This window comes from Panthera onca, chromosome A3, assembly GCF_046562875.1.
Source record: "Panthera onca isolate mPanOnc1 chromosome A3, mPanOnc1 haplotype 2, whole genome shotgun sequence".
NCBI classification, from domain to species: domain Eukaryota; kingdom Metazoa; phylum Chordata; class Mammalia; order Carnivora; family Felidae; genus Panthera; species Panthera onca.
The window spans coordinates 2,351,478-2,638,960 of record NC_138341.1 but is presented as its reverse complement, the minus strand read 5'-3'; the positions used below and the strand labels follow the sequence as shown (position 1 = coordinate 2,638,960).

Sequence of the window (287,483 nt, the reverse complement as noted above, 5' to 3'; positions counted from 1 at the left end):
ACCTAATGAGGAGACGAGAAAACCTAGGAGGGATGTGGTCTGTTCATTTTCCAGGCGGCCACCGCAAGCGCACAGAAACTCCCGCACGCCCAAAGGAAAGACAATCAATCCACGCGTTCAGTCTGAAGACAGTCTCCATATTCTCCGGAGGACAGAAATAGGCCCCCTTGGGAAATGAAGCCAGCCATTTTGGTGAATCTTCAGGAGAACACGCAATTAAAATTACATTTTTTTTTTTAATGACGCCTCCATCCCTATGCTAGGCAACCAGCTGCTGGAAAAAGCCCTAAAGGTAGATGTGCTCTCCTTCACAAGTCATTTGCTAAGGGAGGGATCACAGCAACCCTTCATGGAAGGGGGGAAGGCTTCTGTGGCTTTCTCTCAGTTAAGACCCCTGGCTTAAAAAATAAGCAAAAGTGATCAAATCACCACATTAAAGGAATAACTATTCTGCAACCTCTAATTTTCCCAGGATCAAGATCAGTTGAAACTATTGAAAATAAACATTCCAACGTTTTGAGATACTATCTAAAGGTTTGCGATCCTGAGGAAGTTCAAGAGAACAGTGATTGCAGTGAATGTCCCATTCACCAAATCTGAAAGTTGGCCTTTCCATGACAAAAGCCCAGGAATTCAGATATGATAAAAATCTTGACTCTGTCAGAGCAGAAGGGGACATGGGAGTCTGGGGGGAAGCCAATGGTTTCTGCTCTGTTTAAAGCCCTATTCACTCTCTCAACAGCCTCTCTCTCTCTCCCTTTTCTCTTTCTGTTTCATTCTCCTCCTGGATTTTGCAATTTACATGAACTTTTATCAGATTTCAGCAAAGTTTTAGAGGCTGGCATAACCAACGAACAAAGGAGGTAGTTTCTGACCCGACCGGTTAAGCCCTCTGAGATGGCCACTAGCCGCTTTAAATTTTCCGAATGTGATCTTACAAAGTTCATAATGTGCACGTACCTTCTAGTTTTTTTAGTTCATTCATTTTGATTCTGATACTATGTGCTTGCACAATTGCTATCATTAAGCCTAATTACATAATTAGCGTAACATGTGTGATTGTATCATTAGAATGTGCAATTACGTAATTATAATGTGGAATGACATCACGATGTAAATATCCTTCTGAACTGTCAGGAAGAAATATCCTCTGTTTGCCCAAGAGGTCGTTTTTAAAGTTCAATTTCACGTGTTTTTTTTTTTCTTCCAGGATGAAAATTCAAATATTATTTGGATCAAACCCTTTAACTACGCTTAGAAAATAAAGGTTTATTTTTTCTTCTTTTATTATCTTTCCTGACTCGTGTACAAGGTAAGAAACTTTGTAGTGGATCAAAATTGTTTATTTAACTGATTGCCCTTCATTAGTTGAGTTGAGAAATAAAATTACTAGAAATCCTGGCCACATGAATGAATCCCAAAAATGCAAACACTTGGGTCTAGCAAATTTATACCCAAAATGATTTTAGAAGTAATATACATTTCCCTCAATCGCAGTCTTGCAATCCCACATGCCAGGCACGCTTCACGACAATCTCAAACCCCAAAATATACAAGCCAAACACACGTTTTCACGGAAACCTACTCTTCCACCCACATGACCTATCTCAGTGGTTCTCGGGCTAACCTCCAGCAGAATTACCCCCAGGGCTTGTTGGAACAGAATGCTGAGTCCCCTCCCCAGAGTTTCCAATTGGGCAATCCTGGACGGAACCAGAGAATTGCATTCCTAGCCAGCCCCGGGCCGCTGCTGGCCCAGGGACCACACTGGAGACCTAGTGTCTGGTCCTCACCAAGTTTGCCAAGAGATACATGATCCCCACTTGGTCCCCAGGTCCTGTGGACTGTAGCCCAGGAAGAGTATGCCCTAGGTCACTTCTCAACCTTTCTCTCCATCCCTGCTGACTCTGGCTTCATTCAGTCTTCATATGCTTTTGCCTAGAGGTAGTCACTCCATCACACCTTCTCCTCCTCAGACCCCACACTGACACCAATTTAATCACACTTCGACACTGCCTTTTTAAAAATGTCTGCCCATCCTTCATGGGCCCCGAGGCCCTACAGTTTTGGACACCAGCTTTCCTTCCTGACCCATTTCCCATCACCCTGCTATGCCCTGGCCCTGTCACAGAATGGTATTCCCTGCATCGACCCTCTGCTCCTTTGGTAACGCTGCTTCCTTTAGGTGCACTGAAGAACTAGGCAGGACCCGACTCACCACTGGAAATAAGAGACCAGCACACCGGGTCACGCCATGCACGCAGAAACCTTGATTTCAGACGAGTCGGCACAGAGACATGATGAAGAAATACGGTGGGGTACAGGGCTTGGTTAGGGGAAGGGCAGGAAGAGAGGGTCGCTCACTTCCCTACTGTGTGCCGGGAGCTTACCTGTGACATCATTTGGACGTCACAAGCCTCTGTTTAATGTTTTATTTGGTAGATGAGAAAGTCCAAGGCTGAGGAAGAACATGTAAATTCTTTGAGGTCAAATACCTAGTTAGTGGCACAATCAAGTTGTGAAACCCTTGTTAGAGCGAATACATTATCTGCCTCCAAAACTCACGCTCGTGTAGCAAATTTCTGTTGTTAAATTAACTCCCAGTTTCATGAAAAATCACACTCAAAGAATGCCAACATGCCAACCGATGTCGAACTTGAAAGCAATATCTTGTGGACCTGTCCTTAGCCCTGTCCTTGTAAAAGTTGTGAGTAAATTCTATGAAGACAGAGAGTCTATGGCTCTCAGAGCTTGGAGTGTCTGCTGAAAACTCACTGTATTTCCAAACACAATATTAAACTGGAACAAGGACATTTAGTTTTAAAATAATTGGATAACTTGCAGGATTAGAAGATATTTGATGTTGACAACATTTAATTTGTGAAAGATCTAGGGATTTCTCTCGACTGTAAATTTAGCAAGAGTCAACAGCATGACATACTCCTAAAACAATAAACAAAAACAAAGTTGTACTCAGGGCACCTGGGTGGCTCAGTCCGTAGAGCGTCCGACTTCAGCTCAGGTCATGCTTTCACAGCTCGTGAGTTTGAGCCCCGTGTCAGGCTCTGGGCTGACAGCTCAGAACTTGGAGCCTGGTTTGGATTCTGTGTCTCCCTCTCTCTCTGACCCTCCCCTGCTCATGCTCTCTCTCTCTCTCTCTCAAAAATAAACATTAAAAACATTTTTTAAATAAATAAAGTCATACTTGTTTTCAAGACGATGCTGAGTTCAATCTTTAAAATGACTCTTCTCAGGCAATTGGAAAAAAATTAATTGTAAAGACATATCCATACTCAACACTAAGAGAAACATGTCCACAGTTTAAAAAGGAAAGAAGAAAACATAAAGCAATAGAGAGGGTTAAAGCCGTCAGTCTGCTGGGCTCTCAGTCCAGGGACATGAAAAGGCTTGACCAGACAAAGGCTTGACCAACACCGCCTGACGTGAAGTGAAGGGCCAGGACCATGGGGGATGTTTGGGCTCCTGGGGTGGGGCTGCTCCACTCTCAAAACAAAAGGAGAAAAGGCTGCAAAGACACCGGTGGCTGTAATTTCTATGACAATTCATTCTTGAGATGTGAAAGAAAAAGATACAGGTGAGTCAATAGATCTTGAGCCAAGTAACTCATTCATTCAGCAACTGCTTTGAACAGAACCTGGGGCTAGTAGTGTAAGTACAGCTTCAGTTTTGGGGTCTGATAAGAAGGAACCATACAACCTCCAGGGAGAGGTTTTCAAGGTTAAAAAAAAAAAAAAAAAAAAAAGCAAAAAGAATACTAAGAAAGATAGCCACAAATACTGCTAATCAGGACACAAATTCATTCCAAACAAAATACAAGCCGAAAAACATAAAAGAGAATATAAAATAGGTATGTTAGAAAGCCTCAAAGGAGAAAAGGGAGGTATAACAGCCATAAAAGTAGAATAAGACATTTTTTGAAAACTGAGGTAAAAACAAAGAAAATATGAAAAAGAACCAATTGGAAATATTGAGAATGAAAAATACATTCATCAAAATAAAAATTTTTATAAGCATGATAAACTCTAGACAAGATATATCAGAGAAATAATCAGTAAAGTAAAAGTTACCTCTGAATAATTCACCTAACTATGGGTTAAACATGAAAGCACAATTAAGAGATATAGATGACCGTTTAAGAGTTTCCAAAATTCATCTAGTAAGAGGTTCCAGAAGACGAAATAAAACGGCATTTAGAGAAGCAATAATTGAAAAGACAAAAAAAGTTTTGTTTTTCAGAATTGAAGACAAAAATCTTCAGATTGAAAAATCACCAGACATTAAGCATTATAAAATAAAATAAATTCATACCTAGGTATACCTAAGTAAAACTTCAGAAAATTAAGAATGAGAAAATCATGAAACCTACCAGAGAGAAGACAGCTTGCCTTCCAAACGATGACAATTAGATTATCAGCAGAAATATCATCAGTAAAAAAATAGATGCCTGAAGTCATCAATGGGTTGAGGGAAATAATTTTCAACATAAAATTCTATACCCAGCTAACCTATTTATAATCCAGGTAACATGAAAAGACATGCTCAAATATGCAGAAGACGAGATAAGTTGCTACTTACACACTCTTGCTGAAAGATTTACTAAAGAATGATGGTCAACAAGAACAAAGTGAACACAGAGGGAAGAAATGGATAATAAGAAACCATGGTGAACACATGATTTCATATAATTTGTTAGTATATTCACTTAACTATTAGATAAAAATAAGTACTTTTTAAAATAAATGTGTTAAAAATATAAAACAATAAGTTATAAATAAGGGTATCAAGATAGGATGGGTAAAATATTCGGTGGGTAAATCAATCTACAATCTTTGTCTGGTTCAGAAAGATTATAAAGACGATGAAAAACTTTAAGAGATTTTTTAAAATTAAGTATTATGTTAAAGTACAAAGCTAACCATAAAAAGGTAGAAATATACCTCACTGATTTTAAGAAAATAAAAATTATTTTTAAAAGCTGATGGCAATAATGGCAAAAAATAAGAAAATAAAAAAATATTACAGTCGTTTGGTTAAAATATATTTATGTAAAGTAAGATGTTAGAAGTAATTAACTTGTCATTAATCATAACAAATATAAGTATATTAAATTCAAATTTCTAAAAACTATATCAACTTGGTTTTATTTTATAATCTAGGACCAAGATGTTTGCAATAATAGATACATAGACAACACACACACACACACACACACACACACACACACACACACACAAGAAAATGAAGGGATGGATGAAGATATACCTGGCAGCTGACATACCAAAAGACACTCAGTGTAGTAAAATTAAGGCTCAAAACTAAAATTCAATTTAGAAAACATGAAAAGTGATGAAAAAAACATGATAAAACAATGGTACAAGAAGATATAGCCATTATGCACCTAATAACATAGCTTTAAAACACATAAACTGACAGAATTTCAAAGAACAACAAATCTACTATAACCATGAGAAAATTTAACATACCCTAATTCAAAGTTGATAAACAAAGTAGACCTGGAAAAAAAAGAAGAAATAAGGATGTATAAGATTTGAAAAAACTGAAATTAAGGAAGTTGTTCTAATAGTATTTTTTGTGGAACTTGACAAATGGATTCTAAAAGTGAGATCAAATATAAAAAGTTCAAGAATAGCTCTGAAAGTTCTGAACAAGAAATGTGAATACAAGAGGATTTCCCTCTAGATGTTAAGAATTATTATAAAGCAGCATCAACTAACTGTGATTTTGGCACTGAGATAGACAAAAACACTGATATGAAAATGGTCCCAGGGTGCCTGGCTGGCTCAGTCATTTGAGCGTCCAACCCTCGATTTCCACTCAGGTCATGATCTCTCAGTTCATGGGATTGTGCCCCACATCAGGCTCTGCACTGCACAGAGTCTGCTTGGGATTCTCTCTCCACCCCCCCACCCCAAAAGGAAGGAAGGAAGGAAGGAAGGAAGGAAGGAAGGAAGGAAGGAAGGAAGGAAGAAAGAAAGGGAAGGAAGAAAGAAAGAAAGAGAAGGAAGGGAGAGAGAGAGAAAGAGGTGGTTCTAAAACTAACTCATGTATATGGAATATAAGAGAGGAGGTATTACAAGCCATGGGAAAGTGTTGGCATAGTCATTGCCCACAGGTAAAAAATAATAACAATAAAATGAAATACCAAGGTCACATTATACAATGAAATGACCTCTCAATGGCTGATTGAACTATGTATGGAAAAAAGCTTAAAATATTGCAAGAAAACATTGGTGAGTATTTTTATTTAACGTGAATGAGAATTTGTGTTGTATGCCCCTGAGATTTTAGGGGTGTTGCTACTACAGAATAATCTAGGAAAATCTGACACAGGACTAAGCAATGGAATATTGAAGATTTCGATTATGTCCATAATGTCACGTGGAACGGCACAATGACAAACTTGGGAAAACAAAGCAAACCAAAATTGTTTTGCTGGAAACAGAATATTCAGGGAAACTATCATCAACTAACTACAACCTGTCAGAAAAAAAGGGGGCTGATATTCTCCATATCGTCTCAAAAGGTAGGACCAGAACTACTGGAGGAAAATTGTCACAAGCACATTTCAAGTCAGAATGAACTTCCGAATTCTCACAAACCAGGAAATCCTTTTCGCCAGTCACTAGGAAACAAGGCCTGGGGTCACTCGCTACCAGGACTTTAAACTGTGTCTCACAAACATGCTCATCATCATTCACCCACGTGTAACATTGGCCTCCACACTCTCTGTGTGGGAGTATCATGTGACACTTATGTTCCCCACCCAACGTATGTGCTAAGTCAACTTCATACAGTAAGACATAAGGAGGAGAGGATGACTTAGGGATTAAGTGCGTCAAACTGTGAAAAATGGTCTCACCGTTCAACGCACACTGGACATGGAGAATGAGCTACATCTCAAGAACAAATATATAATTTTGAGGGATAGGTCTGATACGTACAAAAATGCAGACTGAGGGCTTTTTCTAGGGAAGATGGTGGCGTAGGAGGACGCTGGGCTCACCGCGTGTCCTGCTGATCACTTAGATTCCACCTACACCTGCCTAAATAACCCAGAAAACAGCCAGAAGACTAGCAGGACAGAGTCTCGGGAGCCAAGCGCAGAGGAGAGGCCCACGGAGGAGGGTAGGAAGGGCGGCGAGGCGGTGCGCGCTCCACGGACTGGCGGGAGGGAGCAGGGGCAGAGGGGTGGCCCGCCGGCCACGCAGAGACCCCGAGCCTGGCTGGCAAAAGCGGAGGGGCTGGACGGAGTGTGTTCCGACAGCAAGCGGGACTTGACATCTGGAAGGTTATAAGCTAACAGCTCTGCTCGGAGAACGAGAGGGCTGGAGGACAATGGGAGGGAGAGTTGTTGAGCCCCGGACGACAGAGCTCAGCTTGGCAGGGAACAAAGGCACTCGCCAGCGCCATCTCCCTCGCCCTTCCCCCAGCCAAAATCCCAAAGGGAACCGGTTCCTGCCAGGGAACTTGCTTGCACCGCACAAACACCCGACTCTGTGCTTCTGCGGATCCATCCCTCCGGCAGGACTGACTCCCTCCCGGTGCCTCAGGGCCCCTCCCGAACCGGATCTCCAAAGGAAAAGCGAGCTAAGCCTGCCCCTCCCGCCCCTGTGCACCTTGCCGATCCACCCCAGCTGATACGCCAGATCCCCAGCACCACAAGCCTGGCAGTGTGCAAGTAGCCCAGACGGGCCACGCCACCCCGCAGTGAATCCCGCCCCTAGGAGAGGCGAAGAGAAGGCACACACCAGTCTGACTGTGGCCCCAGCGGTGGGCTGGGGGCAGACATCAGGTCTGACTGCAGCCCCGCCCACCAACGCAAGTTATTCAAGACAGCACAGGGGAAGTACCCTGCAGGTCCGCCCCACTCCAGGGACTATCCAATATGACCAAACGGAAGAATTCCCCTCAAAAGAACCTCCAGGAAATAACAACAGCTAACGAACTGATCAAAAAGGATTTAAACAATATAACAGAAAGTGAATTTAGAATAATAGTCATAAAATTCATCACTGGGCTTGAAAACAGTATAGAGGACAGCAGAGAATCTATTGCTACAGAGATCAAGGGACTAAGGAATAGTCAGGAGGAGCTAAAAAATGCGATAAATGAGCTGCAAAATAAAATGGAAACGACCACGGCTCGGATTGAAGAGGCAGAGGAGAGAATAGGTGAACTAGAAGATAAAATTATGGAAAAAGAACCTGAGAAAAAGAGAGATAAAAAAATCCAGGAGTATGAGGGGAAAATTAGAGAACTAAGTGATGCACTAAAGAGAAATAATATACACATAATTGGTATTCCAGAGGAGGAAGAGAGAGGGAGAGGTGCTGAAGGTGTACTTGAAGAAATAATAGCTGAGAACTTCCCTGATCTGGGGAAGGAAAAAGGCATTGAGATCCAAGAGGCACAGAGAACTCCCTTCAGACGTAACTTGAATCGATCTTCTGCACGACATATCATAGTGAAACTGGCAAAATACAAGGATGAAAAGAAAATTCTGAAAGCAGCGAGGGATAAACGTGCCCTAACATATAAAGGGAGACCTATAAGACTCGTGACCGATCTCTCTTCTGAAACTTGGTAGGCCAGAAAGGATTGGCAGGAGATCTTCAATGTCATGAACAGAAAAAAAATATGCAGCCGAGACTCCTTTATCCAGCAAGTCTGTCATTTAGAATAGAAGGAGAGATAAAGGTCTTCCCAAACAAACAAAAACTGAAGGAATTCGTCACCACTAAACCAGCCCTACAAGAGATCCTAAGGGGGATCCTGTGAGACAAAGTACCAGAGACATCGCTACAAGCATAAAACATACAGACATCACAATGACTCTAAACCCATATCTTTCTATAACACTGAATGTAAATGGACTAAATGCGCCAACCAAAAGACATAGGGTATCAGAATGGATAAAAAAACAAGACCCATCTATTTGCTGTCTACAAGAGACTCATTTTAGACCTGAGGACACCTTCAGATTGAGAGTGAGGAGATGGAGAACTATTTATCATGCTACTGGAAGTCCAAAGAAAGCTGGAGTAGCCATACTTATATCAGACAAACTAGACTTTAAATTAAAGGCTGTAACAAGAGATGAAGAAGGGCATTATATAATAATCACAGGGTTTATCCATCAGGAAGAGCTAACAATTATAAATGTCTATGCGCCGAATACGGGAGCCCCCAAATATATAAAACAATTACTCACAAACATAAGCAACCTTATTGATAAGAATGTGGTAATTGCAGGGGACTTTAACACTCCACTTACAGAAATGGATAGATCATCTAGACACACGGTCAATAAAGAAACAAGGGCCCTGAATGACACATTGGATCAGATGGACTTGACAGATATATTTAGAACTCTGCATCCCAAAGCAACAGAATATACTTTCTTCTCGAGTGCACATGGAACATTCTCCAAGATAGATCACATACTGGGTCACAAAACAGCCCTTCATAAGTATACAAGAATTGAAATCATACCATGCATACTTTCAGACCACAATGCTATGAAGCTTGAAATCAACCACAAGAAAAAGTCTGGAAAACTTCCAAAAGCATGGAGGTTAAAGAACACCCTACTAAAGAATGAGTGGGTCAACCAGGCAATTAGAGAAGAAATTAAAAAATATATGGAAACAAATGAAAATGAAAATACAACAATCCAAACGCTTTGGGATGCAGCGAAGGCAGTCCTGAGAGGAAAATACATTGCAATCCAGGCCTATCTCAAGAAACAAGAAAAATCCCAAATACAAAATCTAACAGCACACCTAAAGGAAATAGAAGCAGAACAGCAAAGGCAGCCTAAACCCAGCAGAAGAAGAGAAATAATAAAGATCAGAGCAGAAATAAACAATATAGAATCTAAAAAAAAACTGTAGAGCAGATCAATGAAGCCAAGAGTTGGTTTTTTGAAAAAATAAACAAAATTGACAAACCTCTAGCCAGGCTTCTCAAAAAGAAAAGGGAGATGACCCAAATAGATAAAATCATGAATGAAAATGGAATTACTACAACCAATCCCTCAGAGATACAAACAATTATCAGGAAATATTATGAAAAATTATGTGCCAACAAACTGGACAACCTGGAAGAAATGGACAAATTCCTAAACACCCACACGCTTCCAAAACTCAACCAGGAGGAAATAGAAAGCTTGAACAGACCCATAACCAGCGAAGAAATTGAATCAGTCATCAAAAATCTCCCAACAAATAAGAGTCCAGGACCAGATGGCTTCCCTGGGGAGTTCTACCAGACGTTTAAAGCAGAAATAATACCTATCCTTCTCAAGCTATTCCAAAAAAAAGAAAGGGAAGGAAAACTTCTAGACTCGTTCTATGAAGCCAGTATTACTTTGATTCCTAAACCAGAGACCCAATAAAAAAAAGAGAACTACAGGCCAATATCCCTGATGAATATGGATGCAAAAATTCTCAATAAGATACTAGCAAATCGAATTCAACAGCATATAAAAAGAATTATTCACCATGATCAAGTGGGATTCATTCCTGGGATGCAGGGCTGGTTCAACATTTGCAAATCAATCAACGTGATACATCACATTAATAAAAGAAAAGACAAGAACCATATGATCCTGTCAATCGATGCAGAAAAGTCATTTGACAAAATTCAGCAAACTTTCTTAATAAAAACCCTCAAGAAAGTCGGGATATAAGGAACATACTTAAAGATCATAAAAGCCATTTATGAAAAGCCCACAGCTAACATCATCCTCAATGAGGAAAACTGAGAGCTTTTTCCCTGAGATAAGGAATACGACAGGGATGTCCACTCTCACCACTGTTGTTTAACATAGTGCTGGAAGTTCTAGCATCAGCAATCACACAACAAAAGGAAATCAAAGTCATCAAAATTGGCAAAGATGAAGTCAAGCTTTCACTTTTTGCAGATGATATGATATTATACATGGAAAATCCAATAGACTCCACCAAAAGTCTGCTAGAACTGATACATGAATTCAGCAAAGTTGCAGGATACAAAATCAATGTACAGAAAATCAGTTGCATTCTTATACACTAACAATGAAGCAACAGAAAGACACATAAAGAAACTGATCCCATTCACAATTGCACCAAGAAGCATAAAATACCTAGGAATAAATCTAACCAAAGATGTAAAAGATCTGTATGCTGAAAACTATAGAAAGCTTATGAAAGAAATTGAAGAAGATATAAAGAAATGGAAAAACATTCCGTGCTCATGGATTGGAAGAATAAATATTGTCAAAATGTCAATACTACCCAAAGCTATCTACACATTCAATGCAATCCCAATCAAAATTGCACCAGCATTCTTCTCGAAACTAGAACAAGCAATCCTAAAATTCATATGGAACCACAAAAGGCCCCGAATAGCCAAAGTAATTTTGAAGAAGAAGACCAAAGCAGGAGGCATCACAATCCCAGACTTTAGCCTCTACTACAAAGCTGTAATCATCAAGACAGCATGGTATTGGCACAGAAACAGACACATAGACCAATGCAATAGAATAGAAACCCCAGAACTAGACCCACAAACGTATGGCCAACTAATCTTTGACAAAGCAGGAAAGAACATCCAATGGAAAAAAGACAGTCTCTTTAACACTGGTGCTGGGAGAACTGGACAGCAACATGCAGAAGGTTGAAACTAGACCACTTTCTCACACCATTCACAAAAATAAACTCAAAATGGATAAAGGACCTGAATGTGAGACAGGAAACCATCAAAACCCTAGAGGAGAAAGCAGGAAAAGACCTCTCTGACCTCAGCCGTAGCAATCTCTTACTTGACACATCCCCAAAGGCAAGGGAGTTAAAAGCAAAAATGAATTACTGGGACCTTATGAAGATAAAAAGCTTCTGCACAGCAAAGGAAACAACCAACAAAACTAAAAGGCAACCAACGGAATGGGAAAAGATATTTGTAAATGACATATCAGACAAAGGGCTAGTATCCAAAATCTATAAAGAGCTCACCAAACTCCACACCCGAAAAACAAATAACCCAGTGAAGAAATGGGCAGAAAACATGAATAGACACTTCTCTAAAGAAGACATCCGGATGGCCAACAGGCACATGAAAAGATGCTCAACGTCGCTCCTCATCAGGGAAATACAAATCAAAACCACACTCAGATATCACCTCACGCCAGTCAGAGTGGCCAAAATGAACAAATCAGGAGACTCTAGATGCTGGAGAGGATGTGGACAAACAGGAACCCTCTTGCACTGTTGGTGGGAATGCAAACTGGGTGCAGCCGCTCTGGAAAAGTATGGAGGTTCCTCAAAAAATTAAAAATAGATCTACCCGATGACCCAGCAATAGCACTGCTAGGAATTTACCCAAGGGATACAGGAGTACTGATGCATAGGGGCACTTGTACCCCAATGTTTATAGCAGCACTCTCAACAATAGCCAAATTATGGAAAGAGCCTAAATGTCCATCAACTGACGAATGGATAAAGAAATTGTGGTTTATATACACAATGGAGTACTATGTGGCAATGAGAAAGAACGAAATATGGCCCTTTGTAGCAACGTGGATGGAACTGGAGAGTGTGATGCTAAGTGAAATAAGCCATACAGAGAAAGACAGATACCATATGGTTTCACTCTTATGCGGATCCTGAGAAACTTAACAGAAACCCATGGGGGAGGGGAAGGAAAAAAAAAAAGAGGTTAGAGTGGGAGAGAGCCAAAGCATAAGAGACTCTTAAAAACTGAGAACAAACTGAGGGTTGATGGGGGGTGGGAGGGAGGGGAGGGTGGGTGATGGGTATTGAGGAGGGCACCTTCTGGGACAAGCACTGGGTGTTGTATGGAAACCAATTTGACAATAAATTTCATATATTGGAAAAAAAATGCAGACTGAGCCCTGCTATCTATGGTCTTGTATTGGCAAGAGCTGCCATTTCTAGCTTAGTTTTCCCACTTTTTGTAGAGACAACTGAGTTTTCGATAATCAATTAGAGAGCAGGATCGGGCTTGAAAGGCCATGGGAATTCCCTTCAGTGGAGGCTGCATAGCAGGGCTCTAGAGGGCTGGGCACAGAGTCTGAGCTCTAAAACCACCCAGCGAGGTGACCTCAGGCAAGTTGTTGGCTTCCCAAGGCCTCAGCGTGCTTATGTTCAAAATGGCAATAATGGTAGTGCCCACTTCCTAAAGAGGTTTAAAGATTAAGTAAAAATCATTCTTTTTTTAAAATTTTTTTTTCAACTTTTTTTTATTTATTTTTGGGACAGAGAGAGACAGAGCATGAACGGGGGAGGGGCAGAGAGAGAGGGAGACACAGAAACAGGCTCCAGGCTCCGAGCCATCAGCCCAGAGCCCGACGCAGGGCTCGAACTCACGGACCGCGAGATCGTGACCTGGCTGAAGTCAGACGCTTAACCGACTGTGCCACCCAGGCGCCCCAGTAAAAATCATTCTTATGTAATAACTACCTTGGTACCTGATACAGAGTAAATGCCCCATAAATGTTCACTCTTCTTAATTGAGATCAAACAGATGTCACCTGTCAGGGGTGTACCCTGGGTCAGTGGCTCTTCTAATAATACTAATAACTATTATTTACTGAGTTCTTGTGCTATGCCAGGCGCTGAACTGGGTGCTTATATACGTGATCACATTCAGGTCTTTAAATGACACCATTTAACAGGGGACGGAACCAAGTATTAGACACAAATTAAGTGAAATCTCCAAAGCGCGCTGATCAGCGAGACCCAGCCCTCTGGCTGACTGATGCCGGCGAGCAAACACTTTAGCCGGAATGTCAGGGACACCCACAGTGTGGGCATTACCTCAACGACTAAGGAGGCAAAATCCTGAGATTGTTGTGGAGATTAAGTAAACGATGTCTTCAGATCACCTGGATGCCTCACCCCTTTCTCTACACCTGCAAGGTTTCAGTGGCCTTTGGCACGGGGATGGGAGAGGTCGTCTTCATTCCCTTGCCTGAGGCCAGCTGGTGGTGACCCCAAAGCCCAGAGCCACACGAACCACCCCACCCCCACCCCCCCACGGAAGCATGCCAGTGCAGGGCAGGGTATCACGGCTCTGGCCTTCTCATTCCTGCTCCACTCACCAGCCAGCAGTTCTGCTTCCAAGCAAGCGCGACGTTTCTTCTGGAAAAATGCTGCAGACCAGAAAAAAACAGCAAATGGGATCAAAGTGCACCACCAAAAACACTTCAGCTTGGGCGAATGTTACAGGAAGAGACACCAGAGAACATGATCTCTGCCTTCAGAGACAGAATGTCTGGGGGCACCTGGGTGGCTCTGTCGGCTGAGCGTCCCACTTGGGCTCAGGTCAGGATCTCGCGGTTCTTGAGTTCGAGCCCCCCATCGGGCTCACTGCTGTCAGCCTGTCAGCTCAGAGCCCGCTTCAGATCCTCTGTCCCTGTCTCTCTCCCCCTTCCCCACGTGTGCTCTCCCAGAATAGAGAACGTCTGAGGCCTCGAGAATGTTGATCCGTTCGGCTTCCAGATTTTCACAGGCATGGAGGAAAGAAGCCTCTTTTCACAGGTGGCCATAGTGAAGCCACCAACACTCTCTTACGACCGAGGTCTGCAGCCGGGTGGCAAGAGTGATGGGCTGGTTCTGGGCCTGGGCGCTGCTTTGACTGAGAGTTCTCCTTAATGGAATGATTTCCTCTCTCTGTGTGTTGCTTCCCTGTAAAATGAAGGAATTGGATGTCACAAGGCCTAAGCTTTTTTCCAGTGTAAATGTATACGATTCAAATGAATGGTTACAATGGACTGAATAAATGGGCCATAAGCAGAAAGGCAAACATTTGCCCGAGATGTAATCTGGAGGGAGTTTTAACACTGTGGAGCGACGCTCTTGCTAACAGGCGAGAGCGCCGTCTGGTCTCCGTGACGGACAGTAATGGAGGAACTGGTGGTCCTCTGGGACCAAGGAGACAACCAGTCTAGTAGGACCAGGGTGGGGCTCTACCGTGTATTAAGCAAGCCCTGGGTGTCCCCGTCTACCGCTTACAAGGCAAAGGGTCTCGGCAAATTGGTACCTCCCGGCCGAGAGGTGCAGCGATTTCCTACAGAACTGTCCTCGTTGGCAAGGGGCGCCAGCAGCCTGCGGCCAGCAGCCCCTAACCATGACCCAGGGACATCCCGGGGCACTTGAGGAGTCCATGCGTGTGCTAAAAAAGCCACAGTGGAGGATGATGGATATACATGGTGGGGCGGGGGGATATTCGGTAGAGTGCGTTCCTCCATTAAACAAGTGTTTCCCAGACCCGGCTAGTCATTGAGATACTCCAGGAAGCTTCTTAAAAATCAGATTCCCAGGCTCCAGCCCGGTCAGAATTCCTGGAGCGAAGGGCCAGGAATGCACATGTTTTAAGAACGTCCCACGTATTTCTGGTGAGGAGCTGATGGCTATCTCTGCACGAGATTCCCCACCACTCGACTGCAGTGACGCCGCCTGGCACATTGAACACTCAACAGAGAGAGCAGAGTGGGCGGTCCAGCTTTTGTCTGTTTGCTTGTTTGGGGAAAAAGAGACAAGGGGGCCGAGGTAGAGCGTCAGGCCTTCCTAAATACTTTCTCAAGAACCCTCCCTATGTATGAGTGGAGGAAACTCTGGGTCTAGCCTACTTCACCTCTTCCAGACGACCCTGCCCTTGTTGAGTCCCCCTCCTGAGTCCCCCAGCTGCTACCCTGCCAATCTCAAAACCCAGAGGCCGCGGCATCAGCAAGCTGGGAACGAATGGGCCCGACAGCGTGAGAGGGTACGTACCCAAAACGCCCATGCGCTCACCGCTGCGTGTCTTCTCGCCTTTCGTCCCAGAGAAACTTACACCGGAAGACATTTTCACACGACTCACGGGCGAGGCTCTGGTTCTTAGCCACTCATGTGGTCCTGGGTCAGTTGAATTACAGGGATTAGGAAGTACCTCCCCCAGCGCAATATTTACAAATTCCCATCTCTTCATCCCGCTGAAACTTTTGCACTCAGTCTGTCTACACTGGTTCCTTATGAACTTGTCACAGGTTCTAAGACTTCATTCGCTCGGCCCCGTCTTCCTTCTCTTCCCTTTCATCAAGTGCTTGGCACTGGGTAGGCATTTAACCAAATGCTGGGGGCACAGAAATAGAAGACAGGCTTTCCCTTAAGGATCTTGTGCCCTGTCTTCTCCAGCCCTGCCAGGTAGCATGTGGGCCACATCAATGGTGAACCACTTTGGTAAAATTAAATGCGCTCCTTCACGTAATACATGAATATTCATTTCCCCTTTCTGGGCCTCGGAGAGTAGTCTAAGGCAACGGTTTTAAGATCATGTTTTACGCAGAGCTGATTCCAAGGCCCTGTTGGAGAGGGAGGCTCGGCTGAAAGCAGCAAGGCTCCAAGCTTCTCTCCACGTCACCAACATTATTCCTCAGGGTAGAAATTGCTGGCGTAGGTGGTACACCTTCCAGGGTGTGCATTCTACACACACCATGGTTTTGAGACCATGCAGAAGGGCTGGATTTAAGAAGTTCTGCATGAAGAAGAGTTTGGATTGAGGACAGAGGGAGGAGGGAGCCACTGTTAAGAAACCATCTTGAGGCTCCATGTACTGGAATCAAGGGATGAGTCTGGAGTTACTCCCTCAAGCCAAGCCCGGTGAGGGGGTGGGAGAAGCGTCCACTGTCTTCACGCTACCGGAATAGACTTTGACGATCATCTGGCATCTTCCAAAATTATAGCTGTAAGTGCGGTTATCTGTGTCCGTTCACACTCATCAGAAGAAAATGCAACGTGCCCCATGTTAGATAAATGCTAATATACACATTCCATGACGAAATCATTCCTTTTATTATTTTAAGTATCCAAGTGAATACTGTCTGCCAGGTACCCAATAGTAAGCAACCAAGTGCTTGAATATTTGACCTGCTCACATAACTGCCCAGGGACCACAGCGTTTTCAAGTGTTAAAAAGCAGAAAAAGAAGATTTGAAAGCAATGCATACGTTAATAATTATTTTTATCACTTCTTGTCTTCATGCCGAGAACTAGTACACTGAATAGCTCTGATGATACAGGTTTCAGGCAAGGATTCTCTGTCCTTCAGTATCATGTTGTAACAGAAATTCATCTGACTGCGTAGGTTTGCAAGAAATTGTCATTGGCCTTAAATTAAGCATGCAATTTTTAAAAATAAGAAAACACACAGATCGTTAAAAGTGTCCTCGTCACAATTCTGACGGCAGACCTACCCATTTCCAAGGCCGATGGCTAAAGAAGTCTCCCCTTGTCTTTGTTCTCAGGGTGGGCACCGTCTCAGGAACCGGCTCTCATTTCACAGAAGATCCAATCATCCTGACAAGGCATCCTTTCCCCGCTCCATTTATGACAGCATGCATAAAATGACAATCAGGGTCAACAATGGATTTTGACTGAAAACTAATGTGACAAACAGACTCGGGGTCTCAAATGCAGTTAGGGCTTGGACGTCCACTGTTCCCATCTATCTAAAAGGTCCAACGGGGCACCTGGGCGGCTCAGTCGGTTGAGCATCCGACTCTTGATTTTAGCTCAGGTCGTGATCTCACAGTTTGTGGGGTCGAGCCCCGTGTCCGGCTCCACGCTGACAGCACAGAAGCTGCTTGGGATTCTGTTTCTCTCTCCCTCCTTCCCTCACTCTCTCTCTCTCTCTGTCCCTCTCTCTCCCTCTCCAAGTAAATAAAAATAAACTGGGTAAAATGTCACTGAGGCACACATGCCCACGTGCCCCAGCTCAGGCAGACGGCCCCACACGCGGAGGACGAGACCCCCGGGTCGCGCGGTGGGGGACCAGCCAGGTCTGGGTGCCCGACTTCACCTGTTCACGCTCTCACTTCCAGGTTGGTGCTGGCAACTCACCTGTCTTCCTCCTCCAAATGGAGGCCGGGACAACAACAGTGCCCGCCTCCTTGCTCCTGTCACGGCCGTCTGGTCACCAGGGTGGAGCCCAGCCTGCCTCACGCCGTCCGTGAAGCAGGCCGGAAGCGCTGGGCACGCGGGGTGTCCCTGCCCCTTTCCTCCAGCGAGGACCCCACAGATTGGACCCCAGAGACGCGGAGGGTTAAGTCCACACTCGCTGACGATCCCTCAGTCTCTGCCCTCCCCACGCTTTCCGGATTGTGCCCCTCTGCCACAGGAGATGGTCCCAAGTGCCGTGAGCCCCGTGGTAACGATGGCGATTCTTGTATATAAGGTTCTGTAGGGCTTACTAAAATTCTTTCGTGGGAATTACACCATTTTTTTCTTCACACACACGGTTGAGAATGTAGGGAAGGGAAGGAAATGTCATCTGCTATCATTTATTGAATATATTGTCAATCCTTACAATACTGACAAGCAGTTCGCACCTGACACTTTGCAGAGGGGTAGGGCAAGCTCGCACGTATACTACCCTGTGCACGGCCGGTCCGCCAGGGCGCGACTGCTGGCCCGGGACAACCCCCATCCCCGTCCTCCAAGCAGCCAGTCCCCTGCTCCACGAGGCTGTACCTTTCAAGTCCCAGAGCCCCGGGATGAAGGCTGCAAGGCTGGGGGACGTGCCAGGAGGTTCTTCAACCCCAGGTACGAGCCCCGTGCGCCCGGGGCTCAGGGATGGTCCCAGAAAACCTCGCGCACATCCTGGGAAGGCTCAGGGCACAGCAGGCTGGCTGGGTTGGCACTGGGAGAAGATACAGACCCGGCCCTGCAACCACGGGGGCTGCAGGCTTAGGGGGGGCCTCCGGGTACAGCAGCCCCCCCCCCCCGCCGCGGGCCCACAAGGGGCCAGCCGCCAGCCTGTGCCAGAGCTGCCCAAATCAGCCCTCAGAAAGGGAGCCAGGCACCAAACACACGGGAGACCCAATGCCAAGCACAAGAGCAGAGGCAGGGACAGCACGTGGGGACCCCAGGGAGCGGGCCGGACAGCACCCCGGTGACCCACTTGCCACCACCCATCGCTCTCACCGGAGAGGCAGGCAGCTTGGGGGCAGAGGCACAGAGGCACGTTTTCCGGAGAAAGGAGTGTTGGGACCCTAGGGTGGGTGGGCTCCCGAGACGCAGGCTGGCTTTGAGCTCCACATGCGGCCACACTGGGCTGGCTCTGGGTCCCGCGACAGAGGGGGGCCCACCAAGGCCCCATCACAGGCCCCCCTCCCGGCTGGCGTTAGCACAGTGACGCTCAGCATCGCCGCTGCCTGTTGGAGGCAACCTTCCCCGCCCTCCTTCCATGAGTGAGAACGAAGTGATGCCTCCAGAAACCCGGGGCGTTGAGGGAAAAGGCAAGACGCCCATGAGAAAGGAGGACATGGCTCCCGTGTCGGCACCAGCGGGAGACACGAGAGGCAGCCGTGGCCGACCGAGTTCACTGGGAAGCGCTCTCGTCTGATGCCTTTACGTCCCCGCTCTCCCCGCTCGCAGGTGCTCCCGTGGCCTCAAGTTGGAAGGCGTGGAGCCGCCCGGGAGCACAGAGAAGCCCCCACGCACAGCCGCGCCCCGGCGCAGAGGAGTCCCCCCACCCGGCACGCTGCCCGCCCTGGCCAAGAAGCCACCGACGGCGGCCAGCAGGGGACCGAGGGCACAGCATCTTCACGGGGGGCCCCCCCCACCTGGGCGTGGAGAAGAGAATCGTGAGCCGCCCCCGGGTCCCCATCGCCCGCCGGGGCAGCAGGAGCATTCTCTGCACGCTCAGCTGCGCGCGTGCGGCCCGAAAACCTTAGGTGTCCGCAAACCTTACAGGCACCAGGTAGAGAGCCCGCCGTGTGTCCCCGGAGCGTTCGGCTGGCTCACAAAGGACGGACTCATGGGTGTCTGCAGGAAAGATGCTGAAAAAGAAAACCAGACGATGCTTCATGTTATGAAAAGAAAGTGTCACTGTAGGCGTTTACCAAAGCTGTCAGCCTTCCAGATTCTTCCCCTCGCGTCGTCTCTGCTTCTCCGGCCTGTCCACCTTCTCTGGCCCAGCTGCCCGTCCCCCCGCTCGTGCCTGGACGTCAGCGCGGGGACCCACCGTCCTGCCCGGACCTCCTCGGCGGCGCCTCGTTCGTGCCCTCCGGTGCCCCCGCCAACCTCGGCCCCGCCACCGGGTACCCCATGCTTCCGTGAGCTGGCCCTTCCTCTTTGTCCCCTTCACCCCCACCGACCACATCACACAGGACCCGCTGACCTCGTGACGGATGGCGCATGTCCAGCCACAGTCCCCCACCCACTCTCCCCTTCCCCAAACTCTGGCACAGAGAGCCGTCCCTCCCTCGGGACCAGCCGACGTCCCGCCCTCCGCAACGCCTTCTGCATTTCCTCTGTCCCCAGGAGGCATTGCGAGTCAGCGTCTGGTGCCATCCGCCCCCCCGTCTCAGGCGCGGTGCTGAGCTCCTCCAGCAGAACGGCTGGGTAGCGTCTGGGGTTTTATATCGATTTGGTCGCCCATCCAACACCGAGGGGGGTCGTCTACGGGCACTCACTATACGCCTCGCAAATTCAAACATGAAAAACAAAAAACCCTTGGCAGGTGCTCAGCATCTGATGAGCGGCACCAAGATGTAGACCGTGAATGCAAGCACCGTGACACAGACCGAGAGTCACCCTCAGGGCTCAAGGGAGCACGGGGAAGGACCAAGGCAGGAGCAGGCGCCTCCGGGGCAAGGGCGGTGCGCTGATCTCACGGCTTCGCGCGCACCTGAGCTCAAGCTCCCCTCAAGGGAAACCTGGTGGCTGACTGCTGTCAGCATGGTGCAGGGGACACCAAGGCCGTGGGAGGACACATCCAGTGACCAGCCGGCCACCACTCTGCCCCCTCCCTCACCAGCACAGAATGGTCTGCTTTCAGTTTTCCTGACAGTAAAGGAGCTTGGTTTATAAAAATTGCCTTCACAGTAAAACCTATTCATTACCGTCCACCTCCCTCGGCAGGCTGTCCCCGAGCACGGAGGAGGGAGGTCCCGCTGCCCACACCGGCAGGTCCCCTGCCCACAGCCAAGCCCACACAGGAGAGAGAACGGCCTCCGGGTGGAGCCCAAACCAACCGTCGGGAGCAGAACACACATAAAAAGCCGATGGTTGTGGATTCGTTTGGAATTACTTTCCACTTCATAAATTAGGTGGAAGGCAAGGCGGCAGGCAGCGGGTGGAGGAAAGAACAGACCTCAGAGTCAGAAGCCCTGGGTTTAAATGCAGGCTCTGCCCCTCCGTAGTTAGGGGACGTTGTAGGTCACGTAACGTCTCACCTTCAGTTTTCCTTGTGTACAAATTCGAGGTAATCTTGGCTCTGCCTACAGTTTTCATGAGACTCAAATTAATTCTTCATTTGAACCTCCAGTCAGATGTGAGGGTGTTTTCCAAGCTGGGGGGGGGGGGCACAGTTCACATGTGGGTCACGATAATTAATCCTGCCAATGAAATAAACCTTGCAGGACAGACCACTTGAGACCATTCTTGTCTCCTGGAGAACCCTGGCCCTTGACTTCACCTGAAGTCTACACTGAGTGATGGCGAATCTCATGGGTCAAGCCGACTGGCCACAGGTGCCCAGATTCAACATTATTTCTGGATGTGTTTGCGAGGATATTTCTCGATGACATTAGCATTTGGATCTGTGCACTCGGTAAACAGCCCTCCCCATGCAGCTGGGCATCATCCAAACTGTTGGAGGCCTGGGGAGAACAAGAAGCGGAGGAAGGGAGAGTCAGTCTTCTCTTGTCTTTGGACTGGGATTTACATCGCTGGCCCTCCTGGTTCTCAGGCCTTCCGGACTGGACCGAGATACACCACTGCTTTCCTGGGTCTCCAGCATACAGAGGGCAAATCATGAGATGGATGGATGGATGGATGGAAGGATGGATGGATGGTTGGATGGTTGGATAGATAGATGATGCATGGATAGATAGGTGGGTGGGTGGATGGATAGATGATAGATACAGATGAATGGATGGATGGATGGATGGATGGATGGATGGATGGATGGGAGGATGGAAGGATGGGAGGATGGAAGGATGGATGGATGGATGGATGGATGGATGGATGGATGGAAGGATGGATGGCTGGATAGATAGATGATGGATGGATAGATAGGTGGGTAGGTGGATGGATAGAGAGATGATAGATACAGATGAATAGATGGATGGATGGATGGATGGATCGATGGATGGATGGATCGATGGATGGATGAAGAGACAGATATCATATGCATGTTTATTCATATACATGTGTAGTTATATATAAATGTATAATCAAATAATTGATATAGAATGTAATTATAATAATAAAGGTATAGACAGATCCCTGGGTGCTACCCCATCCCCATCATAATTTCTGGACAACTGTATATTTTTGTTTTCTATGCAGTGAAGATCCTTGGATTTATTTTAAATAAACTTTATTTTTTAGAGTAGTTTGAGGTTCACAGAAAAATTGAGCAGGAGTGACAGAGATCTCTTCTAACCTCCTTAAGCATACCTGAGCACAGCCTCCCCCATTACCAACACCCACTGTGAGAACAATACATTTGCTACAATGGATGAATCTGCATTATCACATCATTATCACCCAAGGTCCATAGTTTACATTAGATACTGGTAACGGTTGCACGACATTTTGAATGCAATTAATGCTACTTACAAGTAGCTATAGTGGCAAATTTTGTTATATGTATTTCATCATGATTTCTAAAAGTTAGTAATGTACTACACTGAAAACGCTGACCTCCACACGTGAATGGGTGAGTTGGGAGGCTTGTACCTGATGTGCCATTAAGGCTCCTCACAGAAAGGGGAGGCTGAGTGTGGCGGTCCAGCATGGAATATGGTCATGGTCATGACCCATCACCCAGTGTTCTGGGTATTGGCAATAAAAATGTCCTATTAGTTTTAAAAGTAATGAGGACATCCTTACAAGGCGTGATCATTAGTTTGCAGATATAACTGCACATTTCATTTGCTTTTGAAGTGGCTCAGCATCTCACAGAGGTGAATGCTCCGTGCAGCCCCTCGATGGACTGCACTCCCGCCTGGGAGAACATTCCACAGGCACCGCACTGACCCTGAAAGAAGCTGTTACGGTAAAGACTAACGGCGACCAGTAACCGGTCCCACCAGAGTGACCTTTGCGAAGGGAAGAGAAAGTTCTTTCTCCATAATCAAGGTAGAGTCCCTGGGAGACTGAGTATCCATGAAGCACTTACGACGTCCTCTTGCGACTCCTACTACTAGATAATTGTGGCTTCGCTGTCCTGAGAGGACAGGCAAAAGACACAAAATATGAGGAAAAGCAAACAAATCAAAATACAAGGAAAAGAAACTGTAGGTACTGAGACAGCACCTAAGAAGTTGGGGGAGGTCCCAAACCCGAGGCTTGTTCTAGAAGAAAGCAGTCTGAGCACCAGGCCGCCTTACAACCCGCGTCTGTGGCTGGTGCGTGCTCCCTGATTTGATCTCTGCGAGCTTTCCCCACGCCTTAGCGGCCAGTACCTTGGGGTGCTAGGTATGTGCTCATTTTCTAGAACCCGAAGGGTTCTCTGCAGGCAGAGCCATTTGTGGGCACGAGATGGAAATTGAATGAAGCCGCTCACAAGGACCAGCGATGGCTTGCCCTTGATTTTATGGGCTCCAGATGTGTGCAGCATCATCCACCATTGGAATAATTATTTGCACGTGCAAATAGTTGGCAACTGTAAAAGAGCAAAACGGCGGAGGTCCTCTCACCACAGAACACCTAACACTGGGCCATTTGTCTGCTGAATTCTGCAATCTGACCTTTCTCACTCGGCTATTACATCATAGCAAGGTGGTTTTCTGGAGCCCGACCTCAGAGTGGGTTTCAAGAATGTGACGGTGACAAACACAAGGAATCCGTCACACGACAAGACCTACCTAAGGGATTCCAACAAGCCGTGCGGCTGATTCCCCAGACATGTAGGTCACCTGAGCAGCTCGGGCTGTCTGGGGCGGTGGAGGCCGGTGCGAGGAGGCAGCTGGGGAGCCAAACAACAGAGGTGTCGACATACGAGGACACCCTCACCTCGGGAAGTCACCCCCACCCTGCGAAAGGCTTGCGTCGTGCCCGGGGCCTCATTCCAGGGCCAGGAGGGGCAAAGAGCCCTTGTGAAAACAAGCAAGGTTCCCCGAAGTGGTTCTGCCAGTTCTGAGCAGACGGGAGCACATGAGCCGCCGGGGGCCCCAGCACCCCAGCAGCTGCCGCTGGGCACCCCGGAGCCGTGCAGCCCTCTCCCTGCCAGTCCCCAAGAGAAAACCCCTCGCCCCCTTCTCCCGCCTACCCCCTCCTCGTATACGTGACTCTCTTCTGGGCGTTCAGGATACAGCCAGGAACCACGTCCTCGCCCCTGTGAAGCTGACATTTTAGCTGGAGACACATAAGTAAAGAGCAGGCATGTAACACAATTTGATGAAGTGATTTATGCGGTGACGCCAAATGACAGAGGAAGGGCACGAGGAAGTGGGGAGCGTCTACGTGGGGCCCCTGGATGGGGAGAACCGGGTCTCCAGGAGGAGGAGGACGCCTCCCGGACCAGTGCCGCCCACCTCTCCGGGCTCCCCCCCAGACAGGAGAGGTGCTCCCCGGGAAAGAAATCTCTTTGCTGCGTCTGATGAAACAGGAGGGGAAGAAGGCCACCGGGCATCAGGCCTCAGCCCAAAGTGCCCTGCGGGGTCAGGAGACGGGATATTTGAAATCGGGGAGTCCAATACCAAAGCTGACATCATCAATGACAATTTCTCACATCGCGGATGAAGTCCTTTCCCACGACTGACACATGAACGTGGGTCCCTGTCCAGCAATGTTCTGGAAACTGCTGCTGTGGATGAAGCCGCCCTCCTTCTTGGCCTGCTCCTTGAGGTTCTCTGAGCAAGATCCAGGGGCGGGTCCTCGGCATCGCCCCCTCCCCCTGCTCCCGTGCCACCGCGGCCACTGCAGCCGCCCTGCTGGCCTCCTGCGGGGTCTCCTGACCCCTGACCACTTAGCCAGAAACCCCTGTGCCTTCGATGTGAATCCCTGGTGCCTGCTGAGTTCTGACCCCTGGGATTTTATTCCCCATTACGTATTCACCAGAGGCCGGGCAGGTCCGCAAAGATGCTCAGCTGAGCGACGGATCCAGGCTTCTAACCTCACACAGCTTCGAATCTAAGCGACAGTTCCCGGGCCTGGACGCACTTTCCAATCACATGGAGGGCGTTTCCGAAAATACGTGGTGACAGCACGCCAGAGCCACGGGATCGGCCTTCTTAGCGGGTATTTTTAAGACACTCAGATATTCTAACGTGCAACCGAGACGACCTGCAGACTGCATTCCGGTGCCCAGGGAGACGCATTTCAGGGAGCCCGTGGTCAAACCACCAACCTGTAAATGCAGCTTTTCCTAATGTGTATGCCCTTGAAATCCAGCTGTGACACTCGGCCTCCATCAGCTCTTAAACAATACTCTTCCGCTCGCAGAAGAGAAGTCTGCCTCTTCCCCCCTGGGATGGAAAAGCTTCGAGGGGTCAGACTAAGGGGCACATGTAAGTATCCACGTGGGGACCAGGAGTGAGTGGTTCTAATCATCAGAGAAGGAACCCTCTCATCCCGTCAGATGTTTCCCGAGCCTTTGCTTTCAACAAAATTAACAGGATCTGATTGAGATGTTGGCTGATAGGTCATTACAATATATCTTTGATAACACATCAGTTACGTGATTTTTTTGGCTTCTGACTGAGGTGAATAGCGTCACCATGAAAAATTCCCGTTTTCATCAGTTTATCCCTACGGACGACATTTATCAGTATTTATATGTATGATAACAATAAATATGAATGAAATTGATGGCAAATCTTACCTCATTCTAGCAATAATGTGAATCCTAGCTCATATGTGAATCCATGAGCCAAAAAGGGGAAAGTAAACAAAACAGCCATGCCCATCAAAAAATAGAAGCATTTCCGGGGCGCCTGGGGGGGCGCCGGTTGAGGGTCCGACTTCAGATCAGGTCATGATCTCATGGTTCGTGAGTTCGAGCCCCATACCGGGCTCTGTGCTGACAGCTCAGAGCACGGAGCCCACTTCAGATTCTGTGTCTCCCTCTCTCTCTGCCCCTCCCCTGCTCATGCTGTCTTTGTCTCTCTCTCAAAAATAAATGAACATTAAAAAAAATTGTTTTTAATAGAGGCATTTCCAACACTGTATTTTGTATACTTAATAATAAATAAAATTACTATATTTACACTATTTTGATCAATTTGATTAATAATTATTGGATTCAGGAAACAATCAGTACTTTCAGACTTAGAGTAAAAGGACATTTTTTTAGTCAGTCACGTATGCATTTTTGTTGCAAAGAAATAGGACAGTATAGTCAACAAAAGACCTTTGTTCTTTAAAATATTAAGATACAAGTCTGTGGGGAAAATAGAATGGAAACAATGTGTCATAGTTTCAATTAAAGGAGAGATTGTTCATGGGTTTCAAATCAACCAGCGATATCAAACGTCTGTGGCATTTAAAGTCCCTTGGAAAAAAGTCATATAATACTTACTTTTTAATGTTAATATTCACAGACCCTGGAAATTAACGTCTCCATAAATGTTTACAATTATGATGAACATGTTTACCTTTCAGCCTAAAGACGCACAAATGCGAAAAATTTCTGAATCCTCTTCAGAGGGTGTCAGAAGCCCCCTGGTTCCCACCCTCAGCCACCTCCCCCACCCTCTGACTGAGCACAGCTGACGTTTCCAAGTCCCAAACGGCCTGGTGCTTCTATTCGCCTTCCTTGTAGGGCAAGTGTGGCCCCCATTTGAGAGACGGTGACTTATCTGAAATCACAGGAAACCAGCAACAGCGAGGGGATTAGAGGGCGAACTTCTGATGACCACAGCCCGGAAGGCTGAGTTATTTCTGCCAGAGAATAAAAAAGACCAATGGGGCCCAACTGAGGACCCATATTCTCTTTGCAAGGCTTTCATCCACCTTCTGAACATAAGATCCATTTTGGCCAGGCACTGCACCCGAAAATCGTCTTAATAATAAGTCAACAGACCTCAGAACAGAAACTGTTTAGAAATTCTCCAGAATCCCATTGAACAAGAAAGTGTCAGGGAAAAGGAGGGCAATGGTTGTGTGTTTGTGTAGGGAAGTGCCAGGATGAGGGTGTCCTGGGGACCCCAGTACGCACACCGACGCACACACTCGGGACACCAGAGCCCGTAGCGTGCTGCCACTCGCCCCTGCGTTCAACAGCCTTTGACACCACCAAGAAAAATATACATGGAAACGTTTACATCGCTTGTATCAACCAAAGAGCAGGTTTCAAATCTGAAAAAGAGAAGAAAAATAAGAAGCACTCTTGGGGACAAGATAGAGTTGATGTATTGGGGGTGGGGAGAACGCCTCTGAGAACCTCGTTTTTCCATCATTAATAACACGTACAGAGTGGGAAGGCCAGCTTACACTTACAGAGCATTGCAGAAGCCACAGGAATCTACTCCTGTGAGAGAAATCCTCCCTGCCCCCACTGGAGGTGGTACAGGCAGAAAATGATTAGTAAAGATTCGATACCCAGGTAGGTCATTCCTCTGGGAGCAAAACCGGTGAAAATGGACAGAGAATGAAATAAATCAGTTCTGAAATAAAATGAAGAAAATCAGAAACAAAATATCTTCACAGAGTGGATTTCTGGGTAATGTTCTACCCACGCTGGAGTTTCCACGGGTGTTGGGTAAGGAGGCTCTGACACAATGGTCGGCCGTCCAGTCACTGAGGGATGATCCCAGGGCCCAGAGCAGCTGTGATGAGGCCATTCTGAAAGTAACTTCGAGGCTGTCAAAATAGCAACCTCAGGCATTCCTTAGGAGTCACAACTTTGGGGGCGCCTGGGTGGCTCCGTCGGTTGAGCGTCCGACTTCAGCTCAGGTCATGATCTCACAGTTCATGAGTTTGAGCCCCGCATCAGGCTCTGTGCTGACAGCCCAGAGCACGGAGCCTGCTTCAGATGCTGTGTCTCCCTCTCTCTCTGCCCCTTCCCTGCTCATGCGCGCTCTCTCTCTCTCTCTCTCTCTCTCTCTTTCTCAAAAATAAATAAACATTAAAAAAAAAAAAAGTCACAACTTTGGAGCCAGTGGCATTGTTCACATCATGACCTTGGACTGATTATTAAACCCTACTTGGCCTTACATACTCTGTGGGTAAAATTGGATAATGTAGTACCTTACAAGGTTGTTCTGAGAATTGTGTCAATATCTGTAAAACAGAACTCTACCTGGCACAGAGAAAGTGCTCTGTGTTTCTAACGTTCTTTCGGTATTAGAGAGAATCTTGCTTTGAGGTAAGTTCTGAGAAGATCAAACATAAGTCAAGAAAATATCCTGTGCGATTGTCATTATAATGGAGGACACACGTCATTATCCATTTTCCAAGCTCACAGAATGGAGAACACCACGAGCAAAGCCTAATGTCAACTCTGGACTTCGGGTGATTGTGATGTGTCAGCACAGGTGTATCCATTGTAACAAATGTCCCACTCTGGTGGACTGTGCAGAGTGGGAGACCTGTGGGTGTGTGGGGGCAGGGGGCATATGGGAAATCTCAGAAACTTCCCCTCAATTTTGCTATGAACCTAAAACTTCTCTTTTCAAAAAAAGTTGTGTTTTTTTTTTAAGATAAGTAAGTCAAAGTCACCTCTACTGAATAATTACAGTGCCCAGAGCAGAATAAACTGGGATAAAGAAAAAGTACCAAGTCTGGATGTATGTGTGTGCGTGTGTGTGTGTGAGACAGAGAGAGACAGACAGAGACACAGAGAGAGACTCAAGAGATATTGCAAAGGAAGGGCCCCCGAGACATCTGAGCCATGGCACTTTCACTGGGATGGCTCTTCTAAAACACTGGTAGCTCTGGAGAGTCTACAAAGAACATGACTATTTGGCCATCAGGGTGGAACAGAGAACCATGAGGTATGTCTTTAGGCTGCGTTTGCTTAGTAAATGTTTTTAATTTGCCTGAGGCTCACTGGGGGATACCTGGATGCTAGTCTATTTTAAGTCCTTAAGGACAAGGAAGCTGATGACTAGGAGGATGGTGTGGGTCCCCTTTGGTCACAACCCGTGGAGAGACTTGCTTGAACTCATTCATTCATGCAACAACAACCAACTTTAGGGGCATTTACTATGACTTAGTACGACCCATTGCCGCAAACACAGAAATGAAAGAGGCACGACCACGCCTTCAGAGGACCTAACTGGGGAGGCAGACATCGAGCCCACACATCCTTGTGGATCAGAAGGAGGCTAGGACAGAAGCAGATAACGTGTCCAGAAGTAGCAAGAGAAGGACAGAGGACAGGATTGACTGTGGTTTGCATGGGTGCGGGAGGGGAGCAAGCGGAGACAGAGATGGTTGGACTCGGGGAGATTTTAGGGACATTGGGGAAGGCAGGGGTCACGCAGGAGCAGGGATGCGTGTGTGACAATCAGAGTAGATGAAATCGCAAGGGCAAACGCACTAGAAGAAATAGAACATCCCGACGTACAGAGAAGGAGCAGGTGAGGTCTGCAGAAAGGGGAGCTTCCGGCGAGGGAGGAGGAGCCCAGACGAGCAGAGAGAAAAGAAGCCAAGCCAGGAAGAAAGTATCGAAGTTTGCTATGATCGGTTCAAAGCACTTAGCTTTGTTACTTCAGAATCGCACCTCATTTGTTTTCACCGGCAAATTATTTGAAAAGAGTGCTTTCCTATGTTACTACTGAGAACATTACTAGCAAAAATCCAGTGCCTCATAAGGTATTATTCCTCCAGACATCACTTCATTTGTCCTGACTCGATCGCCTTCCCTTTTCTCCTGTTCTCCATAATAATCTGGACCGATCTGCATGGCACCGACCTCCCCATTAACGTACGATGTTACATACTCCTCTGGTTGTATGCGATCTCATACAAAAAGCTTGGCTTCTGGTTCTGCGATCTCAACCAAAAAGCCAGTTTTGCTAATAATTAACAATAATGAGCGCTTTTTGTATGCATCCTTATGAACTGGTTTAAAGCATCCACGGTTCAATGAAACATTTATAACATTCGCAGCTTATTAAAATGCTTAAATCCGGGGCACCTGGGTGGCTCAGTCGGTTGAACGTCCGACTTCAGCTCAGGTCACGATCTCGCGGTCCATGAGTTCGAGCCCCGCGTCGGGCTCTGGGCTGATGGCTCAGAGCCTGGAGCCTGCTTCCGATTCTGTGTCTCCCTCTCTCTCTGCCCCTCCCCCGTTCACGCTCTGTCTCTCTCTGTCTCAAAAATAAAAATTAAAAAAAATGCTTAAATCCTTGTAGTATACGTGAGGAAATACAGTAAAATTGCCACATGGTTTCAAGAAAATAATTCCGAAAATTTGAACACCAGTATCTCCATGACTTTACTTATTCCTGTTGCCATAAATTCTTATCATTTGAGTTTAAAATAAGAATCGCTTTCCATACATCCTGAGATGGCCACGGAAGTGAATGTTAGCTGGTGGAAGTAAGTGGAAACTCTAAGGGAAGTACGTGGGCGCCCCAGAGAAGCGTGGAGAACTCGCTCTCAGCAGAGGACCCAGCAGCCATCACGCAGGCCTTTTCAGTGATGCCTAATGAAGAACCCTCGTCCACCTGGTTCTGTGGTTTCCAGAGGCGAAGGGAGGAGAGGCTCCTGGGAAAGGGTTCTGGAAGAAAACAGAAAGCACCACAGGAAGCTTGGAAGAAGGTAGATCGGGAGCACGGTACCAAAAACGGGAGGTTTGAATAATCCAGCAAAAATACGTACTCGGAACCTTGGAACACCACGCTCCTGGGCCACGCGGAGTAACTGGGGGAGTGTGCTACCTGCGAGTGTGCACACGTCTATTTGTAAACAGCAAAAGGTGAACACGACTACCAGCCCACAGGAAGGAAGGCCAATTGGGAAAGTGATTAGAGTCTGTTTGTCTCACCCCGTGAGTGTTAATTACTTGTTTGCATTCATTATTTGCTGTCATTTGTTTGCACTCATAAATATGCTCACATCTCGGCATTTGTCATCAGAAGGACTCTTCGCATGTTCCTAGACTTCCGCGTGTAAATAAGGCGATTGTGTTTAAACTAATATTTTCCCATTCGAGTAGGTCTGCAACGCGAGTCTAACGTATGAGTATGTGCATTCTTCTCTACTGTCTTTGTTTAGGACCCTGCCTTTATTTTCTGGCCAGTTGGGTGACTGCTAGCCAAACTCCTGCACCAACGAAACCCACAGGAATGTGCTCTGTTCTGAAGCCGGGCCGGGGAGAAGGAGCTTCGGGAAGGAAGGAGGTCGGTCTGGTTGTCCAGGGCCGCGAGAGGGCACAAGTTTACGCGCAAGATGTTATTCACAGGCGGAGAAATGAAGACCCAAGGCCAGCATCTGCACTTCTCAGAGAGGAAGAAACCAAGTCCGAGGCAAAGGGGCTCCAACAAAGCAGAACGCAAGGGCTCACGAGCACGACATTGGAGCCGGAAGCTGGGGAGAAGCCGGGCCGTGCTTACAGGGGGTGTGAGGCTTCACCTGCACGCACAGGGGCTGCCGGTAAGGGGCCAGCGTACCGACACCAGGCTCGCGTGGCAGAGGCTCTGGGATGTGAAGGAGGCGCAGCTGGGGTCGACACCACTTGCTGAGGACGTGTCTTCTCAGTGGAACGGGGCAGCCCCTGGCGGTGATGGAAACGAGGCTGTGAGAACCTCCTCCATCACCTGCTCCCCACCTCTTTTGATCGTCAGGGTAAGTGCCGGCCCCTCGGGATGGAAGGTGAGGTATCGGGGAGACCAAGCTGGTGACAGGAGAGCAGAATAATTGAGGCAGATTCACAGCGAGAGACAGAGAAGCGGGGCTTGAAGACAGTGTGAGGAAGCGACCTGAGGGGCTGATGTGAGAGACCGTAGGCACCCGCTACAGACAGACTGCATCCCTCCAAAATCCATATGCTGGAACCCAACCCCCAGTGCGATGGTGTCAGGAGGAAAGACCACTGGGGTGATGAGGTCCTGAGGGTGGAGCCCCCACGATGGGATTAGTGTCCTTTTAACAGAGGGACAGACCCAAGAGCTCTCTCACCACAACGTAAGGACACAGCAAGAACAGTGCCACCTGCAAAACCAGGAAGACAGACGGCACCGGACGCAGGACGTACCAGTGCCTGGATCTTGGACTCCCAGACCCCAGAACCTGGCGGAGTGAATGCCTGTCGTTTAAGCCCCCGGTCTGTGGTATCTGTATGGCGGCCCCAACAGACTAACACAGGGCTCAAGGCCACCAATTTGGATGGACAAGAAACGCGAGGGCATTACGATGATCTGAACAGGGAAGACTGCACATGGATGGCTCTTACTTTTTTATTTGTTTGGTTGGTTGGTTTCTGTCTAAATCTCTACCTGTTCCATAAAAGTTGTTTGAAACCGCTTAAGAAGTACAAAATGACTCACCTTTTTATGTGACGAAGAATCGTGGCTAAGCGCACATACACTTACCAGAGTTAGACTGGGGACAGGGCTGAGAGCTAAAGGGTATTTAGGATGGTCGGCAATCGTTAGAATGGGGCCACTGGGAACTTCCCCGGCGAGCGGTGAAGGAAAGCGAGCTTACGTTTTAGGTCCTTCTCCACTACGTTAGAAGTTGCAAGTCACAACCATCAATAACAAGTGAGCTTAGCGACTTCACCTCTGCCGGTGCAGCCTCACAAATCCCTCCGTGACGCGAAGTCACTGCCGCCCCGGGTTTACGGTAAGGGCGGCTCTTCGTGGAGACCTTGGCTTCCACCTCTGTCTTGTCACTTCCTCAACTGCACCTCTTAAGCAGAGGCCCAGAACTTTCAGAGGACACTTATGTTTACCCCAGCATCTCCAAGGTGTTCTGTGGGACCCATCTTGAGAGAAAACCTGACAAAAACTGTCCCGTGTTCGTATGAGAAATTACCCACAAGACTCCTTCCTACTCGTGGAAGCTAATACTGGTCATTGACATATCAGAAGTCCGGAGAAGTCCCATAACAAAGTAATGTTGATTAGCTCTGGTTAAACTTGTCTTTAAATGTTAAGTCAAAGACACTTTGATTGAGATTCTATTAAGTCTCCGTTTAAATTTATTAAGCACAGGACCTCTTTTCCCACAGCATTATGTAGCACAGACATTTTGGAAAACACCATAGGGCTGCCAGAGGAATCAGTCCTTCCTAGTCTCAAAACACATTATAATTGGGGGCGCCTGGGTGGCTTGGTCGGTTGGGTGTCTGACTTCAGCTCAGGTCACGATCTTGCGGCTTGTGAGTTCGAGCCCCACGTTGGGTTCTGTGCTGACAGCTCGGAGCCTGGAGCCTGCTTCCGATTCTGTCTCCTTCTCTCTCTGCCCCTCCCCCACTTGCGCGCGCTCTCTCTCTCTCTCTCTCTCTCTCTCTAAGTAAATTAAAATAAACTTAAAGAAAGAAAGATAAAAAAACTACCAAACCCACACAGGTAAGACAGATCATCTGGACAGGTCTAACATCTACTAAATAAATTTACTGGTGAATGCTCCCAAACTACTGAGAGAGAAATTATACCAATTCTCCACAGTATCTTCCAGAAAACGGAAGCAGAGAGAATACTTCGTAATCCATTCTATGAGGCCAGCATCACCCAAATACTAAAACCTAATAAAACACATGAAGAAAAAGGAAAAGTACAGACCAGGATCTCTTATGAATAAAGATGCAAAAACCCTCAATAAACTACCAGCAAGTCATATACAACAAAATATAAAAAAAGAACTCTACACCAAGATCAAGTGGACTCGCTACAGGGAGGTAAGACTGGATCAACATTTGAAAATAAGCCACTGTACTATACCACATCGACAGGCTACAAAAGAAAAATCGCATGACCACGTATCAATTAGCATAGGGAAAAATTTTTTTTTTTTTTTTTTATTTTTTTAATTTTTTTTTTTTTAACCTTTATTTATTTTTGAGACAGAGAGAGACAGAGCATGAACGGGGGAGGGTCAGAGAGAGGGAGACATAGAATCGGAAACAGGCTCCAGGCTCCGAGCTGTCAGCACAGAGCCCGACGCGGGGCTCGAACTCACGGATCGTGAGATCACGACCTGAGCCGAAGTCGGCCGCTTAACCGACTGAGCCACCCAGGTGCCCCTAGGGAAAAAATTTGACAAAAATCCAATACCCATCCACGAAAAACTTCTCAGTGAAAATACAGGAGAATTTTCTCGCCTGGTTAGAACAGCCACCAAAAAATACAGTTAGCGTCATGCTTAATGGTGACAAACTGAATAATTCCCCCTTAAGTTCAGAAACAAGGCAGGGGTGTCCCTGCTCCCCACTCCTACTTAACACTGTGCTAGAAGTCCTTGCTGGTGCAAAAAGACAAAGACAATTTTTAAACGTAAGAAATAAAGGAAAATAAAAATAAACTACGACTAGGTTGGGCTTATGCCAGGAATACAACATTTGTCCACCATTTAAAAATGTATTAAAGTGGGGCGCCTGGGTGGCGCAGTCGGTTAAGCGTCCGACTTCAGCCAGGTCACGATCTCGCGGTCCGTGAGTTCGAGCCCCGCGTCGGGCTCTGGGCTGATGGCTCGGAGCCTGGAGCCTGTTTCCGATTCTGTGTCTCCCTCTCTCTCTGCCCCTCCCCCGTTCATGCTCTGTCTCTCTCTGTCCCAAAAATAAATAAAAAACGTTGAAAAAAAAAAAATGTATTAAAGTAATTGATGACATTCCTAGATTCATAACACAATAACAAAACCCACATGATTATCCCAATAGACGCAATGAAATAATTCTATAAAATTCACTTAAACTCGAGATAAAAACTCTTAGCAAACTAGGAATAACCTAACAGCGGGTGTTAAAATTAAAAATTGCTTCAAATGTAAGTCAACAATGAAAGGTTTAAAACATTCCCTTTAAGAGCGAGAATAAGATAAGAGTACCCTCTGTCGCCACTTCTATTCAATACTGAACTGTGGGGGAAAAAGAAAAGATAAGAAAGGGAAAAACTGAAAAGATGTGAAAGGATCTAGAAGAAAGAAGATTGTACACAGAAAGAGCAAAAGAATCTACAGTTAGATCGTTGAATTAATAAGAAAGTCAGCAAGGTCGCTGGACATGAAATCGATACACACAAGTCCGTGGTATTTGTGTCACCAGGAATAAATGTGAGAAAACATAAGCCCGCAATTCTCCATAGCAACAACAAAAATACAAGAAAGAAAAATCTAACCAAAGATGAACAAGATCTTTACGGAGAATATTAAGTGCCATGAGAAACATTGATCATCTTCGTGTATGTGTGATATTTTTGTGGCTATCGACAACGATATGTTTTTTAAAATTATATATTCTAACATAAAAAATACCTTTAATAAGTTGAGGGAAAGATCCATGCTCGTGGAAAGGAAAGCTTATGATGGAAGGCTATGAATTCTCTGCGATTAATCTCTCTTCAAAGCAGTCTCCATCAAAACCCCAGCCGTGTTTAGAAGAACTCGGAAAGCCAATTATGGACAGTGTATGGAAAAACAAAAGCTCCTATTAGCCAGACTTTGATGAAGATTAAGAACAAGGCCACGGCGGGCAAGGGGACGGAGGAACTGTCCTCAGAGATGCCAGTGCTCGTGAGGCTTGAGTAACAGAAGACACCGTGAGTTCGATGCAGCGAGAAACACAGACCAATGCAGCAGAGCCGAGAGCCCAGGAACAAGGCTGTGACCGTGTTACAAGGGACGTTCTGGGACTGTGTCTGCGTGAGGCACTCCAGCTACAGAGGAAAAGGCACGGAATGGCCACTGGTTACGTACACGGGAGGAAACACAACAGGATCCCCCCTCCAATCAGAACCGGGAACGCATTTCAGTGCAAATCTTCCCATGAAGTCAAGGCACAAGACACATAACAGGTGGTCGAGGGGAAGGTCTTCATGAACTTGGGAAAGGACAGAGTTCTGGGACCCTCTCCCCGTTTCCCCGGCATCTCCAACCAGGGGCCAGGGTGCCGGGAGACAGGGCGACAGGCAGGGAGAGGCTGGCACGGAAACCCCTGGGCACCCCCTGCGAGCAAGAAGGGGTTTCCGCTAATCACCGTGACCCAGACCGCAGCCACGGCCGCCGGTCCTCACGCACGGAAGCCTGTGCGCCTGGTGGGAAGCCAGCCAGGCGGCGACAGGAGGGGACGGCTCCACAGGACTCAAGCGGCTCCAGAGCCAGCCTACCCGGCGTGACACGGACGTGCTTAGTGAGTGCTTCTGTTCGTTATTTCATTCTTGATGCTTTAAAATTCAGCTCTTCCATTTTTAGTTCACAAATAGTGGTCGGTGTTTTAAATGTTACGTAGCTGAATTTCGTAACCTTTGACAGTTTTGTCGTATCTCTGGCAAATACCTACCCGCCCCCACCCCCGCCCCGGGCGGGAGAGGACATGTGAATCCTGCCTCTGCTGCCCCCCACATTGTGTTATGAACGTAAGGACAGACTCACCCTCAGAGAAGAGGCTGTCAGAAACAGCTCCGGGGGTGATGACTGACGCTCCAGAGATGAGCAGAAAGGAAGTGAATTGACACAAGTCTGGGGGGCAGAGAGAGACTCCGGGGAAAGGCAAGTTCCGGAGAGAAGTGTGAGATGAGAGCCGGCATCCCGGGGGGTGAGATGGCACGCAGTCTGGTTCTAGATTCAAATCCTGGCTCCAGCACTCAGCAGGTCTGTGATCTACTGCGAGGGACGTGACGCCTTACCTTTCAGATCTACTCCTCAAGGGTTCTATAAGAATGAGAAATAATGTGTGCAAAATGCCCGGCACGTAGTAGGTGTTCCGTGTGAGCTGTGATTATTACCGACAAAGTATAGGGTCCTTGGTTTCTCCGTGTGCTTGGATAAGGACCACACCTCCGCCATAGTCATCTAATGGGGTTAGCAGAGGAATTCCTTGTCAAACTTGCCTTCAATATTAGTGGCAGGTTGTTTTACACGCACGCTCCCTCATGTTGTTCACACTTCCACCAGCAGACGAGTGTCCGCCCCCTTTCCCTAATCACCGTGGGGGTCCTGTGACTGGCCCACGCAACAGAGAGTGGTTCCGAGGCCAGATCACAAAAGGATACAGCTTTAGCCTGGGACACAGGCCTCGGAGCCCGAGCTAAGACACGAAGCCTGGCGACCCTGAGGACGGAGAGAGATGTTCAAGGAGCACATCTAATGCCACACTCAGCAGGTTGTGTCCAGAGAGCCCAGGCACCAGATGTGACTGCAAGCCATTCTAGATGATTCCGGCCGGCACGTAGCCCCCAGGCCGGGGAGCTGTCACCCAGGAAAGCCGAGAGGAGCCGCGCCCACCACACCCTGCCCAGATTGCTGACTGCCGGGAAAAATAAAGGTTTAGAGCCGCCAAGCTTCAGGGTGGCTTGTTACACAGCCATGGTAACCAGGACAATAGTCTTTGCTTGCAAGAGCTTGTCACATTCAAAAAAGGAAGAGAAAAGAAAACCCTCGGGGACATTAGATAGAATTGCTTCCCTTTGGGGATAAATGTGGATCTTTCAACACTGAGCCTTCCTACCAGCACTGAGTCCCACACCAAGTCCTTCCTGTGTAGCTTCCACAGTGAGATGTGTTTTCTTCCCATTTAATCACTGAAAAGAGCTGACCTGTACGAATGCTTTCCTAATGATAATATCTTTGTATCCCTATGATAACCCCGCTTTGTCAGGAGGTACTTTTATCTGCACCTCTGGAACTGGTTTGCTAACAATCTCTCATGTAGAGATTAGCATGTAATTTTTTTAATGTTTATTTATTTTTGAGAGGGAGACTGGGCAAGATGGGGTAGAAGGGCAGAGAAAGAGGGAGAAAGGAAATGCCAAGCAGGCTTGTGCTGTCAGCACAGATCCCAGTGTGGGGCTCAAACTCATAAACTGTGAGATCATGACCTGAGAAGAAACCAAGAGCCGGATATTCAACGACTGAGCCACCCAGGGAGATCAGCATGTGATTTTTTACTGTGTCCTGATTTTGATATCAAGGTCATACAGAAGACATAAAATGAACGTCTCACATCTCTCCCGTCTCTGCTCTTTCATAGCTGGGATGCATATCCCTGGGATGTTTCCTGGAACTGAATATAAAAGTCTTCAGGGCTGGTATTTAAACTACTGATACAATAGATTTAATATTAAAAGATTATTTAAATGGTCTTTTCTTGTTTTACTTTAGGTACATTTTAAATTTTCTAAGAAGTAGGCTAAAATATCTTATTTGTGTGCAATTCTCGAATAATAGTTTACCCAGTATAAAATCCTCAATTGATCATTATTTTCTCTTAGCGCGTAGGTGTCTTGTCTTGTAGCTTCCGTTGTTTCTGCTGACACTTGCCGTCATTCCAGCTGTGGCTCTTACAAAGGTGACCTGTCTCTCTCGCTTCTAAAGTTGTCTCCCATCTTTGGCGTCCTGCTGTCTCGTCGTAACGTGTCTGCATGCGGATTTCTGGGGCTGTCAATCCTGCTTGGGGCTCATTAAAATAACTGCATACGACTTGTTTTGGTTCTTCGCGTACTCTAAGCTCTTTTTTCACTTCCTCTCTTTCTTAGCCCCTTCCCCACCGTCGAAGAAGCTCTGGTGGACTTTGTCACACAGTGTGACACTGGCCAAAGGACTGAGGGACCCAATGAGGAGCAGAGGGATGTCTCGAGCAAGTAGTCCACAAGCAAGTGTAGGGACGTAAATTCGCTGGTGTGCAGTCACCTGGGCACACCTGGTGGGGACATAAATGGGACCAAGTGGAGGCTCACGGACTGGGTGATGAGCACCGCGACGGGGCCCCGTCCAAAACACACACGGCATCAGGTGTGATCACAGCCATGTGCTGGCCCAGGCAACTGTGCTCTTGTCCCGACTATCCCTGAGTTCTTCTAGACTTCGGACAAGCTCCAGAATAAATTCAAATCCATCATTCTCCCTCTAGAAATTGTTATCCCCATGAGTAAACAATTTGCTGAGTAAATTCCAAAACGGAGTCAATATTCTAACGGTAAATATGACTCGCTCACCCAACTTTTGGATATGTGGGTTATCAGATTTCAGGATTTGAGGGAGAGGCAGGGAACTGGCATTTATCAAACGTCGGCCTTGTACCGGGCCCTGCCCCTGACACCGACCTGACCGCAGACACAGACGTGTGCAGACGTGCACTATCGTCCTGACCTGGACAGGTGGCCAGTGTGAAATGCCGACCCGGGAGCACATCCAGCTCTCACGGCTCCGAGCCCTTCGCCACGCCAAGATCTTCCACCGACATCACCCTCTGCACAGAGATTCAGGGCCTAGGTCCTCGCCCTGTGCCTCTACTGCTGACCAGCTGGGCCACTTACTTTTCTCTGAGCCTCGGTTTGCTCATCTACAAAAGGGAAGAGGACAGGCTGCTGAGGCTCCCTCACAGGGCTGTCGTCAGAATCAAATGAGCCCTTTGACAAGCAGGTACGAGATAAGCCGTCAAGAACCACACATGGAAAGCACTGGAGATGTCGCCAGAAACGCCGACCAGCGCTTCCCGGGCCCGCTCTGTATCAGATTTCAGAAACAACATGCCCACGAGAGAAACAACTCGGTCCAGGAAGGCAGGTATTGGGCACAGAAGGGAGGGACTGCAAGCCTGGAGAGTGGCAATTTATGTAGCTGTTGATTTTACAAATCATTAAACATAACAACAAATATAAAGCAAGCGTTTCCTGCCAAGATAGAAAGTGGAGTCAGAGGGTAACGTGTGGTGTTCCCCGCGAGGGGCCATTCGACAGCCGTTACGCGGTCAGCTGATGCAGAGTGTTCCAGCCTCACCCTCCGGGAGCAGGGGGGCTGCCAAAACCACCCGCGTCTCCGCAGGATCAGGACCCCCATGAGCACCCCCAGAAAACATCTGCACAGCTGCCACAGTAGAGCTGGATGGATGCTTGGAAGATGCGTGCTGCCCACTCTCTGGCTTGTAAACCAGCAGAAAGACCATGACTGCTGTGCCTGTCAACCCAGCTTCCAACCACGAATAGACCCGAACAACCTGCATTCGCAAAGAGCTCCTGATCTGAGGTTCTCCACTTCTGTCCCCAGTGCCTCCGACCCTTTCCTGTCCTTACCACCAAGGACCGTGTCTGCCATGCGGCCGAACCAAGAAACTTGTGTGACGGAAGGAAGAAGGGAAGAATAACATCTTATTTCAAGTACTTGGCTCACATCCTGTGGTCCTCTGGTTGCCATTTGGTTTATCTAGACAGAGACCATCTGACAAGGCCCAGAGACGATCCAAACCTCGTCCAGGGGATCTGCCCACCGGCCCATTTTACAGGCCTTGAAGGAACCCTTCACTCCACACCCTGTATGCCATTCTGGGCTCTCGGCACCAGGGTTATAAATATTTCAACAACATGCAAACTTGAAAGGCGATATTTCTTTCAGACCAAGAACATGGGCTAGTTTGACGACCGAGAGAAGGGAATGCACAAACTGTTCCATCACACGTTGTAATGTTTTTCTTTCTTCTTTTCTAGTTGTCTCTTCCCAATGGTTCTAAGATATATTAGGCTGCTTATTGGCCATGATGTACTTATACGAAGAGCTTTCATATCTTGTGCAGCTCACAGTGTTTCCAACAGAAATCTATTGTGACTAAGTAAGAGTGATATTTTTGCTCGGGACTATCTGCTACATTGCATTAGCTTCATTTGGAGGAAAAAAGCATTTTCGTCTCTGAATTGCAGTACATTTGATTTCTTTGTTTAGCTCAGAAAACAGATTGATGGACTGACTTAAGAAACGTTTATGGAAATTCAAGGGATTAAAGCAAGAAATACCTACAAGAGCGCGCTACGAGAACATAAATAAAATAAAGGCATGACATTGGTTACTTTTGAATTAACAAACATTTCCCTTTTTTGGAAATTTTGTTTTTCTTTGCAATGAAGACCAAATATATACGATTTACATCAGACAACTTTCCAGGACTTTTTTTTTCTGACTATAGACTCTCAGGGGTCATAATTCATACTTTTTTCTAATCTCTCTATTCTTCTGCTATCACACACTACTCCTGTACCTTTAAGTATCTGGGACATTTTTGCAGGCAAGGTGGTTCTTCAATTATTAAAACAACAGGCAGACTGGAGAAAGGTAGACATTTCTCATTTGCTAGTTTAAATAAAACGGATGCCTCACAGTCACTTCTGAAGCAGAGCCAAAGAACCTGCTACCCAAGGCAACACGTGTACAGTAAGTCACTTTACGAACTACAGTGGAGATTTTAGTCACGTGAATAAGGCCCTTGTAAAGTCAACAATGACTGCCAGAAGGGCGTCAGAGCTTACCTGACAGTGCAGACAGTGTTTCATTTTCATAAATGATCTGTCCCTCCGTCCCTCCGTCCCTCCATCATCTATCTCCTATTATCCCTCTATCCATTCGTCTATCTATCCAGCCATCCATCTACCTTCTATCTATCCATCCATCCATATTTTCTCCATCTAGCACCGGCCTATCTATTCATCTATCTAACTTTTACCTGCACCTGCCATTTGCACAGAACACTGTTACATAATCAGACAAGTGATAGCCTGAAATAAAATCTTTTCAACAGTGAGCAGTCTCTCCCCCTCTGGGATGTGAACCCATTCCAACATTACACTATTTAGCTAGTGTTCAGCACAGTACCCAGCCCACGGTAGGGGGTGCTCCGTACATGTCTCCCGATTCAAAAACACTCAACGAACCATTGCAGCAGCTCAGATGGCAATAGTCAGTCAACTGTTGGTTCCATGTAGTTATTGAAAACGTGGGTCATTTGCCAGGTTTATCCTGCAGTGTTGTGACCAGGTCCTCCTCACGGGATGATTCGGGAAACGGTTCATCGTTGGAGGTTTGCAGAAACCACGTGATGTCGTCGGGGCTTCTGCGGATCCTCTTAGACTATGGCTTTAGAAAATTAGACCGAAACTCAACCAGTAGTGCATCCTTGATTATAATTACGGTTAATGGATTTAAGGAGAAGCATTTTACATTGAAAGTTTCTGCCCTTGAGTGGCGGGGAGCAGCCTTCTTTATGGCCACGGAACTTGGAGTGCTACAGTCGGTCCTGATGTTTCCTCAGACCTCCCAGGCCCCTGCGTGCTGCTCACACCATGGGGTCTCCAGCCAGGAGGCTCAGAGAACAGGCTGCCTTCCCATACGTAAGTGGGGCTTCTGTCTTTCAAATATCAAAGGACAAAAGGAGGCTCCTGGTCCCTTTTCCAAATAAGAAACGGCATACAAATATCTATACATCTATACCTCTATCTGGATAGGCACCTTGGACACTTTACCAGCGAGACAGAAGGAAAACTCTAAAGAAAAGCAACCTTGATACTTTTATCAAATGTGAAAGGCTGGGGGGCAATGACACAGGCTGTTTACAAAGCTGGGTGTGATGGGCAACTTTCAGTGTAGAGAGAGAGAGAGAGAAAATGCTTCTTCCATCTAGACAGAGAAAAAAGAGAGATTCAGAGAGAGACAGACACAGACAGGTGAAGAGACAGAGAGAAGCTCACATCACACAGACGCAAGGTAAGTGTCTGTCTCCGTCCTGATTGCCAGAACAAAGCACCATACGGTGGGCGGCTCGTACGACAGACGTTCCCTCCTCACAGCTGCGGACGCCGAAAGCATGAGATCCAGGCACCGACACGGTCAGATGACAACCTACTGGCTTCTTGTGTCCTCACATGGCAGGAAGAGGGTGGGCTTAGCTCTCCTGCCTCTTTCCACAAGGGCACTAATCCCACACGAGGGTCCAGCCTCACGACCTGCTCACTTCTCAAAGGCCCACCTCCTAACACCATCACCTCGGGGTTGGGATTTAACATATGAGAGGCGGGGGACGCCTTCAGTCATAATGGCATTATTACTGTCTCACCCGTGCCATAGACTGAACATTTCTACACCCCAAAATGCATGCAGGCTCTCCACCACCTGAGCCTCCTGCCTTTTAAGGCAAAGAACGAGCCTAGGCCGGAACCTTCTAGTTCCCACGTTGCACGGAAGCACAGAGTTAAGGTGAATCTCCCTTCCGCCTTGTCCTCTGGGTCCGGGACTCCCCCAAATGCCTCCGCACCCAAGCAACCCAGCCCGGCAGTGACAGGCCAGTGACAGGCAGCCACTCTCACATCAACCCAGCACCTCCCCGGAGTCCTCCCGGCCTCCCCCATCCCACGGCCCAGCTGGAAAGGCTCCCCTGCTCCCTGCGGCCCAGTGCCAGAGCCCAAACCTCCGGGGCCCACGAGAAAAGGGATTCAGCGAGGAAACCATCTGGAAAAGAAACAGGTACCTTTTGGCCACAGAGAGAGTAAAAACTCAGGCTACTGGTTTCTTTTTTTGGATAAACATTTAAACACGGGAAGACCCAGGGCTCTGTGCAGACACGCTGCCCACCCCTGCGTCCTGTCCCCTCGGCCACCAGGGACAGGTGGACAAAATGTCGGCAAGTAGACCCCACTGGACGACGTGGCAAATGCCAGGGACCGTCACCGCGTAGTCTAGAAGTCACTGTGCTCGCGCTGTCAGGGGCCGGGACGGAGCGTGGCCACACAGTGTCCTCTGCCCTTTCCGCCCGCCCCTGCCTTGTGAGTTCTGCCCTCCAGAGGCTGCTTCAATGCCTTTCCTGGCCACAGAGAATGGCCACATACGATGATTATCTCCGTAACTTGGAGGAACTGAGAAAACCAGAGCCAGGTAAAACGGGGGGTCCCCCTGTCGGCACCACACCTTCTGTTTAGGGATATTACAGCACAACCAGTAAGACATGCTGCACTGATAGAAGTTTGCAACCGAATTCCATGAACTCTGACCCCTTCCCACATTAAAGAACACAGGCTGATAAGCATATGGGTAGACAGATCAATAAACAGAAAGATAAAACCAACTTTTGATTATCTGTGTTCATAGAAGGACAACACAGATGAGTCCCAATCACGAGGCACCCAATCTCATTTGAAGATTTTCTACATTCGCCTCGACGTCAACCTTTCTGGGGCGTAGCTTGAAAGAGAGAGAGGGAGAGAGACCCAGAGTGGGGAGAGAGGAAGGAAGGAGAAAAATAAAATACTGTCATTTTTTAAAAAGGCTTCAGTAGCTTTGCTTCCTCTTCCTTCTGGACGTGCGAACTCGCAGTGAGATACGGTCGCGGTGGACCAGCCGCGTCTGGAGCCACACGGACCCGGCGCCGGTCCAGGCTGAGGGACGGAGCACGTGGAACAGCCGTGGGGAAGTCAGCTGCTCACCCCAGTCCCAGCTTCTTCCGCAGAGAGAGAGAATAACCATCCCCACCCTCGGGGGCCGTGGGTGTCAACAGGCACAGCCTCGTGGCTACTGCCCCATCCCGTGGGGGGTGGGAGGGACCGTGAGCCCCAGGTTCACGCCTGCAGATACAGTGCTTACAAGCCACCCGCACCCCCAGGGTCCCGGCCCCCACAGCTGAGCCCTTGCGCTGCGTGTGTGGGAGGAGGTGCACTGTCCTTCCCCTTCCTCACACACCCCGGAAGCTGCTCCTTGAGACGCTCCCCGTGCCCTGCGCCCTTGCCTTTACCAAATGGATAAAGTGGGGAGCCAGGGAGCACGTGGTGGACCCCACTGGGCCCCACCTGTGGAGGGGACTGTCCCACCGTTGTGGGGACAGGGGAAGACGGGACTCTAGGCTCAGGTGACCCGAGTCTAAGCCTGCATCCGCTCCACGCAGCCACAGATGTTCTGTCCACCTTGGACCCCCCCCCCGAGCCTCAATCCCTTTTGTGCAAAAGGAGATTGATAATCCTGAGTTGCTACTGTGCCCGGAGGTCTGAAACCCCCGGCCTGGGCACTGAGGTGGGACTGACACCTTCCGAGTCGTGGTCTGTGCCACGGCTTGCCAGCCACATAGGCTGGGGCTACTTGTGCGACCTGTCCGAGCCTCACTTTCCCCTTTGCAACACCCTCTACCTTACACTATGGCTGTGGGTCAGAAGACAAAGGACTGAGAAAAAGCTCATGGAGTGGTAGTTGTCATTTCTATCAGGGTTACTATCTTGATGACAATGATTCAAAACTTGGTTAGTTTTTGGGGCGCCTGGGGGGCTCAGTACGTTGAGCATCTGACTTCGGCTCAGGTCATGATCTCATGGTTTGTGGGTTCAAGCCCCACTTCGGGGTCCGTGCTGACAGCTCGGAGCCTGGAGCCTGCGTCGGATTCTGTGTCTCCCTCTCTCTCTGCCCCTCCCCTGCTCATGCTCTGTCTCTCAAAAATAAATAAAAATGTTAAAAAAAAAAAAAAACTCAGCTAATTAGGACGTAAAGAAGGAAAGACACAGTAAGCCCAACTCCTGATCCCTCCTAGGTGTTCACGAAGCAGTTCTGACCGTCTGCCGGCCCCTCCCGAGAAGCCCTTCCCTGGCTGTCTGGAAGCTGGAATTTCCTTTATAATGTGACCCTGGTTCTCTCCCAGGGGTAACTGCTTTCAGGGAGATCGGAGTCCAGGGGACGGGCCAGCCCCCAGACCACAGACAGCAGCGGCCCTGGAAGTCCCCTGATGGCCTAGCCACGTCACGGGGGGCGTCGGTGCTGCTCAGACTTGCTCTGCATCTGGTGCCTCCCCCACCTTTGTGTTTTTCTCCTCTCGTCCTCTGCCCTTTCTCTTCTGACCTGAGCCCGGGGGCCGCCTGGCGTCTGGCTCCCAGCCTCGTTCAGGGCCCCCTCAGTTCCTCTCTGTCCCCTGCCCCCGAGTGTCCGGTCCTGCCCGCCACTTTGCTCCCTCGTGCTCTGATGGGCCCCTCTTTTCTTCTCAACCCAAGGGCGTGGTTGTTGGAAAACACGAAAGGCCAAAACCCAAACCTGGCCGAGACAAATCAGGAGCCGTCTCGGCCACGGAAACCCGAGCTCGGTGCCACACCTGGAGAAGACAGAACTCAGCCCCGTGGCCCCTGCCAGGCCAGAAGTGGCCCCCTGACAGCATCCGATTATAGCAGTAACAGCAATCGCAAGGAATATTGATGAACCGCAGGTTTTTACACACTGACTGTGTTCCGGGCAGCGTCCAAAGCACCGCACATGAATTTCTTTAATCCTCGTAGAGCTGGAGGCTGAATTCGGAGGCCCCAAGGCCGGGGGTGTGCTAGGGGGCTGTCCAGCTGGGCTGCTCTGGGGGAGGCGGTGAACACGACGGGCTTTGCGGTCGGACCGAGATCCGCTTTCTTACGGGGACAAGAGGGAAGTGGCAAGAGCCCGTGCGGACGCCAGCAGCCTCGACACCAGTCCTGGAGACTCCAGGCCTCTTGCTTTCATCACAAGAGCGTGTCGGACTAGACAGTCTTCGTGTCTGGTTAAGGCCTGTAGGCCTTCGGGGACTTACACTTCCGTATGGAGAGACCTGCCCCTAACTGGACGCCAGGACCTTCCCATGAAGTAGGAACAAGTCAAGTACCAGCATGGCTCTGGGCAAACATCTGTATCACACCTCTGTCCAACCTGATACGCACGTCGGGCGCGTTAGAAATCGATGCTTCCCACCAGGACGAACATCCGCCTCTCTGGGGACATGGGACTGTGCCTCCTTCCTCTTGGAAGTTAGACATGGCCACGTGACTCACTTGCACCAAGGAAATGTGCACAGCAGTAGTTGTGTTTCTTCTAGACAGATGCCTTTAAAAACTAATCCATGGTTCACCATTTCCCCTTCCCCCTTGCCTCCTGGCAGGTGACATTCCAGAGCCACTGCCCCCCAGAAAGGGACGTAGGCAGGAGCAAGAAATACACCTCTCACGGGTGGGTGATGCCTGTGATGCAGCATAACCCAGGCTATCCCGGCTGATACGCTGGGCGAGTCGCGGGCACCAGGCACAGTTCCAGGCTCCCGAGATGCAGCCAGTTCTGAAGCAGCTGGTAAGGCGGCTGCTGTTTAGGAGACGTCCCAGACAGCAAGGCCCACCTGGAAAGAAAACGAACATGCCATCGGTTCTTTCGAGAGGTTAGTTGAGAAGCTAAAAGAGACAGCAAGGGGCATCCGGAGACCGTCGCTGTGGAGGGCTGTGCTCGGGAAGAGCTGGCTCCCGCTTGCGGCCGGCAGACGGGACTGCCATCCTCTCAGCGTTACGTGACACAACACGTGGTTTGTGGAAGGGACTTCGGTTGTGTGCCCAGCACACGCCCCGGCCAGTCTTGTCCACGATGAGGACAGTCATGGCCCGGAGCAGGCAGGAGAGGAGGGGCCACCGTGAGCTTTGGTTCTTCTGTGCAGCCGCTGGGGTGTTTCTCCGAATGATCGCCTGCTAGGCACCGAACACGCGGCGTCCCCAGTGCGGATCTGCGAACAGAACTGGCCACCGGTGTGAGGCGTGGGCGCAACTGCCCTTCCGGTGTTTAGTCAAGCTTTCGCCCTGCACAGCTACTCCCCGCACAGCTACTTGGCCAATCAAGCCTGCAGTTCTGAGTCTGGGCCAAGATGCGGGACAGAGGGGGAGCCTGAGAACGCCAGGGACAACCCCGCGATGAGCGGGGGTGGGCGGGACCACAGCCACCGGCACCCAGGCCTGCCGCGTCCTCTGCTGGGTCAGCTGACCCTAGCCCCACCCATCCGCGTGTGCATTTAAGTCTCCAGGAGCCCCGCCCCTCAGGCCCACACTTGGCTCAACACGCTATCGACGAGGCCGCGGTTAAACAACCAGCCTTTTACCTCCCGAAATGAAAATTTTTTTAACGCACAGTCCTTTTTAATTCTGTTTCTAATTACTGCACTGTATACAACCCGGAATGGTGGTGAATTGATAAAATATGCAAATGAGCCAACAATTCATAGAATACATTAAAATTTCCATTTAAACTGTTAGTTAAGCTGTACACATTTGCAAATGTAAACATTAACCCTCAGGAAAAATATTTTTTCAACTACAGCGTAATTGGGCACTCCACGATAATATATAACAGAACAGGATCGTTACACAGAAGGGCACCCTATCGCTGTACGTTAAAACGGGACATTTCCACAGAGTGCTTCCTTGCTGAGCCACTGCCGCGGCACTTCCTCTGGGTCTCGGTGAAGACATTTCGTTCTCTCCTCTCTCTAGACAGTTGTGCCTCCACCCCCTTAGCCAGGAGGCCACGCACCAAGCACAAGAACCAAGCCCCTGTCTCCTTTCTGTCCCTCTTATGGCCCCCCTGTGTCCCCCTGCACCGAACAGGCACTTGCTGGGGTCACTGGAAAGTGGAACAATTGGACAATGAACTGAATTCAATGGAATTGAATGAAATTAGTTCACGTGCAGTGCTATGATGTCTGTGGATTTCCATTTTATTTAAGTTTATTTATATTGAGAGAAGGAGAGAGAACAAGCAGGGGAGGGGCAGAGAGAGGGGGAGAGAGAGAATCCCAAGTAGGCTCTGCACCGTCATCCCAGAGCCCAGTGTGGGACTCAAACTCACAAACTGAGATCATGACCTGAGCTGAAATCAAGAGTCAGGCGCTTAACCGACTGAGCCACCCAGGTGCCCCATGGATTTCCATTTTAGAAGCTAAGTAAAGTACATCCAAACTTCCTCCTCTCCTGCCTGTGCACAGAAGCGCCTCAGGCCAGCCCACGTGCAAGCAGGACTGAATGGATCACGGGGTGTCCGGGAGCTGGAATCATCCACGATCTAAATAAACAAGGCTGTGCATCCAGCCCACCTTCCCATCTAGGAGGGTGTCTACACCCCGTGCCCGGATGGAGAGAAAGTGCAACTGACCCTGCTAACGCAGCCCCCCTCCCCAGATCACCTTCGCGTGGATGCTCTAGGCCAATGGGAGCCCAAATGATGACAGTCTTTAAAACGGCTGCAGTCCCCCTCATTTCCATCAATTTCTCCAGAATCTTGTCAGAATTTACATCAGGAAAACGCTGGCTTTTGGAAAAAGCATGTCCGATCTTGAAAAACACAAAACCCGTTCCTCCCTAGTTTTGCCCGTGCTGCTAGGAAGCGTGGGGCTAAATGGAATGTTCTAGAACAGTGATCCCTCATCACACCAGTCCTTGGTGGGCTATTGCCACTTCTCTACATTCAGCTCCTTGTGTCCCGCTTTTACTACGTTCTCTCCTGGCGTGCATTGGAAATAGACTCAGTTCCTTTTGATAGTGAGGAGAAATGATGAATAATCAGAATAGAACGAGCGTCTGAACGGCCCTAAAACTGCTGAGTAACAGGAGCCGTGCGCGTCCACACGTTACAGCGGGCTCCACAGATCCTCCGTGTGGGGTCAAGACACACAGAGCAGACATGTCACAAACCATGCTGGGGAAAGAAGACTCGTTTCGGACGGAAAAAAAATGATCTGGCAGAGAGCGTTAGTGATTTTCCCAAAGGCCAGCGAATTAATGATCTATAAATAGGAACCACACTCCCGTGGTTCATCACATTCTCTAATCACTTCCTCGGGAGACGGATCAGTTAATAAGGTGGAGGGAGGAGGGAGCCGGAAGGAGGGCATCCTCATCATCATCATGTGAGGACACACTGTGTGCCGGCTGATGGTACACACGGGCCACTCCCCCGGTTCCAGGCACCTGCGGCCACCCGTGGTCTGGAAGCGGATGACCTTCCTTCTGATGTGCTATCAGTAGGTCAGTACAGCCTAAGGCTATGTCACATGCCCACGTCATTCACCCTATGTCACCTCATCACGTGTGCATTCTTTCGCCCCACGTCACACGAAGGAGAAGTGTGAGTACAGAACGATGATGTTATTCTGAGAGTGAGCACATGCGCAAATCTTTTGTTGCAGGATACTGCAACAATTGTTTTATTTTATCATTGGTTTCTGTCATTAATCTCTTACGGGGCCCGATTTATAAATTCAACTTTATCATAGGTACGTATGTATAGGAAAAACATAGTATATACAGGGCTTGGCTTTCGTGTCCACGTAAGTCTCCAGACACAGGGGGACAGCTGGACAGTGTCCACATACAGTAACTCCACAGAGCCGGTGTCATTATTCTCATTTTATAGATGAGACTCGCTCTGCAGGAGCTCAGAAATGAGTGGCTTGTAAAGCTCTAAAGTCACACTTTCCGTGCACCTGCAAGCCCCAAGTTTTCCTCTAGAAGATGCTGTGGTGCTCAGTAAAAACTCTGCAACACTAATGTCCTGGCGATCACGTGACTGTGGCACCTCGTTCTTCCGCTAACTGTGGGTGGTGGTTAGAATGGGAATCTGTCCATCCCGGAAGTCAAGAAATCAGGGTCAGGAGGTTTAAGTGCCTCATCTGGGTCCACCCCTGTGCTGCAACATCCGTGCTCAGGTTTCCCGTACCTGTCCTACGGAGACACATGAACTTGTGTCCCAAAGACCCCCACCCCCACCCCCCAGGGAGGCATGGGGTCGAATGTGTCTGCTTGCAGATTATTCTTGTGATTTCATGGCTCTTTCCCCCGCACCAGACTTCGTTAGCCACATGTTACATTTCAAAGGTCCGAATGAGCCCTCAGTGGAAACGTCCAGATGCAATTCTGATACTTCCAACCTGTGCACCACACTCCTAAGCCTCATGAAAATTCCCTTCCTCCTGACCATTTAATAAGATAGCAGAGTCAAGAAAATATAACAATTCCTGGAAAGAGGAGGTTAAGTGATGCCTGATGGCCTCCAAGAAGCAATTAAGAGTCGGGCAGAAAGTTCGAGCTGGCACTGAATCCGCCTGTCCCCAAATCCCTGACATCCCAGTGTGTCCCCCCCCCCACCCCGTAGAGACTGACATATTTCCAATGACAATGATGATGAATATTCAGCAGCATAAACACCATTGGCATTTCTAAATCAATATTAATGGAAACCCTCGGGCAATCAATAAGCTGAGGGTAAACCTTCATCGACGCAGCTGCTCCCCCATCCCTGCCAATTTCTGACCAATCCAGGCACTTACGAACTTCTTCCTTGACGTGAGCTAAGCCTTTAGAAGCAGATTGTAGGATTTCCTTCTTTTCATATATATTAATGTACACAGGTAACCGCTCCCAGCCTCCGGAATGCAGATAGCGAGAGCCTGGCGCTCATCTGAGGCTCTGGTAAAACGAGAGAAAACTGAGCGGCTGTTTTCCCCTTGAGTTTGTGCAAGTGTAACTGAGCTCCACGAGGCAGTCCTAATGAGACCCTAAGCAATACTCCTGGGAGGAGCTGAGTGGCTGGCAAGGAAGCGAAATGAGAAGCCTACAGGGGTCGAACCGGGTCTTGCTAGTTAACCAGCTAAGTGGTCTACACGAGCCTCTTAACCTGTTTGTACTGGTTTCCTCACCGGGAAGCTGGGGATTCCTTGAGCTCCGGGGGGGGGGGGGGGCTACATCGCGGTGAGGGGCCCGTCACACCGACAGGGCTCCACCGATGGCATGCATCGTTATTAATCCTCCTGAAACGCGTTCGGCTCCAGAAGCATAAGCGGTGCTCTGTCTCTCCTCGCTGTAAGACAGAGGGGGGCGGGTGGCCGGGCATAAGTCTTACAGCAGAGGGGACGTGGTGGCCAGGAGCCCTCCCCGTGGGCCTTTGGCTTTCCACAGGTCGTCACTCTTCCCTGTAGGGAAACTGTAAGAGAAACCCACTTTCACGGGGTTTGGCAGCTCTCCGTGGAATGTTGGAGAAAGAATAAGACGCACAAAGAAAGGAGTCGGATTAAATAAACCCTGAGGCTCCTTCTAATTACGATGGTCTTTTTCTGGGTTCCTTGTTGCAGTAGTGAAACCCGCAACGACAGTAAGGCTCAGTCAGTCAATTACGTGCCTTTCACAACAAGGGTCTGACTTAGGAATTCCAACTATCTGGACCAACCCCAGACTAGAGCGTGTTATGAAGACATAGCGAGCTGTGTCCGAGCCATCCGAGAGAAGGGCAAAGGGAATGTGAGATTCCTTAGACCATCCATCCCGTCAACCCAGACATGAGCAGACGGCCCCAGGGAACGAAGGAAATTTAAGACATTTTCAGACTGAATGTTGTACTTGCCTGCAGTCCTAACCGGTGGGACTGGAAAGCCTGCCCACACGTGAAGGGCGCTGGGATCAGAGATGTTGGGTAACATCTCCAAGGTCACACAGTTAACAAAAGCAGTGGCAGCAGAGGAATTCAAGGCTGTTGTACTCGCGACTTCGGACAGTAAAAGTGACCCTCGCTGAGACCGTGGTAGGGATCCGCCGAGCCTAACGAGGCGGGAATGTAGCGCAGGGCCCGCAACAGTTTCCTATCAGAGTCGCGCGTGAAACCTCACAGTCTCCTGGGAACGAATATTCCTGCTTCCGAGATGACCTCCAGGATGAAAACTCCTGTTGGTGTTAGCGAAAGAAAACTTTGGGGGATAAAAGAAGGGGGGAGGAAAAAAACCACATCAGTTCTGGATCTAAATTGAAGCAAGGAGAAAATATCCTGAACTGAATGACTCAGGAATCAGTCTTTTCCCGAGAGAAAACAGGTTACTTATGAGAAACAAGCTTGGAATGTCTCCACCTGCAGCAGCTTCCAGACACAGGCTTTTTGTCCTGACCAGGTGGGGAGGGACTGAGCCCATACTCAGTCGGTGGGTAAACAGTGACATCTAGTGGCCAATTGAATTAACCAATTACGTTCTCCCTTCGACTACCTAAGGAGGAGAAAATTTGTAATAGTCCGTGTTTCGTAATTCAACAGACTTTTACCGAAGACCGAAAATATGATGGATGTTACGCTAGACACTATACAATATTCTTCAAGCCTACAGAAATTTCCCCCACCAAAACGAACCCCTGAATAAGAAACGGAAAGGTATCGAGAGCCTTAGGTCCCCTTCCAAACGCTCTAGGTGACCTAGCCAGAGAGGTCAGCGAATTGCAAGGGGAAAATGAAAGGCTGCCTGAGTTTGCCACCAAATCAAGGCCCTGGGTGACTGGCAGAGTGTGAATCTCAAAGCCCTCCCCGTGCGTGTGGGTAATAAAGGCATTGGTACACAGAAAAGGGGGTTCTGCTGACTTCCCAGGTCTCCATACCCTGGCCGACCATGCATCCCCTCCATGATGAGTTAACTGCCACCTCCTTCATTCCTCATACCTGGATTTGGGGAAAGAAAAGACACCCCACAAGACAGGAGGGACAGCACGGCTGCAGCCTTCTCGTCCTCGGGCTGGTTGTTGACCTCGGTGAGGCAGCGCCTGTCGTAAAATGAGGTCATTCTACTCACCCCACAGACTATGGGGACTGGACAGAATCTCTTCTCTTTCCCTGAGCAAGCTCTATGAACTGAGCCCCACGCCCGCCCAGCTGGGAGCCTCGTGCACCGTCGTCACCCATCGTGGAGACCTTCTCCTCCCTTCCCCTCTGCTTCCCCCTCACTAACAGCAGAGTCAGGAGCTGGGGCCGGGACCCTCTAAGACCCCCTCCAAAGGCACCAGGTGCCCTTCTGCAGAGTGCCCTCACTTTTCGCTGCAGCTCACAGGCAGGAATCAGGAGCCCACACGGAATGAGTGCACAAGTGGCTTCTATGATTTACCATTAAATCAGAAAGCCCACATTTCAAGTGCATCAACATAGACTATGCCCATGACAGAGCCATTAAATCATGAAGTGCTGTGGTTCCTCAACTTTATTTATGAATTTGGTCTTGCCACAGAACTTTGTTACTTTCACGCTGGATGGGAGTGAAATCTTCCAAATCTCAAGGAGCGCCTGGTTTAAGACTAAAGTAACCAAAGGACAATTCCAAAATTAGATTCTTATGCCGCTCAAAACAGTAACTGATTCAAAATTAATATAACTCTTCTCTTTTCTCTGGCTTAATTAGCCAGCGGTTTGACTGGACTCATTTTTTAGAATGAATTTATGGTATTTGCAACACTATAAGTCATCCCCTCACCAAACTGAGCCTGACCTCTGAGAATAAATGAGCATTTTGCTTGCTCAGAAATGGGGTAAAGGGAGCGCAAAAGATGTAATGTATATGCGACATTTAATTGCAATGTGCCTCCCTGTTAACTAAATAAAAACATCATTTAAAACTCCATCTTTAAAAAGATAAGTAGCAAATGATCAGAGTTCAGATCCCATACTTGTTGGATTTCAACCAACATCTTTTAATTAACCCTGGGGTATGTCTACACTAAAAGCAGTTAATATTTTCAAATAGAGGAGTTCTTTCTCGAAGATGAAAAGCATTAAAGATTCATGTCGTGGATCATAATTCCTACAGTAAGAAGAAACTACTGAGACCTTTACATATTCAATAAATAAGGTTCAAAGAAAGGGATTCTCTGTTAGCCAGTTAACCAGAAATTAGGTGTATTAGAATACACCATTCTCTAAGCATCACAGGGAATCAGGGTATCTCTACCTTGTACCTTTCTTTGTGAGCCCTCAAAAAATGCAATTCATAGAATATTCTTGAGAATATGAAACTGATCTGCTGAAGGGAAAAAGTAATATCAAGGAAATCTACACATTTAATTTTTTAGTATGATTCCACAGCAAACACTGTGAGCAGCATGGGGTTCGGTATTCCAAAGACAAAGAAACACGAGCACATTACGTTGGTACAGCATCCACAATTCGGAGAGTTCTTGCCCTCCATCCATGTCAGGCTCTGCCTGAGACCGACGAGGCAGGCAGGGAGGTAGTTCTAGCTTCATTCTTCAGATGAGACATGGAGGTTCTGGGCGGCTAGCTCGGTCACTAAACACCGAAAGCAGTTCACACTGCGAAAACGGAAAAGTGCCGTGAGGTAGAACGCGCTAAGGGCTGAAGGGCGTGAGGCTGGGTGTAGGGCCCAGCCGGGTAAGCACCCCTGCGATAGGAATGACGCCCGAGCAGGGAAGGCAGGAACCTGACGAACGCACTGTGGTCCAGGGCCTGGAAGACACGAGAGATGGGGAGGAACAGAGGAGACGAGAGAGTGGGACTCAGAACACGCATGGGCTCCGGAGGCCGGTTTTCGTGGGAGACCGTGTGGCCCGGCTTGGGAACGTGGGTCCCGCCTGCTAACACCCAGTGGGCTGCACAGGCCCTGAGCAAAGAAAACCTAAGTTTCCCAGGAACTGAAGCTACCGGAGGGCCCTCTGGCTGGCATGGCCGGAAGAAACTCCAAGGAGTAAGTGCGGCGGCATGCCCCGCACCCGGGCACGCTTTCCTGGACCAAGCAGAAGTGAGTGGTGAGCGTGCACGACGGAGAAAAGCCAAACTCAGTCTTCCGTTTGGTCGCTGAGGCTCCAGAACTTTCCTCCAGGCTCCGTGAGCTCTCACTCTCTCTGCTTTTCTCATTTCGGGTTTTGCATTAATTTCATCCTGCTCAAGACATTGCAAGACATCCGAGAGAGCTGGGACATCCTTGGGGGTCTCCTTGCAAACCTCGTGCCAAGGCTTCCGGCCAGCTTTTCCATATTTAATCAAAAGCACCGGGGAGCCTGCTTTCAAAGCAGTGAGCACCCTGCACCCTGCCCGCCAACCAGAGGCTGCAATCGGCCTCCACCCGTCGTTGACAGAGCTCAGGAGCTCAGGGCGCTGGGCGGGCAAGGGCTGGATGTGGAGTGAATGTTCAATGTCATGCGCATCCAACACGGCCGCGTGGTGGGTGCCGGGGTCACCATCCGTGATACGGGAAAGCAAGACAAGAATTCTGCTTCACTCCCTCCTTGCTGTGTTCTAATCTAATTGGCAAAAAGCCCACAGAAGTGCAGTAAAAATTCCTCGAGGCGATAGGTGAAAGTATATTTTTTATGTGAGACCTATCAAAACGGTATACAAGGGAATTAAGGGAACTGGGCCGGTGTGACCTCGGTTTACGGAAACAGTAACTCACTGCACACGACAAAGGAGGCAGAGACCAAAGACAGGAGACCGAGCAGGTGAGTGAGATCATCAGATTTCACGTTTCAGGAAGGAAACTCACTCATTCAGCTTTTTAATTATGAATGGGGTCTATGTAATCCTCCAAAGTTACTACTATTTCCTGAGCCGGGTATGTTCCTGAATTGAACGTACTGGTGAGTCATTTCACCAGCGAGCTCCACAGATGACATGACGACACCAGCTCGGACGCGCCCCCGACAGTCTGACCCGCTCGAGCCAAAGACACGAGTTCTAGTGGATGTGTGCTCTCCTCCACACTTCAGAATGGTTCCTGTCAAAATTCTTGGGGTTACCACGAGCTGTTGTCCCAAGGGTTAAGAAGTCAGAGAATTCTTCCGTATTCTTGTGATGAACACAAGGAGTTAAGAGATCTTTCTCATGCAACGCCGCAACATCAGAATTAGGACACGAAAGACGGAAGCTCTGTGGTGGCTTTCCTGAATATCCAGTGTTAACTTCGCTCCGTAGCTTCTGGGGGACATAAGTGTTTCCTGTAAACTGAGTTGTTGTCTGCTTAGAACATAAGTCCTAGTGGGTGAGGCTGTTTTCTAGTATCGAGAATGAATTAGGATTCTAGATATCCTATCTCCTACAGTCCCCAGAACGGCGCCGGGCATCTGTGTGCTGATGGGTAAGGGACTAGAGCTCCAAATGACAAAATGCTTACAAGTAAATCATCAGGCTTTTCCGTAAAGAGCCATTTTTCTCTCAAACGCTTATTTGGAATCAATCATGCCACTTGATGAACCAGCACCTCAAAAAATATTTTAAGTTGTAGAAAAACAGCAATCCTGACACGCAAATATGTAACTAAACCTGTGCTTTCAACCCAATTAATTCATTTCGGGAGACTAATAAATTCTCAGGTGGGGGAGTTTACTTTTGCGCATGAACGTGGATACGGAGACAGAGGCAGCTCAGGAAGGAGACAAATGGGAGAAACAGCTTATACTTTTTCAAAATAAAATAACTTTTTTTTTTCGCTAGAGTAACAAAAAAAGCAATATTTCACCCTCACAGTCCTAGCTCCTTGCTCATAAGAGAGGCAGAGAGGGAGTGATAATTTTTTAATATAGTCATATTTACATTTATTAATTATTAACACATATTTTATTTTTAGACCTCATGCACAGAGCTAATGAGGGGAAATAATATCCAAAGGAACACAAGAGACACCAAGTGACAGGGACATGAAAGATACACCTGCCAAAGGAGCCTGGGGGGCTCAGTCAGTTGAACGTCTGACTCTTGATTTCAGCTCAGGTCATGATCTCATGGTTCGTGGGATCGAGCCCCACATCGGGATCTGGGCTGACAGCGCAGAGCCTCCTTGGGACTCTCTCTCTCTCCTTCTCTCTCTCTCTGCCCCTCCCCAACATACGCTCTTGCTCTCTCTCTCTCTCTCAAAATAAATAAATAAACATAAAAAAAAGATACCCCAGCTGACAAGGCAAATAGCCCATAAAAACCTGGAGGTGACCTACGGGGGGACGTGCCCGTGACCAGGGAGGAAAGAGAAGATGGCCCTGATGCGACCCTGACCTAGGGCTGCATTTCCTGTTCTGTAAAGCTGGACCAGATGACCTGCCTGCTGTCTTCCCCCATACCTCCCCCCCACCCCGCCCCGCCAAGTGCTCCTGCTTCTATGGAGAGTGAAGTGAGCAGCCCTCCTCACTGGGCCAATCAGCCCCACGGCGATGCCCGCCCAGATGCCCCACACCGTCATGTCCTCTCATTTATCTGCATCTGATGATCGGTTTGCAGACTGGACCCGTGCCAAGTGGCACCTTCTCTTACGATTTCTCTTAAATCCAGTGCCCACGTGGAGAAGGGCACCAGGAGCTTCCTGAGGGCCCCACCCTCCCCTCCACATGAGACACTGATGCAACATCAGTCCGGTCTGTGATCCAAACCACACCCCCCAGCTGCAGCCTGGGCTTACCAAAACCAAGGTCACAAGCTCAGGGCGCACACAGGGTGAACCGCCTCCCACGTAAGCAGGAAAACCATCTCTCCTCCCAGCAGAGAGTGTCCACTAAGCCCGACAGGCCCTTTGCGAAGTCCTTGAAGAGGGAATCAGTGAGGCGAGGCGGATGTGTGGAGGAGTCAGTGCCCCCCAACAACTGCCAGGAAATCTGCCTGACCCAGCCCAGGAGAAGCACAGCCCCTCGACCTCCCTGCTCGCGTCAGGGGCCCGCTTGCTTCTTCGGGAATCATTCTAAGCAAGAGTATCGTGTTGCTATTAACACGGGCAGGAAAAAGATGTTCGTGCATTTCTCAGCGCAAAGTAAATTTTCAAATGGCCCAATCCAAACAAAATGGCATTTTCCGTCCGTAGGAAGGGAGGGAAGAGGGAGCGTTCAGTCTCTTCAGGGGCCCCGACCACCAGGACCCTTCTTCCTGTGCCCACTGGCCGGATCGGAGGCCATGAGGACGCCGGGATCCGAGCCGAGCGGGAAGGTAGTCGTCAGCTGGCACGTGGCTTCCGGAATGAAACTCAGGATTGTTCTGGATGCAGGAAGGGGAAAATGAGTGTCGGGGCCACGAAGCAGTGCCTGCAAGGCACCATTTGTGGACATCAGCCCCCCCCATAACCGCAACTCTGCAAGAGCCACCATCTGGCTCATCCTCCCGTCAGCCCTAGGGTCTTACGGAGGCACAGGTGACATGATAAAGTCGAACTGAGTCCACGGTACAAGCCCCATTTGTGCAGCCCGGGTGACGTCAGTAGAACACAGCCACCTGCGTCAGCCTGGGAACACCTGACCCTACCTGCACCCCGAACGTGCACCTCAACTGCCCCATTTCACAGGTGGTCCCGCTGCATCCGGGCCATCGAGGGCAGGAGACCATCAACCCGGAGGCTGCGCTGTCTCTCCCCGGGTCCGCAGAAAATGAAACCCCCCTCGAACTGCCCTAGGGACCCCACCAGCAGAACCGGTTCTTCCTCCCCGAGGGACCGCCCCCCCTCAACCGGCAGCGTCTTGTTGCAGCCCGGAGTCATCCTCTTTCCAGACGTCACTCGCAGCCACCACACGGCCCACGGCCACACGCATGGACGGCCGTCCCACCCACCGTGGGCGGGCTGTGAGCGGAAGGGAGGAAATTGCTGGAAAGAAAGCTCAGGGCAAAGTGCTTCCAGTCAACGCCTATGCTGGGACCCCGCCTTTTGCTAAAATGTCAGCCTCCGTCTTGGAGCTCAGTTTGCCACCATTGGCGACAAATTGCTTACCCAGCACCGCGGACCAGGCCTCTGCCGCCCCCAGCCTCCCCCTGAGGTTTTACCTTCAGGTGACATTGGGGAACTTGTGCCCAAAACTCAGGCGCACAGAACGCACCCTTCCCACAGTGAACGGCACTCACAGCCGAACACTCAGGTGAACAAGCCACGTAGGGACTGTCCAGGGACACAGCAGCTCCCCCGCCCCCTCAAGTCAGAAGCTTCCCGGGTGGGCAAAGCCTCCCTCACCAGCCCCGGAGCTGACATGACGGCCGGTGTCAGAAATCTGTCTCCGTCCGGGGGTGGGTGCAGGCCCCGCGGGCTGTCTGGATGCCACCCAAGAGAATCAGAACCACGACGGTATTTTACAGACACCTCAGTTGTGGGAGGTGAGGGCAAGGCCAGCAGGGTGTGAGTTCCACGAGGGCAGGAGTCTTTATTTTATTTTGCGCAGAGCGCCTACAACAGTGTCCTGTGTCTCGTACTACTCAGTAAAACTTGTTAAATAAATGTTGGCTCCTAAGGACCACTGAGATCACTTTCCTGTGGTGGCTTCTCATCTCTGCCACGTCCCCACCAACCTGGGCCACCTGAGTGTGCACACTCAAGGGAGAGTCCCAACGTGCCCACATCCTCCTCTCAGGATCGTCCTAGATCCTTCCCACTAGACATAATGAAAGCACGTGCCAGTAATTTGTCGTTTCCACATCGCTTTATACATTACTTTTGAGATACGTTTCTTTAAAAAGCATGAAGAGTAGAGAATGCAGAGACCCTGGGGCCAAGCCCTAGTTCCCTCACCAAGAACAGTGTAGCCTCAGGAAAAATTGCTGAGATAGATTTGAACCTCAGAGTTGGTCACTTCGTGATGACCAACTTCATGATGGTCACTTCGGAAGTGACTGAGTTCCAGACAAGAGCAACAAAGGGTTGAAATCACAAGGGTGCACTCCACAAGAGCCAGCCTGCTCAGGGGGGTCATCTGAGAACCAGCAGAGGGCGGGTGGAGAGCTGGGGGGCTGCTGGGGCTCCCCGGGTACTCCTACATCTGGACCCAAGCACTGACAAGGTCAACCAGCTGACCAGAGAGCAAGTTCCAGCATCTTTCACAAGGTAGCTGGCGGGTTTTAAAAAGCCATATTTAAGCTTCCAGGTAAATTAAACACTGAGAGTCACAAACATTCCAGTGGATGGAGTTGAAACGAATTGCACTTTACCAGCTCCATAAACGAAGGGAAACATAATTCAGGTTCTAAAGAAAAAAAAGTTCCACCAAAAATTGCCACCATATATAAATCAATCGTCACCGTGTAACGTGCCAGCGAGCCAACAGAAATCACACCTTCAGAGAATTTTCAATGTCAAAAAATTTACATGATATGTTTGTATGTTAAAACAAACGTTATCAAAGGGTCTGAACAGTATGAGCTCAACTTTGTAAAAATACACACAAATATATGTAATCACATTGGGACCCAGGACACAAGACAGGAAATGTTAATAGTGGTAATCTTGTGAATGGTGAAAATTTATTCTTCGTGGTTTTTTTTGCAACTTCCAAACTTCCTAGCCACATATTCATTTTGAAACAAGAGAAAGAACACGATGTAAGCACTCTGTCTTTCGAGAGGTCTCTATTTCACCCCATATGTAAGCCAGTAGCTACTCTCTTAAGAAAATTAATAAAGGAAAATAAAGAAAAAGAATTTCACTGCTTGCCTCTGTCCCTCCTGACCACAGAAACCTAGGCTAAAACTCTAAACCCGGAAACGGATGTCCTCGTGCTCACCAACAAAGCCCACGGGGAATACAGCAGGAATATGCCTGACGTGGCCAGCAGACATATTCCCCGGCCATTCACGAGATCGAAAGTCGTGGATTCTCCATTAGATGGGCTCCTACCACTCCCAGCCTCTCTGGCTAGCGACTGGCGGATCAGCACCACGCTTCCCTCCGGGGTCTCTGCGTCATCTGAGGGACACTACCGAGATATTCGGGCCCTCCCTGAAGAAACCACCTCGGAAGGACCAGGTCATGAGGTGGAGCTGCTTTTTCTTGTCTTACTAGGAGTCGCTTGAACCTCCCTGGTTTTCAAACGTCTTTGTGTTTGTGTTACCGTAACATCAGTTAATTGGCAGCTCTGATTCAGTCGATCTGGGGTAGAACCAAGGTCCACGCGTTTTCCACCTGCAGTCCTAAGTGCGGACCTCACACCGCACTTTCCAAATCCCTGTTGGACTGACACACGGGGTTTCTCAGACATCAGTGGAAATTGTACCAAAGTACGTATTTGAACACTTTTGCCTTGGAATTACGCAAAAGCTGTTGAACGGAAGGTGAATTTCAGTCTTACTTTTGTTTCCCCCTTGAAAAACAATTTTATACGGTATCACTATGCATTGAGCGCTCGCTGTGTGCCAGGAGCGGTGACAAGCATTTTTCAATTGTCTTATTTAATTCTCCTGGCAACCCTATGGAGCAGGAATTATCATTACCATTTAATAGGTGAGAACGGAGCTCAGGAGTGGTGTGCTCAAGGCTGTGCAGACACAGGGCGGTCGAGGGAGGGTTCCTCCATTCTTCCTCTCTTGAAAATCCAAGGACTAAGGAAGTTGATTTCTGTTTTCCACTTGTTGTTAAATTTCATTCTTGTTAATGAATGTGCTTCCTCGTAAATACGGGGCTGCACATTTTTGTCTTTCCCTGTTAGAAAGATTTTTTTTTTTAATGAGCAGAGAAAGATTCATCTTAGCTGAGAATAAAAAGAAGACGTACATAGAGAACGCAGGCTTGGCCCACAGGTTTGAGGGAAAGAAGCATAAACACAGCATCTCATCAACTGAGTAAAGCACCCTACTCACAGGCCTGGGGGAAACAGGACACTGTCACTCTCCATACATGCCGGGGCAGAGCGAAAGGAGCACAGAGGAGATGAGCACCCTTCCAGCAAGCTCCTGCCTGGGAACAGGCCACACTTTCTGGCTTCTCAACCCTGCCGCGAACTTGGAACACATCGGGGCACGCGGCACAGTCCTCGGGGAAAGTCTTTTAAAATACTGACTATATCTGGGAACAAAGCAAAGCAGGGCCTCTGGACATAGGAAGAAAACGGTTACCTAAAATTACAGATTTGGGGAGTCCATCAACTGGAAAACTCTGTAAGGGAGCATCTAAGAGGGACCCGAGGCCAAAGCAGGGTGAGTGCCCAGGGACAGCATCTTTACAAGCAGCAGCAAAACACAAACACAGCGCGTGGCTACAGCAGAACTGAGGTCAGAAAAATCCACCAGCCTTGGGGCGCCTGGGGTCTCAGTCGATTAAGCATCTGACTTCAGCTCAGGCCATGAACTCGCGGTCTGTGGGTTCGAGCCCCGAGTGGGGCTCTGTGCTGATAGCTCAGAACCTGGAGCCTTCTTCGGATTCTGTGTCTCCCTCTCTCTGCCTCTCCCCTGTTCACACTCTATCTCTCTCTGTCTCTCAAAAATGAATAAATGTAGGAGCGCCTGGGTGGCTCAGTCGGTTAAGTGGCCAACTTCGGCTCAGGTCATGATCTGGCGGTTCATGAGCTCGAGCCCCGCGACGGGCTCTGTGCTGACAGCTCGGAGCCTGGAGCTGCTTCGGATTCTGTGTCTCCCTCTCTCTCTGCTCCTCCCCTGCTCATGCTCCATCTCTCTTTCCTTCAAAAATACACATTAAAAAATTAAAAAAATATATTTTCAATCAACTTCTGTTTGGTGTTTAAAATGAATCCTAGGGGCGCCTGGGTGGCGCAGTCGGTTAAGCGTCCGACTTCAGCCAGGTCACGATCTCGCGGTCCGTGAGTTCGAGCCCCGCGTCAGGCTCTGAGCCCCGCGTCAGGCGCTGGGCTGATGGCTCGGAGCCTGGAGCCTGTTTCCGATTCTGTGTCTCCCTCTCTCTCTCTGCCCCTCCCCCGTTCATGCTCTGTCTCTCTCTGTCCCGGAAATAAATAAAAAACGTTGGAAAAAAAAATTTAAAAAAAAAAAATAAATAAATAAAAATAATAAAATAAAATGAATCCTAATAATAGCTCTTGGTTTGGGGCGCTTGGGTGGCTCAATCAGTTGAGCATCTGACTTCGACTCAGGTCATGATCTCACGGTTCATGAGTTCAAGCCCCGAATGAGGCTCTGCGCTGACAGCCCATTTGGGATTTTCTCTTTCCCTCTCTCTATGATCCTCCCCTGTGTTGTCTTTCTCTCTCTCTCTCTCTCTCTCTCGCTCTCTCTCTCTGTCTCTCTCTCAAGTAAAGAAACATTTTTTATAAAAGAAAAGTCCACCAGGCTCAAAACAACAGTAGCAAAGCACAGCCACCTCTAGGAACCAAATCCTGGGGCTCCAGCTTCAACACGACCCCTTCCAGACAGACATCGTTTTCACGTTTCTGTGCCACACGGCATGCAGGTCCAAATTGTATTCCCTTATTCTTTGCAAGCTACCTTAACACCTGAATTCATAGCACACTCTTCTCTCAGGACTTGTGAGATGTGAGCGAGAAAGGCAGGGCATCGCAGCCCAGGAAAGCCTCAGCTACGGGCTTCGTGCCTCACGAAGCAAATCAGAGAGTTACAATACTGGGATGTCCACTGGTGATGTTTTTAAATCCATACTGATCCGTAAAGGTACAGATATTCAGAGGCCTTGAGGCCACTTCTAAACATCACAACGCAAGGATATAAAGACACATCTCCCTTGGGGCGCCTGGGTGGCTCAGTCAGTTAAGCGTCCAACTTCAACTCAGGCCATGAGCTCGCGGTCTGTGGGTTCGAGCCCCGAGTGGGGCTCTGTGCTGATAGCTCAGAACCTAGAGCCTTCTTTGGATACTGTGTCTCCCTCTTTCTCTGCTTCTCCCCTGTTCACACTCTATCTCTCTCTGTCTCTCAAAAATGAATAAATGTAGGGGCGCCTCCGTGGCTCAGTCGGTTAAGTAGCCAACTTCGGCTCAGGTCATGATCTCGCAGACTGTGGGTTCGAGCCCCGTGTCGGTCTCTGTGCTGATAGCTCAGAGGCTGGAACCTGCTTCGGATTCTGTGTCTCCCTCTCTTTCTGCCCCTCCCCTGCTCACATTTTGTCGCTCTCTGTCTCTCAAAAAAAAATAAACGTTAAAAACAAAAATTTAAACACACATCTCCCTGCATCACCACCCCTCATAGCAATCCTAACAATTTCTATTTTTTACATTTATATCCATATTTTACATTCATTTCACATGTGTCTTATCATGAAATGGCAAATATCCAAATGGCATGCATGTTTAAAGGATGCTCGCTTTGGAATATAATTTCACATTATTCCATCCTGGTGGGGAGTTTGCCAAAGCAGCCTGACTTCAGTTTCAACCACTAATGTTTTTTAGAGTCTGTTATGCCCACAGGAAGGTGTGTGATGCCATGCAAAGAAAATGAGCTGAGTAAAGCCCTGACCTCAAGGAATTTACCCTTGACGCTGGATACCGTCTCTCCGTTGCCAGCCACTGTGGTCCAGTCGGGCGAGCGAGGCGGGGCCGGATTGAAAAGGCAGCGAGCAGTAACTCCCCAGTGGGTGGTGGTACGCCTGCTCAGGTCTCTGCGACTCAGGACAGGAAACCCCAGGTGTGGGCAGCCGGTCAGGGAAGGTTTCTGTCACCAGGAAAATGTCAGCCACCCCCCTGCGTCCAGCCCTGCACCCTTCCGATCTCCCTCCTACCACAATACAAATCAGCTTTCCAAAACTCCCGTAAATATGTCATTTTCCTGTGTCAGATGTTTGCGTCGTTTTCTGTTATCTACAAAGACCAGCTACTTCAACCCCTGCGAGGCCCTCCAGAGGGGGCCCTGGCCTTGCTTTTCCAAAAAATCCTCTGTCACTCCAGCGCACTCCCTTCGAGTGTCTGTGTTTCTGTAAATGCTCCTCCCCTGGCCTAGAGCACCATTCTTCCTCACCGCGGTCCTCCTCCTGAACTTCTACTCATCCCTCAGAACCCTCTCTGAAATCCTCTCTAGCTTTGAAAACAGTCTAACATGGCTCCTCCTCGGGGTCAGCACCAGGCCATGGACACGGTTTATATTTCAGCTGCAATGATTGTGTTTGCCTCCCCGTTCAGCCTGTTGAGGGGCGTGTGTGCGTGTGTGCGTGCGTGTGTGTGTGTGTGTGTGTGTGTGTGTGTGTGTGTATGAGTGTGCACACATGTTTCTCCCAGATATCCACCTGTCGGGCATGTGATAGATGTTCTAAGTGCCCAAAAATGTTTCCTGAATGAACACTGGTCAAGGAGGACTCTGAGAAAACCCTCGGAGGACGTAGAAAAGCTGAAGAAAGGAGAACATCCAGCTTCAAGACCAGCATGGATGCCAGAAACGCCCAAATTCTCTCCCAGAGCTCAGGGAGCAGAGACCGAGAGTGGGAAATAGATGAGCCTGATCTTAAGCAAAGGTGTGTGTGCGAAATACAGCGTTGGGAAGGTGAAGTCCGCCCCAGCACACCAGGTGGGCGTCACTGGGGACAACTGCACCGTCACAACCGGGAAGGCTGGACCCCGTGAAGAGAGACCATAGGACGCTGTGGTGGCACGCCTGAGTTTTGCCCAATGGAGAACGTTCCAGCAAGCTGTTTTCCGTACATGGAGGGCACGTCACGTGCACCACAGTGAAAGGTTGACGACAAAGCCAACACAATGTGCGTTCTGAACAAAAGGGGAAAATGTATGTACAATAAAATATGGCTCTCACCATCCTGATTACTCATCCCATCGCCGTTTCCACGCCGGACAATTTAATTTAATTTCCTTTCCAGGGTTGTCAAAACCTTTCATTATTTATTGGCCGGCTCTCTGGAGGTACTGTTGCAATGCATACATTTCCATATTGAACAATTTCGTTTTGACAGGGATGATGTTTGGATAGATGCTCTTTGTTTATAGAAAGATGCAGTGAGCGCGTGAGGGCACGGGAGGACAGGCGTGTGTGTTCTAAGAGGCAGTGTTATAAACTAGGGCACAGTACGCCACGGTTACACGCACTTAGCTCTGACAAGGTGTTAGGAAGGCAATTTTTCCAACGCAAAGTAATCGTGATGAGGCCATGGCTGGATCCAGAAAGCTAAAAACTAAACATCAAATTTATGCAGTGTATTTAAGGACCTTCATAACAGAAATTATTTACGTGTCAGGTACCCTCTATCCTAAGAGGACCTACTTAGAAAACTTTTCAAATGCATATTAGCTACTTGATAGACTGACTAGAATAGCCCTCTAGAAATTACTGTAGTCTATCTTGTATACGTGAGGCTTTGGGTCTTTTTAAAGAAGAAAATGTGTATTATGTTTTCAGTGGAGCAAAACAGCTTCCCTGAGCCCTCTTGGTTTATTCTATTAGTCCCTGTAAACCAACACATAGCCTTAGCTCCTTTACAAGGCATGGCCACAACCCTAGCACGAAATGTGATCAAAGAAAACCGATCAGGTCTTGGACGTGGTCATTGGCAGTGGTTCAATACCACCTCGCTTTGTGTTGAAAATTTATTGTGACATTTGCCTAAGCAGCCAGTTTAACCTTCCTCTGCAGAATACCCCTAAGAGGGCACCTGACTTAAGTAGATGAGTTTGAGCCCCGTAGACTCCCTTCCTGTTTGCCTGGAAACACCAGAGAACCTAGGAAGGATGGGAATAGACAGGTAAGAACAGAAAGCGAAACCCCTTTTTGGAAAGCGATCTTTGAATGAGTCCCTGACTGAGGGCTGGGGTGTGTGTGTGTGTGTGTGTGTGTGTGTGTGTGTGGCTGCAAGGGCGAGAATAACCAATGACCTCCCATCCACCACGCACAGAAGCTAGAGCTCTTTTTAGTTGTTTAGAGTCATTCATTGGGCTTGGGGTTTCTTAAGACAAAGGTACAGAACTCCTGGCAGGTATCTCATGCGGAAGTAAATTTTCTAAAGATAAAGGCATACGTATAGATTTCTTATGTATAGATTTCTACCTTCCCGTTCCCATGGACCAATATAGGAATGTTTTCTTTTGCATGGATTTTGTTTTTCGAAATCAAGTTCTGAAACTGGCCCTCCGTGTCATTGAATTATGGAGCATAAACTGTATTTGACCGGATCTGGTCTAGGCGGTCTAGCTGTCGTGTCTGGAGAGCACTGGGGATTGAACAGGAGAACTGGCATTTCAGTGTTTTGTGTAAAGGAATGTTTTTGTCTTGGGCTCTCTCGCTAGGTCTCCAGGGTCTCCGGTCTGCTGAGTATGATGCACACATTGTGGACACACTGGCTGGCACGGGCCTCCTGCCTCACATCCCGGAGCCTGGGTACCGCACCAAGGGGTGGAGGGACCCCGGGGTTAAGAGTATGTGTGTGGGCGCCAAGACGGTCTAGATGCCCCCAGCTTCATCCAGCCCCTGCATGCCTTTGGGGAACTTCCTAATCGCTCCCAGTCTCATGGCTAAAAATCATGCCCGTCTCAGAGAGCAGAGAGGACACAGCCAAATGCATTCCAGGGGTACCAGCTCCCAGAGTCAGGCCTCCTGTGTGCTCTGCGAGTGGCTGTGGGCACCTGTGGAAGTCACGGCTTGGGGCCCCATCAGACCATAGAGGAGGGTGAAGCATGGACCTAACCCATCCACCTCTAGTGGGTTCTAATTCAGTCTCTGGTGAGAAGCAGGAAATCTCATCTCTTTCTTCCAGAGGTTTTCTTATTTGAAGAATTCAGGGTTGCCACAGAGGAGAAGCTAACAAAATCCGGAATGGTATTCCCAAGCCTCATGGGTTATTCACGCCACTGTAATGCACACGACCGTGTGCATTCATACCTATCATTGTTTGCTAATAAAAAAGTAAAGCATCGTGTAATAAACTCAGTATAATAAACAGATGCCTGTTTTTGCCAGAAGTTCATCATGAATGGGTGTGTAACTATCGGTCTGATGTTCACCTGCAAAGGACCAGGTGTTGCATGACCTCTTTTTGCACAGAGCTTTGCTGTTAATCTTCTGGAGACATGTAGATATTTTCTTTGAATCAATTATATTATTTAAACCTACGCTAAGAAATATTAAGTGTCATGCATTGTGATATATAACAGCACGATGACTGAAATCTTGGATCTCGGAGGCAGACAGACATCATTTCCAGTTTAGACTCCACCGCTGACCAGCACCAGCTTCATTCACCAGCCTTCAGTTTCACTGTCTGTGAACTTGGAATTTCTACCCCGTGGGACAGAGTTATACACACAGCCCTTCACACGGCCCCTGGCAGACAGGAAGCACACACTAAATGGCGGCTACCAGTGTTACTCCGTCAGAAGTTAAATAATTAAAGTCAATATAAATGGAGAGGCAGCACTGGAAGGAGGTTACACACTCCCAGTACGACTTTCCAGTACATTTGAGGACATGTTTTTAACCAGAAAAAACATGGGGGAGATTTACAGAAAAGAAACAGAATGATAAAAGGCAATATATAACTTCTCACGTAAGTCAAACCGCCGTAGTTAACCAAAACAATTGCTAAACAATAGTGCATTAGGAAACAAAAGCAGGACAGACCCACCGTGGCGGCACTTAGCTACTAATTCAACCAAACGCCCATGTGGGTAAACCGTGCTGTGCTGCCCATGACCTTCCTTAGTGCCTGCCTTTTGCTTTCTGCTTTTCCAGAAGGAAACCTGAAAGAGAAAGTGTTTGCCTTGACTCTTTCACTCCAGTATGTTTTCTCTGGGAGAAAAAACCTCTAATTCCATTAACTTGTGGTCATTCAAACCCGCTTGGATGCACTCGGCGCACTGTGGCGAGACTCCAAGGTAAAAGCGTGTGCTGTGTCCCGGGGTTCTAAAGGCCCAGCTGTCTTCACTCTAAGTGTCACCCACTAAACCATTCACCCCTTCACTCCACCAACCAACCAGTATTTATTTGCAACAACTGTGGCCAAGCATCGGGGGAAATCACAAGGGACGAGATGGTAAGGACTCAGGTAAGGCACTGGGCACCGCTCCCCTCTAGAGAAGTGACAACACACTGCTTCCTACCTTTCCTGGGAGAGCCCAACGTGGGCACTTCTGTATCCACACTCCTCCCACTGAATCTCGAAATACTTTAACAAATGATATGCACCTGGTAAAGGAAGGAAGGATGGAGGGGGGGGGAGAGAAGGAGGGAGGAAGGGAAGGGAAGGGAAGGGAAGGGAAGGGAAGGGAAGGGAAGGAAGGAAGGAAGGAAAGAAGGAAAGAAGGAAGAAGGAAGGAGGAAGGAAGAAGGAAGGAAGGAGGGAGGGAGGGGGAGAGAAGGAGAGAGGGAGGGAGGGAGGGGGAGAGAAGGAGAGAGGGAGGGAGGGAGGGAGGAAGGGAAGGAAGGAAGGAAGGAAGGAAGGAAGGAAGGAAGAAGGAAGGAAGAAGGAAGGAAGAAGGAAGAAAGGATGGAGGGAGGGGGGAGAGAACGAGGGAGGGAGGGAGGGGAGGGAAGGGAAGGGAAGGGAGGGAAGAGAGGGGAGGGAGGGAGGGAAGGAAGGAAGGAAGGAGGGAGGGAGGGAGGAAGGAAGGAGGGAGGGAGGGAGGGGGAGAGAAGGAGGGAGGGAGGGGGGAGACAGGGAGGGAAGGAGGGAAGGAGGGAAGGAGGGAAGGAGGGAAGGAAGGAAGGGAGGTAGGAGGAAGAAGGAAGGAAGGTTGAAGGGAGGGGGAGGGAGGGAGGGAGAAAGGACACATTTCCTTTGAATTTCTTTAACGTACATGGGGCAACCTCAGGAATATTCTGCTAAACCTGAAATGAAACTAGCCTTTCAAATAGAGTCTTGACTGCTGGGACAAGACAGTAATACACGTGTTTGCCTTCCAGTTCCCCAAAGAAAACTGCTAAATAATCTGTTAAAAATTGCACACATCATACACACGGCGTTGTATTGGTGCTCAACTTTATAGAGTAAACGGCACGTGTAAAATTATAGCAAACAGGAAATTCCTGGTCCTGGCTGTTCCCTCACAGAAAGGAGCCTGCAGAGGCTGGTGAGGACCAGAGGCCATTGGAAAGTCCCTGTTCTGGAGACACTTGGGAGGACAGAGGATGGAGAAGCCCATGAACGTGGGTGCATGGGTAAAGGCAGCACTGTTTTTTGACGAGGCTGATCCAGGGGAGGGGAGACGAGACAGCTTCCAGAACTGCGGCAAGTGTGATGAAGAAAACTAGCCAAATCTTTAGCCAACGTGAACCAGCTAGAGAAAGCTTCAAGGATCAAAAAACTGGTGATATGGGGGGATTGCCGCACAACAAAATGCCAAGTCACAATGCCTCGTGTTCGTTTAATTCCTGTAACTCTGTGGGCAGCTCTTTGTCCCATGTTTCTGTTTTCCCAGACGGCTGGGGACGCGGGATGGGCCGGCCAGTGCTGGCTCATGAAACTAACTGACCATGGAGCGGCCAAGGTCTCTCCCTAAAGCGTTCTGCAGCCACGAACAGGAAGCCGTGTGAAGCAGGAGGGAGGCTCTGCAGTAAAAAAGAGGGATGGTCTGAGCCTTGCCCCGGAGTTTCTGTGTGGCCTCAGACATCTCACTGACCTAGCTGGGCTTCTGTTTCCTGTCCATCCCTACGAGGAGGTGGCTATAAAGACCCTCACTGCAATTACTTGAGTAGAGAATGTTAGTCCTGGCCTCGCATCTCAGGTATAAGAGATCTCTCTCATGATTTTCTTTAAATCATCTACATTCTGACTTTTACCGCCGCCCCAGTGAGGGAGCCAATGTTTAACCTGTTGTCATCAGATGATCCTCCTTTCGATCTTGTCCCCAGGGTCCTCCATAGTGCCCAGGCATCCCAGCCAGCCCCGGTTACCATCGAGATAGATGCTTGTGTCCCAAGCAGTGTGGACTCCCGGGTTGGTCTCTGACTCTGTGCCGTGCTTTAGTACAGGGAATTGGACAAGTCAAAGAGTTCTATTCCCAGGGTCTTCCCTTTTCAGTTGCCACAAGCAGTAGTGCCCATTGAGGCTGCCACCATCCCAGGTGACACCACTGAAAGGCCTGGAGAGAAAGGTCTCTCTCCAAGTCCCAATCTAAATCCACCACTATCCCTGTCCGGCCTGGACAAAGAGCCTCTCTCCCTCCAGGACCCACATATGCCCTTGTGGAGGGTAAGTTTAGATTGTCACAAATAACAGGCGATAAAGTGTTTTGTGGACAGAGTGCACTGGGGCCCCAGGGTGGACATGAGCAGAGGCAGGTGGTCACAGGTGGCCACTTCCTTCAGAGAGGAACAGGGACAATACTCAGGAAGGACAAAGGCAAGCTGTGTGTCAACAAATGAGTCCCCCGCACCTAAACTCCTCAAGCACAGACCAGTTCGTTAATTCCAGAAATACACCAAGAAAGGAGACAAGTCACATGTCAGGGAATAACCCTGACATCACAGTCCAACGGAAACCACCCACGAGGTGCACGGTCCAGCCACCAATACCCACAAAGTGAATGTACTGTTCCTCCCATCTTTGCTAAGAAGCTAACTGTGCCCTGTTTCATGAAAGGATCAGGATCTTGAAAGGGATTCTTTTAAACAGCCTATAACGGAGGGCAAAAACTGGGAAGGCATTAAAAAATTCAGCTATACAATCACTATTTTGCTGTGAGGTTTCCCTGATGAAGACAAGTCCAAGGATGTATAAAATTATATAAATGTAGTATCTTCTGCAGTTTCGAATGTGACCATCGGCAAGAAACATCAGTGTGCTAAACCGTTTCCTAGCACATACATGCACATGTTGCTGTGCTTGTAGAAGTTGTGTTGCTGTTGCTGTGTGACAAAGCCGTCTGAAAACTTAGTGGCCTCAAACAATGATGGTTTTACCTTCCTCAATCCTGTGGGTTGGCTGCATCCCCAGCAACAGGCTCTTTTCTTTCATTCGGCATCAGCAACGGCCCGGCGACCGCCCCGGGTCTAGGATGTCTGAAATGGCCCAGCCGTCCACCTGGAGCCTGGGCAGGCCCGGCCAAAAGAGGACACCCTCCCTCTCTTCCCACAGAATCCCACAGCCCTCCTCTCTGTGGGGCCTTCCTACAGCTCTTAAATGGCGACTCGGGGCTTCCAACAGCTCAGAAGCAGAAACTGCCCAGACTCCTTCGGGCTCCCGTCCTGACACCTGTGCAGAGGTGCACAGGTGCCACACCTAGGGCATCTTCTGTTTGCTAAAGCAAGACCCTGCTTCAACATGGAAGAGCGGTACAGAGGGATGTGGAGGCCAGGGTCACCAGGGACATCTCTGGAGACCAGCTACCAGGAGTACAACGGGAAATGACATGGTTTTCCTGATCAGCCCTCAAGGGCAAGATTACTAAAGAACTGAATTATCAGCACCTATTAAAGAAAAACCCTACCAGGCCACCAAGGAAAGACACAGAAACATGGCTCCCACTTCTGGTCGCATTCTACTTAGCACAGAAGCCGCATCTCGTGAGAGAAAATAAGCTGTATTTTAAGGAACTATCCCATCCTGATAAGAGTGCAGCTCTGATAAACGCACAAGGCTCACTCGGGACAAAGGAAGGAACATCCTATCTAGCACCTCAGGAGTGTTCTTGGTTTTGTTTTTGGTTGTTTTTTTTTTTTTTTTTTTTAATTTTTTTTTTTTTTTTTAACATTTATTTATTTTTGAGACAGAGAGAGACAGAGCATGAACGGGGGAGGGTCAGAGAGAGAGGGAGACACAGAATCTGAAACGGGCTCCAGGCTCTGAGCAGTCAGCACAGAGCCCGATGCGGGGCTCGAACTCACTGACCGCGAGATCGTGACCTGAGCCGAAGTCGGACGCTTAACCGACTGAGCCACCCAGGCGCCCCAGGAGTGTTCTTGGTTTTTAATGAGAATGCACTCAGCAAGCCTTCGGTGGTGTTAAACGTACCTCACCTTGGGGCGCCTGGGTGGCGCAGTCGGTTAAGCGTCCGACTTCAGCCAGGTCATGATCTCGCGGCCTGTAAGTTCGAGCCCCGCGTCAGGCTCTGGGCTGACGGCTCGGAGCCTGGAGCCTGTTTCCGATTCTGTGTCTCCCTCTCTCTCTGCCCCTCCCCCGTTCATGCTCTGTCTCTCTCTGTCCCAAAAAATAAATAAAAAACGTTGAAAAAAAAAAAAAATTTAAAAAAAAAAAACGTACCTCACCTTGTTACCTACTAAGTAAAAAGGCACCGTGTGGGATTTAGCAGCGTTTTTCTCAGCGAACCAGGGATGCTGGCGCCACACCAACCACACCGTTGGCTGCAATTGTGCTGTCCTTCTCACCGGCTATTTCCCACGCCCCCTTCCACCCTGCTCCACCCCGCCGAGGGCCAGGTACTGAAGCCAACGCATAAAACATAGTAGCGAAATCTGTATGTGAACAGTGTGTCTTAATCGCTGGAATAATTTTGCCAAACAGCGATATTCAAAAATCCTACCGGGAAATTAAGGAAGTTTTGGAGCACAAAGCTCTACACTATGGACAGACACCCTTTTCTCTCTCCTTGATACACACAGCTTCATGTCTTAAATGGGTTCTTCTGTCGGATGCTGAGAGCACTGTGGGGTCTCCCGGTCACGGTGGGGAGAAGAAGGGAGCGCAGCCTGGAAGCACCTGTCTCTCCCTCCTGAGTCCACGGCATACCTCCTCCAAGCGCCGTCCCACTCGGTCCATCCCCGGACCTACAGCCCCAGTGCCCATCCTTGCACGCCTGCTAATCATGCCACACACACACGCACCTCCACCCAAAGCTCGCTGTCCTGAGACCCATGCAGGTCTCTCCAGATGTGCCATCCAGCTGTGTGACACGGCCACGGCCACCTCTCAGGTCACCTGGAGGCCAGCATCTCCCGCCAGACTCATGTTCTTCCCAGCTTTCCTCCTTCCCTGTCTTTCCAACCTCACCCCATGGCAACAGCATCTGTCCACACCCGCTAGGAACTCACTGATGGGAAAGCCGGTTCTATTCTTTGCTAAATGAGTCATTTGTGGGAAGGTGCAGCGTTTACCTCTTAGAGTCTGAGAAGTGGAAATAACACGCAAGATCCCAGCACAGGGCTTGGCTCAGGGTAAGGACACAAGAAAGATTAGCCATTACGTAAACTTGCCAGTTAGTCCTTATTCTAAAATTGTTTTAATGTTTATTCATTTTGGAGAGACAGGGAGAGACAGAGAGAGACCGAGCACAAGGGGGCAAGGAGCAGAGAGAGAGGAAGACACAGAATCCAAAGCAGGCTCCGGGTCCCAAGCTGTCAGCACAGAACCTGACGCGAGGCTTGAACTCACCAACCGCGAGATCATGACCTGAGCCGAAATCGGATGCTCAACCGACTGAGCCACTTAGGCACTGCAACTAGTCGTTATTCTAAATACCCCATTCTTGAATCTACCTTACCATTAAATGTCTACTAAGCTAAACAGCATTGAAAGGAAAATGTGGAAAATTTTCAAAATTAAATTAAAAAGCAACCATAAGAAGACAACTTTCACACACACACACACACACACACACACCGTATATATGTGTATATATATAAAGGCACAATAATATATATATTAGCCAGTTAAAGGAACCAGATGGACAATTTACAGAGGATATTTTTAACTATATGCAGAAATGACAGTGTGAGGGGGCTATGTCCTCTCCAACATTTTCCAAAACAGGAAACGCTGTCAACAAAATGAGAAGGGGAAATAAAGAAAATACAATATTATTGTGGAAATGGTCAGTTTATGGTTCCTTGGCTTTTCATGTAAGTTTGGAGAAATTACCAGCATGTTGGCGAAAACGTGTAACAGCAGGGAACAAACCTGAGCCATGCTGCTTGTGTACTTCTGACAACATAATATTTCAGGGGGCAAAGGGGACATTTCAGCCACTTTGGGGAAAATGCAATTACCGTGACAGTCTTCAGTCCCCCTCTGCAATCACCGTGCTCGTGTCTTTCAGCCATGACCGTGAGCGGGCGCGGGGGGGGGGGGGGGGCGGGGGGGGCACCTGGTCGTGCCCCTAAAGGACAACACATTTCTTTGCAAAACTTAAAGAAACACTAGCAGCTTTAAGTCTAAATCATCGGATCAGTTACCAAAGAATTTACATTTTCAAAATAACAAGTTGGGAACTCTGCAGATCAACTGACCTACAGCCTCGAAATGTCTGTCATGAGAGACAAGGAGCTGAGGCGCTGTTCTAGATTAACAGAGAGCAGAGACATGAGGGCTCGTGCAGGGCATGTACTCGATGGGATCATTTGGGGATCAGCCTGAAGGACATTATTGGATCGACTGGGGAAATACATTAAACAGTTGCATTACAGCAGTGCTAAGTCTCCCAAGTATAATGGAATAATATTCTCCCCAAAAGACGTTCAAATGCTAACCCTCAGAACCTGTGAATGTGCTGGATTGCACAGCCAGGGGGAACGAAGGCTACAGATGCCATCTCAACTGACGTGAACGTGGGCTGCTTTCCTGGACCAGCCAGGTGGATCCAGTGTAGTCCCGGGAGACTCGGTGCCAGAGTGATGTGCTTCGGGAAGGACTCCATCAGCCACTGATGGCTTTGAAGACGGTAGGGGCCACGAGCCGAGGGGTGCGGGCTCGCTCCAGAAGCTAGAAAGGCAAAGACGTGGATTCCCTCCTGGAGCCTCTAGGCAGAGCGCAGCTCAAATGACAGCGTGATTTGAGTCCAGTGAGACCCATTTCAGACTCCTGATATCCAGATCTGCAAGGTGATACGTTTGTGTTGCTTTAAACCACCTACCATGTGGCTAGTTGTTACACAGCAGCAGAAGAAACCAATACAGCAGGCATAAGAATTCGGCTGAAATTATGGAGAAGAATGTTCTTGTCTTGGGAAGTATATACGGAAGTATCTAGGACTAAGACGTCACGCTGTCTACAACCATCTCACAAGTATCTCAGCAAAAACAAAAAAGGAGGGGCGTGGGGGATCAGACACTAATATGATGATACGAGCAATCTCCTCCTCAATCTCCTGATCAATCTCCATGAAGAATGTGCGTGTTCATTATACCACCAACTTTCCAGAGAGGGTTTACGATTTTTCGGAATTCAAGTTCTCGGAATGAAAAGAGAAGAAAGAAAAGGGAAGGTTGTGAGATCATGTCAGAGTTCAGAGTCGGAGTTGGATGAAGCGTTCTAATCCATTAGCAAAGTCTACCATCGGCAACTCCCACTGTGTATTGGGACATCCCAGATAGTCCACGGCAGGGAGGTGAGGAGACAACCCCAGGTCCCCTCCAACCGCCCCTGCTCCCCAGCAGAAATCAGCAGTTTTATTGTCCGGAGTGTGTGGGTGGGGGGGGCCAGGTCAACTGAAGGTAGATACACCATTCAGACAACAGGGGTCAAGTGAAAGCTTGCTTCTGCACGTCTGGTCAGTCTCCACTTCCCCACGGGGCCCCTGGAACCCCGGCAGCTGACTCACACGCTCTGGGTGGGAGACTGGCCGAGTCTGCTCTGGGGAGTCTCGGCAGCCGCGAGGGAAGACGTCACTGCACTGCTGGTGGGGTCCCCCCCAAACTGGCCGTGGAGACCACCCTGCAGGAAAGACCACCCAGGAGCCCACAGCTTTCAGTCATGGTCTTAGTGCAGCACTCTGCGGTATGAGTCGTCGTCTGACATTTGAGAAGTATTTTAATGTGAAAGACACAGTCCAAAATAATACACTTTGTTTTGCAAACATTCAAAACATCCCCTAGGATTTTATTAACAGTGTCAGAGAATGGGAAAGGGTAGCACATCCATACAACAAACTACTAAAGAAATTTTAAAAGGGGGGGAAGGATATGTGGAGAACAAAATATTTGGAGAACAAAAATGTTTTGAAAACGAAACAACTTTTGGAAACTGATATTATGAGAGCAGAAAATTTTTAAATTCAGTGACATAGTTGTGAGACGGAGTGGAGAAAACTTTACAACAGAGGAGTCCCCGGGGCTTCCCGGTTTCCTGTTTCCATGGTGACCAGTCACCTTCTTGGCCTATTTCAACGTGACCACGGTCTAAATGCTCTGCCCCGGGGGCTGACCAGGGTCACTGGCTGGGGAATCCGTGTTCCAGAAACGCTGTCCCAGCTTCAGCCAGTGCAAGATGCATGAGGCCACATAGGGGCCAAGCTCAAGGGGACAGAAGAAGCGTGAAACCAGACCCAGAGTCTGGCAGGAGGAGAAAGGTGATACCAAAGGAGGGGCTCTGGGGAGGCAGGTGCAAAGCCGAGGTGGGTGGCACCAGCTGACCCTGGGGCAGAGTGGGGACAGCTTACTCGGTGTCTCTCCCATGTCTTTGTCTGTCTCTGACCTGATCCATTCCATTTTGGTTTTTAGGTATAACCACCAAAAGTCAACCTGATTCAGCCACATTCATCCCAACACCATAGGACATTTTTAAAATAAATTCTCTGAAAGCAGAGAATCGTAAATGTTTTGATGAACAAACATGTCTTCATTCCAGCTTCACTGCAAGAAAAGTTGGCTCTCTGGGACCCTTCGTACGGGACCCAGTTTCCCTTTCCACTGATACCTGCTCAAAAATACACACGCTGCTTCAGTTCACAGCGAGCGTTTCTACTGGGCCCTTGGAAGTCTAGTCGCTGCAGCCAGAAGTGAAGTGGCCAGCCACGATCCTCGCCTGCGGGATGCATTCCACCGTCCATCCACTCGTAGTAACTAACATTGCATTTCATAGGGACCTATCACTAATAAGCGTCGTATTCCCATTCCATAATTATTTTCCAATTAAAAACCATTTTTTAATTCATCAAATTTGCAAGGAACCACAACGTTCACATCAAGTACATGCCCGTAGCAATTTTCCTAATTGCAGAAGTCATCACAGCATCAAAGCTAAAATTTCCATTACTTTACAACCAATGTTTAAATTTCATTTATTTGCTGACGTTTCCTACACAGTCTCTGGTCGTAGGCACCGATGCCCAAGAGGGGCTCTGCTAGCAGGCGACGTTTTGAAAATCCCTCTCTGACCATCAGCCTGCCCGTGAACCACAAGGGCTGAACAAGGGGTCATTGGCGTTCCACTCCAATTCTGGTGCCCAGCCTTTCTCCTGCTTCCCCTTCCCCAAGTTTTCCAAGTGTTCCCAAGTTTCTCTGATGTTAGGGCACAGAATGCTCGAGTGTGAGAAGTAATGTCTCACAGGAGTCTGATTTGCTATAGAAAAGCCTCCCACACGGAAGAGACAGAGAGAGCAGGTGCCCACGCGGGGCGGCCCCCGTGCTCACCCCCGTCCCGGGTTGCCAGAGCACAAACAGAAGTACGGGGCATCTCTTGGGGGACGGGCTGAAAATTACTCACTGTCGGTCGGTCTGACATTTAAACTTAACTGGGTGCCTACGTTTCACCCAGACCAAAATCCTGGCCGTTAAAATCAGTGCGGGCACACCAGCTTCCGGCCACGAGAGGGTAACAGCGTCCAGACCTACACTTGGCCGTAGACAGCCAGAACCCTGGGCAAAAGTGAAGGTGCGGTTCCTGACGTCGGATGAACGCAGGACGGCGTTCCCTGCGGGGGAGCAATCCACGGGAAGGGCACCCCGGGAAGGCCCAGCAGCCAGGCGGGAGGACAGGCGAAGAGATCGCAAGCCAAGCCAAGCCAATCCGAGTGGTGGGGCCGAGGGTCCGGGCCGAGCTGTGGCCAGCCCTGATTCCTGCTGTCACGGTACTTGCCGGGGCCCCTCGACCCAGCTCCCTGACAGCTCCTCCTACTGTCAGTGCCGGCCCACAGAGTCCCCGCCGCTGCACGCCCAGGGAGCCTGGTGGCCTCTCAGCCGGCCACCTATGGCCTCGGTGCCTGGCGTGGCCTCGGGGCCCTCCCGGGGGATGTGATCTTAGGTGAGCTACCAAATCACATTCCTCCCGTGACACCCGCTCCTAAGTCTGCTCAGCCCGCCCTCCCACAAGGGGGTTCTCGTACGTGGAGTTTCCTCCCGGGTCCCGCCCGGCCTCCTTGCGTCTAGTGCGTCCTCCTCCGTGCCGTATGCATCACAATCCTAGACAGGTGAGGTCCCCCTGCTTCTCGCAAGCTTTGACCCATCACTGTGTTCGCGTCCCCCCGGGGAGAATCGTCACTCAGCTCAGCCGGTTATGCTGTGTGCCGAGACACGCGGTCGGGCCTGGCAGGCCAGATGCTCAGGACATCGCTGCTCGCTACAGAAGGGAGAACACGAATGTGGCGGGCAGCCAGCCGCCACGGCTCTGCATTCCTGAAACCCCTCACCCCTGTCCCTGATTTTGCACCTTGCACTGAGTTCTGGATTTTACTTCCTAAATAGCTCTTGAATTGGTCACCTCTTCTCCTCCAGCACCAACTCTTACCTGTGCTATTAGAACAGTCTCTCCTCCTCTCTTTGTATTCTCTTCAGGCTGCAGCTAGAGGGTCTCTCTAGAACACAAAATGGGCTTATCCTCTCCTGCTTCTCATCACCCTCTGGGTAGAGACCAAACTCAAACCTACACAGCATGGCCCCTCTCTGACCTCAGCATCACCCCGTCCCCACCACACGTGGCCTTCTTTCACCCCTCATCCCCGTGCGCCACCCCCGCCCGGGCTCCACACCCTTCCTTCCCTCTGGGATGACCTTCACGGCCGACTCTCCTTCATCCTTCAGATCCCGAGCCCAAGCCGAGCCTCGCGGACCTCTGCTCCCAGGTAAATCCGCTCTTACACACTCCGGTAGCCCCACGAAGCTCTCCCCACGCCATTCGCACTCCTGCATTTCTTTGTTTAATGGCTTGATGAATGTCTGTCTAGAGTATGAACTTGAATAAGGGCAGGAGTCCCTTTATTTTTGCAGCGACTGTCACAGTGAAAGTTTCGTGGGTATTTGGGGAAGAAACAGAAGAGACAGTGAGAAGAGAAGGCAGAAGCGAGTGGTGGAGAGAGAGCAGGACGAAAGGAAGGAGGGGAGCAAGGAAGGGGAAGAAGGGGGAAGGACAGACTTCCCAGAAAGACTCACACACGAGCCCGGCAGTCACTTCTCGCACCTCTTAGGTGAGGACGGTGCACGTGGGAGGGCGAATGGGAAACTGAGGAACAGGCCGCCCGACTCTTCCGGGGAAGAAGCTGTCAGAGGAGAACACTGGAAATGACCCAGGCCATACAGTCACAATGTGGTGCAGATGTGTCACCTTCCGGGGCCACCGGTGTTTAGTTGGGAGCTGGCAGGAGCAAAAGTCAGCGGGGAACAAGGACATCCTGGCAGGAGTCAGGAGCCGGCACCTGCTCATCTCCACCAAGAGTCTCTTACGGGTCAGGCACGCTCCTGAGTACTCAGGTGAGTACTTGGGATCCGTGAGTTTTTAAAAAGCAGAGCAGAGTTTTTCTGTGGTGAGTTCACATTCCAGTAGAAGTGGGCCTAGCGCTTTCTCCTCGAACAGATGGGAATTAGTCACTTTCGCAGGTCACTGGACAGACTGGGCTTACGGGTGGCCAGCAGACCCCAGTCTCAGGGTTGGGACTGTGTCCTCCTTCCACAAACAGGCTTGAGCATCTGACTTCAGCTCAGGCCATGATCTCACAGCCCATGAGTTCGAGCCCCACATCAGGCTCTGTGCTGACAGCTCAGAGCCTGGAGCCTGCTTTGGATTCTGTGTCTCTGTGTGTCTGTCTCTTCCTCTCTCCCTCTCTCCCTCTCCCCCTCTCTTCCTCTCCCCCTCCCCCCTCCCTCTCTCCCTCTCCCTCTCCCTCCCTCTCCCCCGCCCCCCTCCCTCTCTCCCTCTCCCCCTCCCCCTCCCTCTCTCCCTCTCCCTCTCTCAAAAATAAAAATTAAAACAAAATTTAAAGAATGCTGAATGACAAAATGGTATTAGCAAATAAGTCATCAAACCACAGCTACACGAGCAAAACTGAGGAGGTGAAAACAGTTTTACGTGTGGGGTCTACTCTTCCAAGGGAAGCCCGCTCACCCTGCTGGGCTAACCTGCCCCCATTCTAGTAAGTTCTCAGAGAGCCCAGCCAAGCCTTGTCATCCCTATGTCCATAGCACCTGATGCACTGCCTGGTCCCAGGTGTTGGACCCAGAGAGTAAAGAAACTGGATAATCGCAAATACACCCGTGCTATTGATTCTGGAAAGCTGACTCTTTCCTGTCCACACTCATGATTATGGAAGCCCTGGAGATAATCTGACTTTGCTTCGTTAAAAACACCAGTACTGAAGAAGAAACTAGTGGGTGGTACAAATGGAGAAGCATTACCAGAATGGATTTATGGAGGAATGTTCGTAGTGGCAGATACTGCCAGAGTGCCTGCGTTCAGAGGTTCATGGTCATTTCCATTACAAGCGGAGGTCCCTAAGTGCCTAAGATGGTAAGAGTTATGTAAAGGAAAAAAGTCCTATCTTCTTCTCAGAATCATGCCATTTGGGTCTAGAGGAAGAGAGAACCTGTTCAGGAATGCATAAATATGAAACTACGTGTATGCATCACGCCGACATAAACAAATTACAGAACAGAATTGCTACGGTAAGATAATGCGTCTTCTGGAAGGAGCCAAGATGGCGGAACAGCATGGATGATTTCTGTGTGTCTCGCGTCCACGGAATACAGCCAGACCAACACTGAACCACCCTGATCGGAGGATGAACACTACCATCTGCACAACCTGAACCACAGAATTCTGCAGGTACGCAGTGCAGACGAGTGAACTTGGGGAGCGGGAAGCCGCGGGAAGGGAGGTGCTTTTACGGGCGGAGAGAGGACGGAGACTGGGGGAGGGGGGCGGGGAGAATACGGGAAAAGCACCCCTCCCCCTCCCCAAAAGGAGCTGGAGAGAAAGTGGAAAATGGGAACCGGCCGCAGGGACTAGAGGAGAAAGGAGAGGGTTTAAATCCCATTAAGACCATAAACGAGGGGAGCGCAAGGCTGCACCTCCGCAGCTCCCTACCTGGCGGTGCTCCGGTGGGAAGGGCGAATCCCCAGGAACAGAGTGGGGTCCGGGAGGCGCTCGGGCCACACGGGGCAAGGCGGTTCCGCTGCCGGAAGGACATTTGGCGGAGACTGTTGAAGCCACCTGGTCCCGGCAGACCCCGGAAGGCGGCCACGTTCGCTGGTGCTGGAACAAGGTCGTTGAGGGTGAGGCCTGGGGCCAGACGTGTGTTGCGATTTTCCACCATCCCTGAGACGCTGCTGCTACCCTGTCTCGCCAACTTTTTCTGGGGCGGGCTGGCCTCGGGCCGCAGTCTCGGGGCACCGGCAGCAGCAGCAGGGTCCAGCGGGCGTTCCTGGCTCCAGCCGACATTCGGCCGTTGCTCCTTAGGCCAGCGCTCAGGGAGACCCTCCCGCGGAGGGGCGGAGCGGGTCAAGGCCTCAGTCCTTCGGGAGTAAGGGGCCGGGGAAAACAGCCGCGTCTGAGGCAAAACTCGGGAGCGAGGTACGGCCTGGGGCCTGGTCACGCAGAGTGGAAAAGCGGGGAGCGGACGAGGGCTGAAGACGGAGGACGGGTGCGCCATTGCTGATCCGGGAGAACAGACCGGGTAGCCGCGTGACGCCATTTTGACCGCTCCCGCGCAGGCGCAGACGCACCTTCCACCGCTGTAACACTCCACCCCAGGAGGCTAGCAGCGCCATCTAGTGGACAGCGGAGCCGTTACACTGAGCCCCGGCCAACTGGGCCAACCTCGCTCTTCAAGAACACAAGTCTCCCCGCCGGCTTAGTTTATGGACTATCAGGCGCTACATAGACTGACTTCTAGAGAAAACGAAGTGATTTCAGTCCTACTTCAATCTGTTAGCGGGTCCATCTATTCAATTTTCTTTCTTTTTCTCTTTTACACTTCTTTCCTTTTTCTTGAATACAGAAAGAGAAAAAATTCATTTTTATTTTCAATTTTTATTAAAAATATTTTTCTTTCATTTTGTACTGTATTTTTTGCTTTTATGTAAATTTTTTCAAATTCTATTTTACTTCCATCGTTTTATTTTATTCTACTACAGTGTGTTCACCTTTTCAAATTTTCAAATGATTTCCTTTTTTTTCTTTTTCTTTTTTCTTTTTCATTTCTTTTTCTTGAATCCAGAAAGAGAAAAACTTGGTTTTTACTTTCAATTTCTATTAACAATATTTTTATTTAATTTTTACTACATTTTTTGCTTTTATGTAAATTTTTTAAAATTCCATTTTACTTCCATCATTTTATTTTAGTCTACTTCAGTGTATTCATTTTTCCAAATACTCGAAGGATTTCCTTTTTTTTTATTTTTTTTCTTTCTTTTTCTTTCTTTCTCTTTTTCATTTCTTTTCTTTTTCTTGAATGCAGAAAGAGAAAAACTTCATTTTTACTTTCACTTAATATTAAAAATATTTTTATTTAATTTTTTACTGTATTTTTTGCTTTTATGTAAATTTTTATCAAATTCTATTTAACTTCCATCGTTTTATTTTAGTCTACTACAGTGTATTCACTTTTTCAAATTTTCAAATGATTTCCTTTTTTTCTTTATCTTTTTTCCCTTTTTGGTTTCTTTTCTTCTTGAATACAGAAAAAGAAACAATTCATGTTTATTTTTAATTTTTATTAAAAATATTTTTCTTTAATTTTTTTCCACTATATTCTTTACTTTTGTGTATATTTTTTCAAATTCTATTTTACCCCCATCACCTCATTTTAGTCTACATCAGTGTATTCATTTTTTCAAATTCTCAAAGGATTTCCTTTTTTTTTCTCCCCCCCCTTTTTTTCCTCTAATCTGTCAAACCACTTTCAACACCCAGACCAAAACACACCTAGGATCTAGCATCATCTATTCGATTTGTGTGTGTGTGTTTAATTTTTAATTTTAATATATTTTTAATTTTAATTTTTTAATTTCAATTTTTCTACCTCATTAATTCCTTTTCTCCCTTCAAAATTACAAAACAAAGGAATTCACCCCAAAAGAAAAAGCACGAAGAAACGACAGCCAGGGATTTAACCAACACAGATACAAGCAAGATGTCTGAACCAGAATTTAGAATCACAACAATAAGAATACTAGCTGGAGTCGAAAATAGATTAGAATCCCTTTCTGCAGAGATAAAAGAAGTAAAAAATAGCCAGAATGAAATGAAAAATGCTATAACTGAGCTGCAATCATGGATGGATGCCGCGGCGACAAGGATGGAGGAGGCAGAAGAGAGAATCAGCGATACAGAGGACAAACTTATAGAGAATAACGAAGCAGGAAAAAAGAGGGAGATTAAGGAAAAAGAGCACGATTTAAGAGTTAGACAAATCAGTGACTCATTAAAAAGGAAAAACATCAGAATCATAGGGGTCCCAGAAGAGGAAGAGAGAGAAATAAGGGTAGAAGGGCTATGTGAGCAAATCACAGTAGAAAACTTTACTAACCTGGGGAAAGACTCAGACATCAAAATTCAGGAAGCACAGAGGACTCCCATTAGAATCAAAAAAAAAAAAAAAAAGGCATATCATACTCAAATTCAGAAAATACTCAGGCAAGGAGAGAATCATGAAAGCAGCAAGGGGAAAAAAAAGTCCCTAAACTACAAGGGAAGACAGATCAGTTTTCCAGCAGACCTATCCACAGAAACTTGGCAGGCCAGAAAGGAGTGGCAGGATATATTCAGTGTGCTGAATCAGAAGAATATGCAGCCAAGAATTCTTTATCCAGCAAGGCTGTCATTCAAAATGGAAGGAGAGATAAAGTTTCCCAGACAAACAAAAATTAAAGGAATTTGTGGCCACTAAAGCAGCCCTGCAAGAAATTTTAAGGGGGACTCTATAAAGGGAGAAAAGATGAAAATATATATATATAAATAAATAAATACCAAAAGCAACAAAAGATTAGAAAGGACCAGAGAACACCACCAGAAACTCCAACTCTACAAGCATCATAATGGCAATAAATTCGTATCTTTCAGTACTCACTCTAAACGTCAATGGACTCAATGCTCCTAACAAAAGACAGGGTAACAGAATGGATAGAAAACAAGATCCATCTCTATGCTGTTTACAAGAGACCCACTTTAGACCTAAAGACACCTTCAGATTGAAAATAAGGGGATGGAGAACCATCTATCATGCTAATGGTCAACAAAAGAAAGCCGGAGTAGCCATACTTATATCAGACAATCTAGACTTTAAAATAAAGACTGTATCAAGAGATGCAGAAGGCCATTATATCATAATCAAGGGGTCTATGGACCAAGAAGACCTAATAATTGTAAACATTTATGCACCAAATGTGAGAGCACCCAAATATATAAATTAATCATAAACATAAACTCATCAATAAGAATACCATAATAGGTGGAGACTTCAACACCCCACTGACAGCAATGAACAGATCATCAAATCAAAAAATCAACAAGGAAACAATGGCTTTGAATGACACACTGGACCAGATAGACTTAACAGATATATACAGAACATTTCATCCTAAAGTAGCGGAATATACATGCTTCTCCAGTGCACATGGAACATTCTCCAGAATAGATCACATACTGGGACACAAACCAGCCCTAAGTAAGTACAAAAAGATCAAGATCATACCATGCATATTTTCAGACCACAACACTATGAAACTCAAAATCAACCACAAGAAAAAATTTGGAAACGAACAAATACTTGGAGACTAAAGAACATCCTACTAAAGAATGAATGGGCTAACCAAGAGGTTAAAGAGGAAATTAAAAAGTATATGGAAGTCAATGAAAATGATAACACCACAACCCAAAACCTCTGGGACGCAGCAAAGGCGGTCATAAGAGGAAAGTATGTAGCAATCCAGGCCTTCCTAAAGAAGGAAGAAAGATTTCAGATACACAACCTAGCCTTATGGCTTAAGGAGCTGAAAAAAGAACAGCAAATAAAACCCAAAACCAACAGAAGACAGGAAATAATAAAGATTAGAGCAGAAATTAATGCTATCGAAACCAAAAAATCAGTAGAACAGATCAATGAAACCAGAAGCTGGTTCTTTGAAAGAATTAACAAAATTAATAAACCACTAGCCAGTTTGATCAAAAAGAAACAGGGAAGGACCCAAATAAATAAAATCAAGAATGAAAGAGGAGAGATCACAACCAACACAGCAGAGATAAAAACAATAATAAAAGAATATTATGAGCAATTATATGCCAATAAAATGGGCAATCTGGAAGAAATGGACAAATTCCTAGAAACGTATACACTACCAAAACTGAATCAGGAAGAAATACAAAATTTGAACAGACCCATAACCAGTAAGGAAATCGAATTAGTAATCAAAAATCTGCAAAAAAACAAGAGTCCAGGGCCAGATGGCTTTCCAGGGGAATTCTACCAAACATTTAAGGAAGAGTTAACACCTATTCTCTTGAAGCTGTTCCAAAAAATAGAAATGGAAAGAAAACTTCCAAACTCTTTCTATGAAGCCAGCATTACCTTGATTCCAAAGCCAGACAGAGACCCCACTAAAAAGGAGAACTACAGACCAATTTCCCTGATGAACATGGATGCAAAAATCCTCAACAAGATATTAGTCAACCGGCTCCAACAATACATTAAAAAAATTATTCACCAGGACCAAGTGGGATTTACACCTGGGATGCAGGGCTGGTTCAATATCCGCAAAACAATTAACTTGATTCATCACATCAATAAAAGAAAGGACAAGAACCATATGATCCTTTCAGTAGATACAGAGAAAGCATTTGACAAAATACAGCATCCTTTCTTGATAAAAACCCTCAAGAAAGTAGGGATAGAAAGAGCATACCTCCAGCTCATAAAAGCCATATATGAACGACCCAACACTAATATCATCCTCAATGGGGAAAAACTGAGAGCTTTCCCCCTAAGGTCAGGAACAACACAGGGATGTCCACTCTCACCACTGTTATTCAACCTAGTATTGGAAGCCTTAGCCTCTGCAATCAGACAGCACAAAGAAATAAACAGCATCCAAATCGGCCAGGAGGAGGTCAAACTTTCACTCTTCACAGATGACATGATACTCTATATGGAAAACCCAAAAGATTCCACCAAAAAACTGCTAGAATTGATTCCTGAATTCAGCAAAGTTGCAGGGTATAAAATCAACTCACAGAAATCAGTTGCATTCCTATACACCAACAATGAAGCGACAGAAAGAGAAATCAAGGAATCAATCCCATTTACAGTTGCACAAAAAATGAAATACCTCGGAATAAATGTAACCAAAGAGGTGAAAAGTCTATATGCTGAAAACTGTAGAAAGCATATGAAAGAACTTGAAGAAGACACAAAAAAAATGGGAAAAGATTCCATGCTCCTGGATAGGAAGAACAAATATTGTTAATGTCTGTACTACCGAAAGCAGTCTACATATTCAATGCAATCCCTATCAAAGTAACACCAGCATTCTTCACAGAGCTAGAACAAATAATCCTAAAATTTGTATGGAACCAGAAAAGACCCCGAATAGCCAAAGCGATCTTGAAAAAGAAAACCAAAGCAGGAGGCATCACAATCCCAGACTTCAAGCTATACTACAAAGCTGTAATCATCAAGACAGTATGTTACTGGCACAAGAACAGATACTCAGATCAATGGAACAGAATAGAGAACCCAGAAATGGACCCACTAACATATGGCCAACTAATCTTTGACAAAGCAGGAAAGAATATCCAGTGGAATAAAGACAGTCTCTTCAGCAAGTGGTGCTGGGAAAACTGGACAGCGACATGCAGAAGAACGAACCTGGACCACTTTCTTACACCATCCACAAAAAGAAACTCAAAATGGATGAAAGACCTAAACGTAAGACAGGAAGCCATCAAAATCCTCAAGGAGAGAGCAGGAAAAAACCTCTTTGACCTTGGCCACAGCAACTTCTTACTCAACACGTCTCTGGAGGCAAGGGAAACAAAAACAAAAATGAACTACGGGACCTCATCAAAATAAAAAGCTCTGCACAGTGAAGGAAACAATCAGCAAAACTAAAAGGCAACTGACACAATGGGAGAAGATGTTTGCAATGGGAGAAGATGTTTGAAACGACATATCAGATAAAGGGTTAGTATCCAAAATCTATGAAGAACTTATCAAACTCAACACCCAAAAAACAAATAATCCAGTGAAGAAATGGGCAAAAGACATGAATAGACACTTCTCCAAGGAAGACATCTAGATGGTCAACCGACACATGAAAAAATGCTCCACATCACTCATCATCAGGGAAACACAAATGAAAACCACAGTGAGATACCACCTCACACCTGTCAGACTGGCTAACGTTAACGACTCAGGCAACAACAGATGTTGGCCAGGATGTGGAGAAAGAGGATCTCTTTTGCATTGTTGATGGGAACGCAAGCTGGTGCAGCCACTCTGGAAAACAGTATGGAGGTTCCTCAAAAAACTAAAAATAGAACTACCCTATGACCCAGCAATTGCACTACTAGGCATTTATCCACGGGATACAGGTGTGCTGTTTCAAAGGGACACACACCCCCATGATTATAGCAGCCGTATCAACAGTAGCCAAAGTATGGAAAGAGCCCAAATGTCCATCGATGGACGAACGGATAAAGAAGATGTGGTCTATATATACAATGGAGTATTACTGGGCAGTCAAAAAGAATGAAATCTTGCCATTTGCAACTGCGTGGATGGAACCAGAGGGTATAATGATAAGTGAAATTAGTCAGTTAGAGAAAGACAAAAAGCATATGGCTTCACTCATATAAGGACCTTAAGAGACAAAACAGATGATCATAAGGGAAGGGAAACAAAAATAATATAAAAACAGGGAGGGGGACAAAACAGAAGAGACTCATAAATATGGAGAACAAATTGAGGGTTACTGGAGGGGTTGTGGGAGGGGCAATGGGCTCAATGGGTCAGGGGCACTAAGGAATCTACTCCTGAAATCATTGATGCACTATATGCTAACTAATTTGGATGTAAATTTTAAAAATTTTAAATTTAAATTAAAAAAAAGATAATTTGTCTTCTTTAAAAGTTCTTTAATTGCCTCGGTAATTATGCTCATCTGACAATAAGGCACTAATGTAGTATCACATTTTTTAAATGTTTATTTATTTTTGAGGGACAGAGAGCACGAGTGGGGAGGGTCAGGGAGACGGGGGGACGGAGGATGCGAAGCACGTTCCATGTTGACAGCAGAGAGTCCAATGCGGGGCTCGAACTCACGAACCGTGAGATCATGACCTGAGCCAAAGTCAGACACTTAACTGACGGACCGCCCCCAGGAGCCCCGAGAATCACATGTTTGTTTCCCATGGACAAAATATGAAGGAAGTGGCTGAGACTGAGGGAAGTGGGTGGAGTATCGGGTGCCACATACACATCTCTGCGCGTCGACCTCCAGTCTCTGCCCACAGACCTATTTTCTTTTCACACCATTAGAAACAAGAAATAAAAGTTAATAACATGCTCTTCACCTGATTTTTCAGACTGGCGTCTTTTTTTCCTTAATCATAAATGCTTGACTATTAAGTGGCTCATTTCACGGGCACATCTTCTCCCCGCCTTTCCAGTAACTGTAATGATTGAATATGAAATAATTCCGTGTGTTAAATTGCTTCTCCTTTCCTCAACATCATGCTGTCCGGGAAGCTCCCGCCCTTCGGCTTCCGGCCAAGACCCCCGATGACAGTGCACGATTTGGTCCCGACAGAGGCGAAAACGTTGTCGCTGAAGGTGCCAGGTTTCAATTTGACTAAAGCAGAGACGTTAAAGGAAACCGCCCTGCACACGTCCGTCTGCAGAGAGCACAGAGCCACCCTGCTCACCAGGCTACATTTGCACACGATTAACTTTCCGAGCCCCGGTTTATCATCTGGAGGGGTAATAAATTGAGCCCCTTGGTTTTTGGCATGCCTTGTCATGTGTATTTGCTGTTGTGTCTTTTTCAAGTGTCGTTGCCTTTGAGTGCACATAAATTCAGTCTTTCTGGGGGTCAGACCCTCATTAATTCACTTGACCGGGCTGGGAAACTGCTCTTTAGAAAGAGTAGGGGCGGGGGGAGAAAATAAAAACATTCTCCCCCAGGCTCGCCAGCAAGAAATCAGTGATATTAAATACCAGGAAAACCAGACCAAAGAAAAACATGATTCAGCACTGACCGTACAACCAACACCCAGGTCCTACCACAATTCCAATGTGATTGGCAAAAAGGAAGTTAAAACACCTTTTTAAATGGAAGTTTTACTTTTAGCGGCAATTAGAAATGCTAATAAAATCATAAGCTTGGCATCCACCGTCCCAATGGATCTTTAGACTCGGACAGACTCCAGGTCATGAAAGTAAATTATGATGCTGAATTTCAAAGTGCTTGAGTAACGTGATGTATTCTCTAGGAAGACCCCAAAGAAATAAATATTCCAAGCTTCTGGCCAAGGTCGCCCTATTGATTCAGCAGGAAAGGGCATTCTAAAAGGCAAGTCATTTTTAAAAATTAACACCATACAGATGCACCTTAATGCTTTTTTCAGAAATGTCTGAAACGTCGGATGGAATGTCAGTTTAAAGAGTTAAGAAAAAACTCCGCTCACAAAGGAGAAAGCGATATTTAGAAAGCACGGCATACCTCACTGCCCCATGATCCTGCTTCAGAGGAAAGCCAGCAAGAAGAGCAGACAGAAGGAACCAAGCTTTCTTTAGGGATTACAGGATCGCTCTGCGTCAATGGGCACTGAATTCCCACAGCGTACTTAACACTGGAAAGACAGGGAAGGCCAGAGGTCACGGGGTCTGCGGGGGAGGTCATGACCTTTGGAAGCATCAGCTCCATTTGTAAATAGCCATGGTTTTGAGGGAGAAGAATAGAAACTCATTGATAAGTTGGAAAACGTAACTGGGCCCATGCACCATGAGCCGGGGGGGTCCGGACGGCCCAGAGGGGCAGGTCACAGCGCGACGGGGCTGGGTCACCACACCCCGAGTGGACTGTCCACCTGCAGGGCCGCTGGGGAAGGGACACAGGGACTTTCCAAGTTCTGTGAAAGGCTCACATTAACACACCGTTCAAGGTGCTGCTTCTTCAAGGCAGACAGGCTCAAAGGTGGAGTCCGTCCCCCAGACTTGCCTCCCGCTTCGGGATTTAGGTTTCTACCTCAAAGAGCGAATCTCTGGTGCGAGAGACGCCCTGGTTTTCTGTCTTCATCTCATGGTTCACTTGCCCCACTCGATCTTGCTCGCTCCAGGCCTGGGGGGTGCGATGCGATGCGATGCGATGCGATGCGATGCGATGCGGGAGGAGCTGGCTTCTGCTCATCCCCTGCAAAGGGCATTTCCTTCACGTCGAAGCGGTGGGAGAAGTCGCCAAAGCCATCGCCTCAAATGTCTCTTGGGACTCTGCTGGCTTCTGTGCACACGGCCCTTTCAGACCCTGTCCTGGAACCACAAGACGTCACCCTGCCTGGATTTGAAAACTTTAGGCTAAAAGAGACATCCGTGTGTGTTTACTCTAATGAGCTACTCAACAGTAACTATAATTTCACTTACACTGACTTAGCACCTAAACACACACCAGGAACTGCCTGAAATGTCTGTAAGGAGTCTGCCGATTTCTGCACCAGCAGTAAGTCCTAGACCCGAAAGCCCACTCGACACAGGGGTGGGGATTCTAGAATGCCAAACCCTCAATGGAGAGCCCGGCTCAACGTCAAAAAGTTTGACATGCAAAACAACGAAGGTCCACTGGCAGGTGAGGGAACATCCAGGCCCCCAAAAGGTCCAAATTCTTTCTGCTAGTGTTTTGTTTTCTTTGACCTTGAACTCTGAGCCAGAATGTTAACAGTTGGTTCAGGAAACTCAAGCACGTAGCTAACGCTCATATTTTTAACTGGAAATTCCTAGTTTCTGTCGTGTGTACCTGGCAAAGAAGTCTGACGTGGGGTCCGCTGGCATCTAGGGGGCTCAGAACCACAGACCGCCTGTGGAGCACCGGGAGGCGGGGGGAGAGAGAGGCCAGTCTCCCTCGCCGCCCTCGCCACCACGCCCTCCATGAATCTTCCATCAGACCAGCCTGTCTGGGGGCTGAGAGAGCCCTCCCCGCAACACCCCTGCTGGGAAACTTTGAGGTTGACACACGTGAGATTAAATTCTGTCCACTTAGCCTCAGTCCTCCCCAACTGACTCCAGTCCTCTCCCTCCACTCTGGTGAGCAAAACCCTTCCCTCACATCATCGTGTGGTCCATCGCCAGTCTTCCCCGTCTGTTGGCTACCCCCACGCCACTCTGGCTGCCCACCTGTCCCCACGCCTGTGTCTCATGCCCACGTCTCCACCTCCGCATCCACCTCTGTGACACATGCCGCCTGGGTTGAAACTCCCATTCTGATGATAAAGGAAGTTTTCAGTGTTTCCTGTTTGTGGGCCCTGCTCCTGGGCTCTCAGGGACCCTACCCTCCAACGTTTACCAAGGTCCGAATGACTCAGTAAAACCTCAAAGCACGGGCTCTATTTCTGCCCCGGAACACATTGTACAGCTGCATCATTAAAGAGAAATCACCAAAAAGGAGCATTCTGAACACAAAAGATGAGGAAAAGGAAGAAACTTGCCTGGTTCCCATGAGGTGAAAGCCACACAGCCCTGCAGGTGTTAGAAGCTTAAGATAAGGTGTGCAGCTTTCTGAAATGCCCCTTATCTATTGACTCGTAGCTTTTTACGTAAAACCTGGGCATAACCCTACACCCCAAGTCCCTTTGCGGGAGCACTCTCCTCTTGGCGAGGACCCGGATCCCGGACAGCTGCCCTCCCTGGGGCTGGAATAAAACTGCCCCCCTTTCTCTGGGAAGTTCTGAAAGGTTTGTTCGTTGTGGGGCACTGATACGGATCAGCGCCCGTTCATACTCGTGGACAGACGTGCCTCACAAAGCGAGCTCCATCCGCGACTCCATCGAAACGTGGCCGTGAGTGATGTCACCGGGAGACTGTCTAGAAACAAGGAAGATGTCGCGTCTCCCCTTTTCTGCGTCTAACACCACACAAGGCCCTTGCTGTGGGCACTGCTCTGATCAACTAGCCCTGTGATATTACACTCACTCTTTTCTGATACTGTTCAAAAATGATAAAGGCTTCTAGATTAAACTAAGCTTTCCTATTTTACAAAAAATGCATAGAGGTGCCTGGGTGGCCCAGTTGGCTGAGCATCCAACTCTTTTGGCTCAGGTCATGATCTCACGGGTTGTAACATAAAGCCCCACATCAGGCTCTGCACTGACAGTGCCTGCTTGGGATTCTAAATAAGTAAATAAATAAAATTTAAAACTTAAAATTTTTTTAAGAAGGATAAAACCCAAGATGCTTGTGTAAGTTTTCTCCTTTACTGAGTGAGGACCGTCATGCTGAAACGTGTCCCGTTTGTGACTCCGTTCTGCAGAGTTTAGTTTCGCTTCACAGAGACATCCAGTGCGAGGGAGGGATCAGGTCCCACATCACCTCTTTAATAGGACCCATCGTTGTTTTAACCAGGGGAGGAAGGCATCCTCTGGGGACAGCGGACAGTCCTCTGTTCCCACCGTGGGCCCTTCTCACCTCGCCAGGATCCACACCTCTGGGAGTCATAGACCGGATGGCTGCACTTCCTGCTGTGCCGGGCAGGGACCGCATAGGTGGAGGGTGACAGCCGTCACCTAGGGGAGCCACCACCTCGCTGTGGGCCCAGAAGCCGCACCCGAGATATCTTACATTCTTTCTCCCTACTAAGCCTTAGAAATCCGGAGGGGTTTGGCGCTGGCCTGTGGCGCCTCGGGACTCGCCATATTTCATGCACTCAGAGGGCAACGCAAGTCTGAACTCAGGTGTCGGTTCGTGACACCCGCTAGGAGTGTTTTCCCGGGGAAGCGTGACATTTTAAATAAAATCCACCCATCGCTTCTAAGCCGGGCCAGATCCTTTTTCTTGAACGAAATCCTTTTTTCTGAACCTGTAATGCTGTTCTCCTTGGACTGGATGCCAGATCTCAGTAGCACAGAGGAATGGTCCGTGTCTCCTTCGTCACCCGTCCGAGGCCCAGAGCCCAGCCCGTACGCGAGCAGTGCTGGGCACACGCACACACCTCACACACACATCAGCCGGCAGATCCCCAGCAGGCCCCCACCCCCGAGCAGCTCACTCGGATGAATCCCTGTGTGCAGGGGTGAGCCGACTGCACGAGAAGGGGCACCCCTCTCTCTTCCCTGTGCTTTTCTCTGCTTTCGCGCAACGTCACTGGGTGATTAGAGACGGCTCTCCTGATCTTCCGTCTTCGAGGATTTAACTCGTGGCTGTGTCTCTTTACAGGGCGGTGAGGGATGCGTCTTCTTCTCTGCAGGTGGTGCAGGTGGCTTTGTCCCCTCCTGGGCCTTGTAGTCAGGACAGCGTCCCCATCTCCGGGCCCTGGGCTCACTTGTCCTCCTTCTCCCGTCCGAAACTGTTGTGTGAGTCCACTGTGCTGAAATCCGCGTTGAAATGACAACACTACATCCCAAATTTCAACAGCAATGGACATGATCAAAGGGGCTAAAACTCTGTGAAGATTAACCGAACTTCAGCTGCTGTGGCTGGAGCTCAGAGAAGGCAGCCCGCGGATGTTCTGAGGGACGGCGGGTCTCAAGGCCACCCAGCCGGGAGGAATCTGCAAAGTCTTAACCTCAGTGCCAACGGCGGGGGCTTTGCCTACTTGTCTCTGAAAGGAGCCGGCAGAGAGAAACTACAACATAGAGGGTCCCGGTCAGTCCTCTGATCAGCCCAACACCCTGTGGCCATCCGCGCACCAAGCTGTAAGTCTGATCCATGGGAGACAGTAGGCGCTTTCTTTTTTAATTAGACGATTCCAACCTAGAAAGGAGGAGGGATTCCCTGCAAATGATACCATACAAGTAGCTGCTTTGAGCTGTGTTTAAGCTTGGTATTATATCATTATTAATATCTGGAAGGACTCGAGTAAGAATTTCTGCTATCCCCAACTCACCGACGTAATAAGATAACAATTTCACTTCTGTCCCCGGCCAAGAGTGCGCAGCGGGATTCAGCACACGAGGCCTTTTACGCCGCAGACTTCTCTCACTGATAGTGGGAACTGAGCGGGGCAGGGGGTCTAAAATTTTGTCTCGACCCTTCACTGAGGTCAGCGACTCCTGCCAGGAAAGCAGATCTCGAGAATCCAGAGTCCAAGGGCTGTCAAGGCCAAAGATGATTATATGATCCACACGTTTGTACTTTGCTTATTCACTGTGATAAAATAGCCCATGGTTTCAGGCGGCAGCTCTTAGAGAACACCTTGTGAGCATTTCTCAGAGGGATCAAGTCTGTCGTTCAATGGCGTGCTGCCTCATTGCATGGAATATTCGTTTAACAGATCTGTACAAGCCCCACATCCAAGGGGCCGTGTACCCTATAACCGTACCACCTGTAACAGATCTCTGCTCAGAGGCGCCCCCTTCTGGACACTGGACACACTTTACGAGCGTCTGGATTGCCACGGGAACACGTTTTTACTGTGCCTCACTTGTGTCCTTCCTTAGCATTGTATTATCGTAGCATTATCGAACACGCCAAATGTGGCAAGGTAAGGAGGGCGCGAGGAGGCCATGTGTGTGACAAGAAGTAATGTGACGCCAGGGCTGGGCTCCAGGTGGTCGTGCCGTGGACACGCCCTCCCTCACGCCGGACAACCCTCCGCACAGGCGATCCGGGCCATGTGCCAATCTTAGCGTCCTTCCAGCCCTATTTGGAAGAAAGGGAGACAGCCTCCCCTAGCAGACAGCGTCCAGAACAAGCCAGTTCTAGGCACACATCAAGACACAGCAGAACCTGCGTGCAGCAGAGGGAGGGGCCAATAGGAGGACCCCAGAGGGTGTACTCCCAGCATGAAAAATATTGCTCAACCAGAGATGCTCTCTGTGGACGGTGAGAAATGATGGCACGTCATAGAACTTGGGCAATTTAAGCTACATCTGTGATGTTTGATGATTTGCCTTTTTTTGAATGTTTATTTATTTTTGAGAGAGACAGAGACAGAGCGTGAGCGGGGGAGGGACAGAGAGAGAGGGAGACACAGAATCCGAAGCAGGCTCCGGGCTCTGAGCCGTCAGCACAGAGCCCGATGTGGGGCTCGAACTCACAAACCGTGAGATCATGACCTGAGCCGAAGTCGGATGCTTAACCGCGTGACCACCCAGGTGCCCGTGATTTGCCTTTTTTAAAATAAAAACATCCTCCTGGTATAGTATGCATAGCTTATCTGCAGTTGAAGAGCCCAAGCTTATAGAATATTCTCAGGATTTCTGGGTAGAGGCTTTTATTAAAGGGCAGATCAATACCAGGCACTCTCAAGCATTTATGCTGGTGTTTGGGGCCCCAAATTATCTCCACCGGGTTCACTTGCACAACCAGCTTTCTCGAACATACAGTCTTTTGGCTCCTGAATGTTCTACAGGCAAGGGCGGCGGGTTGGGGTAGGGGCTCGGCCGCAGGGTGACCCGTGCCGTTTCCGCCCCGGGGGGACGAGGAGGCTCCAGTTGGGCAGGCTGGAGCCTTGCAGGCGGTGAGGGTGGTGTGACTGCGGTGGCTCTCGGGTTTGTGCAGGAAGACAGGGAGTTAGAGCCCGGGCCACAACACCAGCTGCCGTGCCGGGGGGCTCTGACCTCCTCCTAACTGAGGCTCCTTGAATAAAGTCTACGCGCTGTCATCACCGCGCTCCGTCACCCGGGCGAAGGGCTGGCCCGGCGACAAGGTCTGCGGACCACCGGGGCGCCCCGTCCTTCCCCCACCGGGGTCACGCACCCCACAGCACTCACCTGCGTGTCTCCTCCAGCCTCCCTTTTGTTTTGTTTTTTTAATGGTTATTTATTTTTGAGAGAGAGCAGGCACGAGCGGGGAAGAAGCAGAGGGGGGAGGTGGGGACAGAGGATCCAAACGAGGCTCCAGGCTCCACGCTGACACACAGAGCCCCACGCGGGGCTCGAACTCATGAACCGTGAGATCATGACCTGAGCCCCCCAGGCGCCCCTCTCCTCAAGGGTTCCTGAGCGCCTCTCAGACGGCAAGAGCATGTCACAAAAGGCCCTCCGGTCCTGGGAACCTTGTAACCGCCGAGATAGACCCCCACCACATCCACCTCCCACTGGGCCCGGAGGGCAGGCGGGCCCACGTCGTGTCTCCGCGCAGTGAGGTCCCCAGGGCCACGGGCGACCACGCGGCACCGATGTGCCTTCCCCGGGCGGCAGGAAGTCGTGAGCCGGGCTGGCCTTGCAGGCATCTCCCGGAGCCGCAGCACGAAGGCAGCAACCCTCCTCTGGCCGGAGTGGAGTCCGGACTGTCTACACCCAGCCGCCCCCTGTAACACCGCCCCTCTGGTCCCCACCCTGGCTTCAGTTTGCAGTGCGGGATTTTAGGCAAGGGTCCTCCCAGAGGGTCTCCCACCAGCCCAAGGCTTGAAAGGTGGTGCGTTTCTAAGGCAGGTTCTCTCTCGCCCTGTGTTTGACGCCCTCTAAGCGGTCCAGCTGGTGGCAGACATCTGCTACTTTCCACACGACACGGCCATTTCCTCTCTGACTCCACCCTCGGTGCCTGCCAATGTCTCTGTAAGTTCACACCACGCTCTGCCCCCCACGGGATGCCCGGCTTTCTGTACCCCCGATCTCAGTCAATGACAAATTTTCCTGGGCTCAAAAACAGACCCCACACCCACTTTCTTACTTTCAGCAGGAAAAAGAGACGCTCACTTACTATGCGTTATTTCATCCATGTGCAATTTCAATTCCAAAAGTCTATAGAAATTACCAGAAAATTTTAGATTGCAGACTCCAATTGTTCATTTTTCCAAATATGGCATCTCTTTGTACCTTAGGAAAAAAAACCTTCTTCAGACTTTTTTTGCAATTGTATGCAGTTGCCTACAATGCAAATGCACCCCGGAAAACAGGTTATGAGAGCTTCATAATGAGGGAGAAATTCAAGATTTTTTCAAATTTATTAAAGTATACCTCTATGTTCCCACATCTTTATTACTTATATATTTTTCCAAAATAACTGAATCACCACAGAACCTTTTCCAGGTAATCGTCCTCCTTCCGTACGATCGTCACTCATTTAAGGCCATTTAATGAAGAAATATTCTCTCCTTCTGAGATACTCTCCACAATCGGGTTTTTAAAAAATTAACACTCAACATGCTTCAAAAATAACAAGATTCCACAGGCAAAGTCCCGCTGTGAGATGCGGACATGAGTGTAACCTGGCTGAAACAAACACGAGGGCCATCTGTGTCTGTCTCTACCTATGGAACTGAGCGCAGTGGATTTTACTGTCCATGAACTTGCTACAGTGTTGCAGAGTTTACATTCCACCAAATGGGAGCGATTAATCTAAGGCTATCTGGTTGGCTGGCTTGACTATAAAAGAAGCAATTTCTCCTGATTTCTTGCCATTCTGTTATTTATTCCAGGATCATCTTTCATTTAGCCTAGAAACGAAATCTGAAGAGCTCCAGAAATGGAATCAGACGCCAACGTGCGGTCACGCGTCCACAGGGACGGATGGCCCCTTCTGTCCTGACGACGTTGGCAGGTAATGAGAAGGGTGGGAGGGGAAGGGAACGTGGGAGTGGACACACCTTAACGGGCACCGGCTTTGGGCAGGGTGCCACTCGGGGTCACTCGAGGAGGGAAAGTCCCGGCCGCAAAGGGCTCACACCTTGGTAGCCTTCTAACCCTGCCTGTAACGAGGCAGGTTACAAATGCGGGAGACAGACACCCTCGGCGACAGACCCTGGGAAAGGCTCCCTGAAGTACCGACAACATTCTCCAGAAAACAGACACCAGCACAGAGGAGGTGAGATCGGTCAGCCTTAAGAGGTGCGTGGGTTTTGATCAGCCAAAGAAGGCGGAGAGGATCTTGCCCACAGAGAGAACAGCGTGAGCAAAGTTGGGAGCTAGGAAAACACAAGGCATATCCGGGGATCAGCGAGACGTCAGCAATTCACCCCCAGCCTTGGAGAAACCAGTCACATCATACACTCATCCTGAGACGAGACTTGGGTCGGCCCCATTCCTGGCCCATTAATTCCAGGAAGCTCCGCGTCACGCGTCCTTGTCCTCGTCTCATTCGGAGGATGCGACAGAGGCAGAGTGGTGAGAAAAGCATGGCTCTGGCTCTGGCTGGTGGGGTCACGAGTCCAGCCTCGCCGTCCTTCCTCCCGCGGCTCAACAGTCAGGGTCAACGTCTCCGGCCGTAGTTTCTCGCGGCCCCTGGATGAATTCAGACTCACCGTTTCCCGAACACAGTCGCTCTGACACCGTTTGCTGAACACAGACACTCTAAAAATAGTGAGAGGAGTTATTGCCGTGGCCTGGGATCTGCATCCGGGGAGACGGAAATGATGCCTTATTAATTACAATTGTAGTTATTACCCAGTTCAAAGAATGCTCATCTTTGGTGATTATTGTAAGTAAGAAAAGTCAAGTCCAAATAAAGACTTGGAAAGTATTTGTGAGTTAAAGGCCAGAAATAAGGAATGTGGGTGAAGAACACGATTATCCAAAAGATCGGAGTTCAATAGACGAAGGTTTCTCACCGTTGTCAAAACTCTCTTGATACACACGGCTACGAAGGACGGGACAGAGGAAAGGTTAAGAATAATCTGTAATCGAGCCCACTTCCAAAATCACCGCATAGCTTGACATTAGAGCTTTGTGCGAAGTTGCAAAAGAAGATTTTTCTTGATGTTTTTATTTATTTTTGAAAGAGAGAGAGAGTGAGTGGAGGAGGGGCAGAGAGAGAGGGAGACAGAAGATCCGAAGCGGGTTCCGTGCTGACAGCAGAGAGCCCGACGTGGGGCTCAAACTCATGAGTCGAGAGATCATGACCTGAGCCAAAGTCAGACCCAAAGCTCAACCAACCGAGCCACCCAGGTGCCCTGCAAAAGATTTTTAACAATACACATTAATAATTTCCAAATTATTTATGGATTTCTTGTGTATATGTTTGCACATAAGTCCTTCAAAAATAAAGAATTGAAACCACGTGCGCAGAGCTGCTTAGAAAGCCCAGGATAAAGCATCTCACACAGCTTTCCTCAGTTTATCAATTCGCAGAATTACCAAGGAGAGAAAAACAGACTTCACTCTGACAGAACGTCTAAAATCCTGCAGGAAAGTCTCATAGGCAAACAATCTTGGGTTAAAAAACCTGAGGCACGTGACAGCTAAGGGGGTGGGGACAGTGAATGTTATAAACACTGAGAGTCTGCATGTCAAAAATAATTCCTTACCTAAGGAAAGGTCGATCTTTACCCCTAAAAAAAAAAAAAAATTCTTTGATTCTCTGTGTCTTCTACCAGACTAAATGATCCCCCTGATAAGGGGTCGCCTCCCATGCAGGAACTTCTCCGGGTTCTCCCTGCACCTACGAGGTAGAGCCGATTCTCACACAGGGGACACCTGCAGGCACCACGGCCAGTAAGAGTACCGGAGACTTTGCTGACCATCTTCCGCAAGTCACAGCCTGTGCTTGTAAGTATCACCCGTTTAATCCTCATGAAGCCCTGGGACACGGACTCTTCAATTGTCCCAATTTCAAGATGAGGAAACTGGGGCTATAAAGCTACTTCTGTGGCCCAGAAAGCCACCTCTTTGTAACGCTGACATGGAAAGTGGCCCGTCACCTACCAGCCCCTGTGGGTTTTAAATCCCTGACACTCACGGCAAAGTGAGGTGGCTACAGGCACTGACCGGGTGGCCCAGAGCCACACACACCCGCGAGGAGGGGACCGGGACACGGCCCGGGTCTCAGGCAGGGACCTGTGGCCCAGAGGCCCTGTGCACTCCCCTCCAGGTCTCAGGGACATCTTAACGGAGACACGAGAGCAGAAACGGATGAGGACAGCCAGCACTCACGGGACCCCTGGGGGGTGCCAGACCCGGCTCTAAGCTCGCGAACATCAGCTGGCTTAGTCACGACAACCTGACGGTGGTGCCCAAAGCCGGGGAAGGGCCAAGCCTGGGCCTTCGTTCTCCCCCAGGGGTCCAGCCATGGCCTCGGGATGAGACAAATTGCAGGAAGGATGCAGGACAGTTCCTTTCTCCTCCATCAGGGCAGGTGACCCCAGGCCACAAGGGATGATGGGACAGACACCCCGGAGCACATACTGTATCCCTGAAGCGTCAGATTTCCTGCCAGGAAGCAGGCAGACTTACCCCCAGGAAAACCTTGTCTTTTGTGGTTCTCTTTACGAAGCAGAACCCTCCCCTCACCTGCAGGCCCATCCCAAACATACATGACTCCCGCTCACACGTCCCTCAAAGCTGCCGGGCCTTCTCATGGGTTCACTCACGTCCCCAGACTCACTCGTGCTAAGCGAGCACCTCAGAGCGTGACCTCACGTGGGAATGGGCTCCCTGCGGATGCTCTTGGCCAAGGACAGGTCTCGCCAGAGCAGGACGGGTCCTCACCCAACACGACCAACACGACCGCGTCCTCAGGAAAGGGGGGATTTGGACACACAGGGAACAGCACACCAGCCCAAAGGCGGAGACCTACTAGAAACGCCCACGATGGCCAGGCGGCCATGAGAAGCAGGGGAGGGGGAGCAGGCTGCCCCTCGCAGCCTCAGAAGGAACCGGCCGGGGCCGCCCCGATCTCGGGCCGCCGGCCTCCTGACTGTGGTCTGAGCCACGTCAGTCACGGCCGCCCCCAGGTTAGTCACTCGGCCGCCCTGTCGGCCCCAAGCTCGCCCCGCTCCCACTGGGCCTGGCTGGGCGCATGGCCCGAGCACCGGCGGGACCCCCTGGGTCCCTTCCACCCGCCGTCACCCCTGCACCGCTTGAGCCCACCCTGTCCTGTCCCACGGCCTCGTCTCCTCCAGACCCTCAGCCTCCAGAGCAGCACCACCCCCCGGTCTTGCCTGCCCTCCGGGCCACGCGCCAGCGCACCGCCAGAAGGATCCCACCTGCCCCGAACACAGAGAAGGCTTCGCGGCCCCCTGCTGCTGTCCAGGTGTGGCCCACAGCCCTTCCCGGGGACTGGTCTGCCGGCCGGGCCGCGGGGTCCCCGAGAGCAGGGCTCAGGTCTGTCCTCTGCACCACTCACTTGTCCCCCACAAAGCACCTGGACTCCAGCAAACATTTTCTTTTCTTTTTTTTTTTAAAGCTTATCTATTTTTGAGTGAGAGAGAGAGAGTGGGGAAGGGGCAGAGAGAGAGAGAGGTGAGGGGGAGGGGCAGAGAGAGAGAGAGAGGCAGGGGGAGGGGCAGAGAGAGAGAGAGAGAGGCCGGGGAGGGGCAGAGAGAGAGAGAGAGAGGCGGGGGGAGGGGCAGAGAGAGAGAGAGAGGCGGGGGGAGGGGCAGAGAGAGAGAGAGAGGCGGGGGGAGGGGCAGAGAGAGAGGTGGGGGGAGGGGCAGAGAGAGAGAGAGAGGCAGGGGGAGGGGCAGAGAGAGAGAGAGAGAGGCCGGGGAGGGGCAGAGAGAGAGAGAGAGAGAGGCGGGGGGAGGGGCAGAGAGAGAGGTGGGGGGAGGGGCAGAGAGAGAGAGAGAGAGGCGGGGGGAGGGGCAGAGAGAGAGAGAGAGGCAGGGGAGGGGCAGAGAGAGAGAGAGAGAGAGGCGGGGGGAGGGGCAGAGAGAGAGAGAGAGAGGCGGGGGGAGGGGCAGAGAGAGAGAGAGAGGAGGGGGGAGGGGCAGAGAGAGAGAGAGAGGCAGGGGGAGGGGCAGAGAGAGAGAGAGAGGCGGGGGGAGGGGCAGAGAGAGAGAGAGAGGTGGGGGGAAGGGCAGAGAGAGAGAGAGAGAGGGGGGGAGGGGCAGAGAGAGAGAGAGAGGCAGGGGGAGGGGCAGAGAGAGAGAGAGAGAGGCCGGGGAGGGGCAGAGAGAGAGAGAGAGAGGCGGGGGGAGGGGCAGAGAGAGAGAGAGAGGCGGGGGGAGGGGCAGAGAGAGAGAGAGAGGCAGGGGAGGGGCAGAGAGAGAGAGAGAGAGAGGCGGGGGGAGGGGCAGAGAGAGAGAGAGAGAGGCGGGGGGAGGGGCAGAGAGAGAGAGAGGCGGGGGAGGGGCAGAGAGAGAGAGAGGCGGGGGGAGGGGCAGAGAGAGAGAGAGAGGCAGGGAGGGGCAGAGAGAGAGAGAGAGAGAGAGGCGGGGGGAGGGGCAGAGAGAGAGAGAGGCGGGGGAGGGGCAGAGAGAGAGAGAGGCGGGGGGGAGGGGCAGAGAGAGAGAGAGAGGCGGGGGGAAGGGCAGAGAGAGAGAGAGAGAGGACAAGAGGATCCCAAGCAGGGTCCACACTGTCAGCACAGAACCTGATCTGGGGCTCAAACTCACCAACCGTGAGATCATGCCCTGAGTAGAAATCGAGAGTCTGGCACTCAACCAGCTGAGCCACCCAGGCGCTCCCCCTCCCCCCAACAAACATTTTCTTAAGTGACTTCTCTTGGGCCTGTGTGTCTCCTTTCCCACACAGAGTTCTGAATTTGCACACTGGTCCCAGTCTCAAAGAACACGTGATGTGGCTCGAGGGGCGGATCTGGCCCGGGCTCGGCCGATCACACACACTTGCTGGGTGTCCGCAACTGGGACCGAGAATTGCAGCCTCCGGGCGTCTGTAACGGTTTAATGCAAGACCGTAGCCCGGAGCTGCCCGCTGCTCAAGAACCGAGGGGAGAAAAGAGAGGCAGGTACGCAGCAGCTTCTAGAAGTCGAGAGGAAGGAAGATGCGGTCCGTGTTCCCTAGTCTGTAGCTGCCACGCACACGGTAGCCACTAACTTAGACTTGAATTAGTGGCATTTAAATTAAAATTAAATAAAATGGCCGCTCTGGGGTCTTCGCCACATCTCCCGTCTCCGGAACTGGGGAAAGGAAGCGGGGAGGTGGGGACCTACAAGCCTCCGAAGGCATTAGGGCAGGACAGAGGGAGAGCCCCCACCTCCTCCATGAATTAACAGGGCCCGTCATCGCCAAAAGGGAGGGAACAATGAGATCCGTAGGGTCCTTGCGTCTGTGGTTAAATAGCAGGTTTGGGGGCGCCCGGGGGGCTCAGTCGGTGCAGCATCCGACTTTAGCTCACGTCATGATCTCACCGTGCCTGGGTTCAAGCCCCGTGTCTCCCTCTCTCTCTGCCCCTCCCCCCTCATGCTTGCTCTCACTCTCTCTCTCTTAAAAATAAACATTAAAAACATTTTTTCAATAGTGGGTTTGAAATTGTCAGTAAAGAGAGTGGGAGGGAAGCTCGGGCAGGGGGGCTGCGGGATTAGCAGTGACCCCGAGTCCCCTCCACGTGGCTGGGCCCTGCTCCGTGGTTCCCACCACCTCCGCTCAGCCGCCCCGGGGAGGGGGACCCCAGCAGCACAGCCTTGGAAGCCTTGTCTGCAGGTGCACTTGCCGCCCCCACCAGAGACGGGGAGACGCGCACAGGGGTGTGGGGTGAGGCTGGCCCCTCGGAGCCGTTGTCCAAACGAGAATTCCGTGGCACCGTCTCAGAGCCCCAGCCCGGGCCCTGGGGGAAGCCTTCCCGCCTCCGACTCCGTTTGGCCTTTGCACCGTGTTCACGGAGAGGATGAAAACCACGGATACGTGACATTGTTAGCGAACCGTGGGCATGGGTCAGGTACTTACCAGTACGTGCTCGCCGGAGGATGAAGAAAGGAGTCTGTAACCTGGAGGCCCCCGATCCGGAGGGAGTCCCCTTAAAGCCCCTTTAGGCCCCGCTTTTGTAGAACCGGACCAGGACGCGCAGAAGAGGGAGCGCAGGTGTCGGGGCCCCAGCACACTCCACCCACACCGGCTCGCAGCCTGAAACCACTCGATCCTCTGGAGCCACATTCCCCCGGGCTGGAAACAGGGATCCGAGATGCTCACGAAAAGAGCTACCAGAGGAAAGTGTCGACCGCGTCTCACAAAGAGCGACGCAGAATTCACCTTTACTCCTCATTCTTCTCACCTTTGTGCTCATCAACCTTTGTGCTCATCATCTAGGCTGTCGGTATCCCAGCCTGCAGAATACGCCGCCTCTAAAGACAGGGATGCTTTCCGGCTCCGGTCTGGTCCCCGAAGCCTGGTCCAAGCCTCGCCCTGCGAGGCGATGTCGCCAGTGTGATTCTGCAAATAAACGGGTGAACCCGTGAAGACCGCACTCGGTGCCCAACTGGAATTAGTGCCTTTTTAAGATGAAAAGCCCTGTGTCTGATCACCGACGTAAAGCAGGCTGGACTGAATGAAGTGCGCGTCCCCCTGATGAAGCTGTGTCACACCCGGGCTTGCTTTCCAAAGATTCCCGGGTGCAGGGCTCAGGGGCCAGGACCCTCACGTAAGCGTCGCCATAATTGGGAGATTGGGGAGATCAAGTTCCAGCTCCATTCTGAGCTTTTGGAGCAACTAGAAAAACAAATGCAACGTATCTGTGAGTGAGTTGAGGCATGTTTTATGTGCTGAATGCTGGCGTGTAATTGATAGAAACACAGCTCATCGTGTTGAAGCAACTGAGAAAAACACATTGAAAAGAAGTAAAACAATATAAAATATGGCTGGAGCTCGTGAATGATACGCCATTTATTTTCCTTGCACACCATATTGGATCGCAGAGAAGAGTGATGTCATTATTTTATTATTTATCACTACTGGGACTGAGCCATATGAGGCTTGGCTGAGGTATCTGGATTTCAGACCATTCGTTTTCCGCTTTTATCATTAATCATTCCTCCAGCCAAACACCGGAGCGATGGAAATGCGGAGATCCCAAGCCCCCAGCCGTTATGAGTGTGCGAGACTTACATGCACGTCTCCATGTGCGCCGTTGGGCCGAAGATGCTGCGAAAGCATAACGCCATGCAGGGCTGGTGCTGGGAAGTCTCTCAGGGGTCACCTGGGCCCCTCGCGTCCCAGGCTAAGGGTCGAGGACTGGGGAGAGGCAGCATCACACCGGAGAGCACCTTCATTCCTAGATGCATGGTTTGGGTGAGTAATGTAAGTGCCCCCAACCTATTTTCTTTTTTTAATTTTTTGTAATATTTATTTACTTTTGAGAAAGACAGAGAGACAGAGTGCAAGCAGGGGAGGGGCAGAGGGAGAGGGAGACACAGAATCCAAAGCAGGCTCCAGGCTCCGAGCTGTCAGCACAGAGCTCGATGCGGGGGCTTGAACTCATGAACCGTGAGATCGTGACCCGAGCCGAAGTCAGACGCTTAACCAACTCAGCCACCCCGGCACCCCCAACCTATTTTCTTATTTGCAAAATCCCCTCCTTGCCCTCCTCCTGCTCCTCCTCATCATGGTCCCCCTCCCAAGAGGGGAACGTTTGTGTCAAATATTCTAGAAGCAACATCACTCCGTAGAGGTGGGCTCAGGCACTCAGCTCCGGGTCACTGGGGCATCCCTCCATGGATGCCCTAAGACGGCACAAATCACTCGCCTCCGAGGGGCATGACTTCCCGTGGCCCTTCAGCCACCGCACTGCCCAACACGACTGGGCCACCGGCCACACATCACTGTTGAGTCGTTGAAATGTGGCTACTCCAAATTGAGATGTGCTGTAAATGTAAGACATTTACTGGATTTGAAGGGTGAATACAAAAAGAGTCAATTATCTCCTTCATACTTTCCTAGTAATTACAGGGAAATGGCAACATTTCAGTATGAGGTCCAATAAAATATATTACTAAAACTAATTGTACCTGTTTCATTTTCTTTTCTTTTTTTTATTTTTATTTTGTTTTTTTTTCAATTTATAAAATTTATTGTCAAATTGGTTTCCATACAACACCCAGTGCTCATCCCAAAAGGTGCCCTCCTCAATGCCCATCGCTCACCCTCTCCTCCCTCCCACCCCCCATCAACCCTCAGTTTGTTCAGTGTTTCATTTTCTTTTAATGTGGCTACTAGAAAATGTGAAATTGCACACGTGGCTCCCATCGGTGGCCCACATTCACTTCCTCTCGGAAGCTGTCCTAACACCCCCGCTTGGCCCAGCCTGGCCGTCACGTGGGATTTCCTCTTTGTTCAGCAGCACCCGCAGTGAGACAGCAGCCCAGCTAAGACGAGGGGGCTTGTCCGAGGCAGCCAAGCCCTTGGCCCCAGTCTGCCTGCTCCTGGAATCTTCACGCAGCAGTAGGAACTCAGTCTACACCCATTCTTGCCTTGAAACCTTCACTGTCAATTTTCAGGCTTTCCCCATGGCATCATTTACAACAGACACTCCAGAGATACTATAATCCCAGGGCCAATGGCATAGTTGAGTGTTCTGAGTTAATTGTGTCCCCAGGTCCTAACCGCCAGTGTCCATGCACATGAACTTACTTGGAAACTGGGTCTTTGCAGAAGCAATTAGCAAGGAAGAGGTCCTACTGGACTAGGGTGACCCTAAATCCAGTGGCTGGTGCTCTTATAAGAAGAGGAAATGCCTGCTAAAGACAGACACAGGAGCACGCCATGGACAACAGAGACAGACGGACGGCGCAGTCCTGCGGGCAGGGACGGCAAGGATAGATGGCCGCCACCAGCTGCTGGAAGCGGCAAGGAAGGGTCGTACCCAGAGTCTCAGAGGGAAGCCGGCTCCTGCTGTCATGTCATTTGTGGTACTTGGTGACAGCAGCCCTGGGAAATTAATATGCTGTCAGGGAGGGACCTTGCTGCAAAGGCCGCGTACTCTCCATGATGAAAAGACTTTATTTTGCAGGTTCATAACTAAATAGCTGTCTTTTTGGAAAAAATGCATATTTTTTTAATTGTTTTTAATGTTTTATTTTTGAAACAGAGAGAGAGAGAGAGAGACAGAGAGAGAGAGAGAGACAGAGCATGAGCAGGGGGAGGGGCAGAGAGAGAAGGAGACACAGAATCGGAAGTGGGCTCCAGGCTCCAAGCCGTCAGCACAGAGCCCGACGCGGGGCTTGAACCCACAGACCGCGAGATCGTGACCTGAGCCGAAGTCGGATGCCTAACCAACTGAGCCACCTAGGTGCCCCTGGAAAAAATACATATTTTATTAGTAATCATAAGACATAGCATCTAAAACAAAGCATGAAGAGTACATAATGCACAGTTCCATTTGTCAAAACACAGTTTGGTGACAGAGAGTTGACCAACAGTTACCTGGAACTAGGCATGCAGGAAGAAACAGGCCACCGAGGGGCACGAGGGAACTTTTGGGGGTGATGGAAATGTTTTGAATTTTGAATCAGTGGCGGGTTCATGGGTCTATACATTCTTCAAAACTCTTCAAAATGCACAGTTCAAATGATGCAGGTCCTTGTACCTTTCGATTAAGTTGATAAAAAACTAAGCAGGGCATCGTAATAAACTGAGATGTTATTTGATAAATGCTAGTAGAGTCATTTCCATCCTGACTTGGCGTTAGCAAGGTCTCTGCTACCCTGCACCACCTCTACTGTTTTAGCTTCTCGAACAAGCTTCTGGGCTGCAAAGTCAGGACTGTGAACTTCTGGTTGCAGGTGTCCGTGGCATAGATTTTATTATTTTTCACTGAAGGAAAGATTTTTGGTTTTTTTGTGTTTTTTTTTATTTTTTTTTTTTTAACATTCATTTATTTTTGAGACAGGGAGAGACAGAGCATGAACAGGGGAGGGTCAGAGAGAGGGAGACACAGAATCTGAAACAGGCTCCAGGCTCTGAGCTGTCAGCACAGAGCCCGACGCGGGGCTCAAACTCACGGACCGCTAGATCGTGACCTGAGCCGAAGTCGGCCCCTTAACCGACTGAGCCACCCAGGCGCCCCTGAAGGAAAGATTTTTGTACTGCTGACACAGTGAAAGGAAGTGAAAGTCAAAGTTAACAGAAAACAAACACGCTTTTAAAAATCACATTCAGGTCAGAGTTTTTATACTAACATTTTTAGCACACGTATAGCCGCAATTTTTTTCACCTTTTAAATATTTCACACAATGCCTCGTGTGGTCCCATTGGGTCTCTTAGCCTTTCCTTTACACTTTCTGAGCATATTTTTTCACAAGTAATTTTCATCCATTTGAAAGAACAGGTGGAAATAAGACTGCAAACAAACGGTCAAACGTAGGAGTCTTTAAAATCTTGTCTAGGTGAGTCACATCTGCTTGACACGCTATGAAAAACGATTAATCACAAACTCCTCACCTAAAGAAACTGCTAATGCTCAGGCTAATCACAATGTTCTCGTCATATCAATAGAGTAAGCAAATGATGCAAATAGTATTTTAAATATCAGTGAATCTTGATGACATTTTAGCTACGCGAGAGTTTTTTTAATGTGAGACACACACGCCCCAGTTTTCTTCCAGCCTTAAGCGATGGCATCATCCACCATTAACATACAATCAAAAAAAATTTTCTGCATCCTTTCCACCAAAAAGCGACCACATAGACGAAAGAGCTATCCCGTGCCACGGCACTTTGTGTTTACAAAGGCACTCTGACGGCTTTCAGCCAAAGGCAGGGAGCTGGGACCTGGCTGGACATCGATACAATTTCCATGCACACTCAGGAACTCCAGTGAGCACAGAGTTAGAAATACTTTAAAGGTATTCTTGGAAAAAAACAGAAAATATCTGGATGAAAAGGGGTGAATATGACCACCACAATGACCCACAACGATGTTCATTTACATGCCTTGCCCTGTTTTTCTTCCACACCACACAATTTCATCACATACCTGCTTAACCAATTAGAGATTCGGAGGTGGGGGGACTAATTATTACTTGGCCATTGGTAGAGCGATTGTCGGCCCCATAAGTCATCAGAAGCGTAGATAATGCGCTCCAACACTGATAGGATTTTACCTATTTTCGTGTTCACCCACGCCCGATACTAAATAAAATGTACGTGCCAGCATGATACCACTGTAGGCAGATTTTTCAGAGAATTCAGACAAAGTTGAATTCTTTCAAATAAAATTATTTGTTAGGTATATCCTATTGGATCCTTAAATGCATTGATTTTTTCAGTGATCAATGGAGCCTCTTATTAACAGACAGGTTCCCCCCTTTACTCTGTGAACCACACAGAGTTTTATTCAAGTCAGTGAGAGCATTGGCCCACAGTGGTACCTCTTCTGGCATTTATTTCACAGGACTTGTGAGAATGGCTGTAGCTGCCCACCCATCATCTCAAAAGATTTCTAAGGAAGGGGCGTCTGGGGGGCTCTGTCAGTTAAGTGTCACCCTTGATTTCGGCTCAGGTCATGATCTTGGGGTTCATGAAATTGAGCCCTGCGTCGGGCTCTGCACGGACAGCACGGAGCCTGCTTCGGATTCTCTCTCTCCCTCTCTCTCTCTACCCCTCCCCCACTCATCCTCTTTCTCTCCCAAATAAATAAATAACATTGTAAAAAATCTTAAAAGAGAAATTCTAAGGACAGAACGCCCACACCGAGCTACAGTTCTTTCACATCTAAACAAAAAGAAAATCTCAGGCTGAACAGAGCTTATCTTTACCTTCAAGGTCAACAGCAGGACGGTCCTCAGTCAGGCTGACAGCCTGGTTCCTGGGCATCCCCAGGACTGCACCGGGCGCTAGGCTGTCCTGACTCTCAGACTCTGCGTCGCTTTGCTTGGGGACGCCTCTCATGTCTTTGGAAATAAAAGACAAGCAAGATTCCAGCTGAAGTGGCGACAAAGAGATCATTGTTCCGGGGTTTGGCAGAGAGTAAAGGAGGCTCGGTGTCGTCGCGGCCAACTGCTATCACATGCAGCGTTTTCTTTCCAGCCTTAGCTCACGACGCGGCCCAGAAATAAAGGTGAACCATCGCTTGTCAGACACGGGTCGGAATGAAATGTAATTAGGAAGAAATATGTGTCCTGACTGTCTAGAAAGACCGAGCTCCCTGAAAATCCAGGCAGCACGAGCCCGGGGAGACTACTTGTGGGAGCAGCGCGCCAGCCCCTCGCCCTCCTCATGACCCGAGGTCACCGGCGACCAGGGCCCGTCCGTCACAGGTAGGCCATTAGCCTGCGTCTTGTCCTGTAGGAAAGCGGATGCAGCGACGTGCCCTCGAGCGAACGCAGCTCTGTTGTTTTACACGCTCAAAACACGTGCGATTTCAAGGACTTCGAAATGCACGGTTTTGTTTATCAAGTACGCACGCCTGGGTTGTCCCACGTACAAATCACTCGTTTCTGAGGATGGTGAACAAGCAAGACAACAGTCAAACAAGTGCACCGAGGCTCACAGACTCCAGTTGGGTGATGGAGGCCACACAGCAGGTATGCAGGGGCCCGCATCCCTGTCTGCTGACTCCAAGTCATGCTCCACACTCTCCCGCTGTGTGTCTGACCCAAGCACAGGTTGTCTGGGCCCCTTCACCACGATCCTGTGGGTCAGCCACGGGGAAGGACGCCCGACTTCAGAAAGACCAGCCAGAGAGGCTCTACCCTACTTGAACCAGGAACAAAGGGCTGGTGGATATCGACCAGCAACGGTTGATTTTTTTTTAATTTTTTTAAATGTTTATTTATTCTTGAGAGAGAGAGAGACAGAGACAGAGCTCGAGTGAAGGAGGAGGAGAGAGAGAGGGGGAGACACAGGATCGGAAGCAGGCTCCAGGCCCTGAGCTGTCAGCACAGAGCCCAACACAGGGCTCAAACTCACAAACTCAGGGATCATGACCTGAGCTGAAGTCGAATGCTTAACCAACTAAGCCACCTAGGTGCCCCTGGAATTGATATTCTTGGATCATCTGCTACATTCTGTTGAATGTGGCCTCTGCCCATGGGACTCCCGCCTTCTGAATATCAGCACACAAGCAAAATGGCGGCACTCTGGACTCATCTCAGCAGACTAGGTTTGGTTTGTGGTTGAGCTCAAGTGCTCTGCTTCAGCATCAGACATGAGCAGCACAACAGAGCCCCTCACTGAATGTTAGAGATACAGAAAACAGTCGAAGAGAGGCGAGGTGAGGCGAGGCGAGGCGAGGCGAGGCAGGGCCCGGCAAGGCAAGGCAAGGCAAGGCAAGGCAAGGCAAGGCAAGGCAAGGCTGGCAGGGCAGGGCAAGGCAAGGCGGAAATAGAAATAGACACAAATGAGTTACTTCAAATCTCTACTGGCATTCCTCGGGGTGTCAATTATTTCCAACTCCTTTCATTACGAGAACTGGAAATGTACCCAGAGCAGCCCATGGCCTGGATTGACATGCAGACTTCTAACTTTGTCTTTGTGATCTGACATTTCTAAAGGTCTAGAATGGAGAACGGTTTGTATTTTGTGGTGATGTTTTAGAAGATGAACAACAACACAAAGCTGGTTGGCCATGGCCAAGGAAACCCCGTTGGCTTCGTGCTTGCTGCAGCGACGGTGTCTGTGGAAATTCCATCTGGGGCTACGGTAACTCCGTATCGGACCTATCGGGACCCCCGTAAGCCCGGGCGGCCGTGATTCCAAATTCCATGTAGGAGATCACCGGGAGCTGTTTGGGTAAGTTATTTCCTGTAGAAAATAGTTACTTATTTCCTAGTTATTTCCTCTAGAGCCACCCACAATTACTGTGGAAAAGGTTAAACTGGAACAGAGGGGTTTCCTAGCCCCTGTCCAACCTCGGTGCAGATCTACACAGCAAGCGGTTGTGAGAAATTTCCCCAGAGACGCCAGCCAACCAGAGGCCGGCTCTCGTCCTGCCCCTCAGTGTATTGTTATGTACTGACAACCCACACCACTGGTTGTCGAATGGCAGATTAAACATCAGAATTAACTGAGATGCTAAACCAGATAGAATAAAAACAGAATCACAATGAGAATTAACGCACACTCTCGTGAGGAGTGGGGTGCGTAGGTCCAGGCCAAACACAAATACATAGAAAGTCAGCGGCTGAGGGTGTGTGGAGGTGGGGCCCGGCAGGGTGGTCCTCAGGGCTGCAGCCTGTCACCGTTCTGCCCTGTGTCCCCAAGCACGGTGGCACACGTGAGTGCCATGAAGGCTTGTGCGGGGCACTGGAGTGACACTCCGGAGCGGGAAGCATCTAGGTCATGGAGTGGCCGCCCCCCTTGCTCTCAGAGAGCATGAGGCTAACGGTCCTGGACCAGGGTGCCACGCCAGAGGCCCTTCCCTAGCTGTGTCCGGCTTCCTAATTCGTGCTGCCAGTGAGTTAGCACTTCATCAGCAACAACTATGCAGCGGGCTGAGGAATGTTTTGGAATATAAACGATTCCTAGGACCACTGAATTGTGCAGATGTGGGTCTAGATTCATCATGAGCAAAGCATAATACGGATTCTAGACATGGCGTTCGTGAAGTATGATCGTGATTCTTTACAATCAAAACTGGGGGCGGGGGGGCCTGTCATTAGCATCCGACTTCGGCTCAGGTCATGCTCTCGAGGTTTGTGGGTTCAAGCCCCACGTGGAGCTCGCCACTCTCAGCACGGAGCCTGCTTGAGATTCTCTCTCTCCCTCTCCCTCTGCCCCTCTCCCACGAGCTCTCTTTCTCTCTCTCTCTCTCTCTCTCAAAAATAAATAAACATTTAAAAAAATAAATTTTAAAAAACTAGGTAGATACTGAACACAAGTGTTACGGAATACATTCATTTTTATAAAAGTATTTAATTAAATTTTGCAAAAAGTACATTTCGACTATCAACTTTATTAAAATAATTTTATTAGTTTTTTTATATTCACTAATTATTGTTTCCATTTTGCCTTGTAAGAATTCTGAATATTTTACCAAGAAAGCGCTCTCAAAAAACATCATGAAAAACCCACCTAATTTAACTTTTATGTACCTAGCTTTATAATTTATTGGTAAAATGCTTACATTTTATATTTTGCAACTGTATTTTCCTTCCTTTTTTTTTAATGTTTTTAAACATTTATTTTTATTTTTGAGGGACAGAGAGACGGAGCATGAGCATGGGAGGAGCAGAGAGAGAGGAAGACACAGAAGCTGAAGCAGGCTCCCAGCTCTGAGCTGTCAGCCCAGAGCCCAACGCGGGGCTCGATCCCACAAACTGTAAGATCATGACCTGAGCCAAAATCAAGAGTCCGACGCTCTACCAACTGAGCCACCCAGGCGCCCTTTCATTTCTAATCTTTTAGGTCAGGGGGTGGTGGATTTTTTTCTATAAAAGGCCTGTGTTATGTCATTAAGAATGATTGGAGGTGGTATTTTCCTACAAATAGAAAACCTGAAAATGGAGCCTAAAGGCAGAGAAGAAATAGTAACAGAAAACATTCACAGAGGCAGCCTGTCAAAATTTTAATAACAATAAAGATGAGCACACTTTTGTCAAATACGACCCACGTAAAATTTATGAAGGGGGCATCACAAGTTTATTTTGTGAAAATTTAAGTATGACAGCAAATACGAGCAAGAAAATTATTCTAAATCAAATCCACAACTTGAGCAATTTGCTATTTTTGCCAATTTCAGTCATAAAAAAATGTAACTTCCCATATATTTTGATTTTGTTTCTATGAACAAATATTGATTATGAACAAGTATGAAGCATTTTTGTTAGAACTGTTTATAGCTTTTTTGTAATTTTTAAATGCGAAAAAAAAAAACACAGTGTGTGGGTCTCCATTAGTCACAGGCTCCTCGAATGTCAGGACGGGCCCAGATGAAAGCACAGGAGGGGCTGCTTTCTGGGCAAACAGGAGAAAAGCCTACACACTGAGAGATACGCATCAGGTGTCTCCCTGAAAGACTGTTTTTGGTCACGGAAATCCCAAATGAGAAGGTGCAGATCCCCATCCCCAAGTTGCCTCCGGCCCCCGTTCCTCAGGCCGACGGGCGATGATGCCCACGGCGTCTCCAGAATCTACTGTTCCTCCCTCACTTCCCAGCACAAGTCTACCCAAAACGTCCACTCTGGTGCACCAGCCACCCTGGCCTGCTGCCCGGCCATGGAGACCCGGGCTCGCCTGGTATGGCCCCACCGGCCCGCCACGCCCGTCTCGACACTCGGTTCACGTCTGCCTCCTTGATGAAGCTTTTCCCTGACTACACATGACTGTGTCTCTTCTGTCACCTTGGACGGTACGTGTTCTCTGCACCCCAGGAGGAAGGTGCTCTGAAGTTATGTTGCCAATGAGCGATGCGTCACTCCCCATCAGGTTTGTGGTTCTGGTAAGACCCGGAATTTGCTGAGGCACCACCACACCGGGTCCTGTCAGGAATTTGCCGTCCGCTCTCAAGGTGGTAGCAGTCATCCAATGCTATGTATCAACTGTATCTCAATAAAGCTGGAAACATTTTTTCCAAAAAAAAGAATTCGTAAACAAAAACAAAAGGGATGTAAAAGGAATTATCATGGGAAAGTTTTTACAAAGATAATGAGGGCTCAGCGACCGGGGGTTAACAAGGGAGGTAACTGATATTGGTATTTACAAAGCTGGTCTCTCCTACTTCTCATCTCCTTATATTTTCCACCAGCCTCTATTAAAGCTTTAACAGTAGCATAAAAAGTATATAAGTGATTTTGGCTTTAAGGTTTTTCAAAAGAAATGAAAACATGCCAAAAATCAGTGTTTCTTGGGAAGCTCAAAGTTTTTGTTGGACAGATTTTTTTTTTAATAGAAATAAAAGAAGAAGTTATGGTATCTCTGTTGGTGGGAATGCAGACTGGTGCAGTCACTCTGGAAAAGTGTGGAAAGTCCTCAAAAAATTAGAAATTGAACTACCCCGGGGCACCTGGGTGGCTCACTTGGTTAAGCGTCTGACTTCAGCTCAGGTCATGATCTCACTGCTCATGAGTTCGAGCCCCACATGGGGCTCTGTGCTGACAGCTCAGAGCCTGGAGCCTGCTTCAGATTCTGTCTCCCTCTCTCTGCCCCTTCCCCACTCGCTGTCTGTTTCTCTCTCAAATATAAATAAAACAAATGTTTAAATAAAAATAGAACTACCCTATGACCCAGCCATCGTACTATGAATTTATCCAAAGGATACAGGAGTGCTGATTCGAAAAGGCACATGCACCCCAATGTTTACAGCAATTCTGTCAACAATAGCCAAAGTGTGGAAAGAGCCCAAATGTCCATCAACTGATGAATGGTTAAAGAAGATGTGGTTTATATATACAGTGGAGTACTACTTGGTAATGAAAAAGAATGAAATCTTGCCATTTGCAACAATGTGAATGGAACTGGAGGGTATTATGCTAAGTGAAATAAGTCAATCAGAGAAAGATAGATATCATACGATTTCACTCATATGTGAAATTTGAGAAATTTAACAGACCATAGGGGAAGAAAAGGAAAAATAAATTACAAACAGAGAGGGAGGCAAACCGTAAAAGACTCTTGTACACAGAGAACAAACTGAGGGTTGATGGGCCGGTGGGGGAGAGGGGAAAGTGGGTGATGGGCATTGAGGGGGGCACTTGTTGGGATGAGCACTGGGGGTTGTATGTAAGTGATGAATCATGGGAACCTAGTCCCGAAGCCAAGAGCACACTGTATGCACCGTATGTTAGCTAACGTGGCAATAAATTGTCAAAAACAAAAGAAGTTAAGACATCTAAGAGCTACAATTTGCCAGCCATCTCACCGGCACCTGCACCCTTAGGAGACAGGTGTTCCCTCACCTTTTCTCCCATGGCTATCTGGAATTTCCCCATTATGCAGAATGCCAGAAATAGGTCAAAATAGGTCACTATGAAAATAAGAAAAAAATTTAAACTCGCCAATTCTCAAATGTCTTAAATGTGAATATCCTACGTGTGTTTCCTTCTTCCCCCAAGGAAAGGAGTCAGCTCAGTTAGCATATCAACATGCTTTCCCACCGAACAGTGTGACGCGGAAACTTTATTCGAACTGATGTGTGTTGGTGTTACCAGCGTGCAATACCACAGACACACCACATCTAATGTTACTTTTAAACCTCTCCGAGTGGGCCATCCTAAACCTCCACATTCACATTCAAATCTCCATTCTAAGTGCTTTATTCCTGCATTTAAAGTGAGCAACAGAAGCTAAGGAGCAAACATAGCCTCAGATGAGACTATGAGGTGCAGTTGAAGTTGGGCTTTCACTGAATTTTTCATTGTTCAGCTGAGTCACCAAGCACAGATGCTGCTTGAAGCACCCCAAAATCCTAGTGACGGATGGGATTCTCAGGCAAGATGCCTTGTACCCACCTGCTTCTAGATGGATTTCTACATCACTAATATTTCATTAAAAGACAGGGTGCACCTTTGGGGATGGCTGGCTGGCTCAGTCAGTTAAGCATCTGATTTTGGTACAGGTCATGATCTCACGGTCCGTGAGTTCAAGCCCCGCATCGGGCTCTGTGCTGACAGCTCAGAGCCTGGAGCCTGCTTCAGATTCTGTGTCTCCCTCTCTCTCTGCCCTTCCCCCACTTGTTTTCTCTCTCTCTCTCTCTCTCTCTCTCACACACACACACACACACACACACACAATTAAATAAACATTTTTTTATTAAAAAAAAAAAGACAAGGTGCACCTTTGGACAACCCCAGAGGCGCTTTAGGAAATGACCAGGGAACCAAGTAAACGGGTGTGCCTATTTCAGAATGAACAAGGAGGTATCACTTCTCTGTCCTACATGGACTCATCCAAGATCCACAAAGCAAGCCCAGAAGGCTTGCAGCTGGGACCCGCCTGCACAATTTGTGCTTCAATCTCATGCATTTTCCGCAAATGAGAGCCCCCAACATTCATCCACGGTCTTCCGCATTCTTGATTTGTATGTCCGTAGGACACGTTCTGTTATCTTGTTTCCAGGCCACGATAGATTGAAGGTAGTCAGTACGGTGGGGAAAATGAAGTGTATAGACAAGTTCAGTGGGGTAGTAAAAAGAAGAGCTTGCTGACAACAGAGCCAGAAAGAGAAGGACAAAAACAACACGACACCATCACTCGGGACACCATCACTCGGGACACCATCATGCGGGACACAGGGCTCTTCAGTCCGCACACCATCACACAGCAATCTGTCTTCATAATGCTCATCCTGAGACAATCACGTTGAGTGAGTATGCAAGATGGCCTTGCACACAGATTTACCCTCCCAGGGTGTGCACACAGGAGTGTGAGCATTCCGCAGCCAGAGTTCAGTGAACAACCACACCTGTACCCCAGCCCTTGCAAGGACCAGCTGCCAAAGTTACTAAAATCCTGTTCTGGGCTGGATGGGTGTCTGCTCCTTGAATGGTGCCCCTGGGTCAAGTGGAGGCATATACAACACCCTTCCATACCCCCTTCCTACACCTTCAGGAAAAAAAAAAAAAAAAACTTGTCCACTTGCCCCAGGAAGAATAAGAACCCCATAGTCTACAATCACTCACCATTGATGGGCAAAATCTCTCACCCCACTTCCCAGGTATTTCTCTACCAAAATTATTTATTCTCCCCAAAATCACCTTTCCAAAGGGGCAAAAAGGCAAGAAAATGTTCCATCTCTAATACAGAGAAATTCTGACAAGAGACAAATCCCCTGGAAAGCACAAAACTGAAGGCAAAACCCAGGACATCCATTTCAGGCCAGGATAGGGTCACAGGGGCTGGACACACTCTCTGCTTAAACAACTGGAAAACCAGACAAAATATATGATTTTAAGACACTGGACAGCCAGCATAACTGTGGTCCCCCAAGAAGGGAAATAAACAAGGGGGCCATGATTTCTTGGCTTTCTGCCTGAAGGCGGTTTCCAGGCCACAGAACAGACAAGTCAGGAGAACCCAACCAGACCCGATGGACGTCTGTGCCATCGATGCTGACGTTGGAAGAGTCGTAGACTGTGGCAACGGACAAGGGCAGTTGTGTAGGAGAAGAGCGTACCCACGGTGCGCTTGAACTAGAGGGAAGAGTGGCTGGATCACACTGACAAGGTGGAGAAGACCCCCCAGAGCAGCACCTGTGTTTCTATGACGCCAGCTTGATGTGGCACGGAGCACAGTGGATGCCATGCGACGATGAATGCAGGAGACTTTCTACATACGCACCGTGGTGCTGCTGGTCTTGAGAATGGGGGAGGGGGGAATCCGGGAGGAGGAGGCTGCCCAAAGAGCAAGCTCCAAGATACGCAGAGTCCTCCGGTGAAAAACTGATCTGCATATCCAGGAGACAGAACCACCCAAGAAAAGACCCACCGTGAAGAAACAGACAACTCCCAAAGCCCACCTAAGCTGGAAACAGTTGACATCCCTGCCAGCCATGTGGGATGACTTCGTAACACTTGGGATGTCAGATAGACTCTTCCTAATCCTTCCTTCCCCGAGATCTGGAAGGCCAAGCCAAATGTACCCCTGGTATTCCGGGGATCTTCAGCAGGAAGCCACCCTTAGAACCCCCCCACTCTGGACCCAGCCCGCTGAACAAAGGATGTGAGGTGGACCCAGAAGTCTGTCCTGTGGGCTATGGGGTGATGTGACTCGAGTCCAGCCCAGTCGGGGAACCCCAAACCACACAGAAACTGGCCGAGTTATCAGACCTTCTCCCTTTGCATTAGGCCAAGTGACAGTTTCTGCGAATTAATCTGGCACCTTCTGAGCTTTCTTGTTCACATACAAAACGTGAAGCAGTAGCTGTTAATGTGCTGGGTCCAGATGAACATGCAGAGATTTAAGTCATGCCGGTTTCATATCAGTGACACCAAATACTGAAGATAGAAAATCAATTTAACTAATTCCAGGGATGATTCAGTTTTTCATCCAGTTCATGGAACAAAGCAAATGGTTTTGGAATCCCGTTCTGTTGAGGATGAAAGCACCTGACGTTACTGGGAATGTCATTGCGAATTCAGTGAAAAAGCTGAACGTAAGGCAAAATTATGGGGTTGTGGGGATCACGTGAGTCCACACTGAAGTGGAACACTGTGTGGTGGTTCAGTGATATTCTTACCACACTGAGGACTGATGGAGTAGAAACGTACTTGGAATGGTCATGTGCTGCATATGCAATATTCTACCCACCGGAACAAAGCTGTCATTGTCAAAGCTGGTATTTTTATATATCAAAGAGCACGCCAACTACAATGCTTTTGTGATAATGTTGTCCAACAAAAAATACCTCCCGCATGCCAAGAGGCCCTTCTCTCTCTGCCTCCTGTCATCAGCCATTGTGGAAACGTTTGCGCTTTGAGGAACCACTCTGTAAATCAAACTAAGGGTTCCCCAGTGTATTAAATATTTCTTAAAGTCTTCTAAACTTTTGTTGTATTTTGTTCAAAATCTGTTGCGAGCTTTGATGAGATTATACAACCCAAAGGACCAAAAGCTACTCTTGAAGTCTGGGCAGCCTGCAATTATTGGGGGAAAGCTTGAAAACAGGAGCTCATTGAAATTTACCCTTACAAAAACAAGGAAAATGTCCAACATTTTGAATGACGAGAGACCAACTGGAGACCACGATTTAATTCTGAAATCCTATAAGTTTGCTTGAAAATATCTCAACCTTTAGGAAGGATTGTTTGATAAGAGAAATATTTTTAACTGTACGAACTTATATGTTGTACCACAGTAAGGTAAAATTCAGAAGCTTCGTGATTTCGCAGTATGTAAGTTTAACAAAACATTTCAGGAATCGTCGACAGAAACAACTTCTTTGATACGTTTATAAAAATATTTGTCAATGAAAGATGCCCTAAATGGAAGCAACAGAGACGATAACCACAAAAACTATTTTCCTGAAACCTTTACAATTTCAATAGGTTTTAAACGGTATGGAGGTTTTTGACAAGAAGGCAGAGCAGCATGGACGTTCTCTGCTTCTCTCGTCCCTGAAATGCAGCTAGATCGGTGTCAAACCATTTTGCACACCTGGGAAATTGACCTGAGGATTAACTCAACAATCTGCATAACTTGAGCCACAGAATTGGGCAGGTACGTGGCATGGAGAGGTGAGCTGGAGGCGAGAGAAGCCATGGAGGGTAGGGAGTGGTATTTGTGGAGAGAGGACAGAGATGGGGGGGGGGGGGTGTAGTGCAGGAAAGGCACTCCCTCCGAAAGTAGCAGGAGAGAAAGAGAAAGAGTAGAAGCACCCACAGTTGCCTGAAAAGAAAGGGAGAAGGGAGAAAGGAGAGGGTTTCAACATCATTAAGACTCCATAAACAGGGCAGAGTAGCATTAGAAATTCCACAGCCCAATACCCGGCGGTGCTCAGGTGGGAAGGGCGAATCCCCGGGTGCTGGCAGCGAGGTCCGAGGGATCCGTGGGCCACATGGGGAGAACTGGCTCCCCTGCTACCCTGCTAGGAGGGCATTTGGTAGACACGGGATAGCCTCCCAACAGGCAAAGTTCCCAGCAGACCCCAGAGAACACGATTGCTGGTATTGGAACAAAAACGCCAGGGTGTGGTGAAACCTGACACGGGTTGTGTGTTGTGACTTACCACAATCCCTGAAACACTGCTGCCATGAGATCACATGAACTTATTCTAGGGCAAGCTGACAATCAGTCACAACTTCCGAGCCTCTGCAACAGTGTGATTGCAGGAACGTTCCAGAAGCAAGCGGCGTCCGGCCATTGCTCGGTGAGATCCTCCCCCAGAGGGTCATAGTGGGTCCAAGCCACAGGGCTCTCGGAAGTGAGGGGTTTGGAAACACAGCTCATCTGGGAAAAAATTCAGAAGGGAGGTGCTACCTGCCAGGATATGGATAAAGGGGGACCCTCTTACGTTGTTCTTGGGAATGCACGCTGGCACAGCCACTCTGGAAAACAGCACGGAGATTCATCAAAAAGTTAAAAATAGAACTACCCTACAATCCAGCAATTGCACTACTAGGTATTTATCCAAAGGATACACATGTGCTGTTTCAAAGGTGCATGTCCCCCTTTTTGCCCCACAATGTTTATAGCAGCGCTATCGGCAATGGCCAAAGTATGGAAAGAGCCCAAATGTCCATCGATGGACAACCAAAAAGAATGAAATCTTGTCATTTGCACAGTTGGAGAAAGATAAATATCATATGATTTCACTCATATGAGGAATTTAAGGTATAAAACAAATGAACAGAAGGAAAGGGAAGCAAAAATAATACAAAAACAGGGAGGGGGACAAAACAGAAGAGACTCTTAGAGAACAAACTGAGGGTTGCTGGAGGGGTTTTGAGTGGGGGGATGAGCTAAATGGGCAAAGGGCGTTAAGGAGGACACTTGTCCGGATGAGCACTGGGTGTTACACATGGGGGAGGGGGATGAACCACTGGAATCTACTCCTGAAATCATCATGGCATTATATGCTAACTAACTTGGATGCAAATTAAAAAAAAATGCTTTGGATGAGTAGAAGGTTTAATTTTGAATAGAGTCCAGTTTATCAACAACAACCAAAAAAAACAGTATTGAGAATTTTCCATATTTCGCAAAATTTGCTCTGAGCTCAGCAGGTTCCTCAGCACCTCTGAGAATTTTCTCGGTTAAAATCTGAAAGTGAATAGAAAAGAGTCAAGTGAAGGTGTCAGAATTTCTAAGTTACTAAACTAACCACAAAGTATTACTTTGGAGACGACTGCTGGAAATTTTATGAAAAATTAAAATTAAGTAGACTATATTAAAACATGCATTTTTGGGAAAACACCAAGGACATGGTATTAGATACAGATAATTTTAGGATGCAATTAACACATATGAATATGTACCAAGAATAGTTATTTTGCTTTAAGTTCAGATAATCAGTATCAAAAATCTCCATTTGTTTTATTTTAATGCACATAGATATCCGTTTATTTTATTTTAAAAAGTTGTTTTTAAAAACAGCTTTTCTAGGGGCACCTGGGTGCTCAGTCGGTTGAGGATCCAACTTCAGCTCGGGTCATGATCTCACGGTCCGTGAGTTCGAGCCCTGCATCGGGGTCTGTGCTGACAATCAGAGCCAGAACCTGCTTCGGATTCTGTGTCTCCCTCTCTCTCTCTGCCCCTAACCCACTCGCATTCTGCCTCTGTGTCTCTCAAAACTAAATAAAAACATTAAAAAAAAAAAAAAACAGCTTTTCTAATAGAACTATTTTCAGATGTACCAATATGATAAAATTAATTTGGAGTCAATAAATCTCTTTTCCTCTCTCTCTCCCTCTGTCTGTGTATGTGCCTGCGTGTTTCTCTCTTTCTTTGTGTGTGTATCTGTGTATCTATCTCTCTTTGTGTGCATCCCTGTGAGTATGTGTCTTTCTACGCATGTGTGTCTCTCCTTCTCCCTCCTCCCTATCCTCCTTCCTCTCTCTCTCTCCCTTCCTCTTTACTCACACATACATATACTACATTATATTGAGTACTTTTTGCTATTAAAAATATCCCAGTTCAGATAATAGATGATATGATCATCCCAATCATCGGCTCAACGGACAATGCTTCTGCTTTTCCTCCCCTCCTTCCCTTCAAGTGGAGGGAGACAAGTGCTTCCTCCCACATCCGCCCAAGGTCAAATGAAGGAGGGTGCCATACCTACCGATCACAAAAATTGAGGGCTTGCAAGACAGACAACATGACGTGCCATTCCCCAGCTGGGAGCCCATGTGGGCAGCTGGCTCGCTGATGTGCGTCTCTGTACTGACACGAACCAAGGGAGAACAGAATTAAGAAAATACAGCAGGTGCAGAAGTGGGGGAACCTGCAGTCCTGGTACTCGCATGTCAAGAATGCATGCGAGAAGCACTTCCGAGATGGCGGAGTGAGGGCCATCCAAAGACCACCCCTCTATACAAGCAAGGAAAACACTACCAAAAAGTGTCCAAATTGACTTTTCCGGAACTGATGAAATTGACCAAAATGTCGCAGCTATCAGGGAGCATGGAGTCAAGACAGAGAACTGAATCTCAGTGAGAACAGCAAACCTACTTCAGTCTCCCTCTTCCCAGCTTAACAACAGCCATGAAAACGAACAGCCTCCTAACCGCAGAAGCTGTGAAAAGTTGCAGGTTAGCGGCCACTGGAGAAGGCAGAATGGTTTTAAGCCTCACCAGAGGTTCACACCCAGGTATCTGCTGTCTGGCAGCAATGTGAAAATCTCCATTCTCAGGGCTTCTCTCTCTCTCTCTTTTTTTTAATGTTTATTTATTTTTGAGAGAGAGACAGAACATGAGCAGGGGAGGGGCAGAGAGAGAGGGAGACAAAGAATCCGAAGCAGGCTCCAGGCTCCGAGCTGTCAGCGCAGAGTGGGGCTCGAACGCACAGACTGTGAGATCATGATCTGAGCCAAAGGCGGACACTTAACCGACTGAGCCACCCAAGCGCCCCTGGGGCTCCTCTTTTCTTCGACCTGGTGGCTCAGAGCTCTCTCTGTACAAACAGCCCTGTCTCCCTGGGACGCTTCCGAAAAACAATCAGTGGCAACTGTTTAATATCACAGCTGCTTGAAGGGGCACATTGGTTAGGGCTGACCAAACAATTCTAACTTTTTAAGTGTTAGTTTAAAGGAAAAGCTAGGGAATCAGATATCAACAGGGGGCTCTGCGAAGTTCTGATCTATTCCTGAGAATCTACAAGGCCATAGAGCTGTGTGCGTACCCAGGAAAGACCTGAGAAGGCCCTAAGGTCCCACCTTTGGCCGACCCTAAGACGTGCAACCCAAGAGGTGCACATCCCCTGCTGGATACCGAAGGGTCCCCAACACACACACAGAGCTCTCCAGGAAAGGTTGGAGACTTTCTGGGGTAAGGTGTTTAAGAAACTCTGTCCAATCAGCAGCTGAACACTAAACTCAACAAATTCCGAGTCAGATCAACTCACAGATCTGCAGCCACACACCTCATAATCAAACTACCCAAAGCCAAAGGCAAAGACAGAATCTTAAAAACAGTATTTTTAAAAAAGCGACTCCTCATATACAAGCGACCCACAGTACAACCGATCACCTGTACTGCTAAGACCTACAGAGAGAAGCCCAGAGAGAATCACCACTGGGACAGCAGTCACCAGAACAGCCATTACTGGGACAAAAAGAACCCCAGCCCCTCAACAGTGATCCTTGGGACGATGTGTGCCCTTCCCACAACTTTGTCAGGGGAAGCCAGTCACAATCCCAGCCTTGAATAACTTGCCTGGGCTAGCTACCTCCACGGTGGCTAAAATTGTTTCCTTGGCTATTACCTTTTTCTGTAAAGAAGAAATAACCTCTCGTTGTTCCTTTTTCTTCTGGTTTCCACTACCAAGTTCAAGAAGGCTCAGCAGAAGTTTGCAAACTCTCCTCTTCTGCTTATGTTCTCACTTTTCCTTGTTGCCCCATTAGGTTCTGACTCCTGTCACACCAGCAGGATTTCTTTGCACCCTTTTTTTCCCAACCCAGAGATTTGTTTTCTGGCATTCTTCCACAATTTTGGCCTTGAGGGAATTCCCACAGTGAATGGTACAAAATTGGTAAATGTTAATGTTGTCAAAGCATTTATTATTCATACAAGCGTTGTGCCTTCTCAGTTCTCTATGGTGTAAAATTCCACCAGAACTATTCGCTCCCGAGTCTACATGTAACCAGATTCAACTTCACCTGCCAGTCCTCTAGAAGCCCCCGTTCTAGAAGGGGCTCTGTACCTGCCCTTATACACCCGACTCTGTAAACTACCCACGCAGTTTAGACCTGGCCCCTGCCCAAAATACTGTAGAATCTGCACTCATGTGATTGTGCTAGAAGTACTCTCTCTTGCCTTCTCAGTCCTGAGTCCTTAGGGGACAGTTGTCCAATCGCACGGATTACTGAATCCCCACCGGCACCTTTAATGGGTTTCCTGTCTCAAGGTTCATGACCCTAGGCTCCCTTTAAGAAAATAATTCCGGGGTGCCTGGGTGGCTCAGTCGGGTGAGCGTCCGACTTCAGCTCAGGTCATGATCTTGCAGTCTGTGGGTTCGAGCCCCGCGTCAGGCTCTGTGCTGACAGCTCAGAGCCTGGAGCCTGCTTCTGATTCTCTGCTCCCCCTCTCTCTCCGCCCCACCCCTTCTGTACTGTGTCTCTCTCTGTCTTTCAAAAATGAATAAACATTTAAAAAAAAAAAAGAAAGAAAGAAAGAAAGAAAATAATTCCATTGCACCCTCTTAAACTTCATCTCTCCCTCTCTGTGTTAGATTTCTTTAGGCTCCCACAATTCTTCCTGACATGATAGCAACGAATACTCCTTTTCCTGGTTTTGTCTTTTCTCCCCCCAGGCTTGTCTTTTAAGAGCAGTTTTAGAACCCTCTAGCCTGGCCTCCTGTATCACAGTATCCCTCAAGGTCCGAAAGCATCACACCTTCTCGAAGCTATCTTCTAAGATTACAAACTTTGTCCAAAAAAACCCTCTCATCTTCCAGGTGAAGGAACCTCCCATCCTTACTTTCTCTTCTCTGCCTCTTTTTTAATCTCAAGGCCCATCCTTGAACTTGGTACATATCACTGCCCCTTTTCCTAGTAAGTGTATTTTATCCTTTTGCTCTCTCTTACAGTTTCTTTTATCCCCCCTTGAGTCTCCATCACTGACTCCAATGCATATTTCATTAAAACCTATTAAAGCAACCTGAGATTCCCAGCAGCAAACCTACAACTGTGGCCACATCTATATCACTCTCCCACTCCCTCCTGCCAAGTATCCAAATAGCCCTCCCTCCACGTGCTCTTGCCTTCTGTCCCTATGGCTTTCTTAAAATTGGCCCGTCGCACTCTTTCTATGGAATCATCCTAATAATGGCCTGCAACATTTTGAGCATCAATCATATGAAAGAAAGCGGAAGAAAGAAAAGGGGGAAAGGGAGAGGGGGAGGGGGAGGGGAGGGGAGGAGAGGAGAGGAGAAGGAGAGAAGAGAGAGAGAAAGAGAAAGGAAAGAAGAAAAGCAAAGGAACAAGAAGGGAAAGGAAATTAAAAACTTCCCTGGACCCGCCCCCCCCCCCCCATCTCCCTGCTGCCATTAATAGGATTGCTTCTCCCAAAGTTCCATTTCTTCTTCTCTCATAGGCCCTCTGTCCTCTCCTTCTGAGACTCCAATTTCACTTATATTAAACCTTTTCACGAGATCATGCAGATCTCTTAGAGTCGTTTATGTGTTTTCTAGTATTTTCTCTCTGCGTGCCTCAGTGTATTTTCTCTGGATCGGTTTATCAGTTTCCTAATCCTGTTTTCTGCTGTATTTGATAAGTTATCTCCATTCCTGTGTCACGTGGTCTGTTCCAAAATTTCCTTTCGATCCCTTTTTGTAGATTCCACCTCTTTGGTAAAAGTCTCTGTTCTTTTCCTTCTATGTCCCTGAACATGCCGATTATTGTTATTTTACAGTTCTTTTCTGCCGACACCAGCAGAGTAGTGTGAGATCACTACATCCCCTGTGCTTTTCCTGTTAATTCTCTTGATTCTCAGTGATATAATCCCGTGTCTCTTCACACCTGATCATCTTTTCTTGAATGCAGGGCATTGGGCATTTAGGACCATGTTATTTCCCCAGGGAGGACTTCCCCTTTCTGCTAGACTTTTAGTGGGGGTGGTATTTTAATCCAATTAGGGACTGAGCTAAATCAGGACTGGACTGCAGCGCTCCTATGACTCAACTAACCTCTTTCTCCTACTGGAATAGAAATTCTGTCAGCGTGGGGCTTTGATGGGTCTTGCTCGTCATTTTTCTCTTATGAAACATACAGAACTATTCCACAAGGCATCACAGAGGCTCTTACCAATTAGAACTTTGATGCTCCATATTTTCAAAAAGTGGACATACAGGAAAAATGACCTGCGCATCATTATAAACATAATCACAAGAAACAGGAGTCCATAGATTTCACCAACCTTGTCTAATTAATTTAGTGATCAAACTGATTCTTGAAGATGCAATTACATGTACATAGCTTCCTGGTGGGCGATAACATGGAGGGATAATTCATCAAATCATTACGAAAGAGTCTAATTTTTATCAACATAGCTTTCTGTTTTACTCCATTTCTAGCCACTCCATAGGTAAACCCAATCAAATGTATTTGGCAAACAGATCAAGCAACTTAAAGGAGGAGGGTCACACATTCCAGATATAATCATAACGGGAAATTGGCAATTCGTAGCTTCATTCTGGAGGAAATCTTTTTGATGGTGGCAGGGGCTCAGCGTGGTAATAAGATCCCCCACGTTTTAAACTGTCCCTCCACGAAAAGAAACACCAATAGAAGAGAAATGATTCAAAGGAAAAAACGTGCAAAATATTCCTAATGCCGAAGCATCAACCCCAAGAGCCGACATGGGTTATGACTCACCAACCGCGGGTCCCATGTGGAGTCTCAACCACTCTGAGGAGATCCGCCAGTGAAATGGTGGTAGTGGGTCTTTTAGGTCGATACATTTTGCAGAGACAGTCGTTAAATTGAAGAAAACAACAAACAAGATGCTTGGGTGGAAGGCGGGGGCTGGAGGGTGGGGTGGAAATGTGTGTTAATGTTTCTGTTGGTATTTCTGCAGCTCTGAAGAAAGCTAGTTGCCTGTAGGTTTGGTTGGTCAGTGTTTCTTAGGCAGACTAGAAAAGGAATACAGAAAACAGAGCCCAAATCTGCCCTACTTTCTCTGAACAAACACAGAAACAGATAGTATTACCTAATTAGCAGAGAAGCAAATGGGTTTTAATACATTTTAAATTTGCAGAAACATCCCTGAAAGTCTTCGTATGTTTCCAAGCGCGAGAGACCCTAAGCCCCCTAGGTGTGCTCCGGGGACAGATTTCAACCTGTGGTTTTGAGAATCGACACAGCGACCCCGAGAAACTCCAACAAAGAAAATTACTCTACAGGGGGAAAAAAAAGTTCGTATTCAACTTTTTATAAAAGACTAGTTTGATTTAGAACGTATGAAAATGGAATTACAAACAATGAGAATTCTTTGAAAATTCTGAAAATGGGCCCGTACAGTACATAAAGTCTGGCTGTTTTCAAAGGGCAGTATGAGTTTTGAACAATCTGATGATGTTCAATCATCAGGTGAACAATTTGATGATGTTCAATGATGTTCAATCATCTGATGAAACAAGTCAAATGATGTTTGAAGTTAAATAAAAATAAACTTGAGGGGCGCCTGGGTGGCTTGGTCGGTTAAGCGTCCGACTTCCGCTCAGGTCACGATCTCGCGGTCCGTGAGTTCGAGCCCCGCGTCGGGCTCTGTGCCAACGGCTCAGAGCCTGGAGCCTGTTTCGGATTCTGTGTCTCCCTCTCTCTCTGCCCCTCCCCTGTTCATGCTCTGTCGCTCTCTGTCTCAAAAATAAATAAACGTTAAAAAATAAATAAGTAAAAAAACTTGAATGCAGACCAATTTCCGAAACATTTTGAAGCATCGGTAAAAATATAATAAGATGAAACTATTGAGTCTATTGTCGATGGTCGTCATAGTTTAACCATAGTTGTAACAGTAAATACCTTTCAGGTTTGAACGTGACAGTGTTCTGTACCCGCCAAATGACACTGAAGTCTCTCCTGTGAAAATTTCGCCTTGTAAATAGCACATTATTTCTTTTTTTTTTTTTCACCCAGATGTAAAGGCAAACAGCCTACAGCTTCTTCAACTAGGACTAGAATGCAAACGGAAGAGAGATAAGTGCTCTTTGCTAACATTAAAATCTTTGCTGAAGAAAACTCACATCTTTGCACTTAGTTGTATGACTATCGCTTTTGTCTTTGTGAAAATACATAAGTAAACTAGGAAAATCCTTTTCCCAGCTAAACTTGGATATGTTTTCCTTTTGAACTGATCATTCAGAGGGTAAAATATTTTCATACTTAGAACTTCATATAGCAGAGGTTCTAGATCCCTCTTGGGGAGAACAACACCTTCCAATAATGAACCAGTATCTTCCAAAACACATTCCAAGGAAAACAAACAAGGGGCTATGCGCACGGGTGATTCCAAATTCCTCCGATTTTCCAAATGATCTTTGTGAGGCTTAATTACGAAGAACTACATGTCATTCTTTCAAATGTTTACTAAAAAGAAATGCCACCAAGAAAAGGACTTAGAACACTATGGGATCCTTTGGAAAACCCTCATCTTTAGCTTTTGAGAAGACACCGTGCATGGGTTTGTTTCCCCCAGACATGGTGCTCTCACTGTTAAAATGTCCATATGCAAGATGGAAACACTATGATTGAAGGAATATTGATGTCAGGTAGATAGAAAAGTGATTTTTTTTTAGTTTATTGGTTTCTACTCCCAGGCCATCTGAAACACATTAAAAAAAAAAAAAAAGATTATGGGGCACCTGGGTGGCTCAGTCAGTTAAGTGTCCGACTTCAGCTCAGGTCACAATCTGATGGTTCGTGGGTTTGAGCCCCCTGTTGGGCTCTGTGCTGACAGCTCAGAGCCTGGAGCCTGCTTCGGATTCTGTGTCTCCCTCTCTCTCTGCTCCTCCCCTCCTCTCACTCTGTCTCTCTCACTCTCTCAAAAATAAAGATTAAAAAAAATAAAATGAAAAACAGATTAAAAGAGAACTTCCCAAAACTGTTATCATTTTACTGCATGTTCTGGGTGCTTTTCTAGATGGCAGCCTGTGGCATGTTGAGAATCTACAGTATTGCATGAAAATATCCCAGAGACACTCTTGCACTGTTGGTGGGAATGCAAACTGGTGCAGCTGCTCTGGAAAACAGTGTGGAGGTTCCTCAAAAAATTAAAAATAGATCTACCCTATGACCCAGCAATAGCACTGCTAGGAATTTACCCAAGGGACACAGGAGTGCTGATGCAGAGGGGCACTTGTACCCCAATGTTTATAGCAGCACTTTCAACCATAGCCAAAGTATGGAAAGAGCCTAAATGTCCATCAACTGACGAATGGATAAAGAAATTGTGGTTTATAAACACAATGGAGTACTACGTGGCAATGAGAAAGAATGAAATATGGCCCTTTGTAGCAACGTGGATGGAAATGGACAGTGTTATACTAAGTGAAATGAGCCATACAGACAAAGACAGATACCATATGGTTTCACTCTTATGTGGATCCTGAGAAACTTAACAGAAACCCATGGGGGAGGAGAAGGAAAAAAAAAAGAGGTTAGAGTGGGAGAGAGCCAAATGATAAGAAACTCTTCAAAAATGAGAACAAACTGAGGGCTGATGGGGGGTGGGAGGGGGGTGGTGGGTGATGGGTATTGAAGAGGGCATCTTTTGGGATGAGCACTGGGTGTCGTATGGAAACCAATTTGACAATAAATTTCATATATTAAAAAAAAAAAAAAAAGAAAAGAAAAGAAAAGAAAAGAAAATATCCCAGAGCATCCAGACAGCAGTTTGCTCCCAGGCAGGTACAGCTACAGAAACAGCCTTGAAAATTTATTTTGAAATTATTTCACTGGTCATCTCATATCTCATTAGTCCAGCGGTTGATGTAAAGCAGCCCTCTCCTGAAAAGCCAATCAAAACTGCAATGAGATATCACCTCACGCCTGTCAGAATGACCGGAATCAACAACACAAGAAACAACAGACGCTGGCAAGGGTGTGGAGGAACAGGAACGCTCATGCACTGTTGGTGGGAATGCAGACGGGTGCAGCCCCTGTGGAAAACAGTATGGAGGCTCCTCAAAAGGTTAAAAGTGAGCTACCTATGATCCAACAATGGCACTACTGGGTATTTCCCAAAGAATGCAAGAACACTAATTTGAAAGGATACACATACCCTGATGTTCATAGCAGCATGATTTACAACAGCCAAGATATGGAAACAGTCTAAGTGTCCATTGACTGATGGATGGATAAAGAAGAAGTTACTCAACCATACGAAGGAGATCTTGGGGCAGCTGGGGGGCTCAGTTGGTTGAGCATCCGACTCTTGATTTCAACTCAAGTCATGATCTCACAATCGTGAGATCAAGCCTCGCATCAGGCTCTGCCTGGACATGGGGTCTGCTTGAGATTCTCTTTCTCTCTCCCTCTGCCCCTCTCCCACACTCACACTCTCTCTCTCTAAAGTAAAAAAAAAAGGGGGGGGGGGGCACCTGGGTGGCTCAGTTGGTTAGGCGACTGACTTCGGCTCAGGTCATGATCTCACAGTTGTGAGTTCGAGCCCCGAGTCGGGCTCTGTGCTGACAGCTCAGAGCCTGGAGCCTGCTTCAGATTCTGTGTCTTCTCCTCTCTCTACCCCTCCTCTGCTCACACTCTGTGTCTCTCTGTCTCTCAATAATAAATATTTTTTAAAAAATAAAATTAAATAAAGTAAAAAATAAATACACAAATAAATACATAAAATGAAATTTTGCCATCTGCAACAACATGGATAAATCTAGAGGGTATAATGCTAAGTGAAATAAGCCAGTCAGAAAAAGACACATATCACATGATTTCACCCATAAGTGGAATTTAAGAAACAAAATAAATGAACAAAAAGGGGGAAGAAAGAGACAAACTAAGACACAGACTCTGAACTCTAGAGAACACACCCATGGTCACCGGTGGGGCAGGGGGTTGGGGAAACAAGTGACGGGGAGGAAGAGAATGCATCTCAGGATGAGCACTGAGTAAGGCACGGAAGTGTTGAATCACTATTTCGTACCCCTGAAACTAATACAGCACTGTATGTTGACTGCACTGGAATTAAAATTAAAAATAAAATAAATAAAATACTATAAAATAAAATAACCCTTCATCCATCATCTCCCATTCCAGCCTCGGCCCCACGTCTTCGCATGTACTAAGACACCATGGTATTGTTTGGGTCTGCATTCTCGTTCGATTTTAATACTGAACGACTCTCCGAAGGACCCCCCTGGGGGAGGTCCTCCCCTAAAACTAGGCCCAAAATATGAACATCATTGGATGAAGCAGTATCCACGTATCCGCGAAAATAAAACGAATCCATATCATGCCAGGATAGTACTAGGAATTTCAGAGAGCCTTGTTTCATGTGCTTCACACACTTACTCAATAAGGTTGAGTATTACAGTGGATTTAGAACTAATTTGGGGGGGGGGAAGAAAGGAAAGAAACACGTGAGTCTGAGCCCTGCCCCTGCCACCGAAAGGTACAGTCACACGGGACTCTGGCGGCCTCCGACCCCCATGGTGACCCACGACGTCTGCTGTGCCCTCCACCACCTCTGGGGGTGCCCGCAGCTCCAACATTCTCAGTTCACAGAAAACAGCTCATGCTTGGAAATGACACGTAAATGTTCAAGAGCATACGGTCAACGCAGGTGGCACCTAGACCAGACCAGCGGTTCTCAACCACTGCACCCTCTTCACGCGACGACATACACCAGGACAGCGGACAGAGACCCCAGGCAAAAAGGAGCAGAGAATGCTGTTGTAACGTTCTTTCTCAAGCACCAAAACGGGGACGACGCATGGAGCGACATCAACACCCACGGGCTCTCCACCAGAAACTCGTTAGCCAAAAAAAGCTAAAGATGAGACGGAGATGGTTTCCATTTGACCCCAATTCCCTCCTTAAGGAGTCGTAAATGCTACAGTCAAGTCCAACAACAAACCAAAAAATCCATAATGATGGCGACACAACGGCTTTCCTTTCTCCTTCCACACGTCAGCACTCTGTGACTAACCAGCGGTGCAGCACAGGTTTGATTTCTACCTGGACCCTGACAGTCTGAAAATCCTTGCTTCCATGTTGGTTCTGGCAGGTAAGAAGCTCAAATACAATAATGATCTTAGCAGAGAACCTGAGCGGAATGATCTGCTTGTCTTCTCTCACTTAATAACAAACAGAGGGGCGCCTGGATGGCTTGGTCGGTTGAGCGTCCGACTTCGGCTCGGGTCATGATCTCAGTTCCTGGGTTCGAGCCCCACATCGGGCTCTGTGCTGATGGCTCAGAGCCTGGAGCTGTTTCGGATTCTGTGTCTCCCTCTCTCTCTGCCCCTCCCCCACTCACACTCTGTCTCCCTCTGTCTCAAAAATAAACATTAAGGAAATAAAATAACAAACAGAAAAACAACCAAAATGAAATAACAGTAATAACATATTTTAGTGTGTCCAGCATTGTTCTAAGTACCTTAGAATAAGTATTATTGCTTTAGGGGCACCTGGGTGGCTCAGTCAATTGGGCGTCTAACTCTTGATTTTGGCTCAGGTCATGATCTCACAGTTCGTGGGATCGAGCCCCACATCAGGCTCCAAGCTAATAGCGTGGAGCCTGCTTGGGCTTCTCTCTCTCCCCTTCTCCCTGCCCCTCCCCTGCTTGCGTGCACTCTCTCCCCCTCTCTGCCCCTACCCCCCCCCAAAATAAATAAACCTTAAAAATAAAGTGTTATTGCTTTAAAATATCCCAAAAACTTATGAATTCGGTATTATAATTAGCCTCAATTTATGGAGGAGCAAACTGAGGCACAGACATAGTTCACACACTTAATGAGTGGAGAGGCCAAACTTGTATTATCTGACTTGAGAACCCATTCTCTTAATCACCAAAAATGTACCATTCCATGGGTTCTACTATCAATTTCTGACATATAAAGCATTTGTGTGTGTGTGATGTATATGTTTGTGCGTGTATATATATGTGCAATTATTATACGAAACCCTAATTCACTGTTAAACAGAAAAAAATTAACCATAGATAACTGTGTAAATAAATATGTGTCATTTTCAGGGCAACTGAGTCACCCGGAATACTAGATATGGACCGATGCTCTAAGAAATGAAGGTGTGAGCCAGGTGGTGATACACATTACGTCTCACTAATCACTTCCCTCCCCTCCCAGTTTTACTAAAATTCAGGGAACAGGGGAAGGAACTCCAGATGAATTTAGTCTTCATCGTTTTTTTAAACTTTGACCACCAAAATATGAAATGCACAATTTTAATATTGTACTAGCATACCTCTTTAGCATACCGTGAAATAAATGTCTAATTTTCTTTTCATTTGCCATACGATCCTTTCTAGCTTCTGCCTGTTATTCTTTACAACATAGCTGATAAGTTGTTTTCATGGCATTTGTTCAGTTTTTCCTCCGTGCGTCATCTCTTTTTGCCCCAACGATGGCTGTTCAGGTACGATGGTTCTCGTTTGTCGGGTATCTGTTCTTGGGATGATTGTGTCAAGGATGACTGTTCAGATGGTTCTCATTTGTCGGGTATCTGTTCTTGGGATGGCTGCCCCCAGGATGGCTGTTCGAGCAATTCTTGTTCTTCAGGCTTTTCTTCTGATCGTCCTGATGATGATTCTTCTCGTGATCGCTGTCCCGTTGGTGGTTGTCTTTGGTCTTCTATTTTCACTGGGGTTTCTCGTAGTACAGGTGTGTTTTTTCCCTCTAGAAGGTCATATGGTTCTTTTTCTCCAGTAAACAAAAATAAAACAAAATCACCAATAAACGTAGTAGCCATCTAAATCAAGTGAAATAAATCATAAAATAACAAACATAGCTACTATATCATCAATTTCATATCGATAGTGATAATATTAATAAAAATAATTCTCACATGGGCTATTACACGTCCAAGGTGCTTTACGTACATTATCACTTTTATTCTCACTTGGAAATAGAATCTTAAATAAGCATAAAATAGGTAGGATGTGCTAGAATCGGAGAAGGTCAAGAGAAGCCAGTATAAATGATGTGCTAATATTAATTAAATAGATGTAATCCACCAGTTGTTTAAAAATTGATAAACCACAGGAAAGACTCTTGTGTTTTCACTAACATAAAAAAGGCACTTTTAGTAAAATCAGAAAGGACGAATCAGAGTGCAGGAGAATCCAAAACCACTGTCTTTCTCCAGAAGAGGCACCAACACATGAAAACAACCTATGGAAGCAGGAAGATTATGAGGTACTTGGGAATCTGTCACTTGCCAAACCACATTCGTCGGTGATGGTACCATCTGTTCCTACGGCGAAACGTGCCATTGGGCACAGGGAATCAACGCTGCTTCTGCACACTGCAAACACCACTGCTGTACCTGCGGAATGGCGTCTTCAGCGAGAGGCCTCCCGGAACCTCCGAGAAGGCAGGAGTGTCAGCGGACATGCTTACCTGTTGCCTTCCCCCAAAACCTGTTCTTTCTCTCCTTCACGGAAGCAAGACCCAGGCCCCAGCCCAGAACCTCCAACTTCACCCTTGCCCCTCATATCCAACCTGTGGCCAAGTTTGGTCAATATGGTCAAATTCACAAGTCTTCCTGCAAAGTCCCTTCCCTGCGGCCCGGTCCCGTCCGGGCCTCCACCACAGAATATTGTGAATGAAGGTAACACTGTCACCTTGCCCTTCTCCCCTGATGGCCACATCATTATCTTAAACATCAATGCGATGATGTCACCCACCTGCTCTGACACACGAGGCCCCAGACCCTCAGAATGACACATCAGGCTGTGGCGGTGATGCCAGGGGCCGCCAGGCCGGCTCCCCTCCCCCATCCCTGGGGCGGAGCCACCAAAGACCCCTCCAGACCGCAGCCTCCACGCGGGGCCAGACGCCCATTCTGACCAAAGGGCCGTGAGACGAGATGCCCGCCGCTCTGGGCTGAGGAGGCGACGGCCTGAGGCAGCCTCCTCCCCGCCTCCTCCCCGCGCAAACCCCACCGTCACCTGTGGGGGACGGTGACGCGCCCAAACCGAGGCCCCCGCGTCACCGCTGGGGGGAGACACCCAGGGGAGCCTCCAGGCCTCGCTACACTTCGCGCGATCCAGAGAGAATCTCTGTGTAAAGTCCCCGACACTCCGCCCTCACGGGTCCCAGCCTACCCGGTAGGACCTAAAACCCACCTGAAATGGACACGCGCCTCCCGCCCCCACCGGTGCCGCGCACGCGCCTGTGGGGACCGCAGACCCCCGCACCTGCCGCGTGCGGCCACCGCTGCGCCCGTGGCACCTGCGGGCCCTTCTCCGCGGCGCCCGCTTGGCGGCTCCCCACGGACCGTCCACACCCCACCCGAGCCGCCCTCTCTCCTTCACGGCACCACCTGGAAGTCCCTGCAGCCCCTCCCCGGCCCAGACAGGCCCGTGTTCTCCTTCAGGGGCCTTCCACGGCACCCACACAACCTCCGCTTATGCATCCGCCCCCAACCCCGGTATCAGTGAGCTTCTCGGGCACAGCAAGTCCGAGCCTCACTCGCATGCACCCTCGGCGCCCAGCAAGTACCCAGCGCAGAACCGGCAGCTCCTCTGGGAGCCCTGCCCCGCAGCCCCCACCCCCCCACCCCCGACTTCAACAGTAATATTGGACGAGTCGCCTTCCCCTTTCTGGGTTTCAGTTCTTCCCTTCTTGAAAAATTGGGGTAAAAGTCTGAATCTTAAAAATGTAGGATTATGGAGACCAGTGAATGGAAGCAGACAGGGAGCTGTTAAAATCGACGGATACGTGATACGATAGTCACCGTGATCACATGCACGTTTAAACAGCAAAGGTGGGGTGGGGGACTAAGACGCACACGACTGTGTGTCCAAGGAAAGGCAGAGGCGGCGAGGGCCGGCGCCGGGCCGGCCGCGCTTTGCAAACCCCGGGAGCCATGCAGGCTCAGAAGCTCGGCGTCCTCCCGCGGGCGCCCTCCTGCGGGTGGGTGCGATCCCCGCTCACAGTCCGCCGCCCCCACTGGTCGCCAAGAGGCTGCCTCCCCCTCTTTGTTCTCCGGCACCCAGCTCAACCCCACAGGCCGAAGGTACTCAGAAAATGTTTGATAAATGAAAGAGGGCAATAAAGAATGAATGCACCAGCCATCCCCTAGCCCTGCAAACAAGGCAATCCTAAAAGCAGAGAAAATTAGAACGTGCAAGGTTAAAAATAGAACGAAGATATCAAAGCATGTTTACGGGTAATGTATTACCATAAAATGTAATATAAAATTACATTAAATATTAATGTAACATAAAATACTATATGCGTTATGTTAATATATAATAAAACGTGATTTCAAAACGCCCTGAGCTCTCCTTGCCTCTCAAATGCAATCGCCGGTGGGATATTGCTAGTGTCACATACGCGTGCTGTATTTTCCTTCAGGACTGAACCCCCGATCCAAGAGACCTCTAATAACGGCTACAAATGGGTCACTTAGGGGCACGTATTCACTTATTGGTCTGAAGTCTCCTGTCTGAAACCCGTACTTCGTGTTACAAGTTTCAGGAGCTTTATTTTTTCTCTTCCCTACTTTTTTTTTTTTTTCCAACTATCGCGAGGGTACGCAGTGAAATATTAAAGCAATTCCACGAACTGTGAGCCGACAGACAGCGCCACCCTATGGTGACGTCCAAACCTGCACTTGTTAAGTCACCTCGAAACCGAGCCATGTAAAATGCAGCTTAGAGGGGTCCCTGCTTAGTCAGGAAGGAGTAAGTCGTTTGTTCAAAGCCACGTAATCCGAGCGGAAGGCTGCCTGTAAACAGATGGCCGTGGACGGCCAGGTCAGGCTGGGGCAACGCATAAAGCGACCTGCTTCGGACATTTTCAAAAGGGAAAACTCACAAATGGACAAAGTGAGCCCAGAGCAGCCATCCGCACGGGTCATACACACCCCGTAAGCGATCATCGATAATTCACTCTCTTACCAGGAAACGGAACCACTTTTTTATTCTCACTGAGGGTCCTGAGAGATGATAAAAAGAGAGAAACATCCAGATATTAATCAACGGACCAACGGGTTTACATATTACGAGATTTAGATGTAAGAGCTAAAAGAATTGCTGGAATATTCCCATGGTGACTGGCTTTGAGAGAATTTAGAGCCAATTTCAGTAAAAGGATAATCACGCATTATTACGCAGGAAGTCATGCCAACACTAGGTAAATTGTAGTTTCTGAGATTACAGGGCAACTGGCAAAATTGTGATCTTATTTTTCTTCCTCTGAGGAAAAAAGGCCTTTAGTGACGGTGTTCTTTGCTCTTCAACTGTTTCCTCATGTGGTTTCATCGAGGGCAGTTGGGGGCATAGGTGGTGTTTCCCTGGCTCCACACGAGATTTAGGAGGTAACAGAGTCTCTCCCGTTACACCAAGTAAACTGTAAAATGCAGGCGTTGGGTGCACCCTCCGAACAACCAGAAAATGTAAACCAGCTCGACTTACACAGCAGCTGTTTTTCAAAAACCCCAGGAGTAAATAGCAATAAAAATAGAACACTCGGTCTAAAATGAAAAACGCTAAAAGTAGACACGTATGACTTATGTCAACGCTTGCAAGGTATAACATGCTAATCCACGCGGTACGACGTCAATGAAGGCAATCCAGCTTCTGCGGATCTGCCCCATTTAACATCTTATCTGGCAATTTTGCGTTGGCTTCGGGGATTGGGAGGTTTGTGCCATCTCTGCCGATTCACGCACGTAGCGTGAAAATATCTGTTCCGTTATAGATGCGTGCTTCTAAGTGTAGCTCTGTGTCAAGGTTTCCACTGGCGTGAGTAACACAGAAATACCTTTGCTAATAAGCGCTTCAGTCAACTTGAACTCCGGGGCCAGACAGCTAGACTGAAGGCCTGACATTTTGGCGAGCAGGATGAAAAAGATATACAAGAGCAGCTGGGGTTGCTGACAGCCACTGGAGGAAGAAATTCGAGAAGCTGTTACAAGATTTGATTGGAGAGATTAAACTGCCAACAGCAGCAGCTGGGGAGTCTGAAAATCGGGGCAGAGGAGAGTGAACGAGAACCAGGACTTTCAGGAGAAGGCTGGTTGCGACGACATCGCAGGTGGTCAGAGACCACCGGGAACCAGACGCACCACGACAGCTGGATGAGTTCACAAAGACCCCCACCTTCGTCCACAAAGAACTCCATCACTCGTCTGCTTTACTGCATAATGTGACTTGAGTGTGCCATGCGTAGAGTCGTCAGCGCTTGCCTTGAAGACTCCTGTCCGCTTGCACTTAGCTTAGTGACTGCCGGAATACACGGCAGCTGCTGGTTGTGAATTAAGATGTCAGGCTCAAATTGGTGAAAATAAATCCAGCGTTTGGGTTTAAGGTATAATTCACTCACGGTAAGTTAGAAGCCCAGAGTTAGGTAGCATTTAACTTTCATATTCTGTAACGATTACCTAGCCGTCTGATTTCTCTGTGGGCTGGAATGTTTTCGAATAAAGTAGCAAAGGCATTTTCCAAGTCCTTAGAGGGAATTACAAGTTAAATCAAAAAATAGTTTGAATTCACGGCGTCTCCGATAGTGGCTTGAAGGACGCGTCTCCCCCTGGCGACCCGGAATAACAAACAGGTTAGCCTAATGAGCCCGCCTGCAGCCAATATAGACATTTTTACTCTTAAAATAATTTTAATTTTCAGTATTCAAATGTGCTTATGATAGAAAATTGGGAAAGCAGAGCAAAGCCCCCCAAAATGGAAATAAATTGAAGTCACAGACCCGCCACCCTCTGTTAGAAGTTGTAATCCACGCCAAGGGTGGCAATGGGGAATAAGAAATTGTCTGATTTTGTAGCCTTGGGATAAACTTCCAGAGGCGATTTTGCTGGCTCAGAGGTACAGAAGCTTCAAAGTGCCCCGCAGAAGAGATTACCCAAGTCATACCCTCCTGAGGACACAGTCTCCCCCGCAGTGTCCCCAGGTGGTGGCGGCTGTCTCTCCCGCATGCTTGGAGGAGGGGACGGGTCCTCCTCACTCCTCACTGCCATTTCTAGACCTTCAGCCCTTCCTCCTCCCTCTTCATAGCCCATGTCATCAGACTCTTCCTCCCACCCATGTTCCTTGGAGTGGCCATGGCCCTCCCTTCCTGACCCCCCAGCCCGCAGCCCTTCTCTCCCCCTAACAGAGCCCCCGTCACTGTCCTTGGGGATCTCAGCGGCCACTCGAGACACACCTTCCAGTGTTGGCCTCTCAGCTCTACAGCCCCATCCCATCCAGCGACCCTGTTTTCTATCCTTCTCCTGAGACCACACCTTGGGCCTCGTCTTTCCCACACAGGGTAACGACCCGTGTCAACTTCACTCTCCAATCCTGACAGAGCTCCAATCCTCTCTTCACCCAGCTTCACCTGGTGTTAACATCTTACACAACCAAGGTACGTTTATAAAAACTAAAATCAACAGTAAGACAACGCTGCTTCACTACAGACTTGATTTGGAATTCACCAGTGTTTCCATTCATATCCCTTTGCTGTCCCGGGATCCAGTCCTCAATAGCACCTTGCAGTCAGTCCCCGCGTCTCCTAGTCTCCTCCAAACTGTCACAGCTTCTCGGTCCTTCCTTATTTTCCACGACCGTGACACTTTTCTTGAAGAGTACCGGTTGGGTATTCTGTAGAATGTCCCTCAGTTTGGTGTAACTGATGTTTTATCAGGAATAGACTGGAGTCATGGCTTTGGAGGAACACTACTATTCTACTACACTGCTAGAGAGAAGCAGAGCCCTTCTCACCGCCTCATAGCAAGACATCTAGTACATTATTTATCACTGATGGTATTAACCTTGACCCCTCAGGCCGGTGCTGCCTGCCAGATGTCTCCACTCTAAAATTTTCCCATGTTTTCTTTCAAAGATTGAAAACCAAGGACTTTGTCCTTACCTTTTATTTCACAGCTAAAAAAGAAGACCCGGGTGGTGACGGGAGCGGAACCTCCTCAGAAGAGAAATTGCAGGGGAAATGGGGAGACTGGATCTTTCGGGTCCCTTCCTAGACTAAATTCCAGCCATGTTGTAAGCTACTTATTCTTTTCTTCCTACCGATGAATACGTGTCACCATCTCGTTTGAAAGAAACCACGACACATATGCCACAGGCCTTATTCCTGTGAAATTTGCCAAGAAATTCAAGCAAAGTATACGGTGCAGGCAGGGGAGATGCGTTCCTGGACCGCGCAGGGATATTAAGGGTTTCATCCCGAGCATCCGCTTGGTGCACAGAGACCGGAAGATGCCACCCAAAGGACCAGTCGAAATCAGGTGTGCGGAGACGGCTGGCAACCAAGTCAAGATCCCGATGACGGTGAGTCGCAGCAGGAAGGGGCCCCTCGGCCAGGCCGGGAGACGCAGGTGCCTCTACACAACACATGCATGCAGAGCTACAGAGCTCGGGGAAGCTCCCAGGGATGAGAGCGCACGATGAAGAATTGCCCTACGTCTGTTTACAGTTTAGAGTTTTCGATACACCTTCACGTCACTTTTCTCATTGAATATCACAACAGGGCCGCGTGCCCTCGATTCCGTAGATGAGCAAAATAACGTTCAGAGTCTGAGTTACTTGCTCGGATGCCGCGGGTACCAGGGGCAGGGCGGGCGCCCGACCCCAGCGTGCTCCGTCCGGCACGCCTCCCCCTGCGCCCATGGCCGACGAAGCGATTAAGGTTCATTTGAATGCTCACTTCCTCTGGTTAACACTTTGCTTCTCCTTATCAATTCCCAAATATTTTAAAAATAATTTTTAGGTCGTTACATATTAATGTTCTCTTATCAGTTTCAATCTATGCCATGACCGCTTCTCCAAGATCATCTTGGAGAAGCGATGTCAACAAACAGAAGGAAGGACACCCTGTTTTCGTGGCCCTCAGGAAGACAGGGAAATGGCCCCTCTCCCTGCACCCCTGTGTATAAGGCACAGTCTCCCATCGCTAATGGAGAAAGGCGCCATACAAATTCAACTTGTTTTATGAACACCAAGACATCTCTATGAACTTGGAAGATCATTTAATCAGCTAAGGTTACGTATCCTACAAAACCGGAGAGGGGCTTCCTATTCAGGCATGCCTCGTGTCACTGTTGCAACTTTCCTTTATTGCACTTTGCAGACGCTGGGGTGTTGTTCGTTTGTTTGTTTTCAAATTGAGGGTTTGTGGCTACTCTGAGTCAAGCATGTCTGGTGACATCACTGTTCCAACAGCACTGGCTCACTCCGTGTCTCCGCGTCACATCTGGGTAATTCTTTCAATATTTCAGACTTTTTCGTTACTGTCATATGTGTGATGGTGATCTGTGGTTATGACTCACTGAAAGCTCAGAGGATAGCATTTTTAGCAATAAAGTATTTCTTGAAGTATCTATACTGTTTTTTTTTTAGACATAACGCCACGGCACGCTTAAGAGGCCCCAGTGTGGTGTAGACGTAACTTTTACACACAGTAGGAAACCAAAACCTTCATCTGACTTGCTGTATTGCAGAATTCACTTTAGTGGAGTATTTGCTTTATTGCAGTGGTCTGGACCCAAACCACAGTATCTCCTAAGAATGACTGTCGACCAAATACCAGACGGGAATCGAGTTCTGCTAGCCCAAGAAGGAGGGGTCTTAGATTCTCAGAATCAACTTAGGTTTAGCGGTAAGGAAAGCATCTAAGGAGAAAAAAGTATAGTGAACACTTTTCTCTAGGATTACTTGGACCTAGTCCTGTCTGAAGGCAAAGACTGGGTTCAAAACTCAAGCAACCCCCGGTGAATGAGCGTCAGTCCCGCCGCACAGCCCAAGGGACCACTGAGCTCTCGTCCCCCATGGCAGCTGTCCCCACGGCCACCCTCCCGGGCCCTCCAGGCAGCCTCAGCACAGGCAGCACCATGGAGGGATGGGGCGGCTTCTCTGCACACGCTCGTCAGCCGAGAAGAGCCGTCAGAAGGAGCCGAACCACACTCCAATTTCACAGTTCAGCCCGACTCAAACCCAACCGAAAGGGAGCACCTCCTCTTAACCAATTCCACCCGCCTCTTTCTGGGGCCCCTGGGGCCAATCTGAGTTGACACAGCAGGTCCGGAGTTACCTCCGAATGCCTGGTGCTCAGTCCCCTGTGCACCATGTTGTGGAACTAAGCGTCATTTCATACTTGCGTAAAAGATCACAGGACATCACTAAATGAATGTGCCAAAAAATGAAACCTCTCAAGCAACAGCACTCATAACATACAGAATGGAAAGACATGGCACTCGTGGAGTTGCTGCCTACCAAACATCTCAGACCACACAGAAGCACGTAGACGCGCCGACGGGTAAACGGGGAAGCCCAAATCAGGGGCCAAACACCAAGCCAACCGCTTGCTTCTCTCTCAGTCTTCCTTATCCTTGGTCAAATAAGATGTGTATTCAGTGGAATCATTTTCTGCTTGGTTAGCATCCTCCCCTACAGACCAGGGCTGGCCTCACAGGCCTACTCGGCCTTACCGTCAGAGCCCCGTCACTTCCTTCCCACCCCCTTCCCAAGAGTCAGCTCGTTCTAAGATGGCCTCCAAGCACAAAGGAAGCTGGGCGCCACTGAACTTCACACTATGGGGTAGATAACTGGCAACAGCTCCTGGAGCAGAGGGCTTCTCCACTGGCCACCCACAGGAAGAGAGAAAAGCGGGGAAGGACCCACTGAGGGGTGGGGAGATGGGAAGGGCTGTGAGGGCTGCGCGGGGTCGCTCTGATCAAAGTCATAAAACAGCAGCCTGGTTCAGGCAAGTCAGTCCCCTGGCTTTACCCAAAGATAGTGAAATGAAACTTTAAAAATAAGTCATCGTGATTCATTTTTCCAGGGCAGGGTAGGGTACCATCACAAGTCAAAGGAGGCTGTGAAATTAGGCCACGTTTAAGAAAAGCCCAGAAAGTCACAGTGTACTTTTGAACCAAAAATGTGTCGATCCAAAAGGCAAGCCGGTCCCGGGGTACGTGCTCTCTGCGGTTTGGGAGGCCCTTCCCGCCTGCTGGTCCCACCGTCCCCACCAACCGCCAGTGGCTCTTTGAATGACAATCCATAAGTTACGACTGTATCTTAAATGATTCCTAAGTTTCCAGACTGACTAAAATCATAGGAAGAAAAAAAAAAAGACACGCAAGGAAGCCTCCGGAGAGCGTGAGAGTCTGGCCTGGCCACGCGTCGCCCGGTGCCTGCCGAACTTCAGCACACGGGGGAGCGCCCGGCGAGGGGCCCCGTCTCACCGAGGCTGCGAGAGCAGGTGTCTGAGCCAGGCACCCGGGCGCTGAGCGGTGCTGTGCTCTTTCCCTGACTGCCCCTGGAGCTGTGAGCACTTTGAAGCAAAGTAACAAGGCTGAAAAACCACAGTGGAAAGACACCGGTCTTTTTTTTCGGATTCTTTTGTTCCTTCACTTTGAATATCCCTCTACTTCCCAATTCTCAAAACAAGCAAAGATAACAGCAACAGAACACAGCCCAAAATGACTCCCAGTGAGATAAAACAAATGAGATTATTATCACCTTGAATTAAACTCAGGGACTTCAGACGGCCTCATTCCCCCAGAAAAACGAAACGTGCAAACTCTGACAAAATGCAGGCAGGCACGGCGCTGTTCTGGGAGCAAGGGTTAGAACCGGCCAGAAGTCCAAGACTTCGTGCACCTGCTTGCACGGGAGTCGATAGGACGGACGGCCACTAACAGCCACAAGCACTCAGTGGGGAAGGTGACATTTTTTCAGTGAGGTATGAAATGGGCTCATTGCCTTCTCCCAAATAAGTCACAATTTCTGGTGGCCTCAGATTGGCTGATTAACTCCAACAGCCCTGTGTAACGTACTCGGGTGAAAAACCGCCCAGAGACCTTAAAGCTGTTGTTGAACCACACATCTATTGAGTGGAGCCCAAAGGTAACCTGGTCACTTGGAAACAAACTGGAGGGGTCATAAAAATCACTCAAAGCCACCTCATCAGGTGATCCGGGGCTGGCATCAGGGGTAAACCCACCGCAGACCAGAGCCAGTTCCCTGGGGGAGCTGGCCCACCCAGCACGGTGCCTCATCGGCTATGGGTGGGGGGGAGGGGGGAGGTAGAGGGAGGAGAAATGGGTTTGCTTGAATTTCTGCTGTTTCTTCTGTCACCTGTGTCACCGAGGACAAGACAGCTAGTCATTCTGTTCTCTGTGAAATGAGGATTGTCACCTGGCAAGGGGATTGAAATGAAAATAAAAAGGAAAAGGAAATGTCTATGAAGGTATTTTGGAATCTGTGCATAATTTTAAAGCGCCGTTAAAGCAGATGGTTCAATATACATTTCATATACTTAAGGCTCAATAAACGCCTGCAGCACTTAATAGGGTTTTTTTTAAAGTACTCAAGACCTTGACCGCAGGGGAAGGGCACAGGAGGGGCTGGCAGCGGGAGACAGGTTAGGTGTTGCTCACTGAGACTTCTCCCTGTCATGAACTGTCACCTGAAGAGCATCCTTCAAATAAACAGCAAATAACAAGGGTGCCTGGGCGGCTCAGGCGGTTGAGTGTCCGATTTCGGTCCGATTTCGATCTCACGATTCATGGGTTCAAGCCCGGCGTCGGACTCCGTGCTGACAGGCCTGGAGCCTGCTTCCGATTCTGTGTCTCCCTCTCTCTCTGCTCCCCCACTCATCCTCTTTCTCCCTCCCTCTCTCTCTCTCTCTCAAAAATAAACATTAAAAAAATTTTTTAATTCAAATAACAAAAAGAGACACAGTGGCTCAGACCCATATTCCACACCCGAAGGGACGCTTGGGCCTGACTTACGAGGGGCGCCCCGGGGGTTCCCTTCTGGTCACCAGGTGGCGATCTGGGGCCCTCGTGGATGCTACACCTTCCAGTTTTAGCATCTGGGAGAGAACCATTTTCTCTTCCAAACAAAACAAAACAAAATTCCCCCATTATCTTGTTGGCACTCATCATACTCAATATGATTTTTCTCTTAAGTTATCAAAAACCATAGAAACTCAAATGGTAGCCATTCCTGAACATTCAGGGGAGTTTCTGTTTTCCTGACATCCAATAGGAATTGTTGTTGAGAGATTTCAATCGTGGAAATACAAACAATTATAATGAAAATGTATTAATCTTTATTTTTTAGGTTTATTTGTTTATTTTGAGAGAGAGGGCCCACACACAAGCAGGGGAGCAGCAGAGAGAGAGGGAGAGAGAGAATCCAAATCAGGCTCCACACTGTCAGCACGGAGCCCCACGTGGGGCTGGAACCCACGAACCGTGAGGTCATGATCTGAGCCGAAATCAGGAGTCAGTTGCCTAACTGACCGAGCCCCCCAGGCGGCCCTATAATGAAAATTTTAAATTGAACCCCCAAACAGAATAAGGTAGAATGGGTTCCAAGCCAGCCTGTGTCCCTCACTGATTTTGCTCCCAGCCTACAGACGGGAAGTCGTATAGAAAGTCAGCTGACACGAAGAACCTCACTACCGTCACGGAGCCTGAAAACCACCGACGCTCCTACGGTCCAGCCTTGCTGGTCCCCAGACACCGCCCCCTCTGTTCCATAGTGGCTCTATCGAACACGAGCCCGGTGCTCTCCACCTCCACACCTTGAACCTTCAAGGCTCTCGTGAGAGCTAGTTTATGTTAAAAATGGGTAATGCTAAGAGAAGTCAGCCAGTGAGATGGGATGGTGACAGCTGGCCCACCGGACCAGGGAGTTTGGGCTCCCCTACTCCCTACGAGCCAGCAGAGCTCCCTCCGGCCTCCCCTGCAGTCGACACCCCTCTGTCTCCCTGCAGGGGGAGCGATGCTTGGGTCCTTCCACGTGGGTCCACGGAAGGAACGGGGGAAACAGACAGTGCTAGGTAATCCCTACTGCGAGGTACCCTCAGAAGGCGTTCCTGTCTCAGGAACTGGGATCGCCACACTTTAAAGGAACAAAGGGCTGCAGGTGGTTTGTTTTGGGGACTAAATTACACCCAGAGAGCACAGTAGTTACTGATAAAGATCCGAGGCACAATCCGTGGCTGTGGAATGAACTGCCCACAGATCCGAGACCTTCAGATCCCAGAAGGCACACCGTCGGAGTCCTGCTACATCACAATTCAGAAACAGGAAATGACACGTGACCTTTTGGAAAGGACTCCTACCCACTCTATGCCTCGGTTTCCTCATCTGGAAAACACCCAGTTTACATGACGAAAAGACAAGTAGTTAATACGTCCGTAGGATTTTTACACTTTGCAAAGCATTTCCCAAGCATTATGTCATTTCATACAGTAATATATCATTTCCCACTCTCCATGGCTAGCATGTTACATCAGGAAGTCATATACATCAAACTACTTTCAAAAACACAAATCTAAAAAATTATGATTATAAATAAACAGCTATGAAAAAAATTAGGAAACAATTTAAAATTTGGTGATGTTATTGGGTTTTGGGGGGGGCAGAAGGAAATGGTGGGCAAGAAGTAAGACCTATCGAATATCTTCTGCATATTTTAAGTATATTTCAAGAGACAAATTTGACTAGCCGTTTACAACAGGATCATACAAGTACCCGCACCCATGGCCGAATTTCTACAGAATACACACATTGCGATTTCTTCCACATCTACGTGACATACCTTTTTCCTTTGTGCTGTGTCTTAAGGAAAACCTTTTCTTAAAAGACGTTCGTGAATTGTCTTCCTGAAATAGAAACCATCAGTGTTAGCTGAAACTTTTCTCTCTGAGCTATAAACAGAGGTCCTCAGGAGCAGAACACTCAGCTACAACCAAACCCTGGGAACTGAAGTTTGCAAAAAAGGTTAGTCCCCTGGAGATATCAGCGCACTCGACAATGATTTGCCAAAACATGGCAGCCCGTGCTGGAAGGCCAGCTACCTTTCCACGAAATGGCAGGTGCACCTTTACTCTGGCCTTGCCTGCAAGTCCAGACGGAGACAAATGAAGCCCACGGATCACCACGGATGAGAAAATCTCCCCCCGTCTGACCTCAGGGTCCAGCCCCAGTCTGTTGGATTCTTCACTCAACAGTAGTTCAGGGACCAAGCTGGACACCGGGACCCACAGACCCAGCTCATACACAGATTCCTGTGGGTCACTAAGGTTTTCACCACCAATCACGTCCTCCCCAACACGTCCCATATCAAAAATGAGCCAGCTGTTCTCTGGAATGTGAAGAACTGGAAAGAGAGTCTCTCCTATCCCAACAACAAGACAAAGTGAGATAATGTATGAAATTACAATTTTCTAGAAGTCATCAGAGAGTTGGGATCACGGGGAAACCAACTAGCCCAGAACTGAAGGACAGACAGATTCCGCCAAGGAGAGACGGGGCCTGAGTGCTGGCTTCCCTGGGGCAGAGCGTGGGAGGAAGACAGGGGTAAGAAGGTTTCAGGCTTGGATCAGAGTGGGTGCGGCAGGCCTGAGGGCACACAGCCAAGGCTCCCTGGACACATGACTGGTTCCACAGCAAGGGCAGGGAAAACAAGAGGGGCCTGGAGGCACTCGCAGTAACAGAAAAAAAGGAAGCTCTTAAACAGAACACGTCAAAGCAACGTGTCAAAGGGACCTGGGAGCCGGGCTGAAGGAATTACGGTCCAAAACAGGAACAATGAGAACGACAAATAATGCCACACTGGATTACAGCCCGAAGCAGAAAATAAATAGACAGGAATCCATCACAGTATGAATAAATGCTTGGATAAATAAATAACCGAATCGGAGATAAGAAGCAAATTTTCCTTGTGGGAGAACTCCAAAGAACAGATTCATAGACTAAGCTTTGCCTCCTGGAGGTGGTGGTGAATTCACTTTACTTCCTTTGGAGGTGAGACTTAGCAATTCACTTCCAACACCACAGAGTAGGAAAGGGATGAATGGTAAGTTGACAGAGGAGAATCTGACAAACACTAGGCCACTAAGGAATGAAGGTTGCCATTATTGGGGACATCACACGAGTGTCCCCAGTATGATACCAGGAGGCCACTTCACCTCTATGGCATTCTTTCTAAAACCCCAGCCTGATCGTGAGAAGGCGCCACCGGGGGACACATTATGGGGCCTGCCTTAGCCTGATATCAAACCAAACAAAGCCTTCTCGAGAAAACTGCAGACTAATAACCTCAAAAACAGACACAAGGATCTTTCACACATATGACACATCCAATCTAACCATACATAAATAAAGATCTAAAATACATAAAGAAAAAAATGTATCAGGAACAGGTGGGACGCCAACGTGGCGCAGCTGCTTAGGGAAACTGTGTCGGTCTTTATTTAGCAAAGTTAAATATGCTCTTACCCCAAGACCCGGCAATCTCACTCCCGGGGATTTACCCCATCTGTGCGTCAACGACCAGAGCAGCTCTTTTTAAAACTGCAAAAATCTGGGGGCGCCTGGGTGGCGCAGTCGGTTAAGCGTCCGACTTCAGCCAGGTCACGATCTCGCGGTCCGTGAGTTCGAGTCCCGCGTCAGGCTCTGGGCTGATGGCTCGGAGCCTGGAGCCTGTTTCCGATTCTGTGTCTCCCTCTCTCTCTGACCCTCCCCCGTTCATGCTCTGTCTCTCTCTGTCCCAAAAATAAATAAAAAACGTTGAAAAAAAATTAAAACTGCAAAAATCTGGGAACAACCCAATGTCCTTGATCTGGTGAATGGACGAACGCACAACGCTGCATCTGTAGGATGGAATACCACTGAACGAAGAGGGACCGCTGGTTGGTACCTGCAAGACAGGTGAGCCCCGCAGAGGCCGCTTTCAGGCGGCAGACTTGAGCCGTGGAGACCTGAGTAAAGTAGAAGGGCCCACGGTGACGGCCAGGCCGAAAGCCAACACGCTCAGCGGGCGACCCAGTTCGAAACAGCCATAGGTCCCAGCCGACCAATGGGCTACATACAACCAGGCCCGGGTACTAGGAAAGGAGCATTCCATACGTCCCCAAGCCTCCTCACTTTCCCCCCTTCACCAGAGCCCCCGCTCCCGACCACCGCCTCCTGGCAGACAGCCTCCCCTTTGCAGTCCCAATGCTGCTCCCTGATAGCACGTTTCAACAAACTTCTATCTCCCTTGTTCTGCCTCAGGTGAGTCCCCTCACAGCCCAGACCGCCGGCCACCGCCCAATCGGTTCACCCCACAAATCCCACACACATCACGGTAAGTGGAAAACACACTCCCAAGAGAACAAACCGCACACTTCTGTTCTGTGACTCTGTGCAAAAGGCAGGACCTCAGGACAGAAAACCCACGGGTGGTGGCCAAGTCATGTGGGAGGGGAGAAAGGACAGGTGGTCGACGACGAGGGACCGAGGGACAAGCGGGAGCGGGGGTGCTGATGTCCCCCATACTGGACTACGTTGCCAGTTACATGACTGCGTGTGTCCCCAACTCCTAGAACACCCCACTGGAAAGGCGAGGGTCACTGTACATAAATTACACCTCAGTCTCTACAAAGGAGAGAAAATGGGCCCAACAAAGGAAGAACGGTATGACGTGGAGACTCGGGTGATTCTTCCCGCCGATCGGAATCATAAAACCAAAGAAATCACTATGTCATTAAAAGCAGCTCTGGGTCCTTGGAAGAGCCAGGGCAGGACAGACGGAAAACGACTCTCTGTCCACGGGGGGGCGGCGGTCCCCTGCGTCTGCCGCTTCTGGCTGCAGAAAATCACAGCTTTTCTGCCCGGGTTGGCAGAAGGTGGCCACTCGGAGCGGCCGAACACCTGGAAATTTAAGGACGCAATTCTGGAAGCGGGGAAGTTGAGGAAGGATGGAGATCCTTCGTCTGGGTGGAAAGCCTGCCGCGCTCTCTTGCTCGCCGCTAACTGTGTCCGTTTGTCAAAACCCCCGGATCCCCGTGGGTGTAAACTATACCTCAACAACACCGCTAAAAACAGATTCACTCTCGGAGGAAACGAACCTCAGGACAATACCTCTGGTGCTGGTGAGCCGAGCCTGCGAGAAGGGGTCCGCACAGCCACATTTACAACGGCAGAAGGAGCAGAGGACACGGGAATCCGGGGGCTCAGAGCACGCCCCCCGTGACCTGAGATCTAGAATGCCCAAAACAGCGCTTGACGTCATATGACGTCACAAGGCCACGTGTGCAAGTTCACGTGCTCTGCCCGCGGAAAGTGTGTCCCCCCTGGGAGTCCACTGGTGCAATTCCAGCAAGTTTCCCTCTGCCTCTTGCCCACGAGCTGGTCGGGAGCGAGCAAACAGACAACAGGAGGAGCTTCTATTGCCACAGAGAGAGAAGGCAGGGAAAACCATACAAAGTTCACAGGAGACCCCAGAAAGCACAGCGGGAGCCGCTTTGCGAACAGACAGAAGCCTGGGGGCTCGCTCCTCTCTGGAAACACCAAACGACACAGCAAAGGGATTTGCCGTGTGCAAAATGAAGGCTGGTTCATCAGGAGACAGGATTTTCAAAATGAAGAAATTGTGGCTTAACTACAGAGGCATCGCATAGAGGGAAAATCGCTTTTGCAAAACTCAGCATGGCTTAAAAATGAGAGATAAGTGAGATATTTCTAGATTTGCATTTGATCACTGTTCTCACTAAAACTGTTCAGTGCAGCCCGCAGCATCCCTGAAAGCGTGTGGTAAGCAATTCGTAAGTCCTCATACCGTCTCTAAGATTCAACACAAAAACTTATTTGCAAAAACCTAGTCACTTCCTTTAAAAATATCATAAATACACAAAATACAGAAACACATAAAACATTTCACAGAATCACGGGGCTAGAAACACAAACCCAAAAGGACACATTCACTCTTCGCCACTCGTCAGGGTCTCTAGGAGCACACGCGTCACACCGCTCCGCGGCCCCTGCGTTACTCTGACCCGGTGCGTGCCTTTTCTGGCTTAACCCACCTGTAACTTCCACTCTCTCCTGCCCAAAATGCCTTCTGGAGACTAAGCAGAAAGAATAAAGGATACATCGCTAATCATCAGCTCTGCCTGTGACTTTGTGGGGTTGGAGTAGGGACATCTCACGTAGGCGAGGTGACTTGCCTTGATTGTCATCCATAGTATTGACAAGGAAAAAAATGTTAACTCGACACATGTCAGTGATTGCTTTGATCCCCACTTCAGTTCCTATTTCCAAGTTTTGAATAACAATCCAGTCTTCTTCAAATAGACCCAGAAAGAAAACGTCACGAATAATTCAATAAAATTCCCTAAGAGACCAGAAGTGGGGGTAAAAGGTAACACCATGAAAATCTCACCAGAAAGGGCTCTTCAGCTGGAATTTCAGCCCAGGTAGAAAAGCACTCTGAAATTAGGCTGTTTTTTAAATGTCCGTCGTAACAATGAATCGCCCTCGCACATCGTGTGCGTTCCTCCTCTTCTCTGGGATGAAGGAAAGGAGAGTTTTTAAACCAAATACTTACATTTGATACCAAAATTATTTCCTGGGAACACGGCAGGATTTTGGTAAATAGTGATGATAAGGTATTAACGATGGCCTCTTGGAAAAATCGAGTGTGAGCAAGATAAGAAAAAACGTAAGGCCGCAGGACACACAAATCAATGTACAGAAGTCCACTGCATTTCTACACGCTAACAATGAAGCAGCAGAATGAGAAATTAAGAAAACAATCCCACTTACAACGGCACCAAAAAATAATAAAACACCTAGGAATAAACCTAACTAAAGAGGTGAAAGGCCTGTACCCTGACAACTATAAAACACTGATGAGAGGTGTTGACGATGACACAGATGGAAAGATATTCCACACTCAGGGGTTAGAAGAACAAATATTATTAGAATGTCTATACTACCCAAAGCAATCTATAGATTTAATGTATGGCACTGGAACAAAAATAGACACATAGATGCTCAGAACAGATCGTATATGTGAGTTAGATAGAGAGCTCAGAAACAATCCCACAATTATATAGTTAATTAAATTTCAACCATAGGACACAGGACTATACAATGGGAAAAAGACAGTCTCTTCAACAAATGGTGCTGGGAAAGCTGCACGGCAACATGCAAAAGAATGAAACTGGACCACTTTCTTTCACCTACATGAAAATACACTCAAAATGGGTTAAAGACCAAAATGTGAGTCCTGAAACCATAAAAATCCTAGAAGAGAGCACAGGTAGTAATCTCTCTGCCCTCGGCCGCAGCAGCTTTTTTCTAGGTATGTCTCCTGAGGCAAGGGAAACTAAAGCAAAAATAAACTCCTGGGACTACATCAAAATAAAATCTTTTGCAAAGTGAAGGAAACAATCAACAAAACTAAATGACAACCTACTGAATGGGAGAAGATATTTGCAGATGGCATATCTGATAAAGAGTTAGTATCCAAAATATATTAAAAAAAAAAAACTGATACAACTCAACACTCAAAAAACAAATAATCCAATTAAAAATGGGCAAAAGACACGAACAGACATTCCTCCAAAGAAGACTTATAAATGGCCAACAGACACATGAAAAGATGTTCAACATCACTGATCGTCGGGGAAATACAAATCAAAACCACACTGAGATGCCACCTCACACCTGTTAGAATGGCTAAAGTCAGCAACACAAGAAACAACAAATATTGTGAGGATGTAGGGGAAAAAGGAACCTTCGTGCACTGTTGGTGGGAATGCAAACTGGAGTAGCCACTCTGGAAAACAGTATGGCGGCTCCTCAAAAAGTTAAAAATAGAACTACCCTACGACCCAGCAATTGTACTACTGGACATTTATCCCCAAAATACAAAAACACATTCAAAGGGATACCTGCACCTCTACGTGTACTGCAGCATTATCTACAATAGCCAAATTATGGAAACAGCCCGAGTGTCCATTGATTGATGAATAAAGAAGTGGTATAATATATACAGTGGAATATTATTCAACCATAAAAAAGAACGAAATCTTGAAACAACATGGATGGAGGTAGAGAATATATCGCTAAGTGAAATAGGCCAGTCAGAGAAAGACAGATACCGTATGATTTCACTCACATGCGGAATTTAAGAAGCAAAACAAATGAACAAAGGGGGAAAAGAGAGACAAACCAAAAAACAGACTCTTAAGTATGGAGAACAAACAGATGGTTACCAGAGGGGAGGTGGGGGGGAGGGGGAATGGGTGAAATTTTTAAAAACATTATTCACTGGGGAAATGGCAGGATTTCAGTAAATGTTAATGATAACAAAATCACTACGATCTCTTAGAAGAATCAAGAACAGGCAAGATAAGAAAATGTTTCCACAAAATGCACCTGCTCCTGCTGAGTCCCTCCCTCGCAGATTCGCTGTCATCCTCAAGGTGGAGTTTTTAAAAACCAGAAGCCAGGAAACAAAATAGGGGACAACACACGCAAGAGACTAGACGGGGGTCCTCAGTAAGTCAGGTGTGATGGAGGAAAAGGGGGCAGATGGCTCCTCTCGAAAGATGGGCAGAGATTTCAGCTGAAGAGACAGAAAATAAATGTCGATCCTCATTTCAAGGGTCTATTTCCCGAAAATGTGAAATGTTAGCCAACCACCAGTTACCTTTTGAGCACCTACTATGTGCCCTGGGTTCCGCCACTCACTGCCGAGGGCTAGGGGGAAGGCAGGGTGTGCTCTTCACGGTCCTCCTGAGGGACTAATGAACAAATAGGAAGTGCGTGCCCAGTGAGACAGCAAATAATGAAGGTATAATGTTAATAACCGCATATACTAACCTTGTTCATACGGAGTAAGTCATACAGGATTTCAAAAACTACCAAAGGTTGGAGGGGTCAAAGGTGGTTTCACAAAAGTGGTCAGACTTGGGTAAGGACGATAACGGTTTTGGAAAGAGCAGTGACATAGTTAAACCAGAAGACATGGGCAGAGGCAAACAGAGTCAGGGGAACTGTGTGAAGCCAGGAGTTGACCCACGTCGACCAGCACTGAGGCAGCAGAGCCAGAGGGAAGACTCGGGGAACAGGGCATCAGAAAGGAGCACTGGCCAAGTGGTGCCCCTTCAAGGAAGAACAGAGGTGCCATTGACGGAGACACGAAGGAACTGAGCGGCATTCAGGACGTGTCTTATTTGAGGGGACATCTACGTGGAAATGAAGAGGCTCGCGAAAAATCACAACATTCTATGTGCTCTGAGGGTCTAGAAGAATTGAGGTCATCCAAGGTTCCATTAAGGACAAGGGGCCAAAATGGCATTTGGAAACAGCAGGGGGACGGGGTGGGGGGGGAGGTCAGCACAACTGAAATGATCTCGGCCATCAGGGTAAACTCCCTGCGAGGGGAGCAGCAGAGAGAAGGGCCACAGCGACAGAACATGAGGTCTCGCTCGAGGGTGGGCCAAGACGGAGAAGCCAACAGGCTGATAAGGACGGGAGAGTGTCAGGCCATGCAATGGAACAGAGGCTTTTGATGACCGAGGGGTTGATGGGCAGGGTCAAAATCAAAATCGAAGGATAGAGCAGGTGAGAAAGGATCGTCGAATCCACCCATCACAGATGGGCAGCTATGGGGGACCAGGGTGGCGGCCGTGCTTCAAGGGGCCGCCAAGGAGCCAGAGGGAGAAAGCAGAAGGATTTCGTGTGGACCATTAGTGTGGCACGCCCAACACGGAAGCAGCCGCGGCAGACTTCACACGGAGCGATCCACGTCGGTCAGTGCCCGACGGCCAGGACGACCTCTCAAAGCAGACACCTCTGCTGACTGGAGAGCAGGACAGACACGCACGGACGAGGGAGAGATCAATGACACAGGCAAGGCAGACAGAAATTGTAGCGCGGCGGCCCTCGCAAGTGGAGGGATTGGGGAGAAGGATGGGGGATGGGCTCATTTAGGAAAGAAGGGGACGTCTCTTCCTCTGGGGCTTGAAGCAGTGGTCTGACCTACAGGCAACGTCGAGATACTGACCAAGAGGCGGTCCTAGACGTGTCTCCAGGCCCCAACGGCCACCCCTACCTTGCTCACATCCAGAGGAGCCACACCTGACCCCCATCCCAGAATTCCAAAAATTACCAGAAGCCGCTGAGGGGTCCCCTTCTAGAAACACACGGGTTGCCTGAGATAGATGCTGCTGCCATGACAGCAGTCCGCTTGGAAAGGAGGAGAAAACTCAGTCCTCGGACGTACAGATGAAGCTCTCGACTAGATCCCTGTCACCCAGAAGATGCAAGTGGGCCCCCTGATCCTTCGAGGGCTTGAGGAAGAGCAAGCAAAACTGTGTGGACCACAAAGCAGGCTTCGTCTCCACAGCCTGCAGCCTTCCTGCAGGACACAGGAGAGCAGCCATTCGTGTCGGATGACAAAGTCTCGTCCCACTGTGTCTGAACTTGGCAAAGAGCCTTGTGCAACTCAACGGGCTCTGAATGCAGAGCCCGCCCTCCTGGGATATCTGGAATCAACTTTAGACATGCGTACTGCAAGGGGGGAAATCAGCACAAATCGTGGCATTGACAGAAGCAGAGATGTTTCCACTTACTCCCCAGTAACATGAAAGGACTGGGAAAGAATCTTTGCCAGGGGTGCTTTCTGCTCGGACGTTAGGATCCCAGAGACCCGGCATGTTCCAGGGACGGACCGCCCGGGCACGGAGCCAGCTGCTGGCCTGACGCAGCCCTACCGGTCATGTGCAGGTGCTCGGGCTTCAGGACACACGTTGGGTCGGTGGCAACACAGAATGTTGAGGGAATTTCACACGGGCTTCTGATTCAGAGGGTGGAACTGAAGGACCTTTAGGAGCGTTTCACTCCGCCCCAAATAGACACATGGTTTGTTCAAACTCATGTGCATTCCGTGCCCGCGATATTTACCAATCTGTGAAACTTACGGCATTTCGACGTGAGGTACAACTTTCCTTTTTTGATTTATCACAAGTTCCAAAAAGAGGCCTGCCTTTCCCCCACTCATTCTGTTTACAAGCAGAAAATGTGAATTTTATCTGTAGAACTTTTTTTTGCATTGCCACAGATTCTCCTCCCTCAGTACCAGTGTAGACAAGCCACGATGATGAATAAATCCAGAGCTCACCTTGACCTGACTGACTCAGCATCGCACGGCCTCACGGACGGCGTCTCCGTGTGACCTCAAGAGCAGCCCTCGGCTCTGAGTTACAGGCACCTACTATTTCTCATCCCAGCTCTCTCTAGGGGAAAAGCTGCCGGGTTCACAGGACACGTGTGGAATCAAGAGACAAGGCCCCCAAACAACGTCACTGTCGATTCAAAGTGCCCGTGGGCTTTCCGGCTCCTTTCCTCTTCCTGCTTCTGATTTTCTTTTCTCCAACATACTCATGGGAGGAGATATTTTTTCCTCCAAAAGACGGCTGTCAATTTTGGGTAACTAAGTAACACATTCACCTAAAAGTACCTTCCTGGGGTGCGGTAGAGGCAGTCAGTTAAGGTTTCTCATTAAGCTTTCGCAGAAACGAGAATTTTAAATGCTCTTTCTGTGTCTGAACATTATATCTATGTCACGTCTGTGTTTCACAAGCCTAACCTCCAGGTTGCTTGGTACCATCCCACACACTGTAAGTTGACCACTTAAGTTCTCATAATGAGACATAATTTATACACGTTAAAAGTTAGAGACAGCATCTCTATAACTCATGTGGAAAACCAAGTAAATATGAACAAAAAGCTTTCCTTTTGCGACTGCAGTGGCTTGTGCACATTTTGATAAAAAGCCGTCCTCCCGAGGCCAGCAGGAGAGAGGGGAGAAACTGGCCGCGATGCCCTCGCTCCAGGGCTGGGCTCACAGCCGAGGGGACCACCTCGCTTAACGCAGGAAAACCCTCTCCCCAGCCCATTTCTTCTATGTAAGCATTACAAGTTGGGCACAAAGTTCTGTTAAATTCCTTGCTCTCACCCCACAGGAGGTACCTCTGCTGATTAAGAGTTTGTCCCAAGCAAAGTCCTGGTGCTGTTCTCGTCTATGTCCCAGGAGATGTCCCAGGAGATGTCTCCAAGTAAAAGGTCTGCCCATCTGCTGAAAATCAATTTTCTGTAACAGCTCGCATTGCCAGCGACTGGTGGATGAGAAAACACGCTAATAAGCGAACAGCCGAGAACCGGCTGCTGAGAAACAGGACACATACCTGAGCATCTCCTTGAACTTGACCTCCCTTCCCTGCATGGTGACAAGGGTGACGGACACATACCCTGGGACCCACCGGGAGCCAGAGGGAGCTGGGGACACAGTCAGACCCATGCCTGGGGCGGTCCTGCCAGAGACAGCAGCTGGGGGAAGTCGCCCTGTCCCTACCTTCCTGGGAGGGGGGGCCCACCGCTCACACGGGGCTGGGAGAGGCGCAAGGACAGGCAGGCCCCGAGGGGATCAGGAGGGTCCTCAGCCCAGGAGCCGAGCGTGGACGTTTCCGAGATGAAAGGCATCATGGAAGATACTGGCCTGCACCTGCTGGTGTCCTTTCCCAGCCTCGCGGAGGTGTGACGGACAAGTAACAATTGTGGACATTTAGGTAGGACAACGCCATGGTTTTTCAGGAGTACCACTGTGCAATGGTGACCACGGTCAAGTTACTGAGCACATCACCTCGCAGAGACACCTGCTTTGAGCGTGTGGCGAGAACACGTAAGATCTCCTCTCGGGTGAACGAGACCGCGTCGCTGGCCACAGTCTCTGAGCTACGCGTTAGATCCCTGGGGCTTTACGCCTCTTCTAACCCGCCCGTCCTCCTCCACTTTCTCCTTCTCTAGACAGGAAGGAAGCCATTTCAACTTCTCCTCCAGGTCCCTAACCACAGTGTCTAAAATTGTCATCAATTCAACAAGAGCGTCTCAGTGAAGAATACATGAAAACACATCTTCAATACCTCCTGTCTTATTAATGAAGAGCGTTATATACATAGAGTTGAAGATAAAGCATCTTCTCTATCTCAAAGGAAAAATTCCCCTTTGTGCTCGAATCCAAATGATTCTCCTACGTATAGAGGAACCCGAGCCTTATTTTTGTAGAACTAAGTCATTCTCTAAAAATGTCATTACTTAATATTTAATTCGCCATATCCCACTTAGCATTATCGATGACTCACACTTAGCTTTCGAGACTCTAGCGCTGATCAATATGAACCTTGTCTCTCAGAGAAGCAATAAAGGACTTCGCTGTAGTGACAAAACGGTATGAAGATAATAAAGAGAAAAAAACGGTAAAGATACTGGGCAAGCAATGAATTTCAAAAATCAATTAAAGAATCAATGCTGGCTTTCATTTTGTCACAAAAACCTGAGTCAGAGACAATGTGAGATCAAAAATGCCCTGGTTTTATTGGCATTTCTGGCAACGTTAATTAAATGAAAACCCTCTACGGACTGACCGATAACACACAACGAGAACAAAGCGCTGTCGCGGGTTTGCGAATCCACTGGCTGTGGCAAGATCCTCACCCGGCGATTCCAGCAGGAGCTGCAAGCGACGGAAAATGCGTCACGCCCTGTGCCTGGCATTTTTAAGTATGTTAAGTCATTTAAATATGATTTGTGTCAGTTGATATAAACCATCACTATAATTACTTTTCAAACGGCCTCCCTGTTTGTCACTCATTTTATAGCTAGAAACGTGTCAACTACTCACTTTTCTTATCTGACCTTGTCTGGCATGAAGGCCACTGTTTCCCAAACTCGGGAACCACGTAGGGCAGCAAGCTTGTAAGGGGAAGTGGCCAAGTTCCCTGGACACTTGATCCTCAATGAATGTTTGAAGCACAACGTGAGATGGGGTGGAGTCATAATGACAAGAAAACCGGAAAACAAAATAGAACATGAATCTTTTCCTTTTCTTTTTAAGAAAATAAGCACACATTTATCGATGATACATAACTCCTATTCTGTAACTATGGGATGAAAATCACCCGCTGTTTATTTTGTTTTTCCATTTTCTTATGACTCCACCCAAATTCGTACCATGTTCTGAAACTTCCAATTTTTCAACAACATGAACACTGAAGACGGGAAGTGACAAGAGGGCCAAGTCTCTCCCTGTCTGTCTCTCAGGCCAAATTCTAGTCCTACAACGCCCAGGCTCATTGAGTTAAGAATTTTTTGAACATGGGCGCCTGGGTGGCTCTGTTGGTTAAGTGGCCAACTTCAGCTCAGGTCATGATCTCACGGTTTGTGAGTTCGAGCCTCACGTCGGGCTCTGTGCTGATAGCTCAGAGCCTGGAGCGGGTTTCAGACTCTGTGTCTCCCTCTCTCTCTGCCCCTCCCCTGCTCACGCTCTGTCTCTCAATAATAAATAGATGTTAAAAAAAAAATGGTTCAATAGCCAGCATACAGCACACCTGGGTAGCTCAGTTGGTTGAGCGTCCAACTCTTGGTCTCTGCTGAGGTCATGATCTCACAGTTTGTGAGTTCGAGCCCCACATCGGGTTTCGCACCAACAGTGGGGAGCCTGCTTGGGATGCTTTCTCTCTGCCCCTCCCCCACTCTCTCTCTCTCTCAAAATAAACAGCTAAACAAATAAATAAAATAGCCAGCATAGTTGCCGAAAACAGAAAACACTAAGAAATGACCAGATTGGGCGATTCCAACGCATCTTGGGAGAGGTGACTTGTGAACGGGTCGAAGACGCGGCATTGGAAAAAAACGGACAACAGGCCAGCAACGTAAGCTCAGAAGTATGAGAAGTGACACCACATGCTCCGGGAGAAGCAGGGGCCAGCCCCCAGCCACAGGGCAAGAGTGGGGCTCAGGCTGGAAAACGCACCGGCACCCCACAAAGTCGCTCACACCTGCACAGCCAGGCATCACCTGACCACCCACCACTTCCCTCACCAGTGCCCTGTTTCTTCCACTGCCAGCATCATCCTCACCATGAACCTGTCGGAACACGTTAGCACCTCGTTGTGCGGAAGACACGAGCCTTGCCACTTAGAGACGTGCTCTAATCCCAGCCAAGGGCAAGGACCCTACAGGTTATTTGTCTCCAGACAAAATGATTCTGAGCGCTTCATCCCCAGATCGGAGCCGGGATAGCAGATTCTCAGTGGACACTCATCGGCTGGATGTTTCTGTTTATAGACGTTAAGATTTTATCAGAAGAGGTGACACTCAGATATACATATTTTCTATACAGTTTAATATATAATAACAGATATCAAAGTTTACATATATCTCAAGGAAAAGAGTTAGTAACTAACAGACACAAGTTCTATTCAGATGTTGTTTGATATCATTTTTTTTCTTACTTTTCCAAAGGACTACAACATAAATGCTCCACAGGCAGACAGAGCCTGCTGTTTTCCCATCACATTTAACACAGAATGCTCAACAATTTCGCGGTGTGGACCATGCATTTGAAAGGACTCTGCCCCTCATCTCGTCGTACATAACATTGTCATAAAACACACACAATGGGGACGCCTGGGTGGTTCAGTCTGCTAAGCGCCCGACTCTTGATCTCAGCTCAGGTCATGATCTCACGGTCATGAGTTCAAGCCCCACATTAGGCTCTGTGCTGACAGCCTGGAGCCTGCTTGGGATTCTCTGTCTTCCTCTCTCTCTCTGCCCCTCCCCCACTCGTGCTCTTTCTCTCTCAAAATAAATAAATAAACTTTAAACACACACACACACACACACACACACACACACACACACACACACAGAACATATCTCTAAAGGGCCATAGACCATTTTATAAATTGATGAGTGCATATGCCAAAAAGTAGCAAATTTAAGGCACTTTTTTTTTTTACTGATAGCATAGCACACTTATCAATCACTTTATGCTTGATATTTGAAGCCTTTGAGAAAAAAATGTCACAATTATCATTTCATCCCCTTACACACTCTGCACCTGGAACTTGTCACTATGGCAACCTGTCCTGATGCCTCTAAATCAGAAGCGATCTGTGTGTTCATATAATATCCTAAAATGCAAAACCGAAACAAAACCACCAAATGCACCGCCAGAGCATTCCAAATGTTCTTTGGTACATTTCAGAGAGTTATTACCTGTCTAACAGAGGATGGAATAATTCAACATCTGGATTCATGGCTTAAATTTTATTTTGCATTTTTTAATGTATCACTGGGTAAATTATTCCTTCTGTTTTCTTAAGCCTCTCAAGTTTTCACCACCATAACGAAATAAACCTAATGAGAAATCAAATGGAAAATTTATTCCGGTAAAAGAGAAATACAATTTTTTTTTTATCCTGGCATGCGATAAAAGGGTCAAAACAGATGCTACCCAAGGCAAAACCTGTACCATTGCTCTGGAGGAGCCCCGATTAAGCACAACTTGCATGCTGTTTGGTTGGTTGGTTGGGGTTTTTCTTAACGTGAACGGAATCTCTGATCAAAAATATTTAAATCCAGGGGGCGCCCGGGTGGCTCAGTCGGTTAAGTGTCTAACTCTTTTTTTTTTATCTTTTTTTTAATATTTATTTATTTTTGAGAGACAGAGTGAGACAGAGTGTGAATGGGGGAGGGGGAGAAAGAGGTGGGGGGCAGACACAGAATCCAAAGCAGGCTCCAGGCTCTGAGCCGTCAGCACAGAGCCTGATGCAGGGCTCAAACTCACAGACCACGAGATCATGACCTGAGCCAAAGTCAGACGCTTAACCGACTGAGCCACCCAGGCACCCCAAGTGTCCAACTCCTGATTTTGGCTCACGTCATGATCTCATGGTTCATGAGATCAAGCCCTGAGACAGGCTCTGTGCTGTCAGGGAGGAGTCTGCTTGGGATTCTCTCTCCGTCTCTCCTCTCTCTCTCATTCTCTCTCTCTCTGCCTCTCCCCTGCTTGTGCTTGCTTTCTCTCTCAAAATAAATAAACTTTTTAAAAATGTTTAAATCTATTTCTAATAAATAAAATCAACATTCTCAAGTACACTGAGAAAAAAACTTTAAAACACTGAAAGTATCCTAAATATTGATTCATAGTATTAATTAAAATAATTTTTTATCATCAGCAAAGTCATGATCTCTTTAATACACTATGTAAAAAAGTTAATGGAAAATCACCCTTAAGAATACACACAAAAGTGAAAACAGATGCTAACCGGAGGAATTCGATGTTTTTTCTAGTTTTTATCTGTGTGTGTTAATAATTCTATAATAAATATGAATGTTTTATAATTTGATAAAGTATTCTTAATCTTAAAACATGGGGTATCGTAGAAGAAAATTCAGTTTCAAAATATAATTAACGCCAACTGTGAATAAGGCACTGTGTGTGTCTGGCACTAAGAAAAATGAAAATATAAATCAAATGAAACTCCTGCTTCTAAGGACTTCAGGCTCTGGTGGGGATCCTGGTTAGAAAGGAGGAGAGCAGTAGCCATAACTCACTCCATGCCCACCGGAGAAGTTACTCCAGGCATAGTTCTAATTGTATATGGGCTGCACAGCTTGGAACAGAAGGAAACTGAGGCTAAGGGAAAGAGACCGCACTCCAGACATAGTTTATGCATGAGACACGGTTGACACATGTCCAGGGTTTGCCCTTGCCTGCCATCCCATTCGCTAGAACATTCAGACTCAAAGAGCAAGGAACACAGAGACCAAACAAATGATATACTTTCCAAACAACCGCCTGACACGACAACCTAAAGGACGTTATCTGAGCTCACAGGGATGTCACCAGGGACACCCGTTACCATTTTCCCAGCAAAGTGTGGACAGGCTGGTTGCTGAGATAATGGAATTGGGACGGAACTGGAGATAACGAAATTGATTCCGCTGATTTTAACAAGAGAGTTGCGATCGGGAGCAGGAAAGTGTCTAATTTCCAACTGAAAAACAGTTTCTTTAAAACAATACAAACATGGGGGGTGCCTGGGTGGCTCAGCAGGTTAGATGTCTGACTCTTAATCTCTGTTCAGGTCATGGTCTCACAATTCGTGAGTTTAAGCCCCGCATCAGGCTCTGTGCTGACAGCGTGGAGCCTGCTTGAGATTCTCTCTGTCTCCGCCCCTCCCCCAGCTCACACTGTTTATAAATAAGTAAATAAATAAATAAACAAATAAATAAATAAAACATCGTCTTAAAAAAAATAAAAATAAATAAAACATCGTTTTAAAACATAGCTATGTTACACTTTTCAAGAACTTTCAAATCCATGGTCTCAATGGATTCTTTTGAGGTGACTAAACCTATAAACACGTAAAATGACTGTTGATTGAATTAATGAAGTGTACAGAGGTAAACTTTCTGAACAAGGGGCACCTCGAAAGTTTATGGAAGAGCTCGGACGAGAACGCAGCGCTTTCCCACGGCTGTGTGCACATTTGCACGCTAGGGATGCATTCGTAGACGGGACTGTAGCTCGCGTGGGCCTCTCCCCACGTGCTGTCAGGATTCTCTTACAATTCAGGTATCTCTGAGAACATAAATAAAACTCATAACATCGAGCATATTTCATATATACTGTCTCTAATCCTGGGGGTCGATTTTGCTATAAATAAACCATCATATAAACTTCCAAGGAGGAAACCGAGGCTCTGGGATTCCACAGGGTTTTCCCAAGGCTCACATACGGGTGAGTGATGGACGGAGCGTTCAACCATAGGTGGATCTCATGTCAAATCCCAAGTGGTTTTCACATGCCGGTTTTGATCGGGTAATTCCCAAATGTGAGTATTTATGGCCCAGGTTCTCTAAGGAGTGATGAGGAGTCTAAGTGAACCAAGGTATAAGTAAATACAATCTTGTGTACTCAGACGAAAACCATTACGGTCACTCAGTCATTTATAAGTAACAGTGAGACCTTGATTGTGCGAAGGCCGGAGCCACGGCAGGGAGGGCAGGACGTTAGACATGGATGTGTCCCTGCCTGCCGCGTGGGGCCAGCTGTCCAGGCAGGCGGCTCTAAATCTCATGGCTACGGGGAGCCCGTCCTCCTGTGCCCTCACGTGTTGACACATTTGTCCTTGGCCTCGTGGCCAGGTCATGGCCTGAAGGTGCAGGTTTTAGAGCTCCCCAGAAAGCCCAGGTGAGGGTCAGCAGGTGCCTGCTCGCGGCTGACTTACGAGGGTATCGAGGGTGTTCCCTAATGCCTGATTCTTTTTTCCCCTTCCACGAAGGAGTCTTCACTCTCCTGTCTCCCATCTGCCATCAGGGCGGCTCTGTCCCACTCTCTGAAATGCCTTAATGACCTCTCGTTTCCTGAGTTTGCTCTCTATCTGTGGAAACAGAGCTACGGTGTAGGACAGCGGCATAGAAGTTCTATTCCTTAAAAAGCACCCTGCAACATTTGGGAATCTACTAATTATCTTGTTAGGTCTGTCCTCGGAATACAAAACACAAAAAGTACTGAATTTGTGGATACAAACCTTTCTTCCATTATCTTCATAAGACCCTTCATCTTCTTTTTCCTATTATTAAAAAAATATAGTAATCAATTTCAGGGCACCTGGGTGGCTCAGTCAGTTAAGTGTCTGACTTCACTCAGGTCATGATCCCGCAGTCTGTGGGTTTGAGCTCCACGTCGGGCTCTGTGCTGACAGCTCGGAGCCTGGAGCCTGCTTCGGATTCTGTGTCTCCCTCTCTCTCTGCCCCTCCCCTGCTCACGCTCTGTCTCTCTCTCTCTCTCAAAAATAAAAAAACTTTAAAAAAATTTTTAAAAAAAGAAAGACACTTTGATTCACTCTAAGAAATTAAATCTACTGACTGATGTCAAGTTACTAATGCACACGAAACACTCCCAGAGGCCAAAGGAGATCTACATGACGAGTCAACAAGGTGTGGCTGACCAAGGTCAGTGGCTGGTCCACACAGGCGTTCAAGTTCTAGCACAAACTCAGTGTCACCGCGATGCCTGTGTCCTCTTTCTATTAACATATGGCATTCGGTTATTCCATAACTGAAACATTAGCACCGCTCTCCACTACTGCCCCAGTGCAAGCAGGTGATCCGCGTGACCCTTCACCTAACGCTCGGGGACAGACATTGCGCCCACTCTCAGACAGTCTTACACTCTTGTCACCAAAGCAATGAAATATTCTCTTTCCTCCTCATTCAGTCTTCCTGATTCATCTAGACACAGACTACACACTTTCACTGAAAACCGCCTCCAAATCAAAAATATTTAAGAACGTAAGGAAGAAAAAGTAAATTGCTTGAAAGAGTGTTCCCTTTGGCTGTCTGTTTTAGATCATAAATTCCACTGATGTTGAAAACCCCAGACTTCCTTTTCCACGAATGCCCTTTCCAGGCAAGAGCCAGGAGACAACTCCCAGTAGCTCCAGCCCCCTCCCAGTGGCCCCCAGGGTCACTTCCCCTTGTCCTTAAACGTGGGAGCCAGGAGGCCGCCGGGCACATTTAAGAGTGGAAAGGGATGGCTCACCAGGCCGTTGCATCCTCAAGTTTATTTACAGTTCTGGAAGCTTCGGCAGCAGAATAGACTCAGACTTGACACCCCAGACTTATTATGCAAACTCCTGCCTGGGGCCAAAAACTTTAAAACAAGAAACCAGCTTGAAGAAAAAAAAAAAATCTAGAGATAGAATTTTGACAACAAATTCCCAAAAATATATTTCTTACCTACATGAATTGTGTATTTAAAGTAAATTTTGCCTTACATGTTCTCACCACGAAAGAAAAAGAGAGAGAGAGAGAGAAAGAAAGAAAGAAAGAAAGAAAGAGAAGGAGGGAGGAAGGGAGGAAGGAAGGAAATGGTAACTCTCTGTGGTGGTGGGTGTGTTAATTAGCTTTACCTGCCATATATTCTTCAATTAAAAAATTAAGATAAAAGGAAATTTTGTTTGCCCGACACACGTTTCCTGTAGACGAGTCACATAATCTCACAGACGAGTCACCACGGGAACGTGCTTCCCGCATCGATGGTACCCCTCCAGCAGCTGGTGGAGGAAAGAGCAGACACGGAAGCCACGCAGCCAGAATTTTCCTGGGCAAGCTCATGCTGCCACCTATGGAGTGTAAGCTGCCCGCGCCCCTGCTTCCCCAACAAGACGAGCTATTTACGCAACACCAACGACTCACAAAGCACAATGTCCGTGTTGTCCACTGACACCTACACACCCACACACCTGCTGCTATCCGCCTCCTGATTCCGCCCTCTAAATATGTATCTTGAAATTTGTTGGGAAAACGGTTTTTCAGTCTGCGACCCGAAGCACAGTAAAGGTAACCAGGGCGAGCAGAAAAGCCATTAAAATTACTCACGTAATTTCTGGCCCCCAAGAGACCTGATCGAAGGTACAGCCCGGCTGGAAAACATGCTATGTGTCTAACTCCACGCCGATTTGTATCCTGGAACCAACTGGGCTCTACGGTTCTTTCTGCACCAAACGTGAGCTCCGCCCAGCACGTTAAAAGGAGAAGGGGGTCCGTGGACCCAGGCCATTCCATGCAAAATAAAAATAGAATCAGCTCACCTCGATGCTTTCGAAATCAGAGGGGTTATCGTGTATCTCGTCGTCTTCCGTGACTATCTCAGCCGGCGTCTGGAGGGAAAACAGAGCCCGTGTCAGGTTCAGTGGCGGTCAGCCTCCGTCAAGCCCCGTGAAAGGAGCAAAGGGCAGTGAAACAGAGCAACTCTGTGAACCACTTCTGTGGACAGAGCTGAAAATGCGGCCGGTTTTTCCACAGTGGTTACTTCAAACCCCACTCTGTGTCTGCCCTGTATTTTTTACCTGTTGCTCCAATCTCTGAGGAGAAACACCTGAAACCCTCTTGTGTGAAAAGGAGCGGAACGCGGGCACCTGGGCGGCTCAGTCGGTTGAGCGTCCGACTTCAGCTCAGGTTGTGATCTCGTGGTTCGTGGGTTCGAGCCCTGCGTTGGGCTCTGTGCTGACAGCTCGGAACCTGGAGCCTGCTTCGGATTCTGGGTCTCCCTCCCTCTCTGCCCCTCCCTCTCTGCCCCTCCCCTGCTCGCTCGCTCTCTCTCTCGCAACTAAATAAATATTAAAATAATAATAAAAGGAGTGGATTACCCTCCTGATGCCACTGGTCAGCAGGTAGTAAATGCCTGTGTGAGCCTCTGTGTGCCCCTGAGGACCACAACCGCCGCCCTCATTCCCTGTGTTCAAGACACCGCCACAGCTCCTCACCCAGCGGTGTGTGCTCACACCCTTGTGTATTACTTCCCAGTTTTTGTGACTTGTTTGCAAGAGGCAGTGAGCTGTCTTTAACTGGCACCCTGGAACCTCTCGACTCGGGGAAAACCATGTGGTTCTGTGGCACAGAAAGAAAGGGCCCCCCAGGGGCTACTTCCGTTATATGCCTATACCAGTCGGAGTAGGCGGGTGAGACTGTAGCGACCATCACGCCAAGTGCACGTGCCTCATGTCCACTGCGGGCTGGCCAGGGGGTCTGCTGCTCATCACGGTCACCCAGGATGCCCGACCGACGGGGACACCTACTCCTCACGTTTCCATGATTACAGAGGAAGACAGGCGGTGTGGAGTTTACACATTACGTCTCTGCCAGGAAGTGTGGCTCGTTAAGTCCGCTCACCCATCTGCAGTGAAGGCAGGTCGCAAAGCCACACCTGAGTTAAATAAGGTGGGTGGAGAAGTAGCTTCTCACCAGGTGACCACAGCTGGTGGTCATGATGAGCCCTAAGGACCCACCAGCCCCCGCCAGCGGATCCTCGAAGGAGCAAGACCGGAGTCCGTGGCTGTGTAGATGTGTGGGCGGCTGCCCCACGGCCGTTGCCGCTAGCCCGACCTCCATTATCCAAACGTTCTGAAAACTCAAACACTGTATGAGGGCTCTCTTCCTACAGTCCACGTGGGAAAGTAATCACGATGAATAAGATTCTGCGGGGACTGCTCCAATCACACAAAAAATAAACATGAAAAGCACATTCTTTCAAAGCATCAGTGATGTCAACCATTGCTTCATTTACTCAGCAGTACACACGGAATGCCTGGGTCCCACGATGCTGAGATACAATAGGGACAGCGAATGCAAACCAGTGTGGCCCCCGAGAAGCTTCGTCATGGGGGGAAGCAAATGTTAATCGAGTCACACAATTAAGTACAAAACCACAACAGTGATACGCTCTGTAAGAGAGACACATGGAGTTAAATAGGACACGACGCGGGTTAACATACATGGGAGACCGCCGAATGCTCCCTCGGTACAACCTGAACTATGAGAGATGAGACACGTTCATACATGAAGGCAAAGGAAGACTATCCCAGGCAAAGGGAACCGTGCTGTGATCACAGTAGTGCAGCCAGGGGACGGCAGTAGTTGAGGCCAGCCGGACGGTGGTGTAGACGGACAGAGTGGGTCGCTTCCGGACATGTTATTAGGAGGTAAAGCTTGCAGCCGTTGAGATGGTCTGGATATGGAAGAGTGGGAAAAGGTGGCTCTTGGAAATATCTCTGAGTTTCTTTCTGTCCACTGGATGAACAGGTGTCATACGTCCATGGTCTCCGTGGTTTGGGGATGTGTGGAAGAACACATATGTTCGGCATCTCAGAACATCTAATGCATGATGTCAACTCATAGTGTGTGTGTGTCTGGATGTGTGTGTGTGTACAGACACATGTTTGTATGTGTGGATGTATATTTGTGTGTGTATGTATGTCTGGATGTGTGTATGTGGAGATGTGTGTGCATGTGTGTATGTGGAGGCGTGGAGGTATATTGGCGTGTGTGTGTCTGGACGTGTGTGTAAATGCGGAGGTATATGTGTACATGTACGTGTATGTGTGTGTGTGTGTGTGTGCATGTATCTGAGTGTCTGAGTGTGTGTGCATATGTAGATGCGTGTGTGCACACATGTGTGTGTGCATGTGTCTGGGTGTGCAAGTGAGTAGGTGCATGTGTCTCTGGATGTGCGTGTAAATGTAGAGGTATGTGTGTACATGTACGTGTATGTGTGTGCATGTGTGTATGTGTGTGCGTGCATGTATCTGAGTGTCTGAGTGTGTGTGCATATATAGATGCGTGTGTGCACACATGTGTGTGTGCATGTGTCTGGGTGTGCAAGTGAGTAGGTGCGTGTGTCTCTGGATGTGCGTGTAAATGTAGAGGTATGTGTGTACATGTACGTGTATGTGTGTGCATGTGTGTGTGTGCACATATCTGAGTGTCTGAGTGTGTGTCATATGTAGGTGTGTGTGCGCACATGTGTGTGCGTGTGTCTGGGTGTGCAAGTGAGTAGATGTGTGTGTCTCTGGATGTGTGTGCGTCTGTAGATGTGAGTGTGCGTCTGCAGCCCAGGAGAGAGCTGGCGTCCCGGTGGCGGAGAGCTCTGTCTGGGGAAAAGTCTGGAGGGAGAAGAAGAGCTGCCCGACCTGACCCATGCTGACCTCTGACCTTAAGCGCCAGGCTGAGAACACGGAGTCTGCAAAGAAGACTAAGAGGCGCCTCGCAGGCTCATCAGAGAAGCGTGCGACTCTTGACCTCGGGGTCGTGAGCTCGAGCCCCACACTGGGCAAAGAGATTGCTTAAAAATAAAGTCTTACAAAAAAGAGGGAGGCCACGGGAGGGAGCGTTCCACTCAGGCCCAGCTGGCTTCCGGCCCGCGTACCGTCCAGCCAGGAGGACCCACGAGAGCGGAGAGGGGGATTCGATAACTGACGCCACGAGAGTCTCGAGGGGCTCTGAGGAGACAGGAGCGAGCCCAGGAGAAAGCGGGAGGACAGCCACGTCCACCGCGAAGACCACAGATTCGCGTGGACCCCGGGGCCACCTGCCCCCAGCCACCCCTCATCTCGTCCCCTTTGCTAAAAGGAGAGCCCAGTCCCGGGCAGCAACCCTACCATCCAGAAGAGCCTGGGCCCTCCCCAGACTCCAGAACCAGATTAGTCCCCACCACCCAAGCCCCCTCGCCTGCCCCCAGCTGCTGACGGGGACTTGGCAGACAGACACAGGCGGCGCGTTTCCAGAGGGGAAGGGCACAGGGAAGGAAACGGCCTCTCCATCCTTCTGCTCCACGTGTCTCAGTGCGTGTCCACGCGTCTCAGCGCGGCGCCCACGCGTCTCAGCGCGGCGCCCAGGCTGGAGGCGAACGTCCGGAGTCTGTGGGGAAACAAAGCCGAGGCCAACACTCAACGTGCAGAGGGAGGCTGGGCACAGCGGTGCCCAGAACCAGCCCGCCAGTGACACCACTGGGCCTCTGAGCCGCCAGCTTCGGCCGGCCCGTCACACGGGAGGCCTCCAGGCTTCTGTCACCTGGGCCCGTCACACGGGAGGCCTCCAGGCTAAGTCACGTGGGCCCATAAGTGCTCCTCGGGTTTAAGCCACTTCTCTGCAGGTTCGCTGCTCTTTACAGCTAGAAGCCTCCAACAGAGCACTAACGACGCTTTTCAACTCATTCGTTAACGCGCGCACCCGAACGCCCGTCGTGAGCATAGTCCGAGTTCCTCCCCGCACCTAGAGGTGCCAACGCCTTAAAGCTCCGCTGTTTTTTCTAACTAAACAATCCGCAGATTCCACAGACAGTCTGGCCTCCTCCTCGTGACTCCAAATTGTTTTGGTTTCGCCTTCTTTAGTGTCTCGTTCTTAGCGCTTTCTGGGGAGTGGAATGAATTAAAGTTCGGCGGCCTTGCTCTGCTTGCACGGGAATCTGAGCCAGGACATGCTCCTCTTGTACTGAGCCTGGGGACTCTGAAGGAACCGCATCTCAGCAGCCGTGGGACCCGGCCCCAGGCCTCTGTGATCTCAGGAGGCCCGCCCTTCCGAGCACCGACCGGACGTGCCTAGCACCTGCCGGGGTCTCTGCACCGGAGGAGAGTTGGTCAGAAACGCTGAATTATCCCCCCTTCGACCCCGCAAACAATCATAGCTCAGAGGCTTGGAGGCTAAACAGAGTCTGCAACTCTAGGCACTTTTCCGGCTTTTTTAAGTGTTTATAAAAAGAAACGTCACCTTAAATCTGGCAGAAGACATCGCTTTTGTGAAACACGTGTACCTTTAATCAGAATGCAACATCGTTAAATCATCAGTGTCTTAGTATCTGGATGCCATTTTTGCACAGATTGTAAGAGCCAAAAACTGCAGCGAGGACCCCACCCAGGGGACCTGCCAAACCACTTCCTGCTTCCCCGCTCCACAAGACCACCTTCCTCCCTCCCCAGGGCAGGAAAAAGTCCTTGGATACCGCACACTGGCAGGGCCTGTGCCTTGTCTCCTGGGGACCCTAGAAGGAAAGCCATTCCTGGGGAAGGAGATTGGAGTTAACTAAAAGCTTACACAGGATCTTAAGTTTAGGGCCTCTCTGAAGCACCGGATGTGGGTCCCCCGGGGTGGGATGGGAAGGGCGGTGCTTCCCAAACCTACTGACCACAGGGACCTTGTTTTCAAAGACGCAGAGCTCAGCTGGGGACCCGGTCTGCCTAGTGAAGCCGCTTCACTCCAACCTGCGGTGCCCCTCACCCACTGTGCCATCGCTTGGGATTTTCTCGTATCTCTTCAGTGGGACTTATAAACACCTGCTGGGTGTGAGGAAATGGGCGGTGAGAAGGCCCCCCCCTCAAGCAGCCCCTCCAGGCCCTCCCCTCTGGCCCCACCCGTCCACACACCACACACACTACTGACGTGGCCCCCACTCCCCCGTCTTTATGTCCATCGATGCCGCCAGAGCTGGGAGTCCCCTGTCCCCTTATCCCTCAAAGGCACAGAAGTTGCTTTAATATCATCTCCTGACAGCTAGGGAGCCCCGGTCCACGGAGGCATCGGCCCTCCCTGGTGTGGAGAGGCAAGTTAGAAAGCAACACATATGGGGGCGCCTGGCTGGCTCAGTCGGCCGAGCATCTGACTCTTGGTATCAGCTCAGGTCAGGATCTCACAGCCCTGGGACTGAGACCCACCTCGGGCTCCGCGCTAGGCGTGGAGCTTGCCTGAGATCCTCTCTCTGCCCCTCCCCTGGTTGCACGCGTGTGCTCTCTCTCTCTCTCTCTCAAAATGAGTAAACATTTAAAAGAGAAAGAGAGCAGTACAACAGCCATCCTCTCTGACCGCCCTGGGCTCCCCCGCTGTGGGGCCAGCCTCCTCTCTCCGAGCGCCTCCCTCACCCCCGCCACTCCCCTCCACGGACAAGCACCTGCGGTCTGCCCGTCTCTCCTCCCCCTACACACACCCCTCTGGGGAACCCAAGTCACCACACGGCCACGGATACAGCGGAAATCAAATACGGTACCAGCAACGGGAACTCAGCAGTGCGTGTATCGATCACGGTGATGCACATAGTATTCGTGACACCAGGGGTTCGCTTGTGTTCAAAACTTGCATCAGACGCTGAGTCCACAGCCCAGAACAGTAACTTACCGAGGAAAATAATCAACGTTGGAAGGGGGTGGGGGGGTGCTAATTCTGGTATGAAAGGGACTGCCTAAAATGTCTTAATTTATTTACTACAGAAATTCCTTAAAGGTGCAGTAGAAATACTTAGCCCGCTAGTCGGGATTTTATGAGAAAACGAAATCTTTTGGTCACTGTTTGTCACGTCGAAGAAAGGAATAAAGAACATTACTCGCGATTTAGAAACTACAACGGGACACGTGGGGAACGTGCTCAATGGGGTGGAAACAGTAGCTGACTGGAGAGGGCACAGAACATTCCAGAGGAAGTGCTAGAGACTTGACGCGGCCTGTAAAGTTTGTGAACGTGTCACCGGAAAGAAAAATATCAGAGGTTAATAATAAAGGGAGACAATTAAGAGTGACTGATTTTCAAAAGAGGAGCCAGGAGGTCACTGTCGCCCCGGCCGGGTCCTCTGTGACCGTAAGCACAGGGCTGGGGCCGCGTCTGTTCCAGAAGGACAAAGATGGCCCTCGGATGCGGACATGGACCTTCTGCGGAAGATACGCTGTTTTCTCAAAGACTGAGGATGAGAAATGTGCTTACGTGCTCTCAGGCACATACTGCGGACAAAGCTGTGCATTTTAGAGCCCACCCGGCCCGCCCGCCCTGGGCGGGAGCAGGGCTTGGGGCCACAGACCCGTGCAGACGTGACGTGCACTCCCAGGGGCGTGGGGCCGAGCTGGGCGGGAAGCAGGGGGGACCAGGCCGCCGCGCGTTTGCTCCTGTGCAGGCCGAGGCTCACTCCCCACGCCTTCCCCACTTCCCTTCCCCCCCCCCCCCGGGCCTTCCTCACTCTCCGTGTCACGCCTCCGTGAGCCCCAAGGAAGGAAGCAGAGAGAGGGGCCCAGCGTGCATCAGGCCCTGTACCAGGCACTCACACGTCCCTCCCCCCCACCCCCCACCGCCTCCACGTGGATAAGGAGTCGGGGGTCTGAGGTCAGAAAGCTAGAAAGTCGATGACCTGTGATTCCCAATCACACGACCCCGTACGCCTCTCGTTCCATCACCCTGTCATCCCCCAGTGGTTATCAAGGGCCCCCTCCCCACGAGAAACTGTGCCCGTGAGCACAGCAGGCCGTCCCCTGCCTCATCCAGTAACAACAAAGCTAACTCTGCGGTCACAAACTGTGACAAGCGCTCAGAAGGGTCCCCATAGCAGAAGAACCCTCCAGGGAGAGGCGCGGGCAGGAAAACACATGATGTAGTATAAACAGTAGCTGACTGGAGAGGGCACAGAACATTCCAGAGGCCAGGCGAGCCGGGGGGAGGGGAGGAGGAGGAGACCGCAGTCGGCAGGGGCTGACGGAGCTGAATCGAAGGCGGGGGGCACGGTCTCGTGATGCAGCTACGCACCTGGTCCACCGGCACCTCCACCTGCAGACTGCTGTCTTCTTTGACTTCTGGCGCCTCCTGGGTATCCGTGCTTGGAGTCTGGGCTCTAAACACGTCACCTTCTGGAGGAAAAAAACACACGTGGGGTTCTTGGGCCAATGGCCACCGCACAGCTTCTGTCCCAAACCGACGTCACAGCTTGGCGTCCTCTGAGCCTGCCGTGCCATGGTCACGTGGGGCGGCCCGCCCGGGGGCCCCGGGTCCACACCCCTGTCTCCACGAAGCTCCTAGACCCTGAAGTCACGGTCATCGCTGTGTCCTACCCACCACGGGACTCAGTCCCGCGGATGAAACACGGTGATCTCTCGACCAGCGCGTGTCCAGTTAGCTCAGTGAGAAATAAACACAAAGCAACCCCCGGGCAGCAGAATCATATTCTGAGCACATGTACCTTTGTTACTTCAAAATTACGTCAAGAACTTATTTGGAAGTAATGAGCGAAAGGAGTCTGGGTTTGGAGGAAATGAGTTCTAACAAACGAGGTGTTAAAATTGTGCCCTGCGAGGTAGTCAGCTAAGCCGACAGACAAGAATCAGCCCATCGGCATTACGATGGGGTGGATTACTGCTTACAAAGTCCCGAGGTTGTCGAAAACTTTACCCTCACCCCAGCAAAAGTGACAGCAAAAAGAAAAGGAGGCAGCCGCTTCCTTCACCTAGAGGGTGTAACCGTGGCTGTGATGGGCTCAGTGACCCAACACGGGATGGGCCACAGCTCATTCCACTTCTTCCTGTCCTTCCCCCCTCCCCTTCCTGGCCCTCACCCCCAGGAGGACCGTCCCCCAGTCCTGGGCTGTGGGGGGCCCTGCTCCCAGAGAAGGGATGAGGAGAAGGCAGAGGGTGGCATCCACGGGGACCTCACGTGTTCCAGGCCCTCTTCTGTCCGCTGGACAACTGGCACTCATGCAAGCCCCCCACAAAACTACTGTGCCCATTGGTAGATCAGGAATTTGCCCAGGGCCCCAGGCTTGGGAGGGCCACGGCCGGAACCTGGGCCCCAGCACAGCACACGGCTTCCCGGAGGGAAGGTCTGATACAAGCCATGTGGGACAGGCTTTGCCAAGAAAGACATTTTACGTGTGCTGATTAAATTCTCTATTACTGTTGATATGTTATAGCATCCCGGAGCATAACCTCCAGTGCTCTGCGGTATAATCTACAGTACTCTAGTATAACCTACAGTACTATAGGCTCAGTAGGCTCTGGTGTTAGGCCCAACCTGGGCATGGTCGGGTTGTATCAGAACACGGCGCGGCCCGTGCCCACCGGCCAGGAACAGTGGCTAGAGAGGGACGTCTGAGCGCCCCACGTGCAGACCCGAGCCTGGCACACAGCAGGACGACGCCTTCAGCTGGGATGGGAAGGTCCGAAGGGGGAGGGCGGGGAGCAGGAGAGAGGCGGCAGGAAGACCTTGGAGTCTGTAGCCTGGAAACAAGCAGAGGGTTCCCGGGAAGCCAAGATACAATCAGAGCAGAGAATGGAGGAAACCGAAGGGAGCACCAGGGGAGGGAGGGGCTCTAAGAAAAATGACTTCCAAAAGTTGTCAAATGCTGCCGAGAAGCAAAGGGGAGCCCTCCTTTCCAGGATCCTATCCTCTGCGTAACCAGCCACCGTCAAAACACCTGTGACACATGCTGATGGAACACGGGGCTGGCTCCCAGCCAGGGCTCAGCCCCTCCCAGCCGGGACTCAGGCCCCTCCCAGCCAGTCAAGCCCCGCCCAGCCAGTCAGGCCCCTCCCAGCCAAGGCTCAAGCCCCTCCCAGCTAGTCAGGCCCCTCCCAGCCAAGGCTCAGGCCCCTCCCAGCCAGTCAAGCCCCTCCCAGCCAGTCAGGCCCCTCCCAGCCAAGGCTCAGGCCCCTCCCAGACAAGGCTCAGGCCCCCTCCCAGCCAGTCAAGCCCCTCCCAGCCAGTCAAGCCCCTCCCAGCCAGTCAGGCCCCTCCCAGCCAAGGCTCAGGCCCCCCCCCAGACAAGGCTCAGGCCCCTCCCAGCCAGTCAGGCCCCTCCCAGCCAAGGCTCAGGCCCCTCCCAGCCAGCCAAGCCCCTCCCAGCCAGTCAGGCCCCTCCCAGCCAAGGCTCAGGCCCCTCCCAGCCAATCAAGCCCCTCCCAGCCAGTCAGGCCCCTCCCAGACAAGGCTCAGGCCCCTCCCAGCCAGTCAAGCCCCTCCCAGCCAGTCAGGCCCCTCCCAGCCAAGGCTCAGGCCCCTCCCAGACAAGGCTCAGGCCCCTCCCAGCCAATCAAGCCCCTCCCAGCCAGTCAGGCCCCTCCCAGCCAAGGCTCAGGCCCCCCCCCCCCCCCAGACAAGGCTCAGGCCCTCCCAGCCAGTCAAGCCCCTCCCAGCCAGTCAGGCCCCTCCCAGCCAAGGCTCAGGCCCCCTCCCAGCCAGTCAGGCCCCTCCAAACCAGGAGTCAGGCCCCTCCCAGCCAGGTCTCCGCCCAGTAGAAGCAGGAGCTGAGCAATTATTTCATTTTAAAATCAGCTCCAAAGTTTAATCTTTTAAATGTCCCGCCGACTCAAAAGATAAGCCTAAACCATTCAGACGGATTTTAGTTTCACGTCTCCCTCCAAAGGCTAACTTGTCTGTGGGTTGTTTATTGCCTGCCTGGTCCTCAGGGAGAGCACGTCCCACCCTGATGTACACAGAGGCACCGAATTACCGTACTGATCTGGCAGGGCCTCCTGGTCCGAGAGCCCCACTGCCTTCCTCGGGGATTTTGTTTTTCTCCTCTCACCACCACGGCCCCTCGAGCTGAATGTCTCATTAATAAACCAGATAGTCACCCATCGAGTGTTAAAACCAGATAGTCACAAGTCGTATCTTTGCGGTGAAAGTGGCCCCGAAACAAAACACCGTCTTAAAAGGGTAGCATATTTTTAATGCCGGCAGCCAAACGAAATTCACGTTACCTGAACCGCTTTGGAATGAGGGTTCCACCAGCGTCGTCTTCTTCCCCGCTCTGGCGTAAAAAACAGAATCCCGTTCCTTACGGGGAATGCTGTCATAGTTATGCGTTTCTTTTCCTTTGGAATCCTCCTAAGGTACAAATCAAGAATCAAAGTGTGGTGGGAACAGCAGAGCACCGAGTCTTACCAGTCACCGTGAGAACCGTCAGAGCAAGCACACGGCTCCTTGACTGCCTCGCTCAGCAACCCGGAAGAGGCGTCCCTTCTGGCACCATCTGGACGGCTCCGCCTCGGGCACTTCTCTTGGTCTCCCTCACCAGGAAAGGGAGGGCACTTCTCTTGGTCTCCCTCACCAGGAAAGGGAGGCGCTGTCCTACTAACCGAAGGTGCCCACGTACCTGACAAAATGAGGGAAAGCTCTGGAAGGGAACGGGAGAGTCTGAGCGGGTCCGTGTGGTTCTCGACACGCCTAACAGCCTAATAAAAATCACTGTTTCAACAACTACGAAACTATTCCCGCTGGAGCTTCTGGGCAAGGCGGAGCATCTCGGATAAAAATAAATAAATAAACATGTGGCAGGTTCATTTTGGGTTAAGATAAAGGGAAACTCGGACGTCTTTAAAGATCTACAGACAGTAGTGACCAAGCACGGGGGGATCGCAGCGTACGATGACCTAACCCCACACACCATCCCGGCTCCGTCCCACGAACCATCTTCACGACACAAACCATCCCGAGGTTTTCCTTAGCCCTACCTTTGCCGAGGTATTCGGAGCAAATGCAGGCAGGACTGTGCAGAGGTTCCTCCCGAGCTCCCTAAGGCACCTGAGAAAACGTCAAACTAAAACACCTACCTTGCACCATTGGTACATTCACGGCGCAAACCGCCCGTGTTTTCTTCCCGCAGAAATTCAAGTGTGAAAATCACCCCACGACCGAATACAAGACCCAAGCAAACTCTTTCTACCTGTTCCAAGGGGCTTTCCTAAAACTCGAAGTCCTGCTCCAGTAAGTAAGTATAGGAAGCGAGGTCTCGGTAGAACCGGTCTTCGAGACAGAGCACGGTCCCAGGTGCGGGTCTGCTGGAAGCAGCTGGGGGTGCGATTCTGCAAACCTGCTTCACTCTCCGAGCATCACCGACATCTCCTTCTTGTGATCATTTGCCATATCGTCAGCCTCTCAGACAAAGACACCAGGTACTTAGTGTGTCACCCCTGAAGTCAGACTCAAGGGACAGGACACAGAATCGTCCCGGCCTCCTCACGGGGACACAAAGCAGCACTCGGCACAGAGCGAAACGCACGGCGAAGGCCAAGAAGAGCCGTGGCCCGGCCACCGGCCCCGTCACCCCAGGCTCCGGCCGCGAGATGAAAATGAGCTGGTCCACGGCGCCCTGGAAGGTCACCTGAGACACACGGAACCTCAGGCCAGCACCACAGCAGGTGAAGAGAGGGCACGATGTCAATAAGTCGATTTTACTCTTTACTCTCATACCTAAATACCTGAAGGAAACTCGAGTTTTTAAGAGCACCTTATCTCCACAGCGTCCAGTGAAACCTAGAGCCGCCCTGGTTTGGCTTCTCGCCAAGTCTTAGCCCAAACCCTGGCTTGTCCCCTGTCCGCGAGGACACCCTGCCGCACTCACCCGCACGCCCAGTCTCCTTCCTCCCCCTCGCCCGGCGCTGGACGCAATCTTCCTTCGTCTCTGGGTGGCTTGTTCAGGGTGTTTTTCGTTCACCGGTCACCACCCGAAGGCTGGAGGGCACAGGACCGGGGACGTTTGCTTGTCTGACCATGAATTCCCGAGCCGGCACGTAGCGGGCATGCGGTAAACGCCCGGCAAGTGAGCGAGGTGCGAGCGTGATCTGATCTCCTTCTGCCTTTCAAACGGGCGGGAGTTCTTGCAACCTCAGGGTGCTGTTCACGTGCCTCAGCTCGGAGCTGGGACCCTCAAGCCCAAGCCCACCCGCCTTCCTGGCCCCGCACACCCACCCCTCCCTGCCCCCTTGCCCTTCCAGCTCCCCTCCCCCCTCGCTTCAAATCCCAGCACAAGCCAACCTCGAGGGCCCTGTGCCGTGTCCCCTGTAATGCTGCACGTGGTCGCCAGAGCACGGCCGAGCCCTCTGCATCCCCGGTGCCCGGCAAACACAGTCCGTGCTCGGTGAAGGGATCCCGACAGCTGCTCTGCATCTCTGCTGGTTTCATGAACCGAGTAGAGGATGCAGGACAAGCAGGGGCACAGGAAGGGAGCAAAGACAGGGCAGGGCCCAACCAGGCTCACGTTACACACACACACACACACACACATACACACACAGGGGCCTGCACCGCCGCCCCAGCCTGCCTTCCCGTGCCCACGGGGGGCCCCCCACGTGCCCCCAACCTGCCACACTCCCCGAGAGCCGCCACGCCCTCCGGTGCGGCCTGCAGCCTCGCCTACGGGTCCTGCTCCGACGTGGCCACGTTCCAGGCAGAGGACCCCTGGTCCGCGCCCCACCCGGCGGCCTACACGGCCCCACGGCCACGCGCCTGCAGCTTCTGGCGCCCCTCGGGCCAGAGCTCCCCCAGGACCCGGCGGGGCTGCCGTCAGCTTGACACGCGCCTCCGGCCGCAGTGGACACTCTGCGTGTCGCCTGTCAGAGCAACGCGCATTTACAGCAGTTCTGGGAATGGACGGGTTGAGCAGGAAAACAGGGAACCCGCTGCTCCCACCCCCGTGGGGAGACTTTCAGACGTCACCCTCTGCTCCCCACTCCTCCCTGCCCCGAGTCCGGAGTGGAAATCAGGGCGGGCACCTTACAGAGGCGACAGGTGCTGCTTTTTCAATTTCATGTTTCTTTTTCCTACTACAGACATTTCCAGAAAACACGCCGGAGGCATCCTGTGCTTGCTTCTCTGTAGTGCTCTGGGAACTGTCACTTTTCTGCGGAGCCCATCTCATTCGCTCTATGCTTTCCTGCTGCTGTCACAGTCTTGCTCAGGCACAGGGAAGAGCCTCCCAAGGTACCGTGGCTGAATTAGCTCGTCTGCTTGGGAAACAGGGACCACCTGATTGAGTCAGGTTCAGAGTCAAGCCACTCTGGGGGGCAAAGCCAGCGCTGAGTGCTGAGGGAGTGTCCCGTTTCCAGGCGGGTGAGGTTTCGCATCGGTGAGCCAGCCCCGACTCCAAGCATTATTAAAGTGAAAGATTGCTAACATTTGGACCTGACTGTCGCACCTTCCGGCCACTAGAGGCACGCACAGACGCAGCCGTGGATGCTGTGTGATACTGCTATGGTCTTGATGTTATTAGCCTGCAAATGGCATTTCCAAAGCCCTTACTCCGCACTGCACTTTACAGTTTAGACGGTCACTAAAGTGTGTGTGTCCCGTTGTATGCGTCTCTATGACTGTTTCACACACACACACACACACACACACACACACACACGGCTTTAACTTGTCAATGTTTTTCTCTCCGTTTCTGTTCACAGACAACGTTTTTTGTGTTCTGTGCCCAAAAGAGAAGTAGGTAACATGAATGGTCTGGTTGTGGATGTGATATAAATACAATGCTTATTAATTAGCCACTGATATCTTACGGAGGCTTGTACATTCAAATACTCATTTTAATATAGGAATGCAGCTTTAAACATTTATTAAATTAGCCTCGCTTCTTTGGAAAGCAATGGATACAAAATCACAGTAAATGCAGCTGCTGTCAAACTGAATCTGCTATAACAAAATTAGAATATGTCTGTTCAGTGGTGCCTGAGTGACTCAGTCGGGTACATGTCCGACTCAGTTTTGGCTCAGGTCATGATCTCACGGTTTGTGGGTTCAAGACCCTCGTCGGGGCCTGTGCTGACAGTGCAGACAGAGTCTGCTTGGGATTCTCTCTCTCCCTCCCTCCCTCTCTCTACCTCTCTCTCTTTCTCTCAAAGTAAATAAATAAACATTAAAAAAAAACAAAGAGTAGATTCATTCGTTATTTTCAGAGGACTGAAACAGTCACAGCTCAACTTAACTGAGCCCTGGGCCACCCTGACCTCTCCCGCTCTCTCATCCACAACCACCCAGACATGCCAGTGCCCCTGCCTGGTATTTTTCTTCTCGTTTCATGGGACCAAATGCCATGAGGCACGTGGTTATCTTACGTGTTGCTAAGAAACGAAGCAAGCTACCAACTAAACTATGTCACACTGCTCCCCTGTAACCCGGGGGTCTGTTTTCTGCTTACTGGAAAATCCCTTGGAGAACTTTCAGACAGAGATGTTTATCACATCCCGTACCTGTGCATAAAGCAAGAGGACAATGTAACAGACATAAATTGCTCGAATCTTCTTGAGATTTTACATCCAGAGTCGGGCTCTCCTGAGCCATTTCTTTCTTTCTTTTTTTTTAACGTTTATTTATTTTTGAGAGAGAGACAGAGAAAGAGCGTGAGCGGGCGAGGGGCAGAGAGAGGGAGACACAGAATCCGAAGCGGGCTCCAGGCTCTGAGCTGTCAGCACAGAGCCCGACGCGGGACTCGAACTCACGAACCACGAGATCATGACCTGAGCTGAAGTCGGACGCTTCACCGACTGAGCCACCCAGGCACCCCATAAATAAAACAAATATTTACTAAAAGGAAGAGAAAATTCTATCCCTACCTCTAAGGACCCGACAACATAATGAGATGAGGGCATGACTAAAACGAGTAAGGGCTACCCCCCAAACTACTGCTTCAGGCCTCTGCTCAGAAGCTTCCAAAACCACGGAAGTAGGGGATTCTGAGGTTGTAGCATTTACGCCAAGTATCAGCTTCAAACCCAGTGCCCACACCACCCGCGAGCTGCTTAAGGCAACCTGAGGAAAACTCCATGAGGCTGGAATGGTGTGCACACCCACGTGGGCTCTTTGTCCCCCGAAACAGCTGCCCCCTTCTCTGACCCCTCGAGGACCTGCACTGGGTTTGCCGATCTCCACGTGTCGCCTACTCCCTGTCCCGCGAGCCATCACCCTGTGCACGTGACTCATTTACACGCCCCTTCTATGATGAGACAGGCCATGTGTCATGTATCCTAACCAGATGAAACACACCCTTAGGGCAGAATCACATCTATCGTTTTCGTGCTCTCAATGATTCTCATTCTTTCGTTCATTCAACAAACACTTAATGCTAAACTCAGCCCGTAGAGAAAGAAAATCGAAAATAAGCTACCGAAACAAAAACAGTCGATTCAGGAAAACCTTGATGCCAAAAGCCAGGCAAGAACAACACGATAAAGAAGTATTCCAGGCTCATCTCCCCTATGAACAGACATGCAAAAAACCCTAACAAAATTTACCAAACCCCTTTCGAAAAGCATTTGTGAGCAGTGAGGCTTTTCAGTGAAGGCAGGTGGGAAAGGAATGATCTCAGCGAGAAGAGTCAGGTCAGTCGTGTTATCGTCGCCAGCAACACCGAGCTCCTTCGGCGCAAGTGAGGACGGGCAAGGTTCTGGGCCCGTCCACGGCTGGACTCTCGCCAGGCAGATGCCACGGGGGCTCGTGGGTGTCGGGAAGCCCAAGCATTTCCAAGAGCGTGGGTAAGATAGTGGTTATGAAATCCAAGCTGCACCAGGAGAAAAGCCACTCCAAGGGCCGGCCACTAGATACCGGAAAACAGAGGTCGATACGTGGGGAGACGGGTCTCAAGGCTGGGAGGTCTCAGTACGGAGGGTCCCTGAGCACAAGGGCTGGGCAGCCAGGAACAGGCAAACAGTAGACGCTCAACAGCTTTACTGAGCAAATCCTAAGGTCAGTAGAGCCACTGAAATGCAGTTTTTATAAGACAGTGGGGATATGTGGTCATTGTATACACAGGTGACAAAGACCCATATGGCCCCCAAGACCTGGCTTCTACCTGCCCATCCAGGCTCTTATCCTGACACCTGCTGGCCACGCTTCTCGTGCTTTATGTGCAACACACACACACACACACACACACACACAGTGAGCTGTGCCCCAGCCCTGAGACGCCCCCTCCCAGCTGTCCTCAGGCTCAGGGCAGCCACACCAGGCTTGACGCCCTCCCTCCTGTCTGTCCCCACACCACACATCTTCCTCCTCACATTCACTGTGTGTATGTCACAGACATCTCCGTGTACCTCCCGGTTCTACACCCACAGCTCCAACGCCTCATTCCCCACACGCACAGGGGGCAAGCCCAGCACCCAACACTGTGCCCAGGAGTCTGGGTCCCCACCGCGGGGCCTCTCCAGGGAGGCGTCCTTATCAAGGTCAAGGACACCACGGCCATCCACAGCTTCTGCTTCACTGTGTGAAAAGTACTTACTTTTTTCTTTTCTCTTGAGTATTTCTCGATGTCCGCGTACTTTCTGAAAGACAAACGATAGTCAGCTAGAAATTGGTAAAGATCAGCCAAAAAGCCTCTTTCCGAGAACGTAGACTACAGCCGTGGCCCTCCGGAAGATGAGGCCACGGGGAAGGCCTGTCCAGCGTCCTGACGGCCCGGGCTCACGTCCACAGCTGTTCCCCGGTCTCAGGAGCAGAAACGGCCCCAACGAGGTTTGCTCAGTTTCCTTCCCGAAGACCTTGGAAAATCTCCACTCACCAGTGTGGTAAACCAGCCCACGGGCAGCGTGCTTATGGGCACCTCTGTCCAAAAGCTTTCATACAGTCGCGGGGGGAAACCTAACATTTTCGAGGTTTTTAAATTTAAGTCTTTTTATTTTCTGAGAGAGAGCGTGCACGCAAGTGGGGGAGGGGCAGCGAGAGAGGGAGAGAGGCTCCCAAGTGGGCTCCCCGATGCGGGGCTAGAACCCACGGACCGTGAGATCATGACCCGAGCCAAAACCAACAGCTGGTCGCTTAACACACTGAGCCGCCTGGGCACCCACATGTTTGAGGTTTTTGACAAACGACAGTCACTCCCACAAACACGATTTCTCGCAGTGACCTGTGGCACATGTGTCACGTCCTCCCTGGGCTGGAGAGGACGCACGGCTCGGAGACGTGAGGGTTTGGTCAGAGCCGCGCTGCTGATCAGGAGAAGAACAGAGACCCCAAGCCCGTCCAGAACCCAGCCCAGCCTCCTTCCACCGCGTGACAGACCCCTTGTCTAACCGCCACCGTGGTGCAGAGGCACACCCCCCGCTCCGGATCCCCGTGCAGGGACGCTGACCTCCACCGCTGGTACGCGCGGGAGGGACACTTCTGGCACCGGCTCCCTGGCCGACGGGCACCTCCCTGGCCCACGGCGTGTACGGGAACGGACTTCAGTCTCCTAGCAGCTCTGCGGACGCTCTTCCTCCCGAGCCCCAACCTCTTCGGTGAGGAGAAAGATACTTAAGCGACCGACCGATGCAGTTCAGGGTTCAGCACGTAAACGACAAAACCCGTTGAGAGACGGGGGCTCGGGTGGGGAGCAGGGGACACAGAGAGAACCACTCGACTCATTTCAACAGCCCCTAAGGTGTTTCGACCCACCACGCAGTTAGGACGGTCACCAAAGAATCAGCATGTCAATAAACTCGGGACATGGCCAAGCTGCCAGGCACGCGGGCAGGACCCTAACCTGCCCACCTGCCGCGGGGTCATCGTCTGTGGACAGGACGAAAGAGGCCACTCTCTGCCTCCAAGTCAAAACCCTAACGGCACAGGAGCGCACACGGGCACAAGGTCGCCACAGACACCGTCCCTGGCGGTGTCTCGGGGGCCCAGGCTCTGGGCGGGGAACGTACGGGGCGGGTGGGGGTGAACCCATCTGCCTGTCCCAGCACGAGACGAGCTCTGACAGCTCCTTCTCCTTCCCCGAGACAATGACTGTAGGAACCGTGCTGAGGAAGCAGCCCCAGGGAAGGGCCCTGGCAGGTCCTCAAACAGTTGTGCTGCGGCTGCGTGTGGCTCAAACACACCCCGGGACGAGGCTACAAAATCCCACCACCAGCTGGAAACCGCTCCTCCCAGCCAGACCTGGGAATCGGGAACTTTCCGGGTGCAGAAACGGGCACGGGCGCCCAAGTTAAACACTGCCTCTGACGGACTCCCGGGCGGAGGGCTCCATGTGCCCTGGAAGGGGGCACCTGACCCCCGGGCACCAGAGCCCTGCCTTCCAGGACAGGCGACAAAGGCCGTGGCTGGCCTGTCCCCCTGCAGCTCAAGGGCATATCGGTGAGGCGGCCTGTCTGTCATCCCACGCCCCGCCCTCTCTTCTTCCAGGGCCCAAAGGCAACGAACTCAGCCTTAGCCCTAATGCCGGGGCTTTAATTTGGAACAAAAAATTGAGGATCTGGATCAGTACATACCTCTGAACTCCAGTGTTTCAGGTCACGTCCTTCCTGACCCACCACTGAGCCTGGACCCCCCCACTCCCGTATGAACACACACTAGCTCACCAGGAGCTGTAGCCGCTGAGAGCCCCAGACTAACAACCAGGTTCCCGTCCCTGCCAACACAACGTCAGAAAAGTCAGGAAGTGTTCTGGACTGTTGGCGGTCCCACGGCATTTGGAGCAGGGAATACCGAGGCTCGAGCACACATACAACCGAGAAGCAAGGTGGGTAGAGCACTGAAGTCTCTCTAAGGAAGCGGCAAAGGTTACGGCACCCTGAAGATGTAAGTCACACACCTTATCAGGTGACTTCAAGGTCCACGAACCGTGAGAACTGCAGGCAGACAGGGACTCCACGCCCGTCCCCGTGAGCATCAGTGCGGGCCTCTGGGCAAGCAGGTCCAGGGTGAAGCCACTGGGCGTCCCTCAGGCACGAGCCTACAGGACAACGTTGTCCACTAACTCCTGGAGCTTGGCTGGCCTGTTCCAGACGGCGACAGCGGAGAGAGCAAAATGCACCGAGAAGGGACAGCCAGCCCTCTCCTCTCTGGGGACGGGACGGGAGCTCCCGCCAACACCTTCACCTTCCCTGCAGACGTTCCCGCACGTCCAGAAGCACACGCCCTGGTGCACCTGCTAGCCCGGGGCGGGATCCACCATAAAAGTCACCACTGTGATTTCACAGACCAGTGAAAGATGTCAGGCTCTCGATTTCAGACCAGGAGAAACTGACCAAACGAACAGGGTGCCAGAGGGAGCGCTGGGCTCTCACGCCTGTGCCTCGGGGCCAGGGCTACGACTGGTTTGCACACTGAGACTCCTCCCTCTAAGACCCCCAGCGTCCCCAGAGAAAAGACAGCGCATTCAACGCGAGGGCTTACTGTCCCCGTGAATATATCAAACCACAGGCGTCCCCCCACGCCTAATTTTGAAAATCCAAAACCGTGCCACTTATAAAACAACAATATCGAGTTTCACTACAGGAAAACAGCCAATAGCTGAACCGGCCTTACACGGGGACAATCCTGGGGGAAAAGGCAGATTTTACCCACTCAGGAGGTAAAGGGGTGAAGTGTGCTCACCGTTGGACCTCTCTGGGCACCTTAGAGGATTTCCAGTAAGGGAAATATTTGAAGGTCTCCGGTCCTGCCGCCACGTAAAAGTGGTTATCTTGCAGATCCTTTGAGTTGTCCAGAAGATGTCCATTCATGGTAAATAATCTGTGAATAAAGAAAGAAGAAATGGGCCAGAGACTTTCGAGCACCGATCTCGGGACTGGGGGCGTTTGCAGACAGGACGACCGGGACGTGGGCTACCGGCGGGCGAGCTGGTGAAATCTAAGCAAGCGGAGTCCAGACAAGCTAATTAAAGCCTGTGGGAGCTGCCCTTCCAGGGTCAGGCTTGCCTTCCATTTTTCGCCTTTTTAATTAAAGTGTATTTTTAATTATGTACAAGTGCTCAGGGGCCCTTGAGAACATTGTAAGCTCTTGGTTGGTGTTCAATTAATTTTAACTAATAACAGCAAAAATTAATACAAATTGGCTTATTTTGTTGTAACAATTCTTGGAAAACAAACCAGTATTTATTAGCCAATAATACACCTTTTTATGAGCACCAAAAGACTAATATTTGTCTACTTTTTATCCTATAGTCTTCTTTTGGCAAGTATTCATTCACTAATTCAGTCACTTAAGAAATTATTTAAGGGGCGCCTGGGTGGCTCAGTCGGTTAAGCGTCCGACTTCTGATTTCAGCTCAGGTCATGATCTCACAGTTCGTGGGATCGAGCCCACATTACGCTCTGTGCTGACCGTGCGGAACCTGCTGGGGATTCTCTCGCTCTCTCTCTCTGCCCCTCCCCAGCTTGTGTGTGCACTCGCTCTCTCTATCTCTCTCTTCCTCCCTCTCTCAAAGTAAATAAATAAACATCTTTTAAAAAAGAAATTATTCAATTCACTCAATGCTGAGCATCTATCACACACTAGACCATGAGGGAGGCACTGTCTGGGATAAAAATATGGGTAAGGAAGTCACTGCTTCCCTAAAACCAAGGCTTGTGCACAAACCTAGGAACAGAAATGTGACCAAAGAAGGGCAAAGATCCATCCTTCCAAGAGGAGGACCCACCTGGAATCAACTGTAGGCCTCACAAAAGTGGGGGCACCAGTGGGGTGAGGATGTGGTAAGATTTCTTCACGTGCAGATGCGTAAAGCATTTGGGGTCGCAGGAGGGGCCGGGGCCAAAAGCCAGAACACGGGGGTTGATGGTCACTGAAGTGTGAAACACACACACAGAATTTGCGCATCAAAGTCTGGAGCCTGGAACTCTGGGGCGAGGAATTTATCATGGACTTTGCCGCAGCGAGTGGACGTCGCTGTGGACGAGCGGACAGGAGCTGAGTGTGAGCAATGGTCAGCTGGCCGTTGGGGATGCGGACGGAGGAAAGGAGCCTGTCCCGTAAGAGGAGGCTCAGGTTGCCACAGCAGGCGTGCGAGGCGATCGTGAACCAGAGCCGTGAGCGCCAGAGTGGGAAGGGGAGAAGGGCAGGCCGAGCGGGTGGAAACCACAGAACCACGCTTGCCCTCCACCCATCTCCCCCAGACCTTAGCATCAGAACCACCTGGATGGCTTGCCACCGTGTAGACAGCCAGGCCCCACGCCCAGAGCCTCTGACTCCTGAGTCTAGGATGAGGCCGGGACACGCATTCCTAACAGTGCCAGCCAATGCCCATGCTGCTCTGGGGGCCAGGGGAGCTGCAGCCCTAGACCAGCCCCAGGGGAACAGGACCTTCCGGGCAGGAGACAACCATGAGCAGCCACGGGGAGCTGTGTGGGCAGCAGGTGGCCTCGACCAGGAGCACAAGGTTTCCACGTGAAAAGCAATGCCTGGAATTCTGTTCTTCTCCTGCCATTTTGCCCTGGGACAGCCAGTGCCTGGGCTCACTGGAGGACCGCACAGCTGATGACGTCCCCAGGAGTAAGTCAGGGAAGCACTGAGTGGGCAGGAGGCGAAGGGAGGCGGGCAGACTGAGCGGTGGCAGTGCCCGGGCCCCTGCCCGCAGACCGTGTTCCGACCCGCCCACGGCGTCTGGTGGATTCCACCAGGAGCGGAAGCGTTGGATCAGATGGACCGGGAATTTGACATAAACACGAAAAACATTACAGACGAAATAAGGGCAGATGCTACCAATACGAAACAACAAGGAAGTGTGGCAAAGAAACAACTGGAAAAGCGGATACAAAGAGCACATCCCGGAGGACGGGGAGACGCGGAGCAGGCGGGGGGCGGACGAGGTCCAAGCCGCTGTGGGGACTCCGAATCGAGGGCGTCTCCCCAAGGGAAGCAGGGGGAGAGAGAGAACGTGTCTGAGAGAAAAGCTGAGACGTATGGATGAGTAGGAATGCCAACATCCAGAAAGTAAGAATCTCGAAAGATAAAGTGGAAAGGAAGAAAAATGTACAGAAATAACAAAGACGAACTTCACAGAAGTAGAGAGAGAGGGAGGACCTCAAACTGAAAGTCAACAGACATCAAAGACAGAGAGGTCATAGAAAAACTCCCACGTAGGCACGTCAGGGGGATTTCTAAGGACGAAGGCCGGCATCCGAAGGGCTCCCCCCACGCAAGAGCCCACTGACACACCACACACGCACCACTGGATTTTTCAACAGCAGTCGCGAAGGCCCAAGACAACAAAGTGACATCTTCTCAAAATCTGAGAAGAAACAAGTTCGAAGCAAGCCAAACCATCAGTTAAACAGGAGGCCCGATTAAAGTACCGTCACCTTGACAAGGCCTTGGAAGATGGGCCACAGGGACTCACAGTAAGAACGTTTCTACAGGAAGGGGTTAAATAAAAAGGAAAGAGCGACTGCAGAGACGCTGGGAGGCATCTGTGAAGCAGGGCGACCACGCGCCTTGGCACGATCCCTGTTGTCATTAAATGAAGTTCGATCAGAGAGAACATGTTCACGATAACCCAGAATTCAGCACCGGGGCCGGGGTTGTTGAGGGGGAGACTGAGGAGCAGGAAAACAGGCTTACGTTCTTGTTGGGGAGGGGGGAGATAGAGCAATCAGTTCAGAACTGACACCAGAGGAGATAGAGTCCAGATGTGACTCTGGGACCACGGCGGGAACCCGGCCGGCTGGGGGGAGGGGCGGTGCAGGAAAGGAGCTGTCCCCAGCGGTGGGGCTGCAGGAAAGCCGGGCCCTGAGGAAGCCCCGCTCAGATGTCCCAGATGCACCAGGAGCTGCAGGCCAGCCCTCAAGCGAGGGGAGCCCCCCAGGGACGAGACCAGTGCCTGTGTGTTCATCCCCACGGACGTCCTCACCCGGAGAGAGCTAAGGGGAGAAAGACTAAGTAGGCTTATTAATCTAACGTGCTCTTTTCCCTCCAAATATCGTGTTTCCTTGCCTCGCCTCTGCCACATCCCGTGTGACACGCGGGATTGCTGACCCTGACTCCTTCCGGAAGCACGCACAAGTGTCTCCTCCACGCAGCTGTCTCTCTTTCTTTCAGAATAAAACGCTGGTATTTATAACCGCATTCTGGAATCATCTGGTCTGTAGGTGACAGCTAACTCCCCCGGCACGTGCAGGGTCACCTGTGACTCACCACCCTCCCTAGGTTAACGACGCTCCCAACAACAGTTTAGGTCCTGCTCCCAACAGACCCTCAGTGTTCATCGCTGGCGTCACAGCTCTTGATGGTAAATCAGTCGCTTACATTGCAATGTGCCCCCGAGAGAGACCATTGACGGAAAGTGAATTGGGAGTAAATGTTTTGGCTCTTCCGACCCAAGGCCACCTGGAGACCATCGCTGTCCATAAAGTGGTCCTTCCAACACTCAGGACCACTCCGCACCCCTTACTTTTCAGTTTCGAAGGCTTGTGTCTTCCCTGCGCTTTGTCAGCTCCTTCCCACAGTGGGGCCTCCTTATCCCAGCGGCGTTCCCAACACTGAGGCTTTAACCTTTCCCTCTGCAACCTGCTAGCCTTGCTGCTCCCCTGCTCTCTCCTGGTCCACTCTGACCCTCTGATCCACACCAGGCCCTTGGTCTAAGTGCACCAAACTGTCCCCGGATTCACCCCCATAACAGCCACGGCCACCCTGCCTCTCCCTGGCCCCATGGCCACCGTACCTCTGTCGTCCCTGCTCTGTCCACCCACCACTGTCCACGCCACCTCTGTCCCTCTCACCTCTGTCCACACCACCTCTGTCCATCCCACTTCTGTTTACCCCCATGGTCACTTCACCTCTGTCCCCACTCTGTCCACCCACCACTGTCCAGCCCACCTCTGTCCATCCCCATGGCCTCATTCACCCCATTCACCACACCTAGCACATAGTAGATGTTCAATAAACTTTGTTCCGTGAAAAATGAAAGAAACTGGCCAAAAATAAGTATGTAAAGGGACAAGAAATAATGTCTGCCCCCAAAGAATTAAAATCAGAGTTAATGAGAGAGCATTGTAGCCCTTGCTGGTCCCGGCAAGACATCCCCACACTGTGACCGGGTCTCCCCCAGGTGACAGAGCCTTACTTTTGAACGCCTCCTAGAGGGAAGACTTTTTCCCCAATCATGGCCAGCACGCTATTCCATTCCGTCAGACTGAATTTGGGTATGATAATTTTTACGGGTGGGATAAATAGTCTTCCATTTGTGAAAACACTGTAAGAATAAAAAAAAAAAAAAAAAGCATTCATTAGTACCTTACACTTGAGGGGGAAACATTGGAAATTCAAAGAAAGATCTAGAACGACAGAGCCATAAGCAGCACGCAATGCGCCAGGCAGCCCTCACACACACCGCCTGCGTCCGCAGAGGGACCGTCACCAAGTGCCCGATGCTGGAAGTCTGGTGACGCTGCAACGACGCCCGGAAACTTCTCTTCATGGAATAAAATACGCCCAGATGAACAGGACGGAACTCTGCTTTTTAAATAATATGCCTCCACCATGGCGGGTAAAGCGAAGAAAATGGTGCCCGTTTGGCAAACAAAAGGCGGGTTTTGCCATTAAAAGTGCAGTCACTTTCTCTTTCCAAGGGCCAAGACAGTGTCCCCGAGGAAATAATGTGCGATCCTCCAAAAAGATAATAGAAACAATTGGTTTCACCCGTGCAGTCTGGAGGCAGCTTTGCTGAAATCCCAGCGGGTTTATTTTATTTTCCATATGTGTCCGGGTGGGGAGTGGCTGGGGGGGGGGGGGGGGGTACTTGATGCAAAGTTCTCCTGCTAATGAGGCCAGGCCGCGCCCCGCCCCCCGCCCCCGTCCAAGCCACTTGGCAACAGTTACATGCTGTTGTAACTCATACTAAAATCATGTAAACTATAAGCCTTGTTTCTTTAAGTCTAAAAGTGATGAATAGTGTTTAACACGAAGGTGCTCAATGTTACAATTCTAGTTTTCAATTTTTTACATAATTATTTGTGGTTGCTGTTGCTTCATTGTTACTGTTTTTCTGTAATGCAAATAATTTAAAACTGGATGAACGCATCGCCTTTTCAGATCAAATACACACTTTAATCTGTGCAAAAAATACAGAGAATCCACTTTCTTTGCTAATGTGCTGTACCAAGGGGCTTCCAATCAATGCAGAAACCCCCTTCTCCCATATTTAAAATATTGCCCCAAAACAACCCTAGAAAAGAATGTTCCGCGCAAGTTATATTACAATGCATTTATGTGATATTACGCCCACAATAGATTTGCTACAATGTTTCCATCTATTGGTTTTCCTTATGCCAAAAGAATTCTTTCCAAACATGGGTCGCTAATAATAATACAGGAAATAAATGTTTAAAGAGGGTCATGTTGTGCTTTTGCTTAAATCTTTAAAGATATTTAACGTACACTCTTTACCTGAGTGCGGGGAAATAGGAACTCTTATGAACTGAATTGTGTCTGCCTCCCCCCCAGATTTTGGCATCTCTTGCAGACCTAAGACACACACACATACACTGTGGCTGCAGCTAGAAGCGTGCACAGTCTTCCTCGGGGGCGAGTCAGTAACACAGACTGATGAGACGTCTGTGATCAATAACTATTGACCCATTCTTCCCACTTTGTGAAATCCAGCCCATGGAAACGAAACAGATTTACATGCAAAGATGTTTCCCATAGGATTATGTATAGAATCGAAAATATAAAACCAACCTGCATGTCCAGGTACCCAGGAATGTTACGTAAATCGTCGCACGGCCATACGATAATAAATTGTGCAGCAGTTTAAAATTGTTTATGCAGGATTTGCATTTACAGGGGGAAATGGTCAACTATAACTGATGCTGTAAAAAACACGACAGAAGGCACAAAGAGAACACTGAGGGTAAGCGTTCTTCAGGCCAGTGGCGGTTGTCTGAGGAGTGAGATAAGGGATGTTTATTTTATTCTTCACACTCTTGTAAGTTCCCACGTTTATTTATAATAAGAATGTAATTTTTAAAGACAAGGAAAGGAAGTAAGTGTTATTTCCAACTTAAAGATTAGGAAATTACAAGTTCAGAGGGCATGCGGGATGGAACACATCTCCCAAACTGAAGAATGAACTAGACCCCTTGCTTTGCCCGGTTTCACAGATCAGACGGTCCATCCGCCACCCAACAGATGACTGACCCCACCTAAGTGCCCAAGAACAGTTTCCGGGGAGAGTCCAAGATGGAGAGGTGATGGACAGGCAGGAGCCCCTGAGCACTGGGCAAAAGCCAGGCGTGGTTAGATGAGGGAACGTCTGAAATTTGGAATGCTGTGTAGCCATTGTTTTAAAGCACAGCTTATCCACATGGGCTCCTATGGAACCACCTCCAAGATGCATCATGTGGGGAGAAAAAGGAGGATACACGGAGGTATTTGTAGGATACATATGCTTGCCAAAGCCTGGATCTCCCAGCCTGTCTTACAAGGATACAAGGCCAGGGCGGGGCACTCACTTTGAACATAGAACTTTTAGAGCTATATAAGGCCACGGGCACAGATTTTTCAGGCCACAAAAAGATAGTTACATTTTTTTAAAAACTTTGAAATAAGAGAAGAAGTTAAAGGCATAAACCTACTACTCGACACACCTTATAATGTGCTCATTGGTGTGTAATAGGAAATATTTTTAATTTTTTTGATGTTTACTTATGTTTGAGAAAGAGAGAGAGAGGGACAGAGTGTGAGTGGGGGAGGGGCAGGGAGAGAGGGAGACACAGAATCCGAAACAAGTTCCAGGCCCCAAGCTGTCAGCACAGAGCCAACACGGGGCTCGAACCCACGAACCGCGAGATCATGACCTAAGCCAAAGTCGGACGCTTAACTGACGGAGCCACCCAGGAGTCCCTAATAGGAAATATTTTAAATATTTCAAGTAGGACATAATTTAAATTCTTTAATATTTCTTTTTTTTTTTTTTTGAGAGAGAGAGAGAGAGCAAGTGGGGGCAGGGCAAAGAGAGAGGGAGAGAGAGAATCCCAAGCAGGGCCTGCACTGACAGTGTGGAGCCCGATGCGGGGCTCGAACTCACAAAGCACAAGATCATGACCTGAGCTGAGATCAAGAATCAGACGCTTAACCGACTGAGCCCCCCAGGCGCCCCTCGAGTTTTTAAAATAGGAAATATTTTCAATTTTGTTTAAACAGGAAATAGCACATAGATCTAGGAGCGGATCTCAGGTGACGATGATCCGCCGTCACAACACCTGTCACGTCACAGCTGGCTTAGCGGCAGAAGCAGGACATAAATCCACGCCTCAGCCTCCGCACTTCAAACCCACGTGGCCTCACCAGCTCCGTTCTGCGGAGACCCAGGCAGGCAGGGGAGCGCCGGGCTCCGGGTCCAAACTCAGCCGTGACCCCCCAGCACCCCGGCCCCCCCCCCATCTGTGAGGAAGGGAGAAACCACTTTCTCCCTTCAACATCGAAGCCTCCGGAACCCATCGCAACTGTTTTGTTTGCCTGTTTTTGCAGTTACAAGGTCTCCAAGCAAACATGATCAGGTCTTTGTAGAAAAGACACTGCGTTTGAATGGATATTTGGGTCCATCTAGTGGAATTTCTAGCACACCAATGTGAAGGACGAGGCACAAGCTGCCGGGGGTAATGGTCTGTAACAGACAAAACTTGTCCGTCAAAATAAGTGAGAATCACTGATGTCTTGGCTCATGCAAACAAACAAACAAACAAACAAACACGTAGGTTCTTTGCCTGGAAGGACTGTGAGATTTGTATACATTCTTCAGAAAGAGCTGCCCTTCACAAAATTTGGAAATGCTGTGCCTCCCGTCACGTCCAAGCAGCTCTCAGATTTGTAGAAGGTGCAGGGAAAGACCCCACCACTGAAGGCTGCGCCTCGCAGACACGTAAGGGGACGTATTTTACAGACGTGGTCATTGAGGTTCTGAGGGGACGGAGAGGGGCCACGTTTGGCCAATAAACAGGGTGTGTTTCCTGCGTCCTTCTGCTTCCCAGGCTGAGCTCCGACAAGTCTAACAGGGGGTTTGCGCCGAGGGGCCCTAGCCCTTCGCTGGGGGGCACGAGCGTGAAGGGCACCTGGTCAGGAGTGCGGGGGACGCCCGCTAGTGACCCTCAGACACAGTGAGCCCACGCCTCTGCGGAAGCCCACTGACGTTCTGTCCACCGGGAGCAGAACGTGGTGAGAGGAGGGCGCGACCTCGCTCACGTCAGAGATTTCAACCTGTAAAGTATTAAAACCTCCCAATATAAGAAGGATTTGGAGAGTCTCTGCTCCGTGACCAGCCTTGGACGGGTGTCCTGGAGGTGTCACCGGGGGACTCTCACCACCCCTGGAGGTGTCACCGGGGGGCCCCCACCTCTCCTGGAGGTGTCACGGGGGGGCCCTCACCACCCCTGGGGGGGGGGGGTAATGTCAGGAAGCCAGTTCAGAAAGATGAGGTACGTGACCTCCACAAAGACGATGAGATGAAAAGCCGGATTTGAACCCACGATGGTTTGAATCCAGCGTGTTCTTTCTACAGCCCCAGAACGTAAGGCAGACTGGCCCACAAAGCTGTCTCCATCAGCCCGGACGTACTGCCCCGGGCACCTCTACAGCTATAGCACCGGCTGTGGCTCCCAGGGCCACACTCCAGTCCTGCACCAACGCTTGAGCGGGAAGTGTGGTAACCCTACAGGTCTTTGCTCGTGGTGGGAAAATAACTTGTGAGTGTCCTTTCCACGTCCAGCAGCTACAACTGCTAGATGTTTTTTAAAAGGTGAAAAGCCTAAGACTAAATTCTGTGTGTGAGGCCCTCGCCCTTCCAGCCCCAAGTAAACTGTTCAACAGCCTGGCAACTGGATTGATTTCCAAAATCAAGGTTCAAAGAGAAGAAAGGATACACGGCACCTGAAAGGCTGAATCACACAGGTGTCCCTGTGGGAGAGAGAGAAGGAGAAGGGAGGAGAGGAGCACAGGAGGAAGGGAGGGAGGGAGGAAGGGAGGAGGAGGGGAGAGGGAAGGAGAGAGGAAGAGGCGGGGAGGGGAGAAGGGGAAGAGGAGGGGAGGAGGAGGAGGAGGAGGAGAAAAGAGAGGAGGGGGAGGAGGGGGAGGAAGGGAGGAGGGAGGAGAGGAGGGGAGAGGGGGTGACGGTGAGTCTAACTGGAACTTTATCTTTAAGGAGCCACAGCAAGCAGTGATCTCTCGCCGGTGAGGCCTTACTCACTTGACGTGCCGGGACATTGGCTGGAAAGTTTGCCACCTGGAAGGCACGTGCAGGTCACAATGTACCACCGGTTTGATCTGCAAAAAGAAAAGGCAAGCCTCAGGACTCGGTTCAGACAACCACTTGCTAAATACGGTTTGCCCAGCACCGCCCCCAAAACAGCAGTGCAGGGGGGAGGGAGGCCTTGCTAAGGGAGCACAGGGGGGGACCCAGGAAGGACTCCGGGGGAGCAGGCTCCCTGCTGGGAGGGGCCGGGACTCCCAGACGCAGGGCAGGTGACCTCATGGGGACGGGGCGAGAGGGCTGTGAGTTCCGAGGCCGGAAGGTCGGGTGCGAGGGCGTGGAGCGCGGCGGCCGGGAGGTCACAGAAGTCCAGAGACACAGACCGGGCCGTTGTGCTGAGGACAGGCCAGCAGCTCGACCAGCAAGCTCCCGTGATGTGCTCCCCAGGCGCCCGGCTGGGCCAGACTGCGGCCCCAAGAACGGGCGTGTGGCCCCTAAGTCAGCCCGTGGGGTTCCAGCTAGGACGTCCCCCCTGCTCCCCGGACCTTTCTCTTTCCTGTGACTCCAACCTGGGGGCTGAGCCCCCCCCCCCCCGCCCCGGGGCCTGGTCAGCTTCAACCTCACACCCCCTGGGGCCCCCACAGCGGGGAGGAGAAGGATGTCTGGGCCCTGCCACGGGCAGGCAAAATCCCTCTGCTGGGGGTCCTACTGTCGTCATTGACAGCCTGGGTGGGGCGAGATCAAGGCCACGGCCCCACACAGTCTCGAGGCCCCTCCATCACAGTGACCTCCTCTGAAAGTCGCTCCCCCGCTACGTTCCTTGTCTGTCCCACCTCTAGAGGCTCCGCCCCTGAGACACCAGCCCCTACCACGTCTAGAGGCTCTGCCCCTCAGACACCAGCACCTCCCCACCTGTAAAGGCTCCGCCCCCAAGACACCAGCCCCTCCTACCTCTAGAGGCTCCGCCCAGAGACACGAGCCCCTCCCACCTCTACAGGCTCCGCCCCTGAGACACCAGCCCCTCCCACCTCTAGAGCCTCCGCCCCTGAGACACCAGCCCCTCCCACCTCTAGAGGCTCCGCCCCGAGACACCAGCCCCTCCCACCTCTAGAGGCTCCGCCCCTGAGACACCAGACCCTCCCACCTCTAGAGACTCCGCCCCTGACACACCAGCGCCTCCCACCTCTAGAGGCTCTGCCCCTGAGACACCAGCCCCTCCCACCTCTAGAGTCTCCGCCCAGAGACACCAGCCCCTCCCACCTGTAGAGGCTCCGCCCCTGAGACACCAGCCCCTCCCACCTGTAGAGGCTCTGTCCCTGAGACACCAGCCCCTCCCACCTCTAGAGGCTCCGCCGCTGAGTGAGACTCGGCATTCAGGGCCTACCTAGACTCTCGTCACACCTGCTCCAGCACGGCGGGCACAGCGGTAGAGGGTGTCCCCCAGGGCCCCCGGTGGGGCCTCCCGGCCTGACCTGTCTGAATGTCCGGTCCCCCTCCACTCGCTGCCCCTGCCGTGGTGCCCAGCTCATTTACACACAGAGACTGCCCAACCTGTGAGGTTAGTGCAGCTCTACTGAATCACCCCACTGAGTGAAAGTATCTATAAAGTTCCTTCGCCAAGAATAACACCGACCCGTGTCCCCGGGGTTCACCCTGGGGTATAAGAGTGAGCTGCACGTACCCTTAACACGGGTGACAAGGTTTGGGCATCTCACGGTCTCCCCAGCACTACTTTTTAGACGAGGAGAGGAAAATGTGCTGTTCCGGGTCCTCTGAAGGAGACGAGGAGGCAGCGTCCACGTGGGGCAGGTGGAGAAGGGTCAGGAGGACTGGGACTGAGCGGTGGAGAGCCCCTTCGGCGTCCTGCTGAGGGCCTGAGGCACCATTACACGCAGGGGACAACTGGCCGAGAGGCACCGGGACAGCAGAGCGAAGCCGGGAGGCAGCCCGGTGGCTTTGGACTCGGACAGACCAGGGCTCACCTCCCAGCGCTCACTGTCCGTGACTTTGCCGGGACTATCTCACCTCTGAGCTGCCACCTATGAACGCCTGCAGCGGGGACCATACACCTCGCAGGGTTTGGGGCAGAGAACGTTTTATAAAAGGCACAATGCCGTACCTGCCACACAGGGATAAATGTTCAATCCAATAAACATGAGTCTCCCAACAAACACAGAGAAGCAGAGACGCAGAGAGACGGAGGTGGGGAGAGAATGGAGAGGGACAGACCACAGGCCATCTGGCATCTCAGTCTCATCACGGCCCGGATAGAATCGCCGATTGTTCCCACAGCCCACTGACCGTCCCCAGACTTCCCGGTCTCAGGAACCGGTGCCAGCACAGACCCATGTGTTTAACCACAAAATCTGGGGACACCACTGTGTCGTCTCCTCCCTTACACCCCGCATCTCTCAATTCTGCCTCAAAACCGTATCCCTGGACGCGTTCACTTCTTGCCGCCCCCACCGCTGCCACACTGGCCCTGCGGCCCCATGTCTCTGCAGCTCGCCCCCCGCCCCCCACAGTCCCTTCCCCACAAGGAGCCGCGGTCCTGGTAATCACCCGTCGCGATGGGCTGCCCCCTGGCTTAGAACCCCAGTGGAGGAAACAGCGGCAGACACACGACAACCCCACCCCTCCCTTCCTCCCCATGCCACAGCCCATGTTTGCCTTCTTCCAAACATCAAGCTTGTTCCTGCACTAGACCTGGGGCCTGGAATGTTCTCCCGGGTCTTAGCACAGCTTGCCCTTTCTTGCATTAAGAAGTCAACTCAGAAGCAGTTCCTCAGCGACCCTCCCCGACCAATATGGCCATCACAGCATGTAACACCGTCTAATAGTTTTGTGTTTATTTATTTACTTATTATTGGTTCCTCCTCATAGAATCAAAGCCTCCTGAGAGCAGAGACCTCGGTCGTCATGTTCCACCAAGGACCCCACTGCCTGAACAATGAGCTGCCCACCGCGGGAGTTTGAGAAGTATGCCGTGAATATGGATGAATGAATGACGGATGAATAAATGATAAATGCTTTGGTGGCAGGTGATAAACAGCTCTGATACTCCAGGAGGAGTCCTGGAAAAAGTGAGGTCACTGGAGATTGTGGTAATGCACACGTCCGTCCACTGTCACCCTCTTGTCACGTTATATACAAAATTACTTTCTATATAGGAAATTATACACACCTGCATACCGTTAGCCAAAAAAACCAAAGCCGTATCAGCAATACCACGAATTTACTGACCTGGTTTATAACAGAACAACAGAAATTATTCCCTGCAAAATTCTATTAAGGTACAACTACCCTAAGAAACAGCTTTCTGGCTGATGGCATAAAATTATGGAAACAGCGAGCTAATAGCTTTTTTTTACGTGTTAATGATTCATTAACCCTGCTATCACCAGCCTAATTAAATAACCCCAGCAATTAAATACGTGATTCTGGATTTTTTTTTCCTGCATTGCACGTGATCTCCTACGAAAGCACACGTGGCTTTCTGTCACTGCCCGACGGGGACGACAGGCTCCGACATGGTGTCTCACTCACCTGCCGAGAGGCTGAGGGGCTCAGTGGGCTTTCGGGCTCCGTAACCAACAGTCGGAGGTAATTAAACCAAATCCGCAGCAATGCCGGAAGACGCCCGAGGTAACCACAGGTGTGTTTCCCCGAGTGGCAGCTGTGGGCTACTGAACGCCTGCTCTGCGTCCCAGTACATTTGTGCCCAGTCCTCAAAACAACCGGGCAAAATACCCACATGGTGACCAACCAAAGCCACTATGTAATCTCCACAAGGACACACTGTCACTAAGTGTCCTGGCCATGACAGGCCATCAAAAATACCTTATGGTAGATTTTAGCCCTTTGGGAATTGGAACCTATACCGGCGTGGCACTTGGGAGCCTGCGTCCGCGTCGTCCACGACCCCAGCCCTGGTTCCACCACCTTCTCCTCACACCACCGTGAAGAGGTTGCTGTGCCCATATCCTCGTGCGTGAATGCGGATCTGCTTCCGGGAGGGACAGCGCCAGAGGAGACGACGCGTCGCGAGGCGCTGAGCAAAACGCCAGAAATGAGTGAAGAGCTTTTGGCGGTTGTCATTGTTGTTGGCCTCCGAAGTCCTCTGTCTTTGCGCCCCATCGAGCCTCTCCAGCTACCCTCGGTGAACATCCTCCCAGCCTTTTCCATGCAAAACTTCAAACCAGAAAGACTCAAGGGAGTCTGGCACCGAGAAAAGACCTCGTCATGGAACCGTAAAGGGAGGATCTCATAATTAGCGAACGGCGCTCGTCGGGGGTCTGGAACGTGCAAGCTGAATTAACAGAGATGGCCCCTACGCCACTCGACAGTAGACGCTAAACACACACACAGTCGCCACAGATCACAGAAACCCTACGGAAGGTTCAGTGGGCTCCGTATGGTTCATGTAATTCATTAAGGAAAAGGTCATCCTGGACCACCTCTGAAGTCACTTCATTTCCCATTCTGTGATCCTCTGAGTCAAAAAAATAAAAATAAAAAATCAGCTTCACTCCTTCCCCAAAACGGCCAAGAATCTCCCTAGGTTAGGCATTCTGGAGCAGTGTGCAAGGGACGGGAGGGAGAGTCAGGCCGACGGGAAGTCGCCCTTCATCCACCCCGGCACCGTTACCTGTAGAAATGGGGCAAATCTGGGCAAACCCTCAGCACCTTTGCAGCCCTCCCCCTGCGTTACACTGCATTGTACTCTCGAGGGGGACGTCAGGCACGTGTGTCCAACACATGGTTGGGGAGATGGGTTTTGAGCCTTCCTGGTCGTGATGATGATGAATTTTTATTTCCCGTTTTTTGGAAAATGTTGAGATATTTTTACATTAAAGAAGAAGAAGAAGAAGAACCATGACTGGGGTTTTGTAATTGACTCAGCTGATATCATGCATCCATGAAGCTCTCTCAGGGTCTAAATGTTAAGATGTCACCCCCTCTGGGAAGCTGGGAAGGACGCAGGGGCGCCTGCCCAGGCCTCACTGAGGGTTTCCCGACTGAGACGCCGTGGGCGGGGCCGGTCCCCCGTCTGGCATCCTGCGTGTCCTCTACGACAGCGACAGAGGCTGAACTGAGCCATGGGGAGCCGTGAGTGGAAGGGCTGCAGATCACCCCGGCGCCTTCCCCGGGACGCCCGCGGGGCTTGAGGACCAGATATTGTGTGGAGTCAGCAAGGCAGTGGTCAGAGAAGAAGCCAAGAGCTCTTGACCTCTGACAACAGCGGGGACTTTGGAGCCTAGCAACGACAGACATAAGAGCGACTAGGATCAACGGAGGTCTTAACTCCCTCCTGGCATTTTGCTGAGCAGTGGGGAATGCGTCACCTCGTATCATATTACTTGTACCAAGAGCAGTGGTGTTTCCCACGTAATTACTCCTCCCGAATGCCATTCAAGGTTTTGTATTTCAGATCCTATTGGATTAGTGATTTCTTTTGTTCTATTGAAAGATGCTTTATCTTCCCCAAACTAGTTGGAATTGCCAACGGCCCCTCGTACACCAGTATCTCTCCCTCACCCCCCTGATCACCATCTCAGCAAACCTCAGGCCTCTTTCTCAAACGGAGGGGGGAACAACACGCAAAGCGAGTAATCAGCCAACGAGTGTCCTTGGAGTGAGCCTGACATTCAGAGGACATCCTTCAATCCTTCCTTTCGTAAAAATAAAATAGAAACCGATGAGAACAACCACTCCTACTGGCCTGGTGTTGACCACCTACATTACCTGCAAAGCCTCAAACGATGGCAGATGAATACGAGAACTGAAAAGGAAGAAAGAAGGGTGAAACTATGAGGGTGGAGAATTAGGGAAAGTGCAAACAGAAGCTGGGAAAATAGGAACGGAAGTAGGGACACCCGGGGGGCTCAGTCGGCTGAGTGTCTGACTCTTGGTTTCGGCTCGGGCCTTGCTCTCACCGTTCGTGAGTTCGAGCCCCGCGTCGGGCTCTGTGCTGACAGCTCGGAGCCTGGAGCTGCTTCGGATTCTGTGTCTCCTTCTCTCTGCCCCTCCCCTGCTCATGCTGTCTCTGTCTCTCTCTCAAAATAAATAAACTTGGGGCGCCTGGGTGGCTCAGTCGGTTAAGAGCCTGACTTCGGCTCAGGTCACGATCTCGCGGTCCGTGGGTTCGAGCCCCGCGTCGGGCTCTGGGCTGACGGCTCGGAGCCTGGAGCCTGCTTCCCATTCTGTGTCTCCCTCTCTCTCTGCCCCTCCCCCGCTCGTGCTCTGTCTCTGTCTCAAAAATAAATAAACGTTAATAAAGAAAGAATAAACTTAAAAAGATTTTTTTAATAAAATAAATTTTAAAAAAGAACGGAAGCAGGGTGAGGGTGAGTGCTCCCGAGCACGTGTGCACTTTGTCAGTATCCGTGTGGTCAGAAGGGACTAACTCTGCCTGTATGTTGAAACTGTGCAGTTAAAAGAAATAGGGAAGCTGCTGATAAACGCTATCGGACAGAAGGGGAGGAGTTACCCCCGTCAGCCTCCACGATGAGCCTAGGGAAAGCGGGTCCACCGAGCAAAGTCGGCAGAGAGGGGGTGAAGGAAGCAGGCGAACACGCCAGCATGGCACCGGGGCTGTGGCGTGTGCCCGAGCCAGCCGCGCCCCATCGGCCTGACGCCAGGACTGGAGTCTCCATCGTTGGGCCAACGTGTTGTCCCCAGAGTGTCTCTGACAAAAATGCAAATGTGTCACATGGCGGAGAAAAGAAGGCAGCTCCCTCCTGCCACAACACAGCAGAAACCACCCATGAAGGACTGTGCCCTGGGAGGGAAAGGCGCTCGGGAGCACACAGGAGAAGGATGTCCCAAAGAGAAAGGGCAGAAAGCAAGGGTGCAGAGACAGTCACCCCAAATAGAAGCCTGTCTCCCTACACATCAGAAGACAATACAGTTCCAAGCAGAATCAAGGAGGGGCGCCCGGGTGGCTCAGTTGGTTAAGCGTCTGACTCTTGATTTTGGGTCAGGTCGTGATCTCACTGGTTCATGAGATTGAGCCCTGAGTCAGGCTCTGTGCTGACAGCGTGGAGCCTGCTTGGGATTCTCTCTCTGGCCCTCTCCCGCTCTCTCTCCCTCACTCTCTCTTTAAATAAATAAATAAACTTTTTTTAAAAAACAGAATCTAGGGGCGCCTGGGTGGCTCAGTCGGTTAAGCGGCCGACTTCAGCCCAGGTCACGATCTCGCGGTCTGTGAGTTCGAGCCCCGCGTCGGGCTCTGTGCTGACAGCTCAGAGCCTGGATCCTGTTTCAGATTCTGTGTCTCCCTCTCTCTGACCCTCCCCCGTTCATGCTTTGTCTCTCTCTGTCTCAAAAATAAATAAACATTTAAAAAAATTTAAAAAAAAAAGCAGGATCCATGAAATAGAAAACAGAACAAAGAAATGGAGAAACACAATGAAAACCAGAAGTTGGTTCTTGGAGAAGATTGATCAAATTGATAAAACCAAACAGACTTGGCAAGAAAATACAGAGGAGACACAAATGACCAGGAATGGCAGGAATGAGGGAGGTCACATCACCAGAGGCCACAGATATTAGTTGGATAAGAGAACAACTTCATGCCAGTGGACAAATTAAATGGACAATTCAAAGACACAGGCTAGCAAAGTTTACTCAAGAAATAGACAATCTGAGGAGCCCTCTATCACCTCAGGCAGTTGGATTTGTAGTTAAAAACCTTCCCACAAAGACAACTCCTGGCCCAGCTGGCTCCACTGGTAAATTCTACCAAACACTTAAGGAAGAAACAATACCAAAACCAGAGAAAAACATTGCAAGGATTTAAAAAACTACAGACCAACATCCCTCCACGAACATAGTTGCAGAAATTCCAAACAAAATTTTAGCAAATAAAATCCAACAATAAAGAAAAAGGACAAAATTTCATGAGTGAGATTTGTCCCAGGAATGCAAGGTTGAGTTAATATTTGAAAATCCATCAGGGTGCCTGGGTGGCTCAGTCGGTTAAGTGTCCGACTTTGGATCAGGTCATGATCTGACCATGAGTTTGAGCCTCACATCGGGCTCTGTGCTGACAGCTCGGAGCCTGGAGCTGCTTCGGATTCTGTGTCTCCCTCTCTCTCTGCCCCTCCCCTGCTCACAATCTGTCTCTCTCTCTCTCTCTGTGTGTCTCAAAAATAAATAAACATTAAAAATATATAAAATAAAATATAAAAGAAAAGAAAAGAATGACAAAGCAGAATGACTCAAAGATCTGCCGATAGCACTAGCTTAAATAATTATGATAGATTCACACGATAAAATTATTAAAACATGTTGCAGAAGACCATTTACTGAATGAGATAATGGTCACAAAATATAGTAAATAAAAAGCAGATTAGAAAATAGTGAGCATTGATGGATCCTAATTCTGCAGACATATATACACATATGTACGCATGTACTGTGTATGTGTGTGCTTCTGTGTATACCTACTTGCTACGTGTGTGTAAAAAAGCACCTGGAAACAGACATGACAAAGTCAGAGCGCTGACCTTTGAGGGGTATTGTGGATGACCCCCGTTCTCTTCATGGAGTTATCTGCACAGCTTCTTGGCACTTTTTCTCAATAAGGACTCCTTTCATAATCAGATTTTTTTTTTAATGAAAAAGTGTATACTCCTAAAGAGAAATTACAGAACTCTTTGGGGCGACTACAGTCCCATTGGTGTGAGGACACAGAGGTCCCCACTCCAGAGCACTTGCTATCAGGCACCTCGCCTAACATTTCTGATCAAAGCCTCCTCAGCTGGAAAGCAAGGGGGGCTGACAACATAAACCAGAAGCTGCCTTCCTGTCCTCCAGGGCTAACTGCTCGTTCTAATCACAGCGCCGAAATGCACTCAGGGTACGCGTAGACTGAACTTGAGGGGAACTTTTCAGAATCGTTGCTTACTCCCCGTGCCTGCCCCACCTGGAGATGGGAAAGCAAGTGCCTGGGTGTTAAGAATAATCATACACCATGCCCACTCTGTTTATTAAGGTGGCCCTGACATTCAGTCACTGCTGGAATTGTTTCTTTTTTTTTTTTTAACTTTATTCATTTTTGAGAGACAGAGCATGAGCGGGGAAGGGGCAAAGAGAGAGGGAGACACAGAATCGGAAGCAGGCTCCAGGCTCCGAGCTGTCAGCACAGAGCCCGATGCGGGGCTCGAACCCACGAACTGCAAGATCATGACCTGAGCCGAAGTCTGACACTCAACCGACTGAGCCAGCCAGGCGCCCCTGGAGTTGTTTCTTATTGGAGACTTGCCCGCCTGCCCTTGGCAAGTTACAGTAGAAGGTGGGGACGTACGACCTGACTCATCGCACTGCCCTGAAATGCAGACTCTGAGGAGACAGCTAAATGCTCTGCAGGCTGGTGCTGGAGCTCCAGGGGTGTCCTTTACCAGAACTCGGCTGCAGATTCAAGGGCACAGTGAAACCCTGCTTCTCTAAACTGTGGAGGAAGAGGGCCAGCACTGATCTCTTTCTGGAACATTATGCATATTTCACCATTCGGTCCTCACACAGGTTCAAGGAGGAGAAAACAAGAATACCAAAACCGGAGGTACCAGGGTGGCTCAGGACGAAGTGCCCAACTCTCGATCTCATCTCAGGTCATGATCTCACGGTTCGTGGGATCGAGCCCTGCATCAGGCTCTGCGCTGGCAACACGGAGCCTGCTTGGGATTCTCTCTCTCTCTCTCTCTCTGCCCCTCCCCTGCTCTCTCTCTCTCTCTCTCTCAAAAATAAGCATTAAAAAAAAAAGAATACCAAAAGCACCACTTAGAGAATAATCTCAAAAATCTCCTCTTTGAAATACCCAACAAAATGACAAGTCCATTTTTTAAGAAAATTTTACATATTATATTATATTATTAAATATATGATTCATATTTATACCATATAAGATATATAAGAAATATAATATTATGTATATTATATAGTAATAATATATAGTAAATATATTATTATATTTACATATTATATTATATAGCATTCTAAATCATATTATAGTCTAAATATCAGCAGGATATCTTGCTTAAAACTTAGCAATTTTTGTTGCTTATTTTAAAAGGTGGAACTCTTATTTTTTTTATTTTTTTAACATTTATTCATTTTTGAGAGATGAGAGAGACAGAGCACGAGCAGGGGAGGGGCAGAGAGAGAGGGAGATACAGAATCCGAAGCCGGCTCCAGACTCTGAGCTGTCAGCCCAGCACAGAGCTCGACACGGGGCTCGAACCCGTGAACCATGAGATCATGACCTGAGCTCAGGTCCGACGCTTAACGGACTGAGCCAGCCAAGTGCCCCAAAAGCTGGATCTCTTTTATACATATTAAATGGAGTTTTTGTTTTTGTTTTTTTTTTTTTGGCTAAGAACCAGGTGATGTGAACAGAGCGAGAGAAGTTTCCACACTACAGAGCTTTCAAATGTGTATCAAGCACAAAAATGTTGAGAACTTGGGGCAAATCTTTAAATTGAGCATTATAATTAGCTTCAACGTTATGTAAATTAAAATAGCTTTTCCTGACACCCATCTTTCCAAATCCCCCGTAACAAAAGAAAAGTGAAAAGTTTCAGTAAATAATTGCACAGTGTGTCACAGACGACTATCTTTCTAACCGTGGTCTTAGGGTATTTTTACTGACTTCCGTCACGTTAGTTACTCAGGGGCTTCGACAGGTATGACAACCCCGCACAGTGGATTCGGGTTTCCAGAGCAACGGGCCTTTAGAGGCATTCCCTACAAAATGCTAGTCTTCTAAAAGTGACATTATTCAACAGTGACATTCGGAGTTTTCCCGGATCATCCAATTTATCCCACCGTTAGTCATTAGCACCGAACACTTACTTCCTTCAACTTGCTCATCTTTCCAGGTTTCCTGGGAACTATATGAATATAACTGCAAAAGAAGAAAGAAAAACCTAATTAGAAAGTAAATAATTTAGGGGGGAAATGTGAGCCTCTTCAGAGAGGACTCCTTCTCAGCACTCGGACCTGCAAATCCACAGCAACTTGAAACTAAAGTCAAGAGTGCCACAGTCTTCCGTCGACATAGAACAGCAGTGTCACGGTGGGACATTATGGACGGTGTCCCACTGGCTGCCATCGGCATGGCCCATGGGACACTGTCACCTGAATGGCACTCTCCTATAACGTTATTAATCAAAAAGGGACCCGAGCCATCATTTATTCCACTTTCTTTTCTACCAGGTCATGGAAGGGCCCAGAAATGAGCTCATCAGAGTCCCACAGATTGGCCAGAGTCAGAGCAGAGTCCCCCCCCCCCCCTTGCAGCTCATCACCACCTGCACTGTCCCCTCCTGTCACACAGAATTACATCCCTGTCCCCATTCTGCCCAACAGTGAACACCGGAAAAAGCCACCAGAAGAGCACGGGTGAGAGTCCGGCTAATACAATTCCTGGCACTTGGGGACTTTTGGAGAGGCCTCCATATGCCTCAAAAATAGAACAGATGTTTTTTCGTGATAATAAATAACTTAATTTTGTATCTTTCAAGGTTTCTTCCTGATTAAAAAAAAATTACATTTGAGTTTGCTGCTGTTTTTGACAGTTTTACAAGATTCAGAGAAGTGTTGCCTACATTGGCAGCTGGAAGGAAAAAGGAAGTAAGAAATATTCAGTAGAGCCCAGAGTCACAAGCCAGGTGCCCACAGAGGCCAGACGGGCAGTGAGGACGCTTGCCCAGGGCAGCATCTGGGGGGAGGGGGGCGCTGCAGGGCGCAAGGACCCCTCCCGTCCAGGGTGAACACCTCCCACAGCCCCAGGGCACAGTTTCCACACGACAATGCGGACAACTAAAAACTTAGTCCTTCCGAACAGTCAAATCCTCCATTTTTTTCCAATTAAACTAAAACTCTATACTATTCCATGAACTCCCTCATTACAAAATGTCCAGCCAATTCACATCTTTGAAAACTGTGATCCAAACTAAACAAGGCAGCGCTCGCCCCCAACCCCCACCACCTCCGCCGGCCCTTCCGTGAGTTCTTCCGGTTTTAAGACCCCACATTCCGTGTTTGATTGTGAACATCAATCCCCAAACGAGACAACTTATTGCATCAGTAAATGGAAACAAAAAGCAAAAATAAATGCGGAAACACTAAGGCGTCAAAAGATCCAGCAAAGAACGTAAAATGCTGTTTGTTTCCATGCTGCATCCCAAAGGACGCACAAATAGAACAGAAAGAGGGGCTAAGAGACCCAGTGGACCGGAGTCTCCAGGCCGGGCGCTTGGAGAAGGCGTTGGTGGGGCGTGGGTTTCCCCGGGGTGGGCAGCAGGGGGCAGGCACCTGGCGTAGAGACTGGACGTTCGCGTGCAGCACCCTCCTTGCTGCTTCCAGAGAATAAAGGGAAGGAGGAAGCCGGCCACGAGAGTCAGGCCAGGCATCTGCAAGTGCCGCGTCCATAACATTCTCGCAGCACCACTCGGGATGCGACGCCACGCCGGATGTGAGCTAAGCCCATTTCAGCGGTGAGGACACCATCCCCAGCAAGCTTATTCCATGTGCGCAATGCTACTGAGATAAGGAAAGGCCAGGATGCACTTCAACCCGGTTCAACCTTCTTCTGTCCCTGAGACCACGTTCCTGCTCCTCTGTCCTGTTCCTGCCACCTGCTATCCCCAGCGTCCAAATGGGTGGCAAGGAGACACGAGGAAAGTTGGGGTGCAGGCAAACTACGATAGCGTTATCGAAAGGGCCTTTGCCTCGTACCTCAACTGCAAACTCATAAGGCAAAGAGAGACCATTCCTGGGCAATCCAAATCCTTCGGGGTCTCCCCCAAACTTGTGCACACACCCATGCACACGCACAATGCCCTGGTTTACAGTTTGTGTGTGTGTGAAGACGGCTTTCTCCTCAAAAAGAATCATGAGTTCTAAGCTTTACAGGACATCTTTAGTGTTTAGCCTATAATATTTTGTTCTATGGAAGAAAAAATCGTGTTCTTCATCTCAGATTCATTCACTCCAGAAAATGTGAGAGATGCTTGAGTAATGATTGGATTTTATATCCACCTAGATCTGATGGGGTTTGTCTCTTCAGAGTAGCGTTCTGCAGCCGTTGTTTCTAGAAGAGCCCCAGGATGGCTGATACGTCATCAGGTCTCACCGCAAAGCTCACTTGCCCGTGACACAGTCAGAAGATTATTTGCTGGAGAAAATTAATTTTAATTGCTCACTGGCTCAGTAATTACAGGATATAAACTCCAACCAGCGCCAGCCTACCAATACCAGCAGAAATCAAGCCAAAATATTTCCCAGAGCTGCATTCACCCACGTCTGGGTGCTGATTTCATGATTCCTTGAGCTAAACAGCGGTGGAGACGGTGAAGTCTAAACGTCACTCCGTGATCATCGTCACACGCAAACGGCACCCATCCACGCGGAGCCCCGAAGCCACACAGATGACGCAGACCCGAAGCCACACAGATGACGCCAGACAACCGAGGCTTTGGCCACATGACAGCCCCCGTCCGTCCTCTGCTCTCCCATCACTGGACCGGACCACGCTGCCTCCCTCCCGGAAAACAACAACAAACACTAAGATCCGGGAAGAGAAACGCCTCAACGTCTCCATATTTCAGCCACGTGTCCGAAGAATTTCAGACGCATCATGCAAGTTTCCCTACCGAAGCAGGGCTCTAACAAGGTCTCTTAGGAAACGCCTGGCCCCACAAGACAGAACAGAGAGGAGCACGCGCTGAACAAGTTCCGGGCATGTTCACCTGTGCTGCCCCTGCCCCAGCTTCCTTCCTCGTCAGCTTACAGGAAAGACACGTGATTTTCGCCAGGAAGTGTTTGGGCGGGAAAGTTAAGTGCTTTTCATTATACGTGCATTGAAAAGGACTCTAAAGTCAATTTTAGTAGGAATATCTTCTTCTCTTGTTGGAAAGCAACACTGAATAAGGATTCTAGCAAATCGGAATTCAGCACATGCAGTGTCTAAGCCTGTTTGGGCTGCGGTAGCAGAGATACCCCAGACCCAGTGGCTTAAACAACAAACATTTATTCCTCACGGTTCTGGAGGCTGGGAGGCTGGGATCAGGTACCAGTGTGAGTGGGTTCCAGTAGGGACCCTCTTCCTACTCCATAAATGGCTGCCTTCTTGCTGGGTCCTCACGTGGTGGAAAGGGTAAGGCGCTCTCTGGGGTCCCTTTCGTAAGGACATGAATCCCCTTCGTGACCGTTTCACTGCCATGACCTACTCAGCTCCCAAAGGCCCTACCTCCGAATAACCACACAGGGGATTAGGTTTCAATGTATAAATTTCAGGAAGACAAAATAATTCCATTTACGGCCCAGTTAGAGTTATCTATAACCTCATATGTAACAAACCCTGAAAAACATCATCACAAAATCAAACGTCTACAAAGGGCTATCTGTGTTCTTGTCAGCGAGTCCTCCCACACAACAGGATTATCACCGCGATAAATTCAAATCTAAAACGTCGTGGCATTAATCCAATACCTCTCGGCAATTCGGGTGTCTGTGGATTAAGATTTTCCTTCAAAAACAAGAGGAGGTTAAATTTGCATCTTTGCAATGCCGTTAAGAATTCGGATCACAGGTCAGCTTCCTCATAAAATTACACTATCTGGGCGGTCCCCCCAAACTCCCATGACTGGCTGAATTTGGGGTGTCTCTGGGCAGAGAGCACTGTCGGCACGTGGAGAAGGAGCACGGGAGCCCTCTCCGGAGAATCTCACCTTCACCTCAGCCCTCCAGGAGGTTCCTCAAACAAAATCCACGTAAAAGGAGTCACTTGCAGTCCGAAAGTAAACGAACAAGGAGGTTACTATCTCAGCTGAGAGAAACCAGCTGAAATAACAGAAAACAGAAACAGGTTTCCAAGACCAGCATCACGGACGCAGAAAGACAGTATTTCAAGAACAGCCAAGCCTGACGGTACATGCAGGACCAAGGACACTGAAGAATGACACAGATTATTGAAAAAGAACCAGACAGAAGTTTATTTATTTATCTATCTATTTATTTACTTTTAAAGTTTATTTTTATTTATTCTGAAAGAGAGATAGAGAGCAAGCAGGGGAGGGGCAGAGAGAGGAAGACAGAATCCCAAGCAGGCGCTGAGCCATCAGCACGGAGCCCAGTGTGGGGCTCGATCCCATGACCCGTGAGATCATGACCCGAACCGAAATCAAGAGTCAGACGCTTAACTGACCCAACCACCCAGGTGCCCCAGATAGAATTTTTAGGAATAAAAAAAGTAAACAATTTAAGTTGAAAACCCAGTGAACAGGTTGACAGCATTTTATACCCAGCAGAAAAATTAGCCAAAAGATCTGTGTGATCTGTGTGAGGTACCTAAGTGCAGCACAAAAGGTAAAAGGGAGAAATTGAGGACCGAGTGGAGGACTCTTGGAGGTTACCGTCAATCAGAAAGGCCAACCCACATGGACCCTGACACAGAAAACACAGAGAGCATAAGACAGAGGCATCCTCTGAAGACAAAATGGCTGATGAAAGTTACCACATCAGACTCATGAGAATTCAATCAATCTGCACTGGGACGTACCATTTAAACACAATACACTGAGGTCAAAGAAAATGAATTTTAAGCAGCCAGAAAAGATAAAATATTACTTTCAAATACACAAATAATGATAGCAGACTTCTCATCAGCAAACTCAAAGTCAGAAGACAATAGAAAACCACCTTCCGTGGCCTGAAGGACACTGCTATCCACAGGACCACAGGATCATACGTCCAATAAAAATATACATGAAGAACAAGGGCCAGAAGGCTCCCCCCCCCCGCCCCCCGGGAACCATGGGCTAAGCAACTCTGATCAACCTGTCCACTAAAAACTAATAAAATGAAAACATCTTCTTGAAACATAAGACATCTAACAGGATAACATCTGAGGAATCGCCAGGCCAAGATCCAGGAAATAAAGGGAATCCAAAGACGTGAGCTTGATCCCTGGGGCCACTTTAGCCCAGGGGTTACTGTTGACCATGGACAGAGATGTTGAACCACATCCTGGACAGGCTGTGTGGCCAACAGGCAGAAGTACATGCTCAGGACACAGCAGAGGCCGTGGCTGCTTCTGAACTACCCCTCTTTGTGAACCGGGACCCCAATGGGGTCCATCCTGTCTCCCAGCCACGTGGGTGGCCCAAAGCATCTCACATTCTGAAGCTGTATGAAGGTACTCCCGAACCTTCCCGAGCAGGTATCTGGCCGAAGCCCACAACAATCAGCTTTGGCCAAAGAGAAAATCACCCTAGACTTCAAATTATTTCTGCAAATGAGTTTTGAAAGTCACGTCCAGCACAGACAGACAAATAGGCAGACAGAGAGAGAAGACAGCATAACAGAGAACCAGCAGTAACAACATACTTTGGAGCTTCAGCCTGGCTCCCTCCTGGATCACTCCTGCTGGGAAGACCGGGCGGTAAGTCACCTATGGAGAGGCTCCCACAAGGATGAAGCTTCCTGCCTCGGCACCAGGAAGCACCCGCCCCAGTCAGGCCTTCAGATGACGGCAGCCAGCATGCTGATTGCAACCCCACGAGCGCCTCTGAGCCAGAACCACTCAGATAAGCTGCTCTTGAATCCCCGATCACAGGGACTGCGCGATAATAAAGCTGTTTTAAGCCAATAGGCTTGGAGTGATTGGTTATGCAGCAACAGATAGCTAATGCACCCTCCTAGAGAGAATCTTACCTGTACGCACCGGAAGACATGGAAAAGAATGTTTACAACAGTGTTGTTTATTTTAGCATAAAATTAAGAGCAACCCAAATTATCCATCAATAGATCGGACAAGTAAGGATGTTTTAGTCGATGCAAAGAACATGGCAGTAAAAGTGATTGCCCTACAGCTACACTACTGACGTGAATGAGTCTCACAGCACATTATCGTGTGAAAAAGCACCAACAGAAAAGTATGTACAATGTAATTGCATTTATATAAAGTACACAACCATAAAATGTTGAAAAATCTGTCCTTTGGGAATGAATTTTTGTAAAAGGATGATTATTACAAAATAGTGATTACCAGTGGAAAAAAGGCTGGAGGTGACAGGTTTTAAAATACTGGCCATGCTCTTTCTTAATCCACACTGTGGTTTACACAGAGTTTTACTTAAACTGTACACAGAATTGTATCCACTCCTGTATGAACTGTGCACAGAAGTGTATACATTCCTGTATCTACAGTACCTTTCACAGTACAAGGAATGGGGTCAGCAGCAGTGTAAATAAAGACAATATATCTCTGAAAGGCAGACACAGGAAAGAGGTCAGGAGCTCACAGAGGAGGAGAAACAACTTTCCCCACTTGCATTTTGTAAAGGAAGCCTTTTCGGAGGTCCTGAGCCTAAAACGGAATCTGTCACAGTGGTGACCCCTTTCTCTTCTTCTGTGCCGACTTGTTTCTTATGTCCCCCAAAACAGACATTGCAAAAGCTCTCACAGCCTGTGCAGCCCCCGACACTACGCCGTGGCAAGAAGAGAACAGGAGCTTGACTCTCACGTTGCAAAGACATTTGTATGATGACAGGTAGGAAGAAAGTTTAGAGAAACTGCTGAGGGGACTGGAGTACCCTCGAGAAGAAAACAGAACTGTGCTGTATCACCCTGGATGCAATAAGATCTCAGAGATTGTGACGGGAGTCAGGGGCTCCACAAAAACGAATCAAACGGACGTCTTGGGCAGACACCATCCAGTGCAACTAACAAGCTGAATATGGCCAATTTCCTGCGTGTGCCCACAGGCACATCTCCCCAGGACAATTTACGCCCCTCCCAGCCCCCGTCCCGATCTCAGCAGACACTGGGGAGGGGATTTCTTTGCTGCCCACGGACTTTCACCGAGTCTGTACACAGTGTGTGCCGGGATTCCGGAGGTCACGGGCACAACGCGTGTCCTCTGCAGGGTCACAGTCTAGCAAGAGACACCGCCAGGAGACGCATGGATTACACGGCTTAGCAAGAGCCTTCCTAGGAGAGTGAGTGAGCCTCCGGGCAGGCAGAACACCAGGCTGGGGCAAGACATGCAGGGGCTGACTGAGGGCTGGTTCCTGCCTCCCAACCTGCTTCCCCCGACTTCCTGGGCGTGGCTAACTCCCTTTATTCTTCCAGATCCTTGGGCCAAGGTGGCCTTTCCAGAGAGGCCTGCCCTCTTGGCCACAGCCGGCCCACTCCTCGTCCCCACGTCCCTTCTGACTCTAACGGAAGACGTGCTGACAGGAGGTAAACGCCAGCCCTTCCCGTGGCCAGCGGGGTAGAGCGGGCTGTGAGCACAGGTGGGCTGAAGGCACAGGTGGGCTATGGGCACAGGTGGGCTGTGGGCACAGGGGGGCTGAGGGCACAGGTGGGCTGTGGGCACAGGTGGGTTGAGGGCACAGGTGGGCTGTGGGCACAGGTGGGCTGAGGGCACAGGTGGGCTGTGGGCACAGGTGGGCTGAGGGTACAGGTGGGCTATGGGCACAGGTGGGCTGAGGGCACAGGTGGGCTGTGGGCACAGGTGGGCTGAGGGCACAGGTGGGCTGAGGGCACAGGTGGGCTGTGGGCACAGGTGGGCTGAGGGCACAGGGGGGCTGTGGGCACAGGTGGGCTGAGGGCACAGGGGGGCTGAGGGCACAGGTGGGCTGTGGGCACAGGTGGGCTGAGGGCACAGGTTGGCTGTGGGCACAGGTGGGCTGTGGGCACAGGTGGGCTGAGGGCACAGGTTGGCTGTGGGCACAGGTGGGCTGAGGGCACAGGTGGGCTGTGGGCACAGGTGGGTTGAGGGCACAGGTGGACTGTGGGCACTGGTGGGTTGAGGGCACAGGTGGGCTGAGGGCACAGGTGGGCTGAGGGCACAGGTGGGCTGTGGGCACAGGTGGGTTGAGGGCACAGGTGGACTGTGAGCACAGGTGGGCTGAGGGCACAGGTGGGCTGTGGGCACAGGGGGGCTGAGGGCACAGGTGGTCTGTGGGCACAGGGGGGCTGAGGGCACAGGTGGACTGTGAGCACAGGTGGGCTGAGGGCACAGGTGGGCTGTGGGCACAGGTGGGCTGAGGGCACAGGTGGGCTGTGGGCACAGGTGGGCTGAGGGCACAGGTGGGCTGTGGGCACAGGGGGGCTGTGGGCACAGGTGGGTTGAGGGCACAGGTGGGTTGAGGGCACAGGTGGGCTATGGGCACAGGTGGGCTGTGGGCACAGGGGGCTGAGGGCACAGGTGGGCTGTGGGCACAGGTGGGTTGAGGGCACAGGTGGGCTGAGGGCACAGGTGGGCTGTGGGCACAGGGGGGCTGAGGGCACAGGTGGGCTGAGGGCACAGGTGGGCTATGGGCACAGGTGGGCTGAGGGCACAGGTGGGCTATGGGCACAGGTGGGTTGAGGGCACAGGTGGGCTGAGGGCACAGGTGGGCTGAGGGCACAGGTGGGCTTAGTGCACAGGTGGGCTATGGGCACAGGTGGGCTGAGGGCACAGGTGGGCTTAGCGCCCAGGTGGGCTGTAGGCACAGGTGGGCTGAGGGCACATGTGGGCTGTGGGCACAGGTGGGTTGAGGGCACAGGTGGGCTGAGGGCACAGGTGGGCTGTGGGCACAGGTGGGCTGAGGGCACAGGTGGGCTTAGCGCCCAGGTGGGCCATGGGCACAGGTGGGCTGAGGGCACAGGTGGGCTGTGGGCACAGGTGGGTTGAGGGCACAGGTGGGCTGTGGGCACTGGTGGGCTGAGGGCACAGGTGGGCTGTGGGCACAGGTGGGCTGAGGGCACAGGTGGGCTGTGGGCACAGGTGGGTTGAGGGCACAGGTGGGCTGTGGGCACAGGTGGGCTGTGGGCACAGGTGGGTTGAGGGCACAGGTGGGCTGTGGGCACTGGTGGGCTGAGGGCACAGGTGGGCTGTGGGCACAGGGGGCTGAGGGCACAGGTGGGCTGTGGGCACAGGTGGGTTGAGGGCACAGGTGGGCTGAGGGCACAGGTGGGCTGTGGGCACAGGGGGGCTGAGGGCACAGGTGGGCTGAGGGCACAGGTGGGCTATGGGCACAGGTGGGCTGAGGGCACAGGTGGGCTATGGGCACAGGTGGGTTGAGGGCACAGGTGGGCTGAGGGCACAGGTGGGCTGAGGGCACAGGTGGGCTTAGTGCACAGGTGGGCTATGGGCACAGGTGGGCTGAGGGCACAGGTGGGCTTAGCGCCCAGGTGGGCTGTAGGCACAGGTGGGCTGAGGGCACATGTGGGCTGTGGGCACAGGTGGGTTGAGGGCACAGGTGGGCTGAGGGCACAGGTGGGCTGTGGGCACAGGTGGGCTGAGGGCACAGGTGGGCTTAGCGCCCAGGTGGGCCATGGGCACAGGTGGGCTGAGGGCACAGGTGGGCTGTGGGCACAGGTGGGTTGAGGGCACAGGTGGGCTGTGGGCACTGGTGGGCTGAGGGCACAGGTGGGCTGTGGGCACAGGTGGGCTGAGGGCACAGGTGGGCTGTGGGCACAGGTGGGTTGAGGGCACAGGTGGGCTGTGGGCACAGGTGGGCTGTGGGCACAGGTGGGTTGAGGGCACAGGTGGGCTGTGGGCACAGGTGGGCTGAGGGCACAGGTGGGGTGTGGGCACAGGTGGGCTGAGGGCACAGGTGGGCTGTGGGCACAGGGGGGCTGTGGGCACAGGTGGGTTGAGGGCACAGGTGGGCTGTGGGCACAGGTGGGCTTAGCGCACAGGTGGGCTGTGGGCACAGGTGGGCTGAGGGCACAGGTGGGCTGTGAGCACAGGTGGGTTGAGGGCACAGGTGGGCTGTGGGCACAGGTGGGCTGAGGGCACAGGTGGGCTGAGGGCACAGGTGGACTGTGGGCACAGGTGGGCTGAGGGCACAGGTGGGCTGTGGGCACAGGTGGGCGGAGGGCACAGGTGGGCCGTGGGCACAGGTGGGCTGAGGGCACAGGTGGGCCGTGGGCACAGGTGGGCTGAGGGCACAGGTGGGCTGTGGGCACAGGTGGGTTGAGGGCACAGGTGGGCTGTGGGCACAGGTGGGCTGTGGGCACAGGGGGGCTGTGGGCACAGGTGGGTTGAGGGCACAGGTGGGCTGTGGGCACAGGTGGGCTTAGCGCACAGGTGGGCTGAGGGCACAGGTGGGCTGTGGGCACAGGTGGGCTGTAGGCACAGATGCGCGGGGGGCACCGCCGAACTCGCCGGGTCACCGCGCGCGGATGGCGACAGGTGCACCGCGGCTGTCGGCGGGCCACCGCGCGGAGGGCAGCCAGCCGCGCAGGGAAGGGGCGCCGCACTCACTCGAGCTTCTTGAAGGGCTCACGGCCGGCCGCCACGTACTTGCCGCCCGCCTGCAGCGCCTGCAGCTCGCGCACCGGGCGCCCGCGTGTGGGCGTGAAGAGGCGCCGCACGCCGAACGGCACGTCCACCTGCTCGGTCAGCTGCTCCGGCAGCGCCTCGAAGGTGGGCACGCGGCGCCGCGGCACCACCAACCTCCGGCCCACGGAGAACGCGTCCCCGTTGCGGTACACCAGAATTGTCTTGGCCGGCGTCGTGTCCACCAGCACGTGCGACCTGCGCGTGCCCATGGCCCCGCCGTCGAAGGGCCACCGGCCACCGCCCGCTGCGCTCCAGCCGCGGGGCACCCAGGGCGTGGGCGCGGGGACCGCGGGGCGGCTCCCCGCCGGTGCTGACGCGACCCGGCGATTGTGACCTCCTGCCTGCCACCTGCTGTCGGGAGGGAAGCCGGCGGGGGGGGGGGGGGGGGGGGGGGCGGGGGGGGCAGAGGGAGGAGGGAAATGTGAGGGGGCATCCGAGAGGTGGGGGGATGGGGGGCAGGGAGTAGGAACAGTGAGGGGGCATCCGAGAAGTGGGGGGGTGGGGGTGTAGGGGGGCAGGGAGTGGGAACAGGTGAGGGGGTGTCCGAGAGGTGGGAGGGGTGGGGAGCAGGGAGTGGGAACAGGTGAGGGGGCATCCAAGAGGTGGGGGGGTGGGGGAGGCAGGGAGTGGGAACAGGTGAGGGGGCATCGGAGAGGTGGGGGGGGTGGGGGAGGCAGGGAGTGGGAACAGGTGAGGGGGCATCCGAGAGGTGGGGGGGGTGGGGAGCAGGGAGTGGGAACAGGTGAGGGGGCATCCGAGAGGCGGGGGGTGGGAGGGGTAGAGGGGCAGGGAGTGGGAACAGGTGAGGGGGCATCGGAGAGGTGGGGGGGGTGGGGGAGGCAGGGAGTGGGAACAGGTGAGGGGGCATCCGAGAGGTGGGGGGGGTGGGGAGCAGGGAGTGGGAACAGGTGAGGGGGCATCCGAGAGGCGGGGGGTGGGAGGGGTAGAGGGGCAGGGAGTGGGAACAGGTGAGGGGGCATCCGAGAGGTGGGGGGGGTGGGGGAGGCAGGGAGTGGGAACAGGTGAGGGGGCATCCGAGAGGTGGGGGGGGTGGGGAGCAGGGAGTGGGAACAGGTGAGGGGGCATCCGAGAGGCGGGGGGTGGGAGGGGTAGAGGGGCAGGGAGTGGGAACAGGTGAGGGGGCATCCGAGAGGTGGGGGGGGTGGGGGAGGCAGGGAGTGGGAACAGGTGAGGGGACATCTGGGGGGTGGGGGGGTAGGGGGGCAGGGAGTGGGTACAGGTGAGGGGACATCTGGGGGGTGGGGAGGTGGGGGGCAGGGAGTGGGAACAGGTGAGGGGGCATCCGAGAGCCTAGACAGGTGGAGATGACAGAGCTCTGGTGAGGGGAAGGAGGCAGCCTCTGTGATCTACCTCTCTGCAAAGGTGGCAAGAATGGGAGGCCGGGGACATTCACAGCGACCTTCCCACCGCACTAGCCAACCTCCTATGCAGAAGAGGTTGGGGGATGGGCCGGGAGCGGGGGCCATCAGGACCATCTTAACAATCAAAACCGTGTCCAGGAGGAATTGTGTGGACCCATTCAGGGCATGTGAGAAGCCAGATTACGAGCACAGCTAGCATACGGTGTCCCGAAGGTTTAGCATCCGGAACGCACCTTCACCGGGGAAGAACAATTCAAGGGGGTGTGTGTCCTTGTGAACGTCATTCCTTATTCTGGGTAACAACGGGCCCATCCTCTTGAGCTGAGAAGATGAATGGTTCCAGAAATATGTTTTTCCAGTGGTTTTGATGGGCTTAAACTTTTAAAGACAAAAAGCTACAAGTATCACTTGCCGAATCTACATGCAGAATGTACAGGATTCAATTCTGTAAATATCAATATCTTGTAGTGTTTTTTTAAAAAAGTGATCTTTAAGACACCACCTATCTTTCACGACCACAGACAATTTTCACACGACCAAACGCTCCACAGCGACGGTAGATACACGTACCGATGTGTGAGCGTGACCACTTTATTAAATCACCAGGAATTACGTTGATCTTAAAAAGATCAATTGCCAGAAACCTCTTAAGTTTCAGATGTTAAACACCCTTCAAGAGAAGAGTGCGACGGGGCCACCGCACGGCCGCGCGGAGTCACAGGTTGGCCCGGAAGCCTGCCTTCACGGAGAACCTCATCATGGGCTTCTCCCGGGGGCGCAGGAGGCAGAGGGAGCTGGGGAAGCCGTTGAGGCGCAGGCGGCTCACGCCCCCGTCCGGGGTGATGGTGAATCTCACGTGCGTGATGACGTCCTGGAGCTCCAGGGTCAGGCTGTCGAACAAGTGACTTTTGTCGGCGGACAGCTGAAAGAGAGGCAGCGAGCGGTCCTTGTGATAACGCGGAGTGAGGCCCAGACCGGCCGGCGTGGACTCAGGGCCCGTGACCCAGGCCAGTCACTCACTGATAACAGGCCGGCTTACCACAGAGGAAGGCTAGCAGGGGTCAAAAGCCCAGGTAATGCTAACATGAACACTCGGGTCCATGATGTTCGTGGTTCTCAGTGGTTAATTAAGTGGATACACCGATAAGAAAAAGAAAGTGAGAAGCGGGCATATTGGTGCCTCCCAGAGGCCATCACTCATTACCATGTGGGAGCACCCCTCACCCCCCACTCTGACCCACAAAGGACTGTCCTTCTACTGGAACATCTCCGCGTCCGTCTCACAAGAGGACACATTGTTATAGCTTTAGCTTTAAATATATTAGTCACCCCTTCTAGAAAGTCAATACACTGCAGAAACATTTTCCACACATACATACGTCCTTTGTACATGATGGTTTAAAACAAAACTTGGTTGTTAGAAATGCACACGAATGAAAGACTAGAGCCTGTCTTTCTATTACATAAATGCACAGATACGGTTTTTAGAAGCCGGTGCGTCTTACTATTTAATCTGAGCAGAAGGTTTGGAAAGCAAATCTGAGCAAAGTGGCCCCGACGGCGGGTCCGGCCTTCCCGGGTCCCCGTGGGCGCCATACCTTCGTGACGGGAAGCAGCGGTTTCCACTTATGGCCCGGAAGCTCCCACTTCTGCTTGATCATGTCTTCCTCCTCCTGAGTCGTCAGGATGCAGCCGTCCAGCTTACAGCTGTCGGGCGAATTGCCTGTCGGGACAAATTCAGGGTCACTTCCTCCACTCTGCTTGCCCTCGGCAGTTTGGCTGACTTTTTAATCAACTCAAAGACCCAGCAAAGGACAAATCGTTCTCTCTGAAGAAAAGCAAAGGCAGGACGCGTGTGAGAGAAGGAACGTACCCATCTGTGACAGAGGTGGATTGCCTGACGCAATATGCGGGAGTTCATTTTTCAGAGGAATCAAAATCCGCTCGATGCGCGTTAATGGGCCGGCACCTTTGAATTTGCGTGTACGGCATTTTACTTGGGAAGTGGAAGGTACCTGATGAGCATCCCTGATTGAGCGTTAATTACTTGCACGCTGCTATGTGGCTCATCCCAGACTATCGGGAGGCTGGAAGACACTTTCCTTACGGCACCGCATTGCGTCACGAGAAACAAAAAGAAAGACCGAGCCAAGTTAACCAGCCAGGGCTTGGCCTCGACCCCACGTGCCGTCTTCCAGGCGTGCTCCGCGTTCGCCCGATAACACATGTGGTCCTGAGTCTCTCTCCTCTCTGGAATGTCCTCAGAATCGTGCCCAGTGGGGTTAGAAGACCTCAGGGGAAGGGTCCACACTCTTCGCGGGGAGAACTGCTGTAGGGGTGCCTAAGACTTTAAGATCAACAGAGGAGGGGGTTCTGATCACAGGAAAAAAATACTCGGTGCTCCCATGCCCCCCGCGGCGCATCTCTTAAGACGCTGACCTGCAAGGTGCAAGCACGCTGCTGAGGGCACATGGAAACCCGAAAGATGTGGGAGGAGGACACGAAAGCCGCTATTTCTGTTTCTGTTTCTTCAGTATCTACACACATACGTGCATATCTGTTAGGTTTCGTGTACGTGAGATCACAGCTGGGGTCGGCACGCCCCTCGGGCCGCGACTGTGCTCGTGCTGTGATGGACAGAACCGAGAGGGCCGACGGCAAACTCAGGACGGCGCAGCCTGGGCTCCCTGGTTACGTGCATGTACTGGCCGTCCCCGGGCTCTAACTAAACTATCGCTCACAAAATTAGCAAGCGATTTACATCATCCATGCAGAGACCCACGGACTGAAGATACCGCCGGAAACACAAGCACCCAGGAACCACAAGAAAACAGCAGGGCTGCATTCCCCTGACCCAAGATGAGCTGTTCGTCGGCTGTGTGGAAAAGTGAAAGCAGTGACCTGCTAATCAGATCTGAAATAGTCTTCCAGGGGCGCCCGGGGGGCTCAGTCGGTTCAGCATCCGACTTCGGCTCAGATCACGATCTCACGGTTCATGAGTTCGTGCCCCGCATTAGGCTCTGTGCTCACAGCTCAGAGCCTGGAGCCTGCTTCGGATTCTGTGTCTCCCTCTCTCTCTGCTCCTCCCCTGCTCACACAGGGTCTCTCTCTCTCTCTCAAAAATAAATAAACATTTTTTTAAAAAATTTTTTTATGTAAATAAATAAAATAGTCTTCCAAAATTAGGTCACAATCATCCATACTGTGTCTTAAAATAATTAACTTAAATCCACACCACTGAAGAAGAACCTTGCCTTAAACATATGCTGCGCCTTGGTGTAGTCGTTAGTAATCGCGTGAGGCCACGATGATTCGCAAGACATTTCAACATCAGGCATCCAAGGGATGAATATAAACTGCCACCGCTTACTGAGACAAGTAAGCAGTCAGGAAACATCCAGTCCAGCGCTTATCGAAATTTCACCCGACAATTATAAAGGTTTAATAACCCCTCTTGAACTGTGTCCATATAATGACACAGGTATCTATTTCAGAAGAAAGTAGGTTTCAAATGCCAGCGGCACTTGTCCGAATATGTTTTTACTGATAGCACACTTTTGCAAACGTGTAGCTCCCTGCCTTACAAGCCCAGCCTGGAGAGGAAATGCCCCCCCAACCAATCTCCCTAGTCCCCCCGCCATGAGAATACACCCCTATCCAGTTCTTCTGGATGGGACTAACCAGGAACGACTGCACAGACTCTTTCCAAATGAGATTCGGGACCCCTATAGTGAAGAGTCTTAGAGCATCACAGAATCTCGGATGACGCCGGGGGGTGACCCAGCTCAACTCTGACATTTTATAAAGGGGGAAGTGGGCCCACAGAGCTAAAGGCAGTTGCTCAAAACTGCACACCGGAGAGTGCAAAAGCCAAGTGCCGAGCCCACCGTCCTGAGCCCCACGCCCACAGACCACATCATCTTTGTTACCAGCACGCAGGTTCTGTGCGCTGCCTGATGGTTCTACATTCACCTTTAAAATATGTCGTATCGATTTCAATTTGAGTGATCACTCCAGGATGTGCCAGCCGGAAGACTGCCCATTCACAACCCGGAACAAGGAGACTACCGTTCTCGTCATTCTGGGATTCAAAAGGAAAAAGAATAAAAAGAAGCCAGCTTGAGGCCACTCAGGAAACGAATTCTGAAAACAGCGAGTGAAAAATGTCGACATGTGCTGATGACATTTCTTTTATTTCTTACTACGGAAGAGCGTCTCCTATGCCCCGGTATGTAAATTACTTTCTGTGTTAATTGCCCCCCTTGTCTATTATTCCTTAAACGCCTCATGTGGACTCAGGAGCTTATTGGGTAATTGCTACATTTTTATAAATTTCTGATGTGATTTTCTATGTCGACTGTAAATCTGTGTAGAAGGAGACACACAGAAGAGTCTGTATCCAACCCAGCCCCTAGGTACTCTAATCAATTCGTTTTGACCTTTCAAAGTAGATACGTTCTTGGTCAAATCTATACCACTGTGTAATCTGCCTCCAAACTTTGTTTCTGGCAACGGGAGTCGTCCGCTTCCCATTGGAAGCGTTGGCTGACACGGAGGCTAACCCAAGAGAGGGGTGTTGTCCGGGAAGTTTTCAGTGGGGTTAACAAATTGCAAGGTGTTTTGTTTTGCTTTTGTTTTGACTTTCTTATCTCACATTAGTTACTAGGCAAACTGAACAGCTGAGCCCCCTGTCTGTCACACACTCATATACGTAGGTGGTCTCATCCAGGGACACGTAGGTACCGAAAACCATGACACTGGTGGGGTTTTTTGCCTCCAGGTCAACCAATGAATTTATCCCCGGGTTTTATATCATTAAATTGTAGACCCTTTATTACAGAACCGGCGGCATTTCAACCATTCGTTGGAGTAGCAGGCGCGGCCAGCGTGTGCGCCTTCTGGGTCCTGCCCTGATGTTACCGTGAAGCAGTAGGCAATCCGGAAAACGACGAGAAGTACTTCCGGAATGCTGCCTACGAGGTTCCGGAAGGAAGCGCTTCCTTGATGTAAACTTAAAACAAGACAGAGGAGACTCTGAATCGTGGCCGTGTTGAACTTCTTACCTCTAACACCGGTGGCCTGTCCGGCCTCCTTGCGGTCTCCCAGCCATCAGCCATAGACCTAGCCTTGCCGACTCCTGCCAGAAATGACATTATTTAATGGGAGTGTCACAGGATTTTATCTTAAATGTGAGAATGAATGCATGGGAGTAAGGAAACCACAGATCCCTTGTGCCTGAACGTTGCTACATAAATTATTGCCATTCAACTTAATGTTTTGATAAATTCACATGCAGCCATAGGGTAAGTTTTACTCTTCCCTTTCAGCCAAAATTAGGAAGGAAAATTAGGAAGGAAAACTGATTTACTTCACATCATAAGGCATCCAGTCCTGTGTGTGGATGGTTGATCTCATCCACCCCCGTGCTTCAAGATGACACCTCCTAAGTTGCTCATATCCTATTGGGGTGCTTCGTGCGGGTTCATACCATATTGGGGTGCTTAGTGCGGGTGCCCAGACGCCCCAAATGCAGGCCAGCTCCCACAGCAGCATCTCACCTATCATATTGTTTGGATGCCCAAAGTGTGCGTTGCTGAATCCTACACAGGCGCCCCCGTGAGCGATGGCTGCGAGGTCAAACGGTTCCTTGGGATCAGTTGCGGTCCAGTCCTTCTGTCCACAACCATACACTCTAAGACGTGCAATCCCACCGTCTGAGAAGGAAAGAGGCCGTGGTCATTTCTCACTTGGAGAGGGGGCTGTTTGTGGGTCATAAACGACAAAGCTCTCCACACCTGCCTGCTCTGTTTCTCAAATACACCAACCCTACTGCCCCAGGGCCTTTGCACGCACCATTCCCTTGTACTGGAACTACTTTCCCAGCTCTGCAAAAGGCCATTTGTTGTTCTTAGGTGTCACCTTATGTGTCATGGCGTCAGAGATGCTCTTCCTGTCACCGTCTAGTTATCTCCCTCCAGCTCTGCCTAGCCCCGCCTGATTCTCCAGGTTGGGTGAGTCATCATTGCCTCCTGTGAATTTTTGCCAGAGCTCAAATCACAGCCTGAAATGATCTTGTCATGTATTTGTTTAAGCCCCTGCTGGTATCAGTATCTCAGAACCAGAATATAAAATCTTCGAAAGCCAGAATAGTGATCTATCTCGTTTGCTTCTCTATTGTCTCTATCTAGTACTGGTCCTGGCACACAGCAGGTGCTGACATTTCTTACTGGATTAATAACTCCAGGAAGGTCAAAGAGCTGTTGGAAGAGCCACCAGAGATATAATGTTTGGGGCCACAAATTAGCGTTGCTAAATACCACACAGACTCATACAAGAGCCTTACGTTTCTATTTTTGTAAAAACACTGATTGAGAAGAGGGAAGACAATGTTCACAAAACCAAATCGCTCTGAGAACCACAGCAGCCTAGAGTAGGTCTGCAGAGCACACAGTAGCCGCCAACATCAACTCACATTCTCGGATTCTGAGAAAACGAATATTTTATGTGTCTGAATAGTACTTCCTGGAAGATGGGAGGAAGCTTTGTATAAACAGCTTTCCCCGTTATTCTACTGAAACCAAGCCCTTATATTGTTCCACGAAAACCTTGATGAAAGTGAGTGATCAGAAAAGAATTCAGTAGAACGGTCTTGATATTTGCAATAAATAAAACCAGACTGTGTTGCCATAAAACCCTAAAAATTACACCAGAGGGGGTCATTCAGCAGAAACTAACTTAGGGGAACCTCCCCTCTGGTTCACCGAGCATCGGGATTCACTCTGACGGCACAGAACACACTTGGCTGTTGAGTGTAAAGCTGATTTTAGGTCTTTAAAAAATAAGACTCTTCTTTACAGACTTCATACCCAGCCTCGCTTTGAATCAAAACTATCAGGGACATCAGGCATGCCACTCCACACTCTGACAGTGACTCATCTAAAGCAACCTGTTGCCACTCCAGGACAAAACACTGCTTCCTTCCCCTTTATACTTGAACCCCGGGGGAAATATTTGTAAATCTGATAAAGGATTTGTATCTAGGAAATACAAAGAGCTCTTACAATTCAACAATAAAAGACAAAAAACCAACTTAAGAATGGGCAAAAGATCTGAAAAGATATCTTTCCGAAAAAACGTGTAGGTATGTGTGTGTGTGTGTGTGTGTGTGTGTGTGTGTGTGTATGTATATGATCTGTACATAAACACATACAAATGGCCAAGTACAGAACTGAAATATGCTCGTCCTCATTGGTCCTAGAGAAATGCAAGTCAAAACCACAAGGAGACCCCACTGCACCTCCTCTAAGATGGCTCCAATCAAACAGGCAGATGACAGTACGTGTTGGTGAGGATGTGGAGAAACGGGAACCCACCCACGCTGTCGGTGACAACGTAAGATAGTGCCACCGTGGTGGAAAACAACGGGAGAGGTCCTCCAACAATTAAAAATGTAGCTATCAGGGCGTCTGGGTGGCTCATTAAGCATCCGGCTCTTGATTTCGGCTCAGGTCATGATCTCGCTGTTCATGGGACAGAGCCCCACGTCAGGCTCTGTGCTGGCAGTGTGGAGCCTGCTCGGGATTCTCTCTCTCTCCCTCTTTCTCTCTGCCCCTCCCTCACTCACACGTGCATGTGCTCTCTCAAACTTTATTTAAAAAACATAAATAAAAACATAGTTATCATATGACCCAGCGAGTCCAATCCTACGTGTATACCCAAATGAAAACACATATCCACACAAAACCCATAAGGGAACATTTATAGCAGCGTTTTTATAGCCAACGGGTGGAAACAACCCAAATGTCCATCAGTAGATGAATATATAAACAGTACGGTTTATCCATACAATGGAGTATCGTTCCTCCATGGAAAGACGTAAAGTACCCCTGATAACGAGCCTTGAAAACATGGTAAGCGAAAGAGGCGAGTCACAAAAGACCATTTATGTGAAATGTCCAGCATGGTCAACTCTGTCCAGACAGAAAGCAGACTGGTGGCTGCTGAGGGCCGAGGGAGGTGAGGGTTGATAGCAAGGTACAGGATTTCCTTTTGAGGTGAGAGTAGTGTTCTCAAATTGAGCGTGGTGATGGTTGCACCTATGCGGTGTTTTTCCGCAGACTTGAAACCATATACCCAGCTAAACCGTAAACCGCTGAGCGGTGCACTGCGAGTCGGTGAATTACATTACAACAAAGTTGTTAAGTGAGAGAAAATGAGGGACTTTTGCACACACCGCCTCATCTGCTGGTGCACCTGGCGAAATAGAATGTGTTAGGAGACATTTAACCTGATACAACTCCCTCCCATCACCTCCTAATTGACCTGGTGCTTTTTCAATTACTACCAAAGGATGGCTGGGCTGCGACGAGAATTTCCTAGGGCACAAAAAGGGGCCGCCTGTAACCCGAAAATGCTAGAGAGATAAGTGCCTTCACCCTGAAACATGCCCACACCAAGTCAAGAGGCCACAAGACGGCAGACGGGGCCACATCATACTTACCCGGGAAAATGTTGAGTCTTACGTGAGTCCACCTCTGCTGGGAGTCGACAAGAAAATAATTGTGGCTGGAAGCAGACTTTCCTGGTTTAAGCTCTGTCATGGGAACCAAGTAATTCCAGTCGTTGGACCCCAGCTAGCAATAAATAGAAAGTGTTAGCAGCGGTCCCAAGGACAGTAAATTCTCTCACCCTGGTGCTCGTGTGGGGCCTACAGGATAGAGATACTTTGGAACAAAACCTGATGATGGCTGCCTAGTAAAATACTTCAATAAAAATACTAATAAAGATCAAGTCCCAGGTTTAATAAGCAGACTAAAGCCCTGAGGGCTTTTCATCCAGATCGAAATAGGCACCGGGCGATGGCAGCAGGGGAACGGGCAGGGAGGGTTGGGAAGAAGGGATAAGATCTGGGACTCCCTCTGAGGATTCTAGAAGAAACCACAATTGTTGATGTGAACATCAGTGCACACCAGGCTGCTCCCTTGGACCCTGAGACCTGGGGTGAACGGGTTGACCTGAACGTCGTGACCAGCATTCCTCAGACTGAAGGGCCTGTGTGTTGTTCCTCTCACTGTTTATTTCCCAGTCTGTTATGGATCAACACTTTCGTAAAACACAATATAAATTAATGACTGGACAAGCTTTAAAAGACAGGAATGTACAAAAAAGCACAAGTCCACGTGGTTCCTTTACCAGACTCAGCAGGCGTAAAAGGTACGTAAAGTCGTACTCCCGATTTCTGTATTTATCTTATCGGGGTAGCACCTGGCAGGTAGCAGGGCTGGGCAGACCCCCTGGGACACATCGCTAGACCTCACTCGGGCTGTAGAAACCACTTGTGACGCTGGACAAGTAGATGAGGAGAGGCGTGAGTGGGTGGGGTGTCCCTAAGAAGCACCCTCGTGGCCAGGCCTGTGCCCTGGCCACCGCGACAAGCCGCCGACCCTGTTAGCAGACGCACCTTAGCAACAGCCTCAAACTCCGCCGGGGTGGCCGCGGCCCCTGTCCTGACTCCTCTCTGTGGCATTTCTGGTGCTTTATCTGGAGGCAGAGGGACCAACGCGGTTACGGTTCGCGTTCGGAATCAAAGACAATATACTCCTAGTGGGCGGTCTGCTCATTTTTATTCCGCCAAATCACCCCAGAGAGAAGCTTCCTTAAGTCAAAGTATCAGATGATCAAAGTGATAGATTTGCTGAAGTTCCTCGACATTTGAAATACTGAGTAATTCCAGAAGGTGCTGCAGTACATTTGGTAGTACTTTTGCTCGTCAAAATACAACACCATCTCCAGGGTGAGTCTAGCTGCAGCAAATCTATCACACGACTCGAGTATTCAGGAGTCGGATCAATGGAGGTTCTGGAAAATTGCAACGTCAAGGCCAGAAGAAGACCGTCGTCCCCCACGGCATCCTTGGAATTGACACTTGGGCGATCCCGAATCGGAGGAATCCTCCTTTCTGGCATCAGGCATTTCCTGCCTCTGCAGCAGCACCTGTCCTGTCCTCACCTACGTTCTCAGGTGCCCCCAGTGTCGGAAGCAGGGCCCGTCCCCTTCGTAGAGCCTCGTACTGGGCTGTGGACACAGTGCTTTCAGCGTAAATCTGCCAACCGGCGTGATTTATCTTCCCCAAACACGTGTACGTACACACACATCGTGGTCCCTGCTTCTAAAAACAGTAATGCTGGGACCAGCATCAGACGGTACCGTCGAAGGAGCGAAAGCAGGGGTCTGACTTATGCTTCGTCCCACGAGCCACAAAGAACCCCTTCCTGACAACTCCGTGGCTGCCGCACTCTTGTGCCCACAGGGACGGCCACCACCCCACAGCCGGCCCACGCCTGGCTCCACACTGTCCAGCAGCCCACGCGCTGCCCTCCCCTGCACCCTGCTCGCCCCGGTGAGGCCCCAAGAGCGTGGGAACAATGAAGTCTACACGTGGCCAAGCTAAAACTCAGAAACCACAGAACACTGTACTGGGAACCCAAGTTCTAAAGCCTGTGGCACTAATGTGGCCTGAGACACGTTGCTGAACCTGTCTGGGCGGAAACTGCACGGGGCGGGGGTGCTGCGGGAGGGGGGGCAGGCCAGGGGAACGGTTACCCAAGGCACCTCCTTCCAAGTTTGCTGCTTGGATTGATATCCGAGGAGCGTAATCTCCCATGAAGTAGGAAATGTCCACATCGAAGCCCCGGATAATCCCTTGTATCCCCAGCTTGATGATGCACCAGTCGTGACCTACGGGAGGGAAGCGAGGGCATCCCCGTCAGGCGTAACTCGGCAGACAGGACCGAGATGAAGAAAAGACTCAGCGACACCCCCTCCCGTCCCAGAAAAGGGCACGCAGGGTCACTCTCGGCTGGGACGTGAAGATGCCCTCGGCGCGGCCACGCACGCCCCGTGCCCCCGCGACAGCCCTCCGCCCCAGCCACGGGCCTTGGATCCAGGGAGACCCGATTCTGGCTCCAAAGTGAAAACCGGCCCCTGCGAGCCTCGCTTCTTCGACTGCGAATCAGGGACGAGATCAGCTTCCAAAACTCAAATGTGACTGCGTCCGGGGTAGAGAACAGCCCGCCCCGCTCGGCAGGTGCTTGACGCACGGCTAGGCCTCGGCAAACCGCTTGCTCGCCGTCGCCTCAGGCTCTACGGGGCCCAGCTGCCCCCTCCCCGTGGCTGCTAAAGCACGAGAAGTCTACAAGCCACAGGTCACCCAGTACCTCCTGGCTACTTGTGGTCACGTGTAGACCCGGCCTGGAAATGCCCAGATTCATCAGCAGCTGCTAATGTACCTGGGAAATATCCAGAACCTCTGTAGCACTTGACTCAGCTGAAGAACCCAGTTATCAGCTGGATAAGAACCCGGTTACAATGCCGGATTTAGTTTGCTCTCACAGGCGCGTCTGCAGCTTTAACAGGTGTATTTTCATTGAGCCTGGTGAGGAGCAACGAATAAAAGCCGGCCCTTCTCACTGGTGACGGGACGGGGGCTGCGTGGGCGAGCCCGTCTACACAGCAGTCAAGGAGGGACCAGAGCGCCCTCTTCAGAGAGCCGTGTAGACGCAACGCACCCACGCACGCCACCCTGTGACGTTGCCACCCCGCTCGGGAGGTGCGCCCCGCCCCCCGCAGCCTCACCAACACCCCCGCTGTCCCAGCAGCACATCCTCCTTTTCACCTGATGGCGCAAAGACGACCCCTTCCTAAACCCTCCGAGCCTGATGTTCGGAAGGGTCACGTGAGGTCCGGGGACCCGGGACGGAGCTGCGAGAACGCACCCCGGCTTCCCAACACCCGCGTTTAAGCTTCGCCGCGTTAAGGAGCGGTCTCAGTACCTGGAATCCTTTTCCTTCTGGTCTCCCATCCATCCATCCACTTCCCGAACTCCGTGTATTCGTCTTCTCTGAAGCTTGGGCTTTTACTCTAAAGCAGAGACGGAGACAAGGCGGTGGTTGCCATCCCTGCGAGGGCCTGGCCCGTTTTGTCCGCCCAAGGGACAGGAGACCCACGCCAACGGGGACTCGGAGGGAATCCCCGGCAGGCGTGGGGGTGCCTGCCGCGACCCTCGCACTCGGGTAACCCGTTCCAGATCAGGAGAGGCCGCCCCATTTTGCAACACCTCCAGAGAAAGAAATCCTGCTTCTCTGCGGCCCTCGATGCATAGAATTAACTGGCGGTAGCGACAGCTGAAACCCCGTCGCAGTGAATTCCGTGGCCCCACAAACGGCGCAGCCCCCCCAAGGCAGCCTACGGCATCCTGAAAGAAAGAGCCAGAAAGGGTATGTCTCCCAGGCAACCCAGAAAAGACTGCTTAACAAGGAATCCGGCCCAAGCGCGTGAGGCGTAGGCGGGATGCTGAGGCCCAGCTGTACCCTTGGACCCCCGCCCTCGGAGCTGCTCCGTGTGTAGACAGCTAGCCTATTCCTTTTAGTAGCTACACAGTGTCCCAGATATGGAAGTTCATATATGGGTCCCATCAATGGACGGTTGGATTGGCTCTTTCCCCTCCAAACAACACTGGGATGAATATTTTCTACACATCTTTGCCTACTTTTGCAAATAATATAAACCCGTGGAATAACTAGGTCAAAGTGTGTAGGCATTTAAGTTTTCTATAGACAGACATATGGTAAAATGAAAAGAGCTTTGACATCTATCAGCTGTGTGACCTAGAACAAGTAAATCAACATCTCTGTTCCTCATTCTATTGTCATTTTCTCTGAGGAGTAAGTTAATGTATGTAAGATGTCCTTGGAATGCCATACTTTAACATGCTCTAGACCTGGCCGGGTCCTGCCCAGAAAGAGGGGCCCTGTCACCAGGGTGACGACATGGCCGGTAACCACGGTGGAGGACAGCATGCTGCCCACTCGCGAGAACTCACACCCCACGGCTGGCGTAGCAAGGTAGCAGGATTCCAGCCGAGGTTCCTCTCTTCCCTATATTTTCAGGTTTGTTTTTTCTTTTGTTTTGTTCATAAGCACGTCCTACACTTTTATAATTAGGCAGGTAAGACACTTCCCCAAAATTCAACGTGTGTGCCAGATTTCTTCCTGGCCCAGATTATGAGCTCTGCGTGAGACAGAGGACAGTATGCAAGGATCTCAGTGATTTTCCCATAAAGCCATGCGGCCCCCCCACATCCCTGTGTCCGATGCCCGTCTGTCTCCAATGTGTCTCAGCACGAGCTGGTGCGGATCTCTACGTGTTTCTACTGTTCCAACGTGCCCGTTACTGGTCCACACTCCAGGACTCCCATCTCAAACATCCGGGCAGATTCTAATGGCCGTGTCGGCACAGATGGCTCTACCCCAACGCTTCATGGTGCGGGATGCCCACTCACAATACCTTTATGAGGTTTTCCGCAGGAGCAAAAAAATCATCCGTTGCAAATAAAATCTAGACAAAGAAAGAAAGAAGATAAAAGAGGCATAAGTTAAAAATGATTTTATTTCATTTTGCAAGATGCGGTAGAAAGAAACGTGGAATTGCCCGGGGGAAAGAACGCTATGCAATTAAGCCGCTATGCTTTTGACACGTCTAGACTTCGTGGCCTGCCTCAGCTCGTTCCAGCCTGTACTCGGCACCCCTTGGCCATCTGGATGGGGACGTGCTGACTTCTTACAGTCAAGAAGAAACTACACCAACCCTCCTTTTCACGAATGGAGGACACTGGGCTTTGTGACTTGCTCGCACACAGAGCGATGGCCCAAAAACACCACCCTGGGCCAGGCCTGTGGTTCGGCTGTCTCACCGTCGGACGCCCTGCAGGAGGGGGGGGCCTGGTGATTCATCAACCAAAGCAGGACGTTTGTGAGAGGGAGGGGGTTGCTACTCATCACCCCAAGAAAACAGGTGTAAATGGACTTTTCTGGACAAAACGGGCCGCGGCCCCACCGACCGAAGCCAGACCCTCGTGACAGCCGCCGTCAGGAGGGGACCCCGGGCACTGGTGTCGGGAATTAGCCGGTGACGTTTGCAAGGCCACTCGTCTGTGGCTGAAGTGAGGTGTGTTCATCAGGGGGCATTTGTCTACGTGGAGGAAGCCGTGTCAGGACGCTGTCACCGGCACCTGTCGCGAGGGCTCGGCAGCTCGAGCATTGACGGGCACAGCGGCTTCGCGGAAGGGACACTGAAACTCCCACTACCGGGACTCTGTGGGGTCTACGCGGAGGGTCCGCTCTGGGCAAGGCTCCACTTTGCTGATGGGAGTAGCTCTCTGGAGATCTCGACACACCGCGGCTGCCGGGGCCGAGCTCCTCGGACGGCACTGGTTGACCCGGGCCACGGTCTCGGCAGAAGGGACCCCTGCCCCTGCCCTGCCGAGGCCGCTCCTCGTGGGTGGCGGTGCGAGCCGCGTGACGGCCCCGCGGTGCCAGCCATCGGAGCAGCCGCCCTGCCTGCGTGCCCCGGTGCCGCCTCCAGCAGCCACGAGGGCCCCGGGCCGGCAGCCGGCCCCCAGCTCTGGGCTGGAAGGACTGACTCTACAGAGAACCAGCTTGTAGAGAAGGACACCTCGCCTAGCCCCGGACTTCATTGATCTCCTCTCCCCGTGGCCTGGACCACGAGTGTAGTTAGTGTCTCGGGTTTGGGCGTGTTGTCTAGGAATCGTTATCGTGCAGGCTGTTAGTTGCTGAACTATCGTTGGCAAAGTCAGTCCCAGCCTCCGAGCATAATTCGCCTCTAAGGACACTACCGTCCTCGGACCCCAGCCCAGAACCTACAGGTCAGGGGAGACCTCGCTGTTCTGCTGCGGATGACTGTCGCGGAGGCAGAGTGTAGGGGATCGAGGCTGTGTCGGGGCCGACCCGCCCGCTGAGAGTCTGCAAGGGCCAAGCCCGGGTGAGCGGAGCAGACACGCGGGAACGCGTCCAGGCCCGTCGCTGGCGCCTCGGCAGAGACCCTCACGGGGCACCCGGGGCCTCTCCGACCTCCCCGGGCCCATGCCCCCCAGCAAGTCCCTGATGACTTCCAGAAACACTCAACCAGCTGGGGCACGCCTCGCTGCCTCCCCCGGCGTCCTGACCGAAGCGGCCCCTCGCCCCTTTTCCTCGCCGGCTCCCTCTCCCACTTGAAGACCCCCTGTGCAGACAGGGGCCGCACAGCCTTTCCCGGCACCTCCCGCCCCACTTGCGGCCCCCGGCTCCCGCAGCACCTGTCTCCCTGGGGGAGCAGGAGCCTCTGGAGGGCAGGACGCCCCCCTCGGCCCCGTCTGTACCGGACGACGCACCTGCGAGGTGCTGGCGCTCAGTGCCTCTGCACTTTACCGGTATCGCAGTGCCCTGTGCCTGTCAACACTGGTTCCAGGTAATCCCCACACTGACATTTGAGGACCACTGATCTACACCGTGAGAAAACACAGAGGGACGGAGGACTGGTCACAGGTGCAGGATGTCTTTTTGTTCTAAGCTTAAAGCAATACTGCCTTTGCTAGAATCGTCCCCAGTTTCTTAAAAATTCTTCGGAAGCCTTTTGCGATAACGGGCTGGACCTTCGGCCCGATTCTGGCCACTCTAACTAGGTTCCTGCAGTGTTCTCCTTGCCGTGAGACCCCCACTTACCTCTCCTCCTACGGACTCAGAGGCCATGTCAACCAGCCGGGTGAAGTCCAGAGACCTGGCCGGTTTTCCCTCCCTGGGAGAGTCAGCCATGCTTCCTAGCAACGAGAAGGGAGGCTCCGTCAGCCTCGGGCGTAGAGGGTAGCGGAACCCGCGTGAGCAAGCGAGGCCCTCACCCGGGTCCCCCAAACCAAGGTCTGAGACACTCAAACAACACACATATTGTCCAGTGGACGTGGCGGGTGCCCACGTGCTCCAGGGTCCCCAACTGCAGGTTGTGACTTTGCACAAACACTGAACCGGGACCGAATGAGAGCACACTCCCTCTGAACTACGTAAGAACAAAGTTCCACCAAATACACGAATCCCACTGCCTCAGACTGCAATTTTATTTCATTTTTTAAACTTTTTTCCTAACGTTTAGTTATTTTTGAAAGATAGAGACAGAGGACAAGCGGGGGAGGGGCAGAGAGAGAGGGAGACACAGAATGGGAAGCAGGCTCCAGGCTCCGAGCCGTCAGCACAGAGCCCGACGCGGGGCTCGAACCCACGGACCGCGAGATCATGACCTGAGCCGAAGTCAGACGCTCAACCGACTGAGCCACCCAGGCGCCCCTTTTTTATTTTTTAAAGGGGAAAATTTTTCTAGTTTAGAAAGGAATAATTTGCTTTTAATAGTGTTTAGATCCATTCAAAAAACACTTCTTGAGCAACCAGCTGGCAGGCCCTGGCTAGAAATGGGGTACACAGGAGAATGCATGCCCTGCCCACACGGACTCCCCCATGGGGGAGACGGATGCCCCAGACACCCATGCAGAGCAATGCTCTGGAACCACCCGAGACCACAGCACGGAGATGGCTCCATCCAGGAGCATCCAGGACCGTTTGTGGTATCACCAGTGGGGCTGGCGTAACTTAACCCAGCCCCCCACGCCCCGCCGCACCCTTATTTTGAAGTTGAGAAAGCAGAGATTTGGAGAAGGGGGGGAGGCATGGAAGGAGGCCGGGGGACTCGGGGCCGGCCTAGAGGTCGCCCCACTCCTAAGCCAACGGATGACCTTCGTTCCTACCTTTTTTCCTACCCCTCGTGGTGAAAAGAGAAAACTACACAAAAAACATCTCATTAAGAATTATTCACACAAATCAAAACCACAATGAGATACCACCTCACACCTGTCAGAATGGCCCACATTAACAACTCAGGCACAACAGATGTTGGCCAGGATGCGGAGAAAGAGGATCTCTTTTGCATTGTTGATGGGAACGCAAGCTGGTGCAGCCACTCGGGAAAACGGTACGGAGGTTCCTCAAAAAACTAAAAATAGAACCACCCTACGACCCAGCAATTGCACTACTAGGCATTTATCCACGGGATACAGGTGTGCTGTTTCGAAGGGACACACGCACCCCCGTGATTATAGCAGCCGTATCAACAGTAGCCAAAGTATGGAAAGAGCCCAAATGTCCATCGATGGATGAACGGATAAAGAAGATGTGGTCTATAGATACAATGGAGCATTACTCGGCAATCAAAAAGAGTGAAATTCTTGCCATTTGCAACTACGTGGATGGAACTGGAGGGTATTGTGCTAAGTGAAATTAGTCGGAGAAAGATAAGTATACGATTTCACTCATATGAGGAATTTAAGATACAAAACAAATGAACAGAAGGGAAGGGAAGCAAAAATAATACAAAAACAGGGAGGAGGACAAAACAGAAGAGACTCATAAATATGGAGAACAAACTGAAGGTTGCAGGAGGGGTTGTGGGGGGGGGGGCTAAATGGGGGAGGGGCACTAAGGAATCTACTCCTGAAATCATTGTTGCACTAGATGCTAACTTGGATGTAAATTTTAAAAAATAAAAAATAAAACAAGATAATAAAAAAAAAGAATTATTCACAATAAGGGGGCACCTGGGTGGCTCAGTCGGTTGAGCATCTGACTTTGGCTCAGGTCACGATCTCACAGTCTGTGAGTTTAAACCCCGCGACAGGCTCGCTGGTGTCTGCTCAGAGCCTGGATCCTGCTTCAGATTCTGTGCCCCCCTTTCTCTCTCGGCCCCTCCCCTGCTGGTTCTCTCTCTCAAAAATAAACAAACATTTAAAGAAAGAATTATTCAGGGGCGCCTGGGTGGCTCAGTCGGTTAGGCGTCTGACTTCAGCCCAGGTCACGATCTCACGGTCCGTGAGTTCGAGCCCCGCGTCGGGCTCTGGGCTGATGGCTCAGAGCCTGGAGCCTGCTTCCAATTCTGTGTCTCCCTCTCTCTGACCCTCCCCCATTCATGCTCTGTCTCTGTCTCAAAAGTAAAATAAACGTTAAAAAAAAAAATTAAAAAAAAAAAAGAAAGAATTATTCACAATGGAAGAAACACAAATGGTCAATGCACATGAGAAGTCAACTCTCCTTGAAATCACAAGAACGTGATTCCTCATAATATGACATTTTTCCTCATGAAATGGACACTTTTTTGTAACAAACAGACACCCACCATCTGCTGTCAGGAATGTGAATTGGAACACTGTCTGTGATGATCTTGTGATAACTCAAAGAACAGGCAGTTCCCCCCCAAGCTCTTCATGCTGGAGGGTCCCTGTCTCTGCTGTGTCCTCTCACCCCGGTGGCCCCACACGGTCCCCGGGCCCCTAACGTCACCCGCATGCTGGTTGTCCCCAAATACACATCGCCTTCCTGGATTTCCACCTGCCAACCCCAGCTGTCCCCCGGGATGCGTGCCCCACGTGCAAGGTCCTCCCCGACTCGGGTTCCCCTCCCCCGCCGGACGCACGTCGTCCTCAAGCCGCCCAAACAGCCTCAGGGTCACCTTTCATTTGTCTCCTCTTCCCCTTACACCTCAAATCCAGTCCAAAGTTGGATTCAGAACCCTGAAATGATATGACGTATGGAATTTCGTTCCGAATTATCCGAGAAGGAGAGGAAGTACTTCAACACGTGGATGAAACAGTCTGGCCAGGACTCGATAACCGTGTCAGTGGTGACGGGTACGTGAGGGGTCCAAAGATCAACTGCTTCTGTACACGATGAAATCGTTCACGGTAAAATTATACGTCTTACACGCACTGTCCACACGCACGAAGAGAGACAAAGTGGGGGGAGGCATCGTCGTCTCTCTCCTACGTCATGAAAACACCCCTAGGGACCCTCCCTGTGTCCGTCCTTCCCTCTCTGCAGCCGTCTGTCCTCAGCGAGACACCAGACCAACCTTTTGCTAAGCACAGTCAAAAGTTAAGACCCTGTGTGGTTTCCCTGTCACTCAGAGGAGGAGCTGGTGTCCCTCCGAGGTCCACGGGGCCCTCCCCCACCAGCCCATCCCCTACGCCTCCCCGACCCCCCCCCCCCACCAGTGCCACGGCATGTCCCACCTCCGTGGCTCTGCTGGGAGGCTCTTCCCCCCCTTCTGTGTGGCACACGCCCTCCCCTCCCTTCAAGCCCGTGCTCCGCCATCACCTGCTCAGGAAGGCCCGCTCTGACCCCCAGGTACAGTGACAGGCGGACACACGGTGTGACCTGCTGGTTTATTATCATCTGTCTTTCCCAACTAGACGTGTGCTCCACGAGGACAATAATCTGTTGGGTCCACTGGTGTTTCCCCAGGGCTTGGAACCCTGCCTGCTACACACAGGCTGCACAGTAATTATTTGTCCATTAAACGGGTGGGTGAATAATGTTTTCTAACTCATTTTCTGTTTGAGAATACTAGTTCCCATGGGGCACTTGGGTGGCTCAGTCGGTTCAGCCTCCGACTTCGGCTCAGGTCATGATCTCACAGTTTGTGGGTTTGAGCCCCGTGTCGGGCTCTGTGCTGCCAGCTCGGAGCCTGGAGCTTCGGATTCTGTGTCTCCCCCTCTCTCCGCCCCTCCCCTGCTCATGCTCTCTCTCTCTCTCTCTCTCTCTCTCTCTCTCTCAAAAATGAATAAACATTTAAAAAACTTAGAGAAGTTTAGGGGCGCCTGGGTGGCTCAGTCGGTTGAGCGTCCGACTTCAGCTCAGGTCATGATCTCGCGGTTCACGAGTTCGAGCCCCGAGTCAGGCTCTGTGCTGACAGCTCAGAGCCTGGAGCCTGTTTCAGATTCTGTGTCTCCCTCTCTCTCTCTGCTCTTCCCCCACTCACGTATGCACTCACTCTCTCTCAAAAAAAATACATATATAAATAGATAAAATACTGGTTCCCTCACTGAACTAAAATCTTCCTGAGGATGAAAAGGTGCAGAGGAAAACTGCTAACGCTGATCGTGAGTTTGCAATAACGTCACGCACAGTCCACATATTTTATCTGTTTGATCCACAACAACTCCGCGATTTTATATTATTCACATCTTACAAACGAAGGGAATGCACCTTTGGGAGCTCAAGTAGCCTGTATAAACCACGCAGCCGGAACGCGAACCACATTTCCGACCTGGATCCGCCCAGACGAGACTGACACGCGAGAGCCCCGGGCGCACGCGCGTGGCATGGGGGTCGACCGGTCTGTGACGGCACCGGGTCCCACCTGCTCGGCGGGCTCCCGCGGAGGGCAGGTCACAGACAAGGCCGGCGGTGGTGATCCAGGTGGCAGTGGCGGACTTTGTAGCGCGACCTCCGGGGCTCCGGAGCTCCCTGCCGGAGCGGACGCCTGAGTTGGGACTTGAGGAGAAGAAGGGACGAGGGAGACAGCACGTGCCAGGCGTGCGGGCGGGATGGGCCACAGGGGCCATGGAAGTAGAGGTCGGCATTCGTCTGCACCTACGCTGTCCAACCGAGAAGCCACAGGCCATGCGTGGCTATTTAACACGTGGAAGTTTAATCAAAATTAAATAAAATTAAGAATGTAGTTTTCCCTGCCACTAGCCACATGTCGGTGCTCAGGAACCACACGTGGCTTCCGTGTTGGACAGAGGACACGCAGCACCTTCCGTCCCAGGAAGTCTTATTCACCTGTGCGGGGAAAGCACTGAGCAACGAGGGCGCAAGAGCCCAGCCCTCCACCGCCGTGTAGCCTAACACTACCACGGACACTGCACCACAGGACAGACACGCGCCCTCTGCGCAGGCTTCTCACAGGGCTTCTGCGCAGAGCTCTCCTGCCAGGTCAACCCGTCAAGGCCGAGACACTGGCGGTCTGCCGTGTCCCAGCTCGGGCTCGGCGGCCTCTCCGGCAGGCGGCACGCGGGCTCAGGAGCGCAGAGCTCAGGGCCAGCCCGACAGGTGCCAAGACGGGGGCCTGGCCAAGCCTGTGGGTCGCTGCAGGCTTTCCCCCCACAGCAACAGCTTAGTGACCGACCTGTATCCTGGACAAGGTGACCCAGGGCCAGGCCAGTCACGGGCACACCGCAAAGCCTTGCTGGATATTTCATCGTCTTAATCACAAAACATTTGATTTACCCGGTCGTTCTTTTGGAAAGGCCCGATTTTTTTCCCGGGCAGTTGCAGCGAGCTCCCTATGCGCCAGTCTGCCAAAGCCACCGATTTAACGCCCCTTCTCCCAGCTACCGGGTTTGGTGGAAAAAGCAAGGTGTCACGGCAACGTGGGGCGGGGTCCTGTGGTCCGGCCTCCCCGCTGGCCGGAGAGCAGTGGGAGGGGGAAGCTCTGGCCACCCTCGCCGTCTTTCATCTTTCTCTTCCGTGCGCCCCCCATCACCTCCACCAGGCAGCTCGTGCTGCAGGTGCGCGGGAGGGAGAGCAAGCCAGGGAGGCGTCTGACACGCTTCTCCCAGGGACCAGTCTCAAGCCATCCGGTTTTTAGGCTCCACCCTCCATCAGACAACAAGCCACTTCTGCTCTTCCTTTTAAAAAAAGAATGCTCTAGCAACGTGGATGGAAGCGGAGAGTGTTGTGCTAAGTGAAATAAGTCAGTCAGAGAAGGAAGACACCGTATGTTTTCACTCTTATGTGCATCCTGAGAAACTTAACAGAAGACCATGGGGGAGGGGAAGGAAAAAAAAAAAGGTTAGAGAGGGAGGGAGGGAGCCAAAACATAAGAGACTCTTATTAAAAACTGAGAACAAACTGAGGGTTGGGGGGGGGGGGGCAGGGGGGGGGGGTGAGGGGCATTAAGGAGGGCACCTGTTCGGATGAGCACTGGGTGTTGTATGGAAACCTATTTGACAATAAATTTCACATTTAAAAAAATAATGATAATAAATAAAAATTTAAAAAAGACTGCTCCCTTCTGGAAATGAATGTTTCCATTTAGCAAATCAATAAATGGGAAGCTCGTCTTCAGAAAACGTCAGTCAGGGTCGCGGTGCCCTCTGGGGCTGACGCTGTAAAGCAGGCGGGACGTTTCCCGCCCCGGCCTCCGTGGTGCAGGTGGCAGTCGGGGTGACATAACCCAGCCCGTTCCTCAAACTGGATGGACACGCTTTCCCCAAGCTCTTTGAAACGCGCGTGTATTCCCTGAAAAGCACCGCGAAGCCAGGCCTCGAGGCCGATGTTCGTCTTTCCAAATGAAACCTAGTGCTTGGACACATCTGTTGGAATTGGCAGAAGTGAATCGCTTTGGGGCAGAGATTTCTCCGCGAGCTTCGTCCTCAGCCCCCCGCCCCTGGCCGACCCCTAGCCTGTGAGCCCCACGGGGGACGGGGCGCCGTGAAGGGACCCTCGCGGCGGCTCCCGGGACACAGTCACTTCATCATTCTCCTGCTAAGGCTCCATCTTGGCCAAGCCCCTGCCACTGCAGCGGGTCAGAAGGTGCTTCACCGCGATAAAAGAGAAACAAACAGACCTTGTAAAATACCAGAGGCGTCACCAGAGACAAATCCGAGAGGAGCATGACTCTCCCGGTGCAATTTAACGGAAACAGCCGGGGGTGGGGGGGACGCAGGTAAAATTCAGCCCCAATTCCTCTGCTGCCACTCCCACCCCTTTCCACCACTTTCCACAAAGAAGTCAGGTCTGCAAAGAGCAGAGACTCTCCGTGAGGTACTGAGCGCCCAAAGGGCGTGACGGTGGCTGAGCCCGAAGATGCTAGCACTTGCCACATGGGTATGTAAGTTGAATCCGATGCAATAGAAAAGTCGGTTTCGTGGTCACACTCGCCGTATTTTAGGCGCTCGGAAGCCAGGTGGGCCTGGTAGCACAGGAGAGAGACTTCTATTGCTGGGGCAGGATCTGGCCATCAGTGCACGTTGCAGGAGGGCACCACCGTGTCCGTTCTCGTTAATGACCTTAGTTAAGCATAAGGCCAATGTTCAGGAATGATCTTAGAACTCTCTAGCAACCTCTCAGCAATGCCAGGAAAGCGCCAGCAACAGTGCAAAACCAAGCTTTGCCGGCCCCTGCGACCGTGGGCCCCTCGGGTCCCGGGGGCCAGAGGCTGTGGCCACATCGCCGGTGCCCGTTATAAGGGACTCGCGGGGGCGCACACAGGACGTTCGCTGGCACCGCTGGGGACCCCAGGCTGGCCTGTGTGTCTGGGGGCGCCCGGCCCTCAGCCCCCCAGATGCCCTGCTGACCGCGCTCAGGCTGTGCCGGCCTCTCGGCGGGTCCAGCCAGGTCGGCTTTAACTAACGTAGCCCAGTGCAAGCTGGGGCCTCCGGGGAAAGTCTGGGTCTGGCTCTGGGCGGCTTCCCGCCACGCTTTCCATCAAGTAAGCGTCACCACGTGAGACGGGCACAAGGAAGAGAAAGGAGGTCTGCAAGCCTCAGCCCTGAATCTCCACTCCTGTCCTCGTGCCTTCCTGACGCCAGCCGGAGAGTGACACACGATTGTACCCGCCGCAGAGAAGCCCCGAGAGGCAGGGTCACACGGTCACGCAAGGGAGGGGACGCGTTTCCAGGGAGGCCGCCCCTGCCCCTGTGTCAGAGCACAGCCCCACCCGTCCATTACCCATCAAGAAAACAGTGAAGTCTTCACTGTCTCCCCCGGAGCCGCACGACTGGTGTCTGTTCCCCCCACAGTCTCGGAGCCCATGGCGTGAAAAGTCTCCCACCACAGACAAGAATGCCGCCCCACGAGGCGGCAATCACGCTACCGGGAATTTGCCCAGGGGTACAGAAGCACTTAATTCAAAGGGGCACGGGCACCCCGATGTTCATAGCGGCGTTATTTTCAACAGCCAAGATAGGGAAACAGCCCAGGTGTCCATGGACTGATGCACACACACACACACACACACACACACACGCACACACACACAGACCTATACACACACAATGGAATATCACTCGGCCGTGAGAAAGAACGAAATCTCCCCACTTGCAACAACACGGATAGAGCCAGGGTGTAATGCTAAGTGAAGACAGTCGGAGAAAGTTAAAAACCATATGACTTCACTTATACGTGGAATTTAAGAAACAAATGAGTAAAGGCAAAGAGAGAGAGAGGGAGAGGAACCACGAGACAGACTCTTACCTACGGAGGACAAACTGATGGTTACCAGAAGGGAGCTGGGCGGGGGGGTGGGCTAGGCGGGAGATGGCCATTGAGGAGGGCACTTGGGATGAGCCCTGGGTGTCGTCTGCAGGTGACGAATCACGATATCGTACACCCGAAACTAATATTACACTGTATGTTGACTACACGGGACTTAAAATAAATAAATAAAATTTGTTTAAGTTTATTTATTTATTTTGAGAGAGAAAGAGAGAGAGGAGGAGGGGAGGGGCAGAGAGAGAAAGAGACAGAGAAAATCCCAAGCGGGCTCTGCCCGGTCAGCACAGAGCCTGACACAGGGCTCAAACCCATGAACCATGAGATCTTGACTTGAGCCTGGATCGAGAGTCAGATGCTTAACTGGCTGACCTCCCCCAGCAGGAGCCCCAATAAAATTTTTTTAAATGTGAGGTGGGGAGAGGACGAACAGCAGGGGAGCAGGGTCCAGCCTGGCACCTCACTGGAAACACCACCTGGTGTCTGGCCAGCCCCACACCCGGCCCCGGGTCCACAGGGTTTGGGGACCCGCCCCTGCCCTTACTTCCAGCTGGCAGATGCCCATGGTGCCATTCGTCCCCCGAACCGTGGCAAGGACAGCGTTAAAATGGGAAGTTATGTACAAAGGGGACCCTACCCTCACCTCGGAATCCGAGGTCCAGTGTTTAGGGCTGGATTTCTTGCTCCCCACAAGCCAGCCCAGGTCCCGTGGTGGTCTGGTGCCCACAGGAGAGAATTATAGGGCCCTCACCTAGCAAGACGGAACTTTCTGGAGGTTGGCCGAGCTTGTGTGATGTCACAAGGGCAACGGGGGGAGGCGGCTGGGAGGTGGAGCACTCTTCCTGGAGAAGCCAAGGAGTCTCACGGAGCCTTGCTGGAGACCCACATCCCGGTCCCTCCCACAAACACCCACCCCCACCGTGCCTAGTGAGTGGCCTCCCGCTCCTGGCCTGGCCAGCTATCACTCAGTCTTGTCTCTAGAAGTTTCCTGCAAATGCATGTACTCTGCACACCCAGCAATGCTTCTGGAGATGACAGCCTTTGGGGGATTCGTCAGAGGGGAAGGTCTCTCGGCCCCAGGAAAATGCAGGCGCCCCCGGAGTTTTCATGTGACCTCATGGACCTTGATAAGCGGTGCTGCCCCTGGTGGCTGGCGGCAGACTCAGGTCCCTGCCCTGGAGCCCATGGTCTGGAGGAAGAGGTCTCCATGAGGCGGGAACAGCACAGGTACATGGCAGCTGGCCCTCGTGCCCACGCCACCCTGGACAGCAGGCGGGTCCTGCCTCACAGGTGCGGAAACTGAGCTCTGGAGGAAGAAGATCTATCCAAGGCCACCTGAGTCCTGAGCCAGGGAACGGGAGCAGGAGCAGCTCAGAGCGTCCGGGGAGGGGGGTCCCAATCAGGTGGCCTGGGAGGCCGGGGGGGCGGGTAGTGCGGTGTGGGAGTCTGTCACGGTCCTTGGTTTTCTTCACCAGGCTTGGCCTGCCCTTCTGCCCTCCTGCCCCCCAGCTCTCCCTGATGGAACCTCCGGGAAGCTCCCGGCCTCTCCCCGGTGCCCACGTCCTCAGGTCCATGCTGACACGTCTGTCTACCCTTCTAGAGGCGATTCTTAAGAACACGGGCCACATCCTGTCCCTCTGTACGTAGCAGATGGTGCATCAAATTCACAGATGTGACCCTGGGACCCTGTCCGGATAATCCCTTTACCCATGACCGGAGTCTAGGCCCCAGCACAGAGAACAGCCAAGAGGGATGCTCAGGGGCTGGCCAAGGCCGCCTGACCCGCCCGTCCACGCCTGGAGCCCGGCTCCCCAAGTCTGCTGTGCGTCCGGGCCACTGGGGAGTCTGCTCAAAGGCGAGTTTTGACTGCAGATTCGAGAGGCGCCGGGACCTTGACGCGCAGCAGGCGACGCTTGGAGGGCAGGTCGGCGACCACACCTGGAGGGCGAGGGTCTACAGGCCGCAGCGTCCAGCCGCCGGTTACTTAAAATCATACCTAAAATTTAAACTCACGGGGCGCCTGGGTGGCTCGGTCAATTGAGCATCGGACTCTTGACTTCCGCTCAGGTCATGATTTCCCGGTCTGTGAGTTCGAGCCCCGGGCTGGCGGTGTGGAGCCTGCTTGGGACTCTCTCTCTCCCTCTCTGTCCCTCCCCCGCTGGCTCTGGCCCATACACGCACGCTCTCTCTCTCGTTCTCAAAAATAAACAAACTTTGGAAAAACATTTAAATGTTTTTAATAGAAGTTCGATGAAATTTTAAATTTACATCCTGTCTCACTAGCTAAATTCCACGTGCTCGGTGGCCACGTGTGGCAGCCCAGAGCCTCGTCCACCATGGCACATGCGATTGCAGTCAGCTCTGCGGGGGGGTGGTGAGGACACCAAGAGCAGGCAGAGCGGTGAGGCCGGACCAGCCCCGAGCCAGCGACGAGCCCGGCAGGGGCCCCGGATGCGGGCAACCGAGGGTCCTTCCCCCAGAGGCGCGAGGGCCACCCAGGAGGAGCCCTGGCCAGAACCACCACGCTCAGCTGCCCCCACGCTCCTGGGCCACAGAAACTGTGCGAGACCACACACACGAGCTGCTGAAGCGTAGGGTGATTTGTCACACGGTGATGGAGGGCTGATCCTGGCAGGGGAGCCTCCCAGGGGCGACGGGTGAGACAGGTTTGGGATCAGGGCGACCGGCCCAGAGGCGGTGTGAACGGGGACTGGAGAAACGGCACCCCGGCCTCGGGCGCTGCTTCAGTGCCGTCTGTCGAGGAGGCGAGGGGCCCCTCGGGGCCACCAGGGCTTGGCGCACCACGGCCTGATGGGGTGGGGCGGGGGGGGGGCAGGACACGGTCACCAGGAGCAGCCCGCTGTGCCTGAGCCCCGGGCAATGCTAGAAACTTCTGCCTTGAGACCCGCCTCGTGCCCCCACCTCCTCCCAGGCCCCGAAGAGGCTTCTGAGCACAGGCCCTGCCCCAGTGCCTGCTGGACCTTCAGAGAAAGGGACAAAGGAACAGACCCAGCGTCCAGCTTGCTGGTCTCCTCCCGTGCTGTCCCTTCTGCCCACACGGGCCGGATCCCACGCTGACCCCCTGCCATGCCCTTCCTTCTTCCCCCTCCCCCGCCACCATGGACCTCGGCCCTTATTTTGGGCCACATCTGGCCGCTTTCCTGCCGGCGGCAGATGGCAGACGCAGCCACAATCCTCTACACCCGTTCGCAGCTCCTCCGGTCGACCCTCCCCTTGAATCCGGACTCACCTCCCGACTTACTTGGCCTTAGACAGCGACAGCCATGTTGTTCCGGCTCGCCGCTTAGGCCTCAGGAAAGCTTGTGGGCCCACTCTCGCTTTTTGGAACGGCCACCTTGGGAACACGCTCAGGCTGGTCCCTCGGGGATGAGAACCGGTTGCAGAGCGAGCAAGCCCGCCGGCCAAGGCGTCCTAGACCAGCCACCCCAGCCGCTGCGGCAGCTGCCGGGAGACGTGTGAGCCCAGCCATGACCAGAAGACCCATCCAGCTGGTCTCAGCCCAAACTGCTGACCCCTAGAATCACAGTTAATGGGGAAAGACTTGGTCACTGCTTAGAGGCACTAAGCTTTGGGGTGGGCCGCCGCACAAGCAGAAGCTAACTGATGCGTGTGTTTGGTACATGCTCATCCTTGGAAAGCAGTATGGCTCCCGCCAGAGACCCTGAGAGCCTTGCATCTTCCCGGCCCCCTTCATAGCTTCATAGCACAGACACATGCCAGCCACCATGTTCCATGAATGGTGCCTCTGGATTTGTGCAGTGCACAACCTGTGCAGACACACAAACTGGCCCCAGAACACTAGGTACCCGAGCAGACCTGCCCCTCCAGGCTCTGGATGGGGAGCTAGTGAGGTACCAACTCAGTGGCTACAGCCTGCTTGCACGGCGCCCACGGCGGCAGCTGCCAGCCACGGATGGACCCAGCAGGCCCATCTGTAGCATGATCTGTGGGCTCCGTTCCATTCCACGCAGCCCCCAGGATGGTTCTCCAGTCTTTCCAAAATTCCCGCGAACTCCCAAAAACCTTTCAACAAATCCCCTCTCTGCTTAAATTAGAGAGACTCACATGGTCTTGCTTATGGCTAAGAAACACCTCGCACCCTCGCTTTGGATTTCCTGGATTAAACTGGGTTGTGCCTAGTGACCAACCTTGGTCCTCACCTGCCACCCAGTCCCCCCAGGAAGCAAGGTGGGCCCGCCATCCAAACAGTCTCCAGGGGTAGCCACCCGCGTGGGCGGAGAGCGAGAGCGGCTGTTCAGGCATGAGAGAGGCAGGAACGTGACACGGGGCTGCCCGGGGAGAGGGACCGTGGACAGGAACCCCAGCTGCCCCGCAGAAACACCCCGGTCACCCTCCCGTTGGGCCTGGACCAAGCTCTGTGCAGGTGCTTCCGGGACCTGGAGACCAGAGATTAACCGCATCCCAGGCCTAGAGCTTATCCTCCTCCAACACTCAGAACCATCCATTCTTCTGACTGGGCTTTTGTCTGGCGGCTCTAGATGGCGGCCACCGCCCTGGGGACCTGGGGACGCCGGCGGAGGAGGAGTCACGTGGACGAATCACGTGGTGGAGGATTTTCTGAAGGGCGCAGCACCTCTGGGGACCGCAGCCCCTCCTTCCCCCCCCTGCCTGCCAGCCTTTGTTCCGCAGCATCTCCACCCCCCCACCCCCGCCTCTCACTGCTCACCCCTCCCCTCCTCTCCCTTCCCCTCCGTCCCCTCCCCCTTCCCTCCCCTCTCCTCTCTTCCCCCGCCCTCCCTCCTCTCCCCTCCCTTCCCCTCCCCTCCTTCCGCTTCCCTCCCCTCCCTGATACACACGCACACGCATGCACACGCATGTACACGCACACACGCGCTCACCATCCTAAAGAGCTCCTGCCTGCGCTGCTTGCGACGGACGCTGGATGGCAGTGTGGACACGCGGATCCGGGCCGCGCTCTGCTCCCCCCGCCCCGTCTCCGCCCAGCCTCTCGCAGGGCCCCGAGGAGACTGCGCCGCAGCTCCGCGGTCACGCCTCAGTGCGACACCTCATCAATCCCGGCTCTGTCCTCAACCACACCGCCCCCCCGCCCCACCCCACACTTTGCAAATCAGACTCTGCAGTCTGCACAAGAGGCCCCTTCTTGAAAAGTCGGGGCATTCAATTAGGGGCAGTGGTTCTGACTTCACGCCCGGGGGTTGACATCCTATCAGACGTGCTCTGCACCGATCGTAATCCCGCAGGAGCAGGTACGAAGGCCGAAGGCCGGTGTGCCTTCCCCGGCTGTCTGAGCACAGCTGAGTGCGGGAGGTGACAGGAGGGCTGGACCTGCTGAGCTCCCCCTAACTTCGGGAGACTTGGAGGCGACGTGAGAGCACAGAGGTGTTGACGCCCGCCCTCCTCACCTCCAAGTGAGGAAACGGAGGCCCCGAGGGGTGCCGGGGCTCAGCATGGACTACGCAGGGGCCAGAAGAGCCCATGGAAGGAAGGCAGGTGCACGCGTCTCACCCACCGTCGGGCTGACAGAACAGGGGCTCCTTGCAGGGACGGAAAACAGTCTTGGGGCAGAGACAATGGCCGTGAGGCTGTGCACCTCAAGGCTTGGGGCCCCTGCAGGGTCCTGCCCAGCCACAGCCACAGGACCCCAAGGACTGGATCTGCCCCCGGCACAAGGCAGGGTCTGCGCACTGAGATGCCCCACATCTTCCCGACCCTGTGGATGGCAGGGAGCCTCCAGCAGGGGTCTGCTGCTTTGCCTCCCCCCCACCCAGACCTACAGTTAAGCAGCGGCCAGTGTTGGCATGGGTCTGAGTCCCAAGCTCCAGTCCCCACAGAGCAAGTGACGAGGCCCAGGTAACACCTTTGTGTGCAGCAGGTGGTTCCAGGATAGGACCTGTGAATTTAGGGAACCCAAGCCCTCTTGAGTGGGCAGGAAGCTGCCACCCCTCCCTCTGGAGGGGAACATCACCTCCGTCCTGCTGGCTTGTAACCGTGCCTGCCCATTGCTCTGGAAGGCTCTAGGCAAACATCCTCAAAAACATGGTCCAGGGGCGCCTGGGGGGCTCAGTCTGTTGGGCATCCCACGTCGGCTCAGGTCATGATCTCAAGGCTCATGGGTTCAAGCCCCATGTCAGGCTCTCTGCTGTCAGCACAGAGCACACTTCAGATCTTCTGTTTCTCTCTTCTCTCTCTCTCTCTCTCTCTCTCTCTGCCCCTGCCCCACTTGCTCACGCTCTCTCTCTCCCTCTCTCTCTTAAAACTAAATAAACATTAAAGAATTAATTAATTAACTTGGAGCGCCTAGGTGGCTCAGGCTAAGCATCTGACTTCAGCTCAGGTCATGAGCTAGAGCCCCGCACTGGGCTCTGTGCTGACAGCTCAGAGCCTGGAGCCGGCTACAGATTCTGTGTCTTCCTCTCTCTGCCCCTTCCCTGCTCATACTCTGTCTCTCTCTGTCTCAAAAATAAATATTAAAAAATAATACTTAATTTAAAAAACAAAAACATGGTCCAGAACACTGGCCGGCCTCACTCACAAGACACAAGGAACACTGGAGGCCCCTGGAGAACTGCTCCCCCAACCTCAGCTGGGTCTTCTGTATGTGCTCACGTGTTGTATTCTTGAAACAGGAAGAGGTTTACTTTTTACTAGGGATTCTGACGCACAGAGCGGAGAAGCAGCACAGGTGATCATAGCAGACAGTTCTGGAATGGCTCCCAGTGGACCTTGCCTCCCCATCCTGTGAAATCCCCTCCCTGAGCTGGACTAGACATGGTGGTTCACTCCTTGTGAACAGAATGTAGTGGTGGGACGGCACATCACTTCCCAGACCAGGTCACAAAGGACCATCACGGTCCTGCTCTGGCCCTTCCTCGCGACTCTGACACAGCCAGCCATTGTGTTGAGAGCTGCCCAGCAGAGGGGCCCAAGGGACAATGAGCCGGATCCCGCCCATAGGCACGAGGGTCTGGCTAACCCCAAAAAAGTCCTCATCCACGGGAAGCGTGAGACACTTAATATTTGTTTTCGCAAGACACTAGGTTTGGGGTAAGTTTGGGCAGTAACACCTGAAGCTCCTGGAGAAACCAAGGCAACACAATAACACCAGGCGCTCACCTGTCAGGTCTAGAGGACTTTTCCTTTCCCCGAAACCTGCGTTTGCAGCAAGCAAAATTGTCCCTGCTTGGACAGTAGTGGAAAGGAACATAGATTTTATTGCCATTTACAGGACTATTGGCTAGAGTCACGTGGGTTCTTTTCCAGACAGAAATTCAAAGGAAGACAGTAATTCAAGAGCCCACTACCATTGTTGGTACTTGACGATTATCATGTTTAAGCTTTTATTTTATAGTTGGGACAAAGGCAAGAGCAATTCTGAGTAATGATTCCATAATGAGACTTGGCTACAATATAAGTGATAAAACCTCACTTGAGAAACAACCCCCCGAAACCTCTTTCCTCCCGGGCGCTCGCTCATCTGAGGTTCAGAGGCCGCCGTCGCCCCGCCCCCCAGTGGGGCCCCGCCCCGCCCCGCCCCGCCCCGCCCCGCCCCGCCCCGCCCCGCCCCGCCCCGAGCAGGCGGCAGGTGCGTCCGGGCCCACGCGCGAGCGCGCGCACTGCTCCGCTGGGGACACGTGCGCGGCGCGCTCACACGTGCTCCTTGTCGAACTCGCACAGGAAGTGCATGGTGACGTGGCAGGCCACGTCGTTCCAGCCGCCCGAGGCCACCATCTCCACGCAGTCCTCCTCGTCGTACGCGTTGTTGGGCTCGCCGCTGCGCCACTTGTTGAAGGTCTGCATGGGCGAGCGGTCCGAGTACACGAACGTGCCCTCCCTCTCCAGGTCGTTGATGCCGATGAAGACGCGGGCCAGGCCGGCCTGCGCGATGTAGGCGGCCATCAGCCCGTTGGCCGCCTCGTCCTTGGGCATGCCCAGCGTGCCCCCGCGGCCCTGGCACGACAGCTGCGCGTCCACGTAGCGCTTCTCCTCCTTCACCAGCAGGTAGATCTTGCTGTCGGTCTCGCGCACGCCGGCGACAGCTGCGGGGGGGGGCAGTGCTGGAAAGTGAGCGCTCGCGTTCTGTAAGCACACTCGGGGCGCCGCACGCGCACACCCGCGGGACGCGGACGTGGGGACACGGCCGCCCGAGTCCCTCCGTACTCCCTCCGCCCCGCCCCCCTGGGCTGGGGTTGCGCGTACCATTTTTTATGAATTTCAGCTCCGCCGTCAGCTGGCTGACCTGGTTGTCCGTCTCCCCGATGGCCTTCCTCAGCTGGCTGCACTCACACGGGATGCCTGCGGACGCCGGCCCCTGTGTTAGTGAGACCGGACGGCACCGTGCCCGGGGTAGCAGCCCCCCCCCCCCCGCCCAGATACAAAGTGCATTCGGAGAGGAGCAGGCGGGGCCTTGGAGGCCGGGACACCCAGATAGCGGGCTTCGTCCCCAAGGCGAGGGGAGGGGTGCGGGAACTTCAGCAGGACAGAACCAAGCCCGACCTGTTTTATTTTATTTGTACCTTAAAGTTTATTTATTAAGATAGCGCATAAGTGGGGGAGGGGCGGAGGACGACAGAGAGAGAGCGAGAAAGAGAGAATCCCAAGCAGGCTCCATGCTGTCTGTGTGGAGCCCACACTCACGTACCGTGAGACTATGACCTGAGCCGGAACCAAGAGTCAGAGGCATAACCGACAGAGCCACCCAGGTGCCCCAGAGACCCACCTGTTTTAAAATCGGGCTCTGTTTTCCTGGGAAGGAAGAGGGGAGGTGCAGGGGAGGTGGGTGGAGGGTGGCCTTGTGGCAGCAACTCAGACTGTGGGGTTGGGGACGGCGACTGTGCGGAAGCAGAGAAGCCAGAACATCCGAGGAAATGAGGGCCCAGGAGCACGCCTGCTTGGGATTCCCTGTCTCTCCCTCTCTCCCTGCCCCTCCCTTGTCCATGGATGGACCTGAAGGCAGTCTTGCCTCGTGAGGTGAGCCAGGCAGAGAAGACAAATCCTGCAGAACCTCACTTACATGTGTGGTGGGGGAGGGGAGCTGGAGGCAGGGGGTCAAACGGTGCAGACGCCCCACCCCCACCCCGGCTAAGATAAATGCCCACCAGGGATCCGATACACAAAGTTAACACTGCTCTGTAGCACACGGGACGGCTGCCGAGAGACCCGGTCCCCAGAGCTCTCCTGGCAAGTCCTGCTTTCTTCCGTCGTTTCTTTTTATTGTGTCTACGCGAGAAGACGGATGTTAGTGGAACCTATTGTGGCCGCTTTGCGGTATCTGTGGATCAAACCATCGTGCTGTACGTCTTCACCTTCTCCAGGGAGGTATGTCATTATTTTTCAATGAGATTGGGAGAAAGTGCAAGTTTTAATACATTTTTTTACAAACCCTTGGGCCCCCTGCGCCATACCTGGTTCTCCATTAGGGCCGGGGGGCCCTATGTCACCAGAATCTCCTTTTTCACCTGAAAAAGGCAAGCAAAGTCAAAATCACCAAGTGGAGCTGGGACACGTCACTCAAGTTCAGAATTATCAGGGTTAACAACGTTCCGTGTGTCGTGTCCTAGGATCTTCCCCTGGATAACCGTGTTGTTTCTTCCATGTGTAACGTCCTAGGAGTTTCCCCTGGACCCTCTTTTTGCTGTGAATACAGAGAGTTGTATTCTGTAGATCTCTAATTCTTCAGGCTCTCTCGATGTGACATGGGACACAGGCCTATCACTAGATTTTAGAGACTGCCAGACGATCCTTCTTTAAATCGACTCCAAAAACCCCAGATGTCTCATAGAACAATGTGTAGGTTCATGTCATGAACCTTTAACCCCCTGGGTCGGTAACAACTAACCCTGACTCCTACCTGTGCCCTCATGATGGCAGGGAAACTCAGGGAGAACGTGTCATGTGGGCACTGGGGTGGACCTGGGGACAGTCTCATCCCAATGGAGTAGAGAGTCCTTCCTGAGCCCTCTCCAAGGGCACCAGGGCCCCCACCTGGCCTGTCATGCTGCCTCCTGGAGACAGGATGTGCCATGCAGCCCTCCTGCCCAACCTTGCCCCGCAGCTTATAAAGGAAAGGCGGGGGGGGGGGGGGGGGGGGCCTGGGTGGCTCAGTCGGTTAGGTGTCCGACTTCAGCTTAGGTTATGATCTCACAGTGTGTGAGTTCAAGCCCCGCGTCGGGCTCTGTGCCGACAGCTCAGAGCCTGGAGCCTGCTTCGGATTCTGTGTCCCCCCCTCTCTCTCTCTGCCCCTGCTCCACTCGTGCTCTGTCTTGCTCTCTCAAAAATAAATGTTAAAAATTTTTTTTTTTTTAAAAAGGAAAGGGATTGGACACCACCATGGCCACCAAGCTTCCTGGCTGCCCTAAAATGAATAAACTTTAAAAAAAAAAAAACTTAAAAAAAGTAAAATAGATAAAATAAATATAAAACAATAAAATACACAACGAATGTACAAAGGCGCGTGAGCACTTCTACAGCGCTTTCTCCTCCCTGAGAGCCTAAACATCCAGCTGGCACGGGCGGTGGAGGACCAGTGTCCCCTCCCTCTCTGCAGTCTCAGCACATTCTGTCGGGGGGGGGGGGGGGGGGGGGAAGCGCGCCAGGTCCGTCCAGACGACCCCTGTGACTCTCACCAGCATCAGGGCTCAGGAATGACAGACAGGGCAGCCTGACGAGCACGTGAACTAAGCTGCATGAGGGGCTTGCTGGCAAGCTGTCCCGCGGTGAGACACAGACATGTATTCAGAGCACACGCTGTACGTGAAAAGCACACACACCCCTACTCGTATGCCAACATCCATGGCGCTCTGCGCAGCACCTAACCAGGACCTAACGGGTGGAAACAGCCCAAACCTCTGCCGACAGACACGTATGAATAAGTAAGATGCGGTGTGGCCATGATTCAGCCTTAGAAAGGAAGGAAATGCTGACCTAGCTACAACGTAGAGGAGCCTAGAACACGTTACACTCTGTGACAGAAGTCAGACACAGATGACAAATCTGATAGGGTTCCATTCACGTGAATGACCTAGAACCTGGAGCACAAAGTCATGGGCCCTAAGAGTAGTGGTGAGCACGGCTGAGGGAGGGGACCGGGGGACGCTGCCTCACGATGACCGAGTTTCTCTCCGGGGCCATGAGAACATTTTGCAAACGGTGGTGAAGGTGGCACAACAAAGGTACTTCATGCCACCGACTTATACGCCTGAAAATAGCTAACGTAGCAGATCTTATATGAGGGATGCTTTACCGCGGTTTTTCAAAGCCTTTGCAAAGCACACGTCTCTCCCGGTGCCACGCGGATCTATCTATGTGCTCTTTACGTAAGGAGTGGGGCATCCCGAACAGGGGCTCCCCGGAGCACCTGAGCTCCGCTGAGCTGGCCGCAGCACCCGTCACACTCCTGGCCGAGAACCTGCCGGGGACGGGCTGAGGCCGGGGGAGGTGCGTGACCACCGATCAGAACAAACCACCCGAACCCACTCGCAGCCAAAACCCCCGAGGCAGGTTACTGAGGCAGAAGAAACCCGGCACCAGAGTTGGGCAGGCCACGCGGAACCCGCCCCCTGCGCCGCACCCTCACGTTGCCAAGCCCTGGTCGTCCCCAGCCTCGGCCTCCTCATTAGCACCCTTGGGGGGGGTGGGGACACCCCCGTGGCCTCGCTTACTGAGAGCACAGGGCACACCAGGGGCCCAGGGAGGGTTTGCTGACTGGGCAGGGAGAGAGACAGAGGGGCTGTGTGGCTCGAGGCCACATCCCGACCTGCCTGGGCCCCAGTTCCCTGACCTGCCCGCCCCTGCAGGGCCGTACGGTCAGAGGAGGTCTCGACGCGGACCCAGGCAAGTGCAGGCGTCTCGTCACTAGAGGGCTGCCCTCACTGGCTGTTGCCGTCCTGGGCCCCGTTCGCACTCAGAGACACCCCACAGTTTCAAAAAGTCACCAGAGCTGGAGGTGGACAGACAGCGTTTCCGGAACACCATCCTTCCATTAGTCAAACGGGGCTCCGGCGTCTCGTTAAACTGGTTACGGAAGTGGTAGTGACCGTCCTGCCAAGCACACCAGCCCCGGATCCCCCTCCTGGGTGCCCTGTGCGCCCTCCAGGACAGGAGCCCTCGCCCCGCTATGGTGGGCGCACAGCCAGCAGGTGAGTCTGACCACCACTGCCCGGTGCAAACCCTGAGACCACAGCATCACGTACAAAGCACACAGAAGCACAGCCGCCAGGCGGGACTGGCCAGTCTGCAACCATCCCCTGAGCCTGGGAAGGGATAGGGCAAGAAGTGCGTCGCAAATACCTTTAGAACCAATGGGACCAATTTTTCCATGGCGACCCACACTGCCCTTCTGTCCTTTGTCACCCATGTCTCCTGTAGAAAACAACAAGATCAAAGTTGGTTGGTGCGTAGGTAACCCGGCATGCCTCCTGTTCAACATCGCACACGCACACGCACACGCACACACGCACGAGAGGAGACGGAAAATGTACGTCTGTCCTCTTAGTCTCTTCAAGGTCACATATGTGACGGACCCTGGAAGGTTCTTCACAGGTCGCTGTTGATACGTTTTCCAGAGGAAGACACACCTCGCCTAAAAGTCACACACACTATGGAACGAAGCGGGCCCGCGGTGCATCCCTAATCCTGAACTCAGTCGAGGCCCCTCCGGTTACGTCCATGGACAAGGTTGTCTGTCCTCCGTCCCAGCCCGTCTTCCTGCGCCTGGCCCCAGACCAAGTTGAGCAGACCACACTCCTGCAAAGGGGCACACGGGTCACCCTCCACCGCCCGCTGGTGGGGGAGAAGGAAGGGAAGGAGGAGGGCGAGGAGGATCCTGGGAATGCTCGTAGGGTCACTAGTCTTCCAGCGAGGCCGGCTTACACACCACCTGCAGTCCCATCACCGCAGCTTGGGGGGTCACCAGCCCTGTGCTGCCCCTCACCTCCTCCATACTTCCCATCACCGTAGGCTGGCCCGGTGACTGGTCCTCACGCCATGACCCCAGTGACGTCCTCGTAACAGTCCCCATGCGACTGTCCTTGCCGACCAGCTCACTAAGACCAAGAACGGCCCTCCTCACCCACTCACGGAACCAATCACGTCAGTGGGGGGATTTTCTCAACACTCAGACTTTCTCCCACAAAGTGTCCCGAAACTGTCAGCATCCATACCTGCCTGTCCGCTGGTGATCGCCACAGACCGCAAGCCAAGCTGGCCAGCGTCAAACAACCACGCAGAACATTCGGTAGAAGAAACACAAGATCGGCTTTAATTTAATAATCTGAAACTACATGAAACTCAGCATAAGCAGCTCGGCAGGAGAGACGTGGTCGGAAGGACCGTGTGTGATGCAGATGAGGCTTTGTCCTGCTGTCCTGACGCCCACACTCTCCTTAACCCTGAGGACTTCCCAGCCAAGAGCTCTTAGTTTTGTGATATTCCCTAAGTTCGGGACAGAGACGAGAGGCTTCAGATGAGCTGCAGCTCAAACGGAAACACGCCCGTCACACACAGAGCTGGCTGAGGCTCACACAGGAAGCACACTCACGCCCATTCTCTTACACGAGTGACTCACAGCACAGAGGAGACGCAGAGGACTTGAGTGGCTTGTCCGGGTCAAGTGCCCGGGGTACGGCAGGGCCAGGACCGAGCTGTGACCGCAGATCTGAGACCCCACGGGAGGCGAGGGACACCACAGAAACCGAGGCCAGGCTGGCCCAGCCACCACAGAGGCGACTCGGGCCACAGGACCTGCGGACTGCGTGCTGTGCCAGTGCCAGGGACACAGGGCGACAGGACTGAGACCTGCGGGGAAGATCTGGGGGCGATCAGACACCTGTAACGGGTGTAATAACCAGAGAGGGTGTGAGTAAGCCCTGGGAGGGGCCTGAACCCATGGACCGGGGTGGAGGAAGGATGGAGGGCGGTGGGAGTCAGGGAGGAGAGTGACAGGATGCCATTGGTGCTTGGCCCGCAAAGGGGCTGGAAAGGGGGGCAGACACAGGGTCAGGGGAGGAGGCCCCGGCAGGACGGTGTGGGAGCAGCAGTACCAAATGTCATGGACGGCCCATGTGAGGGGTGACGGCGGCAGCAGGGGACCCCCCTCCCCGGGCACGCGGAGGTGGGGGAGGGCAGGGAAAGGGCGCGGTCCCCTGGACCGCGCAGCTGGGGTGTGGGGCAAGGCTGGCCGTGACTCAGTGTGCCTTGAGGGCCCCCGGCCGGTGCGTCTGCGGTTACTGGCAACAGGCAGCCTGGTGACGTCGCCCCGAGGGGACGGGCCCCGGGGACCCCACTGCAGGAGGGGGCGCCCGCAGGGTCAGAGCCCAGTGAAACAGGTGGGACTGGGCGAGAGCATGAGGCCCGGGGTGGGTGGGGTGGGGGGTCCCAGTGGGGCAGCAAGGAAGGGCGGGTGCGGAGACGGCGCCCCCTAGTGCGGGGCAGCCCCCACTGTGCCAGCCTGGGGCACAGCGGTCCCTGTGCCGCTGAGCGCTATCTGCGCTGCTCTGTCCCCATCCTCGCCAGCCCTGCCTCCCGTCCTCAGCCAGACGACCCTGAGTCGCCTGGCCACACTCCGGTCACCAGGCCGGCCCATCCTGCCGACGGGGTCCACGGGACAGGCTCGCCTTCATCAACCCCAACCGCGAGCCGCCAGGGCAGCAAAGGAAGACGGCCAAGAACAGGTCTCAGGCCAGCAGTCAGCCCCGCACGTGCCTGCCCGGTGATCCCGCACCAGACAGCGCCGCCCGCGGTGAAACACGCCTGACATTCGTCTTCCCCCAGGCCGCGCCCCTGACATTTCCGTTCTCGCTGGAACGGCCGCCTCAGGCCGTTCTTTGTTCATCTAGCGATGACACCTCCCCCCCAGGCAGAGTGTCCCAGCACGGCCTGACCATCACCTCCGCAGGGAACTGAAGTGCGCCCCACCCCACCCAGTGTCCGCTGCTGAAGCCCTAACCCCTAACCGGGGGCTGCAGGTGGGCCTTGGGAGGTGACCGGGCTTAGATGAGGGCACGAGGGTGGGGCCCTGGTAGGAAGGAGAGACGCAGGTGGGGGAAAGAACGCCGTCCCCCGCCGGGGACGAGGTCCTCACCAGAGGCAGCCGGATCTGGACGTCCAGCCTCCAGCACCGGGAGGAATTGATTCCTGGTGACTGTGGCGTGTCCACTCAGCCTCTTGCAAAGAGCATTCTGCGGAAACATCAACGTTCCCTGGGAGGCGACAGTGTTAGTGCTGCGCACGGCCTGTGCGCCCCCTGCCGGCCTCATTCCCCAGGCCTCCCTTCGAAAGGCTAACCTAGCTGTCCCCCAACTCTCCACGGGGCCCCCTTCCTGGGGCCCCGGGAGGGATCTCGAGTGCCGGAGAAGCTGGGCTGGGCCGCAGGACAGGTGTCAGGATGACCTCAGCATGTGTGCCTCTGTAACTGTCGCGAGTCCCCCACACCTGAGGTCCTTTTGCTTTTTTTCACTCAGCGGTCAGCCGTGACGGCAGTCTGCTGGGACATTCGGTGTCTCGTCCTCACGGAGAAGGTCCGGCCCACTAAATACCACACAAGCTCCGAACGGCGCTCCCACGAAGGCAGCGTCCAGAGCAGGACGTCTCGGTGGAGACCGCCCGACCGAACCCTGTCTCCAGATGGGAAGGCAGAGGCCCAGAGAGACCGGGAGGCTTGCACCCGCGCTAACCGGCTGGGCCCCCGCTGAATCCCCCGACACAGGGGCAGGGCCGCCAGATCCGGGAGGATGATGGAGTGCGCCTTCCTGTCCAAAAGCCCGGACACGACAGAGGAGACTGGGAGCCACAGTAGAGCACAGACTGGACGTGAGGGCGGCCTCATCACGTGACTGAAGAGCCTGCTGGCCGCTGGGAAGATCCCACCCCGAAATGTGGGAGGGGATTGTCCCTGAGCCCTAGCCCCGCCCCCCCTGCCCCGCACAGAGAAACTGAAAACAACACCTGGCCCTCTGCCCCCATCCAGACGGCTCGCCTCCCTCCCACACAGGGAAGGGGTGGGGAGAGCCAGAGGAGAGTGCCTGCCTGCAGGTGCGTGGCTGCTAAGTGTTTTCCCCACCTCCACAGAACAGATTAATTACTGATTGATTTCATCAGCGGAAAATGCGCCCTGAGGGTCCCGCACACATCCTGCCTTCTGAGTAACTTAAAACCCGGGAGTAACTTGAGAGCATTTGGCTCTTGGCCCAGCTCGAATGGCACGGCCAACGTTAACGCTGATTCAAGGTCGCTGCTGTCACGTGCCCCCCCGGCCCCTGCCCTTGGAGAAGTGTGGGACCGTGCCTTGGGGGCTCCGGGGAAAATGGGTGCCAGGAGGGACATCACACAGCTCACGGAGCAGGGTGACACAGGTGGTCATGGGGCCCTCGGCACGCTGGCACCCGGGTCTCAGACATCAGCCTCCGGAGCCGAGAGAGAATAAACAGCTGTTGTTTACGCCGCCGGGCCCGTGGTATTTGTCGTGGCAGCGCTAACAGTCCAGTACGCTTTCTCTGCCCCCAGCGAAACTGGGATTCAGAGAGGCAAAGCCACCCACCTCGAGTCACACAGCGAGCTGGGCAGGCCTGTTGTTCAGTGGCCTGGAGCACAGACCCAGCACATGAGACCCCGATCGCAGTCCTTTGCCCATGCAAGCTGGGACAAGTTACGGTCCTCTCTGAGCCTCTGGGTCCTCTCTGTAAAGGGGACCCTGGGTCGCTGAGCACATGGTAACGTACGTTCCGTTCAGACTGAGGTCTCCTTCTCCAGCCCACACCTCGGCTGAGGAGCAGGGGCTGGTCTTCCAGCACCAGAGAGGCTCCCCGTGGAGCCAGTCACACCCAGAAGGCTACACTGCCACGAGCGGGGCTGAAAGTATGCTACGGACTTATGGGAAGACAAACACCACCCCCCGCCCCGGGCTGCCTCGGCCGAGGCTGAGGACACCTGGCCATGGGGACCCGGGACAGCTGCCAGTTGGCCCCGCCTTACCTATCGCCAGACTGTCCCTTTTGCCCTCAACAATGTCCTCTTCCACCGGGCCCCCCTCCACAGGCCCTGAGACGTGGCAAAACCCGATCATGCCACACACCGCAACAACCTTACAGGAGGGCCGGTGTGGGGAAGGGCCGGCCCTGGGGACCTCGAGGCCTGGGTGCAGGTCAGAGACTCCACACCTCCATGCACGGCTCCCACCCGCTGCAGACCTGCTTTCACTGAGCAGAATGAGCAGAGCCATCCTTTGCCGGTGCTGGGCGATGCACACACGAACATACGCACACACGTGCATATACACAAGTGTGCGAGTATGTGTGCACACGCGTGTGCACATATATACATACGACACACTCATGCAAGCACACACCCATACGTGCCAACATAAATGCATGTGTAAATGCGTGTCCTTGTGTGCACACACATACGTGCCAACATGCACGCGCCTATTCCAACATACGTACATACGTAGAAGCATATGCACACCCCATACACCCGTGTGTGTGCACAAGTGTGTGCACGAACACAAATGTATCTTTTATCCGCACACCTCTCGAGGTTGTGAAGCTGGTAAGCACCGGCTGGGCTTGAACCCAGACCAACAGGGCACCCAGGAGGCCCCCCCACACACTCGCCCCCTGCCACAGCCCCTGTGCACTGACCTATCCCTGGGGTGGCTACCGTTCCCAGTAGGAACGTTCTGTCTCTTGGGTGTGTTGGAGACGCAAAGGTAAGAACCATTAAACTCCCCCGAGATGGTCAGCACATTCTCCATAGCGATCCCGGGCGGTTTGTGTAGCTGACTTGTTTTGACTCGCAGACGTTTCTTGGGCAGAGAAATAGTGTGGTAATAAGCCCGGAGGCTCTCACGGGAGCACCGATGAGAACGAGAGCTCTTGGCCTTTTTGCCTGCTTCCGGGAAGGTTTTCTTGCCCTCCAAACGACAAGAAGCTTTTTGCAAAGAGCAAACAAATTTCCCTGCCTCGGATGTAGGAGGTGATTGGAAATGCACCAGACGCACTTAGATCCCGTCCCCGTAAGTTTGAAGAGCTGGTGGAGGCTCCCCAGGGAGCCAGGAGCTGACGTGATGTCCCTCCCTCGTCCCGTCCCACTAATGAGAAGCGTACAAGAGCGTGTCTGTCCTCTAGACACACAGGAGGAACGAAGGAGCGGGAGCAGAGCACAGCAGGCACGTGATTCTGATTAATTTTAATGAAGATCTCACACAGTCCTTTGAAGTGGAGACGGGGGAGAGAGGGCACTCGGAATTCACTTCCTCAGCGATTTTTAACGAAGGGTAATGTGCACGTTGCAGAGCCCAGAAAGCCTGTCACCGACACAGGGTCACCCTCCACCTTGGCGCGCCAGGAGGGCCCTGGCTTCCAAGGGGAGCGGCCCGGGGGCCCCCCTAATCTTGTCCTCCTAGCAGGGCGCCTTGAAAACGTGGATGACACACTTAGCAGGCCGTGTCAGCAGAGCCAGCCCTGTACGGTTTCCACCTCGCTGTGCAGGCTAGAAATGTGCAAATTACGCTTATTTCAGTAAAGGACAAAGGACAGCAGGAGGTTTCTGAAGCCCCTTCTGCCGGACTCTGTTATTTCAGAAAAGGCATCCATCGGCTGGCGGGCACTTTCTCCTGTTTGAGTCCCCCTGGCAGGGGGGCCGCTCCGTGTGCCCACCCGAGCCCCTCCCCCCGCCCCAGCACACAGCAAATCCGCCAGAGGCCCCACGGGACGCGGTTGCACTTTACGGGATCCGAGATGAGAAGGGCACCCAGGTGAGGGCGAGCAGATGTTCACGACCGACCTGCAGCGCAGACGCTGGAACGCTGTTCCACGCGGGAACAGCACCGCCTGGGCGCCTGCCGACGGGTGCCCGCGTCTCAGCCGCCTCCGGAACGGAAGCTGCGCTGTAACGAGGGCCCGGCCGGTTCCCTTGTGCACCACGGTTTGAGAAGCAGCAGCGGAGCAGAGCCAGTGAGAAGAGCCCAGCTCTGCGTGGCGATCCTTGGCCACAGACCCACAGACCCACGTCTGCACCCCTGGGGCCCTCGGCGCAGCAGACAGGGTCACCGCAGATTTCAAAGATGTTTGAAAAGGCTGAATTTCAAACTATTTTTCAGTTGATCGAGGTCTTTCCAAGCGCCGGGTCTCGCGTGAGACCAAGATGAAAGCGGGTGGGTCACGCCCACCACGCACGGTGCAGACTTGCCATTAAAGGCCAGTCACCCGCGGGGCCACTTCCGAAGGACCCCAGGAGAAATGCCCCTCAGGCCTCGATGCCAGAGACAGTTTGCAAGCGTAAGCAGCTCACGTGTTTTGCCAGATGGAGTCCGAGTCCCATTGTCTTCGGGACCTGCAAAGCCCTAAGAGTAGGCGGCAGCCTGGGGGGGGGGGGCCAGGTGGGCCCACGACGTTCCGGAGCCCGCAGGACCCCCTCTGCCTGCAGGTGCTCGTGCTGTGGACACTCACGCTGCTTCACAAAGAGAGGAAGTTTGAGAGTCGCTGACCTAAGTGGCTGTGTCATCCTTCTGGCACTGATGTGAGAACTTTGGAGCTGTCTTGGCGGGTCACCTGACCGAATGCAGAGGACCTCACTGCGTGAATTTCATCCAGATAACCTCATCCGGGGGCTCCTGGGTGATCCAGTCGGTTGAGCGTCCCACTCTTGACTTTGGCTCAGGTTACGAGCTCCCAGTTCGTGGGTTCGAGCCCCGCGTCGGGCTCTGCTCTGACAGCACGGAGCCTGCTTGGCATCCTCTGACCCCCTCTCTCTCTGCCCCCCCTTTCTCTGCAGATGCGTGCACTCTCTCTAAAATAAAAAAAATTTTTATGTAACAATCTCATGTTATCCATACGTATTTTGTGGTGTCCAAAATTTTCTACCTTAGCTGAAACGTAATATGTTGTATTTTAAACATGCCATGAAACAAAACAGAATGGGGAGAAGGGGAGGGAGAGAGATTAGCGGATTAGCCGTGGAGGCAAAGGGCGATCTAAGGGTCCCTCCCACACTTCCAGCAGCAGCCCCGAGGGTGAGGGGCACTCTCTCCACTGTGGGGAGCAGCAGGCCCCCATCAGCGGCTCCTAGAGATCTGCCCGAGATGTGAAGGAGGGGCTGAGCCCCAAAGGCAGCGTTGGGACCACAGATCCATCCAGTCCCGGGACTTCCCCAAAAGGAGGAAGCCCTGCTCTGGCGCACTTGTGGAAAATGACTCGTCGGGGAAGGGACCCACCCTGCAGTGGTGAACAGAGAGGAGGGGAGGGACTCGCCCAGACACTGAGCCAGAAGGACAGGAGGCTCAGGGTGTCGTCAGCACTCAACGAGACCCAAGGCTGTGGAGCCTCAGATGAGAAAGTGGGTTGGAAAGTTGAGGGCAAGACTCTGCACGTGAACCTCCTGGCAGCGGTTGGACCAGGTGCTGGAGAGAAGCTCTGGGGACCCTCAGCAGCCACCGTGAGGCAGGTGGACGATGCCGTGTGCAAGCGGGAGCACCCCGAGAAGGGCGGAGGACCCCACTGCTGAGGCCCGGACGGTGCCCCACCTGGGACAGCCAGATCACAGCTGAGGAAGCTGCAGGGCGGTGCTGTGGGCAGGAAGCCGGCGTCAGGGCAACCGGGTGAAAGCTCAGAATGGCAGCATCGGTCACCAGTAAAATGTGATAGAGATTTAAAAACCAATAAACTTTTGATACTTCTCAAGGAGTCCAGTAATATTTATATGGAAAAAAATGATTCTGAGAAGTGAAAAAAGGCGGCGGTCCCTTTGCCCACGCCCAGGTGGCGCCCGGACTGCTAAGAGCAGACACGTCCCAGACCCCCGGTTCCTGCAATACTCGCTGCTGTCCGCGTGTGTCTCCGCGGGAGAGAAGAGCCTTCTGGAAGCTACAGGTGTTGGAGACCAGACACCAGGAAGAGTGTGGCCGCGCGGTGGCTGTGAGCCACCAAAACCCTCCCGGACAGGAGGGGAGGGTGGGAAAGAGGGTGGGAGGACCCTCAGGCCCTGAGCAGCTGCCACCCCGTGCTGCACAGAGGCCGGGGGGAGGGGGTCTGTGGAGGCCCCGGGAGCTGAGCTCATCCTTCCTGGGAGCTTTGCTACAGGGGAACCGGGCCTGGCACTTCCGAGGTCGTCCACAGCTCTCTCCACGTCCAGCGCAGACCGTGAGGGCACTGTCAGCACGCAGGGTATCTGTAGGAGGCCAGAGACTACAAACCCTCACCCCAGGGACACCTGCTGTAGGTCCAGCCACCTTTATAAAACGCGCCAACATCAAAAATCAGCTCGTGGTCTTTGCCAAAAATACGGAAGGAACGAGGAAGGGGCGCCTGGGTGGCTCAGTCGGTTAAGCATCTGACTTCAGCTCAGGTCATGATCTCGCGGTTTGTGGTTTCGAGCCTCGTGTCGGGCTCTGTGCTGACAGTATGGAGCCTGCTTGGATTCTCTCTCTCCCTCTCTGTCAGCTCCTCTGTAGCTCGCTCTCTCTCTCTCTCTCTCTGCCCCTGTCCCACTCACTCTCTTTCTCAAGATAAAGAAAAGAAACAGCATGCAAATTTATGTGAACAACGTAATCACAACAAAGCAAAAAAAGGCACGAGAAAAGGAAACATACTGAAAATAAGTAGCAGTCTCTGGGTGATTTCAGTATGGCTGACTTTCTCACTTCCGGTATGCATAAACCTTCTATCAGAGCACCTGTTACTGCTGTGCGTTGGAGAGAGCTGAAACAAGGCAGTCACTTAACCAAGGCAGGACTTCACTGCCACTTGCCTGTTGAGCTCAAACACGGTGACTTGGAAGACACATCAGCGAAACGGGATCGTGAGATGAAGTTGCGAGCATCTAGGATTGGGGAGCTAGCCCACTTCCCGGCTGCACAATATAGAATCGTCCCCACAAAGAAGTGGAGAAACATCCTCTTACCACTGGGTAAATTCCATAATTAGTTCCGTAATAAAACAAGAGGTACATGTACAGCACTTTCCACTTTCCGGAGAAGTACGGTAATAAACTGAAAACAGCAAGCGCTGTAGTTCTGAGATACTGTTATCACAACCCAAGCACTTTGCGAAGCACAAGCTGACCACGGAGCCCGCCCCGCCGGCCCCCCGGGGTCGGCTCTCCTCCCGGTCAGCTGGGCCGGCTTGCTGCAGGGGCCCCAGGAGAGGGGCTCCTGCCTCCCTCACTCCTGCGTTCGCTCGGCACACGGATGGAGTGCTCCAGAAAACAGGGGAAGAGTGCATAAGGAGGTACGCACAGATAGCCTTTTTGAAGTATTCTCAGGAAACGTATTCTAAGGAGATATTCAGAGGTAGGAAAAGTATCTTAACGTATCAAGAAGAAAAAGAACCCAAAAGCATTTTTTTAAAGGCTGAAAAAGACACAATAGAAGAACCAAAAGAAAAGAAATACAAATGGCTTTTAAATACACGAAAAGTGACTCTGCTTCATTCATAATAAGAGAAGCAAAGTGAAGCCTCCTAAGGCGGCATTTTCCTACGGTCAGACTGGCAGCTTTCCCACGTCCGCGAGGGCATCGGGCGACGGTTCTTTGTGTTGACCGTGAGAGAGTGCATTGCCTCCATCCTTTGGGAGGGCAAGATCGACCAAAATGTCAAATGCTTGAGCACGCTGACCTGGCGATCACGCTGTTAGAAATTCACCTTCAAGCCGTACTCATACACGCTTAAAAAGGACACATACTGGATCATTCTCTGCAGCAAACCCCCCTCCAGGAATGGAGCCCAGTTGAAGCAGGATGAGTCCACGCGCGGAATCCCACGTCACCACGGGGGAGGAGGCGGGAAACATGTCCGTGCCCACATAGAATGATCTCGGGGACATATTGTTAAGTGAAAGAGGGAAATGCAGATCAATACGTGTACAGTGTAACCGTCTGCACAAAAGGAGGGAGGAATAGAGCGTACACGTGCTTGCCGATTCGATTCGCGGACTATCTCTGAAAAGAGAAATCAACCCAGTGGGGGGGAGGGTGCCAGGGAGCATGGAGTTTCTTTGAACTTTGAGAAGGAGTAGGCTTTGAACTCTGAACTATGAGAATAGTTCATTTATTTTTTTAACTAATTTGTTAGGAGTGAAGGAGAAAACAAGAAATAAAAATCATCAGGGATGATGGAGGCATCGTGACCAAAATACTGAGTCTTGAACGTGAGCAGGGGCTTCCCAGGTGTGTGCCGCTGTCCGACTCATGACTCATGCATCAAAAGGAGCATGTCCAGAAATCATACCTCAAAAAAGTGAAAAAGTAGTGCATATGCTTGAACACACAGTAAAGCCTTGCTTTGTGAGCATAATTTGTCCGAGAATCATGCTTGTAATCCAAAGCACTCGTATATCAAAGCGAGTTTCAAGAACCATTGGCTCGGATGTGATCACGTGACATCCAGTGTCACGTACGGCCCGTATTGCAAGACATTGCTCGTTTATCAAGGTAAAATTTATTGGAAATGCTTGCTCGTCTTGTGGAACACTCGCAGAACAAGTTACTCGCGATCCAAGGTTTTACTGAATATGCTCAATGGCCTTTATCTGCGTTGTTGTAATAACTTTTTGAAAACTGGAGACCACCTAGCTCTCCAGTGTTACGGGATCGACTGGGGGACCAGCTGGATGGACGGCAGCGTAATTCCCAGAGCACAGTGGGTATACGCTGGCACGCGCCTCTACCCCGTCTACTGGGCAGCGACTTCGCGGGTACGATCTATTTCCTGTAGGACTCAGCACGGCCCCCGGGGGATAGGGACAATGACACTGCTGTACTAAGAAGGAAGCAGAGTCAGCAATTAGGGTCTTTTGGCCAAGGTGGGGGAGCCACTGTGTAGCCCCACACACACCAGCCAAGTCTGTCCACTTGGTCCCTTGCACACCCCCATCACTGCTTGCACGCCTCCTTATCTGCTCACACACCTTCTTATCTGGTTAAATGTTCCCATCACTGCTCGCACGCCTCCGTCACTGCTCGCACGCCTGCTTACCTGCCCGCACGCCTCCACAAAACGCTTGAAATCCTCCATAACTTTTGGCACACCTCCGTCACTGCGTGCACTTCTCCATAACCATTGCACAGTCTCACAATTGCACTTATATGTGTAATGTTCACAAATGATCCCCATTTTGCAGAGGACGCTGGTGAGGGGCTAGGCCAGGACTGAGTTTCCATGCACGTAACCACCCTATTATGTGGGAAGGGGCACGCTGCACCCTGGTTCACTCCAAGGTGTCAAATTCCTTTCGAATCCCCGCCCCCCCACCCCCCACCCCGTGGCTCCTGCAGGAGCCAGAGCACCAGCTGTGTCCTCTCGGGCAGATCTCTGAGGGGGCAGATCTCTGAGGGGCCGAGAAGGGCCAGACCTGGGGGAGGGAGGGGGGAAGGAGCGGGTACCTTTCTCTCCCGTGGGGCCGACTCTTCCGGGCCGTCCGGGTGCACCTTTGTCCCCCTTCTGTCCGGCATCCCCTGTGGAAGAAGTCACCGCATTTAGGACCTCGTTCTGGGCTCACGCTGCAGTGTGACATGGGGAGGACTGACAGCAGACGGCTTGTCACCGTATCTGAGCGACCAGCCAGGCCCCGTGGCCTCCTCTCCCCCACCCCAGCCCCCAGGAGATTTCATCTCTCATTCCGACCATCTCCCACCCCCGCAGGCCTTCACCCCTCCTCCCAGCCCCCATCACGACATCTCAAGTTGCCCCGCCCCAAATCTGTGTGGGCTCTGCCTCCACCCCCCCGCCTTCCCTCCGGGGATGTTGTGTGTCCCTCTCTCCAGTCATGCCTCTGGGCCAGCTCGCCCTCTGGTGCACAGCCCTCCCTGAGACCCTCTCTGACTGCCCGGCTGCCCCTCCGCCCCCACGGCCACTCGAGGGGCCCAGGGGTCTCTCAGATCCCCCATGGCCAGGTGTCCTTCTGGCCACGCACCCTGCGTCTGGCTGATGCACCCGGGAAGAATAATCAGGTGCCCACGTCAGCACCGCCTGGTCCCTTCAGCACGAGCCCCCCACCCCCACCCCGCCACCTCCACCCCCACAGCACGTGCTCCTGCTTGGGGGCCGGGCACCTGTGACCAGGTGGGCACATCCGCCTGATTCAGTTCGTTATCAAGGTGGGTCCTGCTCTCAGTCACTCTGCGCGTCCCCAGATGTGTCCTGCTCTCCGCCCACACTACGTGCCCCCGCCTTTATCACGGGTCCGGGCACGTTTTGGTGGCGGTCACCCGCTGTTCTTTTATCCGTTGCTGATTTCATTCAGAACTGAAACAGGGAGATGGGCTGTTAAGTCTCCTGAGACCCCACACTGGCCACAAATGGACCTGATGGTTTTTCCCCAGGGATGAGTCTGTCCTACAACTCTCCTAGTTCCGGTGGCCACACTGATGCTCCCAGACTGCAAGCCCGGGCCCAGCTGTCACCTCGGCTTTTCTGTGTCCCTCATCAGCTAAGTGCAACCCCCGCCCGGGTCTGTGAGGTCTAACTGGCCCTGTTAGAGGACTCCCTGTCCTCTCCGTGCTCTGTCCCCGTCGGACTGGCCCTGGTGACTGCCCTCAGGCTGCCCATGCAGGACAGACGGGCACAGGACGCGGAGGCACCCGGAAGGAGTGGTGCAGGCGTGGCTGGAGCAGAGGACAGGATCCCAATATTGGGGGGACATCAAGGTCCCCCCAGTCCTCCCCCACCCCCCCAACGCACACCTAAAACACAGATCCGATGATGTTATTTCCCTTCCCAAAACCAACAGCAAGCTGAATGTGGTTACAAATAACGTCCCGTTTCTAAAGCCGTCGTCCTCAGTAGGTCTGTGGCCCCCGCGTTGACGGCCACCCTCTCACCTGCCTCTCCAGTTTGCACCCCCAGTTCCCTCACCAGCCGCCTCTTCTCTCCGGAGGCTGGGACCTCGTGCCACATCCCAGCCATTTTTATATGGCTCGTCCGCCTAATCGGGGCGGCGTTCCTCCTATGAGAGCACATGGGTGCCGCCTGCGGCCGGGGCACCTGCCCGGGTGTGCGCCGTGCCCGCCAGCGTCTGCGTCACTCTGGTCCTCTGCGACTCTCCTAGGCACTCACACGTGGGGAGAGGCTTAACTGGGTTACAGATTCCCCAGCGGGATTCCCAAAACTGATCATCTGGCTGGAAGGAGGGGACATTCCATTTAAATTTAAGTGAACGAAGAGAGGGCACCTGGGTGGCCCAGTCGGTTAAGCGTCGGACTCTTGATTTGGGCTCAGGTCATGATCTCACGGTTCGTGGGTTCGAGCCCCACGTTGGGCTCTGCGCTGACTGCAGAGCCTGCTGGGATTCTCTCTCTCCTTCTCTCTCTGCCCCTCCCCTGCTTGCTTGTGCTCTCTCTCTCTCTCTCAAAATAAATAAATAAGCCAAAATATTTTTAAAATTTAAGTAAACAAAGAGAAAAGCAAAGTGAGTGCCAACAGAAACTAGAAGACAGAGCTGGCATGTCACCGTCACCTCCGTGCCACAGCCAGGAAGGCTCTGGCCAGCCCCCCGGTGAAGGGTGTGCTGACATAAGCCTAGCCCACATGCGTGGCCCTTAAATCTCTGAGTAGTTTGTCTTTCTTCAGAGAGGGAATTATTACAACAGCAATTCTTGGAGACACATTGAGAGACCAGTGGGAAATACCAACTAACAGGATGAACTCGCCACCAAGAACGTGCAGACATCTGGGGACACCAACGTCAGGAAAGAGAAACAGCAGAGGAACAGAACTCTTGGGGCAGTCAGAGCCTGCTCTCAAATCACACACTGAATATCTTCATCAAGATAAGACATGGGGCACCTGGGGGGCTCAGTCGGTGGAGCGTCCGACTTCGGCTCAGGTCATGATCTTGCGGTTCATGAGTTCGAACCCCTGTAGCTCAGAGCCTGGATCCTGCTTCTGATTCTGTGTCTCCCTCTCTCTCTGCCTCTCCCCCACGCACACTCTGTCTATCTCTCAAAATAAATAAATAAACGGTTTTAAAAATAAAAAAAGATGAGAGAATAACTATCTATGAGCAAAATGAAAAGGCACTGAAAAAGAACCAACTAGATCTTGTACACGAAATTAATTTTTGAACGGAATCGCACTACAGAAAGGCCGAGAAGCAGAACGGCCCATGATACAAGCTAGCTCCTGAAACAAGAAATGAGGCTGAAGAAGTTTTTTTTTTCACAATGCAACACGAAGAGATAAAGAACTGGAAAGCTTTGTTTGGACTTAAAAAATAAAAATAAAAATAAAGCTATCAAGTTGAGAGTGAAGAAAAGCCCCACCAGTTCCACCATCCACCTTAAAGGAATTCCAGAAAAGGGGGAACAGACATTGGAGCCGTGAGAGTGTGCAGATTTAACAGCTGGGGCCTCCCGGCACCAGGGGAAGGTGTAAAAGAGCACGTGGCAAGCGCCCACGGAGAACCACGCAGGAGAGACGAGCAGAAACAACCTGGACGTGTCGGAGTGACGCACGGAACATCGAGAATGAAGAGGAAGTTGCAGCGGCTATCCAAGAGGAGCAGGAGTTTGTAAAGGCTTCCTGCGCGTGAATGAGAGTCAGGTTGACGTGAGAATCGTCATTTTTTTTTTTTAATTTTTTTTCAACGTTTTTTATTTATTTTTGGGACAGAGAGACAGAGCATGAACGGGGAGGGGCAGAGAGAGAGGGAGACACAGAATCGGAAACAGGCTCCAGGCTCCGAGCCATCAGCCCAGAGCCTGACGCGGGGCTCGAACTCACGGACCGCGAGATCGTGACCTGGCTGAAGTCAGACGCTTAACCGACTGCGCCACCCAGGCGCCCCGAGAATCATCATTTGCAACGCGGGATGCAAGATAAAGTGAGATAAAATGAGGCAACGATTTCAACCTGAAAAAGCCATGATTCAGTTGAGCGATCGGAAAAGGCCCCTCTGATGAAGGGACTTCTAACCGAGACGGGCTGTTGCCAGGCAAGGAACAGGGAAAAGGGTGCCTGAGACGGGGGGTGGGGGGCAGCGCCTGCACAGGTGAGGGGCCAGGAGACCGGGAGAGACTGGTCCACAGGAGCCCACGAGGGCGGGGAGAAGCCAGCGCTCAGACCTCAGGCTTGAGGGCCACATGAAGCCACCAGGGCCGTTACAGGGTCCACCGGCCGTGTCGGGGGAGAACAGCGAGTGTGCTACTGCAAGGGTCCCCGCGGGGGCGAGCGCCCATCGTCTCACGTGCAGCAGCAGCAGCAATCTGCTGTCACGCGCCACGTCCTTGGCCTGAAACTCCTTGATGGCACAACTGCGGCCCGCTCTCCAGCAGCTTCACGCGCCTGCGTCTAACCTGGTCGGACCGGCGTGCGCAGCAAGTATCTGAGGCACACCCTCACAGCCCCGAACGGCCCCTCGTGTCCCACAAACCCCTCTTCCTAAAGCAGGAAAGGTGACTAATACGCATCATTAAACATGAGTCTTCCTAATAACATGGGTTTTCTTGGTCGCTCTCAGATACTTAGAAAGTCCCTCAAACTTCGTTCTCCCCACGATTCTGCTTCCTTGACAACCGACCGTATTAGCCAACGTGTTGCGGCCCCTACTGGTGGCAGGTGCCCTGAACTCCTCTGTGGTCCCTGTGGACCTGTGGGCTCCGTCCAGAGCCCTGAGTCCGAGACCCCCCCGCCACCTGTGCCGCGTGGACTCTCCAGCTCCGGGGACGGGACGCGCTGCGTCCTGGAAAACACCAGCCGCGTGGGTGTTGCTATGAGAAGCTGCGTCCCGCCCCTCGCCGTTCTCGCCCAAACTCGGGAGTGGTAGCGCCGGGGGCCACAGAAACCATCGGCAGCGGGACTGCCTCCTGGTGACCTTGGCCTCCTCCTTGGAGCCGAGCCCTTGATGTGCTTCTCAAGAACAAAGCTGCTTTCGCGGCACTGGTCACGGTCGGCAGGGTCCGAAGGGCCTGCTGTCTGCTGGTCTCAGGAGGTGGGGTGGCTGGGAACCTCTCCCCTCAAAACTTACACGAGTTCTGGGGCGCCTGGGGGGCTCAGTCGGTTGAGCGTCCAACTTCGGCTCAGGTCATGATCTCACAGTCGGTGAGTTCGAGCCCTGCATCGGGCTTTGTGCTGACAGCTTGGAGCCTGGAGCCTGTTTCAGATTCTGTGTCTCCCTCTCTCTCTGCCCTCCCCTGTTCATGCCCTCTCTCTCTCTCTCTGTCTGTCTCAAAAATAAATACACATTTAAAAAAAACCTTTTTTTAAATCAGTCGTCTCTCTCTCCAAACGCACAGCGAACGTGCTATTGTTAGGTCTGAATAGCAGATACGTTTCATCCCAAGTGCCAACACCAGTCGGTGCAGAAGGGCCGGCAGGAGTCGGGTCGGGAAAGGTTCTGAAGCCCAGTCTGGATCCGGCAACGGACAGGGGAGGCCTGTGTTCGTGTCCCCGTAGCGGCCCTCCCTCCGGGCCTGGCCCGTGGGGTCTCAGGGACGTGTGGAGAACGAAAGAAGAGATCGTTTACGTGCGCGTTTCGTGTTCAGAGCGGGGCCTGTATCGCGCCCGTATTCTCACCTCCGCTGACGGACGCCCGGACACCCGCGCACCAAGCTGGCTCTCGTGGCCGTGCAGGCCGAGCGTGGCCGTCCCAGAGAGGGCAGCAGGCCGGGTCGCCCGTCACCGGGGCCACTCACAGGCGGGCGTTGAAGCCACCACGCCCCCGAGCCCACCGAGAGTCGTCGGGACGAGCGTCTGCGCTCGTTCCGCGCTCTCTGCCGCCGGGGGCGTCGTGTGGGGGCGGCGTCACAAACTCTCTGCCAGGTCGGACCAGGGGCTGCGTCCAGGGGCTGCGTCCAGCGGCGAGGACGGCTGAGCACCCGGCCCCGTGAGGCCGCGCGCAGGGGGGCCGACCGAGCGGGCCGGCCGCTGCAGACGGCAGAGGGAGGGGCTCCTGTTGCAGGGGACAAAAGTCTGCCGCATCCTGAGCTTGCGTTGCTTACGAGCCCCGAATCATTTGGTCTTTTTTGGCACAGATTTCTCTCGTCTCCCCTCCCCCTGCTGCCCAAGCTAAACAGCAGAACGGTAAAATCCGGACGCCGAGTAAGGGCTCTCTGCATCGGGTCGGCCAGCTCACGGCCGTGTCGCCCCCTTGGTCCTGGGTCACCACGAGACCCCCAGGCCTCGCCCCACCCACCCACCCCCACACACAGCAGGGGGACGGTGGGAGGTGTCGGCGGGCCAACGAATGTGGCTGTGACGTCACCTCACGAGGTTTCCGTGTGTTCAGTCGTCCCCTTGAACACATACAACCTGCCAGTTATACCTCAATGAGGCTGGACATAAAAGCGGGACGTCCAGGTCGTAAGGACTTCGGTGAGTGTGAGAAGGCGTTCTCTATGGAATTGTCCCTTTGGGGTGGCCAGGCCGGTCACCCTGGGGCAGGGCTGCGCTTGACCAGCACGTCTGGAAGACACGCTCCGCGGCCCCGAAACATCCCGCACGGCTCCACACGACCTGGAAACGTGTCTTGTTACGTGCTAGAGGACAGGCCCTTGGGAGCACGGCATCCGGGTCCTGCAAGGAGCCCCACCCTGTCCTGCTCCCCGGGGACTCCTGCCTGGTCCACGCCGAGCTGGGGCCTACCGCCTCGCCTCCCACAGGTCTCAGGAGGCACCTGGCTCTGACTTTGGTGGCAGCCATTCTCGTCACGGGTCCACAGCCCCTAAATGTGAGTCTATGTCCTCCAACGATCTCCGCGGGGAGAGCCGCAGGCATTCCCGCAAAAGTCCCATCCGGCAGAGACCAGGCTTTGGGGCCCGGGGTGCGCACCGTCCGAGTGGGAAGGGAGCAGAATGGAATTCGGGGGCACGCAAGGCAATCAGTGCAAGTCGTGGGCCGGCCCCTCCCGCCCTTGCCTCTTGCTCCTGGAGCGGGAGGCCCAAGCTCGCCCACCCCGCGTGGGGCATGTGCCCTGGCCCTGATTTGAAGTCTTTTTATAACTCTGAACAAGAAGCCCACATTTGCATCTTGCACTGGGGCCCTCGAATGGTGGATCCCACTTGGGAATCACAAGGTTGTGGAATCTCTTGCCCGAGCTACGGAGAAACCAGGGACCTTTTCTGAATGAAGATGCCAGTCTGAGGGCCCTGACTCTTTCCCCTGTGCTGGTGCCCGCCCCCCACCGGCTCGGCCGGGCAACGTCCACCAGGAGTAAATTATATGCAAACCAACAAGAGAAAGGTTTTGGGGGGTTTTGCTTGTTTGTTTTTTAAAGTAGGAATTTAGAGCTCTCAGGAACTGGCGTAGGAGCACTGGCTTCGTAGCCTGAGTGACCCAGTTTGTTTGGCAAATTGCTAAATGTCCCTGGGCCTTGAATGTCCTTATCTGCAAAATGGACCAGAGGCTGGGACGCCTGGGCGCCTCAGTCGGTTGAGCGTCCGACTTTGGCTCATGTCATGATCTCGTGGTCAGTGAGTTCGAGCCCCCCGTCGGGCTCTGGGATGACAGCTCGGAGCCTGGAGCTGCTTCGGATTCTGTGTCTCCCTCGCTGTCTGCCCCTCCCCCGCTCACGTTCTGTCTCTCTCTCTCTGTCTCAAAAATAAACATAAAAAAACGGGCCAGATGAGATCTCACTCTGCAAGTCATTTGCGATAACCTGTGTGGTGCGTGGACCACACGTCAGCAGTGGCTTGTAGCTTCAGAATCACAGGATCTCTTGGCCAAAGAAAGTGTGCACGTTATGTAGTCCAACCCTTAATTTTGCAGATGGGGAAACTGAGGCGCACGGAGGTCAGACCCTGAGCTGGCACTCGGCCGCGCACGGAAGGCCCCGGTCAGGGTTACCTTTGAGGCCCGGGACGAGGATGTGCAGGGAACAGGCATCTTCCGCCGTCTGCTGAGGACGCCCAGACGGGAGCAGCCACAGGAAGGCCAGGCCGAGGAGAGCCAGGCCCCTCCTCATCACGAGCGCGTGCGGGACGCTGACTCCTGCAGGAGGGAAGGAGACACAGTGACGGGAACTCAGAACCCGGGGCCAGGGCGCAGGTAGCTGTCGGGCCTGTCCCGGCGTTTGGGGCCCTCCCTCGTGGGCCCGCCCGTGCCTCCCCTGCCGGCCCCGCTCGGACCTCCATCCCGACGGCGGCCGCCAGATTCTCGAGTCTGCTTCCCTGTGGCGGATACTTGGTACACACGGAGGCAGGGGCGCGGTCGTGTGGAAAGTACCACACTTCTCCCAGCACAGTGGCCCCGCAGTCCCCGGGCCCAGGACCACCCCAAGCCCCTGAGGAGCCTGGCTCTGGGGCCGTGAACGTGCGTCTCCTGCGGTTTCCTAACTGGCATTACCGTAGGCCCCTGCATTCTTAAACAATATGTTGTGCGGTTTGCTCGGTTTGGGACTTTATAAAGGCACCATAGTCTTCTGAGCCTCGACTGTTTTACTCAACCTTCTGCCCCCGGCTCGCCCACGTTGCCACGTGCAGCTACAGCTCATCGATTATCTAAGTCTATCACCTATACCACCGAGATCAGTCCCTGGGGTGAGGGGGGGCAGGACGGGGACAGACCCTGGAAGGCGCAGGGGCACACAGCTGGCCGTGCGTCCCTCCCCCAAGTGCCGGTGGGGAAGGCTTGGTGGCGACACCCAGACACCCCCCACTCCGAGACTTTTACGTTCACATGGCACAGCGTTTGGGCACAGCCGCGCGCCCGGCTTCGGGCCAGCACTGGGACCAGTGCCCGGGCCGCATCACGGCTCCGCTGTCAGCCTGCGCTCACCTTAAAGGGGAGGCTGGAGCCCCCGAGGTCCCCCTGAGGAGGAGCCATGGAGCACGAGAGGTCTGCAAGGGGCTGGGCCCATGCGCGGCAAGCACTTGCTGAAGACAGCATGATGCTGCCGTCACCACGCGGCGTGAGGGCCCCGCGGCCCGCGACGGCTCCAGACAGGGGAAGCCAGAGTCTCTGAGCTGAGACGTCGGTGCCCTCCTTAGCGTGCCCACGCTGTGCCGCTTTCTCCATGAAAAGGACGCAGGCAGAAACCGCCTGCGCTCCGTGACACCTGCATGGAGGCCCCAGCTCCCATCTGCGTGACCACGGGGTGGACTGTAGAGGGTAGGGGTGAGGCTGATTGCCCCTCAATGGGGGAGAAGAGAAGGCCCACGGAGGTCAGCACACTGCTCCCGTCCCACCGGCCAGGGGACCACAGATGGGGGACGAAATCAGCTGCCCAGAGTTACCCCTCGTTGGTGGGTACGGTGGGGTCAGGACCTGGGGCCTCCTGACGCACCTGACCTGTCCCCTCTGCTCCTGTCAGCCACCGAGCACCAGAGTGGGCCCACCTGCCCCCTTACATCACGATCCCGTGGCTTTTATTGTGTGTTGGTTTATGTTTGGTAGAGAGAAAAGGAGCCACCATTTATTACCTAACCCAGACACGTTGATCTTATTTAGTTCCCAAGACCACCTGAGGACCTCGCTTCTCGCCGTGAGGGTGGCGAGGCCCAGGCCGCAGGAGGCTGAACGGCCAGCGTCGCACCACAACTGGACCAGGAGGCTGGCACTCGGCCTGTGGCGCTCACACAAGTGACCGACTGCAGGAGGGAGAAGACGTGCGAGGTCGCCCACAGCCCACAGGGCTGACCTTTGCCCTTTCCCTTCTCCTCTGCCGGCTGGGCCGGGGGTCCCCGAGCCCGCAACATGGTCGGGAAGTACGTCACGCCCGCAGCTGGCAAAGCACTCAGGGCACCCTGGCCGAGTGAAGGAAAGAATCCGTGAGTAAACGAATGAACGAACGAACGAATGCACAGAAGTTCAGAAGCACAACACACAGAATTTGATGCTCTTTTCCTGCTACTGCCTGTCCAGCTCCCCAAGGGTTTTCCATGCCTGACGTCCACACGTGATTCCCAGGGCCAGCCCCTCGGACACACGGCCGCTGCAGAGCCAGGGACCCGCGTGGACACGGCCTCGCAGTCCGTCTGCCACACGGCCGTCAGGATCCCGGAATCCCTAACAGTTTCTGAACAAAGGACAGCCCGGCCTGGTCACTGCGGTGTGTCCTTCACTGCAAGGATCTTAGCTGCTGTAGAAAGCAAAGGCTTTGGCTCTTTCCAGGATGTAGCTCTGAACAGTGTTTGATAACGTAATGTTGTATGTCAATAATCTCTCAATTTTAAAAAAGTCACGGTGTGCCTGGGTGTCTCAGTCGGTTAAGCGACTGTCTTCGGCTCAGGTCATGATCTCGCGGTTTGTGGGTTCAAGCCCCGCGTCGGGCTCTGTGCTGACAGCTCAGAGCCTGGAGCCTGCTTCGGATTCTGTGCCTGCCTCTCTCTGCCCATCCCCCACTTGCCCTCTGTCTCTCAAAAATAAATAACCATTAAAAAAATTTTTTTTTAATTTTTTTTTTAAACATTTATTTATTTTTGAGACAGAGAGAGACGGGGCATGAACGGGGAAGGGTCAGAGAGAGAGGGAGACACAGAATCTGAAACAGGCTCCAGGCTCCGAGCCGTCAGCACAGAGCCCGATGCGGGGCTTGAACTCACAAACCACGAGATCATGACCCGAGCTGAAGTCGGCCGCTTAACCGACTGAGCCACCCAGGTGCCCCCCAAAAAATTTTTTAAGTCACGATACGAGCTTCTGGGCAGATCAGTCGGTTGAGTGTCCAGCTCTTGATTTAGGGCTCAGGTCAGGATCCCAGGGTCGTGGGATCGAGCCCCAAATTGAACTCTGTGCTGAGTGTGGAGCCTGCTTGGGATTCTCTCTCACGCTCCCCCTGCCCCTCCCCTACTTGCACATGGGCTCTCTCTCTCTCTTTCTCTCTCTCTCAAAAAAAAAAAAGTCATGACAAACATCTGTTCCACACCTACTTTCGTGCGGAAGCCGATGGGCATTTGCTGGTATGTGGGGAGGCAAACAGGGTTTAGGTTTTGGGGTGTCAACAGCTGACCTGGAAACTTCCCCTCCGGATAGAAGGGGTGTGTCAAGAGACCGCCACGCTGCTCAGCACGACCCACCGCCCTCACACGAGGCGGCTTGCTTGCTACCTCCCCAGCAAGGCGGTGCCCAGGGAGGGGAGAGCCCAGAACCAGCCGAAGCCAGAACGCCTCCCTGAGGCCCTCGCTGCTCGCGCATCAGCAGGGCAGAGAGCAGGGTGGCCCTGGGTGGGAGCCCCTTCCCCAGGGTTCTGGCTCCCCCGCCCGGGAGGAGAGGAATTCTGTTTGTAAACGCAGAAGCTCCTGGCCTCCTTTAAGAATAACATCCTTATCTCCCGGCCAGAGACCAGGAGGTTCCCACCCTCCCTTCAGTGAAGGAAGCCAGGGTTTCAGAGGGGAGATGCAATTTGGAATTCTCAGTCGCAGTTCCTTATAAGAACGAAGGAGACGATGAAAACAATGTGGCTTAATCTGCCAAACGTGCAGTGGTACGTTTTCATTAAATATCCACATTAGGGCCCAGCATTTATATAGACGGAGAACCACATCCAGGAGCACCGGGGCGCTGGGGCCCCACCCCCATGACGGGGTTGCTTCCTATGGTGACGGTCACGCTGATGAGGGGTCCTTCCCCAGAGCCCACCCGAGAGGCACGCGCAAAGTAAGAGGCTTTTCCCGTCGTGTTCTCCGACCTCTGTCTCCGCTCCTCACTCACAGACCTCTCAAGCTTGTGGATGAACCAGAATAGCCGTGAGAGGTCGGGGCGCGGCTCTGGCCCCCAGGAAAGTCCTGTTACACATCAGAAGTCCTGTTACGCACACACGGCGGCTTTCCAACTTTGCCTTTTAAATTCATAAGCACCTCCTAACTTCGGCCTCCAAGTTGTCACAGCCAGCAGGCCAGGAAGGGCCCCCGTCACACCATGTCTCATCCAGTTTGGGAGACGAGAAACCCCCACTCCGTACCAGGCGACCCTCTCTGCGCTTGAAAGTGAACTTCTCCGGTCCTATCTTTGCCCACATCTGGCATTCCCATTACCGAACCCCAAAACAGAGCTACCGGCCACGGGTACAGGTTACTGCTGTTGTCCGTGCGGCCCCACGCTGCGACTGGCGATTCGGAAACTCGCTGCCCCACCTCTCTGAACGTGTGCAGAGCTGAGAAGGCCTCCCCCAACCGTCTGGTAGCCGGCAGCCCTAGGTCGTCGTCAGTTATCTCCGGGAAGTTTCCACCATGATCTGGTGAATTAACAAAACGGTGGAATTCTAGTGCCTGGTTCACGTGACACCCCCATCCTTTGTGGGGACCTAAGAACAGATTCCCGTCTGTTCTCCCACCTCTGGCCGTACCCGGAACCTCGCCTCGACCAGGCGACCCCCGTCCTGCCCTCCAAGACAGCCAGGTCACCCGGCAGAGTGTCCCTACCTGCAGCGCACGCTAGGCGAAGGGGGCGTCCTGACCGTCGGGGACCCACGAGGACACTGCACCCGGGAGCCTCATGGCTGCTATTTACAGAGGCCGCTGAGCCCCACAGGCCAGGCGAGCGGGGCCCCGGCTGTCAGGCTGCCCAGCAAATCAGGCTGCAGCCTTATCTGCAAAGAGCTTCCTGTTTGAAATACATCAGCTGCCCCGCGGGAGGGCGGCGAGGAGGGTGTGGGAACGTTGCAAACTCCCGGAGGTCAGGGCTCCCGGCAGACCACGGACCCGCCCCGAGAGGTCCTTCCAGCTCTTCACCCCCGACGCCACCCCGACTGTCCTGGCCTCTCTTCCGGGAGGACGGTGGGGATGCAGGAAAGCATTGAGTGGTCCTTATCGCCTGGTGTCACATCAGACAGAAACACACGCAGCTGACACGCTTCCTCTCCCGTTCTCCGAGTGGGCTTTCACTTCACAGCATTAACCTCGTCTACTGGTCGAGACCGAACCCGCGGCGAGACCCCAGACTCACCGCGCTCACCGAAGCTTCGTGTGTGCCCCAGACTCTCTCTGTGCGGCGGGCTGGGCGGGTCCAGCTTCTGCGCAGACTGACTCTTGGTGGGGGGGGGGGGGGGGGGTGCTTCTTTAAGAAAGGAACACACACATAAAATTAGGATCATAAAAAGCTACATTCAGGGGCACCTGGGTGGCTCAGTCGGTTGAGCGTCTGACTTCGGCTCAGGTCATGATCTCACAGTTCATGGGTTTGAGCCCCGTGTCGGGCTCTGTGCTGACAGCTCGGAGCCTGGAGCCTGTTTCGGATTCTGTGTCTCTCTCTCTGCTCCTCCCCGGCTCGTGCTGTGTTAGTCTCTCTCTCTCAAAAATAAACATTAAAAACATTTTTTTAAATGCCACATTCAATGGTGCATTTGTATTTATACCAAAAAGAGAAATCTTAAGAGATTACAAATTTTGTAAAACCTGTCAAATTCCATGCACATTACAAAATCCATGAAAAAGAATGGATCCTTTATTAAAACCACCTAATAGCATAAATAAATCTCACAACCTGGACCAAATGGGCCACTTCCAGGGAAACACAGGATCTACCACAATGGACCCAACATGAAATAGACGACTTAGCAGCCCCATAACAATGAAGGGAACTGAATTTGTAACTTAAAAAACTCCCAAAAAGGAAACTCCAGGCAGGCCAGGTGATTTCATACGAGAATTGTACCAAACTTTAATTTTTTTTAAATTTTTTTTAACATGTATTTATTTTTGAGACAGAGCATGAACGGGGGAGGGTCAGAGAGAGGAGACACAGAATCCAAAGCAGGCTCCAGACTCCAAGCTGTCAGCACAGAGTCCCACGTTGGGGCTCGAACCCACAGACTGCGAGATCATGACCTGAGCCAAAGTCGGACGCTCAACCGACTGAGCCACCCAGGCGCCCGTTTACCAAACTTTTAAAGAAGAGTTAACACCAAGTTTACATACCTCTTCCAGAAAACTGAAGAGGGAGGAGCATTCACCAATTCATTTTATGAAGTTGGCATGACCCTGATACCCAAACCAGACAAAGACAGTACAAAAAAAAAGAAAGAAAGAAAACTGTAGACCGATAACCCTCACGAATACAGATGCAAAAGTCTTTAACGAAATACTGGCAAACAGGATTCAGCAATACATAAGAAAGATTTATAAACTGTCACCAAGTGGAGTGTTTCAGGGATGTAAGCCTGGGTCAGTATTCAAAAGTCCAGCAGTATCATCAACCGTAGTAAAAGCTAACAAGGAAAAACTGCATGATCACATCAACAGGTACAAGAAAAAGCATTTGACAAAATTCAACACCTCTTCATGAAAAAAAAAAAAACCTCTCCGAAGGGGGTGCTTTCTCAACTTGATAAAGCAGCATCAATGTTTAAATAAACCTACGATAACATCATACTCAGGAAAGACTGAACATCTCCCTCCTAAGATCTGGACACGGCAGGACATCCACTCTGACCACTGCAACGCAGTGCTGGAGTCCCAGCCAGAGCAAAAGACACGGCAAGGAAAGAAAAGGCACACGGGTCAGAAAAGAAAAACCGAACAGCCCCTTGTGCAGACGACAGAAGTGTCTGCTTGGAGAATCCCAGAGAGTCTACAGAAATTCCTAAAACCAGTAAGGGGGCTCAGCAGGGCTGCGAGTACAACATGAACACACGGAAACCCGGGGCACTTCCGCGAGCGAGCAGTGAACACGTAGACCCCGAAATTAAAAATCATTTACAATCGCTCAAAGGAACGAAATGAACACAGAGACCCCGAAATTAAAAATCATTTACAATCGCTCAAAGGAACGAAATGAACACAGAGACTCCGAAATTAAAAATCATTTGCAGTCGCTCCAAGGAATGAAATGCCTGGATGGAAACCTCACAAAACACGTGCAGGACCTAAGTGCTGAAACAACGTGCCGACCGGGAAAATCGCAGCAGGTTTAAGAAACCGCGAGGCGCGTCGAGCTCCGGGACGGGAAGGCTCCGCGCGAAAAGGAGGCCGGATTCCCCCCAAAGTGATCTACAGGCTTAACGCGATTCCTATTGAAATCCCAGCAGGAAGCTTTGTAGACAGAGACAGGATTCTTCCAGAACTAGAAGACAAAGGAAGCAGAAGAGCTAAAACAATTTGGAAATGAAGAATGAAGTAGGGGGAATCAGTCTGCCCAACGTCAAGATTCATTATATGGAGAAGCAGAGCAGAGAACCCACACAAATATACCCAACTGATTTTTTAAAGTTTTCTCGTCGTTGTGATAAAATACACACGACGTACGATTCACCGTCTTAATCACTCTTCAGTATACAGTTCGGTGGTATTAAATACATTCAGATGTCACGTGACACATCCCATCCACCTCCGTGATTCCTTCCATCTTGTGAAACCAGACCTCCGTGCCCGTTACCGCCACAGCCCCGTCACACCCCCACCTCAGCCCCCTGGCCACCACTGCTGGACTTTCTATGATGTTGACTATTCTAAGACTCTCACATAATGGGAAGCAAGCAGTATTTGTCTTTTTGTGACTGGCTTATTTCACGGAGCGTAACGTCCCCAAGGTTCATCCATGTGGTGACAGGTGTCAGAACAATTTAACCAACTGAAATCCAAACTAACACAGCCCAACTTGACTTCACCCCTGCCCGGGGACGTTTGGCAGCATTCTGGAGATACCGTCACGCCGTGCGGTTGGGGGCGCGGTGCTGGCTTCTGGGGGGAAGGGGCTGGGATGCTGCTGAGAGTCCCATGGTTTCCCACCACGAGGAAGAGCCACGCTCCAAAGACGCCCCTGGTGCCACGAGCGTCACCGGACAGGAGGCCTGAGACCGCAGTCCTAGGTGACGGCATACTGTGTCCCGAGGGTGCATCCCCTCGCCCACGCTCAACGCCAGCTGAGGGGAAGGCACGGCATCCAGGTGCCAGCAAGGACCCCTGAGTCAGCCCCTATTCAGTCCTCAGCACTTGCCCTCCCACGAGGCTCTGGCACTCTGGCTAGAGCGCAGGAGACAGGGCGGAGAGTGAGAGCCCTTGCCCAGCTCATGCTTTGCAGACCGCGTGGAACGAGCAGAGAGCGAGCCTGTCCCACGCCCCCCCCCCCCGCCCCCGCAACCCTCCTCCTGTCTCACCACTGACCTGGGACACTTACCTTTTGTTTTGTGTCCCGAATTGTTAAGGGCTCTTTCAAAAAGTGCCAAAACCTGAGAATCACTCTTGGTTACAGAAGAGATGGTAATATTATACTAACGTACCTGCTTCAAGTAGCTTGTAAATTGGAACCGAGTTTCAATTGGGAATCGTGTTTACACCCGCCTGGCCAACAAGTACCAAAAAGTCATGAGGAATCACTAGGCACGTCTCCCTCCAGACCTTCTCTGTCTTCCGTCCCGCCCTCAGTTTTCTTCTCGAAAGCGCGCAAGTCACGGCCCTGGGCTCGGGCTTCTCCCGGTGAACCCCGACCCCTCCAGCAGCCTGGCCCCGCGCAGTGGGTCACAGTGAGAATCTGGCACGGCTCCCCAGAATTATTTACATCTCCCACAGATAGCGGAGCCATCCGCACACAAGAGCCGGACCAGGCCTGTCTGTCTCTGGACAGGAATTTTCCCTGGAGTCACCCGGCCGTGCAGCTGTGGCCGTGGACGCTGTCCGTGAGGCCGTTCACCGTGCTCCCCCCGTCCCAGGCCCGAAGGCTCTGTTTCCCCAGAGTCCCCTGAAAGCCTCCCTCCGCTTGCGTATCCCACCCCTCAGCCACACTGGTCACCGGTGGGCACAGACCCCAGACGGTCAGGGAACACTCGCGCCCACCGGGCCGGGACATCCAGCTCTGACTTCACAGTGTCGCTCGCCAGCACGAGGGCTGTTAGCCACACTCAGGGATGCTACGACTCACCACAACCTCTGACCACACCACAGCATCCAAGGTCATGAGAGCACCCGAGATCGCGGGGTCTCAAACGTGAGCGTGCACCGGAACCATCCAGAAGGCCTCTGAAAACGCAGACAGGGCCCCACCCCAGACCTTCTGAGTCAGTGGGCTGGTGCGGAGACCCGGGAACTTTCATTTCTCACCAGTTCCCAAGCCGGGCTGGGGCTGCTGGTCCCGGGACTGGGCTCGGCGAAGCCCCGCCTCCCTCACAGGGTCGCTGCGAGGCATCGAGTTAATGAGGCACCGGACACGCGGGGACGCTCACGCGTCAAGTGGTAGCCGTCGTGCAAATTCTCACTTCCCGCCTTCCCTCCTTGGTTGCCCCACGAGACCGCACGCTCCTGCCCTGGCACAGGGACGGACGCCAACAAACCCGTCCCTGCTCCTTGCGGGAGGAGGGAAAGACCTGATGGATGTGGTCCCCGCCTCCCGCAGCAGCACCCCCCAGGAGCGGCGAGGGACGGCCACAGAACCGCACCATCAGGCCCATCGACGGGCCCGGTGAGGGGGAGGCCGCCTCAAGCGGCTGGGAACAGCCTGAACTTGAACAGCACGGGGCAGCTGTCAAAGCTGCTAACCCCACACGGGGACTCCTGGGCCGGGGTCCTCAGTCTTTCCGTGGTTCCTCCAGGCCATCCCTGTGCACCTCGTCCTGGGTCAACAGAAGCCAAAGGAACGGACTCCGCGAGCCACCAGGAAGGCAAACCTTCTTACCTACAGCGCATCAGTAACTGGGAAGTCAAGGCCGCCTGGGTTCACGACCGTCAGACGTGTCTGCCTCGGGCCCTGCGCACTGACGACCTTCTGGGCAGAGGCTGTAACTTACCTCGTTTTTCCGTGCCCTGGGTCTACCGGAGGATCCGCGTGTCGCCGGCCTCTGCACAGCCTGGGGCGCCTGGGTGGCTCAGTCCGTTAAGTGTCCGACTTCGGCTCAGGTCATGATCTAGCTGTTCGTCAGTTCGAGCCCCACGTCGGGCTCTGTGTTGACAGCTCGGAGCCTGGAGCCTGCTTCGGATTCTGTGTCTCCCTCTCTCTCTGCCCCTCCTCCACTCATTCTCTCTCTCTCTCTCTCTCTCTCTCTCTCTCTCCCCCTCTCAAAAATAAATACACTTTTTAAAAAAATTAGAAAAAAAAAGAATAAAATGTAGAACTTCTCCTTTGTTCCGCTCACAGATTGAAGGGTTGCAGACTGGGCTCTTAGCCACCTCACTTCCCAGTACCTGCGAGATAACAAACCCTTCTTGTTCAGGAGACTGATTTCACGCATTCTCACTCCTTTCAAAAGTAACATCACCGATTTGTTTTCAAGGACAAGACGGCTCACGTATTCTTTTTTTTTTTTTTTTTTAGTTTTCTTTTTTTCATGTATCCTTTCAACAAACATTGGGTCTGCATGTCACTCTCCAAAGGACATACAGCTCCTCGGCGGGGACTGACAGGTCGTGTGCTCTGACAACGACCCTTACGATCGGAGGAACCAGGAGACTCGGCCAGGCCAGGCCCCGTCCTCCGCTCTACACACAAGAACTCAAGTCGGAGAAGCGAGGCAGCTCCCGGAAGGCCCCAGCTCCCGCCCGGCGACGTCCCTAACGGACCTGTGCCGAAGGATTAAAAGGGGCCCAGTGGTCAGCACTGCCATCGGGCCCTCACTGCACCGTGTCCGCAGTCCAGGCTTGCAACGTGCCAAACGGGAACGGTTGCGAATAAAATTAGCAGAGTGACAAGGCCATGGCTGTGGGCCACAGCGGGCTCAGTCGCGTGGTGATTACAGACCGAACAGGGTTTTTGCCCCACTTCAGGGAGGTGGGAAGGCTGTTTTGGGAGCAGAGGGTAGCGTGCTGGATACAACAGACCCCTCACGTAAATACATCACTACAGACCATGAACTTGATTTTCTCTGTATAGAATTCTGAGTAAAAATGTAACTGCCGGAGGAAGAGGCATTCAGACTAAACTTCCTTATAATCAGTCACCCAATGTTGCTGCTGTTTTGATTACAGCGAGAACATTCCGACTGAGCTGAAGGCACTAACTGCTTCTCCAGCAATGAGAGCGATCTTTGTGACCAGAACCATCTCTGATAATTGAAGTGTCTCTATTTTCATTAGATGTGGTTTTATTGTACTGTCACAAATTTTTGTAAGTGTCAAGTGTAGTGTTAAGAGATCTAAGCTTATGTATCTCAGTGCCTCAAGAAGTTGAAAATGTTCCACTAAGGAACTTTGCGGCTTCAAATACCTTTATCGGTTCTTTTACCATATTGTAGGAATTAGGGACTAAAGGCTGGACTAATACATAAGCTGAAGGGAAAAGGAAGATTCAGAAAGTTACATCTGGGGCACCTGGGTGGCTCAGTCAGTTGGGGCGCCTGGGTGGCTCAGTCGGTTGAGCGGCCGACTTCAGCTCAGGTCATGATCTCGTGGTTCGTGAGTTCCAGCCCCGAGTTGGGCTCTGTGCTGACAGCTCAGGGCCTGGGGCCTGCTTTGGATTCTGTCTCCCTCTCTCTCTGCCCCTCCCCTGCTCACCCTCTGTCTCTCTCCCAAAAATAAACATTAAAAGATAAAAATTAAAAAAAAATACCCCAGCAAAAATAAAAGGGGATGGGAGTAGATTAAATAAGACCGTTAAAACATCCAACTGCTGAAGCTGGGTGACGGCTGACATTCCATTATACTTTTGCATGTGGATAAAGGCTTTTCCAAAGAGAGACGTGAACAGAAACACATCACTGGCTATGCCTCGTCAGTTGGGCAACTACATTTGCCAACACCCAAATTTCCCACCTTTCTTGGTATTGGGGTAATCTTTGTTCTTATAAAGCAATTGGAAATGATTTGATATTTAAGTTTCTAACAAATGAATGCTAAATCAACTGAGTCTTTGGAAGTTTTTAAAAGTGTTAGAATATTCTTTTCCGAGTTGTTACCGTACGCAGATTTTACAGGTGACACGTTATCTACAATGACAGCGCTTCTCAGCGGCCACCTCAAAATATACTTGTTCCTTGGCGCACGCTAGTCTCGAAAGCAATTGTTTTCTCACAAAGTGCTAAAATGTATTTTCTTGGGGCATGGATTTTGTTTTAATGTCACTTGTCATCAGAAAAACCAACAGATTCAGAATTGTTTAAAAGAAAAATTTCTGGGAGCTTTCTGGAAAGTTTACCAATCTGGTTTCCCACAGAATGAGACTGAACGTAGCAAGCTTCATGACCACTCGGTATCTGATTTAAAGACTCAACCACTTAATGTAACCCACAAAACCCCCATCACTAGGAACTTGTAACTGCAGTATTCTCCCAGGTTACGGGG

The 287,483-nt window shown here is 51.1% G+C and overlaps 3 protein-coding genes and 1 non-coding gene across 19 annotated transcripts; all 4 read right to left on the bottom strand.

Moving 5' to 3' along the window:
- Positions 1-107,794: 107,794 nt before the first annotated feature.
- DCDC2C (doublecortin domain containing 2C) lies at positions 107,795-218,457 on the bottom strand. 7 transcript variants are annotated; one of them, XR_014137380.1, is made up of 13 exons: positions 218,038-218,457; positions 207,627-207,678; positions 196,770-196,846; positions 191,652-191,780; positions 187,187-187,324; positions 184,107-184,149; positions 177,808-177,934; positions 174,863-174,963; positions 167,623-167,691; positions 165,559-165,600; positions 147,939-148,002; positions 134,612-135,066; positions 107,797-107,947 (listed from the first exon to the last, which is right to left on the bottom strand). XR_014137380.1 is itself a non-coding variant. In XM_081795150.1 (11 exons), exons 1-11 carry the CDS (start codon positions 218,322-218,324, stop codon positions 135,043-135,045), a joined length of 1,089 nt encoding a protein of 362 aa, XP_081651276.1. In that variant the 5' UTR covers positions 218,325-218,457; the 3' UTR covers positions 134,957-135,042. The 7 variants fall into 7 exon arrangements, 3 of the variants coding, with proteins under 3 accessions (XP_081651276.1, XP_081651277.1, XP_078301176.2); XR_014137382.1 differs by lacking the exon at positions 191,652-191,780 and having other exon boundaries at positions 107,796-107,947; XR_014137381.1 differs by lacking the exon at positions 165,559-165,600.
- Positions 218,458-220,072: 1,615 nt separating this feature from the next.
- Positions 220,073-244,176, bottom strand: ALLC (allantoicase). 3 transcript variants are annotated; one of them, XM_078445052.2, is made up of 13 exons: positions 244,068-244,176; positions 237,840-237,936; positions 235,055-235,149; positions 232,842-232,892; positions 231,329-231,416; positions 230,109-230,234; positions 228,958-229,037; positions 227,998-228,130; positions 225,056-225,211; positions 224,561-224,634; positions 223,470-223,578; positions 221,096-221,220; positions 220,073-220,419 (listed from the first exon to the last, which is right to left on the bottom strand). In XM_078445052.2, the coding sequence occupies exons 3-13, from the start codon at positions 235,142-235,144 to the stop codon at positions 220,213-220,215; spliced, it is 1,239 nt and encodes a 412-aa protein (XP_078301178.1). In that variant the 5' UTR covers positions 235,145-235,149; positions 237,840-237,936; positions 244,068-244,176; the 3' UTR covers positions 220,073-220,212. The 3 variants fall into 3 exon arrangements, with proteins under 3 accessions (XP_078301178.1, XP_078301179.1, XP_078301177.1); XM_078445053.2 differs by lacking the exon at positions 237,840-237,936 and having other exon boundaries at positions 244,062-244,176; XM_078445051.2 differs by lacking the exon at positions 237,840-237,936.
- TRNAR-UCG (transfer RNA arginine (anticodon UCG)) lies at positions 235,578-235,662 on the bottom strand. The gene has a single exon. It is a non-coding gene; the product is annotated as a tRNA-Arg (tRNA).
- A 6,807-nt stretch (positions 244,177-250,983) lies between the features above and the next one.
- On the bottom strand, positions 250,984-283,628 carry COLEC11 (collectin subfamily member 11). 8 transcript variants are annotated; one of them, XM_081795145.1, is made up of 7 exons: positions 283,499-283,628; positions 275,191-275,334; positions 267,795-267,866; positions 255,713-255,784; positions 252,829-252,882; positions 251,624-251,719; positions 250,984-251,481 (listed from the first exon to the last, which is right to left on the bottom strand). In XM_081795145.1, exons 2-7 carry the CDS (start codon positions 275,306-275,308, stop codon positions 251,072-251,074), a joined length of 822 nt encoding a protein of 273 aa, XP_081651271.1. In that variant the 5' UTR covers positions 275,309-275,334; positions 283,499-283,628; the 3' UTR covers positions 250,984-251,071. The 8 variants fall into 8 exon arrangements, with proteins under 8 accessions (XP_081651271.1, XP_081651270.1, XP_081651273.1 ...); XM_081795144.1 differs by lacking the exon at positions 283,499-283,628 and adding an exon at positions 279,705-279,883; XM_081795147.1 differs by lacking the exon at positions 283,499-283,628 and adding an exon at positions 279,705-279,874 and having other exon boundaries at positions 250,984-251,463.
- Positions 283,629-287,483: the final 3,855 nt, after the last annotated feature.

Coding starts and splice junctions, on each gene's coding strand:
- DCDC2C (XM_078445050.2), bottom strand. CDS start 218,324: ATGGGCACGCGCAGGTCGCACGTGCTGGTGGACACGACGCCGGCCAAG. Junction 177,935..184,106: donor ACTCAAGAGAAAAGAAAAAA/GTAAGTACTTTT, acceptor TTTGTACCTTAG/GAGGATTCCAAAGGAAAAGA. Junction 167,692..174,862: donor TGGAGGTGCCGGTGGACCAG/GTGCGTAGCTGC, acceptor TTTTCCCTCCAG/ACGCCGGCTGAGATAGTCAC.
- ALLC (XM_078445053.2), bottom strand. CDS start 235,144: ATGGCTGACTCTCCCAGGGAGGGAAAACCGGCCAGGTCTCTGGACTTC. Junction 231,417..232,841: donor CTGCGGAAAACCTCATAAAG/GTATTGTGAGTG, acceptor TCTCTGCTTTAG/AGTAAAAGCCCAAGCTTCAG. Junction 230,235..231,328: donor CAGAAGGAAAAGGATTCCAG/GTACTGAGACCG, acceptor TCCCTCCCGTAG/GTCACGACTGGTGCATCATC.
- COLEC11 (XM_081795142.1), bottom strand. CDS start 275,229: ATGCCTGTTCCCTGCACATCCTCGTCCCGGGCCTCAAAG. Junction 252,883..255,712: donor TGGTCCCATTGGTTCTAAAG/GTATTTGCGACG, acceptor TGCCTTTTTCAG/GTGAAAAAGGAGATTCTGGT. Junction 251,482..251,623: donor GCTGAAATTCATAAAAAATG/GTACGCGCAACC, acceptor CTCACTTTCCAG/CACTGCCCCCCCCCGCAGCT.